At 38.2% G+C, this 288,358-nt stretch overlaps 11 protein-coding genes and 26 non-coding genes across 47 annotated transcripts; 4 read left to right on the forward strand and 33 right to left on the reverse strand.

Moving 5' to 3' along the window:
- Positions 1–212: 212 nt before the first annotated feature.
- vegfba (vascular endothelial growth factor Ba) lies at positions 213–22,270 on the reverse strand. Its single transcript, XM_044127029.1, has 9 exons — positions 21,040–22,270; positions 12,980–13,031; positions 12,689–12,885; positions 12,533–12,606; positions 12,410–12,445; positions 9,518–9,601; positions 7,506–7,640; positions 7,091–7,309; positions 213–5,691 (listed from the first exon to the last, which is right to left on the reverse strand). The coding sequence occupies exons 1-9, from the start codon at positions 21,115–21,117 to the stop codon at positions 5,670–5,672; spliced, it is 897 nt and encodes a 298-aa protein (XP_043982964.1). The 5' UTR covers positions 21,118–22,270; the 3' UTR covers positions 213–5,669.
- A 2,030-nt stretch (positions 22,271–24,300) lies between these two features.
- On the reverse strand, positions 24,301–30,817 carry dnajc4 (DnaJ (Hsp40) homolog, subfamily C, member 4). 2 transcript variants are annotated; one of them, XM_044127030.1, is made up of 8 exons: positions 30,712–30,817; positions 30,276–30,339; positions 29,363–29,483; positions 29,175–29,265; positions 28,675–28,853; positions 26,702–26,869; positions 26,305–26,391; positions 24,301–26,233 (listed from the first exon to the last, which is right to left on the reverse strand). In XM_044127030.1, exons 3-8 carry the CDS (start codon positions 29,458–29,460, stop codon positions 26,137–26,139), a joined length of 720 nt encoding a protein of 239 aa, XP_043982965.1. In that variant the 5' UTR covers positions 29,461–29,483; positions 30,276–30,339; positions 30,712–30,817; the 3' UTR covers positions 24,301–26,136. The 2 variants fall into 2 exon arrangements, with proteins under 2 accessions (XP_043982965.1, XP_043982966.1); XM_044127031.1 differs by having other exon boundaries at positions 29,369–29,483; positions 30,712–30,816.
- A 598-nt stretch (positions 30,818–31,415) lies between these two features.
- Positions 31,416–36,277, forward strand: nudt22 (nudix (nucleoside diphosphate linked moiety X)-type motif 22). Of its 2 annotated transcripts, XM_044127034.1 has the most exons (8): positions 31,425–31,506; positions 32,604–32,815; positions 33,810–33,855; positions 34,036–34,347; positions 34,427–34,552; positions 34,727–34,824; positions 35,819–35,912; positions 36,006–36,277. In XM_044127034.1, exons 2-8 carry the CDS (start codon positions 32,727–32,729, stop codon positions 36,132–36,134), a joined length of 894 nt encoding a protein of 297 aa, XP_043982969.1. In that variant the 5' UTR covers positions 31,425–31,506; positions 32,604–32,726; the 3' UTR covers positions 36,135–36,277. The 2 variants fall into 2 exon arrangements, with proteins under 2 accessions (XP_043982968.1, XP_043982969.1); XM_044127033.1 differs by having other exon boundaries at positions 31,416–31,506; positions 33,810–34,347.
- si:ch211-107m4.1 (heterogeneous nuclear ribonucleoprotein U-like protein 2) lies at positions 35,919–41,635 on the reverse strand. The gene is made up of 12 exons (XM_044127032.1): positions 41,044–41,635; positions 39,970–40,043; positions 39,659–39,892; positions 39,463–39,575; positions 39,085–39,351; positions 38,837–38,959; positions 38,636–38,737; positions 38,365–38,533; positions 37,999–38,223; positions 37,856–37,914; positions 37,205–37,633; positions 35,919–36,074 (listed from the first exon to the last, which is right to left on the reverse strand). Exons 1-11 carry the CDS (start codon positions 41,520–41,522, stop codon positions 37,556–37,558), a joined length of 1,923 nt encoding a protein of 640 aa, XP_043982967.1. The 5' UTR covers positions 41,523–41,635; the 3' UTR covers positions 35,919–36,074; positions 37,205–37,555.
- A 451-nt stretch (positions 41,636–42,086) lies between these two features.
- zgc:153018 (Transmembrane protein 179-like) lies at positions 42,087–49,033 on the reverse strand. The gene is made up of 4 exons (XM_044127038.1): positions 48,602–49,033; positions 47,120–47,257; positions 46,914–46,992; positions 42,087–45,495 (listed from the first exon to the last, which is right to left on the reverse strand). Exons 1-4 carry the CDS (start codon positions 48,922–48,924, stop codon positions 45,298–45,300), a joined length of 738 nt encoding a protein of 245 aa, XP_043982973.1. The 5' UTR covers positions 48,925–49,033; the 3' UTR covers positions 42,087–45,297.
- Positions 48,606–73,966, forward strand: LOC122836992 (NLR family CARD domain-containing protein 3-like). 2 transcript variants are annotated; one of them, XM_044127036.1, is made up of 12 exons: positions 48,606–48,729; positions 64,442–64,506; positions 64,782–64,895; positions 65,288–65,401; positions 66,197–66,360; positions 66,460–68,251; positions 68,348–68,518; positions 68,913–69,083; positions 69,186–69,359; positions 70,051–70,224; positions 70,347–70,393; positions 71,814–73,956. In XM_044127036.1, exons 2-12 carry the CDS (start codon positions 64,499–64,501, stop codon positions 72,377–72,379), a joined length of 3,495 nt encoding a protein of 1,164 aa, XP_043982971.1. In that variant the 5' UTR covers positions 48,606–48,729; positions 64,442–64,498; the 3' UTR covers positions 72,380–73,956. The 2 variants fall into 2 exon arrangements, with proteins under 2 accessions (XP_043982971.1, XP_043982972.1); XM_044127037.1 differs by lacking the exon at positions 48,606–48,729 and adding an exon at positions 60,508–60,655 and having other exon boundaries at positions 71,814–73,966.
- trnaf-gaa lies at positions 51,724–51,796 on the reverse strand. The gene has a single exon. It is a non-coding gene; the product is annotated as a tRNA-Phe (tRNA).
- On the reverse strand, positions 52,067–52,139 carry trnaf-gaa. The gene has a single exon. It is a non-coding gene; the product is annotated as a tRNA-Phe (tRNA).
- On the reverse strand, positions 52,377–52,449 carry trnaf-gaa. Its single transcript has one exon. It is a non-coding gene; the product is annotated as a tRNA-Phe (tRNA).
- trnaf-gaa lies at positions 52,972–53,044 on the reverse strand. Its single transcript has one exon. It is a non-coding gene; the product is annotated as a tRNA-Phe (tRNA).
- trnaf-gaa lies at positions 53,282–53,354 on the reverse strand. Its single transcript has one exon. It is a non-coding gene; the product is annotated as a tRNA-Phe (tRNA).
- trnaf-gaa lies at positions 53,625–53,697 on the reverse strand. Its single transcript has one exon. It is a non-coding gene; the product is annotated as a tRNA-Phe (tRNA).
- On the reverse strand, positions 53,935–54,007 carry trnaf-gaa. Its single transcript has one exon. It is a non-coding gene; the product is annotated as a tRNA-Phe (tRNA).
- On the reverse strand, positions 54,245–54,317 carry trnaf-gaa. The gene has a single exon. It is a non-coding gene; the product is annotated as a tRNA-Phe (tRNA).
- Positions 54,555–54,627, reverse strand: trnaf-gaa. Its single transcript has one exon. It is a non-coding gene; the product is annotated as a tRNA-Phe (tRNA).
- On the reverse strand, positions 54,865–54,937 carry trnaf-gaa. Its single transcript has one exon. It is a non-coding gene; the product is annotated as a tRNA-Phe (tRNA).
- On the reverse strand, positions 55,175–55,247 carry trnaf-gaa. Its single transcript has one exon. It is a non-coding gene; the product is annotated as a tRNA-Phe (tRNA).
- On the reverse strand, positions 55,485–55,557 carry trnaf-gaa. The gene has a single exon. It is a non-coding gene; the product is annotated as a tRNA-Phe (tRNA).
- Positions 55,795–55,867, reverse strand: trnaf-gaa. Its single transcript has one exon. It is a non-coding gene; the product is annotated as a tRNA-Phe (tRNA).
- trnaf-gaa lies at positions 56,105–56,177 on the reverse strand. Its single transcript has one exon. It is a non-coding gene; the product is annotated as a tRNA-Phe (tRNA).
- Positions 56,415–56,487, reverse strand: trnaf-gaa. Its single transcript has one exon. It is a non-coding gene; the product is annotated as a tRNA-Phe (tRNA).
- trnaf-gaa lies at positions 56,715–56,787 on the reverse strand. The gene has a single exon. It is a non-coding gene; the product is annotated as a tRNA-Phe (tRNA).
- Positions 57,025–57,097, reverse strand: trnaf-gaa. The gene has a single exon. It is a non-coding gene; the product is annotated as a tRNA-Phe (tRNA).
- trnaf-gaa lies at positions 57,328–57,400 on the reverse strand. The gene has a single exon. It is a non-coding gene; the product is annotated as a tRNA-Phe (tRNA).
- Positions 57,638–57,710, reverse strand: trnaf-gaa. Its single transcript has one exon. It is a non-coding gene; the product is annotated as a tRNA-Phe (tRNA).
- Positions 57,948–58,020, reverse strand: trnaf-gaa. Its single transcript has one exon. It is a non-coding gene; the product is annotated as a tRNA-Phe (tRNA).
- On the reverse strand, positions 58,258–58,330 carry trnaf-gaa. Its single transcript has one exon. It is a non-coding gene; the product is annotated as a tRNA-Phe (tRNA).
- On the reverse strand, positions 58,568–58,640 carry trnaf-gaa. The gene has a single exon. It is a non-coding gene; the product is annotated as a tRNA-Phe (tRNA).
- Positions 58,878–58,950, reverse strand: trnaf-gaa. Its single transcript has one exon. It is a non-coding gene; the product is annotated as a tRNA-Phe (tRNA).
- On the reverse strand, positions 59,188–59,260 carry trnaf-gaa. The gene has a single exon. It is a non-coding gene; the product is annotated as a tRNA-Phe (tRNA).
- On the reverse strand, positions 59,498–59,570 carry trnaf-gaa. Its single transcript has one exon. It is a non-coding gene; the product is annotated as a tRNA-Phe (tRNA).
- On the reverse strand, positions 59,808–59,880 carry trnaf-gaa. Its single transcript has one exon. It is a non-coding gene; the product is annotated as a tRNA-Phe (tRNA).
- Positions 73,967–76,936: 2,970 nt separating the features above from the next.
- Positions 76,937–106,514, reverse strand: LOC122836994 (complexin-2). Of its 2 annotated transcripts, none has more exons than XM_044127040.1 (4): positions 106,387–106,514; positions 90,301–90,467; positions 83,483–83,658; positions 76,937–82,112 (listed from the first exon to the last, which is right to left on the reverse strand). In XM_044127040.1, the coding sequence occupies exons 2-4, from the start codon at positions 90,329–90,331 to the stop codon at positions 81,918–81,920; spliced, it is 402 nt and encodes a 133-aa protein (XP_043982975.1). In that variant the 5' UTR covers positions 90,332–90,467; positions 106,387–106,514; the 3' UTR covers positions 76,937–81,917. The 2 variants fall into 2 exon arrangements, with proteins under 2 accessions (XP_043982975.1, XP_043982974.1); XM_044127039.1 differs by having other exon boundaries at positions 106,258–106,391.
- Positions 106,515–118,193: 11,679 nt separating this feature from the next.
- thoc3 (THO complex 3) lies at positions 118,194–122,425 on the reverse strand. Its single transcript, XM_044127041.1, has 6 exons — positions 122,195–122,425; positions 121,031–121,187; positions 120,737–120,941; positions 119,774–119,935; positions 119,579–119,679; positions 118,194–118,619 (listed from the first exon to the last, which is right to left on the reverse strand). The coding sequence occupies exons 1-6, from the start codon at positions 122,396–122,398 to the stop codon at positions 118,456–118,458; spliced, it is 993 nt and encodes a 330-aa protein (XP_043982976.1). The 5' UTR covers positions 122,399–122,425; the 3' UTR covers positions 118,194–118,455.
- Positions 122,426–135,632: 13,207 nt separating this feature from the next.
- Positions 135,633–161,869, reverse strand: shtn3 (shootin 3). 6 transcript variants are annotated; one of them, XM_044127045.1, is made up of 17 exons: positions 161,477–161,869; positions 156,355–156,415; positions 146,819–146,913; positions 146,389–146,560; positions 145,805–145,902; positions 145,617–145,698; positions 145,242–145,336; positions 144,684–144,830; positions 143,811–143,964; positions 143,075–143,243; positions 142,827–142,891; positions 142,466–142,572; positions 141,303–141,317; positions 140,988–141,047; positions 140,657–140,792; positions 139,889–140,165; positions 135,633–138,839 (listed from the first exon to the last, which is right to left on the reverse strand). In XM_044127045.1, the coding sequence occupies exons 1-17, from the start codon at positions 161,546–161,548 to the stop codon at positions 138,734–138,736; spliced, it is 1,911 nt and encodes a 636-aa protein (XP_043982980.1). In that variant the 5' UTR covers positions 161,549–161,869; the 3' UTR covers positions 135,633–138,733. The 6 variants fall into 6 exon arrangements, with proteins under 6 accessions (XP_043982980.1, XP_043982977.1, XP_043982979.1 ...); XM_044127042.1 differs by having other exon boundaries at positions 140,657–140,795; positions 161,477–161,868; XM_044127044.1 differs by having other exon boundaries at positions 140,657–140,795; positions 142,466–142,569; positions 161,477–161,867.
- Positions 161,870–162,458: 589 nt separating this feature from the next.
- On the forward strand, positions 162,459–167,384 carry gm2a (GM2 ganglioside activator). The gene is made up of 4 exons (XM_044127049.1): positions 162,459–162,697; positions 163,668–163,820; positions 165,253–165,435; positions 166,091–167,384. Exons 1-4 carry the CDS (start codon positions 162,578–162,580, stop codon positions 166,244–166,246), a joined length of 612 nt encoding a protein of 203 aa, XP_043982984.1. The 5' UTR covers positions 162,459–162,577; the 3' UTR covers positions 166,247–167,384.
- A 6,392-nt stretch (positions 167,385–173,776) lies between these two features.
- pcdh12 (protocadherin 12) lies at positions 173,777–195,965 on the forward strand. Of its 2 annotated transcripts, none has more exons than XM_044127050.1 (5): positions 173,777–177,045; positions 180,661–180,752; positions 188,153–188,304; positions 193,222–193,389; positions 194,282–195,965. In XM_044127050.1, the coding sequence occupies exons 1-5, from the start codon at positions 174,193–174,195 to the stop codon at positions 194,527–194,529; spliced, it is 3,513 nt and encodes a 1,170-aa protein (XP_043982985.1). In that variant the 5' UTR covers positions 173,777–174,192; the 3' UTR covers positions 194,530–195,965. The 2 variants fall into 2 exon arrangements, with proteins under 2 accessions (XP_043982985.1, XP_043982986.1); XM_044127051.1 differs by having other exon boundaries at positions 173,783–177,045; positions 180,664–180,752; positions 194,282–195,951.
- Positions 195,966–288,358: the final 92,393 nt, after the last annotated feature.

A 288,358-nucleotide genomic window follows, 5' to 3' on the forward strand; every position in this document is an offset into this window, starting at 1 on the left:
GCAGCACAGACGAGAGGAGGCACAGCATCAATATTATGTCTCACAACACTGCGTCACAGCGCATACGCACTTTCTCTCAGTGTCCAACTCCCAGGGTGGCAGCATAATGAAAAGCATCTGTTTACCTTTCATTACGGTCCAACGAGAGATTCAAAAACAAAAGAAACAAAGGAACAGAGGAGGTGGAAGCAGGAAGAGAACCAGAGCTCATATGAAAAATAAGACATTTCCTTTAATAACATCTGTAACATCATGGTTGTATTCTGGTATAATTCTGGATATATTCAAGGACGCAGAGTACACTTTTAATGAGGACAAGGACCCAATTAACTTACAAGTTGATACAACATAAACCTGCATTGTTTTCTACAAAGACATCATAAAAGGGCACAAATGGTGTAGCAGCAAAAAAAGAGTGTTGCTTTCTTGTCTCTACATAGGCTACAGCAGTACAAAGTATTTGCAGAGTAGAGATTTGTTGTAATGGACAGCTAAAATGAAGTTACAGATATGTCTAAAGTATCCACTATGTCATACAAAGCACGGATATGACAGGTTATAGGATGTTACAGAGTTCAGTAGGGGGTAACTAGAGTTTATTCAGACACTGGAAGCTGGAGAGAGTTACCTCAACAGTACATAGCACACTGATGTTCACACAGGAGAAGGACATCTAAGAGTTACAAACATGTCCACACTGTATATCTGCATGAAGAGGCAGGACAGATAAATCCAGATGATAGTAGAATAAAAATTTCCTGGCAAACTGATCAGATTTTATGCATTAAGACAGAACGCTTGATGAAAATGTGCATAATATGATGCAAAAGTATTAATACACACTGAACTCTTTGATATTTTGTGAAGCAACACATTGCAGCTCCAAGCTACAATGTGTTGTATTGAGATTTTATGAGACAGTCCAACACAAAGTCCTACATAATTGTAAAGTGAAAGGTAAATGATACACATCACCTACTAAGAGATGGCAGTCTATCTAAACACACAGGGGCAGCAAGGAGAGCATTACAACTCCTGGCAAAAAAAAAAAAAAAATCCCCAGAAAGCACAGCCAGAAATACAATGGGATGGGTTAGATAAAAATATATTTGTGTTAGGATGGCCCAGTCAAAGTCTAGACATATCCATTTGAGACTCTGTGGCAAAATCTGAAAATAAACAAATTCAGACCAAAGGAGACAAGCAGCTGAGACTGCTGTTGTATACTTTCCCTTCCACTTTGCAATTATGCGCTAGTTAGTGTTTTGCATCTGTCAATCTAAAAAAGAATATATATACAAATAAAATATATTGAAGCTTGTGTGGTTATTGTGGCCAAATATGAAAAAGTCTAAATGTTGTAAATACTTTTGTACATCACAAGTGAATGTGTGATTTCGTTTCTGTTGGTCCTCAAAATAGATTTTCTTTCTTGTTTTATCATGAATTGATCTTACAGTATGTGCTCTGCAATGTCCATCACAAGTGCAATTTGTACTGCGGTCCAAATACTCACAGGTTTCCCTCTAACATTTGTTTGCTTATTTAAATATTCCCTAATCTTAAAACACAAAGTGTTAAATGCTTATGCAAATTATTAATGTCCACACAGGAAAGACTGCAAGTGATATCACACACCCAAAAAAACTCCCGTCTCAAGAGTTAAACATGAGGATTGATACTATAATCCTTGTATATTCTGTGTATATGTGTTTTGGTTCATAAACTGGGTGGTTGGGTTTAGCATTAAGATAAAGAAACAGGGATAAACTAGTCTGGCTCTACCCAAAAGTAACCTAATCTGCCTAACTGAGACCTTTAACCTCTTCCACCTCGGAGGTCCGAGCATCAGGACCATCTGTTAAAATTGAGGAAAAAAAAGTCAGGTTGATGAGGCTGCAGCTAATAGGAGGAAAATGTATGCAGAGTTTCTTTTGCAGAAAGAGCTTAGAAGGAGATTTAAGCTTTTAAGCTTTCTCAGACTCATCATTATGAGGTCGTTATTTACGCTGAAGAAGCAGAAGTAGAAAAATCCCACTCTGGCCTGGTGATGGGAACAAGGAGGATTTTCTGAACTGTTTCAAGTGTCTCTTCGCCATAGACCCCAAGGTTAATCACTATGGCCTAAGGCTCAGTAGGTCATATCCACAATTATTTAGGGACTTTTCAGGTGAAAATTTAAAACTAACGAACTCGAGGGTTTAAAGCTCATTTTATGTGTATGTAATTATTTCTGTACCTAAAACGTGAAGAGTCTCTGATAGTAGTTATTCCCTCGTGTTTATCAGTTTTATTTTAAGAGAAAAAAAGACTTGTATCAACCATCCGATGTAACTTTCCCCAAAGTGATCCTAAATAAAGATGCATCTCAGTGAATAAGAAAATCAAGTACTTCATTTATTTCTGTAGTTCAATAAAAAAAAGAGCAAAACTCAGATATTACATGAATTCACAGGAGTGATTTCAAGTTTTTTGTTCTTGTTAATTTTGATGGTTACGGCTTACTGCTAATAAAAACCCATTTTTTTCCCCAGAGAATATTAAAATATCACATATGGCAAAAAAAAAGTCTTTATGGGATATTATGCTATGAATTGCTGACTTGAGAGGCATACACTGACCTACTCCACAAAAACGATACTTTTCAAAAGGCAATTGCAAAATATGTTGCTGATTAACAGAGCTACGTCCAAACACATCAATGGAAAGTTTAGTGAAAGGAAGAAACGTGATTGGAGTGAGTGTACAAATAGCATCATAAATAAATCATCATTACACAATTTGACCTTATAAGTGTTTCGTGTAACAAATGAAGGGTATGTTTGAAGTGAATGCAGTAGGTTTTCCTTCTATACATATATATAATCAAGCTTGTGTTTGTATATGAAACTTTTCAGACTCTGCTCTTTCTGTCAAGTGACACTCAAGCAATACCTGGAAAGTTACAAGGATGCCTCCGAAATGAAAGAACAGGCCCATTCCGACAGAGTCTGACCCGGAAAATATGTCAAAATAATGGAAAGTTGAGCGGAAGGTCAAAGTTTGGTAGATAAAAGTGCACAAGCGATAGGGATAGTGTATTTTATTCGAATATGAATAACACCGACACCCTCCAGAAGAAGGGTAAGTCGCAAAAGATAATTGTAAGATAAGCTGCCAATTAACAGAGCTGTATTCCATGATGGAAAGCTTAGTGAAAGGAAAAAGTGTGTTTGGATACTGTACTCTGCGCAGTTATCTTCTTCAGCAATGACATTTTGTGGGTTTATAAAGAACTAGTAATGGAGTTCTCTATTAAATATCCTTTTTCAATACATTAAGCCATAATCACCCACAATGATCAATATTAACAGGAAAAAATATTTGAATTATATCACTCTGTGTGTAATAAATCTATATAATACATATTTTTCCATTTTTGAGTTGAATTACTGAAATAAATCACCTTTTAAAATACATTCTAATTCACTGGGATGCACCTGTAAAGCCAAAATTGGACAGTGAAAATATTGAGGTTAAACGAAGCGCTGGGAAACCTTCCCCTCTGTACTCAGAGAACCAGTTCAGTCTCTTCTTTTAAAACAGTAATAATCCGTCTCTATACCAGAGACTCTCCTTATTGCCAAATGCATCATTAAGTCATTCAACGCAGAGGAAGCAACAATAATGCTCTACTACTCTGTCATTGCTATGGCATATATACATTATATATTTAATAAAGAGGTAGTGATTGAAGCATTGATTGACAGCAATAAACACTGAACAATGAGCATGGAAATAAAAAAACAAAACATAATCTCATCTGAGGAGAGTATAAATACAAAGCTTATCACAGCAGCCACCGAAACAAAGTTCTGCTGCTTCAGTGCCGACACATAAATAATTCCCACTGTGGATGGTAGCTTGTTTCTGGGGGACCATTCTTCAATCAGCGGGACTGTATGAACACTGAGCCGTGAATTGCGGCGTTTCCAAGCTATTGTTGAGCAGTTTTCTAACCCCAAGCCCTAATACGTCACGGCTAAAATCTTCTCAGTCAAATTTGGCACAGCAGACAAACTCTGAATGGGAGTTGAAGGGGAAAAAACGGACTTTAAACTCTCTGACCTGCCACTTCTTCAGCTCCACACACCGACTGACTGACAAGCTGCTTGGAAAGTAGATCTTTGTTTCCCGACTCTGCGGCCGAGCGGTCATAAAGTAACACTGAGTAAAACCGTGAGATTCAGCCTGAATATAAACAAGTTATGCTCTGGGTGTGAAACACTCCCTGCATCCGGGCTCTAACATGCAACAACAATAGCTATGTTTTCCTTTCACTGCACCGGGGACGGCTATTTGCTTGGTTTCTGTGTGCTGCACACAACACCACCCCACTGATTGTTTGAATTACACTTTGTAAATCTATAGAGTCTCCCATTTGTGACTCGTGTGAGCCCTCTCTGTTTAAATTCAATACATTTGGGCATCGAATCAGCAGGCCACCCAGCGTGAGTCGTTGTGCAGGCGGATTAAAGATGAACACAAGCAAAACAAAGACACTTCCCGCAATATATACTCTCCATTACCTCTGCAATCAACCTGGGACAATCATAATAAAATATAAAAGAGTGGCATGATATAAAATACTCTATATATGTTTACTGTGCAGTAAAATTGCAGAGAAACAACTGACATATATTTGCACAAATGGCTTATGGCTAATAGCATTCATTTCACACTGCATGTATGTGTGTGGATACGGATGCATATGTATCGCAGCAGCGTCAATGTCTGCATTTAGCTTGACGTCTGTGTTCCTGGTATTGTAAGTGTGAATGTTTGTGTGAGTGAAGCGGTGGAGAGCCGCCAGGCCTCATTATTGTCATTCTCCTCACTGCCGAAAAGAGAGGCAAAGAGAGGCAAAGCGGCTCCTTTCAATTGAGGAGCTGAAGAGAGACGAACACAAAGGGCTCAAAATTAAACAAATGCCGGAAAGAGGCTTGGAGAGCCAGCCCGTGGTCATACGCTTTGAGTGAGAGTGAACGGTTGCAGGGATAACCCATCTGTGTCTTTCAGTGAGCAGACCACACAGATACCACCCGTCCCAACATTCATCCTCTCTATTAGGCCCAGAGACACCGGGGTGCCAGCTCATGAACATGCCCCGTATCCTTCTGGTGCGTCTGAAAGTACATATGTCCACCGATAACACGCTGCTGCTGCTTCTCAAATCCTCTTGATTTAAACCTGTGTGCAGTTTTCCTTCCACCGAAACATCAACATGAAGGACACTTTGGCCCAACCAGTCTGGTCTCTTGTGTAGTTAAGTTGTAATCCAGTCTCCAACGAAAAAACAACTTAGCAAAGAGAGTCCCAGTGCCTTCATCCTTCACTCAAGTGACACAAAATGTGCACACACACGCACACACACACACACACACCCACGCATACACAAAGCTCTGCCACAGAAGAGATGAGGTGGAAAATATGCTTGCACACATACAGATCTACAGCACATTTAGGGTGTAATGATACACAAGTACAGGTTCTAGAGTGTGCTTCTACTAATACATCCTTCTGGTTGATACTGGACGCCCGACCATCTGCACTGTCCATTGCACAGATGCTCAGAGCAGGTGATGGAGCTAAAGATATTTGGTGGGATATGAAGCAAGTGGCTGGACGGATCAAGTCCTTGTCGCTTCACACCTGAAACAACAAACAACAGAGAGGAAGGTGTTAGAATTAAAGGTGTTTTGATTGATCGTGGACAATGGAAATCCACTTATCAAGTTTATTAATATCTCCATTTAGGATTAAAGGAAGGCTCTAGATGATTGCATTTACAGTGCCTTGCAAATCTATTCAAACTCTTTGAATCTTTTCAAGTTGCAACTTCACATTTTCTGTAACAGACTAAAACAAAGTAGTGAATATTTGTACAATGAAAGGAAACTGATGTAGGATTTTCATACATTTTTGCACATAAAAAAAAAATATTTTATTGTCCAAGCAATTCCAAAACTAGGACAACTGTGGAAGTTCAGAAAAACAACAAGCAGGAGAAAGAGAGCATTAGTCAGAAAAGCAGCTAAAGGCCCATGGAAATGCTGGAGGAGCTGCACAGACCCACAGTTATTAGTTATTAGTCATAAACGTCACACATCTGGCCTTTCTAGAAGTGTGGAAAGAAGAAAGCAGTTGTTTAAAAGGCAACATCAAGATGTCCTGTTTCCAGTTAAACACGAGTCAGGAGGGGAATTTAACAAACATGAAGAAGAACGGCTCTGGTTAGACGAGACCCAATTTAAAACTTATGTCCCACCTGTAAACTGGTATGTAAATCAAAAACTATAAGAATCAGTCTTTCACTTCTTTTAATGTTTGCATTCAATGTTTTCTGCTCTTTGGTGGATTTGTGAAGCACTTTGCTCACTTCAGTTGCTTTAAATGTACAGTATAAATAAGATAATGCCCACTTGAATACATACATACATATACATATATATATATATATATATATATATATATATATATATATATATATATATATATATATATATATATTTATATATAGATATATATATAGAGAGAGAGAGAGAGAGAGAGAGAGAGAGAAACTATAGAAGGACTTAGACCACATGTGCCAAACTCCAGCCCTTGAGGGCCTTTCAGATGTGTCTCTGAATCAAATAACTAGACCTTTAGCAGGAAACTAAAACTGTACTGAGGAGGTATTTCATCCATTTGGTTCAGGTGTGTTGGACCAGGGACACATTTAAAAGTTGCAGGACTCTCAGAGACTGGAGTTTCATATTCCTGGCTTAGTTTATAACATATTCATGTGTTACATGAACACAGTCAAAGTCCAGATCTAAGTTCAACTTGATAACTGCTGTCCAGTTTGACTAAACTTGAGTATTTTTGGTCAATATTTCAGTCTGTAGATGTCACACCTTTCTGACTTCATTTTAAAAACATTTGGAAACCATAGATCATTTTCCTTCAACTTTCCTATTAATCCCTCTATTAATGTATCTCTGATCCTGTACATCCATCTGTGTACTTTTGCCGTCCAGATTTGTTTGTGCCATTCATATGAACTGACTTGCAACGGCGAGAGTTGAGAGTCTGGCCTTTTCGACTGCAGTTCTTGGCTTTGAGGGTGCATCTACACTGACACAACGTTTCATCCAGGGCCCACTTCCTTCCTCTGCAGGGACGGCACCGAGGTGTCGGGGACGGAGGCAGAGAGGGGCTTAGGGTGGTGGGACGAAGAGATGGAGGAGGTGGGGGCATGAAAGGAAGAATCACAGGAGCATGGGTTCTGGAAAAAGAATAAATAACACACTAGACTCATAAACAGTTGTTTGTTGTCATGCAGCTTTCTAGATTTCAGCCTAATAAAAGTATTGTTTCCATTGCTGGATTGATTTATAATTAGAATTAATTTTAATTAATCACAAGTAGCACATTAGTGGTGTGAATAATTGTATTTTAAATCAAAAATAATGAATGCCTACCTCATGGAGAGCTCCTTCATCTGAGAACTGTACATGCGGCACCGAGGCTTCAGTGAAGAGGAAGGAGGAGGTAGAGTGGTGGGAGGAGGAGGTGGAGGAGGAGAGGTGGAGGGAGGAATCAGAGGAGGATGGGTTCTGGATGAAAAAGAGATGCAAAAACCACAATGGTTAGACTCATAATTAATACAAATGAAGAGGAATCCCAGAGTGCGACAGTAATCTTAAGCAATAACCAACATTTGAATAGAATACGTATATAACATGTACATAAGTATGTAGTTGATAAATACAATGCAGCACAAGGCAATATAATCCATGTAGTTTAATATATTGTGACAATTTTTTTTATGTTAAAATTTGGTACAGTGTGATAAAATATGATGGAGTATATGATGTGAATATGTATGATTATTATATTATTTTATACCCAACATAAAATGCTGCTACACATTAAAATACAGTTTGATATGATAAAACATAGGAATATGAGAAGATGTGATATGTCGTAAATTATGAATATATTATGAGCTGTGATTTAAAGCAAAATATTATGATACAAAACAGTATAAGATACAACATAACACAATATGACCAATGACGTGGGGGGAGGGATACGGTATAATAAAATGTAAACATTTGCCACATTATAATGAATTATATGATAAAATACAGTATGACATATTATTTCAAAACAGGAGAGGAGCACAACTATTTTCCCCTGTGGATCAGATGTTACAGTGGAAAAGAGAATAGCTAACTTTTTAAAAATAAACAAGGATTACACAGTTTTGTATGTTCACTCTTGTTATCTTTGCTGGCATTTGGACAAAAACTGTACTTTCAACTGATGTCAGATTTGCATGACAAGCTGACCGTTTTATTTTACCATCACAGGTCCATCTTTGACAAGAATAAATTGACTTCATTTAAGAATCCTAAATGAACACAGACTGGACTGCAGGAACAATGTGTGACAAATCTGTAAAGTAATTACTGGGATATTTTAGCCTAGATAATAGTGATGCACTTTCTAAAAATGAAATGCAGGGCTTGTTTGAACATGCACACTGTCTGTCCGAGACAAACCCCCACAATGTAGTGAGTGGGAGATGTGTGACTAATGTGAGATAATGTTTCTTTAGAGGCTGACAAACTAGCTCCTCTGTCTGTCCGTCTGTCTCTCTGTCTGTTACCATGGCTATGATCGCCTTGTTGCCTTTCTGTTCTTACGGTTCCACCTCTAGATGCCCTGATCTTTCGCTCTCCAAAGTCTAAGTCTGAGAAAGTTGCCTGCGTCAGTCGGTCCATTAACTGGAGCTGGTTCTGCCTCAGTCGTCCCCGGGAGGCCGGCGGCTTTAATGAACTTACTTAATGAGGCAGAGAGGACCCATCTTTGTTCGCATCCCGGTGACCACGCCTGCCGCTGGCATGGACAGAAGAAGAGGCATTTGGGAGCAGATTACACAGATTTCACCCCTGCCAAAGTGTGAATAAAGCCTTTTCTGAGTGATGGATGGGTGCTGGGGGACATCACACCCAAACGGAGCCACCTCTGGCCCCAAGGGTCCGGAAATGACTGACAATAAAGTGAAGGGGAAGCAGATGAAAAACACTACAGAGGAAGGGAGCGCTAAATCTTTTACCCTTCAGGAGTTAATAGTGATTATATCCCCAAACTGTATTGGGAATTATATAACAGTGTGTCTCACAGCTCCAGACAGGACATATTGGCCAACTACTGGCTAAATACTGAGTTGATAACCGTGACTAAGGAGTTTATCCGTGGATTATGGCGATGTGTGTGTGTGAGTGAGACCTTGACTGTTGCTGTGGCTGTAAAACAAATTGTCCTTCAGTAAAAGCATAGCCCAGATAACCCAGTTTTCTCTAATCGAAACGCTCTCACTAAGCCTGAGAGTATCCAGAAAACCCAGACTGCTTTAAGAAAAAAACAGGGTTAAGCTTCAAACTGAGCTAAAATGTGTAAAGAGTGCAAAGAATGCTGAACGTACACAGATCTGATGGATCCGGTTTTCCTCTGCCTGGACTTCCTCCCCTCTTTTTTCCTCTCTTTTCCTGCTGGCTTCAAATGGAGCCTGAGAACAGATAACATGCACTTTGTTAAGACTTTACATCTAATGATAAAAAACTGATCATTATTTATTTAAAAAACAGCTAAAACAAAAGCTTTGAGGTTTATACCAACTTCCTTGTTAGAATATGAATTCCCACCAAATGCATTACATGACAAAAATTACATGACAAACATTCTTATCCCCCTCATTCTATGCTCTCATCAAACACAAATGACTTGTTGACTATTTTTACAAGCTGTGCTACTGCTAGACGCTGTGCTAGTTAAAGTTAAGCCTCGGCAATGCTGGTTGTAAAGCTGCCCCTACGTAGAGCTCTTTACTGGTGACCTACCAAGATGGCGCTTTCCCATTTTGGCCATCTTCTTAAATTCTGGCTTGTCAGCACAACCTCCGGATCTTAACTCGTGTTTCTGTCTTTCCTTGTTAACCTTTATCCAGACATGAGGACAGTGTTAACCAGCTTTGATCTGACATTATAAACAGGCCCTCCTGCCACTGTTGTTGTTTTTGGAGCTCTAATTTACTATTATGGATGCGTGACTGTGTCTGGGACAGAGCACATGGCAGGGGAGATAAAATCATCACTATGGTGACAACAGGATGCGGGCCGTCCCAGAGGGAGACGGGACGTTTAAAGAGAGTCAGACAGATGCTAACTCCCTAACGAACACTCACAATCACTCAAAAACATATTTTAAATAAGCACTAAAGTGTTTGCATACAGCCAAAAACAAAGTATTTCGTAGTTCAGACACTACGTTATGCTCTTGATCTGTAATTAAAATATTAAATATGGCCAGGATGAATGCACACACATAGGTTGGAATCCCTTATCTATGTCCACGCCCAAACAGGAAGCAGGAGGACATAAACATTATGGATGCAATTATATGACTTTGAGGCTGGACCTGGCAGTGTGAGGCGCACAAACAAACAGACCCAGCAGAAAGTTTCCTTTTGCAGCGTTGACAGGAAGAGCATGATTTACCATCTTTGAGTTTATTTACAGCAAATAGAGTTTAATGAGTAATAAAATGATCTGAAATCAACTCCTGAATAACTCAAAACCTCAGATGAGTTAACAATAAACAGGAAGTTGCATGAAAAGAAAACATAATGGTGAAGTATTCCTATCAGAGCCCGTTTATGTAACAGTTGCATCCCTGCACTGAATCCACCTTGCAACAAGCATTGGGTATTAAAGCCACTTTACAGCTGGCTGCTGAAAGGCTCCCTGGGGAGGATTTCCACCTCTGGTAGTGTTGCAAATTTATTAGAGGCCAATGCACACAGAAATGATGTGATACACACTGTTGGCCCACAGGTCTGCGCCTGTGGACCAGCTTTACCAATCCACAGGTACAAGCAGAAAACTATAGCAAGAAACTGTTGGTATTTCCTTAATGACTTTGAAGCTTTTACCAAACTAGAAGTAAAAATGACCAGATTTTAAAAAAATTAATCCTGCATATTGAAACTCAGGTACAAACTTTTACAATGCATAAGAGCGACATCAACACCAACATGATCTAAGAGTTAAAATTACAGCTGAGTGCAGCTAAAAAACTGCAGGTGATTAATTCATCATCGGCAGGTGGGGCCAAATGTTTGGGTGGGTTTGCTGCTGTGGAGCACAAAACATCAGCAAGAACCTTCAAGAAGTTGCTTTTGAGGCTCATCAATGTGAGAAGGGTCTACAGTAGTAGCAGCCAATTGGTGCAGAAGAGAACATCCCAGAAAATCCAATCCAGGGTTAGACGTTGAAACATTCAAAGGAATTGCTAAAAAAAATCCCAAAAAACAACAATAGAAGATCACTTAGATCTTCACAGCTGGATGAACCACCACTTCTGGGTCTGTTTTCTTTATGTGGCTCAGATGTTGAGTCATGATGCACATGGCCATGTTTGGAAAAGCAAATCCAACACACCAACATGTGTAACATGATGGACATGATCTCTGGCTGCAGGACACGGGCACCTTGTAGTCACTGAGATAATCATAAACTCCTCTGCATGCCAAAGTCATTTCAAATGTGACCCTTTCCATCCAACAATCTTGGGTTAAATCGGGTGAATGATACAAGACACGGCAGCAAATCTTCAACAGAACGGCATAAATAGAAAGCAACCAAGCTGTTGCGATGGCCCAGTCAAAGTCCAGAGGAGGTGGAACCTTAAGGGAGCTCTGCATGAGAAAATATGCACAAACCTTAATGAACTGAAGCAATTTCATAAAGAAGACTGGGACAAAACTTCTTAAAACAATAAGGGAGCATTCATAACCCTTTAATTTTAACTAATTTTGACTGAATTGGATTCATTTACATTTGGATTGAATTTGGTTTCAATAACTGAAATAGGTCGACTTTAATCAAACTCTTTATAAAGGGGTTTGATTTTTTATAACACAATTTGCATTTGAGCTTGATTTGCTTAAAGTATGCATTTTTTAAAGTAACGACCCTTACTCTCACGCGTCTTTCACGAAACAGTTGAGTGGCACAGATCACAGGTAAATTTGTCCTTTTCTTTATGAATTTACCAGTTTTCTCAGACAGACATTAATATTATTTTGAAAAAACAAGCCATGTGTTGAAAAATTAAACTTAGTTAAAGTTAAATTTATTTTGAGCTCAAACTGTTGTACTTGATAAGTGAAATAGACAACACAAAGACACCCACCAGGTTTCCTCATCCTTTCACAGATTTTATGATTCAGCATTAAAATCAGTAAAATTAGTAAGGTTTTCTCTTTATAAGATGGTAACATATCATTAAATATAAAATGAGACCAGAGTGGTGTTACCTGGTAGTGGGTGTTGGCTGGAACTGTTCCTTTAACCTGTGGGCAGATATAAAGAGGAGAGCAGTGGGGTCAGTGAACAGCAGGTACTCCATGAGTCTCCAGACAGATGACTGTTTTTATTACCTGCACTCGCACTGGCTGTGCTCTACAAAGGGCAGCTCGATGAGCTCGTGTTTCATGAAGGACGTTCTCATCAGCTGCACACAGAGCCGAGAAGAAAAACTATTTCACACTTATCATCTAACCAAAACACACAGGTGTGTGTGTGTGTGTGTGTACCTCCATGGTGAGAGTGTGTGTTAGCGAAGGCACACACTCCAAGGCCTCATCGGCGCAGCAGCCACCACATCGCTTCACAGACACACAGGACGGGACGAAGAGGTGATGGATCTCCCCCGGCAACTCCCGCCAAACCTCCACCAGAGTGTCGCGAGGCTCGCAGCCGCTGCGGGAATACACCTCCAACCACCGTCGCACTGACAGACAGACACACGAAACATGTTCCCAGTTATGATTTCACACCTTCAACTCCCTGCCTGGAGGTTCTCTGGCGGATATTTTTGGGCGTACCTTCCCGACCTTCCCTGGATCTGGGGGAGTCTGCCGGCCGCCAGTGAGCGAGCTGGAGAGACAGTAAAGATGGTGAACGTGAAGCTCAAATATTTGCTTTGACTAAGTTGAGCTCAAACTTTGTGCTCTTCTATGAAACCAAAGTTTGGAATTAAATTCAAGTTTTTTGGAGGTAAATTAAATGAAATCCCTTTGCAAGATCTCTTATGATCTTCAAAACACAAAGAGTGAAAAAAAAATTATAAATGTGTGTTAAATATCTCACATTTTACTCCTAAAACATGTAAAAGATAAAATTACATTAAAGAAAGAAAAAAATAAAGCAATACGTTAAACACCAAGATAACAAAAATACAAAAACATTCAACTTAAAATTTTGTTCTGAAAGTGTATGTTGCATATTTAATATTAACATCGCAAACTGCATGAAAAAACGACCCCAGGCTAGGATTCAAACCCAGAATCTTCTAATTTCACGGTGACAATGCTACCAATTTTGCCACTGTGTAGTCTGAAATGCATAAAAGATCAAATGAAAAAATAATAAATGAGTAACTTTTTTATCTATTAAATTAAGGTTTCTAAAAATTCCCAAATAATACAGCAGTTAATAAAACCCTAATTTTGGAGCCTCTGTGTTTTTCTTTCTGCATCAGATTTAAAACCACGGCATGTCATTTGATGTTACTAATCCACTAATCCATATTTATTTCTGGAGTAAAGCATTAAATAGCTGCAGGCATCCTAGTTTTATTGTCTCCAACCTCCGCTTTGACATTGTTGCGAAACCTGGCTGGAGCAGATCAAAGAGTCTCTTGTTAATGAACACCACAATATTTCACACCTGGGATCAGAACATGGCAGGCTCAATAAAGCCTGCTTCATAGATAAGAGGAACAAATAATAATAAAAAAAAAACCCTGGAAACCTCTGAACTTTGATACTGAGGGTAGCAGCAGGTGCAACAGTTAATTTAAACATCAAGGTACATTTTTGGCAACACATTATACAACACACTTTCTGCACAGATGAGGTCTGCTGGTTTACTTGAAGTGAAAATGGCTGTGCACATGATCAAATTTCTGCTCCGTGATGTTGTAGAAGAGCAGGCTGCTCCATATTTGAACCTGTTGCACCTGCTACCTTTGCCCTCAAGCACACAGATGGATAAAAAAAAAATTCTACAAAGGTGCATAGAGGAAATGTCAATAGGTGAATTATGCAAGATAAATTCAATTTGTCTCACTGTGACTGATCTGCTGTGCATGCTATATATTATGTTGCTGTGTCAAATAGTGTTCTAATTTCCCACAGATGTCTAAACTTAAAGATGCACACATCCTTTCTGCATAATCTTCATCTTACTCAACACTTTTATTATCAAGGGTGAAAATAAAACACTATTGAACCAAAATGGACCCAATTCTTTCTGATGCAGATACATGTTGTAAGTTATGAAGGCCTGGGTTGGTAGATCTATTTCTTATTGAAATAAATGTAGTCTTAATTTAAAAATATGACTTCAGAATAAGAGAAAACAGAACCAAAATCAGTAAGTTGTTGAAGTTCACAACTTACTGATGGACCATCATGCTGGCAGAGATAGTTTTTGTTTAATCTGTGCTGATAACCTGCTGAGCAGTGCTTTTTTTGGTATTACCAAAGGAATAAAAATAACTTCAGATATGAAGACCAGCTAAAAAAAGTTGTTAGCCTACTTATTGAAGTTTCTACCAGAGTGAAATGAACCAGAAGTATTTAAGTGGCAGCCATAACCAAAGCCAATAAGATTTGTTTATACATTTAAAATTCACAATTCAGTTGTCCTGAAGTTCTTCTTACATCCTTTGTTTCACATTTGAAGCCAAACCAAATTACGGTAAAGGCACAAGAAAAGACAAAAGAGGAAAATCTTTTCCCAATTTGCATTATGAGTGCACTAAAAATGTTTTCAGATGATTTTTTCTAAGAGCAGAGTGATTTCTATTAATTTTCTCTAATTATGTTCTGGATTGTTAATTATATTTTGTTTGTCCGCAGCCATATGAATGATGAGCTTGATGAATGAACAGTTTGTCCACTCAGAGCTTCATAGATTGGTGACCTTTTACAACATGATGTGACAGACTTGTTACCAATTAAGCTAATTAGTTGTGAGATGTTCTCTTAGCTCCAGCCTTGTTGGCAGGACACATCCTGGCACAGTTCCTGTCGTTTGCGTTCAACAATCTCTTTCAAATAAGTTGTTGACTTCTAATTAAAGAGTATGCTTCTATTGTTTAAGTTTGAATTCAATGTGTCTTCTTACAGATCTTGTTTGAAGGCAACATTGAGTCCAAAACACATTTGTAAAGGTCACATGTTGTTTTTATACACAGTACACATATATTTGTTATTGCTCGACAGTGAGCAATTATTTGGACAGTGAAAAATCCTACAATTTCTCCAGGCTAGTAAACACATCATAAATAAACAGCCAAATTGCTCTTTGCAAGCAGTAGAAAAAAAAACATCTATATTATTATGTCGAGCTTTTAGCCTTTAAAATCTGCTAAAAAATTTTCAGCCAAACAGAGGGCAGCCTAGGAAATACACAGAGAGGAAATGCACTTATAATGCTAATTATTTCCAAAGTTTTAATTATACTATTTTATAAAATAGTAAAATCTGATCCTGCTGTAAAGCTGCATCAAAGCAACTATTCAAACACTCACAGATACAAATCTTTACCTACTTGTGTGAATTATTAATGCTGGTTCACAGCAGGGTAGCTTACTTTCTGCAGAAAATTAATGAATAATTTATGGAAAATCATAGGTCTAACAGTAAATCTTTTTTCCACAAATATTTCCAGTGACACAACTCATGTTTATTTTATGGAGAGCTATTGAGGATAGAATAAAGGTAAATAATTTTGTCTTAAATGAAGCAGGTTTGTGTATTTGTTTGGGGGGAAATTGTTAAAATATTAGGAAGCAGTAATGTGTCTTATAAAAGATATACACCGTATACAGCTGAGTTTTATTTCCACAGGTATCTTTATCTAATGACCTGGATGATATCACCTTTCTTAGGCTGGTGAAAAAAAGAAAGGACATCTTGGAGTAGATGTTTTATAACTCTCCTCTTTTATGATTTGGCTGTTTTCTTTTCATTTTTCATGATGTCACGAAAGGAAGCAGCATGTTTGAGGTGCTGACTTAAAATACATCCACAGATTTGTCTCTCTTCATCTCAGGTGTTGTGAATTAACCAATCAGAAGCTTGCAAAACTGTGACATCATCGTCAGGGCTTTATTTAAAAGGGTAGTATGATTTGTTTTTCTGGCACATAGTGCCATTTTATAGCACAATCAAGTAACTACGTTGATTTAAGTTGTCATACAATGCAATATATGTCAAGTATAAATTAAAATAATATTTACTTTGCAATTTAATGTTTTGAACTGGACCTATGTCGCTTTAAAAAGTCCTGCTCTTTCTGAAGCTCCACTTTCAGGAAGTCATTACAACATCACTCTTCTATTAAACTTTTAACAGAGTTTTTACCAGTGTTTCATATAAATGAGCACCACCCAGAAAACCACCCAGGTGATTTTCACAGCTGAATGGTCGACACTGGAGATTAAATGATTTCTCAAACATAAATGAAAGAATAAAGGCCGCACTCCATGTATGTTTTTGATTAGGAAAGAACATTATAACATGATGTAAAGCTCAAAAAGCCGATATTACATGATACTGGCCCTTGAAAGACAAAATAGCTCTAGTGTATTTCTCTTTGATTTTTCTGGTATTTGACAACAGAAAAGGTTTAGTCTAATCTAAAGTCCAGATACAAAAATATAGTGGCTGACCTGGAGAAAAATGTGAATGATCCATTTCCACCATCAGATTCTACTATCACAGCATGTTACAACACTTCACATGTTTTTTTTTTGTTTGTTTTTTGTTTTTTTTTTGTTTCACATGTTTTCAGATTGTTATGCCCAGCAGTGTTACCCAATATATTTACTTTCACTAGTGGAGCATTACAACTTTCACACACTAAACTTTATTAGAAATTTGGCTTTGGGTATATTTCAAATGTAATAAGTACTATGGAAAAAGGTTTAAAGAAAAAAAAAAAAAGCTTTCAACATTTCACATGTTGAAACCTGTGTAGTGATTTCTTGAAATTCTGAGTTTAAATGATCTGCAATATTCTGCATGACAATATAATTGATGCTCTAAATTTAGCACTGCAGTATTTTTGCAACTATAAACAACCTAAATACATGTTCTCTCTGTGGAAGCAGAAAGAGTGAAAATAGACTTTACAGCTCCGCGTTAGTCTCTGTGTGCATGAAGACCAAGGCCACTTGTAAGGGAATGTAGACTTTGTCCAGTTGCCCCCTCCCTCAAAGTGCTCCACCCCCTGTTAACGCTCTCTCACACACATGTTTGACTCTTATTGATTCAACAACAGTAAGTTAAGCTGCAACTGAGGCCATTTTGTGGCCGGTCTGAGCTAAACTATGTTTCTTCTCTATCTTTGAGACAAAGTCTCAGATTAACTCCTTTTGGCAGCCATATCTGCCTTTCTCTCTCTCTCTCTCTCTCTCTCTGTCTCACACACACACACACACACACACACCTATTAAATATGGGTGCCAGCCCAGAGCCATCTGCACTGGCAGCGCTATCTTTCAACAGTCTAACCAGTCTAACTCCCAGCCACTCCCTGGGCCCATGGTACAGATGGGGCTGTGTGTGTGCTGAAAGGAGGAGACGCGACACCAGCGAGGCTCATTGCCACGACAGAAGAAGGATGACCCCCTTTTACAGAAAAGCTGTCGGGGAGGCAGACGGCACAAAAGCAGAACGTCTCGGGGTGTGAAGGTGAAGAGGCTTTCTGGTGTTTCATGTAGCCTCTGGGATGATGAATGACTATAAGCTCCAGTATCATAGCGGCAGGGTGCTGCTGCACTGCCTGTCCCTGATTCAGCCTCCTGATATTAAAGCAGAACGTGCAAATTTGTCCTGCAGAATAAGCCCATAAATCACACCAAAAACCATGTTAGTGCAGTCAATATGTGTTTATTATGAGCTATAACTTTCTGTCCAAATCATAGAAGTAAAAAAAGACAACAATAGCACTTTTATGTGTAATGTGTGCTAAATTTAAAAAGAGATAAAATAACATAATCCTTTGTTGTTTCTGTAAGTGTTTTTTAATGAACTGTTTAAATTGTTATCTTAGGGTTGCCAGACTTCTTTTTTTAACTTTTATAAGACACACTATCGCTGCTACTTGCTATTTTTCAGACTATAAGAGGGTTTTGGTGGCATTCTGGCAAAGCTCATCCACAATTTTTAGAGCCAGACACAGACTTAGCTGTTCACTGTGTTCCTATGAAACACTAAACGGATAGTGCAATCTTTACATCTAGCGCCCAAATGAAGCCAAAACATACATTTAGATTTTACATGTAAATCTTTTTTTTTTTTTATTTATTGTAATGCTTAACAATTACTTATAGGTGTGAGAGAGATTTTCTCTGCGCCACAATGTTTAAAAAGGTAAAACATCAAATTTTTCACATTTTATGAAGATGGATTGAAGAACAACACCAACAAGTGCCAGAGAGGGGATTTTCCATAACCTGGCAACTTATTAACTGTCCTTATGAATGGTTCAAACCTGATCCCGCAAGAACTGGAAGGTTGAAGTTTTCACAGCAACATATAGTGTCACAGGTTATTAGACCAGTTGCAGTCAGATGTCACTAAATCATTAAACATAGTTGGTAAGCAAACAGCACTATGAAGATCAAGAAACACAGCACATGGGTGACGGATGAGGTTGTGGAGAAGTTTAAAGCAGGGTTAGGTTATGGAGGAATATCCCAAACTTTGAACAAATCAATCCATAATCTGAAAACAATATATCAGGAATATGTAGCATCAGTGGATGTAATATCACAACGGCTGATGTGAAGTTACAAAACTGTTAAAATAATATATCCAAGAGACTTCAAACATTGCATGGCATCAAAAAATCCAGCCTGTATCTCACTGTTGTTAATAAGCACATCTAACACACATCACACTGCCCAAGATCCTCAAGGTGACAGAGTGTTGGATGCGTTGATGCAAAAGAAAAGATTATTTTATTCTAAGAGATATAATGGTGGTATGTTTACTATTTCACAATCGCATGACTTTATATTGGTCTTCCCTGGAGAATGGCAGACTTAGTAAGATGTCAGCCTAGTTGATCTGAACAAGGAGTATAAATCAAAGAAGCATCCAAGAAGAGCAAGGTAACTCTGAAGGAGCTGCAGAGATCCATTGCTCAGGCAGATGAATCTTTCTACAGGATATCTGTTAGTCAGGCACTCCACAAATCTGCTCTCTATGGAAGACAGGCAAGAAGAGAACCATGTAATGTTTTGCTTACAGTTCACCACAAGCCATCTAGTGGGCATAGCAAACATGTTGAAGAAGATTCTCTCGCCAGATGAAACCATTTTACTTTATAGCCTAGAATGGATTATTTAAATTCTTTATATATCCCTAAATACTGCAGCTTTTAGGTAGTACAAAGGACCATGAGTCTTCAACTCCAATCTTAAAATCTGTTAGTTGGCTTTCTGTTAGTCTTTGTACTGATTTTAAAATTTTACTGCTTTCAAAGTTTTAAATGGGCGAGACCCATCTGATCTTCTTAACATCCACGCCTTTGAGAGAACTCTGGTCAACCAGCCAGTTTCACCTTGATGTTTCAGGGTCAAAGCTAAAATGTAAAGATGATTGAGCGTTCGTCGTTCACCTCTATCTGTTCGTACTGCTAAGACGCCACAATCATTAAATGTCTGCTAAAAACTCATCTCTTTTCTCCGGCCTATGACAGATAATGCATGACATGTTTAATAGTTAGTTGCTTAGTTTTAAAATATTAACTCTGTGTTTTATTGACTTTTCTTACTGTTTATATTCTATCGGATGTAACTGTGAATCTCTTTGGTCAGCTGATGTACTTGCTCCAGTCCTCGTCCCAGTCCGACGTCCTGCCAATTTTAGCGTCTCTGCTCCAACACAGCTGATTCGATTGGCTTAATGACACTTGTCAGAGTGTCATTAAGTTCTGCAGAGGTCTGTGAATTAACTATCATTTGAGTCAGGTGTGATTGAACCAGGGAAAGAACTAAAACATGCACATCACTGCCCTTGAGAACACCACTGTATTAAAAAAAATCCCAGGTACAAATGAGTGGTTTAATCAGTGCTTTTTTATGTGCTCAAATGGTCCAGTCAAAGTCCAGACCTAACTGAGAATCTGTGGCAGCACTTTGTCCTTTAGTCTGGATGAGTTGGGAATTATTTTAAAAAGTATAACAGGAAAAGTATTTCAGTCTCTCTAAAACACCTGTAGATGTAATTTTAAAAAATCATTTTGTTTTAGGCCACACGTTTAAGATTTTTATTTTTAAAATATTTTAACCCCTTTTATAGCAATATGCCTCAAACCAACACACCATCAGATGCCGGTTGATGCATATTGAACACATACTAATTATATTTAAAAGCATGTTGTCGCCATACAGTGGTCGGAGTAAATTCTGCCTATCGTGGCTCATTTGTATGGTAAATAACTAAATGCACACCCATAGCAATAACCCCACTTAATTTCAAAGCCGGATAGCAAAAGCTTAGTAAATTTTTACATATACCTATATGTATTTTTTAACCACCTCACAGTTCCTGTTGGTCTCATAAAATCCTAATAAAATGCATTGATGTCTGCGGCCAAGTTCAAGAGCCTTGAGCATCTTGTTAAGACTGACGTATAATGAGACTCACATAGCTAAATGACTGCTGATTAACTGCCCTACAACATCCTGAAGGTCTGAGTTTGTCAGTCACATGACCTGAGGTGACAGGTGTCATTGACCCAGGGGATAACTTCGGCAAAAGCAACAACGAAAACCTTAGCACCGCAAAATGAGGCTCCATGTATAATTATCACCCCGCACTTGCACTAACCCCAGGGGTCAGATGAAACATATAAAACATACCTTGGCATGGAAGGTCGGTATTCTGGTGAGCAGCAGGAACTGAAACATTCCTAAAATAACTTGAAGCATAATCCCCATCGTGCAGGAGTCAAAAGGCGCGCCTTAAAAAGTATTTTTGGTCCAATCCAAAATAAAGAAGAAGAAAGAAAAAGATAAGAGTAGGTGGCTTGTGTTGGCTTTCTTCGCCGGTTACAGACGCAGATGTCCCGCTTTCATTCTCCAGTCTCCCTTCCTTGAAAGCGCTCCCAGGGTGGCATCATCAATGCTGGAATATCAACTTTGCTTTCTTGCATTTGGGCTTGAATTAGAGCAGAAACATACCCAGGATCAGTTTCCAGACTAAAGTAAGTTCAGCACAGACGGAGTGTGCCTCTCTCTGTGTGTTTTTAATGTATAACCTTGGGAGCACAGCAGCAGATTCGGGCCTTTGTCTTGAAAAATGAATGAACTTTAAATTAAGCCCGTTTCTTTAATCAGTCCCGTTTGGCTCTGATCCCTTGAAGCCAGTGATGATGTGGGGGGTTCCAGCCGGCGTGGCGTGACGGAAGGATTATACAGATTCCCGCTGAAACGTGGAGCGATCAGAAAATCCTGGCGTGTCTATAAGGAACACACACACAAAAAACTGCATCATCCAGGAATAGGACGTTTTATCCGGTGAAGATCCGCCGTGCTGAGGAACAGCGCTGCATATTCCTCTCCTCTGACTCGGTCACGCTTTCACTACACTGTCGCTCCAAATTAAAATGTGACGTCTCCTCTCCAGGCGCATCTCTTTCTTTAAAATTACCTCCTTATAAATAACCCCTATAATCCCGAACCTCCTCTGACATGGAAGTGCATCTGCGGCTGAGGCAGCGCAGCAGCAGCAGCAGGGCAGTCCGCACACACAGAGACACAGACAGAGCCAGAAAGAGCCGCGGAAAGGTGCAGCACTCTACATTTGTTAATGTGATCGCTTTCCTCGCTTCCTTTGCCCTTGAGACGCACGCAGCGTAACCATTGCGCCGCCAACTTTCTTCCGAACGGGACAGGCGCACTGGATACAGGTGCAGCGTCTCTATTGGTCCCAGAGTGAGGGATCAAGGGGCCTCCAGGGGGCCCCCCCTAAGCAAGGAGGGGAGCCTGGCTGTGCTTGCCTCTGAGGACACGGGGGTCATGCCTCTGGAGGGTTCCTTTAAAATTCATTTAGCCCGAGGGGCTATAAACCAGCACATGTTGAGCCTCATATGGTCAGATTTAGGGGAATTCTACATTAAGACAGCTGAAAAACGAACTCAGAAATATATACTCTGATAGTTGTACTTTATCATCAACTTTTATGACTAAATAAAATATTATAAATTAAAATACTGACTTTTTAAATATGTTTCTTCCAATCAGCACAAGTTCAAGATCACGTAGGGAACCTAAGCTAAACCCACAAAAACATATCACTTCAAATTGACCATCACATCGCTTCACTTTAGTGAAGTAGGAAATAAGTTTGTTTCCCTGATTTCCACTTCCATTTGTTGTGCATATATATATTTTTTAAGTTTTGTATTCTTTTAAATGGAATATTCACACCTACGAATACACAAAATAACAGCATTAGCATGCATGGTATCGATTTAATAAGTAAAACTGGGCCGATATTAGTAACTGATGTAATTTCTATCTTGTTGCTGTTTGTGTGTGAGGGGGTCGGCCATGTCGGGTCTGTTTGGGGATTTGACACTGATGCAGCGCAGGACAGTGGGATGTTTATCTGAAGAAAGAAGCAATGTTAGTGTTGTGGTTATTTTGTCACGGTATGGAAAGGGAATGTAAATGTATATCAGTAAATGTCTGGTTTAGGGCATAGTAGTAATAATAATGTTCATACCACCCAAAAGTTCTGGATTGGTGTGTCCCTTTCTATAAAAATCTGAATTTAAAAGCACAGTGGGACAGTTACATCACAACAATAAAATTTTAAAAGGAGGGCCACAGCCCCCCTTCGCCCTGCACTGATGGCGCTACTGTTTAATAAACAGGCTCATTTAACAAATGTAATTACACACCCATTAGTAGCCCTGTTTACCACTTTGAATGGTGGGGGCTGTCCACAGGATAGAGACAAATATAGCAAAATCATGAAAGTTTATTTTTAAAATTTTTTGTTAGAACTATTTGTTTCTCACTTATGTATTTTTCTTATGGATTAATCTGACTTCTTAGCTAGAACTTGTTATAAAGTAGCTGTGTAATGACATTTAAGGCTTTACTACCAATTGGTCTCTTTTGTGTCCCATTAATGTAGTCACCATGAATACACTGCAAAGGTGTAATTATGGTTGTAGAATCACTCATTTTAATAATAAAAAATCTTTACTTTTGTAAGCATTAATGCTATTCTGGATTGCTGAAAAATATGACTTATTTTAAATTAGTTTTAAGAGACTTTTGTTAATTCTTGTTACTAGAAAACATTAAATGAGGCCACTTGTTAACTTTGATGGTTATTTTTTTTAATACAAAGAAAGACACTCTTTTTAATTCCCATTTTACTTTCTATTGTCTGTCAAACAAAAACGGCTGGACTATTATTCTGGCAGTTTTCTCTGTATCTCATTAAACTAAACATGAAAGTCAATTAAAACTTTATTCATTGCTGCAGCAGCTCCTTTCCCATGAGCCTTGTCTTTCAGTCCTATGTCAGAGTGTGTGTGTGTGTGTGTGTGTGTAGGCAAGCTGACACCACAATCTCAGTCATTATGGTGTGTTTGGGTTATGCCGGCGCACTCACACGCCACATGAGGGTGAGGGTGTCTGCGAGCGATGCGGGGACGCACTGTGTTATCTCCCGCTAATGTCGGAGGGCGGGGCCGCTGGTGAGAAGAGGACTGACAGGGAAAACGGTTGTTTGTTCCCTCAGAGCTCAAAACTGGCGCATCTGCCCTTTGAAAAGGGAAATCCTGTTTCTGCTTCATGGAGTCGCACATAAAGAGAAGTTTCAGCTGATTATTTTCACTCCAGAACTTTTTTTTTGCTTACTGCTGACGCGATGGTAAAATAGTTTGAATTTCTGAAGCAGAACACATTAATCATTGTCCAATAGCTACTGTGCTGTTGCTCAATAAAAGGCAAATGTTTAAAGCCTCTTGTTATCTTTGCCAAGCAGAGGAAATTAATTTCACAGTAGAGGATATCAGTAAAAAGATAATCTGGAAAAAAATATGACTTTTTTTTTTTTTTTAAACGAACCAGTGTCTTTTTTGACAAAGCAGACAAGAAGAAATAAATTGATCTTTTAATCACTCTTCTCTGGCATCCCTGTAGGGAAAATACATAAGGCCTTCATCCAAAGACAGACTAATACAAAACTATCTCTCTAAATCCAAAATAAAATCAGAGAGGCAAAATGGTAAATTTTGGCTTCGGATTTTGCATTACAATCACTTATTTGCTGTTTTTTTTGTTGTTTATTTCCATAAAATCCACACTTTTGCAGTGTTATTATTAAAATTGACTACAATTAAAAAGATATAACATTGGTCGTTCATCATGTTTGTTAAAAAAAAAAAAAAAAAAAAGCATGAGTTATGGGTATAAATGCAGAACATCCCAGCAGATGAGTCAAATATAAAACAGCTGAGAACTCAGGTTGCGGTTAACCTGAAACACGTTGCCCTCTCTGCGCTCTGTCCAAAACGAGACGAATCATTTTTAAGGATGTCGATTAACCAATCAACTCTTTTTAGAAACATCCTGGTGTTCATGAGATCTTCTATAAATCTGATTAGCCATCAGAATTCGGGCTGAAAACAATAATAAAAAAAAAACATTCCTATTTTATAATGCGAACACTAAAGAGGTTTGTGAGAAAAGTGCAGGCTCACATCTCCTCAAATAATTCAGAAACCATAAATAGTTCAGCAGAGTCGCCCAGTGATGTCAAGTGCCTTGAAAAACTACCACACATCACTGACCTGTTCACATTTTGTCACATTACAAGCAGACTTCAGTGCATTAACAGGCCAACAACTTTACAGTATGGGGGAAAAAATATCCTCAAATAAAAATCTGAAAAGTGTGGAGTGCATTTGTTTTCTTCCCTTTCATCCATCCACCTAAACTAACAGACCAGGAAAGAAGAACATTAATCAGATACGCAGCATAAATCTCTGGAGGGGCTGCAGAGTTCCACAACTCAGGTGGGAGAATCTGTTAACAGGACAACTATCACACACTCCACAAACTGGGCTTGATGGAAGACCAACAAGAAGAAAGTCATTGAGAGAAAGCCACAAGTAGTTCTATTTGAAGTAACAGCAAACTCACAGAAGAAGGTTATCTAATAAAATTAGACCAAAGTTAAACTTTCTGGCCTTTATATAAAACACAACGTGTGGAGGAAAGCCGAGACTGTCTCTCTCTCTCCTGGTACAAACCATCTTCACAGAGAAACATGGTTGTGGCAGCATCATGCTGTGGAGATGATTTTCTTCAGCAGAGACTGGAATAGGTTTTCCTTCAACACTGAAGGAAAACCTGCTGGAGGCTGCAAAACACTGCAGGCCGTGGTGGAGGTTCACCTACTGGCCAAAGTGCAGCCAAAGCTACACTGAAAAGGTTTAGATTAAATTCATGTGTATGAGTGTCAGAATGGCCTAGTCAAAGTTCAGACCTAATTCCAATGCAATACAGAAGAAGGATGAAAATTGATTTTATGTCTCTTTGTGTGCAAAGCTGCCACATACCCTAAATCAACAAATGTCTGCAGTGAAGTTAAAAGCTTCAGTAAAGTTCTGAGTTTTTCTTCCCCTTCACGTGTTAATCAATCATAACATGGAATCTCAGTAAAACACACTGAATTTTGTTTGTAACGTAACAAAATGTGTAAAAGTTGAAGGGGTTTGAGTAGATTTGCAAGGCACTGTATACCTGAGCGTGTTGTAGCAGCAACACATATGTGGCCAAAGGAAAGTATCCCACATCCCCATCCTGACCCGCTAAGTCAGGATCTCATCTGAGTTCAAGCAGAAAGCTGGAAAAATAACCTCTACCAGTTGCAAAACTAAAGCGAGTTCCTCCACATTTTCAATCTGTAGGAGAGCGCAGGAGGAGATGCTCCTACTTCTCCGGTCCGCCCTTATTCATTATCACTTTCTCCTGAAAGTCAGCGTGTTTCTGACGCAGGATTTCTGTCTGCTTCTTGAAACCGTTGACCCTGAAAGAGAGCAGACCGGAGAGTCAGCCTCCAGCGCCAGACACTCGATGCTCGGAAGGAGGTGCGCTCACCTGGCTCTCTCTTTGGCTTCGTTGTACAGTTCTGTGATAGCTCTATCTTTCTCGTCCATGAAGCTATTGTGAACTTCTTCCAGTTTCCTGAAAAAGTTGGAGAAACAACTGCTCACTGTTTGCTTGACCTGAGACCCCCCCTGAGTTTATGAGTTTGTTCAGCTGTTATAACAGCTGCTCAGATTCACAAAGAAGTGAATCTCAGCAAACACAAGAGGCACAGAGTCATTGTGTGGAAACAAATACGAGGAAATGAGCGGCGAGGTTGTGCCAGAGCACATGGCACAGAGGCATGCAGGAAAACACCCCACTTAACCGTGCAATAAAGAAAAGGTTTTCTGATGATTTTTTAATAGAGAGGCCTGAATATTTCAGCATGAGGTACGGAGATAGTTACCTAAAGAAGACCGCATGCGCTCCGACGCTGAGTACCATCGTGATGACACAGTAAATCACCAGCCTGAAGTTCCTCTTCTTCTTCTGCTTCCTCTCCTCTGCAGTCGCCTCTGGAGACTGGGCGTGACGAAACTGCTCCCAGTAATGAACGTTGTCGTTAGTAGTAGTGCTGGGAGAAGGAGGGAAGAGAAATATATTGGTGATGATCAGAAGTGACACTAACAGACCGAATAGAGATCAGAGGGGGGTAACTGAGCTCAAATGCACATAAATCTCAACAACTTTTCATTTTCTCTCCTGACAAAAAGAACATTTTTTTAATCACATGTGAAGGTGATTTTATTCGTTTCTCTTTTTTAAATGTTAAAGTGTGAAAAAAAAAAAAAAAAAGCTTTTTCTGTCGGCTTTAAAGCACTACACTTGTGCTAAAATCACTGCCATGGCTTATTAGGTCAGGCGTACTTTCTATATTTGCTTACAGACCTCGAGGGAGCCTACGAGAACTAACTACATCAAGTCTCAGTTCATCCAGTTTTGATTTAAATTTTCAGAGGAACTCTGTTTAGCCATGTAACGTCTCACCTACCAGTGGTTCAGGTCATAACAAGCTGCTAAATCTGAAGTCATGACTTCAATGGATGACAAACAGGCAGTAATAACTACATTTATTGGGTCCGCTGGTAAATATGCGTTAGTTGGCTTATGATAAAGTCAACTTATGATGCAGTAGATTAATCGTACACTGTTGTGGTGGCACAATCATCAGAAGTCCTGCTGTTAATTCTCTGTGCAGTCTCCTCATTCAAATAGGACAGGACTGAGTCTTCTACTCTAACATTTCACAAAGTACAGCACAACAGCTGGAGAAGACCAGCGATGCTGTTACTCTACTTAATATCACTAGCGTTCAACAGAGGCCTTTCTGATAATGATATATATCCGATCGAAAGAGACAACACTTTTTCAGTTTTCTGGGACACGCCACCAGATTTTTAAGTTTAAAAAATCCCCTTATATTTTAAAGTTCAGAGAGTTCACGGTGCTCTGCAATCTGACAAAACTCATAGAGTATTTGCCAGTAAAACAGCCCCTCAGCATCACAGATCCTTGACTGTAATTAACAGGGAATGTGAGCTGATTTCATCGAACATTAAACCCACCTGGAGAGTTTGCTGCCAACTCCTCACATCCCCAAATCTTAGTCACACCTAAACAAATCATACAATCCCAGTTAAAGACTCTGTAGCATTTAATGAACTCCGCCTTTATGTTTGTGACGGTAGGAAAGAGGAGACGTTTTATTGTTGGCACATACTGCAAATAGGATCTAAAAGTTACCATGCGCAGATAGAGACCAGAAGATGCCACTCTTTGCTGCATGTTTCTAAAAAGCAACACATTTTTAAATAGGAGCTTCAATGCTTCTGATACAGCTAAAGTCCAACAGTCTCCTCTTTGTCCTCATGACACAAAAAACGTTTTTTTCAAGACGCCAATTGACTGAATGTTAATGTTCTCTAGCGCGATGTTCTGATGTATGTTGGAGATGTTTATCAACACACATCTGCCTAACTCTAATGACATGTTCTCTTGCCTTTCCTGGTTTGAGTAGCAAATATAAAGAATGGGCCTCAGTGTTGTGTTTTATTTTTTCAATTAGGCAAATGGAGAATCACAAATTATTAATTAGAACGTCCTAAAAACTGTTCAAATTTTAAAAAATTAAAGTAGAAGCAAAATTAAAAAAAAATGCTTGTTAGATTCATTTTTAAAGGGACTTTGCCTTAAACCGTTTGAAACTTTATAAATGTACTCAGAATAAGAGGCTTGATTTTTCTAAAGATTTTCTTTGTGAGATATAGCTGTGAGATACAGCTACTGCAACAAAAGATTGGATATTGTTGTAGGCTTTTAAACATCTTCACTAGTCAAGTGCTGCAGCAGAGCACTGACCAATCCAGTGTGAGGCCTTACCTTCTGTACACTGTGTGACCAGATGTTGATCCGAAGGCCTGCCTCCCCTGGTATGAATGCTGGATCTTAAGGTCATACTCCTTCCTGCTGGGCTCTTTGCTCAGCACCCTGTAGGCTTCGTTCAGCTCCACAAACTGGCTGTGCAGCTCCGGGTTTGACGGGTTGCTGTCTGGGTGCAGCTGTGGGACGAGCGATCCAGAGTCAATGATGTGAGATACTCTGCTTGAGGGGTGTTTTGCTTCCACTGGTATTCTTTTATATTCAGATGCGCAGTTTTAAATTCCGACTGAGATTAATTTTACTTCTGGAGTGAGTTGCCTCAATCCTAAATTATAGCAGAATTATGCCATAAAACCAAATCTTTATCTTGATCACTCAGAAAACTTCTCCATGAAAACAGGCAGGAAGCTCCATGTGAAAACAGTTGGCAAGCTTAGCTTATCTTAAAAAACGTCGCCCCCTTGTGGCTAGTTAAGTGCAGAGTTTTATTAGTGAAGTACCTTCTTTGATTTGTCAAAAAAAGCATTCTTTATTTCATCCACGGAGGCATCCGATTTGACTCCCAACAGGTCATAATAGCTTGCAGCTTTTCTGTGTGGATAAAGATAATAACTCAAAAACAAGCTGGCAATTAAACCTGAACAAATTACACAGAACACACACACGCACAAACACACAGAGTGGATACCCTTGCCTTTGTGCAGAGCTGAGAGATAGCATCCGCTGTCCGCTCTTGTAGCACCAAATACAACTCTGACATAGTCGCAGCTGAGCTTCCAGTTGCATGACGAAAAATATTCAACTTTGACCTGTAACAAGGACAGACATAATACCCAGCTGCGATTGAAAATTAGCTTATTTCTTGTTTAATGAAGAGATAAATCATTAAATGCACAAGGCACCTGTTATGGCCTGGATCAAAGGCTACAACAAAAATGGAGAACAAGACACTAATTTAAGTTGTGTCTTGTTCTTAATATGTTGGTGCTTTAATAGATGAAAAAAACTCAAGAAAACTCAAGAAACCCCATGATTCCACAGCCTGCAGAAGCAGCACTAATTCTTAATAGTTGCTTTCAGTAACATTGTCAATTTCTCACATCATTTTAGAGGACTTTTAAGGTTTGTAGAAAATAGTTTCTACACATTTCTCTCAAGGTTCTACACCAGCTCTCGAATCAAGATGAGGTCTGGATTTTGAGTGGGCAGTTGCAACAACTTGATTCCCTTCTTGTTCAGCCATTCTGCTGAACATAACTTTGCAAACCTATGTTGTGCAGCCATATTGTTTTCAGTGAGAGGAGACATTTACATGTCAAATAAAACATTATAACTGAGGTTTTTTCACAGTTTGGCCTTAGAATCAATTTGGTTGGATGTCCATTCCAGGAAAGCTAGGAATAGGTCATAAGTACTTTCCACTTTTGAATAATTGCCATCACTGCAGAATTATGGATGTTAAATAGTTTTGAGACATTCTTATCATCCTTTCCAGATCGAATGGTGAAAACATTGCTGATGCCTTTACAACCGGATGTTGTGAAAGCACACACCTGTATGCTTCCAACCAGCAATTTAATTGACTAATTTCCAGTGTTTACCTTTCACTGTGCTTCCATTGAAGCTGTTGAGGTGGGCAGCTGTAACACAGCTGTCAGCAGATGACTGCATACAACAACACACACACACAAAGGGTTGAGAACAATCACAAGACAGCTATTGAAAACCACAACTTGTCAGCCTAGCCATTGTATCAGTAAGCAATTTCAGGAGTAACAAAGACAGTTACTGAACTGGTGTTTCCCCCTATAAATTATAAGAAATGATTCCAGCTGTCAATCAAAATACAAACTGAGTTGACAGAAAGAACACTTAGTTCTGCTGATAATGCTAGCCCCTGGTTTAGCATTAAGTATCTACCAACTCTGCTGTTAGATGGCAACAACATCCATCGTTGTTTCTACTACTCTGTTAGATGTGAAATATAACTATTAATCAATATATAAGCAGAAGTTAAAAGGAGAAAAGGTGACATACCAGATGGAATCAGTTTCGTAACGCTCTAGTTTTCCAATACATCAAGCTACTAGCAAAACGGGAACCGGAAATGAAGCTTAATTTCCAAATAAAGCAGACAGTTTACTAGCGACCAAAGTTTCCACTGTAAATAGAACAAAAACTAGAACAAAAAGATTTTGTCGTCGCTACCAGAATTTTTTGTCACTCAAAGCAATTTATTAACAATGTAGTAACCTATATTTTTTTCATTGTCAATGTTGTTTCTCTATGATTCTGAGATGTACGAGAATATAGTTCCTCTCTTTTTAAAGGAGAAAATAAAGGATTTTAGAAACATCTAAGAGGAACACAATGTACAATTTTAGATAACCTACCACAATGCTTGATCTTTGTACCATTTTTTTTTTTTTTTTTTTTTTTTTTTTTTTACAATTTTGTATGTTTACTTTGTAAATTGCAAAAAATGTATGTGGGCAACTTGACGGAAAGCAAAGCAAAAACACTCCCCTAACTTTTCTACGATGGGCAACCCTGTGGTTACCTTAAGTGGATACATAAATTTGATTTTGATCATAACATAATAGTGACATGCATTTCAGTTGTCATAAATAAGCGATCTGTTTGAGCAAAAACACATTTTTAATCATTCCATTCCACAATCAACTGTAATTTTACAGTTTGACCACGCGGTGGTGGTATTGAGTATATTTTTGACATCTGACGTAGATTTGGGGAAAAGAGGAAGAAACGACTAGTGTTTTGAAAGGTAGTTCAGTCTGGAGAAAGGAAGCAGGAACAAAACTGCCCACGGAGGTGAAATATGTTATTAAAATAACTTTTAGGGTAAACTAGTTAATGTTTTGCTTGCTAAATTTGTTAAATAACATTATTTGCCAATACTTCGTTTTATTTTTACTGTCTTGTTTGTGTTTTTCGTGCTGCTTAGGATGATTATTCAATTAACTATTTGCTTAAATCCAGTGAAAGTGATCTAAAACTCTAAAATACATTTTTAAACCTTCTATAGCAGGTCACCGTCAGTGTCAGATCGTTGTTTTGTTAAGTTTTATTGGTTTAAAATATTAAAGAAGACGAATCTAACACCTCTGCAGGTTAAAGAGTAACAGGAACTGTATCTGTGGAAGAGGTCACTGATAATACAGTCATCACCAAAAGCTGTTAGCAAACAACTACATTATCTTAACAGTTTCAGACTAACGTGTTATATACGCTAATCAAGACATCCAATTTTAAAAGCTTTTAATTCAAATCATAGATGTTTGCGATGTTAATACTTTTTGCTATATTCTCAGAAAGAATGTATTTGCATTCTTTCTGAGAATGCAAATTCTCAGAAATTGCATTCTGAGAATGCAATTGCTAAGATTATGGTCATAATCTTAGCAATTATGACCATCTACGGGTCATAATTGCTAAGAGTTCAGTAATTCAAAATACAGTGACACAAACTATTGATTTCACATGCATAGGACTGACAGTCAGGAAACACAGATACATGGACAAAAATTAAGATTCTTAAGTTATATGAACAGCAAATAAGTGGCACTCATCCAGAATTAATATATGGTGTAAGAATTATAATTAGTATGGAAAAATAATATGACTCTGATCCACACAACCTCCCATTCTCTTTGATGACCAAAACAAAACCAAATCATGCACATTTGGAAAAGTGAAAAATGCCACTAATAAGTTTCTCTTTCTAATTCTAACTCGTTTTATCTCTTGAAGATGCAAAATTGAACTAAACATAGATATTACGTTCATCCAGCTTTTGCCTCTGATTTGTTTGTCCTTAGTGTTTCTATTTCCGTACGACGAGTGGACCAACTCAGATGTTATTCTCCCTGATGTCTTTAAAATGATTTATACTTTTTTTTTTTCTTTAGGTTTAATCTCACCTGTTACCAGGATACAAAACGTCATTGTCTTCATATGATGATCACAACCGGTTAAAGGGCCAGGTTGGGCTCAGAGAGAGTAGTGGACTCCAGTGATCATCCACAGTAAACATGTTGGACCCTGAAGTGTCTCTTCTGCTGGACTGTGCACACTGGAGTGGGCTGCTGGAGCACCAAGTACAGGTGGAGCTTTCAGACAGGTACGCAGATCTTAACTGATTTGTAAACGTAATGTTTTATTTCCTTATATTTTCCTTCTGAGCAGCAAGCCATTCTTTTTTTTTTTTTTTTATGGGCCCTGGTCAAATGTTTTTAGACCATTGAGATTTTTTTATTATTTAAATTGTTATTTTTTATATATATAAAAGTAGTATTGTTTTTAAACTAAACGTACTTTAATTAAATTCAAAAACACTTTATTGCTCACAAAAGGAAATTAAATATTGTTGTAACACCTATTATGAGAAGTTTATACAGAAAAGTATTTTGTCTCTTAGATAAAAGTATTTCTTTGCATAAATAAAGTAGGTTTAATTTTTTTGTCCAATCTTAAGCTTATTTTTCTCCATAAAGGTTTTTTTTTAATGATTTATTTTACTTTGAAGATAGTCTTATACAAAACGTTTTTTTTCATTCCAAAGTATCTTCCAAGTATCTTTTTAGCTGTAAAAGTAGGATTTTTTTTATAAATCTTGCTTCAAGGTCTTATTTCATAAACTAATTGTGTTTTCATATAGGATTAGTTTTTCTTAATTCTTTAACAAAAGTTAAAAACATGTTTTATTTAATTTAAAACACATCCTGTATCAAGGTTTTATCTATAAAAGCTATCTTTTCGTTAAGGAATTTACTATGATTTTTTATGTATTTTTGTTCAACCTTTGTTTAAGCAAGAAATCACCATTGAAATTAAGACTCTCTTTTTCAAAGGAGACATGGCAAAAATTTTGTTAATTTTGCTTAAAAACAACAACAAAAACAAAAAAAACAGCACATGACCTAGTGTTGATACATTAAAAAAACTTTAACTTGGATCTTGAGACATTTTGTTCCCAGCAGCCTGTTACTACGACAAAGTATGTTTCATATTTTATAAATAAACGTATGAAAACCAAAAGCCTCTGACAGCTCTTAAAAAACTGTTGAATAACTCTTTGAGAGATGAAAGTAAACTCTGGATTATTCTTCCCTCAGATTCAACAGGCAGACAGATCCTCTTCTTGAGCAGCACATAAACCAGGTTTGGACCGAACGGCTTTCTAAGGAGCCGTGGCTTTTTAACGGAGCCAAATTCAGGCTACATTCCTTCTGGTTGGCCTCTCCAGAGAACCTTGGCTGCTTTCAGTCTGACTGTGGAGAGCAGCAGGGCGGTGAAACAGCTCAGCACTGTGGGGACGTTATTAACGGCTGTATACTTCAGACAGAAGACGGTGGAGGAACCAGTCAGAAGACATCACAGCCAAAACATCACCCTGGTTCCGTCCTCACGCTGAGGCTGGGACTCACATGCTACAAGGACTACCTGGGAACAAACTGGTCTGGTGAAGTGGCAGACCTCCGCTGCCGTGGGCAGGAGGAGTTTGGCGACCCTCTGGCCCTGCTCGCGCAGCCCCTGGGCGTCGGCGCCGTGTTGTGCACATGTGATGGCCAGGTGGTGTTCATCAGGAGGAGCCAGAAGGTGGCCGAGGCCAGGGGGCTGCTGGACATTCCTGGTGGCCACCCAGAGCCAAAGGTGACGTTTAAAGAATAACGATGTTTAATTTAAACTCTCCGTCTGTGGTCGGTCTTCATGTGTTTGCTGCTGTATTCAGGCGGTGTGCGAGCGTCTGGGCGAGGCGGCGGGCAAAGACCAGATCAGTCTGGTCATGATGGAGCAGCGGCCGGACGCCGTCGTCTCGGAGCTGTTCTCCTCTATCTGCGCTGAGATCAGGGACGAGGTCACTGTTGCTTCATGTTTAAAATAAGAACACTTCTATAAAAATCAGTTCTTAACGTGACAGTGGCTCTTCATTGTTCTTTTGTCAGTTCAGTTCTAATGTAGTTTATTAATCCTGAAGGGAGATAAGATTGAGACTGTGTTTCTTATTGAAGCCGACCTGGTCTGTCTGCAGGTAAATATTCCTTGGAGCAGCCTTGGCGCTCCTGTCCTGATGGGCATCGCTCTTAACCACACCAGCGCTGGACGCCCGAGCTTAGAGTTTTATATCAGGTATTATTATCCTTTCTTTATCCAGATTAAAAACATATTCAAATCTTAAAGTTACAGTCAAATCATAATCAAAACAGAACAGCAGAAAGAACATAAACTGAAAAAGGGAAACTTTTCTCTTGTTCCATTATTGAGCCTGTTGCATAATTGAACAAGCTGTACTGAGTGCAATACACATACCGACATATTCAATAAACTAGAATATGTGCTCTGTTGAGGTTCATTTGTCTGATTTAAAAGTACCCTTTGGAAAAAAAAATTATCATTTAATAAGGTATTAAACATACTTTTTATTACTTTTTTTGTTTTAAACATGCTTTTTAATTGATGTGACAATATTCTAATTTTAAATGTTATGCTTCTGTTAGCTGTAGGCAGAAAAAAAACATCAGAATTAAATTAAATAAAGGTTTGAAAACATCAATCTGTGTGTGACAGATCTATATAATTTTTCACTTAGCTATGGAGTTGCTGAAATATACTTTTCAATAATATTCTTATTTATTGAATTTGACTGTATAATCCCTGGTTTACCCAATTACCCTCCATGTAAAGAAGCTTCTTATTTAATAACCAAGAATCTAGTCTGCAGAAATAATCACTTTTTATTGCAAGAGTTTAGTTGGAAATTGTTTGAATCATTACAATATTTCTGACTCAAAATGAGCCTCATCATTTCTGTTTATCACACAATCTTACTTAATCTGGATTTTAAAGTGCCCTAAATTGTAGACAAATGTTTTTTGTCTACAATTTTGGTTTTGCTTTGTCTTTAACTGCTTTAAGCCTCAAAAAAACAAACACATCAAGAAGCCGCACGAAGCTGGAGAAGTTACTCATTTTTGACACTCTTACAGCTATAAAAATCTAAACATATTCAGGTAGGATTCTTTTTAGAGCAAGTTTAAGAGGAGATGTTTTCTGTGATGTGAGATATCACCTTATGTCTGAAACATTTAGTAACTTTAAGTCACTTTTGTCTCTGCGTCCTCAGCTGCTCCCTGTCTTCTGATGAAGTCAGAACATTGTACTGGAAAGGAGGAGCAGAGGCCAACGAGTCCACAGACGTCGTCTTCCTCAGCACAACGGTCAGTTCAGCTCTGAAATCGGAGGCGTGATTTCCTCCTTCAGCATCAGGTGCAGATTACAGAAGTTGTTTCTGTCGTGTTTTTGTGTTGCAGGAGGTGATGCAGCTGAACAGAAGCAGCCCTCTGTGGTCGGAGATGTGTCCCTCCGCTAAAGGAGCCATGCTGCTTTATCAGGTGGTGAAACCAGGAGAGCCAAGCAAACCAAACCGAGAGGAAAGATGAGCACAAAGTTTACCAGTTAAATTTTATTCACCTCAACACCCCAGAGACTAGCAGTGGTGTCAAAACTCTGTATTTTGTAAAATAACACGGTTAAAATATTTTCAATAAAAATCTTTTACAAAGTTTTTGTCTTTGAAAACCAACCCCGGCTATCATTGATTGTACAAAACAGCGTGCAACATTTATCACAGTGCACAATGCTTTAAACTATCCCTCATTTCTTTCGACTTTGCCTCCAATGAGACGCTTTTTTCTTGTAACCTTTTAAGGTGGTCTGGATCAAGTTTTTTTGGATTCTGTCTGCTTTTTGACACAGACCTTCAGGGATGGGCACTCCTGGTCCTCGAGGGCCGGTGTCCTGCAACTCTTAGACGTCTCTCTCTGGTCCAACCCACCTGAATCCAACAGCTGAATCACCTCCCACGTGCAGTCAGGTTCTCCAAAGTCCTGCTAATGACCTCATTATTTGACTCAGGTGTGTTGAAGTAGAGATGCATCTAAAGGTTGCAGGACATCGGCCCTCGAGGACCAGGAGTGCCCAACCCTGCACTAGCCGACTAGTTAGAAATTGAACTGGAAAAATGGAGGACAAAAGAAGTGTCAAGCTACAGAAAGCTACAAAAGAAAAACAGATGGTCTTACAAAGGATGGAAAGAAAGCTAGCAAAGACATGACAGGATCTGCAGGATGTATCATGCTTCAGGTGATCACCTCACACATAACTGAGAATAATGATCAATGTCTTCAGATTTTTCTTTTTCAACAAAGAAAAAGGGAACAAAACATACCACAAGATGGAGACAAAAATGAGTGTTTTGCTTAGCAATCTGTTAGGGGCAGACACTGGTTCATTTCTTAAATTTAAAATTTTCTTGTTTTACATAAAACAATAAAAGAAATAAATATATAAGAATAGCATTAGGTATTTTTGTGAATATGTCTGAATTCTTTCTGATATTAAAAATAAACAAAGAAGCAATGTTATGTCTTTTCTCTGCATCCGACTCATCGAGTCTAAAGGTGGAAGAATCATTAAGGTTTCATTGGTCTCCTCATAAGCACAAACTTACTTGCCACTGTCTGCCACATCTTTGCGTCGGATTTATTACTTGATTCCCTTTCCGCTTGAGGTCATTATGGCTCCGTAACTACCTCCCAAGGAGCATCAGAGGACCTACCTATCAGATGAGCCTGAAGTGTCAAAAACAACTGCAGATTGTGGATTGAAAGAGGAGGATGTGGAGAAAAAAAATGCTTAAGAGGTTACAAGAAAGTGTGTTTCTGTCTAATTTCAAACGAGGGATGCCTCATGACTTCTGCACAGCACTGTTGGCATTTGTTCTTCGCAGTGATCGTCATAAAAAACCTCCCAGGCCGTTCTTCCAACACGAAGAACAGCCTCGTTCTTGTTTCATGTTTCCTCAGGAGTAACTCGGATAGCCGCTGAAACCGAAACTTCTGCTGTAGTTGTAGTTCTGCTGCTGATAAGGCAGGTTCCACTAAAATGACCAGAATAAGAAAGAACAGTGTTCATTAATCGACCCGGAGCAACAACATACACGCATCTATTAAATACAACATTAAATCTATTCTTACATATTGTATTGATTTGGTTTGTAAACATTACATTTAAAAAATTACATTAAATTAGATTATGTGTTGCAACAGAAAGAGATACAGACTATATTAAGCTGAACAAATAATTGAAACAAATCCCTCACATGTCTGCTCTCTGGTTGATGACTCCAAGGCTGCATGTCACTTCTTGTGTCGTACCAACCTTCAAAGACAAAGGCATTATTAACCAGCAGTTAGCACCAGTACTAATAAATAAAATAAAATATTAATTGTGTCTCATGCCAACCATGAACTGCTCCCCACTGCTTCCTGTTTGACGGTGGAGGACTGAGAAAGTGACGTCTTCTCTTGGTCCATCTGGGTTTCTTGTCTGGTTTGATGACAGGAGGCAGCAGTCTGTGAGCCTCCTCTTTGTACTGCATCAGGAGGATTTGTGCCTGTTCCTGAGGCAGCTCTGCGTACTGTAGCTCCTCCATCAGGTCAGGCTGCGGTTCTGGAAGACTGCAGCTCACTGAAGGCAAGAAAACAAACACAACATCAATGCTGTATCTGAACAGGAACAAAAAGATCACATAAAGACAATAAATACTCATCCCTGTGTGTAACTGAAGTTGAAACCCTTTTTCCCCAAAATGAAGCAAATAAGTCAAACCTTGGAGTTTGAGCAGGGCGGTCTCAGGGATGTGCTCGCCGTCGCTCATTTCACGCTGCAACAGTCGTCTTTTCCACTCGTCGGCAGACGGGAAGATCACCACCACCACCCGCCTGAAGCCTGTAAACAACTGCAGCTTGTGTCGACGTGCAGAGAAGAGGACGTTGCACTGGGAAAGCACGAAAAAAAGTTGCGTTAAATTATCCATTCACACAAACAGCAAGCTTTTATTGTAATTGGTCATTTGTTTTCGGGTGAAGCTCTCGGTTACCTGGTCGAGGATATAGTTTCCAGGGGTCTTGGCAGCGATTTTAATCAGATCAGTTAGACACTGGGACGTCTGCTGCAGCCTGCTGTCTCTCTGACCCTCACTCTGCACAAACACACACAGGTTATGAGGACTAGCTGCTCAGAAGTGGATCGAGCTCTAAAAGAATTGCTAAAATGAATACAAATTGGAGTTTTCACTGACAAGCATACAAGCAAGCAGGTCTTCTGTCCCCAGCAGTCTGTACTTCTTCTCTGGATGCTGCTTCATCAGCGTCTGGGCCCAGAAACTCTTCCCAGAGCCGGGAAGACCCACCATCATCACCACCTGCAGGGACAGAGAGACGAAACCTGCAGCCTGAACAATTGAGTCCATATGGAATATATATTTATGCACATTGAAGCACAAATAAGAGGTTCTTTAAACCTGAATAGCAAAGTCCAAAATCTAACCTCAGACTGCATTTTGGAGGTAGGAGCCGATGCGATGTGCACTCTCTGAGCAGCAGGGAGTGCTGTCAGCGGCGTAAATCCCATCGGTCCAGGGTACCACTGAGGGGTTATGCGGTCCAGAAGGAATCGGACTGAACAGTTCTTACAGAGAACATGAGGAACCAAGACTCGACCCCGCAGTAGAGAGGCACTCAGGGAGAAAGCCGGGCCCAGGAAACGACCGTTTTTATGGAAAAACAACTCAACAGCGCCATCTGCAGAAAAGGCCTATTGTTGTGGAAGCACAAACAATAAAACATTTGAGAACAACAAATTTTGTTTGTTGTTCATCTCTATCTTTGCGAACTTCTCTTTGTGAACATCTCTAAGACAACTCACAGCATAACAGCCAATGATGTCCCCCTCAGAGAGAGGCTCACCGTACTCCTCTTGGGTTCCATCAGAAACCTTTTTACCGCATCCATCATAAGCAAAAGAAAGCTCATCTTCCCCTGACATGAAACACATCGAGTTTCAGTTAAAGCTGTCAACAAACAAAAAAAACATGTTCAAATAACAGCGACCTAATCCTCACCGAGCAGCAGAGAGGAGTCGCCCACAGACCAGCCCACTCTCAGTCCGTATGGATCCTTGACCTCTTGGTCAGCAGTCAGCAACTTCCTCTCCAGCCGAACCTCAAACCCCACCCGTCCCTGCCGCACCCCGTGGGTGAGCCTGCAGCCGGACCAGAGCAACGGGAACCGATCCCAGAACCGTGGCTGCCCACAGGATCCATCAGAGCTCACTTCAAAGTGGAGGTGGCAGCCGTCTGTGGAAACAATTAAAGTAGCAGTGACGTTTCTAAAAGCTTTCCAGAAAAAGAAACTGACTTCACTCTGTACTTACATGGATCTAATCTAACTTTATCTTCATCCCACTCTTCCTCACTTTTATCCTGTTGAAGCTGTGGTGATTTGGATCTGGAAAGACACATACTCAATTAAAAACACTTTCTGTGAAGAGAAACTGAGTAAAATCTGATGAGTAAACCTTCCTGTTACTTCCTGTCACTTGTCCCTCATACAGAGTCTCTCAGCTTAAGAAAATGACTCAGGTTTATTTTTCTAAACATTATAAATAGTAAAATTAGACAAATATGGACAGTGGGAAAAAAAAGAAATTAAGCAAACAATTGTAATTCTACTTTCAATCATCCTATAACCGCTACAACTCAAAACTGAAACATGTAAAACTATATAAAAAAAAAAGATTTTAAAAAGTGGTTCTGTGAGTGTATACACCCTTAAACTAAGACACTGAAAAATTTTTCTTGCCATCTTGACCAATTTTAAAATGTGAAAAAGGATTTCTCAAATCTGGACTGTACTTTATACAGCTTCCTTAAAGCACAGTTTTAATGGACAATTTTCAAATTAATGTTCATTTGTGTTTTCTTTTGCCAACTCAGAATTAAAAAAAATATGGAGTTTGACAAAACCTAAGTTGTGATTAAGCAAATTAAAGATAAAAAGTAACCTTTAAATATGAATCGATGAAAAACAACTTTCTAATTTATTAGAAATGTTGGTTTACATTTCTCAACAATTAAAAATAAGGAATGGAGTTTAGAAACTCGAGACTTTTTCCATACTCAAGCCTTTCTTTTCCAGAGTGTGAATGAATTCTTGTTAGTCAGAAACACTTTAAATGACACATTTACATCAGTTTGAATCTGGTGGTTTAAATTCAATACAGCCACATCCACCAGAAAGAAGGTACGGCAAAAAACGTTATGAAGAATTGCATAGTACTGTTTTCTAATTGAGCTGAACTGCTATAGATCGTTTTAAAAATAGAAAAAGTTCTGTATTTATTTATTTAAATCACAAAAACATTGGATCCTAAGTGACTTATTAAATTTGCCCCGTTTAACCTCCCATAGCTTTTTAGATTTTAATATTCCCTGAAATAAGGATTTACCTTTTGTATCGTATCTCCTCCTTGAACTCGTAGAAAGCTCTTCCTCTGCCCATTTCCTCAGAGAGAGGACCATCTGAATGTCCCAGCTGCCTCCTCTCCGCCTGGCAGACAATCTCGGTCCCTGAAAGGCACTCGGAACCCGATGGTACCGCTGTTGGACCAGGTTCTGGCTCAGTCTGAGTGGCAGTGTCTGCGTACTCTCTACCCCGGTCTACTTCGCACGGCGCAGAGGCACAGTCGACTACCGACGGTGATGAGGACTCGGTCCGAACCTGAACCTCATCTGGTTCTGTCGGTCCATACAGTATTGATGGGCTGCCCTCCAGCAGTTCTACATGTTCTGGACTCCGTACCGACTGCGAGGCTGACCATAGTCTGTCAACCAGGTCAGCCTTCAGACCTCTACTGTCCAAACCCAGTTCGGTTAGTTTGGACCGCAGTTCGGCCACTTTTAACTTCTTAATGTCCATCAACTTCATTCTTAAGATATCAGGATAAACCAGGATGTTTATCTGGGCTTTAACGGAAAAAAGAAAAAAAGACTCAACAGAAAAATAAATAATGGAGTCCGATTCAAAACATTGCCTTTTTCTTCTTCGTCTTTTTTGGAGTCAATTGACGGACGGTTGCCCTCCTTCAAGTTGCATTACCGCCCCCTGGGACTAAGGAGAAATAACATGTTCAGATAATTTTTGAACAAATGTACTTGTCTTAATTTTAAAAAAACCTCCTAGATTTCCATGCTGGTTATATAATTTTATTTTTGTTTATTTAGCAAATACCTCATTGTCTGTTATTAAAACTGGCCCATGGGGCAAAAAAACGATTGTGGGCAACATGTGGAGCACATAAAGAGACTCGAATGAGTTTAAATGTTTTAGTCATTTCTATCTTAAGTATGAAGGATCCTTCACTTTTCCATAGAATGATTTCATTATTTATGCAGATTAAAGTAGTGTAGACATCAATTCAGTAAACACAGACCACCATTTTGTTGCTGGATGTCCTTTAGTATCATCAACATACAAAAGGAAACTACAACATAAGAGCAAGTATTTTATTTAAATACAGGACAAATGCAAAAACACAAAGACGAATGAGAACAAACAACAGAACTACAGTCAATTCCGATACAAAAACCATTTTCTAAATAGCTTCATATGGCAACACCAGCTGATCTCTCTTTACTTCAGACTTCCAGCTCCACTGTTTGTGTTTCATTACAGCCGGTCTGATCGTCCACAAAAAAACAATTTGAACAGAAAACCTCAGAAAAGTCGGCAACTTCTTTCTTTTCATCGTCATTCTCTGTACCAAAGCTACCACAGATCAACAAAGTAGTTAAAAAAAAAAAAACAAGCAGATCATTGGAGGAGATCCAGAGAGCAGCTCCGTCCACACAAACAGCACCATCATAAAAGTCATCACGGGAGCAGAGAGGCTCAGCGGTGTGCACACAACAGAACATTCAAGTCAGGCTCACACAGTGAGCCCTTTTCCATGGACATGTAGCTCTTTCTCACAATAAAAGCATCACAGTGCTTCATCTGAATAAAACAGAACAAGCCTTTTTTCATCCCTGATGAAGACACAACTGTGCAAAATGTTGGACTCCAGGAAATATGTAAACAACCATGCTTTTTAAATAAACAAAAATCCCCATTATGATGCACTGTCAGTAACATAAATAAATAAAACATGAAGCTCAGTAAATGTTCTGAATAACACTGGACTATTATAGCATTTCTGATTAAAGAAGTTGAATCCTTTCAGTTTGAGACAAAAGAGGAGTCTTTGTTAGGACTGAAACCTCTGACAATTTTTATTTACTTTAGTTGTCATTTACCTCAAATTTATGTCAGCATTTTAATGTTGGACTGGAATTCCCTTCTGTTTCTCCTGTCTTTGAGCTCAACTCCTCTACACAGAGTGACTCTCAAAACTATATACACACCCCAGTTAAAATGCCAGGTGATTATTTGTCTCTTACTAAGCAGTTTTGCACAAATATAATAGAAGATCAAAAATATCATGCAAAGGCCTCATCAGTCAAGTGAAACGTGAAAAAGGATCCACAGCACTATATAAATATACATCTTTTCAGAGTAAAAACAGATAGAAACTGTTGAAGAAAATACGGGACACAGTAACGCTACAAGAACTGGTGCCAAGAGAATGACAGCAACGTTGAAGGAGCTGCGGGAATCTCTATCAAGCATTTGTTGTGCTCTATATGTGACAACAATGTTCTATGTTTTGCACTAAGGGTTAGGGATGCAAGACTGAAGCCTTGTATTTCAAAAAAAAAAAAAGCCATACAAGAAATGACAAAAATATCCCTAAATCATGTGAGGAAATGAGTTAATAGTCACATGAAAACATAATTGAACTTTAGGCCACAGTTAAAAAAAAAACAAACCAAAAAAACATTTGATCCAAAAGTGACATTACTAAAAGGAACACCACACCCATTGTGAAGCATTGTGATGGCAGCATCAAGATGGAACTAGACTTTTTGTCCACCAATCATGAACTGTCACAAACATCAATTAACATTTTACTAGAAAGCTGAATGTGAACAGGGTTTTTATTTTTAAATTTAAATAAATAAAAGAACAATTCATAAAAGGAAGATTAATGGTTTGGACTGGCCTAGCTAAAGTAAAGATCTGACATCAACATCAAAGGGGGTTGTGTGCAACAGATCTCCTCATACTCTAATATATTTGGAGAGGTTTTGCCAGGTTGAATAGGTAGATGATGTCAAGTGAGGTGCTTGGTTCAGTTAAATTTTTACGAATAATGATTGCTTTTCAAAGACAGTTTCTAAATTATTTATCATAGCCTTTTTATACCTCACAAAAACCTGGGTTTTTATCAGGGGTGCTGCTGATATTTGAGGACCACCGTATATATAAAACATGTTCTAATTAGGTCATTTACCTAATTTATTAGAAAGATTGCAAATCATTGGTTTTATAGCCATTTAGTTTACCAGGTTAGAAAACAAACATGTGGCTGAACATAGATTTTCTGAAATAAACTGCATGTCTTCCTCATCATCACACATTTTGATAACTCCATATTTGTAGGAATGTCACACAAATAAAAAATTTTTTAAAATGTAAATCTTAAGTAAAGCTGGCAGAAAATCACCTGGGGCCTCATGCAAAAAAAAAAAAAAAAGTACGGCGCCATATTTTACGCACAAGTCGACATGTATAAAAATTTACTTTGCATAAATATACGCACTTTTTCGCTGGCGTGAAAATGTGGGGCAGCCATGCAAACTTTTTCTGTGGACAATATCAAACTACAAAGCATCTAAACTCACCTAAATACATAGAAATCTGACTACATTTGGTGTAATTTAGACCAAGAAGCATCAAACCCGATGTTTTTCATGATTTTAATATTTTATTGTTTAAATGTAAACGATGAAACTGTTGATTAAAAATAATCAACAGGTTTTTTTAACCTGTTGATTAAAAAAAACTGTTATTAAAAATAATCAACCTGTTGATTATTAAAAATAATCAACAGGTTTGACTATTTTTAATGTGATCAAGGTGTGTATGCAATCACACGTATACAAGTAGCTGCGCAAAGGTGAGCCGCGCAATTGTGGAGCGCTTTGGCTCTGATGGAGAACATCGCTAATAGAAGGATTCAGAGGGAGCGTTTGTTCAGAGATCATATTGATTTACTGGGAAATGTTGATGATGGTTTATGAGGGTTTAGATTATTTCCCGCAGGTCTGCATGGCTTTATGCATCCAATTTTTTTGTGTGCCGGGCTTTTCTAAATTTTTCCGTACGCCAGGTTTTGGTGTGAAAACTGCGCACTCTTATGCATGAGGCCCCTGGAGTTTTAATGAGTAAAATGGTCCAAATATTTTTACCATCAAATTCTCAATTTTAAGCAGTTAGGTTTTCCTTTTATGTCACAGTTCCCTTTAAACTAGATAATTCCCGTGCTTTATTGTATATTTCATAATCTTGTTCAGATGCATCTCTCAGAATAATAAAGGTAATGATAACAACAAACTGTATCTTTGGCATTTTCCTACTGCAGTTTCTTGATGCTTCTTCGCAGATAATATAATTTAAAGGTCAGGCTCTGCTGAATAAGATGAGGCATGTAAACAGTAAGACGTGCAGGGTGGACATTATGAGTGGTCATAATGAACAAGATGAGGTTTAAAACTGTGGCGTTAAATGTGAGGAGCTGCGTCACTACCTCACTTCCTCCCTGTCAGACGCAGACAGTTGGAGTTGCAGGGGGAAGAGGAGGCGTCGGGGAGCCGCTGTCGAGGGGAGTGTGTCCCAGCAGCAGCTCCTTGTCTCGGTGCAGCCAAGGCCCTGTGATGTTCTGCCTGTGGGAGTGGTAGAGCCGCAGGAAGGCCAGGATGGACTGAACCAGCCACAGGGCCGTCACAAACCACAGAGACGCCTGAAGATGCAAACAAAGAATTACAGTCACGACTATAGGCCAAAAACATCTCTGAAAGTTTGGATTCAAGTACTCAGCTTAAAATATTATATTGTGTGTATTAAGTAGAGTTGTTTTGGTATTTCAAATATAGGATTCTACACCAAGGGTCTGCAACCTGAGGCTCTGAAGCCACAAGTGGCTCTTTAAAAATTTCACAATGGCTCTTAATAACTTTGGCTAAAAATTAAAAAGTACCACCTAATATTTTCAAATGTAGAGAAGATAACAACAAACACAGATCTTTAATAGTTTTTCAGTTTATTCCTGCAGTATTTGAATTGAATTTCCACAAAGAAAGACACTAAAACTATTAGCAACATGTTTTTAGATTTCATTTTCTTGTCATTAGGTTGAAATCTAGGCGCATTTTTATTTTTCACACAAGTTTCCATCCCACAGAAAAAAATATCCATCCACTTTTTGCAAATTTTTACCTTCATTTTTATTTTAAATTCTAAAGATAGAAATAAAATGGTAGTTTTTAAAAAAAATGCCAACAAATTACCAATAGTAGCTATTTATCTAAAATTTTAAGTTGTCGTTTTTCAAAAGGTTGCGGGACATTTGAAGCTCTAAATGAGTTTTATTTGCCTGACCTGAAAGTGAAAATGACTCTTTAAGGTTGCAGACCCTGGTGCTACACCAACCCAAAGCAGTGAATAATTGAGTTGGGAGGAAAATGATACACAGATTTCCCTTTTTTTAATTCTAAAAATAATGCTTCAAGGTGAACCTCTGCCCAATCTCAAGTCTTTTGCAGCCTCTTAAGGGTTTTTTTCCAGGATTGTCTATGCCTTTCTCCCAAACAGACAAAATGCCTTGAAGAAAAACACCCACAGAGCATGATACTGCCACCACTTATTTTCACAAAGGGGGTGTTGTCTAGTTTTTACCTAATGTAGAACTATGCATGTTGGACAGAAAGCTCAAATTTATAAACGATGTTAAACCGTGTATTACTTTTCTTCAAAATCACTACCTCTTGTTGGTTTATCACATAAAATAGTATAGTTTTGCAAGGGACTGTGTGAATATTTCAGTTTTGAATCCTTGAACTATCAGTTTGTTTCAGAGAGCTCCAGCTGTTTAATCTGGCAATACTTAGAAAAAGTAGGTCAAAACCTTGATTCTCCAGACCAAACAGATTTTAATCTATTTATACTTGAGATCATATGATTCTATGCCCAGGATCAATGTCTCTTTCTCCACTGAATAAATGAAACATCTAGATTTTTGTCTTCAGTGATGACATTACACATACTTGTCCCGTTTTCTCATAATTTTCGAACATGCGTCGCATTTATTGTCCGTCAATAGAGTAATGAAAGATTCTATCATGTTCGGGATCTTTGGTGTGCTTCAGTCTGAGCACCTACCTGAGCCAGACTGAGGTCTGTGTAGAAAGTCGACGTGTCAACATCCAGGTAAAGAGGGACAGACTGGGACTCTGCACAACTGAACACAAGCCAGCATGAAAGACAAGAGAAGTTATTACCAAAGCTCATAATTGTGAACACAGACCTTAAAAAGTTATTTTACCCATCTGTTGTAGCATTTATTACTGAGACAACTTTGCTGTTACCTGTATGGACGCGTGTTGTCGTCGGTGACTGTGTCGCACCAAGAGCTGAATCCCAGAGACAAAATGACGCTGGCCCCCGCAGACAGGAAGAGCACACAGACGCTCAGCAAGACCGTGAGGAAGGATGAGAACAGGGTGCTGGGAGGAGACATGGGAAAACATCAACTTAACAGTGTTTACTACATAAAAAGATACAATTTATTATTTATGAGACAGACCAGTATTGGGTTAGTTTGAGCCTGTATTTACCTTTGCAATACTCCATTTTCCATGTTTAGACTATTTATATTGGAAATTAAATATATAAACCCTGTAACAAATTTAAATGTTCAAAAGTAAAAATAAATCTACAATTATTTAAACTTGTAAATAGTTTATTAATGCATAATTTAAAGTATAAATCATTATTTGAAATGTAAATTTATATAGAAAAATCTCACATAATCATGTGTGTTTACTTTCATAGTTCCTGTTCTACAAACCATAATTAGATAAACGTATCTAAAATAATTAGATAAACAGAGAAATATGTACATGTTGGTAATGCATTTACAATTGACCACAGATTTATTCCAAATAAATTTATAGTTATTTTAATTGTTTCATGATACATTGAAATAACCTAGAGATCTGTTTGTGATTAATTTATTCACTACTTCATTGACCAACATACTTGCCTCTTTAAAAAGAAATGTCTGTGAGCAAAAGTGGCATTAAATTATTTAACACAGGACAGCACAACTTCATTCTAAATTTGCACAACTTTAGAATAATAGAATAAATATTAATTACCTCCTATAATTTCCATGTAAACTGAGTACCAATTGACACATTTGAATAATTATGGACACATTTATTTCCACTTTTTTCAGTCACACTTTTATCTTTATTTATGTAATGACATTTATTTAGTGAATTGTAGCACTGTTATTTTATAATCTCCATTTACGTAATAAGTAATATAAATAGCAGAAGACATTTTTGTACAACAGAAAAAACAACAGAACAAGCTTAAAGCTGCAGATGAACAATGCGAGTTTCTAGCACTAATCACGGGGTTAAAAATCAATACTACATGATTACTTTAGGTGAAGCCTTTTAATTCTTCATCTAAAATAAATCACTTCATCTTCCTGTCACCTTTTATTAACACTTGATTCTTTACTCACCTATGTAAATAACTAATGCTATTGATTATTATCAGAAAAAATAAGAAATATATAATATTAGTTTAGAAATTTTAAATTAGATTTAACTTATTTTTTTCAATTAATGAAAAATATCTGCATTAATTTTTATTAGTACAAACACAAATGTTTTGCTTTTTCATCACATAACTGCATATTGTTATTATATACCAATTAGAGGCATATTGCACGTATATTTATTTTTATATATATTTAGACGCACAATTTGTGCGTCTAACTTAAACCCTGCTATAATAATAACAAACCCCATGTTTGTGCGTGTCAGTGGACTCACTCGTCATGCCGTCCGTGCAGATAGAAGAGGCACCTCCAGCCCTGCGCAGCCCCGTAAAGCGTCGTAAAAATACCCACAAATGTGGCGAGCTGGCAGGCTTCCAGCGGGCCCCACCGCTGCACCACCAGGTGAGACATCTCCCCGGGCTGTTCCGTAAACTCGGCCCGGTCTTCTTTCCTCCAGTAGCCGGTGGAGAAGAGGGCGCAGCGGCCTTTGAAAGCCGAGCCGTTAAGAGCCATCGGGACGACCACCAGCAGTCCCGCCGCGACCGAGAGGGCGTGAGCGGCGCAGTGGATTAGCAGCAGCCGGCGGTCGAGCTCCATGCCAGAGGTCGAAAAAACAAGTCAAAAGAAAATGGGCGTTTTTAGTAGGATAAAGAGAAAAGTCTTCTGTCAGCACATCCCGCAAGTATCGTTCTTTCTAGAGAGGAGAGGGTGGGTATTTATAGAAGTGGGGCGGGGCAGACTCCCCACACGGCCTGTACGTATTGTCAAAGAGGAGGAGGAACTACAGAGGGATCACTCTGACGCATATTCGAGAGTCCTGAAAAACATAGTACCAGAACATTCGATGATGAAGCATATTACTGCAGGGAATAATAATAATAATAATAATAATTAAAAATATCGAGTGAGATTTTTACATGGGATCTGTCATATACATCTACATTGACAACAATGGTCACACAGGTATAATTTATCTCTTTTTTTAAACTTTGTATATTATTACTTTGTTGATGTCGCAATTCACTTATGAATTGTAAAATTCATATGTGGCTGGATAAAATAAAGGAATACAGGAATCAATGTATATCTGTACAAGAACCAAATCTGTGGCACATTTTTGAAGCAACATATACTGAAATGTAAAATCCAATTATTTTTGCTTCCAATTGTAAGTCAATAAACAAATATATGTACAAAAAAATTATATCTAAAAATTATTATTATTATTATTTTAAGTTTTTAAGGTATTCATTCATTGCAATTTTTTTAAAAGAAACATAAACTGGATGTCGCAATCCTGGTCCTCAAGTGCTGGTGTCCTGCAACTCTTAGAGGTCTCCCTGATCCAACACGCTTGAATCCAACAGCTGAATCACCTCCTAAGTGCAGTCAGGTTCTCCAGAGTCCTGCTCATGACCACTATTTGACTCAGGTGTGATGAAGTAGAGATACATCTAAAGGTTGCAGGAGACCGGCCCTCGAGGCCTGGAGTTGCCCACCCCTGCTCTTATCTCTAGTGGGGTCACAAAAAGTGCTGGTGCCTACCACCAGCAGTCAACGGGTGAGAAGTGGGGTACACCCTGGACAGGATGCAGGACAAACAATTATGCACGCACACACCCATACCTAAGGAGGATTTCGAGAGACCAATCAACCTGTCAATCATGTTTTTGGACTGTGGGAGGAAGCTAGAGTATCCATGTACACTCCATGCAGAATTTGCATGTTTAAGGATTCAAGCCCAGGACCTTCTTGCTGTAAGACAACAGTCCCACCAACTGCATCACTGTAATATTTATCAGTTATTACACATACTTCAATATGTGTAATAGCAGAAATATTTGATAAAATAGTTTTGTTTTCATTTATAACCAAATGTGTTGGCGAAGTGGTCCATCTTCATACACAAACAATCTTCAGAGGTAAAACGTCTTCTATGACTAAGCTTCCTACGTAATGTAGGATAACTGCAGATGACCTACTTCAGTGAAGAAATGTGTGTCAGATCTCTGCAGGCAGGTATTACATGTGTTGTGTCGAACAAAAGGCTAAAATTAATTAAGAAATTGGCTTTTCTTTCAATCCTCAAAAAGCCAATAAAAAACAGTGTTAAAGAGCGCAGCCCCAAAGTACTTCTGCAAGTACTTAGATGCATTTAAAGCTTGTTTTTGAAAAGTAGCTGGCAGGTCCAGGTTGACTTTCAGAGTGAAGAATAAATGTGGAATGCAGCTGTTTGAAATACCTCTCTGTAACTCATACAGTCAGCAAAAGGTATAATGAAACAATAGGAAGTACCAGGATGGTTCTTCTTATTGTTTATCTCTAGGAAGACCCATTACAAGGCCACACAGAACAACCAACTATGTGGACACATACTTACACTTAAGGCTTGCCTCCAGGCCCTGGCGTTTTGGGGGCCATCTGCCCTGCTCCCCCCTCCCACCTGTCCTATCGAGAGCAATTTCTGCTGAAGGGGGAGGGAAAAAAATAGAATATTCAGAACATTTAATAGTCATAATCTCAGAGTATGGGAAGAAGTCGGAGTACCAAAAGACTTCATGAATTGAACCCCTAGCTGGAATTCAATCCAGGGCCTTCTTGCTGCACAGACCAAATTCAACTAGACAGAAATCAATTTAGGAAACATGCATTATGTTGTCCAGATTTACATTTAAATCCAAATGATTTTCAGAAACTGTTTTAAATTATCTGAGAGAACAAGCAGAAACTGTTTACTCAAATAGCAAATTAAGACAACCTCACAATTCTTTATATTCCCAATTGTAGGTTTGCTATTTAATGCTCACTGTATTTGAACTTTTGGGCAGATCAGGCATTTTACAGGAAATTTTTGGGTAGAGTGTTTACTGTTCAGTAATTCTCTCAACATATGTAGTGCTTCTTAAATTTGATTGCACTTTTGTAATTGAAAGGAACTGTTTGTGCTATAAAAAGGCATCATGCACCTGGAATACGCAGAAGACCTCCTCTGCATGAGGGTAAATTTGACAGTTCAAAGTCATTTTAAACTAAAGCACTAAATTACACATTTCCCAATGGGATGCATATAACTTCAGCAGAAATCCAAATTTTAAACATACACATGATGTTTGTGAAGTTGTATACAGCTGCCCCGTTGTATACATGGGAATACAACGGGGAACAACCCACGGAACGATCACACAATGATCGTTCCGTGGGTTAGCCGACGGGGCATAAGGTGTAGCTATTGATAATGGAGTGATGAAAGCTAGTTGTCTGGTGACAGGAAAGATTTTGCTATACCATGAAAGCATTGTATTGATTTTAACCAGGACTTAATGTCGACTTGAGACCTCAGTGAAGTTCAGTATTGACCAAAACAACACTGGGTAACCTTTTCACATTCAGAATATTTACCGAAACCCGGGACTGAACCAGGGACCTTCAGATCTTCAGTCTGACGCTCTCCCAGCTGAGCTATTTCGGCCACATATGCAGTGCCAAAACCACACAATGATCGTTCCTTGGTTTAGCCGACGAGGCATAAGGTGTAGCTATTGATAATGGAGTGATGAAAGCTAGTTGTCTGGTGACAGGAAAGATTTTGCTAAACCTTGAAAGCATTGTATTGATTTTAACAAGGACTTAATGTTGACGCTAGACCTCAGTGAAGTTCAGTATTGACCAAAACAACATTGACCAAAACAACAGTATTGACCAAAACAACACTGGGTAACCTTTTCACATTCCTAATATATGCCAAAACCCAGGATTGAACCAGGGACCTTCAGATCTTCAGTCTGACGCTCTCCCAGCTGAGCTATTTCGGCTATGCGTGCAGTGCCAAAACCACACAATGATCGTTTCTTGGTTTAGCCGACGGGACATAAGTTGTAGCTATTGATAATGGAGTGATGAAAGCTAGTTGTCTGGTGACAGGAAAGATTTTGCTATACCATGAAAGCATTGTATTGATTTTAACGAGGACTTAATGTCGACGCTAGACCTCAGTGAAGTTCAGTATTGACCAAAACAACTTTGGGTGACCTTTTCACATTCCTAATATTTGCCAAAACCCGGGATTGAACCAGGGACCTTCAGATCTTCAGTCTGACGCTCTCCCAGCTGAGCAATTTCGGCCACGTATGCAGAGCCAAAACCACACAATGATCGTTCCTTGGGTTAGCCGACTGGGCATAAGATGTAGCTATTGATAATGGAGTGATGAAAGCTAGTTGTCTGGTGACAGGAAAGATTTTGCTATACCATGAAAGCATTGTATTGATTTTAACGAGGACTTAATGTCGACGCTAGACCTCAGTGAAGTTCAGTATTGACCAAAACAACTTTGGGTGACCTTTTCACATTCCTAATATTTGCCAAAACCCGGGACCTTCAGATCTTCAGTCTGACGCTCTCCCAGCTGAGCTATTTCGGCCACGTATGCAGTGCCAAAACCACACAAGGATCGTTTCTTGGTTTAGCCATGTAGCTATTGATAATGGAGTGATGAAAGCTAGTTGTCTGGTGACAGGAAAGATTTTGCTATACCATGAAAGCATTGTATTGATTTTAACGAGGACTTAATGTCGACGCTAGACCTCAGTGAAGTTCAGTACTGACCAAAACAACTTTGGGTGACCTTTTCACATTCCTAATATTTGCCGAAACCCGGGATTGAACCAGGGACCTTCAGATCTTCAGTCTGACGCTCTCCCAGCTGAGCTATTTCGGCCACGTATGCAGTGCCAAAACCACACAATGATCGTTTCTTGGTTTAGCCGACGAGGCATAAGATGTAGCTATTGATAATGGAGTGATGAAAGCTAGTTGTCTGGTGACAGGAAAGATTTTGCTATACCATGAAAGCATTGTATTGATTTTAACGAGGACTTAATGTCGACGCTAGACCTCAGTGAAGTTCAGTATTGACCAAAACAACTTTGGGTGACCTTTTCACATTCCTAATATTTGCCGAAACCCGGGATTGAACCAGGGACCTTCAGATCTTCAGTCTGACGCTCTCCCAGCTGAGCTATTTCGGCCATGTGTGCAGTGCCAAAACCACACAATGATCGTTCCTTGGGTTAGCCGACTGGGCATAAGATGTAGCTATTGATAATGGAGTGATGAAAGCTAGTTGTCTGGTGACAGGAAAGATTTTGCTAAACCATGAAAGCATTGTATTGATTTTAACAAGGACTTAATGTTGACGCTAGATCTCAGTGAAGTTCAGTATTGATCAAAATAACATTGACCAAAACAACAGTATTGACCAAAACAACACTGGGTAACCTTTTCACATTCCTAATATATGCCAAAACCCAGGATTGAACCAGGGACCTTCAGATCTTCAGTCTGACGCTCTCCCAGCTGAGCTATTTCGGCTATGTGTGCAGAGCCAAAACCACACAATGATCGTTCTTTGGGTTAGCCGACGGGATATAAGACGTAGCTATTGATAATGGAGTGATGAAAGCTAGTTGTCTGGTGACAGGAAAGATTTTGCTATACCATGAAAGCATTGTATTGATTTTAACGAGGACTTAATGTCGACGCTAGACCTCAGTGAAGTTCAGTACTGACCAAAACAACTTTGGGTGACCTTTTCACATTCCTAATATTTGCCGAAACCCGGGATTGAACCAGGGACCTTCAGATCTTCAGTCTGACGCTCTCCCAGCTGAGCTATTTCGGCCACTTATGCAGTGTCAAAACCACACAATGATCGTTTCTTGGTTTAGCCGACTGGGCATAAGGTGTAGCTATTGATAATGGAGTGATGAAAGCTAGTTGTCTGGTGACAGGAAAGATTTTGCTATACCATGAAAGCATTGTATTGATTTTAACCAGGACTTAATGTCGACGCTAGACCTCAGTGAAGTTCAGTACTGACCAAAACAACTTTGGGTGACCTTTTCACATTCCTAATATTTGCCGAAACCCGGGATTGAACCAGGGACCTTCAGATCTTCAGTCTGACGCTCTCCCAGCTGAGCTATTTCGGCCACATATGCAGTGCCAAAACCACACAATGATCGTTCCTTGGGTTAGCCGACGGGATATAAGACGTAGCTATTGATAATGGAGTGATGAAAGCTAGTTGTCTGGTGACAGGAAAGATTTTGCTATACCATGAAAGCATTGTATTGATTTTAACGAGGACTTAATGTCGACGCTAGACCTCAGTGAAGTTCAGTATTGACCAAAACAACTTTGGGTGACCTTTTCACATTCCTAATATTTGCCGAAACCCGGGATTGAACCAGGGACCTTCAGATCTTCAGTCTGACGCTCTCCCAGCTGAGCTATTTCGGCCACATATGCAGTGCCAAAACCACACAATGATCGTTCCTTGGGTTAGCCGACTGGGCATAAGACGGAGCTATTGATAATGGAGTGATGAAAGCTAGTTGTCTGGTGACAGGAAAGATTTTGCTAAACCATGAAAGCATTGTATTGATTTTAACCAGGACTTAATGTCAACGCTAGACCTCAGTGAAGTTCAGTATTGACCAAAACAAAACTGGGTAACCTTTTCACATTCCTAATATTTGCCGAAACCCGGGATTGAACCAGGGACCTTCAGATCTTCAGTCTGACGCTCTCCCAGCTGAGCTATTTCGGCCACATATGCAGTGCCAAAACCACACAATGATCGTTCCTTGGGTTAGCCGACTGGGCATAAGATGTAGCTATTGATAATGGAGTGATGAAAGCTAGTTGTCTGGTGACAGGAAAGATTTTGCTATACCATGAAAGCATTGTATTGATTTTAACCAGGACTTAATGTCGACGCTAGACCTCAGTGAAGTTCAGTACTGACCAAAACAACTTTGGGTGACCTTTTCACATTCCTAATATTTGCCGAAACCCGGGATTGAACCAGGGACCTTCAGATCTTCAGTCTGACGCTCTCCCAGCTGAGCTATTTCGGCCACTTATGCAGTGTCAAAACCACACAATGATCGTTTCTTGGTTTAGCCGACTGGGCATAAGGTGTAGCTATTGATAATGGAGTGATGAAAGCTAGTTGTCTGGTGACAGGAAAGATTTTGCTATACCATGAAAGCATTGTATTGATTTCAACCAGGACTTAATGTCGATGCTAGACCTCAGTGAAGTTCAGTACTGATCAAAACAACTTTGGGTGACCTTTTCACATTCCTAATATTTGCCGAAACCCGGGATTGAACCAGGGACCTTCAGATCTTCAGTCTGACGCTCTCCCAGCTGAGCTATTTCAGCCACATATGCAGTGCCAAAACCACACAATGATCGTTCCTTGGGTTAGCCGACGGGACATAAGACGTAGCTATTGATAATGGAGTGATGAAAGCTAGTTGTCTGGTGACAGGAAAGATTTTGCTATACCATGAAAGCATTGTATTGATTTTAACGAGGACTTAATGTCGACGCTAGACCTCAGTGAAGTTCAGTACTGACCAAAACAACTTTGGGTGACCTTTTCACATTCCTAATATTTGCCGAAACCCGGGATTGAACCAGGGACCTTCAGATCTTCAGTCTGACGCTCTCCCAGCTGAGCTATTTCGGCTATGTGTGCAGTGCCAAAACCACACAATGATCGTTTCTTGGTTTAGCCGACTGGGCATAAGGTGTAGCTATTGATAATGGAGTGATGAAAGCTAGTTGTCTGGTGACAGGAAAGATTTTGCTATACCATGAAAGCATTGTATTGATTTTAACGAGGACTTAATGTCGACGCTAGACCTCAGTGAAGTTCAGTATTGACCAAAACAACTTTGGGTGACCTTTTCACATTCCTAATATTTGCCGAAACCCGGGATTGAACCAGGGACCTTCAGATCTTCAGTCTGACGCTCTCCCAGCTGAGCTATTTCGGCCACGTATGCAGTGTCAAAACCACACAATGATCGTTTCTTGGTTTAGCCGACGGGACATAAGTTGTAGCTATTGATAATGGAGTGATGAAAGCTAGTTGTCTGGTGACAGGAAAGATTTTGCTATACCATGAAAGCATTGTATTGATTTTAACGAGGACTTAATGTCGACGCTAGACCTCAGTGAAGTTCAGTATTGACCAAAACAACTTTGGGTGACCTTTTCACATTCCTAATATTTGCCGAAACCCGGGATTGAACCAGGGACCTTCAGATCTTCAGTCTGACGCTCTCCCAGCTGAGCTATTTCGCCAATGCGAAACCACACAATGATCGTTCCTTGGGTTAGCCGACTGGGCATAAGACGGAGCTATTGATAATGGAGTGATGAAAGCTAGTTGTCTGGTGACAGGAAAGATTTTGCTAAACCATGAAAGCATTGTATTGATTTTAACGAGGACTTAATGTCAACGCTAGACCTCAGTGAAGTTCAGTATTGACCAAAACAACACTGGGTAACCTTTTCACATTCCTAATATTTGCCAAAACCCGGGATTGAACCAGGGACCTTCAGATCTTCAGTCTGACGCTCTCCCAGCTGAGCTATTTCGGCCACGTATGCAGTGCCAAAACGACACAATGATCGTTCCTTGGGTTAGCCAACTGGGCATAAGATGTAGCTATTGATAATGGAGTGATGAAAGCTAGTTGTCTGGTGACAGGAAAGATTTTGCTATACCATGAAAGCATTGTATTGATTTTAACGAGGACTTAATGTCAACGCTAGACCTCAGTGAAGTTCAGTATTGACCAAAACAACACTGGGTAACCTTTTCACAATCCTAATATTTGCCGAAACCCGGGATTGAACCAGGGACCTTCAGATCTTCAGTCTGACGCTCTCCCAGCTGAGCTATTTCGGCCATGTATGCAGTGCCAAAACGACACAATGATCGTTCCTTGGGTTAGCCGACGGGATATAGCTATTGATAATGGAGTGATGAAAGCTAGTTGTCTGGTGACAGGAAAGATTTTGCTATACCATGAAAGCATTGTATTGATTTTAACGAGGACTTAATTTCGACTTGAGACCTCAGTGAGGTTCAGTACTGACCAAAACAACTTTGGGTGACCTTTTCACATTCCTAATATTTGCCGAAACCCGGGATTGAACCAGGGACCTTCAGATCTTCAGTCTGACGCTCTCCCAGCTGAGCTATTTCGGCCACATACGCAGTGCCAAAACCACACAATGATCGTTCCTTGGGTTAGCCGACTGGGCATAAGATGTAGCTATTGATAATGGAGTGATGAAAGCTAGTTGTCTGGTGACAGGAAAGATTTTGCTATACCATGAAAGCATTGTATTGATTTTAACGAGGACTTAATGTCAACGCTAGACCTCAGTGAAGTTCAGTATTGACCAAAACAACACTGGGTAACCTTTTCACAATCCTAATATTTGCCGAAACCCGGGATTGAACCAGGGACCTTCAGATCTTCAGTCTGACGCTCTCCCAGCTGAGCTATTTTGGCCACGTATGCAGTGCCAAAACGACACAATGATCGTTCCTTGGGTTAGCCGACGGGATATAAGATATAGCTATTGATAATGGAGTGATGAAAGCTAGTTGTCTGGTGACAGGAAAGATTTTGCTATACCATGAAAGCATTGTATTGATTTTAACGAGGACTTAATTTCGACTTGAGACCTCAGTGAGGTTCAGTACTGACCAAAACAACTTTGGGTGACCTTTTCACATTCCTAATATTTGCCGAAACCCGGGATTGAACCAGGGACCTTCAGATCTTCAGTCTGACGCTCTCCCAGCTGAGCTATTTCGGCCACGTATGCAGTGCCAAAACCACACAATGATCGTTCCTTGGGTTAGCCGACTGGGCATAAGATGTAGCTATTGATAATGGAGTGATGAAAGCTAGTTGTCTGGTGACAGGAAAGATTTTGCTATACCATGAAAGCATTGTATTGATTTTAACGAGGACTTAATGTCAACGCTAGACCTCAGTGAAGTTCAGTATTGACCAAAACAACACTGGGTAACCTTTTCACATTCCTAATATTTGCCGAAACCCGGGATTGAACCAGGGACCTTCAGATCTTCAGTCTGACGCTCTCCCAGCTGAGCTATTTCGGCCACGTATGCAGTGCCAAAACGACACAATGATCGTTCCTTGGGTTAGCCGACGGGATATAAGATATAGCTGTTGATAATGGAGTGATGAAAGCTAGTTGTCTGGTGACAGGAAAGATTTTGCTATACCATGAAAGCATTGTATTGATTTTAACGAGGACTTAATTTCGACTTGAGACCTCAGTGAGGTTCAGTACTGACCAAAACAACTTTGGGTGACCTTTTCACATTCCTAATATTTGCCGAAACCCGGGATTGAACCAGGGACCTTCAGATCTTCAGTCTGACGCTCTCCCAGCTGAGCTATTTCGGCTATGTGTGCAGTGCCAAAACCACACAATGATCGTTCCTTGGGTTAGCCGACTGGGCATAAGATGTAGCTATTGATAATGGAGTGATGAAAGCTAGTTGTCTGGTGACAGGAAAGATTTTGCTATACCATGAAAGCATTGTATTGATTTTAACGAGGACTTAATGTCAACGCTAGACCTCAGTGAAGTTCAGTATTGACCAAAACAACACTGGGTAACCTTTTCACATTCCTAATATTTGCCGAAACCCGGGATTGAACCAGGGACCTTCAGATCTTCAGTCTGACGCTCTCCCAGCTGAGCTATTTCGGCCACGTATGCAGTGCCAAAACCACACAATGATCGTTTCTTGGTTTAGCCGACGAGGCATAAGGTGTAGCTATTGATAATGGAGTGATGAAAGCTAGTTGTCTGGTGACAGGAAAGATTTTACTATACCATGAAAGCATTGTATTGATTTTAACGAGGACTTAATGTCGACGCTAGACCTCAGTGAAGTTCAGTATTGACCAAAACAACTTTGGGTGACCTTTTCACATTCCTAATATTTGCCGAAACCCGGGATTGAACCAGGGACCTTCAGATCTTCAGTCTGACGCTCTCCCAGCTGAGCTATTTCGGCTATGTGTGCAGTGCCAAAACCACACAATGATCGTTCCTTGGGTTAGCCGACGGGATATAAGATGTAGCTATTGATAATGGAGTGATGAAAGCTAGTTGTCTGGTGACAGGAAAGATTTTGCTATACCATGAAAGCATTGTATTGATTTTAACGAGGACTTAATTTCGACTTGAGACCTCAGTGAAGTTCAGTATTGACCAAAACAACACTGGGTAACCTTTTCACATTCCTAATATTTGCCGAAACCCGGGATTGAACCAGGGACCTTCAGATCTTCAGTCTGACGCTCTCCCAGCTGAGCTATTTCGGCTATGTGTGCAGTTCCAAAACCACACAATGATCGTTCCTTGGGTTAGCCAACGGGGCATAAGGTGTAGCTATTGATAATGGAGTGATGAAAGCTAGTTGTCTGGTGACAGGAAAGATTTTGCTAAACCATGAAAGCATTGTATTGATTTTAACGAGGACTTAATGTCGACTTGAGACCTCAGTGAAGTTCAGTATTGACCAAAACAACTTTGGGTGACCTTTTAACATTCCTAATATATGCCGAAACCCGGGATTGAACCAGGGACCTTCTGATCTTCAGTCTGACGCTCTCCCAGCTGAGCTATTTCGGCCACATATGCAGTGCCAAAACCACACAATGATCGTTCCTTGGTTTATCTGACGGGGTAAAAAAGTGTATTGTTGATTTAAATATTAAAATAAGCTTAAATGAGCTTATTAGGTTATTACTAAAATGTATTTTAAGGAAAAATAACAGGAACAGTGGGATAGAGGAAGCAATGCCAGATTTTATTATAGCATCCAAAAAAAGTTGGAGAATTTAGGAAATGCAGCAGGAATAAATAAAGAAAAGGATGCTATATTTAGATTAAGGTTTGGACATATAGGTTTAAACAGCACTCTTAAAGTAATTAATAAACATAGTACAGGTTTTTGTAGTTATTGAGGGAAATCAGAAACAATACAACATATATTTTTAGAATGTAGTAAGTAGATTCAGGAAAGTGAGATTTTAATTAGAGATTTAAGTAAGAATAAAAACAAATTATTTATTAGAATTTTGCTTCAAAGATCGTGTGGGGATGCAGTTTTTAATAGTATTTTTAGTTTCGTAAGGAGAACACGTATTATGGGAAGATTATAGTGAATTAACATCTGATCCATACTCCAGTCTAGAAGGTGGCGGTAATGCACCTAAAAGTTGTTTTCCAACCGCCATAAAAAAACAAGAAGGAGTAGAAGAAGAAGAAAAGGAAGAAGAAGAAGAAGATGAAGAAGAAGACGACGACGACGACGACGACGACGAAGAAGATGAAGACATAAAAGAAGGAGAAGAAGAGAATTAGTTTCACTTTTTTCTTGATTGTTAAAGCATTCCTCGAGACAGTAAGTAGCTTCGTCCAATTTTATCCGTTCATAGAATTTTCTGCTGGATCTGATCACTTTAATCGGCTTATATGTTATTTAAGCTAAACTTATTAAATATTTATTTTTATCCTGGCATCTTCATACAAAAAAAGACAATGCACACCGAAAGAACTATTCGGCTACGTCGCACCAAACTGCATATATACAAAAAATACTGTTAGATTCAAATGTTTTATTATTATTTATTTAATTTTATTTTATTATTGTGCACAACATCAGCGATGTTGCGTTTAACCTAGTGACGTAAATGCGTTTTACGTAAATACATTATCTGTGTTCTGACGACGCAACACGGCTTTACATAACACAGATGAACACGGATGAAAGGAAGACTGTTTTAGGGTCGATCTCTCCAAAATGTGGAGACATAAAAACAGACATGTTGCCTTTGTAATTTTAGTTTGGTTGTTTTAGCATGTCTTTCATTCCCCCTGGTGAACCTCAGCTCGTTTACGTGAAATTCGAATCAGACAATAACATGGCCAAAACTCTGTATCATGGCTTCTAGACGACGGCTACATTCTGAAGTTTTAGCTAAACATTAGTAATGGAAAGAAACTGGAAAGCATTGGACAGAATCCATAAAAGGGAAGTATTCAACCCAAACAATGATGTAACAGGACTTCCTGAAATTTAGCTGCACTTGTGGGTCATCCTTGCACTTGCTGAATTCTGAATAGATTAATGCAGAGTAAATGTGACACTGTAACTGTAGATATTAACCGATAATCAATAACATAGTATTTAATCTGTTCATTATCAATAATTACAGTAAGGTTTATTTATTTGCTTATCTTGTCTACCGCTTTTCTCAAAAGTTGATTTGCAATCAGGTCAGTAGTCAACTGACTTTACATACACTTTACTGGGTACTTAGTAAATTCCTAAAAGGCAGACCTAACATGATTTTATAACTCAACTCTTTTAGGGAGAAAATAAGAGTGACTTTTAAATTGGGTTTGATTTTTTTTCAATTCAGGAACTGAAAGACTGAAACTACCAAACTGCACCTGCTAGATCAGAAGCTACAAATCTATTTAGCTCATGGGGGATGATTTTCTTTTGTGGTGAAAGTAAATGGGGCATAAAAAGACTTGGTTGATGTTCAAAAGCTTTAAATCAAACAAGAAATCCAATAACTCTCTGGCTGCTAAAGCTTTCTCTAATGTGGCTCATATTTCCACTTCAGGAAGTTTAAGCAGTCACGGAGTGACAGCTGCTTAAAGATAAAGGCTGAGAAGCAGGTTTTAAGAGAGTAGAAACCTAGCATGAGCCCATTCTGAAAATAAATCCTTTTATGGTTACAGATCTGTCTGGAATTTGAAACGACAGAGTTTTCAGTCACAAACGTCAGATCAGTTTTTGTCAGTTTTTCTCTAACTAATCACAGAAAATCCTTAATCAGGTTCATTAACTCTTGAATATTTTTTTCTTTATTTATCTTCATTCTTGTTTATTCCTTCATTTTCTTTTGGATTTTTGGGAAAACTAATTGTGAAAAAACCCATCTTATTTATTTGTTTCTTTATCATGGCCAAGGAGGGTTGAAGACTTTTCTGCCTGTCATCATGACTGGTTCAAAATTCACAAAGTTTATCTAATATGTCGAACTAGATAAACCACTACTAATGGTGAAAGTGTTTCTTACTATAGAAACACTGTAATGTTTTTATTGGTAAAATAGAAACATTACAGTGTAACATAAATGCCATGACTTTTACTCACCAGCCCAAAAAAATGGTGATACAATGCCACGTGAAGTTACATTTGTGACTTGTTTTTAGTGAATAAAAGGGAAGTAGTTTTCTTCGATTTCAGAAGAAGCAAAGACGGTCCTGCATTTCCCAACATGTTCCCTAAATCAATTTGTAAACTAAAGGTAGGAGAAAAAGTTTGGTTTGAGATTAGGGCTGTAATGATTCCTCGAATGATTTGAATACCTCTATTACTAAAATATTCTTTTACAACAGCCCTTTTTGATATTTAAAAGACCTTAAAAATGGTTCCACTCTTTCTGTGTCAGATATTCTAAAATCTGAATCTCAACAAACAGATTTTGGATTGCAAGAAATAATCAATAATCTTGGACATTTTCGCTCCTGGTGTGTTTTTTTTGGGGAGCGGGGGTCTGTGGTTAAGTGGATAGAGTTGACTTGCAATTGGAAAGTTGTTGGCTTTACTCCTGCTTCCTGAAACCATCTGTTGATGTGCCCCTGGTTTAGTCTACTTAAAACAAACTGACTCATTTTCCCTTTAGTTGTGGGATGTGGGAACAAAAACAAAATAATTAACAAAAGATGGATGCCTTTTTCGTAAAGGAAAAGGCGCTGTGCAGCTTTCAAGATGACTTTTGAAAATCCAATTGGTGTACATTTCGGATACGTTTTTCCCAGAAAAATGCAACTGAAAGGATCACATTTTTTATTATTTCAATTAGCTTGGAACACAGTGTCTTCTTCCTGACCCAAACACATCCAACCAAAAGATTTTCACATAATTTGTTTTGCAAGGTTTTGGTTTGCTTAGAATTTCAGTATTAGAAGAAACCCAACCTCCAGAAAAGGTTACAAGATCACAAAGTCAACAAGTAATTCAGACCAAAGTTAACAAACCGTAGATGAATAAATTCTTTTGATAATTGATACGCTCTGTCTTAGTTTTGATCTGAAACACTGACGGATTCTGCCTTTTTCTGGGAGAATTTTGCTAAATTTTGAAAGAACCTCTCTTCCATAAAACTCAATTAAAATTTAAAATAAAACATATCCCACCAACAAAATAATTTGAAAAGCTAAAGCTTCACACGTTAGTGAAGTCCCCAATAACAGAAAAAGCTGATTCAGACCTTTGATGCGAAACTACATCATTTGACCAGTTCTGGAGTAGGAGGAGAGGAAGTAGTCACAAACAGATTCCGTTTCCGACTTAAGGTTACTACATAGAATAAGACAATATAAAATGTTAGGTAATGAATTGTGGATGTCATCATAGTGGCTTTGTATAATCAAACATGGGAAACCACCAGCCAACCCCCATGTAGATGCAATAAGAGGCTAGGTCTACTATTTCTCAAATGAGAAAGAAAAGGGTGCATTAGACACGCTCCCTTCTCCTTGGACGACCACTTATGGTCCCTTCACCTTAAGACAGCATATAACGACCTTATATGCTGTCTTAAAGTGATGGTTATTCCACTTTCACATATGTTTTCTACTATGCTTGAATCACATTTTTCTCTGTCCCACACTACAACTCAGTCATATGACTTCACATCATAAGATTATGTGACTTCTTCGTTTGGGTGTTTAAGGTCAAAGATATTTCCTGTTTTTATCCATTACAAATCAAGTGTTTGTATACTTGAATGAACAGTGACATGTTCTGTAATTTATATAATTCAGTGTTAATAGATTAAATCCTGATGTCGAAACTAAACTTGTTTAAAAATGTTCATATAACAGAAGCTCAGGCTTCTGCTGGAAAGTATTCTGATACTGATTATCAGAATACTTTCTCCAATTACCAATCAGTAGATTGGTAATTGGAGATAATCAGTTTAGGGTTTTAATAACTTGGTATAAATGAACACTTAGAGCTATCTAGTTTTGAACAAACCACAACACCTTTTATTAAAGACCAGTTGCATCTTTCTGTCAGATCAAATGTTGCCGCTATAAAATGTTGCTTCATCATTCATACAATCATCATCATTATTCACTCTATACTATGTGTGATGTGTTACAGGTCAGAGAGTGCTGAACCTGGACAATGTTTCAATGAATCGTCTGGATTCCTAACAAGATGATAGCGTGAGACTTTTTAAAAAATTTTATGCTTGATGACCAAAATTGTGATTATCTTTACTGATATCTTGATTCTTTGTTAATTTAACCATACCTGTGTCATTGAACTAGCTGTAATCAGTGAACCAGCTTCTTGTTTTTAATAGTCTAGTTGTGTCTGAATGACTGTTTACATATTTAAGCATAAGACCGAATAATATTTTGCTAGAGGTGTGAATATAGGAAGATCTACAGAATAATTACGTTTTGTGCTAACATTGTGTAATTTGACTTTGATTCAGGAGACTGCTGCACAGAGGAGACTTCCCTAGCCCTATCTGTGTGTCCTGCAAGAGTGATGCATCAAAGGACCTTCACTTTGACTTTAAAGTAGAGCCCTTATCTGCTGAAGAGATGTAAGATGACAAAACCAGATCTTCAAGAAAGTTTGTTTAAAAATAGACTGAATTGATATTATTCAAGTGAAAATGTTTGTAGCTCAAATGTCAAGAAGATATGACATTTGAAGAGATTGGACGAATGGATGGATGGATGGATGGATGGGCCGATGGATGAATGGAACCAGACTTCTCATTTGGCCGTTTTGAAAACCAACGGCTTATCTGTGTGATGTTTCACAGTCTAAGCAAAAACAATAAACCCTCAGTTTCTTCAATAGCTGTGATTGTTGGAAAAGTGTTTTGAGACAATCTGCAGAATAACAACTAATAAAACTATCTTTTCACTCTACCATATTTATTAGATATATAAATATATATAATTAATTTTTTGCTTTACCTTATTTCAGAATCCAGCTACAGAGCCCAGACTCACCCGATCCTAGTTGTGCATCATGCAGGAGTGATACATCAAAGGATATTGTCATCTTCTTTAAAATACATTCATCATCTCCTAAACAAATGTAAGCTGTTATTGAAACAACACAGATTTGTTGAGGCATTTTGAGAATGTGCTTAATTGTTGTTAGCAGTGTTGTAGCATTTATTTTACTGCAATTATAAATGTTGAACCTCAAATGTATTAATATGCACAGATTAAAATACTTTAGTATTAGACACGTAAAAGCTCTATAGATTAAATGATGATAGGAAATCATTTGATATCCCATCATCATGGTTCTTTTAAGTGTATAAATATTTCAGGATGAGTATTTAAAAGCCCATAGTTGTTTAGCATTTTTACTTGTTTTATGTACTATTATCTCATGTGATGCCTTTTGGATGTAGTAATACCCATGTAGAATCAAGTTTGTGGTATAATGTTGTGACCCAAACATTTGTTTTCAATATCAGTTATCATGAATAAATAGATCAATTTGAAACAACCCAACATCTCAAAAAACATCTCAACTCTGATTCTGACCTATTACATTTTTTCTAAGGATGATAACCCAGGCCATTAAAAAATATGCTGCAGTTTCTTTGAGAGAGATGGTATATTTTTTATTTCAACATGAAATGAAGAAATTTCGGGATTTCTTCCCCTTTTATAGATCAAAGCATGTGTCACAAATTTGTATATAAGGGTATATAAATATAAAATAAGGGATGCATTTATACCAATAACTGCAACTTAAGTTTTGATATTATTAATTCCTTCAAGTTCGATTTTTAATTTAAAAAAATCTACAGATTCGGCACTACACATTTTATACATGATGTGTCTTATAAAACTTGCTCTTTCTTTTTCTCCATAGACATGAACAGAAAAGCTCTCAGAAGTGTTTCTGCCTACAATATAGTGAAGATTGTGTAAATCTGTGGGAGGATGGAAAAGTGTTGGTAGAGGGACCATTACCAGATATAAAGCAAGACCTTGACAAAGTTCACCTGAAGCAGCTAATTGATCAAATTGTCAAAAGTAAGAAAATCTTCCCTGAGATAGAATTTTTTTTACATGTAAATTAAGTGTGGAAAATGTACTTTTTATAATTACCTAACTGATTTTTTGTTTATTCAGATGCTGATGCTGCAGTTTGCCAACGTAAACTTAAATCTGCGTTGACAAATAAGTTTCAGTGTGTGTCTGAAGGGATTGATAAGGCAGGAAACTCAACTCCTCTGAATAAGATCTACACAGACCTCTACATCACAGAGAGTGGAACCAGAAAGGTGAATGAAGAACATGAGTTTAGATACATCGAAACAGTTTCCAGAAAGCAAAACCGAGAAGAAGTGACAATCGGACTGGAACAGCTCTTCAGAAGTTCACCTGGACAAAATAACCCAGTCAGAACAGTGATAACGAGGGGAGTGGCTGGCATTGGGAAAACTGTCCTAACACAGAAGTTCACGCTGGACTGGGCTGAAAACAAAACCAACAAGGACATCCAGTTCGTATTCCCCTTCACATTCAGGGAGCTGAATGCTCTGAAAGGGAAAGAGTTCAGCTTGGTGGAACTTGTTCATCATTTCTTTACTGAAACCAAGGAAATCTGCGGGTTTAATGAGTTCCAGGTCATATTTATATTTGATGGTCTGGATGAGTGTCGACTTCCTCTGGACTTCAAAAACAATGACATCCTGACTGACATTACCAAGCCTGTCTCAGTGGATGCACTTCTGACAAACCTCATCAGAGGGAAATTGCTTCCCACTGCTCGTCTGTGGATAACCACACGGCCTGCAGCAGCCAGTCGGATCCCTCCTGACTATGTTGACATGGTGACAGAAGTCAGTGGGTTTGATGACCCACAGAAGGAGGAGTACTTCAGAAAAAGATTCAGAGATGAGGAGCTGGCCAGCAAGATTATCTCCCATATCAAGACATCAAAAATCCTCCACAACATGTGCCACATCCCAGTCTTCTGCTGGATCGCTGCTACAGTTGTGGAGAACGTCTATAAGACAAGTCAGACCAAAGAGCTGCCAAAGACAATGACTGAGATGTACATCCATTACCTGCTGGTCCAAACCAAAGTTAAGATGGTAAAATATGATGGGGACAATGAGACAGATGAACACTGGAGTTCAAAGGGGAAGGAGATGATGAAGTCTCTGGGAAAACTAGCTTTTGAACAGTTGCAGAAAGGAAACTTGATCTTTTATGAATCGGATTTGAGAGAATGTGAAATCAGTGTCCAAGGTGCTTCAGAGTACTCTGGAATGTTCACACAGATTTTTAAAGTAGAGAGAATGCTGTCTGATGTCAAACTCTTCAGCTTTGTACATTTGAGTATTCAGGAGTTTCTTGCTGCTCTTTATGTCCATTTGACCTTTACAGAGTCTGGTGTCAATCGTCTGAAAGAAAACACCCTGCCAACATTGTCCACATTGTGGAAGAAACCACCGATCCTCAGCTTTTACCACAGTGCTGTGAACAAGACCTTACAGACACCAAATGGGCACCTAGATTTGTTCCTTCGCTTTCTGTTGGGACTTTCAGTGGAGACAAATCAGAAACTCCTGCATGGCCTGTTGAAACAAACGGAAGAAAGCTCTCAGATCAATCAGAAAACTGCCCAATACATTAAAGAGAAGATTAACGAGAATCTGTCTACAGAGAAAAGCATAAATCTGTTCCACTGTCTGAATGAGCTGAAAGATGGTTCTCTAATGCAAGAGATCCAGCAGTTCTTATCTGCAGGAACACTACGCACTGATAAGTTGTCTCCTGCTCAGTGGTCGGCCCTGGTCTGCTTCTTATTATCTTCAGAAGAAAATCTTGATGTATTCGACTTCAGCAGATTTTCTGTCTCTGAAAACATTCTTCACAGGCTGCTGCCATTGATCAAAGTCTCAAAGAAAACTGTGTAAGTACACATTTTATTTCAATGCCATTTGCTTTGTTGGTAAAAGCTTAGCAAAAAATTAACCCTGAGTTAATTTATTCACATGTTCTTTTTCAGACTGACTTTCTGTGTCCTTTCACAAAGAAGTTTTGAAGCTTTGTCCTCAGTTCTCAGCACCAAGTCTGCTTTGAGGGAGCTGGATCTTAGTAACAACAACATGCAAGATTCAGGAATGAAACAGATTGTTGAGGGACTGAAGAGCCCAAACTGCGTACTCAAAACTCTTAGGTGAGCTATTCAGAACCAAACAGAATACTCAAGATGCTAACAGTACTCTTTCACCTGTTTAATATACTGAGTGTTATAATTGCTACCTGTTTTGTTTAATTTGAAAGTATTCGATTATTTTTGTTGGAATTAGTTTAGACAGTACTTTGTTTTGTGCCTGTAGAGATTATATTGTTGTCTACAAATGAAAGAATTTCTAATGCAAAAAATAATCTATGCATATATTATGAAAATATATTGTGAATAATTATTAGAATTGTATTTTGAAATTAATCTTTGAATTATATAGCAACACCTCTATGTTTTTTTTTGTGACATCCGTGGTGTAAGCTGTTGCATTCAAGATTTTATTTGCTTAACCAAAGTTCAACTTTTGTTTTTAATTTTTCTTCAGAATGAGTGGTTGCTCCATCTCAGAGAGAAGTATTGACATCTTACATCCACAGCTGAGCAGCTTATCTCGACTGAGAGAGCTTGACCTGAGCAACAACATCCTGCAAGGTTCAGCAGTGAATAAGTTGTCTGAGGGACTGAGACATTCATTTTGTCAACTGGAAATTCTCAGGTCAGAATGGAGTAAAGCAATATTTGAAATGTAGCCATTTCATTTTTTTGACATGGCTACATAATATCTTGTCTGTTCTTTTGCACTTCTTTTTCCCCACAGACTGAATCTTTGTTGCCTCTCAGAAGCTAGTTGTGAAGCTTTGTCTGCAGTTCTCAGCTCCGGGTCTGCTAGCCTTAAAGAGCTGGACCTAAGTAACAACAACCTGCGGGATTCAGGAGTGAAGCTGCTATCAACTGGACTGGAGAGTTCATACTGTAGGCTAGAAACTCTAAGGTAATCCTTGACTAATGAGCTCATTTGATGATTGTTGAACTCAGTTCAGCAAAATTCTGACTCAAAGCAAAAGTTCTAGTTAAAAAAGGGACTCTGTTCTTAGTGAAATCAGTCAGGTATTTCATCAGAAAAATAAACCTTTAATAATACTACACTAGTAAATTACAAGTTCAGGTGAGAACCCAATTAGATTTTTGGAACTTCTGATGCGTTTATTTTGGGCATTCTGAAGCCTTTTTGCTTTGTGTTATTTTTACTGTATTAGTTTGATTTTAAAATGTTACTGTGCTTTGTGAAAGTGGTCAAACTACTTAATTTATTTCTTGAACTTGACACAGAAAAACATACTTCTATGTCTTTTATTGGGCTGCCAATTGATAGGGCAAAACAGTTGCCCATAATTGTGACGTGCAAAGAAAACGATTTGCTAAAGAATAATTATTTTTAGCATAATAGAATAGATTTAATAGATTTTTGCTAATTATTTGCTAATTTTTTTTAGCTAATAATTTTCTAGAAAGTGTGATGTACGTTTTTATTTAACATCCTGAAGTACAACCAACAGAAAGCATGTAGGTACTAAAATGGATAGATCTTGGCAAGATATCTAATATTAGTTATGTTTGCTGACCAAAGTTTTCAGTTTGTAAGAATGAAATAATTTCTAAACTACATTGTTCTGTGTGTGTAGACTGTCTGGCTGTATGGTCACAGGAGAAGGATTTGCTTCTGTGGCATCAGCTTTGAATTCCAACTCTTCCTGTCTGAAAGAACTCGATCTGACCTACAACCATTCAGATGACGCTGGAGTAAAGCTTCTGTCTGCTAATTTGAAGGATCCACAGTCCAAGCTTGAAGTTCTCAGGTATGGAAAGGCCTGATTCAATCACAGACAAATTCACTATTTTGAGACGAAGAAAATATGTTACTGTCGTTGTGTGACGTAGAGAAGTATTAACATTTTTCTTCCCTGCTAAATTTCTTCAGAATACATCCAGCTGGAGTCAAGTGGTTAACACCAGGACTGAGGAAATGTAAGTACAGTTTAGTTTTTGAACTTATCACTAGTTCAGAATTGTGTTTCTGTGTTTGATTTGATGTAAAGCACTTTGAAAAGCCTTGCTGCTGAAATGTGCTATACAAATAAAATTTGATTTGATTTTGATTCACAAAAAAAGCAAGCTCCAGGCTATTTTACCAATTGCTAATTTTCAGGTATGAGATCAGAAACTGGGACCTAAGTTAACAAATGGGAACAAAAGCCAGATTCTGCCTATAGCAAACTCCAACAACCACATATCCACAAAAAACATTTTGATGTTTAGGCTGTGGGTTCACACTAATCCAGTGTTTTGGGAGACCGAAAACAATTATTTTTGAAGCTAGGTTCCAGAGTGGAAGAATTTCAAAATGCCAGTTTCATGTTTCAGTGTTGTGATGGCTTGAGAGTCCTAAGTTTGGCATGTTTTTTCTTCTCTACAACTAATGGATTAGTTCATTATAGCTCCAGTTGCACCAGAAAGAGGATTGTGATGGGTATAAAGGTAGCTCAATCACAGTGTTTCAGCTTTGAGGCTGGCTAACGTTTTTGGTTTGCTCTTTTTTATTTCGGGGTCATTCAATCTTATCACCAATTCAGGCTGAATGGTTTTTTTTCTATTATTGACTTAATCATCTTTTCTTTTCACAGTGAACAGTTTTTTGACATAAGTACATTTGAGCAAGATAAGCTTTGTCTGTGGAGTGTCCAATTTGTTACTAACTATGGACCATGTTGGTAACATGTAGCCACATCTTTTTTGAAGTCATAAAGTAGCTCCATCTCTCTTTGACTGGTGTGTGCCACACACACAAACAACAGTGTTGCAGCGCCACCAATTGGCCTGGCATGCCTACTACAATGTCTTTGGTGGCGTGACATCCTCTAGATTGAACACATTATTTTTTGTTTTTAAACATTTACCATATTTGTCTCTGTGTGGACGATGTCATAGATTATGTTTGGTTTATTATGGAGGAAATGTGATGCAGAATAGCTTACGGGTGAACAGCTGAAAAAATGACAAAGATTAAACTTGACAAAACGAAGGGGAAAACTTCTCCATCAACATGCTGCGATGTATTAAACAGTCCATCTGTTGTGGTGCATATTTACACGTCTTTCTCAAGAATGTGTTTTATCAAGAATACGTCCTCTGTGACTTGGTTTGCTGTTGTCTGAAACTTTTCGCTAAAACTAGACGTTTATCCGGAGCTACTCTTTATTGGCTACATTACCTTAAAACTGCAACAATAGTTTTTTAATATGTAGTTAGAAGGATAGATGTGTTTATGGAAATGTCCAGGTGGGATAAAGCAGAGAGGGGATATAGGTTAATGTGTTGCATTATAATTATTATTACTGTGAATCACAGGATTTACTCACAAGGCATTATTTTCTGTTTTGCTCTTCAGATTACTGTAAACTCACAGTCGACACAAACTCGGTGAACCGGAATGTGAAACTTTCAGACAACAACACAAAGGCATCCTATGTGGAGGAGGCTCAGCCATATCCCGATCATCCAGACAGGTTTGAGAAGAACCATCAGGTGATGTGTTCAAATGGCCTGACAGGTCGCTGTTACTGGGAGGTCGAACTGATGGGAGGGGTTCACACTTCAGTGAGTTACAAAGGAATTATCAGGAGAGGAGAGGGAAATGATGGCTGGTTTGGTGGAAATGACCAATCCTGGACTTTGTTCTTTGATGGCAAGTCTTACTCTCTTTGGCACAATAAAAAAGGAATATCCATCCCTTATACCACAGTGGTCACTTCCACTTCATCTCACAGAGTAGCAGTGTATTTGGACTGGCCGGCAGGAACATTGTCCTTCTACAGAGTCTCCTCGGACACATTGATCCACATCCACACTTTCCACACCACGTTCACTGAAGCTCTTTATCCAGGATTTGGATTGTGGTCTTGGGTCAATCGTCCAAAAGGTTCATCAGTGCATTTGATCGCTTTATTTGAGTGATCAGGTCTTTTAGCACAATGAGACAGAGAGGTACCAAGCTTATCAGCTTAACCAGCTTCTTTGCTATGTTGACGTTACAATTTACTTGCAGTATGATTTAACTCTTATTTTGTTACAATATAAACTGTTTTGTCAAAGTTATTTATTCGTGTATTTATTCATTTATGTATTTTTTTAATGAAATGCTTTTTAATGGCATGTAATAGTAAAACTCAATGAGCCAGTAAATGATGGTTAAGAAGCTTATCCAGAAATATTCTTTGACATTGTTATAAATAGTCTTTGTATTTTATGTATAAATGCTAATTATATTTTCAGACAAGACTTGGCACTTACACACACTGCCAAAATTACAAGGTTCAGAGCATGTTGTCTTTTAATCTTGAGTACAAAAGGTCATTTATTAGGATAAAATAATATCCATTGGTGGTTTTGAATGATACTGAAAGAATTTGAATGTGACTCAAAGGAATTAATTCTGCTTAAATATTTCCAACCAGCACTTTTAGTACTCGATCGAATCTGTTTATATCAAAGAGATGAATCAAAGGAGAAATAACTAATTTTTTACATGGAGACAGATTGTTATTGAGGACAGGGAAAAATAATTGTACTTGTTTTATTATAACTGAGCTGTACTGTAGTGTGTTTGTGTACATTCAAATCTGCCTTTAGAAACTTTGATTTGACTGTCATTTAAGAATTACTGAATTTAAGGACTGTATTTTGTTGCATTATATTAAATGTTCAATATGTTGCACTTTCATGCTCAGGAGAAGAGGGGTATCCCCGCTTATTTTCTGATGTAGCAGAAGGGCAATGCAATTTTTAAACTGGGCATATTTTACATGAATAACAGTAAGCTGTTACAGAACTAAGAGAAACGTTACATGAGGGACTTTGCATGTGTGGAGAAATACCCAAGCAAAAACAAAAAACAGGTTTAAGAAAAAAATGTGTCATGATTTTATTAAACATGTACTTTTGTACAAAGATGACTATGGAAAACTAATGATACAAGTGGTTATCAATGTTTTTCTCAGGGTTTCAGGGATTTGGTGTTGTCTACCTTTCATTGAACTTATGTTACCTGTCTAATTACGTAATTAACATGAACAGCTACATATTTCTGAGTTTTTAATATAGATTATGTATATGATATGTATTGAGCTCAAATGCTCAAGCTGCAAATATTTCTATTTTACTGACATCAAATTTCTTTTGAAAAGGTTCATCTTTACCAGAATTGGCAATATCACTTTAAATGATTACCGTAAATTAAATTTTTCAAAAAATAACTTTACGTTTTTTTTACGCGATAACATTATTGTACAGCAGTATCTTTTCTCCTGGTAATAAACTCTTGTTTAATTTCCTTTTGTATATAGTAAATAGTTTTTCATCCTAAATATATATGCTCCTAAGTTTTATTCACTCGAGTCACACGCTCATTTTACTTGCTGATTGCTTTAAGTTTTTTCATGCCTCTCAGGCAATTTTTTATTTGGATTTTTGTTCTCTTTGAGTTACTACATATGTATTTCAGTTGTCTCTGAAAGTTATTAAAAGTAAATTTTTACCCATCTACATGTATCTGGATTATTTTTGACTCTGCCTTTTCTTTTCAAGACAAACTGACATTTCTAGTTTAAACCGGTATTCTTATACAACCTTCTCAAAATGAATTATTGGAATTTAACCCCATTCCTCTTGACCAAACCTACGTTAATTTCCTTAGGAGTGAGATCAGTTAAAAATGAAATGTTGTTTAACAGTTCAAAGTCTTCTTTTCAGAGGAAAGTACATTTTGCATTTCACTAATCATAAAGGTCCAAGAGGCTGGAGAAAGATTGGAAAGGCACAGAGGCTTCCTCAGTCAGATGATTTTGGGAGTTGTGTACTTCAGTTCTCTCTCTCTTTCTTTTTTTTATCAAGTTCAATCAGCTCAGCCATTTATCAGGAACATTTGAGTGATTCATGCTTTCCTCTCCTGATTTCTTTTTGTATATGCTGATTATATTTTCAGACAAGACTTGACACCTACACACACACTGCCAAAATTACAAGGTTCAAAGCATGTTGAATTATTTTTTTAGAATCCAATAAAGGCCAGATTATTTATGACTTGCATATCAAAACCTTGGAATTAATAGATATTTACTTGTAGTGACTTCAAGTGTTCACCAGATGGCAGTATTTCACCACTGACTATTTCTCCATCGTCTTTTAGTTGATGGCTTTTACGTAGTCAAGAATTTCTTCATTGAGTGAACAAACCCGCAATATTTGTTAAAGTTTCATAAGTTTTTTTTTTTATTATTATTGAAAGAAACCGATTTTGATATTTTTTTCTTTTGCTTGCTTTTGTTATACTTATTTTCACTTTGGTCCATAAAATACCCCAAATTTCCAGAGAACTTTATGTTTTGGTCAGTTTGATTAAGTAATTTTTAAATATTAAATGATTGACAATTTGATCAGTTACTCAGTACTTGAGTACACTTTCTACCAAATACTTTTTTACTCTTACTAGAATAATTTTTGGGGCAGCTACTTTTATTTTTATTTGAGTAAAAATATGTTGAAGTTGTGCTACTCTTACTTGAGCAAAATTTGTGGGTACTTTATCCTCTGCTTGCAAGGTTAAGCAAGCTAATATTCTGATTTACAAAGTTGTAACTCAGTTAGTGTTTCCCTTTGTTTTGTTAGTATTCCTGTTGTTTGTACATCTTACTGTTTGCCTTGTCTAAGTTTCCCATTTATTTTTTAAAATTGCATAATGTTTCCCCATGGGTCAAAGTTTTTTCTGCTATTTTTCTCCAAAATTTGGTGGTTGCATTATTTAAACTCAACCCATTTTTTACTTTTGCTGTTTGCTTTCAAGCTTTAAGCATGAACTGTGGCGATACAGACACATGCACACAGAAAATAGGTTGAGAAAGCCCACATGTGAGCAGCACACACATGATTATGCAACCTTTAATGTTGGCAGTTAAAGTTCTTCAGTTCAATATGAGCAACGGCAGTAATAAAGCAGCTAATCTCCCACACTCTTTCTTTTTCTCCCCACCACTTCTGGGTTTTCTGTCATTCACAGCTCTTAAAGAAGAAAAGTCTTTTGGACTGAAACAGCCCACACGCGCTAATCTGTCAGCAAGTCTTTCATATAGGATTAACAAGACTGTAAAAGAGCAAATCACTGCTGGTAACTCATCCGTTACAAAACACTTATGGAGGCGGCAGCAGCGCCAGGAGGGGGAAGGAAGGAATTACTGGACAGCAGCAGGTCACTGTTGGTGCCATACAGAAAAAGTATATGGGAACAAAGAAACTGTTAAAGAATAAAATTGGATTACTTCCTGAATATGTCCTTTTTGATGAAAATATTTACAATGTGTGTGATTAACAGTAAACATAATTTCACAGTGCAATTTACTTAAAATCAAAACAAAGGAAAGACTAAAATAATATCATACAATCTGTATATATTCCTAAAGGGCAATAATTTGCAGTACCTTACTTCTAATTGGCTGATCAATCTCTCTTTAGCAATACTGTCCATATTCAATATTGTACGACCAAAATACACAGACAAAAAATCAAAACTTTTATAATTTATAACTTTGTAATTGAACTTCTTTATGACTGTACAAATTAGGCAATGAAACATAAAAAAACAAATTATGTTTTAACTGCTAACTACATTTTAGAAGCAATCTGCTGACTATTTTTGGCAGCTAATACAGTCATTGTGCTTTACAACCTGGAGAAATGCAGAGAAGTAATTATAAAAGGAATACATTCCTGAAGTAAATCAGATGAGACACAGAGGTAAAAAGGTAACGGTACTATTTCATAAATGGGCCAGTTATCATTATAACTGTTCACTACTAGTAAAAAAACCCAGCTTCATTTCTAAATACTGGTGATTTTTTTTTACCTGGAAGCTCAGCTGTTTGCTCTAAGCATCATATGTATATTTATAAAAAATATTTAGCATTACTGTGATTTCAACTACATATTAAGGTCAAAGATGTTCACATGCAGCTCTTTCTTTCAGTATGTGATGATTAGGAACCAGTAAGAGTATCTCCAGAATCCCCAATTCCCAACTGCAGTGCAAAACAAAATGCATCATGGACATGATCATAAGCTTTCTTCAGAAACACAAAACATGCAGACCCAATCTCTGAAGTAAAGATGTTTGTGCCACTGAGGAAAGCTACAAAGTTCCTCCTGAATCTGAGGCTCAGCAGTGGTTGAAGCCTCCTGTCTGGTAGAACAAACTTTTTCAGGCAAACAGGAAAGTATCATCTCTTGACAGCTGGAAATCCATCTTGGGTTCCTATTTTTAATTAGGCCCACCATCACTAACAAAATCCTCCATGCAACATTAGAGAGGCAATCTGACACCATCTGGAGTGATTCTCCAGACATCTCTATATGGACCTTTAATATTTGCAAAAGGTATAAAACAGGTCCTTCACATTTCAGATTATTTTTGAATAAATAAAGAACAAATGCAAATAAGTACCCAGAGTCATAGGAAGATCATTAGATTTTTATAAACCTTCTTGTCTTTTATTTGTTTAATGCATTTAGTTTCCAAAAAGAATGATTCAGTTACATTGATGATGTAGTTTACAGTGATTGGGCTCCACACTGAGTACATGACATGCATTTAAGAAAAAAATTAAATAAAAAACACAGTATACTCTTATTTTACATTCTTCACCCTGGAATAATTTTCACCCTGAATAACAAATGAAGAACTGAAAAGAAAGTTCAAAGCAACAACATTCAGGGATTTATGTTTAGGTATTTTGAATTGGACACACGTCACCAGTTTAAAGTTTTAAAAAAGCTGCTCACTTCCTCTCTTTTCCGCCTTCTTCATTTGCAGATGCTAAAAGCAAGAGTGATTTGCAGATGCCAATAAATCAGTCAGTGTAACAATATTAACATATTGTAGTGCAAATGCCAACAAAGACTGGAATGTGTTCAAAGTTGCTCAAGTGTTTATCAGAATATCTCCTGTCCTTACAGGGAGAGTAAACATGACGATGACTGAGCACTTGCATCATTTACTGGCAGGATTCAGCAGGGCAGTAAGTTCATATCAAAATGTTAGAAATAAGACAGATTTTGTGACATCTTCCATACAAGCTAAACTTTATTCAAAGATTTTTCTTCACTCTACAAAAATGTTCATTAATTTAGTTGTTTTTGACTAGAAGAAGAACTGATGTTTATAAATATTTGTTTCTGGGGCTCCTGACAACAGAACATGCTTTGACAATCCAGTCTTTTTGTTTATGCTTTTCCCACTAATGATCACATAAACATTTAGGATGTTAAAGAGGAATATCAGGAGGGAGCTGATGTATCTGGGCATCATTTCTTGTCCTGTCAGAATCTTTTGTCTCTCACACTCCTAAATATGCTTCTGTCCTACTAAAACACGAATGTTTCCTAGATTGTCTTTTTTTCTAGCCATTAAAAAAATGCATTAAACTACTCATTGGTTTTTATGTATCTTATAAAGCAGGATGCAACAGAAATGCCACACTAACCTCACATTAACAATGTGGAAATAGCCCTTTTCAAAGACAGTTCACATGCCGTGACGCCTTGAGATGAGTCCCGCTGAGAGACTATGTTACATACAGACAATGTATGGCTGTTGTTTCCACAAAGGGCCAATGACAAATGGTAGTCAAATCTCTTTTTCCTAGCTCCCATGTGTAGGTGTATTTAAGGTTTCCCAAGTACAGCAGGTGAGAGGGGCCTGTCCTTTGAAGCACAAGATATTTAAGGAATCTTTGCTTGGAAGTAATTAATGCAGGGGATTATCCTCAGATTAGCCAGTGAAAGTGGAATGCATTAAATAAAACAAAAGCGTTAAACACATGTTTAATGTTTGTTTTCAGTGAATATATTTCCAACTGGCCTGTTGCCTTTCATTTGTTACAAGATGTTGGCAATAACCCAACAAACCAGGTATTTAAAGAAATGCATCATATAGTAGCTACTAGTTCAAACTTTTGGCCTGTAAAAATCTTTCTGATTACAAACGCGTTACACAAGAACCATGTCATGATAAGCAAAAAGCATAGATTTTTGACAGAGGAGTCAAAACAGCCCATTAACATTTGATTAAAGCTTTAGAAAAAAACATCAGGTGTAATTTTCCATCAAACCAATAACACAGCACACAGTTACAATGGTCTCTTGTACTTTGACTGCACAAGACTCCACTGCTGAAGAAAAAAGTATTAAGTTTAAAGCTCGCTAGAGAACATTTGGAAACTCCTGGGACACTATTCTGGCCAGTCCAGCCTGAGAATCTTTGAAGCGAGCTAAAGATTAGGGTGATGGTAATGAGGCGTTTCAATCTCAAAAACCTGGATCTCAAAGACTGGTGAAAATATACAAACTGCTGGTCAGCAATTATAATGTATTGTTAATAAATTATTTTGTCAACTTATACCTTTTTTACATTTTTTGCTATTTTTTAAAGAAGATGCCCATCTCATTTCTTATCAGAAATAGATTTCTTAGTTGGACAAAATATGATTGGAATTTTAAATCTGCCAGGTTTATGAATAATTTTGGATTTAAATTTAAAAGGCTGGAAGACGGGTGTGCTGTGGTGGCGTAGAGGGTAGCGCAACCCACATTTGGAGGCCTTGAGTCCTCGACGCGGCTGTCGCGGGTTCGATTCCCGGACCTGACTGACATTTGCCACATGTTTTTCCCTTCTCTCCTTCCCCCTTTCCTGTCAGCCTACTGTCATTTAAGGGACACTAGAGCCCACAAAAAGACCCCCTGGAGGGGAAAAAAAAAAAAAAAAAGGCTGGAAGATAAGACACAGTTAGTGATTCCAATCCTAACCCACATTAATTATAAATTTGTGCTTTGGTCCTGAATTTTTAGGACAAGTTTTGAAAATGTTGCTCATTAATTGTGCTTGTTTGTTGGTCTCACCTCTTCCAAATCCTCCAGTTATAAATTTAAGTCAAGAAAACAGCAGTTTATTAGGGCCACTGCCCAAATCGTGGGAGGGGAAGTGGCAAGAACCGGTGCTTAAGGAAGGACTTGCACCAGTTTCGTAGTGGAAATTGCCTCTTTGTTATGTTTTTTCTTTCTATTTTTTATTCAAATTAGGGAGCAAAAAGGGGCAGTGTTTTTGAAATCACATGAATTATTTCCCTGCTCTCAATGCCTTTATATTTGCTTAACATCCAAAAAATACAAACTAAAAACTCTCCACTTATTTAACTGAGAAAGCAAAAAACATGAAAGACTCCTCAAGCCCCAGATAGATCTGATTTTCTGGATTCAATGCACAGATTCTGTTGCCTAGAGACTCCTACAGAAACAGCAGCTCAAGATTAAACACATATTTCTTTGTGTGTGACATTCAGTTTACTCTTGTCTCTACCAAACACTTGCATGCTCAATATCTAGAAGGAATGTGTTGAGTATCTTTTTTTCTTCTTCAGGCATGGCACAACTAGGAGACAAGATCAGCTTCTTCCTCTGCACATTATAGCTCAAAGACACATTTACAGTTTTAAACAAGGACTATGTGACTCAACAACATGGTCTCACATCACAGACATGTAGAAAGACACATATAAACACGCACACACTTACAGTTCACATATAATACACAGAGACACTTCTTGCAATGGATTCTTTTTTCTATATATTTTTCTTGCGTATACATAAAGTATACAAGATAGTGGTGAAGATTTACAAACAGAAACATTTTGTCTAATTTTATAACAGAAAACAAACAGACAGCTTCAATGTTGAAGTATACTGTTTTTTTTAAATCATTTTAAGTAATTATTGCAGTCTAAACAATATGGCTTTGTCTAGTGAAAAATCCTATCTGAGCTAGAAAATGAGTAAAGTAAAGGAACAGGTTTTACAGTGTGCAGCTTCATTATCAGTCCTATTAATCTCTAAATTTATTTACATTGAAACAATGTATTAATCACACAAGCTGCTTAACTAACCACTGACTCGCCATCAGGTTGTTTAGGAATGACCGACATGCTTTGTTTTACCCATGAACGTCCATATATTCAAGTACTTTCACTAGAGATTGTTGCTGAATTACAGTACATCTACTCAAATACGACGTGACGAATCACTATAGTCTTTTTTTTCAGACTAAAAGATGCAGGAAAGTGAAGTACTATCAGCTCTTCAGGCAGTGAGATGCAACAGCTCACACACCCGTTCCTCTCCGGCTTGGCCTAAACTTTTGTTTTCTACGCAGTACGGCAGAGTTTTTCCACCAGCAAGCAAACTGGTGGCAACGAAAGAAACAGAGAGATCTCACCAGGATTTCTTTGGTCTTGATGTCGATGAGCTTCACTTGAGGTGAACATCGAAAAATAACAATCTTGGTTGCACTGAAATAAATTTTTGCAGCACTTTAACAAAATAAAAGAAACAGTACTTTCAATTGTTGCCTTATAAGTAATATACATTAAAATATAATAGTGAAAAAATATAATAAAGCATGAGTTTGTGATCTAAATGAGCAAATATTTGTCAACCATCAATGATAGGAGTAAGAGATACTCCCAAGCGTTTCAGGGTTGAGTTGTTTGATTGTCTAAGTGAATCAGACTGCTAACTTTGTTTATACTTTTTACATCTGTTACACAAACAAACATGAAATTAGTCAAAGGGTTATGGAAGATCTGTTTGAATATAAAATTTTCTAGTTTTCAGCCTGCTTAACATTTTGTTTTTACTTGATGGCAGTCTAATAAGCTGTTGGCAATTTCTTTGTGAAACAAAACGGCCTCTTGAAGGATTTCCTGAACACCTTTGTGCGAAAAATAGTGCTATTTTAACACAAAATAGATCATTCCAAAAACTGTCTTTGAACCACTACACTGACTCACAGATTAATCCCTCACTTACGACTTCCTCTGCAAGAGGAGATGGTATGAAGGCACATGTCCTAAAAACGTTTCTAATGTAGCAAATGTCATTGAAAGGCCTTCTTTAGGGTTGTAAAAGTAGAAAACGCCCACTATGGTGACTGAAGCTTGCTGGAAAACGTGGTGGCAGTGCTCTTTGAAAATGCGTGCACTGTGGAATGTTGTTCTCCATTAAAGGAATGTGACAAATGCTTCAATCTAAATCAATACACAATAAAAGTAAGAAAAGGGTAAAACATGCACTACCTGGCAATTGAAAGGATAATGCAGGAAAAACCAAAAATTCAAACAATAAAATCTTTGAAGAGTAGAAAAGAAATAAGTAAAATGTCTCTACAAAGGCAGTGTGCAGCCTCTAATAGTTTGAGAAACCCCGCCCCCTCCCAGATCCTTTATCCTCCTGACAAATTTTGAAACTCAAACATCTACAATCAAAGCCATTTGACATATAATCTCGACCCAAAGCCCCCGACACAAAGATCCCTGCTTCCCCATCGCCCTGCAGCCTGGCCCCAGGCCAGAACGGACCCTAAATTTAGGGTTCGTTTGATTCGCTTTGTTTTTCTGTTTTACTTCTTGAACATATCCTGTAGAGGTCCGGGAAGGTACTTAAGGACAGTGTCGAGAATGCTCTCCTCATCCTCTTCGTCGTCTCCGCAGCCTCTCGGGATTGCCTTCTTTGGGCGTGTCAGCGATCCCTCACATGCCTGCTCCATGGCTGCTTTCTCCTCCGCCTCCTTTTCCTCTTTCTTTTTCAAGCCGTACTGGCAGGCAGAAAAACAGGTGGTGGGAAGAGGAAGACAAAGGAAATTAATCCTAACTCTATTTAAGTCTTTTTGTTCACCTCGTAGCTTGTGCAAGAGAATTCAATTATATTTGATTTTCCCTTTTGGGATTACGATAAATTACAAGAGATTGGTTGGAAATTTTAAAAAAGAACTTAATTTAATAAAAGCATAAATGACTCTTTTAAGTTAAGGAGAATAAGCTGATGGTTTTGTTTTATTTAAACAAGCAAATATTTCATTGTTAATTAAACCTTAAGAAAGATCATGAACACATTGTTGCAGGGTGACAGCTGCTTGACATGAAGGTGACAAGAGAATTTAAGGATAATTTCTAATGGACAAAAACACAATGCATACACATTTTCTTATTTCAAGAAGAAACCATTTCAAACAAAAAATTTCAGCAAAAATGCTTATGATTGAGTTTTTACACTGTCTTGATTGGCAGACATGAAACATGACTGAATTTATCTTATTTTTGACATATTTAACTTTAAATAAGTTCTATGAGTCCAAATAATTTCCCAAAAATTTTATCTAAATTTAATTTCTGAAGCTGAAACCTTTGAAGACAGTCTCAAAGAAAAGAAATAATAAGTGGATTCTATAAACATGTCAGGAGAAAGTAAGGAGCTGGATTTTGTCAGATGCAACACAACTTCAGGTTGAAATGGTAATGTTTTGAACCCATTTGATCGACATCAGAAATAACAACCCATCTCAAGCATGCTCTAACAATCCCGTAATAAGGTCATTATCATAGGCTTTACAGACAGAAACACAAACATCCCACAATGCCTAAAATACATTGTTTGCATCAATAATCAGTTGAGCAGGGGAAAAGCATGACATGAAAAATGGCCCAATTTAGTTGCTGTAGTGTATAAAAAGATTTCACCTCTATAAAGTATCAAAAACAGCTTTGATTTGTAGCTCTTGTGGCACCTCTAATAATATAAATAAGAAGCTGGTCTTCTGTAGCTTGGACTGCTGGAAGTATTTTTGGCTCTAAGCAGCGTTGATCAGAGTGAGGTATTTTTGATCAAATGAGCTAAAGATTGAAGCTCTTCCACTTTGTCATAAAAGTGGGACGCTGCAACAAAGATGAAGAAAATGAGGCTAAAACAAAGCCTTTCAGAAAATAAGCTGTCCTAGATCAGAGGAGAATGTTCTCGTTTCTGTTTATCATCACTGCATATTTTGTTGACAGGACTAGAGTAGCTAAATATTGACCACAGTAAAATACTGTAAGAACGTCTGCTTAGATCACACCATTTAAATTCATCTTTCTTGATAGAGATGGTCAAATTTAATTTCTTTTCTCATAATAATTTATATTTATTTACCTTGTCCCTGATGGTCTGTCGTACTTTTTCCCTCTCTGCCTCCATTCGGGCATGTTTGGCCTTTCTCTCCTCCTCCTGTTGCCTCAGTGCCTCCTGTCGCTCCTCTTCTTTCTTAGCTGCATCCGGATCCTTCTCTTCCTCCCCACCGAGCATCTTACCCATGTCCTTGGTGGCCCCTGGACCGAGGTCAGGCAAACATATGTGGTTAACAAGGATCCCAACAATTAAACAAACAAGAACTCAAACTGTGTAAATGTCAGTTTTTCAGAGATTATTCTGCATTTAAAACAGAAAGTTGCCATATTTTACATTTCAAACTCAGCATTTCTTGAGGATTATGTTGTAATTGGATGAACTGCAGATCCTTAAGATGTCTCATAAACAAGGCAGAAGAAGAAGAGCCAGTTGGACAATTTTCAGAGAACAAATGAGGCCACGGACACATTCTTCCGTCCGGTGTCGGCCATCTGTCCCACCTACCTGTGTGTAAACATTCTGGCACCACACTGATCGTGAATTACAACTTTCAACTTCTTCTTCATGTTATGTAGCCAATGTATTAAAAGGTCAGAATGTTTCTACATGGCGTTGTTGATTATTCACACAAAGAGTGACAGTTTGTAATGGAGTGAAAGGTAAATAGCAAAGCAAAAATGGTTTGATTCTCAGATATTTTCTTTAAATTCACCACAATCTAAAGCTTGGAAATAATGACAAACCTTGAAATTATTAGAGATTGAAAAGATCTTCCAAAAGTTTATGATTTGTGCCATCTTATATCAGTGCAGGCTGACCACATGTCGGTTTAAATTTCCCTGAGAGAGATACCTCGGGGTTATTTCATATTAGGCTTTTTTCTGCATCTATTCTTAAAACCAGATAATTTCTTCGTTTTTTTAGAAACGTCGCTCCCCAGACATCAAAGCAACATATCAATAATGCTGTTGTTACCTCAGTCCGATCAATAGTAAATACAGGACCACCTGAGAGTGTATGAATTATGGATTGTCCAATAGAGAGAAAACTTCATCTTAGTATTGATCTGCCTCTCGGGCGCTGGCGTAAGGACGGCCTGGCTGGTGGCCTGCTTTTCCGAGAAACCCCTTTGTTAGACCAGAACCTGAAAACAGATTCTGTGTGTTTGACACCTGAGATTGTTCATTTGAAGAAAAGCAAGAACAGAGTCGAGAAACACCAGAGGGAAATCTGTTTTCTGCAATGAATCTTCTGCTAATGCTGTGTGCCAACTGGAAAATGAATGATTTAGGTCATGTTATGTACTCTAATGTATGTTTTCCATTTCTTATATTGTTTTTCTCTTGTTTATCATGATGTTGTGATGCTGGAGATTATACTTAAAGCATGAACTGAACCACCTTCACATCGTCTCACTCTCAAGGTAGATGTCTGAATTATTGCAGCGTACCTGGGTGTAGAATATCAGGACAAACACCACATATCAGTCATGAGGCACGGTGGTAGAGGGATCATGATTTGTGCTAATTTTGCAGCCGCAGGAACTCGTCACCTTGTTGTTTTTGAGTCGAGCTCAAACTCCGTACAGCAAAATATTTATGAGCGAAATGTGAGGCCATCCTTTTGACTGCTGAAGCTTGACCCAAACCAGGTCATCAACAGGACAATGACCTGAAACAATGACGCCTCCAGAATATTTTTTATAGGGGTTGGAAGATGAGGCCAGTGGAGATGTATTGGGTTTTACATGTATATCTTGTTTGAATTAAGATTGAGGTTTGTTTGAACTGAAAACATGAGTCAGTGGGGTAGCAAGTAATTGGGGGGGCATCCGGAGGGGCTCAACTGACCCAAAACAAATCAACAAATCATAAACATAACGACTAAAAAATAAAATATTCACAGAGTTACAGTGGTCCAGCCAAATCCCAAAATTTCTAAGATGTTGAATCATGGGGTATGAAATGACGAATGAACATGATCTTAAGTCCCAGCATTAGATCAGAACTGGAGGTTTTGGGACATTGTGTTGTTCCAAATACAGAGGTATTATCCTCGATGCATCAGTTCTGGGTTTAATCTCCAACCTTCAGATCTTTGCTGCATATCTACCTCCCTGCCCATTTCCTGTCTGGTAGATGTTAATAAAAACCACTAGTGTCAAAAAAAAAATCTTCTTTAAATAAAAAAGAATGAACTTGGGTTTATTTATGTCTATGAAAAAGTGATATACTAAAACGGGGCCCTAATAAGGCACAGAAGAAGCAGAACAATCTGGAGCAAACTGTTCCTTGAAGCCGTCATACATGACTTGAAGCACACCCTCTGGGGTGAGTGAGCTGAAGAGAGGCAGGTCCTGTCGCTCAGCAGCAGACCCATGCAGAGGCCCTAATGGCCCTGCAGCGCAGAGTGTTTGCAGCAAACTTGAGGTTGACAAATTAGCGCTCAGCTGGTGGGAGGAACGGGCAGTAAAATGTTCCAGTGGACTCACTGGGGAGTCGGGTTAAGGTCAGGCCGCCTGATGTGGGTGCTTCAATGTGTTAAAACACTCAAATAAGTGCAGGCATGTTTGCAAACACCTTTGTGTCAAGGATGTAATCTATTTCATTTCCTTAATTTTCCATAAAATTAAACCTCAGCATTTTTTTAAATAAATATAAAAACCATAATTAATTTAAATGAAGCTACCTTAGAATTCAAAAAGAGAGAAACATTAAAGCCAAAATCTTAGACTCTACAGAGCACAGAACAAATTAAGTGTCATTGTGTTAGTATTTAGAGGAGTGAGTAAACCCTGGGACAGCAATGTCCATGTGATTCACAAACAGCTATACTTAATATGACTAAAGTACTAAAGAGGAACAAATAGAGAGCAGAAATGTTAGAAACAACCCGTTAGGCTCAAAATGATCTTGACACACTTCTGAAGAAAAACACTGGATATGTTAGATTTATTGGGCTTCGTAATGTCAGTGTTATCTCTGTTATCTTCTTCTGTCCTATTTGTCATTTTATGCTCTACATCTCACTCTCTTCTGTTTTTTTCTTGAATCTCATTTTAATAAGATATTTCAGCCCTAGCTTCATCACATAGTCTTCATGTTCTTTTTCTTCCTTCAGTAGGAACCCAAAGTCTCTTTCTTTCTTGTCCTTGTGTCATTTTTTTTCTTTCCTTGCATTTTCTTGGCCCTATCCAATCTTTGACCAGTTTTAGTTTGGCTCTCTAAATAAACTCACACATTTCTATGTTGTAGATAAAGCTTATGTTTCGTTTTGATACATCTCATTGTTTTGTGTATTTAGCATTCTAATTCATTCGTGTTCTTCTACCAGAAGGAGTTTAGTGCATGAAAGCTTGAAAGCCCTAGGTTGGAAAAGTAAAGTCTGTTTGGCAGATAACGTATTTAGAGACATTGGCCTAACTACAAAAACTATGCGTATGGAAACCTAACTCTTCACATCACTCCAAATGTGTCTCCCCAGTGGGGAAACATTGAGGTGCCAGCCTCATCTGATGGAGGTGCATTTCTTCTGCAGACAGAGAAAAAAACAAACAGAATTGGTAGGAAGATGCATGAAGGTAATTGCGGGTGAGAATGCTGTATACCTACATTTTTGGAAATGTCAAAATAAAAGAGAATAATTTTCCTTCCACTTCACATTTTAACACCATGAAGCTACGATAAAGAGGTGCAAACAAAGTTGGAAAGAATGAGGGGTGAACGAAGAGAGTTAAAGTCGGATAGATGAGGCGTGCACTGCTGACTCCTTCTCCAGCCTGTCAGATGGATTGCAGGGCTGCAGGGGTGGAAGGGTTTGAAAAATTGAGCTAATTTAAATAATGGATCACCTCTACCTCCAAATTACACCCTCATAAGTCACAAGAGAGGCTAAAATCCTGCACCATACATCAGCTGGCATGATCCTGTTTGTTTTGTAGCACTAACACCTGCTTGATCCTCACATGGAAACCTAACACATCCATACCAAAGTGCTACTGAGCAGTACAAGCTGTCCGGGTCTTAGAGCCTTTGATTAAACTGCCTTTCAGCTGCAGGTTATCACAGAATCCTCGCTTGTTCATCTTTCTCACACCTGCACAGGAAATGAAACAGAAGTCTGGACGCTGCCTGGTCCGAACGGCCTAACACTGGTTCTACAGTTATTATCTCCTCCTTATCTTTCAGTTCAGCTTCTTTATGAGAAAAGACAAGGACGTCACAGGTTTGATTTTCTGATAAAGGAAGGAAAAGCAGGATGTTAGAGTTTGAAACAGAACTGACAGCAGAATGAACACTGGAGATGTTGCCTTCGACCCTTCATGTGAATTATTATCAGAATTCAATTCATCAATATCTCTTTATCTTGATCAAAGCAAAACCTTTCTTTAGATAAACGTAGCACAAATATGAAACACAATAAAATCAAACAAGGGCCAGGAGGTGATTTTTATACCTCAGCCTGATCAGTGAAGTCAGTCAGAGGTGTAGATATAAACCTCCTTTGACTAGACCTGAGGTTCTCCAACACAGTTTATAGTGAAATGCAGAAAAACAACGGAAGTGAGTTAAAGTTCTCCTTCAAAGAGTGCTGGCTTCTGATTTTACATACCAATATAAATCCAATTGAGTGTCAGGCAAATAAGAACTGTCTAGTTCAAAGAGAAAGGGTCAGCTGCACTCTACAGATTCTCCGTGGGAGGTAAATTATGACCTTTCAACTTGAGATTGATGGTTGGATGAAAGCGTGTGACAGAGCCAATTAAAATTCAAAGAATGAAGAAGGTGGTGTGCGGTTCTGCTCCATGAAGGGACTGTTCAGGGAGAAGTTCATATAAAATGTGAAAAGGAAGAAAAACGGTGACACGGCTAACAGGAGGATGTGAGAATTAAATGACGGAAAGTTTGACGAGTATTACATACTTGCTGTCTATGAGTAAAATGTTGAAGTTCAGGCTCCAGCTAACCAGGAGGAAGATTAGTTAATAAAAAACTTTGCTGCTTCATTGCACATTGGGAGACATCTTTCCTTTTTAAATATTTTGAATGCATGTGGGTTAGAAGAAAATGTTTTCTTGTTTTATTCTCCCCAACCTTGGTCAGAAAATGTAATGTCTAAAATTCATATCCATGTAGACCTTGGTAGTGGCAGCAACATAAGTGGAGATGTCTCTTTTCATATTAAAATAGTTTTGTTTTGTCAAGGTAGAAGAAATAATGATCAGTTTCTAACAGTACTTTTTATCTTGAACCCTTAAGTATCACCTAGAAAACAGAAGGTGAAGAGAAACTTATTTTTTCAGCCCATCCAAAAACACGTAGACATGACTTTATAGAATACAATTGAAAGTTTTGGAATTGGAGTCAGGAGACACCTGACAGATTTTCTTTTTCCAAGAGACATTAGGAAGTTTGGCAATAAAGTCTTTGGCATTTTTGACAAATGAATCTGTTGCATGTTGACATACTCACCAAAAAAAGCTAAATATTGAGTGAACAAGTTTATGCAACCAGTTACTGCAGCTTTGATTTCTGTATGTTTTCCATTAAATAGATTTGTTTTATTTGTATTCATAAATGTCACACTAAAGGTGGAGTGAGGTGGAGAATTAAAAGTGATAGCAGGTTGCTATTATGGCAGATTCATAATGTCTCCTCGGAGTCAGTGAGACTTCTTGAATCTTAACATCAGCTACATTAGCTCCATCAGTAGTTGCACAGCTGAAAAGTGGAAAACAGATGAGTAAAAGTCAAAAGAGGAAGAATTAAGAGAACAAATGTTGAGTAAGGAGAGAGACAAAATAGCATTCAGATTAATAGATTGGATTAAAGAAGGAGGAGAAAGGAAAAAACTGAGGGACGACAGGGCATGAGCAGGGAGGATAAATTAACGGGAGCCAGGCTGAAGGAGGGAGACGAAGGGCAAGTTGAGCTGAAAGGAATAAATCTAATTTTATTGTGGCTTGGTGGTCACTGAACTGATGAAAGTAGATGAGGGGAATGATTTAAAGAGGCATGACCTCTGGGCCTGGGGGCCCTTGACTTACAAGAAGATCCACAGAGACATCTTTATGTTGTTTTCAATGAATGAGAAGAGATGTGGAGGCCAACGGGTTTAAAGCAGAAAAAGATTACGATTGTGGGACTATAAAAGAAAAACCACAGCCAGGAAAGACTAAAAATGCTGTTGATCATGTTTCATAAAGGTTATTGAGTCAAACAGTGCATGTTTCAAGACTAGTTCTTGTCAGCAGATCCATTATGATTGTCTGTCCTCCTGAAAGGATCAAATCATAAAAACACTGGGAAGATCTCACCTTTGTTTCAAGGCTGGACAGATCTGAATTATTTTTCCAAAGTCCGTCACTAGTTGTTCTGTACTTCAGGCTTTTCATGTGTTGGTTTGGAGTCTGTTCCAATGTGTAACTTTTTGAAAAGTTTGTCAATCTGTTCATGTGAGAGTTTCTCTTTGATCATCCTCATCTTTTTCACTCCATTGTCACTCATTCCAGTTTTCCTTCCACTCACCTGGATTCCCCCAATGTCTCTGTTTTTTGTTCTCTCTAAACCTTTCATACTAGGATTCTGAATATCTTGCCATTTAAATTTTTCGGCAGCAACTTTCTATTTGAAGGTGGAATGTTTCTAATTTGCTCAGTACTGGTAAATACAGAATCAAAAACAATGATCACATGATTTTTTATTAAATAAGCACTGAACATCATTACTGTAAAGTATAGTTTTCAGTGGAGTCTGCAGGAGATTTTCTGGATGTTTGGCAATTATTTCCTAACTAAAAATGTTTAGAGCCGGGGAGCATTGAGATTGTAGTCACATACTCACCACCCAATGCTTGCTTCATTACAAAATCCATGGTTCCTGCTGCTTGGTAGAGTAGTTTTTCCTCAAAGTCAAAGAACACCAAGCATGTAACCACCAAACCTGAAGATATCTCGCTGGTCCAGTCGTCTTTACTTTTTTCTTCTTCTGTTATAATGTCAAACAATTCTCTGCAAGGCAAGAAAAAAATCAAAGAACATAATGAAGTCATATAGCTTCAATTTACACACATTACATAAGCTTTAAACATTGACATTTTTGCCTCTGTGAGGGAAATGTACAAGTATTGGACAGATAATGAGATCTTTATTACACTCATTCCCTCTGTGGGAGAAATCCCTTTCTGGGAAGAGTGTGGATCAATACTGAGGCCTCTTTCTGTGCTTGAATCCAAACACATCAGTCATCACATTCTGCCAAACCAAAATAAATATTTTATGGAAAATTAATGCTATGATTACTTCATTCATCTGAATTGGTAAGAGAAAACCGTGGCAAATCCAGTTGGGACGCAAATAAACACACATGTATAATAAAAATGAAACCTGGACAATAATGTTCTACACCTGCTAATCAATGGCCAGATTTTTGAGTTGATTAAAAATCATGACTTATTTAAACTTGCAGTCTCAAAAGAAAAACAAAACACAGGAACAAAATGTAGAGCTAGAAATATTATTACTTGACTAGAAAACTAGAAAACATAAATGATTTGTATCCACCTACACATATGTCTATGTAGTAGATAGCTTATTTTGTTAAATGAAAACATTGTTATTTTGAGCTGCAGAATACAGTGCTGTGAATGATTATGAATGCCTCTTAAAGCTTAGTTTGTTGGGATTTGTTAACACAAAGTACCACATAATTGTGAAGCGGAACAAATAAACATTTGTCAGCATTTTACACAATTAAACTCACAAAAAAGTGGCATGCATTGGTATTCACTCCCTTCAACTCTGATACTAAAAATATTTACTTTTTGTAATATCCCAAGATAAAACCATAATGTGAAATTGGCTTGCTTTTGAGCACAGTTAGTATAATTTTTCCACATGGTTTCTAATCCTTTTGACTATGGCATTTGAGCAATTACAGCCTAAATATGTTCCTGTATATGCACTTAATGTAGCACTGTTAAATATTGGCTCTCCTCCACCAATGTCAACCAGGATGAAATCCTCCAACTTTATAACACTTAATGAACCAGAACAGCATTCTATTTTAAATTGGAGTTCCCTTGATTTTCCCTTCGGCGACTGCCCATTGTCATTATGCTACACCAATATTTGCCAGAGTTGAATGGAATAGGGCTGAAATGATTTGGGACAGCAGATTGGGCCGCTTATTCTGGGAGGTACCAGGGGAGACGTGGCAGAGCGGGACAACAATCCGTTTTTAACTGTGTCTAATGCTCCAGGGCTAGAAGCGCCTGATTTCAATTGGCATGAACATGTATCTTCTGTCTGGAGAGAAAATGTCAGCATTGCTTATGTATCCTGATACCAGATCATGAGTCTTCCTTCGTATTGTTTTTTTCCAATATATTTTGTGTAGGACTAATATCAGGGCTTTGATATGGCCAACACAAAATATTGACTTTGTTGTACTTAAACCACCTTGTAACCAATTTGGCTGTGTGATTTAGGTCATTGATCAGTTGGATGACATATTTATGGCCAAGATCTCCTTAGATGCTGCTTCAATATTTCCACTTCATGTTAAGGTGCACCAGTCCCTCCTGCAGCAAAACATCATAACAACATGATGTTAACCTTGGAGTAATAGTTCTTTGCTTAGTGAGACCTTGGTCAGCTCATGTCAGTTCAGGACTCGTTTCACTCTGATTAATGTCATTCTCACTTTCTCAGAGTCTGTTGGTTTTGTTCTTGGGTTGACTTACACATTTCACACATCACTTTGATAGTTAGGCATCAAAAGGAATACTTTAGTTTGATTTAATAATGAAATAAGAGAGAAATGTGTCTTTTAATCTGGCTACAGCTGTATGTTACAGAATATCCCATGTATAATCTAAATACCAGATGTTCCTGTAGGAAATTACGGGAAAAATAATCAAATAAAATAATAAATAAATAATTTCCCCTTGTTAGATTTAGAGATGTCTGGATTTTTCATCTGTCCCTTCCCACCAGCTGCAAACTGGATTTTATCTTCTGCATTAATGGCATGGTCTGTGTGGTGATTGTGGTCTGGCAAAAGAGCAGTTCTCTTATCTTGTCAGAGATAGACTCCAGGACTCTGTAAGAGAGAGAGAAAAAAGGAAAGACGCAGCCCTTGGACAACAGCATCAGCAAGGAAAGGATTCACAGTTCTTATACTTGGCATACCATAATTTTTGACTACCTTGAATCTCAAAAAATCTAAGGGAAATATTCCTGGGTTTAGTAAATCTGCAACATTTCAGTTGTAGAAAACACAATAGCAGAAAAAACAACAATCTAAAAAAACAATATAATATTTGCTTCTCGTTACAATTTATCGTCAGGTTATCATAGGAAACGTTTCTACCTGCCTCCAGGAAGACTCCTCGGACTCAGGAGAACTGAGTTTGTTATGTAAGAGCCTTATCAGTAGGCGGATAGCTTTGGACCGGAAGCTGTAGAAGCTCAACAGCATATTGAAGTTTTGGGTTCTGGTGATAGTGGAAGAGCTTTGAAATCTTACATAACCCTGCGTATTCACAGAGAGCCAAATATATAGTGAACAATTAGTGATGACAGTGCCTGAGGGTGAGCCTCCCTCGCCTCATCTTCCAAAACCATTTCCCTCCATCACTCTTTGGTCTTCTTTTTAATTTTCTTTATCATTATTTTATAATCCAGGCGCTGGCAGCAGTGCATGACGTGGGATAATGTTATCAGGGCCAGGCAGGGTGGCTCACTGATCCGACCCACTTAATTGGAAGTTGTTTCCTAGTTTACCGGCTGAAGACTGTGATGAGAATGGCACCATAAATATGTTAGCAGCGCCTGTATATGACAGCTGAACAAGAGGAGATGAGAGAAGAAAAGAAGAGACAGAAAACAAAACAAAACAAAAACAAAAATCTATACAAATTTCTCATATTAGTGATGGTTTCTCTGCTGGTTTTAGAATCGAATATGTAGGGATGGATCACATGATTTTTCTACAGATTTTTATTTCATTCCACCAGATAAAATTATTTATCACTTTGTCTCAATTGGCTGTGCAGCCCATTCATGGTTGAAATGTAAATAAAGCCCTCTTTAATTTGTTTGTATACAAAGATTAGATGTCAAGATATAAGTAAAGGCTTTACAATAAATTTTCAAATTCTACTGAAGTGCTGATAGCATAAATTTCAGTAATGTATCATAATTAAAGTTAACTTTATTGTTGGTAAAACAAAGTCAGTCTTGGTTTTTGGTCTGTATGAAGGTCAAAGTGAGGCTTCAACCACCAGACATCAAAATAAAACTCATCTGCACAGATCAATTACCGGTAAATATCTGCTGTCTCTCAGTTTAAGGGACATGAAAAGAGTGAAACTCATTTGTAGAGTGCCTGGGATAGATGCCTGGCAGGTAGCCTGTCATGCTGTGTCGACACAAAACCGACAACCAGACCAAGAAGGTAAGAGTAGAATAGGAGTAGACAAAGTTAACTCTACTTTCCTCTCTAATCCGAAAAACTTTTTAAACAAAGTAAAGCGTCCAAATCTTTTGCCAACTTTGTGAATTGATTTGTGAATTGGCCGTTGCAAGAACGTGTTTTGTTTTTGTTTCATTTTATGCTGTACAGCCATTTAAAAGATTACATTTGTTGCTTTGACTGTTAGTAAATGCGGTATATAGAAGTACATCATTGATCCTTTTTCCTCATAACTTCTATAGTCCTCCACATCATGGTGGATTTGAATCTGGGGAGTTTCTGGGGGAGTTTGCCAACCAAATGTTCAACGTTTTTATAAACCGGTGCCTCATCATGCTGAAAAAAATTCTCCTGGATTATTGGAAGAAATGGTTCTTGGAGGATATTTTGACTGCATCTTTTTTTATGGCAGTGGTTTTGGGATAAATTTGAATGATTGTCCTATATGTAAAAAAGAGGATTCATCACACACACTAAATATTGGACTTCCTGCTAAACCTCAGTATGTCCCTGACATGTTTTGAAGAACAGTTTTTTGCTGCCCTTCTTCTTCAAAGGTCCTCACTCTGCATTTATATGGATTTGCATCCACCCGCTGTTGAGGAAGCTCTGCACTGGTAGCAATCTGATTCTTTTGTATATTCTTCAGAATACATTTTAACATTCCTTGTTAGTTTAATTTATACAAACTGTAGCCTGTGACTACACAATAAATATTTGTATCTGTGAAATGAAACACTTCTGTTCATGTTACAAAATAATCCATTTACAATGCAAAAGTCACCAAAGGCTGCAGACAAATGTTGCAGACACTGGTGGATAAATTAATGATGACCTGCTAACGACGTGCCCGCTCTCAGATCTGCCAACCAGCGATCTCAGCACTCAAAAACATTATTTATTCATACGACTTCCTGCCGACAAATTATTCCCTCAGCACAGACTGGCAGGAAAAAAAGAGGCTGCTCCACTGACTTTGACTTATTATTATTATTATTTTTTGCCTGGGTTAATGTTGACAGATTTTCAGAGTTAGAAAGCTAATTTTAGCTTACATATTTCAGACTTTAATAAAACCTAACAAGACGTTCGTGTGGCTCTGCATTTATACAACAGCATTACAGATGAAGTATGATCCTTCACAATCTATTTCCGTGCAAGATCTGATTGAATTTTTAATGCTGGCAGCCTATTTGACCTGCCTGGAATGTGATGTCGCCTGAATATTTCAGTAATGGATGGAAATCAACTTAAATTTAGAATCTTTTTATTCTTCCTAACTACCATTTTTATCCAATAATTTCACTACACTCAGTGTAACCACGTTTTGCAGCAGAGTTGGATGAAACTGATTCTACCTACTGGAAGAAAGATACCTTGACTGTGAACGCAAAGATAGTGACTAAAATCTACAATTCAATTGTATCATGCTCAAATCCCAAAAAGATCATAAGAATTTCCCCCAGCTCTTATTGCACTCTTGAAATGAAAAGCTTTCTTTATTCTGAGGAGATGCAGTCACGTGCTGAGAACCATTTTGACTTAATCATCATAAAACTCTCTTAAGTGACAGACAACAAATACCATGTCTGATAGTATGATGTTTTAGTGTGTCCCTCGCTGTATGTCCACTTTCTACACAATGCCATTGCAAAATCCTTGTCTTTAATTTTCACATAAATGATGCGGACTAAACCAAAATGGACATAATTTATATTCAACCTGTCCCAAATGTATGTCCATGTAAAAAATATTTTAAAGCAGAAATATGATGTGGATTTAACAGTTTTGTAGGATGACAGTAAAAGAGAACTTGAGAATTTCTTCAAACAATGAAGAGAAAATGAGTTTAGTCAAAGTAAAATATCTGCATGAAAAAGTATGTAAGCAGTAGATTAAAATGGCTTTTCAGCTAAATCAGCCCTGGGGTATCACATGGTTTTGTACCAGAGGAAAATTGGCACCCAACCGAGGTCAGTTTATTTAATTTATTTATTTATGTTTTACTGCATGAATCGTGAACACAATCTAAACCCAATAAAATACGGAGCAAAACACAGAAGAATAAAAAAATGGCCAAACAATTGGGCAGAGACATATAAACATGTCCAAGTGGATAATAAGCAAAATACTCATTTACTTATGAATAGAAATGAATAAAGTGATGTGGCACAAACAGAGGAACTGTAATTTGCATGAAACTCATAGAAGTTAAAAAGCTTAACAAAAAACCAAAACAACAACAGTCACCGAAAATCCAACTGGTGATGGAGTGGAACTAAACAGCTGGTGACATTTTCTGAGTGAATCCATTCAGCATGAAGACAAAAGAACCTGAAAAGACAAAAGATCATGTAACACTGCCGACACGTTCGCAGAAGTAGAAGCTGTTCGTTTGTTGACATTTAATCATCTGCTGATATTTTCCCACCAGCTCTCATCAAAAATGTCACTCATTTGCTGCTCTATCACCCCTTTTTAGATTTTTATCTGCTAATCTGCAAAACTCTCAATTTTAAAAGTAAAGGTGGAATATTTCTCTCGTAAGCGTTTCAGATATAATGGACACAAAGCCAATGATAAAAGTTCTTGATCCCTTAGCTTACTGCTTCCACTGTTTCTTATCTTAGCAATTAATTAAATTCATCACCCTACTCCATTTCATTAACGACTGGTAATCTAGCGGACCAGAAGACAGATAGGGTTTATTTTTAGTCTATAAAAAGCCACTGTGTAATTTAAATTTCATCTTCATCGCTCCAACTCAATAGCCTTCTGAATATCTTTGATGAGTGACTTGCGTAAATTTTTATTTTCAATATCTAAAGTACTTCAATTTTAAAAAGGAAAGTATTGGTTCTTTATTTTGTTTGTTAACTTATTTTAGGACAAATAAATTTTTCTTTCTAAATATCTTTTATAAATTCTAGCATCTCACTTTAAAAAAATTGGATTTCTTTTAGTTTTTTGCAAAACTAAAATGCTGCCTGATACAATATGGTATAAAATGGACCAATCTTCAAAAAGTCTTTAATAAAGTTCACATGATTAAAGATAATAATATGTCAGATTTCACAAAGCCCTAATAATAATCCTCATGACTCATGGGAAATAGGTTTAAAACAATAGCGAAAGGTTTGGGGCTTGAGGATGTTTGGGAATTGAAGCATTTCTTTGTCTACTTTTGATAAAGTCCATGTATCTGCAGACCTCTCTGTCTCCTCTCTTTAGGGGATGGACGAAGGACGGGAAGAAAGGAGGCTATCTATCACCAGTGAGGCATTCACTCATTTGTCTTGCAGTCATGTGACTGAAGAAGGAGAAAGACCAAAAGAGGGAGAGAAAGAGAGACAGAAGGGATAAATTAAAAGAAAAATTAGGGCAAAGGATGCAAGCGAAATAATGGGAAAGAAAAAAGTACGGAGTGGAAGAAAATGTCAGGAAGACTAAGGGATAAAACTCAGGGTAAGAGAGGAAAATTATAAGGCAAAGCAGTGAAGCCATTCCAGTGTTAAATGAATCAGATTAAAGGATAAAGCACCCTGTAGCCATCTCCCAATATGATCTGAATTAGAGCAAAAAGAAAATAGTCAAAAATATATTGTAAAGCCCCTATTTTTGCCAGCAAGTGTGAAAAACGCTCAGTCATAAAGGCTGCTAGCTTTTATTTGTTTCAAATATAATCATTAAAAACGTGCACCCCATTCTTGTTGAAAATGCTGCAAAGTTCAATACAAAAGTTTGATAATTGGATCTGCTTAGTTCTATCATAGATAGCATTTAAACATGCTTGTTTAAATGAAACTGCTGCATTGAGTAGAAGACAATAGAATATAAAGTTTGACTCATAAGAAGGAAGCTATGTTTACCACTGACAGGAAAAGGAAATAAATAAATAAATGTTAAAGAAAATAGATGTTTTCCTGTAGTGTCTTTGTGGACAGATGTCCTGAGAGAAACAATCCTTCATAATACTTGGACACTCAGCATTTTACAAGCAGTTGGACTGAGATTTAATTAAAGAAAAATATCGTGTGTAGTAAAATTAAAACATGAAACCAGTCCAATTACAGCATTTGCATTTCAAGAATAGTCAAAAGTCCCTTTGAGTTACTCCGAATTTGTAATTCAAGTCGACTACAAGAACAATATCAAACTCTTTTGTGATCTAACAGCACAAAAAAATAAGTAAAAAATGTTACATACACAATAATGACCTTGATTGTGGTTGGAAATAAAGAAAAATTATTCAAAAGCGTCCTGAATCAGACTATGAACATGAAACCAGTCCAATTACAGCATTTGCATTTCAAGAATAGTCAAAGTCCCTTTTGAGTTACTCCGAATTTGTAACCTGCCAACTGCTCAAGTATAGTGATGAATGCTGCTGGGAGATGGAGAGCTAAACAGACGAGCAAAGCGGGAAACACTGGATTCTGCATTTATGTCACCTGGGATTATTCCAATTACTTTGTGATTATTTAATTTGGTAACACAATCCAAATACTAATCTCTTAATCCCAGAGATATGATCCTTGGGGTTTAATTTAGACAATTTATTCCTTATAGTTTGGCTGACATATGATGTATTGCAGAAGAATATTAGCGCCGTTTGCTTCTCGCCTTAGTTGTTGTTTTGTCCTTTTCTGTCGATAAGTGCTGATTTTTTCAGATTTGTATCAATCCAGAATTCACTTTCCAATATGAAAACAAAGCTCTCGCTCTAACTAGAGGAGGCGGCAGTGTGGGACAGTTCACCTGCCAACTGCTCAAGTATAGTGATGAATAATCTGAGAGATGCATGCAACAGACGAGCATTTCAAACTGGTTTCAGGAATTTACACCAATGATTAGTGCAGTTTTGTGGCTAGCATTACAAAAAAGCAGTACATGTATTCTGTGATTTTAAAACGACTGGACTGATAAATTAAGCTATTTCAATGATAGACAGTCTGATGACGTGAGAAAGATAATTGTTGTTTTAATTCCTCTTGCTTGATTGGCTTACTGAAAACACTTTTGACCATTGCTGCACCCTGTCTTGATACGTTGTAAAAATACACATATGTATATATATTTTAAGCTCCTTACATCTTACGTTGTGGCCATTTATGCTAAGTTTTTGTAGTTTATAATTTCTACCAATTTAGCTTGTTCTTTGGGTTGTTAGAATATGTTTAAATTAATTTAGAACCAAAATTTGTAATTAATTTTTATATTTGGAATTGTTTAGATTACGTGGCTAATTGTTAGACCCTCCCATTAATTTGTGTAATTAAGAACACACCGGGTGCTTTGTGTAGGAGGTTTGTTTGGCAAATGTCTGGTGTGGACGGGAGGGTTTGTAGAATGATTTTTTGACCACTTTTTCCTACAAAAAAAAAACTTTTTCCATATATTCAAACCACTTTGTTGTATCGTCAAACATTAAAGTGAGATTATTTTTCGTTTTGACTAAGCTACAAGATGTTTTTAGTTATTATTTTGTCTATACTTTTGCATTAAATAAATCAATACAAAAGTGCGTTCAAATCCGAAAACTTTCCTGTTACCCACCACGGCCTTTATTGGAAATTTTGGTTTTTTGGAACAAAAGGCTGCGACACATGTGCCTTCTGTGACATTATTCCAGACCCTTCAAATGTAAAATGATTTACTTTGATTCTTTTTCCTGGACTTGCAGCATCCATATCTAAGAGTGCAACCGCAACCTGGTGGCGATTATGTGTGGTGTGTTGAGTGACTGAAGAAAAGAGAGACTGAAGTTTTGAGTTTTCAGCTGATTTGGATAAAGGTTCTTCCAAAGTAGGAAATCATATTATTCCAACCTCCAGCAGATACATACATACAATATGGGCCTGTATTTAGTTGAATACCTTTGCAAGACAAGATTATGGAACCATTAAAAACTCTGGGTAAGTGTGATGGATCAAATCAGGGTTTTTAAAGGATTATTTTAAAACCTGCCCAAATTTTGATATATGTTTCCTTATACATGCCTACAGAACATGACATAAGGAGTTTGTGTTAAAGAAGGCAAACATCTAAAAAAAGCAGGTCAGTGTGAATTAAGGACGAGGGTTGAGAAACACTAATTTAGAGGAGAAGAATGCCAACCCTCAGTATGGGTTTGGCCTGTTTCTTTGTCTTAGAGCGCCATTTTTGTTCCAGGCCAATGAGATGCTGTTCCCACACTGCTAAACAAGATGTCGAACACTGCAGATGGAGAAGTGAACTGTCTCATTTCCTGTCACTGGCCGTCAGTGTGAGGAGCTCTGTGATAAACGCAGTGACAGCGCCGTGTTGAACAGGCGACTCAAAGGAAATCCCTAACCTCACCACTTCACGCAAAACATAAAAAGGCTCTTCTTCATAGTGGCTTCCAGGTGAATCGAGTACCGACCTCAACTTCTTTAACTCGGCTTTGAAGACTGCTGTGCAGGTAATTAGCAGGGGATTCAGGATGAGGAGATTCATTAAACGCCTGACCGAACAATAAACTTGTGATTTCAGAGGGGTGACACAACATGTTGAGCCCTGTTTGAAATGTGGGGGTGGAGCTTTGTCAGAGGACACCTGTGGGCACGAGTCTCATGGAAAATTATTGTTGGGGAAAAAAAGAACTCAAAAGATAAAATGCTCTTTCATGTCCCTCACAAGTATATTATAACTGCAGAAATTATAATAAGAAGAAAGGGAGCGTAATTGTAGATAATAGACAAAAGTTCAAGAATAAAATAAACCTGTGTGAAATAAAACCAGAGAAGGAGATCAAAGAGACAAAATCTAATTTACAAGATGGCCAAGCTTTACCTTTGACCACTAGTTTTATCAAGATAGTAAATGCAGCAAGCGGCAAAAAAATATTTACCTGACAATGACTTATTCTTTTAAGAATACTGCCTGAAAATCACTTTTATCCATTAACAACTATTCTTTAATTGCTACCACATATCTTTCAGACTCTTTCTTCTTAGAGCAATCTTCTCAGCAGAACCTGGCTTTCCTTTTTGTTTGTGTTTGTGCAATCAAACAAAAAGGGGAAGATTTTTCTCCTTAAAGCAGTACTTACAGACAGGAAATACGATCAGCAGAGCAGTAAAAGCAGTGTCACGGCTCTTTTATATGTCTCAGCCTTACAGGCTGCTCTGTCTCCTCCTAAGTCAACTACACCGTTGCTGTCTGACTGACGCCAACACGGAGATTCACAGCAACAGGTGCCAAAGGGTCATTACCGAGGCAACAGAGGCTCTGCATCAGCAACAGAGAGACAGGTGGAAAAAAGAAGAACTTGCACACTGCTGAGTTGAGCAGGAGAAAATTAACTGATGCAATCACACAACGAAAAGTTACTGGGAGAACATGTGATGTTTACACCAGGGCTGCATCTAAGCCAGTAAATCCCCGCAAAATATAAACATCTTTCTTTATTATTACAGTTTGAACATACGTCTCAAAAAAGTGCAAATGTTTTGTTGAAATATGTCACTTGAAGTAACAGAGATGCCAGGCTTCCCAGTTCCTCACTGGACATGCAGACTAGTATACGAGCAAAATTATGAGGGAGTTCAGTCATTCCAGCGGAAAATTGAAGAGGTCAAAATCATGTCGCGTAATTCCGAGCCACAGCCCACCAAAAGCCCATTAACTGTCTGAGTGGTCATTAAGAAGCAATAAATGTCAAATATTTTAGAGTGAGTCATCTAATGGGGAAACAAAAATGAAATCTAACACAGGTGCGAGACTCATAATCAGCCAGAGGAGCGTCAGTGACTCAGTTTTCCAGAATGACTCATCGATTCGGAGTCGAGACGTTCTATGAGCTGCTGAGGGAACCTGAGCAGGTGGGAGGAGACTGACAGGTGGACACTGAGACAAACAGAGGAACAAAGATGTGCAGAGAGACAGATATACCTAACCGAAAGCCTGAGATATCTATGAGAATGAGATCACACACGCTGACAGAGTTACGGTTTTCACGCTCAGAGATGTTAATAAAAAAAGGGCGGGTGGGTAAAACGGACTGATTTGGAAAAACTTTGCATGTTTAGAGTCATCATCCCTTCATCACGAGGGAAGACAAATAAAATGGCCAAAAGGAAAAGCAATTGTTCAGTTCAGAGAAAAAGAAGAAAGTCGTCCCATGATTGAAGGGCGGTATCACCAAAAGCGACATGCGCTGACCCATGAGCAGCCTCACCAGAGCAGCTTGTATTCAGGCTTTCACATTGAAAACAGCACCCTCTGAAACATAGCAAAAGAATTTTGAAAATAGTATGTGCAAAGCTGTCATGCTGTGAGCTCTAACGTGTATTTGTCTTGTGGTAAAAGAGACTAGAAGTAAACCTGCTATTGACACCGATAAAAAGAGCAACAACAAAGGAGAGAAAATTGTGATGACATTCTGATCTTGCATTGTGGATCTTGAGAAGGAGACATTTTATCAGACACCAGATAATCTTCTCCACAGCTAGAGATATCCTCCATCTATTGGCTACACAACTTTGTGTCAGAGCGCTCAACTGTTAAAAATTCAGAAATGTCAACTTTGACAACTCAAAAGTGCGGGCTCCACTGTGCTCTACTTTTGTTTTAAAAGTCTATGCATAAAGTAAAACCTCTCTAAGCTACCTCTTCCAGTTCACAATTGCACGTAAGATGACAAGCAATATCTAATTTAGCATCTTCTGAGTGTAGCTTGTGTTTAAGGTAAGAGTAAGGTCTCAAGATTTTGAATATTTTAGAACATTACAATGTCAGAGCAAAGAATCTATGCATTTAAACCAGACTAGGATCGTAAAATCATTGTCCTCTGGCTGGACAATATAACAATACTAATATTATAATAGACTGAAACATTTTTTTTTGTTTCTTATAACTCAGCCTGTATGGAGTCTCGCAGACACATCCGACACCGCCCCATCTAATGAACATCACACAGAGTGCTGCATTGTATAACATCAACAAAAATTAAAAGTTATTTTCCTACACATTGGACGTCTCTTCAAAAAACTTGTAATATTTGACAAGCCTTACCTGATCATGTCGCAGAATTGCTGATTTTTCATTTTGGTTTTAATTTTTATTGTTCAGTTCCAATGACTGCTATTGCCAGAAATTAACTCAAAACATATTCATTCATAGTTCATTATGAAATATATTACTGGAAAGATTGAGTTCAGCTACTGATCTGGCCCTAAATAAAAAACACAGTTACTCCAGTGAGCTTTTGGGAAAACTAATCGCCCACTCCTTTCATAGAAATGTCTTTTTATCAAATGGTTCCTTGTGAAGAGTTTAGATTTTCTCCAACCCCACAGCTGGAGTTCGAAAATACTGTATATTGTATAAAGGGACTGACTCTTTTACTCAGGTGTTTTTCATATTGAATCTATTACTGCAGTAAATTGTAATGGGACTCCCTATGTCTGCAGGAGTTTTGATTTTTGATGACATTTTAAATCAGTAAAATGTTATTGTATGTCATCATGCAGTCTCAGTCTGTGAGTTGTGGAGTTTCCTCTCAGAAACAGTGAAAGAGCAGGATGTTAAATGTGGGCTGATGGCGGATCAGAACCGAGACGGCTCACATATGCGGAGGTCCGTGTTTGCATCTGATGGGAGCATGAAAGCCAACACACTGGGCAAACCTTTGTGCGCCGCTGTCACTCAAAACCCTCACTGCTAAGAAGAACAAAGCCATCAATGCCACAGCTTTATTCATTTGCTCAGCTCTGCCAGCAATTTTTTTGTTATGAGAACAGCACAGTGACGCCGATAATGAAAGCACATTCTCCTCAAAACACAGCAGACAGCTCAGAGATAGAAGCATATAATAGTTTGGTTGCCAATACATGTTATTTCAAGGATTAGATTAAAAAGATGCGTGCTTCACTGCTGAGTTGTCATTTAAACCAGAGTCTAACTAATTGTTAAAAAAGACAAAAAATTAGAAAAGTCAGAAAAATGTTGCAAATTCAAGCAATTCGGTAGTTTGTGTTTTGTTTAGAAGAGTACAGAGACTCGATGCACTGGTTGAATACAGAAGATCTCAGGCTTCAGGATTAGCTTGACTGAATTGCCAGATCAAATCCAACATTGAGATGACAAATCAATAAGAATGGATCAGTAAAATGTGCTTTGTTTAACTGAAATACAAACACAGTCCTTTGGAGAAACGCTCATCTTAGTTCTTGCCAAAGTTTGCAGACAGAACAACAAGGCAACAGCTGGCAGAGTATCATGTTATATTGCTGGTTTAGTTTATCTGAGCCAAAATGTTTTATGTTTCCTGATGCCGAATGTCCAAAGAGAAATACATTGGCCTATTGAAACTCTCTGCTTTAACCCAGCAAAGCTGCAGTGAGCAGTTTATCTGAAAAAACCCACTAGAGCACATCTATACAAACGATCACATGAAATATAAGCAATCATTTAGAACAAAAAATATAGACAATAGAAATGTATTATAAAAATATTGCAGTTAACAATATTTTTATTTTGTTAGAACAACTTTAGTACTGGCTTTTTACAGATAATAAAGAGTCTCCAGCACAGCTAGAACTAAATCCACATAAAGAAAATGTGTGACGCTCTATGTGGTGCTTTTATTTCCTCTAAATTGAAAAGTAATAAAAACTCTATTGATGTCCTGTATGTGCCGGAAAGAGATGCAGATTTCAGCTGACTGTAAACACAGGGCATGTTTTTCAGTCACATTCTTTCCTCCTCTGAGAAACCTCATGAGGGTTTTAACAGTTTATCGAAGGTGTTACCAAAACACAACAGCGAGCAAGGGAAGCATCTGCTTAACAACCCTTGAGCACAGTCAGTGCTACAAAGAGTGGAAATAAATCAAGAGCCAAGGTATTTAAGCCAGCTGTAGAGGATGTTTTATAGAAATGTAGATAGAAACAGACAGTTCTGATCAATATGCTATTTCTCAGTAAATATTGTTCTTTCTTACAACTATCAGAGTGGCTTGCTAATGGATTCATAAAAGTTATGATTCTGTGGTGATAATTAGTTTTCTAAATTACAACAAGGAGTTTTAATGACTCGACAAAATGTTCTTGATAACCAAGCCTGAAAAATGAAGAGCAAAAAAAAAGAAAAAAATGATTCTTTAATCCAAGTATGAGAGAAAAGCAATTCAACTTCAGGTATTTCTGTTCGTTTGAGCTCTTTTCAATTCATTTTAGTTGTTTCCCTGCGTACACAAATGGTGGGGTGAGTCTGGCTCCTTTACAGTGTCAGTGACTGCAGACAATCAGTCTGACCCCTGATTCATTTTAGGCTTTATTTAATAATCTCATCTGGTCACATCTGGTCCAAGCAGCAGATCGGAGAGCCAAAAACAATTGTTCAGAGACAAAGATGACAAGAATAGAGACAAGAAGACAAACTGGGTTGAAAGAAAAATATATTTTGATTAAATCAAAATCTTAAAATAAACAGTGCTCTATTCTTTGAATTTTATGACAACTGTTGTTTGTGTGGTGAAATTGAATATATTGCTGTCCAGACATAGGAATAAAAAGGAAATAAAAAAGTTGATTTAATTAGCTAAGTAAAAATAAAAAAAAGATGAGACAGATATAAGTAATTAAAGTAATTAAATGTCTGATTTTTGTGTTATTTATATCTTTCCAGTGCTGTAGAGTGAGTTACTATGGCTCAAGTCTCTCCATGTGATTGGCTGTTTCTCACCCATTTCCACACACCTCCCATTAAACAGGATTTGTTGTAGATGCGCGTGCACAGTGACACACACGCACCCATTGATTACAAATCGTATTTCCTTGAAGCCCAAACAACACCTACCAGTGTGTCAGCCCCTTCTCAGCTCCGGGGCGAATTACATAAAACTAATCAATGCTGTGGCTGCTATAAATAATTCAGACTGTCCATCATCCATCAGCAGCCGAGATGCTGCTGCTGGCTGCTAGTGAAGGCACTGCGGAGGACCCGAGCCGGCCTCCTGCCTCCTCCCCGTCAATGATTTTTAGTGGAAAAACCGCCACCTCCTCCTTGTCTCATCACGTACTCTCACCCAGGCGGTATGGCGGCAGGATCCGCCTTCACCTGGACGGAGGGAGAAGACGCAGGTGGGTGACGGAGGAGGGAGTATAATCATCCGCAGTTTGTGCAGAACTAACACAAATCCCGCGGTTTCGGAGAGCGCGCTGTTTCCTGGATTTTGCAGCAGCGGAAGGCGGATACCTGCAGTTCGCCAAGCCGCCTGAATATGCTTATCTGCACCGTTACACAGCGACAACAGTAACAATAATGATTTAGATTAAAAAAAAAACAAAAAAACCTCACCTCCCTAAAACCATACGAGCTGCAACATTGGAGCAGCTCATCAGAGAAAGAAGCAAAACACCAAGCGACCCTCCCCGCAGCCTCTCCCAGGATATTTTCTCTGCGCACGGTGCGTTTGGTTTTACTGACCTGATGCGTCTGGAGAGGGCGAGGCGGCGAAAGGGATCCCTGCGAGTCTGCAGCCAAACCTCCGTGTGATGCCCGTCCTATATCCCGTCTCTCTCTCCACCACCGCCACCACCAACACCCCCTCCTGCGCACTATTACCTCACAGCCTCCTCTCAGCTCCTCCAAGACCAGAGAGAAAGAGAGCATATGGCATCTCGGTCTAAATGAGAAAAACATTTTAGTTTTATACATGCTGGTGCATCTCAATCTGTATATATACATATATATAATCAAAAAGTTAATGTTTTTCAGTAATTCAATTAAAAAATTAGTTAAAAAATAGTGGTGGTTATAGTTAGTTATGTTATTCACCACCCAGAGCGACATGTATTAAAGGGGCGTCACAACAAGAATGCTTCAGTCATCTAATATCTCTTATTTGAAAGTCTCTTCAACAAGTATAAGTTGCCATTTTGTGAAAAAAATTATGCTGGAATATTTATTAAAATTGATTTAGACTATGAAATTAAAAGTAACAGTTTTTACAGAATCTTGACTAAATTTCCTATTTCCTCTTATTTCGTTCTAAACCTGAAATACTCAGAGTGGTGAAACTTAAACAAAACATACAATGCACTAAACATATAATATGTAAAATAAGTATTGAGTACATCAAAGTTTTTATATTCAGTAAATATATTCTGTAACCTCTCCAATCGCCCAATGACCGCTGGACATGGATATAGACAATCAACATATACGTGCCTATTTAATGATTCTCACTGTCTCGTTTTTTCTTTTTTCTTTTTTACATTTATGGAGTAAATTTAAATTACTTGGATTGTTGTTGACAACTGATGCTAATTTTATGTCAATAGAAGTATTAAGAATTTATTTACTAAGAAAACCACTGAAAAGTAGAATGCTTTTTTCATCTGTGGTCTATTTCTCAAAACACATTATTAACAAATAATCCTCACAATTATTAACAAATAATTGTGAGTGTTTAAGTTGCCATTGCAACTTAAACACTTGCAATGGCATTTTCTATTAATTATTCAATTAACTGTATGCTAATTTAAATTTGATTTTAATTTGATTTCCTTCATATATTAATTTCTTGTTTTTGCATTTACTTGTATTCTACACCACTTTTTAAGTATTTTATTTCTACTGTAATCAGTAAATTTTTATTTCCAATATTTTATTCCTTAATTTTAGTCATTCTTGATGACTGAAATTAAAGAATTTTAGTTTTTTAGTCAAGCATCAAGCAATGCTAGATGTTCAGCACTTTGTTCTGTGCCTATGTTTTTAACATAAGTATGTTTTGGTCTGACCTAGAGAAGCAGTTGCCATTTACCTTTTCAACTCCACCATTTTCCACTGAGAAAGAGTCATCAGTCAAAAACAATTAAGTCATATCAATAGTTTACATTTTAGCAAACGTTTCCAAAGGTCATACTAGACAAATCTGGGTAAAAAAAAAAAAAAAAAAAGCCAAACATGGGATCATTTAAAACATTATAGCACAAACACTTAATAAGAGCTGTAAGCATGAGGGTGGAGGATTGATGGTTTGGGTTTATTTTGCAGCCAGAGGACCTGGGCAGGATGTTGAGTTGACCATGATTTAGTCTGAATGTAAAAGAAATCCAGAGTAAGTGTGAGTCTATCTCTCTGACAGCTGAGGTCTGACCTGGACTGGACTTCATTACCAGAACAGACCTGATTAAAAAGTATTGTGTGGTGGCGCCTTAATAATGTCCACCACAATAATTTGAATAGTCTTTAATTTTTATGTGATATTGCTAATACAACTAATAAAATAACCATTGTGATCATTAGTTTATTGTGTTAATTCCAACTTTTACAAAAAGTATATTTTTTTCAGTTAAAGTCATGACTCTATAACAGAAGATGTGTGTTTGTTACGGGTTTGCTAAATGATGCTCCAAAGTGCCCATGAGAAGAAGCTGAAATGCTCACAGATGTTAGCTATAAAACACATTGAAGTTTACTACTGGTTTATTACGGGTTTTACAAGCCGTGCTGTTGTTTGGAGGAACCCGCTTCACTAACTTCCATGCTAGAAAGTCGTTTGATGGCCATAAAACATCTCCTGAGTCATTACTGGAGTGTCAAAACCTGATGGCCACTAGAGTTATTAGACGTGAAAGGAGCTATAGAAGAAGAAGATGTACATCTACAGCTCTACTGAGTTTATAATTCAATAAAAGCAGCAGAACATGAGCCAGAAGTTGAGGGAGAGCAGATGCTCGGGGAGCAGACGGCGCTTTAGTGCTTCATAAATAAAAAGTTGTGCCACCGCTGCATTCAGGTGTCAACAGCTTTCAGAGCGTGGCTGGAGGCTGCTGACGTAAAGCCTGCTGGAACACTAATGCACTCATTGTTATAGTGTCATTATCAGCCTCATTTATCATCGGACAAACACACACAGGGTGCGCACCAACGCTAAGCAAACAGACAGGACAGGTGCTGTGTGGTTCACATCACTCCACCAACAAGGCTGGATGAAAAACAACCCCAGAGCATGGTTTGCAGGTAAATCCATGATCTGAGAGCTAAGACTCAGAAAAAACATTGAGTTCATTGTTTGTCAGGTGTGAAGGTTGAGATATAAATTCACTGACAGTCTGCCTCTAGTTTCATTTTAAGATTTTAAAGATGATCACAGACTGCATGGAATCCATCAGATATGGCCATTAGAGGTGACATGATGCTGTGATAAATCCCATTCTCCACAGTCAAGGTGACAATGTTTCCTGAAAAAACAGGCTCTATATGTAAAAGTCAGCTGCTTGAACTTTCTGCACATTTTGTTGCATTATAAACACAAACATCAATGGTTTAACTTGGATTTACTGGAACACATTTTACTCTGTAGATGTGCAGTGCTGGTTGTGATGTATCCAGAAGGCTTGCAGCTGTGAAGATGGTTGTTATTCTTCAAAGACTTGACTCAGAGTGAAACACAAAAATTCACTAAATATTTCAAAATTTAATCAGTAAATTCAATAGATAATTTTCTTTCCACTTCTCAATGAGATATATTTAGTGTTGGTAAATTAAATTTCATGGCTGTAATGTTATCAAATGTACAATAGTTCAAGGAGTAATTTTGCAAGGCATCAGACTAGATCAGGCATCTTCAAATTCAGTCTTTGAATCTGGTGCAACTTTTAGATGTGACTCAAACAATTGGGTCATTAGCTAGACTTTAGATAATGCCACTGCATATTGACATTTGATTCTGGTGTGTTGAACCAGGGACATATCTAAAAGTTGCAGCACACCCATCCTCAGGGCCTGGATTTGAGGACTAGTTGGCAAAAGAAGACATCAGCAGTGAACCTATCAATGTAAGTTTGAATCATGAGCCACCAGTCAACACAAGAGTAAACAGATTTGAGGGTGTAATAGCATTAACCTGCTTTAAATAACAATGTCCTGCCAGAGAAAAGATGCAAATTAATGTGCTTTGGGTCTGTCGGTGACTGTCAAATATATTATTGGTCTTCATGAAGCTGTATGTTCACTGATGTTCTCTAAAAAAAAAAAAACTTCAAATGCCTTCACAGAAAAGTGTTAATTAAACTCCCCCAAGAAAATGGACAGAAGTTTATGGTAGTAACATAAAAAACTGTGGAAAAAGTTCAAGGGGTGTGAATATAACAAGTGACTACAATTTGTATTGCTGTAAACGCAGCTTTTCAGCTGCCTGCTGGATTGAAAACCTCAGAGAGGAAAAAAGCCCACAAATTTAATTGCTGCCACTGTTTTCTATGAATAAAATTACTCTCACAGAGCACAAGCTGTTTGCTCGTTGGGCAGATGTCACTTAAGAAACTTGTGAAGTTCAATCTTGGCAAATAATTCATTCATGGGGTGGGGGAGAGGGGAGGAATTAAATCCTGTGTGTATTCTCTGCTTTGTTTGTACTGCTGTTGACAGCAACAACAAAAATTACATTTCATGCTTTAAAATCGTCAGGGGTTTAAAATGAAAAGGCGGCTACTTCTAAGACGTCAACATGTGTGAGTTTTACAAAAAATAATTATGGAACAGAGTCACCTTTGAGCAAAAGCAGAGAAATGTATCCAATGAATATCCAGTATGAAGCTCCTTTTGTAGAACAGTTAAAGGGGCAGCATAATGTATTTTCCAGCCACACAGTGCCATTTTACAGCACAATCAAGTAACTATGTTAACTTCAGTTGCTGTATATATCAAACATGACTTAAAAGAAATTTGACTTTCCAATTTAACTCCTTGAAATTGGGTCTCCGTCTCTTTAAGAAGCTCTTGGTCTTTCCGACACACCGCCTTCAACAAGTCATCACAACAATGTTTCTCCATTAAGCCCTTTACAGCATTCTTACGAGCGTTGGACTAATAAGCAGTTTGTATAATAAGCTCAGCAGACACACAGTTCCACCAGGTGTTTACTAATTGCTGCTCATTGTTACAATATGCTGTTTATTTTTATAAGTCAGTTCAATCTATTTTATTAATTAGAAGCTGTGAAAACTCCTCTCCTTACCAAACCTTATGGCTTATTCTAGCTGAGCAGCCCAATAACGCTTGCTTTTCTTTTCCATCTTTACAAAGTTGCAGTTTTCTCTTCTATTTCTCCCTTATCTTCCTTAATAATTCCCTCTTGGCTCCCTTCTAACAGCATGCCTATGTGCTCACTTCTAATTTCTCGTTTTCCTTCTCCCTTCTCTGCTAAAGTTTCCTATAAGCCTTTTTTTAATCTCATTTCTCTCATCTTTTTCACACCCTCCTATCTGTAAAAGCATAAATTAGCTGTTTAAAAAACCTGAACCAGACTCAGATGAGATCTTAGTCCACTCAATTGATTGCAGTTTTGGTCAATTAGCATTTCTCAAGTCTAGATCTGTGAAAATCACTCACAGCTTTACCAGCTTATGTTCTGATAACAATGAAGGGAGGCAAAAATAAACACATAAGCAAATTATTAGAGAGTTTCAATTATTAGAAACTATTAAAGGTTGCATCTGAACTGAAAACCTGTTATTAACTTGACTATCCTTCACTGACACAGTTTCTATATTTGCTTCCATTCTTTTAGATCCGTTTCCTCCTCCCTTTTTTTAACCGTCGAGGCGTAGAGGCCTGATTAGTCCATTAGTCACAGAAAGGAGTATATTTTATCATCAGTGAATGAGCCATCGCTCCTGCCCCTGAAAACGATCCATCACTGTAGTTAGTCACCTCAGTAGTTAGAAGCAGATCGGAAGAGAAAACATGAGATTAATAGCAACAACACGACTCTCATTACAGCAGCCCAAAGGGAGAAAGTGGAAGGACAGCGGCTGCAGCAAACAACCTCGGTATCAGGTTATTAATAAGACAGTTTTTTCATGGATCCCAGAAATTCTGGAACATGACTTAATTCAACGTTCAGAATTTTGGAAGCAGCCTCCGTTTTTGATAACTGCTTTAAACCTGGACGCTTGGTTTCTTAGTTGCTGTTTAACAAATTTCATTTAGCATTTGTATATATGCTGTTTGAAGGAGCTACTATATCACCACCATCTTCAAATACACCTTTATCTAACATTTTCTGACAAAAAATTATTTTGGCCTGATATAGTAGGGAAAAACACTTTACCACTGTTTTCATCAGAAATTTTGATCTAGGTATTTCTTTTTCCTAAAAACTGGCAAAAATGACCAGGAATTAGGTAATTTTGTACTTCAGATTTTTCAAATTGACAACCTTACATACATTTTCTCAATATTTAGTAAAATATTATTTGTTGGAAACTGGTGTAGCCGAGCCATGTTTATTGAACGCCTTCTTGACACACAACACAGCATTACAACAAGGAGATTCAGAAAGAGAGAGTGAAAGTCGAAAATTTCAGTCTGTAATATGTTGATCTGTAACTTTGTGCCCACTCTACCGCCACTCGTCTCCTCCTGGGAGTTAACGCTTGTGCAGCTCAGAGCTTCTTGTCTTTATCCGGAGCATTTGGCGGAGCAAGCTGAGTGTAGCTGCTGTCAGCAGTTCGCTGCGTCTCCTCAGAGAAAAGCCTGACTTCTGCACTTCCAATTAAAGCAATAATCTGCATCTTGCTGCTTATTCCCTGAAGGTCAAGACCACAACTTGGAAACCAGAACAGACCTTGTTGTTGTCTGAGATAAATTCAGGGCCAACAGCTTTAATCATCAATGTAGGGTTTGTTGAAGAGACTCACTGATTTTTGTTGGGTTTTTTTCTCTCTTTTTATTTTTTTTTTTACCATTTTTCCACAGCCTAATGTCTACCAACATGCATTTCATTGACAGTCAGATATGTTCCCTGAAAGCAGGGAAAGACTGAGAAATGCTAAACTCACATTAGCGTAAAGCTAGAGTACAGTCAGCATCATGAGACTGAGAAGATTGTGACGTCCTTGATAAACATACAAATGGGATGAAGTCTAAGTTAACACAATACCAGTGTTCACTTAGAATGCTTGGAAAGTTTTTTGTTAGTAGGGTCCAGGTCCTTTCCCCATGAGTTCCGAGTCAAGCATAGTTTAAAAATTTCATTGGTTCAACACATCTTATTAAAGACAACTTCTTAAAAGAAAGGGATAACAGAAGAGCTCTGTAGGGAGGAGGGAATGCAAAAGTATTAACAACCACTATTTTAGACTGTATCTACACTAAAAAGGGAGTAGTTAAAAATGTAATTCAACTGGACGTCTGATAAACATGGATGAAGAGGGACTCAAGATTATTTAGGCAACACACACAGTGATGAGGATGAATATGGATGAAAAGAATCTCCAAATGTCAGTGTCAGAACTGCAACAATGAGGGATATTATTGGGTTGCTAAGTCTCCATAACAGCCATCAGACAGCATCACAAACGTAAACATGGGGAGTTTGTGAAACTCTGCTGGGACTTATAAATGTGTGCTTTAGACAGATAAGACCAAGACAAACTTTTCAGAAACAAGCACGTCATGGGAGTCTTTTCTGAAACAAAGATTGAATACTGTCACAAGCTTCTGACTCCTAATGTTAAGTAAGGTGGAGGGTGTGTGATGCTGTGGGCTTGTTCTTCAAGAGGCTTCAAGGAATCTTTTCGAAATGTATGGCATGATGAACTGATTCAAATACTGGAATGCTTTACAAGGAAATTTGGCGAGCAAATCGAAAATGACAAAGAAACTTAGTTTAGGGTCATCACAAGCCCCAGATGCAGATCGAATAGAAAACTTGTGAGGTGAACTAGGTGAAATAGTACAGAAGATGACCCTCATGCTCTTTACTTGTATGCTTCAGCATTATGAAATGCTATAAGAGAAGACCAGTGTTTGAAAAGCTGGCTGCACAGAACAAATACTTCTGTAAAAATAATATAAAACTTCTTAAAGTTAAAATCCCCCCCTTCTGAATAAATGTATTCAAAGACATTTCACACATTTTTGCCAATATGTGTGGAGGGGGGCTGGTGGTGGATAATTACACTTAAAAAAAAAAAAATCTGTATAAAAAAAATAAAAAAAACCCCTGCAAATATTTATCCAGCAGGATTTTTCAATGTTTTACAAGAACTTTTTGACTTACTGTAACAATAACTAAAAGGCAAAATGTTTCAAGTAAATAACCTAAGCCTTTAACTTCATACACCAGATGGGTCTTTTTTCCTCACTTCATCTTAACTCAAAAATCCAATTTTCAGGCACTGAGTACCTCTGAAGTTTTATGAACCAAGATTAGATTTCAGGTTCGTCTTTCACCATTAATGGATGAGACCAACAATGATAAAGGCAGCCGCTAGATTAGATTGGGAACACAATGAACCGTAACCACAAAAAAAAAAAATTGCGAAAGTAGTTCATTTATTTTAATGCTGCAACTCCTCCGATATGCAATTAGACTCTACTTCACCTGCACTGAGGCTGAAAAACTGCAGAAAGCGGCTCTTTTATCTTCATTGAGAGCAGCTTAAGTAAATGACCCAAAATTTAAAAGAGGCAGGAATTAAATCATAGTTTACTTGTCGATTGACTTGTAAAATACAAAGTACTTCCTTTAAATACTTGAAATTAAACACGTTTGGAAGAATAACTGATATCACAGGTTCATGTTACACCAAACTTTAAGATCAATCGGGAAGCCTCCGGTCAGCAATTATCCACAACAGCGGAAGTGCCCTTTAACCGATTGGAGTCTAATTAGTTTTGACTGAAACAAATGGACGGGTGGGTCTGATTATCTGTCCGCACGCAGCTGCCCTTCCTCAACCCACACACACACACACACACGCACACGCACACACACACACACACACGGGTGTAACCAATCACTAACACGCTTGCACACATGCAAATGTACAAACACACTTGAGCACGCCCTGTCTGCAACCATTAGGATGCGATGGGACTGAATGCTGGAGCACATCTGAGCCTCTGATTAAACAGAGCAGGCTCACCTTTGGGAGAGCTGCTGATCAATGCAAGGGAATATTGATCAGAGTGAAACCTGATTGATGCTCCTCTAACATTGTTACATCTGATTTATACATAACTGTGAACAAGAAATAAATCCTAATAGGCCTTCTTGGGGCTCGTTTTCAGGTGAAAACATAAATTAAGAAGCTCTCTTTAGTAAATACTTTTGAGTTTCTTCTGTTTAACCTCATCTATGCCCATCCAGGTCTTATCTTCCATGTATTAGTGACTGTGTAATGAATGTCAAAGGCTTATTTCATTGTGAAGAAGCAGCAGACATTTTTATTATCAAACAATTTAGTTTAATAATGAAATTAATAAGAGTGGATGATAATGTTGGATTTGTAAGTTTGTACTATTGGTTTTGCACCAGTATTCATAGATACATAGCAATGTGTGAGCAAATTCAAAAATAGTTCAGTTTGAAACCTGCCAAGTTTGTTTCTCATGCTCCTTTTTATTGCTTCATTTTATGAAAACATGGATAGAAAGTGTCTTACAGAACTGTTTTACATTTTAACTAATGTCAACATTTTGAGATCACTTCATAAAGCTTCAAAATCTGGTGTTAGAGCATTTCTAAAACAATGTCCAGAGCTCTGGTGTATCAGTTGTCAGACATGTTTAATAAGAGGACTTTGGGCCTTTTTTGTTGTTCTTGGACACCACAGTTCCCCTGGCCGAACAAAATGAAAATAAATGAAAGGAGAGTGGTGGGGGAGCTCAGCAACATCCGTGCGAAGATGACAGGAAGCTGCAAGGCGATAAACATCCTGCAGGCTTGCTGGTCTCCAACTCTGAGAAAAAGAAGCAACCAGCTGCCACTGGCCAGGACCGGAGGCCTTAAATCTGGGCCCACGCTGTGCGCGTATGTCAGGCTGGAGGAAGATAAAGTGGTCACGACAGAAGACTGTCAGATACTAGACGTCTGTTTTAGGCTCACTGATGGTATAGAGGCCTGTGAGGATGAAATATTAGAGTTGTTTATTGACTTCAAAGTAAAAGAAAGCTGGAAGGAGCTGATATGACACATACTGTGGTGCTAAATAGCTCAGACAGACTAATATAAATTTAAAGCAAGGATACCAATATATAAGCAGGGTGCTTTAACTTTCGACCAGTGGAATTAAGTTAGAAGGAATATTTCAACTTCAGAGCAAAAGTGCCTTGCTGAGTTTTGTTTTACTTGTTATTGGCCATCAGTAAAAATACATGGGGAACATAATGTGTACAGGCAGAAATAACATTAATCTTTAAGCACCGAAGAGTGAATAATCTCAGTTTGAAAAGCCATGGAAAATTAAACACTGCAGCGTATTTTAATTTCAAAGCCGTTGTGTAAATGAGACGCATCAAGCACCTGCCACTGAATTTAGCTTTGTGGCCCAGAGCTGGTGGATGGCCCTTGAGCGTGTCATCACATCAGTCTCCCTTGATCCCAGCTGCTATTCATTGTAGCTGAGACGGAGAAAGGAGGTCGGTCAATATTCATGGGTGTGATTGCCAGCGCCCATCATGCAACGATGAATCAAATGTAGCAGCCTGCCGGGTCTCTGGTTGTCTGTCTGATTTGACTGTTAATGGCCTGATTTACATTTACACCTCATGCTTCCCTTTGCTTTCAGTCTATAAAATCAATTTATTGATTGATAATCCACCTTATCAAAGTGAAAAAAAAACAAGTATTTTTACTGATTATAGAAAATAAACGTTAATTTAACTCATAAGAGGCAGCTTTAGACCAGGTCATTAAACATTGGTGTTGATATCCAAGTCATCACTAGTTTCTGTAAAACTAGTGATGACTTGCATTAGAGTTTCATATTTGATAAAAAGATGACTACAGGGTCCTTGTCTTTCTGTATCCATATGCTACAGAAAGACAAATGTAATCCAAAATTAGTACATCGATTTGAACCACATCAATGCACTCCGGCAACCTAAGAGCCAGCTTTTAACCAGAAACAGTAGAACAAAGATATTTACCCAGTTTCTTGCCCTATTCAGAACCAGTTTCAAAGTCCTGGCTTTAAAAGTTGCCCTGCAACAAGACTAACCCTTGATAATGATTGTGGTAAAAAGAAATTAGTCTTTTATACATTAGAATAGAAGAAAAATGGTTTGGTCTTTACTTGATCGTGAAATCTTTTAAATCTGACCTAAAAAAAAAAAAAAAAAAGAAAACACAACAAAGTTCAAACATCATATATTAGACAAACATAAAAACCGGCTGGAAAAACAGTGTGGTAAATGCATCTATTGATCCAACAGCTACAGCCACCTTTCACAGAAGGGAGTTTTTTGGTTCACTCTTCTCTTGAAGATGGCTTCAACTCTTTGAGGTTTGCAGAGATTTATTTCTGCACAGCTCTCCAAAGGTCCTGCAACAACATCTGACCAAGTCTGGAGTTTAAGTAGCCCATTCCCACAACTTCAGTTTTTTCTTTTTCAGTAATTCTGTAGAGATTTTTATCTGGGTTTGGGATTATTTTTCTGGAACAACTTCCAGCTTTTGATTGAATGGAGGGTAACTGTGGTCCTGTTGGTAAAAACAAGCCCCAATCATTAGCCCTCCAACTCTCATGGTTGAGAGTTGGCTTGAGGTCGCCAAACATTTCTCCCAGCATTGAACCCTCTAACTTTGGGGGTAAATTTGGTAGGATGCTCCCTCCTGGGAGTCTTAAATGTTTTAAATAATACATAAATCTCGTAATAATATGTATTACTAATAATTACTAATTAGTAAATAATCTCCGTAGAATGGAGGACTTCAGTTAGTTTAAAAATGAACTCCTGGCCACTAGATTGCTGTGCAGCCACAGTAGTTTCTCTAATGTCTTTAAATAAGCTACTCTAAAGACATCAGTCTATTACTGTAGACTACCACTCTCATGTCTAATGTCTTCTCTTGGCTAACAAAATACAATAAAAACAACACCTGTGTAAGTTTTGTTTATAGACTGGTTAATAGATGAAACCCAAGAAGCAGTGGGATGTACTACCTTTTGTATAATCTTAAATTTGGAGCAACCCCCCCAAAAAAAACTATATGACTTCTGCTGCTGGAAAATCAGTTTCTCAACCTATTTTCACACAACCATATCTCTGTGATCAGAACCTTCAAAAGATTGCATTTTTTCCCCTTCACGTTATAAAAAAGTTCCCAAGTCACAACTTGTGAAATCCCTGTGGATGCTTGTTAATATTTTTTGGAATCATTCGCTGGAGATAAGCACCAGCACCGCTCCAGACCCCACTAGGGACGAGGGAGTGCAGAAACGTTTAAAATGTTTAAAATCTAAGCAGCTAAAAGAAGACCTTGAATTCAATATTTGTTTTAATAAGAAACCATTTTTATTACTTAAAAAAAAAAAAAAAAAACACGCTTTATTTTACATGAAAATACTTTACAGCTATGAGTTTTTACTGTATAAAAACAACCAGGGAATGACGTCAGCCGATTCAGAGGAAAGCAAGGAAAGTTGCACCACCTGCTGGTGTCAGATGGTTACTGCAGTTCCTCTTTTTAACATTTCACTGCCTTCGTCACCAAGGTGTAAATACTCCTGTTAGCAGACGAGCTGATGCTCCTCAGGAGTCGTTGGGAAGACCAAACAGTTTAACTGTTCCTGCCTCTCGGTTGCTGTCATATTTGCCCTCCTTGTCGTCGCAGGCGTAGGCCAGCAGGGGTCTCTTTGGGTGCCAGGCGACTGTGAACGTTGGGGAATCGCACTGAACCTCCCACAGCTTCTCACCTACAACGTAAAAAAAAAAAGCCTACTGGTTTGCTTCCAAATATTCTCAGCTCAAAAAACTAATTTCACTCATTTTCTACAACATCCTGACATCATTTAACAAATCCCTATTTTTGTCCAGAAGGATGAGATCTGATAACTCTAGAGGTTCTGACATGTTATATGTTAACAACTTTATCTGCAATGTACAGCGGCACAGGAGCTCAAGCTTCAAAAACTTTCCTTTTTTTTTTTTTATGTGTCGAGAACATTTGAAACAATATTTAAAAAATTACAGGAGCTCAACATGTCTAAACAGAAGAGTTAAAGAAATCCACAAAATGTAATATTGTATCAGTGAAAACATTTGGGCATGCTTGAGTGTGTTAGAACATTTGAAGGAGTGTCTCAGGAACATGTAGGACAACGTACTCATGTGTTGCAGATTTCACAGAGGCTATTTGACAGACTTGAGTCATTTAAAACAAATATTAACACCCAAGCATTGGTACCTTCGAATATTTCAAATATGATGCACTAAATTAGAAATCACTTACAGGTTAAACTCAGCGGGTCTGAGGCACATTAAGAGATATTATCAATTCAAACTTGTTCATTCTGCTTTGCTTTCAACTCTGTGCCACAATCTGCTCTGCTTAATGTGGCACAAAGTGTGCCGAAATACAGAGACCCGCTAAAGAAACTGTACCATGGGAAGAGAAAACCTAAATGATTTATCTCCCTTCTGTTAACTAAAGGCTCTGCCCCAAGACCGACAAAACTATTGGAGACCTGTGTGATATCAGCAAAATAAATTAGCACACAGAATTTGCAAAAAGGAAGAATTCCGATACGACATTTTCCATGAAGTGAGTGGAAACCTGTGAGGGGAATTGTAGCATAAAGAACCAAGTATCTGACCGAATCTGCCTAAAGATATTTCCACATGCTGCTAAATGTCTGCTGTCATGGTTACTGACCTGTTTCCACCTCTGCAATGTCAATGAAATGATCCTCAGATGCGGAGGCCAACATCTTCCCATCATTGCTGAAGCTCAGCGTCCTCACTGGCCAGTCCAGTCTGCAGAGTGAGCAGCCAGAAAATAAAGATCCCACATTCATCCAGACGTTTCTCTGAGGGCAAATGGTTTGGAGAAAGAGAAACACGGACTGACCTGGAGAAGCAGCGGACACACACCAGCTCCTCCACGTCCCACAGACTAACAAGAGCATCAGCGCTTCCTGTGGCAAAGTATTTCCCCGTGGGGTCGAACTTGATGCATATACAGTTGGACGGGTGAGCGTTGATGGACTGGATGGGCTTCAGATCTGGATAACTGAACACAAAACACTCTGATCATTTCAGATCTGAAGCACAGAAAAAAACCTTCTCACACAAGATCTCAATAGCTCATCCATTAGGTGCAAAAAAAAGTTACTTTTTAAAAAGATCATACAGAAAAACACAAAGCCAAGGTGTATAACTAAAAAAAAAACATGTCAAAATACTTTTATTTTTTCAAATTTAAATGGAGATATCTTGACCAAAGCAAAGGCAATCCTGCTACACAACTATCAAATCATAAATTAGATGTAGAAGGAATGAGGACAGACAGATGTAAGAAGTTATTCAAGAGTAAAATACTGCTGATACATAAAAGTGCATTTACATTTAATAAATAAAAGTGGATTTACATTTAATAAATAAAAGTGGATTTACATTTAATAATATGGACATTGCAATACAGAGTACTAATTATTTATTTGTATACAACAGAAACACAGATATGCCCAGGAGACATTGAAGGATCTGACATAAATTAAACCACAAATGTTTTCTTGCTCTCCCCATTTGCAAAAATGAATATTCTGTCTTTAAATTCAGGACAGTTGAATTATTCAGGAATAATTTGAAATGATACAGTATGGATGTCATGCATGATTTTTGGAATTTGGCTCTAATAGACACAAATAAAATCATTGTCAAGAATCTTTGTGGTTGTTTTTTTTCTTAATCAAAACCATTAACAGTCCATTTTTAGAAAGCAAGACAATAATACTGACTGTTTTTAAAAGAGCCAACAGGACACAGAACACCCTGCAGGAACTTCAGGTTCACAGATCAATATGGTTTCTACCTGAGAATATTGATACAGCCGTTGCCGTTGGTGAGGAAGAACATGTCGTTGTCGTTGTTCCAGGAGATCTCGTTGACTTCGAACTTGAACTGCTCCTCAGCCCTGGAGCGGTGCGTCTTGGCATCGATAAAGGTCACCACATCGTCTTTGTTCCCGACTGCGATTGTCTGACCGTCTGGACTCCAGCAGATATTAATGTTCTCACCTTAAGTTTTTTAAAAAAAGCAAAAAAATTATTTGAGCACTTTAAAGTTTTACTAAGGCCAGATTCAAGCAGTCCAAGTATGATTGTACCCTTTGTGTTGACTGTGGCGACACATTTGGTGGTGCGCACATCCCATATGCGAATGGTTTTGTCTCCAGACGCAGTGACGAACAGGTCCGGGTTGGTTGGATGCCAGCACAACTGATCCACACTGTCACTATGTCCTCTGTAGTTGTTCTCCTTCACCTACAGAAAGGTACAAATTAAGAGCCGTGTTCAAATAAAACCTGACCTGCAATCACTAATCCTATAAAAGTTGAAAAGGATGTTTCATGGAAGCAAAGGAGTACCAACGAGCAGAGACAAAAGGAGGAAGTTGAAATCATCTCTCTAATCGATTAAAATGGGCAAGAATAATATTCCTAACTCCTAAGTCTCTCTGACTGCTAGTGGAGATCCTTTCAGCTCACAGCATTACCATCCACAGCAACTCTTTGAACAATTAAATTTGTTTCCCTCAGGGGAAAAAAATGTCTTGAACTGAATAGCAAAGTGTGTTTCTGTGTCTCTTTCCTGTCCTCGCAGACCCCCCATCACTCAAAGCAGATAGTTGTCAAAACTTAGACTGGTTCTGACTCTGCTGGAGGTCTCTTCCAATTAGAAAAGAGTGGTTTCTCTCAACTGTTAACAGATTCTTGTTAAGGATGGAAGATGAAAAATATTTTATTCATTGGAAGTTTATGACAATCTGAAACTACTAAGTTAGAATTAAAATCGACTGAATTTGCACTACAAGTTCACTTTTTATTTTTAATTTATGAAGTGCCTTGAGATGAGTTTTGATAATGGGTGATGTAGTCTGGATTAACTCCTATCTGGGCACGCACAGCGCGGTCGTGTTGCGCATCTGTGTGAACTATCACCTTCACTCTGTTACTTATGCCTTTATTCTTCAATCATCTGCTATGTATGTAAAGCCGAACGATAGCTCACATTCTAGCTCGTGTGAAAATAAAATCCACGTTTTTAAAAGTGCCAAACCCACCTTACAACCCTTTAAGTGTAAACCTAATCTTAACAGATCGCGCTTCAGTCAACATTTTCCTGACAGCAGAACAAGAAATATGTATATGAGGGGGCAGCTTTGTTGACAATTCGGCTATAACTAAAAATATCGTATTCATAGGAACATGAAATAATAAAGAAGAAAACAGACAGGTTAAGCATGCATTACAGCGCGCGGCTTCACTTACCAAGCGGTCCTTTTCCAGGATAAAAACGCTGGCTGTTTTATCAAACGAGCCGGAGGCGAGCCTCCTTCCATCGCAGCTCCACGCCACCGAGTGAACTTTGGCTGTATGAGCTGGGAATTCCCGACTTTTGTTGTTATTTTTGAAGCTCTCCTGCATTTCTTGGTAATACTGCGACGCCATCTTTCCACTCTTTATCTTCTTCATGGGATGCCTGGAAGGAAGGTGTCGTCCTCTTGCGGCTTGACTAGGTTTTGCAGTCATATTTAGGCCCGAGCAGCAAAGCGCTGCGAAGGCCTATTGTTTTTGTACTGTTTATTATTAGGCCCGAGCAGCAAAGCGCTGCGAAGGCCTATTGTTTTTGTACTGTTTATTAGGCCCGAGCAGCAAAGCGCTGCGAAGGCCTATTGTTTTTGTACTGTTTATTATTATTATTATTATTATTCTTCCTCCAAATGAATTGCCTTTTTGGAGGCTTTATCATATTCAAAAACTCACCAAATTTGGCGGACGCATAGAGACTGTTTAAAATTTACGTATTTTAAGGTCGACGCAAAAATCTAAAAAAAAATGGCTCAACAGCGCCAACTAGCAATTTTCAAAGGACCCTTTGCTATTCACTTACTTCGTCGTAGAGACTTGAAATTTGGTACAGTTGTAGAGCTCCCCAAGATGCTCAGAATTTACCATTATTGTTATAGTCCAACTATCACAGGAAGTCGGCCATTTTGGTTGGAAGGTCACATTTTGACCCCATTTTGGCCGTTTACAGCATTGGTATTTGATCGAACTCCTCCTAGGGATTTTGATTGATCGGCTTCAAACTTGGTGAGTCTGATCAGAAGGCATGGGCGATTCAAAGTTATCAAAATGGTGAGTTTTTGAGCATGTTGAAGGGGGGTTAGCAGGGGTCAAAGTTCACCGACTCGCCACGAAACTCAAAACAGTTATAACTCCTACACTAAAACTGTTAGAGGAACCAAACTTTCAGTGATTGATCATGATGGGTTGACCTAAAAGACCCTGTGGTCAAATGATGACATCACTAAGGCCACGCCCCCTGAGAACAGGAAGTGTCATGTTTTACTCTGAGCGGTCGCTATCTTACACCTTTGACCTAATCAACTTGAAACTTTTTCCAGAGAAAGAAGACATGTGGGTGTATTAGGGATTCCAGCCCCGACCGGCTTCAATGAAGCAGGTGGGCGTGGCGGCGTGGCGAAGTGACCTCTAACGCCGCTGTCATAATTTTGGCTCTGAATTCCACAGTTTTGGGCCAAGCTTCTCCAAACTCACTAGGATGGATCTTTATCCACCCCAAGACAGGAATCCATAATAAAATTTGGTGGGCGTGGCCTAATGTATTTATGGCGCCCCCTAGAACATTTTAAATGATCAGCCCCAAGTCATGCTTTAACCTAGAATAACGAAACTTCTTACACATCTCTATATTGTCCTGATGTACAAAAAAGTCTCTTGGAGCCATGGTCTCAACCCAACAGGAAGTCGGCCATTTTGGACTGAAGTTCCAAAATTGACCCCATTTTTGATGTTTACAGCCTTCTTATTTGATCGAACTCCTCCTAGGGATTTTGATTGATCGGCTTCAAACTTGGTGAGTCTGATCAGAAGGCATGGGTGATTCAAAGTTATCAAAATGGTGAGTTTTTGAGCATGTTGAAGGGGGGTTAGCAGGGGTCAAAGTTCACCGACTCGCCACGAAACTCAAAACAGTTATAACTCCTACACTAAAACTGTCAGAGGAACCAAACTTTCAGTGATTGATCATGATGGGTTGACCTAAAAGACCCTGTCGTCAAATGATGACATCACTAAGGCCACGCCCCCTGAGAACAGGAAGTGTCATGTTTTACTCTGAGCTGTCGCTATCTTACACCTTTGACCTAATCAACACGAAACTGTGTTAACAGACAGGAAACATGTGGCTGTATAAAGCATTCCTGCCCCGACCGGCTTCGATGGAGCAGGTGGTCGTGGCAGCATGGCAAAATGACCTCTAACGCCGCTGGCATACGTTTGGCTCTGAATTCCACAATTTTGATGCGAGCTGCTCCAAACTCACTAGGATGGATCTTTATCCACCCCAAGACAGGAATCCATAATAAAATTTGGTGGGTGTGCCCTCTTGTATTTATGGCGCCCCCTAGAAAATTTTAAATGATCAGCCCCACGCTATGCTTTAACATAGAATGAAGAAACTTGGTACATATGTGTATCTTTTCAGGAAGAACAAAAAAGTCTCTTGGATCCATATTCTAAATCCAACAGATTTTCTTTTATGGTTGATTTAAGTTCACTGTATATGTAAATATATATGTACTTCCCATCAAGGCCTCTTGGTGTCACTGTTACTCCACGCATGAATAAGGGGAAAATTACTCAGTATGAGAGAGGTTTTGTTATGGCCATATATACCACTTGGTGTCACTATCACGCCATAAATGAATAAAGGGACTATTTGTACTATGGCAAAGTCTGATCCTTTTTTTTTTTTTTTTACTTTATTTACAAATAACAATTTACAATTGCAGACAGTAGAATGCTCGAGGTGCTGGGATAACAAATCCACAGGATTCCGACAAAGCCTGATAAAGCTAAACCACTAGCCCTCCCCCCTCGCCCCCCCTCCTCCGCAAGCAGTCATGATATGTGTGCGGATCGATCTTTATAACGCACGCACACGCCTCCCGCCCCCCCCCAATGGGTTGAATATGACGGTTGACAGTCAAGCTAACGCAGCTAAGCTATCGGACCTAACGAATAGCTAGTGGAGCTAAGCTATCGGAGCTGACGAAAAGGAAACAAGTTTCCTGCGGTGAGAAGTCGTGTCCAAGTTTTCTACGAGTTTGGTCCAGAGATGTGCATTCTGGTGAGTGTATAAAATCAATTGGTGCTGTGTCATGATGTTTAGCTATAATTTTCTCCGGTTGTACTCATGTTACGTTACGAAGTGGGTAAACGTTGTTTCATGCGTCGGCTTGCATGGAAGGGGATATATTAGAAAACATATCGGTATTAATGCTCATAGCACATGAAGTAGGCTACTGATAAGGACACCTGCTTTGAAGCCTGCAGGATTTTATCGGAGTAGCGGTGTAGGCAGTGAGATGGCAAAATTGATGCAAAGATATCGGAGAGATCGGTGGGATCCCTAAGTAATTTATTTTTAGCTTAGTGGTTTCTGTTCTGTATATAAAGGATTATGTGAAGAATGAACGCGCAGCAGGCAGGTGTCGCTCTGTTTTGTGCCGGAAGACGAAGAGGGGAAACCCCAAGCAGTAATATGAGCGCAGTGAGGATTGACATGGTGACGATGGCAGATCGATCGTTCTTGTTAGCAACTGACAGTGTATCAGAGACTGAGTATGATGAGATCCTGGCAGTTTGAGAGGCTATATTAAATATTTGACATTTTCACAGTGAAATGTTTTTTACTTTTTCAAATCGGATTTTGTTTGAAATCAAAACAAAATGTGTTTTGATTTTGATCAAATCAAATCAAAATCAATGATTTGAATGAGCTTTAAACTCATTCTTAAAGTTTAAATTAGAGTTTTAATTAATTTTAATTTTAATGCCATGGCTCTGGAAATAATTTTTGCTTTGAGATCTGTTTACGTTCTTCCTAGTTAAAGGAAGCACATTTCAGCAGCAAGGCATTTCAAAGTGCTTTGCACCAAATCAAACAGAAAAACACAATGCAACATAGAATCAACAATCAAAACAAAACATCAAGTCAGGTTTCGTCAATAAATTTGCAATTTATTACGTTTCAAATACAACTCTAAACAAGTGGGTTTTTAGTTGAGATTTAAAGGAAGTCAGTGTTTCAGCTCTTTTACAATTTTCTGGAAGTTTGTTCCAGATTTGTGGTGCATAGATGCTAAATGCTGCTTCTCCTCATTTGGTTCTGGGGATGTAGAGCAGACCAGAACCAGAAGACCTGAGAGGTCTGGAAGGTTGATACAACAGCAGCAAATCTTTAATGTATTGTGGTGCTAAACCATTCAGTGATTTATAAACTAACAACAGTATTTTAAAGTCTATTCTTTGAGCTACAGGAAGCCAGTGGAGGGACTTTAAAACTGGTGTTATGTGCTCTATCTTCCTGGTTTTAGTTAGAACGCGAGCAGCAGCATTCTGGATCAGCTGCAGCTGTTTGATTGATTTGTTGGACAGACCTGTGAAGACGCTGTTGCAATAATCAATGCGGCTGAAGATAAAAGCATGGATGAGTTTCTCTAGATCTGGCTGAGACATTAGTCCTTTAATCCTGGAAATGTTCTTCAGGTGATAGAAGGCCGTCACTACTCCCAGGTTTTGGGCCTGATCGCTGCTTTTTAGTTGTAATAACTGAAGCTGTGCGCTGACTCTAGATCGTTCCTCTTTAGGTCCAAAAATAATAACTTCAGTTCTGTTTCTGTTCAGCTGGAGAAAGTTTTGGCACATCCACACATTTATCTTTTCTAAGCATCTGTTCAGTGATTGGATGGGTTCTGAGTCACCTGGTGACATCGTAATGTTGAGCTGTGTGTGATCTGCATAGTTATGGTCGCTAATATTAAGTAATTATTTGTTGTACTTAACATATTTCAGGTAAGAAGTGAACATGTGATGAAATAGATTCTGTCCTCCAATTTTATGTAATTGAACATTACAGCTAACAAATGTGATGATCATGTGAGGTAATACATTTTATGAAAATTTTTCTTATATACAGTATATTTTTTAAATATAAAATTACTTAAATAATAACAAAGGGGTCAGATGTAATAAAGATGACTGTGCTTCATCTATACTCTCTAGTAGAACAATTTCACCTTGATTGTGAGTTAATGGGGCACATGATTTGGAAGCTATTGAAGAAATCATCTTATTTAATATTAAAATTATTTATCCAACCATTTTCTTACACAAGGGGTGTCAAACTCCAGTCCTCAAGGGCCGCTGTCCTGCAACTTTTAGATGTGCCGCTGCTGCACCACCTGGATAGAATGATTAGTTCATTAGCCCCACCCACTTCCGACAGGAAGTCACCTTTTTTTCCAGCTGTATGTCTTTCTCTGTTTTTTATATGGATTTAATCCAGTGCAAACCCACTTAAATGATAAGGTGATGACATCTGTCAATGTTGGCTGAACAGTGTGGGCGTGGCCAGGTGGCGAATGTCAGACCCTCGCCATATTCATACGATTGTCTTTAAATCACACATGGATGATCCGATTGGAACCAAACTTGAAGTGTAAGACCTGTGGTAACCTTTAAAGAGCTCAAATGTTTTGAAATGTAATTTTACTCCACTGCGCCCCCTAGGTCAATCCATCCGCTATATCTCCGCCGTAAATGGACCGATCTGCGCCAGATTTTTCGTGAGTCATCGGGAAGCGCTGCCGAACACATTCGCGTGTGTTGTGAGGCGGGCGATCGGGCGGGGAAGGTTCGCGACAGCTCCTGCTGCGGCGAGCGGGCGCCGGCTCTGGAAACGGTGCGAGAGCGTCCGCGGCTGCTGTAACTCCGCGGTGGCCGGCGAGCCGGAGCAGCGCTTGCTGCGAGGGCCGCACGAGGCTGCTTGCAGCTTTAATTATTCTTTATTATTCTTCCACCCAAATGAATTGCCTTTTTGGAGGCTTTAACATATTCAAAAACTCACCAAATTTGGCGGACGCATAGAGACTGTTTAAAATTTACGTATTTTAAGGTTGTCGCAAAAATCGCAACAAAAATGGCTCAACAGCGCCACCTAGAAATTTTCAAAAGACCCTTTTCTATTCACTTACTTTGTCGTAGAGACTTGAAATTTGGTACAGTTGTAGAGCTCCCCAAGACGCTCAGAATTTACAATTATTGTCATAGTCCAAGTATCACAGGAAGTCGGCCATTTTGGATCGAAGGTCACATTTTGACCCGATTTTTGCCGTTTAAGCTTCGATTTGATCGAACTCCTCCTAGGGATTTCGATTGATCGGCTTCAAACTCGGTCAGTCTGATCATAAGGCATGGCCGATTAAAAGTTATCAAAACGGTGACTTTTTGAGTATGCTGAAGGGGGGCTAGCGGGGGTCAAAGTTCACCAACTCGCCACGAAACTCTAAACAGTTATAACTCCTACACTAAAACTCTCAGAGGAACCAAACTTTCAGTGATTGAGCATCATGGGTTGACCTAAAATACCCTGGGGTCAAATGATGACATCACTAAGGCCACGCCCCCTGAGAACAGGAAGTGTCATGTTTTACTGGGAACGGTCCCTATATTACACCTTTGAACTAATCAACATGAAACTGTGTTAACAGACAGGAAACATGTGGCTCTATAAGGGATTCCAGCCCCGACCGGCTTTGATGGAGCAGGTGGGCGTGGCGGCGTGGCGATGTGACCTCTAACGCCGCTGTCATACGTTTGGCTCTGAATTCCACAGTTTTGGGCCAAACTTCTCCAAACTCACTAGGATGGATCTTTATCCACCCCAAGACAGGAATCCATAATAAAATTTGGTGGGCGTGGCCTAATTTCTCTATAGCGCCCCCTAGAAAATTTTAAATGACCGGCCCGAAGCCATGCTTTAACCTATAATTACAAAACTTCTTACACATCTGTATATTGTCCTGATGTACAAAAAAGTCTCTTGGATCCATGGTCTCAACCCAACAGGAAGTCGGCCATTTTGGAATAAAGTTCCAAAATTGACCCCATTTTTGATGTTTACAGCCTTTGTATTTGATCGAACTCCTCCTACAGTTTTTCTGATACAGACTTCAAAATCGCTCAGCACACACTTGAGGCATCAAAGGTGAAAAGTTATCAAAGGAATTGTCGTACTTCAAAGTATGTGGGCGTGGCTATGTGTCAAACTTTGACTATTCGCCATGAAACATAAAACTCTTATAACTCCTACATTAAAACTGTCAGAGGAAGCAAACTTTCAGTGATTGATCATCATGGGTTGACCTAAAAGACCCTGTGGTCAAATGATGACATCACTCAGGCCACGCCCCCTGAGAACAGGAAGTGTCATGTTTTACTGGGAACGGTCGCTATCTTACACCTTTGACCTAATCAACTTGAAAGTTTTTCCAGACACAGAAGACATTCTGGTGTATTTTGGATTCCAGCCCCGACCGGCTTTGATGGAGCAGGTGGGCGTGGCGGCGTGGCGAAGTGACCTCTAACGCCGCTGTCATTCGTTTGGCTCTGAATTCCACAGTTTTGGGCCAAACTTCTCCAAACTCACTAGGATGGATCCTTATCCACCCCCTGAAAGAAATCCATAATAAAATTTGGTGGGCGTGGCCTAATGTATTTATGGCGCCACATAGAAAATTTTAAATGATCAGCCCTAAGCCATGCTTTAACCTAGAATTACCAAACTTGGTACATATGTGTATCTTTTCAGGACGAACAAAAATGTCTCTTGGAGCCATATTCTAAATTCAACGGATTTTCTGTAATTTTAGATTTTTTAGAAAAAAAATTTTTTTATTCCCATTAAGTCCTCTTGGTGTCACTGTTACTCCACACATGAATAAGGCGAGAATTACACAGTATGAGAGAGGTGCTGTAATGGCGATATTAACCACTTGGTGTCACTATCACGCCATACATGACTGTGTACATTTTTACCACTGCAATTCCCAAAGATGCATCTGTGTATTTTGTAGTTCCACAGTTACGTTGTTTTCGATACTTCTGCTGGCTCGTTGGGATAAAAATAGCCTCCACGGATAACATTAACGATCAATCCTTCCTTAATCCCGTCTGCATGTGCGTTTTTATTATGTAAGTATACATTTCCATCTCCTATATTTGCGTTTATATCACTTATTAGCACTAGAGAACTGAATATGACGGTTGACAGTCAAGCTAACGCAGCTAAGCTATCCGCAAGTGCAAGCATGCAGGATTTTATCGGAGAGAGCAGCGCCTGCAGCTGCACTCTGCTTATTAATTTTCCTGAAGTAAGAAAAGAAGAATTTCTGATATTTTTATTATTGAATCATCTTTATAATTAACAAAATTGTGGAGAAAAAAAGATTCTCTGTCAAAACATCTTGTATGCGTAGCCAAAGCTTAAATCTTATTTCTCAGTTCGCTTTTTATTTGAACCTCCGGTACTTCTAAGAGCGGTTTGCATCCCAGCGAAAACATCTTGTCGTGCGCATGCCAAAGCTTAAATCTTATTTCTCAGTTCGGTTTTGTTTATTTGGTGCTTTTTCTGTAAGCTAAAATGAATAAGCAGAATTTGAACCTCCGTAGTTCTAAGAGCGGTTTGGATCCCAGCAGAGATTTTTACTGTGTGCGGTTCTGGCTCGATCTTTAGCACACACGCACGCACCGCACGCCTCCATCCCCCACCCTCGAAGGGTTGAATATGACGGTTGACAGTCAAGCTAACGCAGCTCCCTTGTTTTGACTTATGATGTTTTTTTCAAAAATTGCATAGAAACGAATGAAGAATTGCCTTAATTTTCATGCTAATAATGTTGTAAAACTGTTGTTTGCAATATTTTTACATCAGTTTAAGAAATTTACAGTAGATATTGTAATTCTAAATTATAAAAAAATATTTTTGTAAATATTTGACATTTTCACAGTGAATTTTTTATTTATTTTTCAAATCGGATTTTGTTTGAAATCAAAACAAAATTTGTTTTGATTTTGATCAAATCAAATAAAAATCAATGATTTGAATGAACTTTAAACTCATTCTTAGAGTTTAAATTAGAGTTTAAATTAATTTTAATTTTAATGCCATGGCTCTTCAGCATTTATGTGAGCTTTAAGGGATTAATTTTTGCTTTGAGATCTGTTTACTTTCTTCCTAGTTAAAGAAAGCACATTTCAGCAGCAAGGCATTTAAAAGTGCTTTACACCAAATCAAAGACAAAAACACAATGCAACATAGAATCAACAATCAAAACAAAACATCAAGTCAGGTTTTGTCAATACATTTGCAATTTATTACATTTCAAATACAACTCTAAACAAGTGGGTTTTTAATTTAGATTTAAAGGAAGTCAGTGTTTCAGCTCTTTTACAATTTTCTTGAAGTTTGTTCCAGATTTGTGGTGCATAGATGCTAAATGCTGCTTCTCCTCATTTGGTTCTGGGGATGTAGAGCAGACCAGAACCAGAAGACCTGAGAGGTCTGGAAGGTTGATACAACAGCAGCAAATCTTTAATGTATTGTGGTGCTAAACCATTCAGTGATTTATAAACTAACAACAGTATTTTAAAGTCTATTGTTTGAGCTACAGGGAGCCAGTGGAGGGACTTTAAAACTGGTGTTATGTGCTCTATCTTCCTGGTTTTAGTGAGAACAGCAGCAGCATTATGGATCAGCTGCAGCTGTTTGATTGGTTGGACAGACCTGTGAAGACGCAGTTGTAATAATCAATGTGGCTGAAGATAAACGCATGGATGAGTTTCTCTAGATCTGGCTGAGACATTAGTCCTTTAATCCTGGAAATGTTCTTCAGGTTATAGTAGGCCATCTTTGTGACTGTCTTTATGTGGCTGTGAAGGTTCAGGTCAGTGTCCATTACTACTCCCAGGATTCGGGCCTGATTGCTGATTTTAGTTGTAATAACTGAAGCTTTGCACTGACTCTAGATTGTTCCTCTTTAGGTCCAAAGATAATAACTTCAGTTTTGTTTCTGTTCAGCTGGAGAAAGTTTGGCACATTATCTGTTCTAAGCATCTGTTCTGTGTTTGGATGGGTTCTGAGTAACCTGGTAACTTTAGATGTGCCGCTGCTGCACCACCTGGATAGAATGATTAGTTCATTAGCCCCACCCACTACCCACAGAAAGTCACCATTTTTTCCTGCAGTATGTCTAACTTTTCTCTGTTTTTTATATGGATTTAATCCAGTGCAAACCCACTTAAAATGATAAGGTGATGACATCTGTCAATGCTGGCTGAACAGTGTGGGCGTGGCCAGATGGCGAATGTCAGACCCTCGCCATATTCATACGATTGTCTTTAAATCACACATGGATGATCCGATTGGAACCAAACTTGAAATGTAAGACCTGTGGTAACCTTTAAAGAGCTCAAATGTTTTGAAATGTAATTTGACTCCACTGCGCCCCCTAGGTCAATCCATCCGCTATATCTCCGCCGTAAATGGACCGATCTGCGCCAGATTTTTTGTGAGTCGTCGGGAAGCGCTGCCGAACGCATTCGCGTGTGTCGTGTGGCGGGCGATCGGGCGGAAAGGTTAGAACGGCTCCGCTGCAGCGGGCGCCGGCTCTGGAAACGGTGCGAGAGCTTCGCGCTGCTGTAACTCGCGGTGGCGGTGGCGAGCAGCGCTTGCTGCGAGGGCCGCACGAGGCTGCTTGCAGCTTTAATTCTTCTTCTTATTATTCTGCCCCCCAAAAGAGGGGCCTTTTTGGGGGATTTATCATATTCAAAAACTCACCAAACTTGGCGGAAGCATAGAGACTGGTGAAAAATTTTGAATTTTAAGGTCGTCGCAAAAATCGCACAAAAAATGGCTCAACAGCGCCACCTAGCAATTTTCAAAAGACCCTTTGCTATTCACTTACTTTGTCGTAGAGACTTGAAATTTGGTACAGTTGTAGAGCTCCCCAAGACGCTCAGAATTTACAATTATTGTCATAGTCCAAGTATCACAGGAAGTCGGCCATTTTGGATCGAAGGTCACATTTTGACCCGATTTTTGCCGCCACATTTTCGTATTTGATCGAACTCCTCCTAGGGATTTCGATTTATCGGCTTCAAACTCGGTCAGTCTGATCATAAGGCATGATTAAAAGTTATCAAACGGTGACTTTTGAGTATGCTGAAGGGGGGCTAGCAGGGGTCAAAGTTCACCAACTCGCCACGAAACTCTAAACAGTTATAACTCCTACACTAAAACTCTCAGAGGAACCAAACTTTCAGTGATTGAGCATCATGGGTTGACCTAAAATACCCTGGGGTCAAATGATGACATCACTAAGGCCACGCCCCCTGAGAACAGGAAGTGTCATGTTTTACTGGGAACGGTCCCTATATTACACCTTTGAACTAATCAACATGAAACTGTGTTAACAGACAGGAAACATGTGGCTCTATAAGGGATTCCAGCCCGACCGGCTTTGATGGAGCAGGGCGTGGCGGGCGTGGCGTAAGTGACCTCTAACGCCGCTGTCATACGTTTGGCTCTGAATTCCACAGTTTTGGGCCAAACTTCTCCAAACTCACTAGGATGGATCTTTATCCACCCCAAGACAGGAATCCATAATAAAATTTGGTGGGCGTGGCCTAATTTCTCTATAGCGCCCCCTAGAAAATTTTAAATGACCGCCCCAAGCCATGCTTTAACCTATAATTACAAAACTTCTTACACATCTGTATATTGTCCTGATGTACAAAAAAGTCTCTTGGATCCATGGTCTCAACCCAACAGGAAGTCGGCCATTTTGGAATAAAGTTCCAAAATTGACCCCATTTTTGATGTTTACAGCCTTTGTATTTGATCGAACTCCTCCTACAGTTTTTCTGATACAGACTTCAAAATCGCTCAGCACACACTTGAGGCATGAAAGGTGAAAAGTTATCAAAGGAATTGTCGTACTTCAAAGTATGTGGGCGTGGCTATGTGTCAAACTTTGACTATTCGCCATGAAACATAAAACTCTTATAACTCCTACAGTAAAACTCTCAGAGGAACCAAACTTTCAGTGATTGATCATCATGGGTTGACCCAAAAGACCCTGTGGTCAAATGATGACATCACTCAGGCCACGCCCCCTGAGAACAGGAAGTGTCATGTTTTACTGGGAACGGTCGCTATCTTACACCTTTGACCTAATCAACTTGAAAGTTTTTCCAGACACAGAAGACTTTCTGGTGTATTTTGGATTCCAGCCCCGACCGGCGGTGATGGAGCAGGTGGGCGTGGCGTGATCTTGAAGTGACCTCGCCGCTCGGGTCTGATAAAATACAATATCAGACCGAGCATATGGATTTAATCCAGTGCAAACTCACTTAAAATGATAAGGTGATGACATCTGTCAATGCTGGTTGAACAGTGTTGGCGTGGCCAAATGGCGAATATCAGACCCTCGCCATATTCATACGATTGTCTTTAAATCACACATGGATGAGCCGATTGGAACCAAACTTGAAATGTAAGACCTGTGGTAACCTTTAAAGAGCTCAAAAGTTTTGAAATGTAATTTGACTCCACTGCGCCCCCTAGGTTAATCCATCAGCTATATCTCCGCCGTAAATGGACCGATCTGCGCCAGATTTTTTGTGAGTTGTCGGGGAGCGCTGCCGAACGCTTTCATGTGTGTCGTCTGGCGGGCGATCAGGCGGGGAAGGTTCGTGACAGCTCCTGCGGCGGGCGGCGCCGTGCGAGAGAGCTTTCGCGGCGGCTGGAACTCCGCGGTGGCCAGTGAGCCGGAGCGGCGCTTGCTGCGAGGGCCGCACGACGCTGCTCCGCAGCTTTAATTATTTATTACATTTCCACATTTTGTCATTTTATAACAACAGATTTCAACATCAGTTTTCAAGCTTAGCCACTGATTTTCAATGAAATTTAGGACTGGACTTGGCCGGTCCATTGGAACACTTAAACATTTTGGTCTGAACTGGTGTATGGTGTCATCGTCCTGCAGGAAAATAATAACATAAATGAGCCTGGGCCTTTAAACAAATTGTCCACTTGAGCTTTGGATCTCTGCAGCTCCTCCAGAGTTACCATGAGCACTCATGGTTGCTTCCTCTGTTTTCCTTCCTCAATCTATGAGTTTAGATCAGGTATTGGGGAGCTTTACAATCCCCTTATCAGCCTTTCATGTTAAAACTGCAATAAAATACAGCTCCAACAAAGGCCAGTTAAAATGATCAGTTTCTCTGATTTTACTTTTTATAGGTCTATGTTTGAGTAAAATGAACATTATTCTTTTATTCTATGAACTTCTGACAACATGTCTCCAAAACTCCAAGCAAAGATTTTGTATTTATTTGCAGAAAATGAGAAATAGTCAAAAACAAAACAAACAAACAAACAAACAAAAAACAAAGCTGTGTTTTCAGACCTCAAATAATGCCAAGACAACAAGTTTATGTTTATTTAGAAACAACAATATTAATGTTTTAACTCATGAAGAGTTCAGAAATCAGTATTTGGTGGAATAGCCATGAAGTTTGCAATGGGGTTTAGTGCAGTGGGCTCTTTATTTTTTCTAGAACTGTCCATGGAAAATTTAAGCTACAATGTGAAATTTTATTGCTTTAAATTTTGTATGTTGAAAAAAGAGTTCAATTAGATGACTTTTCATGTGATCGTTAATTAGCTGCAGTAAAACATTCTGTGAATCTACAGTGTCCTCTAGTGACCAAAAGATGAAAGCTCCAAAATTGTCTGGGACTGGTACCAGTGTCTTAAAAAAAGACAAACAGCTCATTCCTTTAAATTGCATTTTATTTCAAGTGATCCTAAAATGAAAATCCATGAAGTTAAAAAACCTTTAACACTCCGTTTATATTTTCAATAGCACACAACACCTACTCAACGGCATACAGGAAATCCCTTTAGGTAGCCACATTGTTATTAAATGCAGTCATTAGAGGATGCAAAATGTTACCCAGCTGCAGGTTGTATTTTTCTGCTATGTGGAGGTTTTGTGCAAGGCGTCACTGCGCAGAAAATCTAACTCTGTATATGCAACAGAACCATACAGTTCTGGTCCTCTGTCTGAGTAAAATACACCAAACGAACAGAACAAGATGCACTTTAATATGTGAGTTTGTGAGTTAAGAAAGAACAACAAGGTGTGTGAAAGCGTCATACAAAGGTGCCTCATGTAGTTTGCATAAAGGTGTTCAGAAAAGCTGTAAATGTACAGTAGAAAAGAAAAGTCAAGGAATGCACAATAAGCATAACAGTATGTGCATCACAGGGCTCAGTGCTGATTTAGTGCAGGAAGACGTCTGATCTCCAGTGGAGGAACTATGACAGCATCTCACGAGTTTTCATGCTACAAATTGATGTTTATAGGATGTTTCAGTGTAGAGGCAGGTGCCCATGGAGAGGTAGAGAAAAATACAAAAGCACCTCATTCCTCCAAAGCACTTCTACTCCACATTTAGCCAGAAAACATGGCGTTCCATTGGTTTTCTTCAACGTCGACTCCCTAGACCTGGTGAAGATCTGTCCTTTGGATCCTGAGAACGTTCCTGTTCAATGTGCTACATCTACTCCTACTGATGTATGTCAATCAAATTCAATTTTATGTCTCCACTTTACAAACGTCTCTAACCTGTCAGGCTGATAGTTGACATGCTGGAGCTGAAACAGAAGCAGCAAAAGTGGAAGAGAGGAACCCTGGTAGTGAAAACATATTCCTGGGTGTTTGCGCACAGGAACAGGTTCAGATTGACAAAAGGACTTCAGGATCGATACAACAGTCAGGGGTGCACACTTAAAGGGTCACACAGCTGAAGGCAGCCTGACTAAAAATGTACATTTACTCAATTATCTTGACTTATGTGTTACAAAGCTTCTGTCAGAAGCTGACGATTGCTTAAAATAAAACAGGACTCCACAAACCTTTAGCCAGTACAGGAAAAAAAAAAAACCCATTAAGAAATATATATATTTTAATCACCAGTAGCACAATTATTGGCACTCCTGTTAATATGTTGTACAATTCCTTTCTGATATTTGCAAAACAAAAAATCTTGTTAAGTTTGGAGCATAAAGAGAGAGGGATCTTTGACCATTCAATGGTCTAGAGACAAGTTCTCCAGATTGTCGTGGGTCCTCTCTAAGGTTTCCCTTTCTTTGATCTCTCCCAGATTCAAAAGATTTAGCTCTGGAGAAAAGTTTGGTCATGCGTCAGTCAAACCATTTATGTGCTGATTTGGCCAAAAACTTTATATTATATGGACAGACCCAACGATGCCTTGCAATGTTTGGAGGAACGTCAGAAGAGAAACAGGCTCGCGGAATCACAGACCTTGTGGTTCTCATGCTTACTTAACAGTGATTTTCCCCGTGTCCATCTTTGTTCCACACCAACTCCATCTGGTGTGTTTGTGCCCAACAAATTTCTGAAAAGTTTTTTTTTTTTTTTTTAACCAAGGCATCACTCACAAACAACTACTTGGCTTGCAGATAGCACTTAATGATTATTCTTACTGCAGTTCTCTAACCCTGACTATCCTTACTAATTATTGCTCTTAGAGATGATAAAGGCCAGCTTAGATAGGAGCTACAGTATTTTACTCTAAGAATTTTCCAACATATGAAGACTTAATGCCATGTTGTCTTTTGTCCTTTCCATCTAGAAGGGTAGCCAAGGGAATTTTTTAAATCTCAGGAAACGGAAGTGTATGGATTATTTATGAAAATTTTTAGGAAAACCAGATCATATAAAAAGTAAACTATAAAAACAAAATCTTGAGTTACACTCGTTTTACATAGTAAATGTGGAACTGCTGATTTCACCAAAAAAGTTTCTTTATATACCTGATATCTTTGCCGCTCCCTGAATAATTTTACTCAAATTATGAAGTATATTTTAATTTCTTTATTTTTCTGTATGAGATAATGCTCCTGAGATAAAAGCTGCATATATTTTAAAGCTTTTTACATATCTTTGTCAGGGGTGCCAATAGTTGTGAAGGGAAGTATATCTTTATCAACCTTTGTAGGAATTTATCTATCTGTATGTTGGACATGGGCATAAAGCTGATGTCAAACATCCTAAAAATTTAACTCCAGTAAGTTCCTAAACCATAGTAAGAATTAAACACTTTTATTGTATAAAAGCAGCTAATCCCTAAACAAAGATGAAGTGGCAGAAAAAACAAAAATTAAATTATTTATTGGATTAATTGACACTTTAATCCACTGAAATCCAGTACTACAGGTGTCACATCTACCACAGCTGCAGAACGTGGCTAAACTTCACCGCGCTGCGGACAAGGTGAGGAAAAATCTAACGAGACGGTGCATTCTTTATGATGACATAAAGTTTAACCGAGAAGCTACAATTGAGATTTTTGCAGATAATAGAAGGTGACTTTGGTTCATAAGGCTGCAGCTTTTTCTGGCTCAAATCAATCAAGTTCAGAAAACCTGATTGACAGATTATTAGCATCTGCTGAGAATCCTTCACTGACTGCACGAGCAGCTGAATAAGTATTCCTCTGCTATTTACTGACTCCAGGTAAATCAAGAATTCATCTTTGTTAGTTAGGTTTCTTTCTTAAGCTTTTTAACCTGGACTTTGTTATGAATGTCTATTTTAGAACAATGTATGACAACTTTGGAAGTATCTTGAACCTAAAACATTTGAATGAGCCAGTTGAGTCTTGTTTTTATTAGTTAGTTGCCTATTTTTTTGTATGTGGTTAGTGTAAACATGAAAAAAACCCCAACAATTAAACAACAACATTTTCAATGCGCATTTGATACTATAATTGTAAAAAGGCAAATGTGTTTCATCGCTCTGATTTCTCTCTGTTCACATCGCAGAATGAAACTCGCTAGAGTTCATCTCAGCAGTCGGCGTCAGCACTAACGTTTACGTGCTCGTTGTGGTCGCCGTCGCCGGGCTCCTCGTGGTCAACTCCATTCAACTTTATCTGATTTTCCTCATCGGTGCTGTGGAGCAGAGACGGAGGAGATGCCATTATTTGATTTAGTGTTCAAAACTACTTTCAAAACGTTTTCATATCCCTTGAGATAAAGGTGCAGTCCACCTTACTCTTGCACCCCTAAAACAAAAGCAGTATACCTTTAGAAGTCACTTAATTAGTAAATAGGTCAGAGAAGAAATAACAATGGGAGAACTCTCCTGAATGAGCTTTTGATAAGACAACACTCTAGCATCCTTGTCCTTATGGTGAGAAAAAAGCCATTCGTAAAAAAGAAAAGCACAGGAAGTCCAATTTGCAGTTTTAAGCATGGTAGAGGAACTATTATGGTTGTGGGTTCTGCTTATCTCTAGCAGGGACAAGAAATCTGCTCAGGAATGAAAGGAAGCTGGAGCAAGATAAATGCACATCTGTCAGGCAGTCAAAGACACAACTGGGAGTCAAAAACATACATCTAAGGCAGGGCTCTCAAACTCCAGTGCACTAGGGCTGCTGTCCTGCAGTTTTTAGATATGCCATGGGTACAAAACACTGGACTGAAATGGCTTAATTACCTTAAGCCATTTCTTAATTATCAGTTCTCCAGAGCCTTGCTAATGACCTCATTATACTATTCAGGTGTGGTGCAGCAGAGGGACATCTAAAAGTTGCAGGACACTGGCCCTCAAGGACTGGAGTTTGACACCCCTGATCTAAGGCTTAAGTGAGCTTTAATTTAAATATTAAGGCTTATTATTTCAAATGGTCTAGTCAAATCAAGACCTAAATCAGACTAAGAATTGGTGGAAAGAATTAGAAATTGATGTTCACAGATGCTAATCCTCCAGTCTGACTGATCTTAAATGACTGTCAAGAATAATAGAAATAATGAAAAAACATCACAGCATAGATGTGCATCGTTGCTAAAGAAGAACACCAACAACCGTTCACTGGTTGCAGTACTGACGCTGGTGGCTGATTAAAACTGATTGATTAGCATGTGACAACTCAAGGTTCTACATATTTAAAACGAACTGATCATCTGTTCCTCATATTACAGACGCTGAGATGATTCACCTGCTGCTGCAGCCATTGCTGATCTGAGACTCTGACATTTCCTTTTCAGACAGAGAGCTGCAGGATCTCCTCTCCAGGTCAGAGCGCTTCCTTGGGGGCACCGCGGGTCCCGGACCGGAGCCCCTTCTGTCTGGACTGACCCGGATGATTCCTGCTGCCTCAGAGGGGGCGCTCAGGCCGCTCGCTCCCTCTGAATCTTTGCCCGAATCGCTGCTAGTGCGTCTTCCATTCAAGCTGTCAGAAGAAGAGACGTGGCTCATCTGGCCCTCACGTTCATCTGGAGGTGGAAAGGAGAATAGTTTATGTAACAGGTGGCACCACCAGGTGTTGCTTCCATAAAAGGGAAGCTGCAAGTGTGGTGGCCAAGTGTCAATCACAATCCCACCACTCATGGCTCTGACTCCACATCCAAACAGACTTCTCCACAGAAGTTACAGTCAATACTCCATAAAAACTAGTAGTTGTGCTTTTTTTAAATTAGTTTTCTTCATCTTATTTTGTTATTGCGACAATATTGTCGGCTCCCACTAATGGAGAACTTTAAATGGATTCAAAGACGGCAGAAGTAAAAATCTACATAATTATTTCTGTAAACGATGCATTGCAGTGTGATGTCTATGCTCTTTTTCTGTACATGTGCGACTGATGTTGGATTTAAGTAGTAGTGTGAATGACCTCATTATGAATTGTGACACTAAAAAGTCCCAAAAAGTCCTGCTGTGTGAATGAAGCATAAGGCTGGGCTCCTGGCTGGATGGATGGGTTCACCTCCTGATCCGGCCTCTCCAGCCTTGTTGCGCCGGCGCCTCAAGATGACCTCCAGCTCGGTGTCCTTCTTCACCGGTGGTGATGGTCCCGACGGTCCAGACTCTTGGGAGCCTCGGCTGGGACTCCTCTTCACCGTCTCCTTGAGCAGAATGGAAATGTCCCAGCATTAACGGACAGCATATTTACTCAGATGAAGGTACATTTATCATTTATTTCTCCAACTCGTTGGTCAGACTAAAGTGAACATGAGCTCTACAGAAACTAAAAAAAAGAATCTGAAACCAAAACTTGAACAGTTGGTGAAAACCTCTTGGTATAAGATGTCTTTTACCAGGATGCATTTGAGTTCATCCATGGCGCTTTCCTGCTGCTTCTCCTCACAAGGTGGAGGCTGCAGGGAAAAAAAACCCAAGAATTTGTGATTTCCTACTTTTCACATTATTAGAGTATAATCTCAAGGTAACAATTTCTGAGAAAAATACTTTTCATGTGTTTTAATGATTAAAAAGCTTTGACATGCTGCAAAATGTTCCATTTTAATGTAATTTAAGCAGAGTTAGCAGAGCCTGTTAGGTTGCTGGGTTAGCGCGGCTGCTGGGAGGAATGATCTGACTGTCCTGATTGATCCAAACATCAATATACTCACTTTCACTGCTATTCTCTTTTGCAGCACAAAAATATGTAAGCAGAAAGGAAAGAGAAGAGACAGAGAACAATCAGAGTCCTAAGAGAATCATTAGACATCCTGGTCTTTATAACAAGATAAGAACCAGGACAGAAGAGGACAGAGACAGCAATCTGGGTTTCCCTGCTTGAGATTTGTGACTTTATTAGCATAATAAAAGCTTCGACAGCAGGAAAATACAAGCGACACTGGGAAGAAAAAATACACAATAGCAGACAACAGTGGCATATTGAGAGAAGACAAAGAGCCCATTGACACCTGGTGTTAACATTCATCACCAGCAATCTAATCGTGTCCTGGCAGCGTCAGACACACTTTTTATCCCAGACCTCCCTGGGAGGTGGTATCTGCATTGGTTTAGTGATGTAATCCATTTTGAAGGACCACCCACTGACCTGGTGTGACCCTCCACAACCAGCTGCGTTATCTAGGAGTCACAATGCTGTCTACAGAGAGCAGAGACAGGAGCTGGGCAAGTTCAAGCAGTAGCTTTCTTCTAAAGATTTTTTTGTCAAACATTTTTAGAAACTTGTTCAAATTATCTTCATTTAAAACAGAAATCACAGCATGAGTTGAATTATCACAATAGATTACAGGATGCAGTATGGTTGAATTTTCTCTGCAGTGTGATTATTTCTGAGCTGATTGAAGGCCTGCTGTGGTAAATGTGTTGTAAAATGTCCTCTGTCAGTTACATTACAACACAAGCTCTACAGCAGAGCTCCACATGTTTACTGATTTAGTAGCACAATGTGTGCAATGAAAGCTGCATCAAGTCATCAGATGATTTTATTTTTACTGGCTTAATGACAGTAAAGTCAGTGTCTGGAGGGGCCATCACAGAGTCCTGACCTCAGTGCCATAGAAAATAATAATTGAATTTCAGTGATTTAATGATTCTGTGTTTGTTTGCATCTAAAGCAGGTGACTGAGATCTGGCCACCTAAAACCGATGTGAACAACAGATCTGGTCATGCCATTTTTCTGAATTAACCAGGACACGTGTCAATACTAGGTCAGAATAGGACCCAAGAAATAGAATATTTATTTTCTTTTATCCAACTCTGTAGTTGTCTTAAATCAAATATAAGTCCACTTTTTTTTTAAATAGATGCTGTTCTCACCTTACTGTCCTGACTTTTGACAGGTCGCAGGACGACCCCGTGTTTGATTCGCTCCATCATCTCATTCACCGCCTTCACTTTGACATCGTCCACGCCTTCAGCAGCTGCTGACACAGAGAGAGAGAAGATTATGACTTATTTATGTGACAACCAGACAGGAGTAATTAGGAAACACAGAGGGAATACCCAAATGTACAAATTGAAAACCCAAAGGACCGATTACATGTCATTACAGAAACAGTAACAATTCCCAAAAAACAATTGATTAATTAAGTGGTCTATCACTAAACTGGATCATGAAACAAAGGAATAAAGTGCTGGCTGACTGGCTGGTGAATGGAAACTATAAATAGATTCTCACCTGGAGTTGGCTCCACTTTTGCTTTGGAGCCTTTGGATGACTTCCTCATGATGGCGATCAGGGAACTAAGAAACAGAAAATCGCATTAGAAGTAAGAACTTCTCACTTGTTGTCTGACCTGCTTATGAATATTTTCTATCAGCTTTTTATGTTTAAAGTTTAAACGCAGGATATAAAATGCGCTGTTGCATCACAAAACCCCCCACTGTGATACTTCTAAGTAACTGCTGTTTGTTGAAAAGTCTCACCTGAGGGGGTTGCATCTGGAGGGGGGTGGGGGTGGTGGCGGAGGTGGCGGGGGAGGAGGGGGTGGAGGTGGCTGAGGAGGAGGTGCGGGAGGCGGAGCTACCCCAGGTTCTGGGGGAGGGAGGCTGGTGCTGTCTGTAATCTTTTTCTGGGCCTCCTGGAGCTCATGGACTGTGAAGAGACGACAGATCAAACCACAACCTCAGTCACCATCACTATGAGACAGCTAATAAGTACCACAGATACATCAAGGAGACGGTTAGAGCTAATTTCTACAGACTGTTAATGAACATATTAACACTGGAAACCACGCAACCCATAAAAAGAAGGTTGTATTTTTGATTTATTATATAATTTCTAATATTAGCTAAAGTCAGCTGGTGGTTTAGGTCCTGTGTGACCTCAGGAACACTGAACTGCTTCTCATGCAGCTCAGGGGTCAAAAATGTGTGTCAGCATCAGTGAAATCAACAACTGTTACATAAATGCACAACCGCATCACTTTATTTTGTCTTCCATCACAGATTCATAACCTTACAGCAGATAATCTTAAAAATTTAAATTACAGCTTTTACTTTCATGTAAATTCTTATTTTCCTTTTTGGAAAAAGGATTTTTCACTTATTTTCCAGCTAATCAGGAAACAGTATTTTATGTTGCTATGCAGATTTTAATTACAGTACCATTCTGTCTGCTCTTTTTTTAGCCCACAAACGGCCTTATCTCCCTTCCACCCACCTCTTTTCTCCAGCTCCTCATTCTTCTTCTCTGTTTGCTCCAGACGTCCCTCCACCTCCTTCTTCTCCACCTCCAGCAACTCCAGCTGTCTCTGAAGATCTTGCAGCTGTTTCTTCACACAGCTTTCCCGAAGCTGGGCCTCCAGACTCTGCACCTACACCCCCACAAGTAGATAAGTCAGACAGATGTAGAGCAGAGTTAAAAGAGGTTTGCTATTAGCCTTTAGGCTTTCAGCATCATGCAACACTGATTATTTAGTTTGGTGTTAGTCCTAAAGGTAAGGCTGATTTTATTGCATAGATCAAACAAACTGTATGTAGCAATCTACTGAATTTTCTTTTCATCTTGTGTTTAGTGAGTCAATCAAATTCTCAAGAGAGCACACATAAAAGGTCAAATGGATTCAGGTGCATCTCCACAACTTAAAATGTCATTTAAATTTTTATTTATTTCAGTAACTTAACTCAGTGTGTTGAGAGTATTGAGGTCAAATATCTTTGACCTCAATACTCGGTCAGTGCTGCTTTGCATGAATTATTACACCTATATGCAGCGTGGCATGGGGTGATCAGCCTGTGGCTCTGCTGATGTTTTCAGTAGCAACCTTGAATTGTCTGACCTGTTGCACGTGGTGTTTCTGATTTACAAAAAAGACTTATTACTGCTCTTCTACAACTCCTTTGCTGCAGAAAAAGTTTTACACAGTTTTGTCATTTTCCTTTACTTTTTGAAATGTGAATATCTGCCTGATTCATTGAGAGCTTTAGGTTTGCACTCATTGCAGCGGCAAAAACGTCATGAAGATCAACAAATCCTCTCCTCTCCTGACATTAAGAGTGAGGATGCAGGAAATAAAGAGGCTTCTGGATTTGCCTTCTGCTGATGCTGCAGACGCTCCTCCTCCAGGGTCTTAGTGATAGCAGCAACGTCTTCCAGAGCTTTCAGCAGCTGAATGCTGGGCTCAGCACTCTGCAGCAGCAGCATGCTCTGCCTATTGGCCTCCTTCTGCTTAACAAGCATCTGAAAAAAAAACAAACAAAAAAAAAAACAAGAGGAAGCAGAGACAGAGAAAAAAGGCAATTACTAGAAAGAAAAGGGGAAACGTGCATTAGCCCTTTTGCTTTCAACACATCATCTGCATTCGTCAATTATGTTCAAAGTTTGTATGAAACACCTGATATAGGACCTTTCTCAGGTTATTATCATGCATCAAATTCCAACATGGTAACACGGATCACAGCTGCAACATTTGGCAACTCATCACTCAGATTATAAAAGAAAGTTATTAGGTTGGTCTCAAAAATCATGAGACTGAGACTGAGGGAATAGCTACAGCAGTTGTATTTCCACCACTTCTGTTAAATGTCTAAAAAAGTTTGAATATTATTTCCTACAGTTTTAATCCAGTGTTTCTACGACCTCCTTCGTTACCTCGTGTGCGTACGTCTCAGCTTTGACTCTGAGGTCCTGCTCCAAATCAAGCTGCTCCTTCATTCCTTCATACTCCTGAGCTGCCATCATAGAGACTGTAGTAACATACAGATTATATGGGATTAAGCCGCAAACATAGCAATAATGTCAAATTTAACATTTTACTAACTTATGAAAGACTACTATGAATGTTCTCAAAAATATGGTAAATTGTTTTTTGAGTTGAAGTTATAAATCTGTGATTTGTCTCAAGACATAAGAGCTGAAAAGTATGTAGCTGCCTTAAAACTTGTCTAGTTATGGTGTATTTAGGTTATCTATCATCTATTATCTAAGTTGCTTGTAAACTCATAAGTTCCTTCAGCTGTGACTTACCTCTGTTAAATCTCTTGATTGTTTTGCTTTGTTGCTCGACTGTTTCACGAAGCTGTTTCATCTCCTCTTGATTTTTCTCAAACTGGTGAGCGAAAAACAAAATGCCACAAACTCAGCATCACTTAAAGAAAAAGAGAGGAGTCAAAACATTTCATAAGAGGAGGCCGTGTGTGTAGATCTGTTCTCACCTGTGTGGTCAACTCTTCTATCTGTCTCTGCTGTTCGTGAATCTGACAGACAAAACCTTTCTTCTCCTCCAGTAAACCGTTTACCGTCTCTCTCAACTCTGGTGGAACAACGTTTTGCAGTTTGTAAAATGTGTTTTTTATTTTTTAAATGAAATAACTCCCCTAAACTGACAATCTGTGACAATGAGTTTTTATATCTGTGGAGATGTTTTGATCCAGTATCTTTGCATCTTTGCAATGGTTGATCAAAATAATTCAACCAATTTGGAAACTCTTTCTTTATTATTAAAGTCTAAAGTGCCTTCAATGTTTTTCTGGGTTACTTTGTGACATTCTGGATGAGTCAGTGATGTGGTCTTGGAGTGATTACTTTTTCAAATAGACCCAAGTTCATTTAGATTTCCTCATAACAAATAAAATCATCACTTCTGAAGACGAATTAAACTAAAGACAAACAGGAAGAAAGGGGAGTATAGAGAATGTGACATTATGAAAATGAATATATCAAGGATGAGAGGCTTTGGTGAGACACACAATGTCAGGCCATTTTGGATAAAAATATGCAGTTTGGTGTTTGGTGTTACCTTTAACTTGTTGCTGGCACTGAGAGAAGGTGTCAGGACTGTTTCCCACTGAATCTGCAGCGTCTCCGTCAGCTTCGAGCGCAATGCAGTCAGAGATGCTCGGCAGCAGTTCATCCAAACATGGCCGAGACGAAAGGCTCAGGTACTTCAATTTTCTGTTCTCACAATTTAGCTGCAAATCAAAGATAACAGGGATTAACAGTAAAAAGTCTGTTCTATGATTAAATTTAGGTGCATCATGGTTCAACCATTAGCTTTTTATTTCACTTTAATAAATCCAGTTGCTTTCACATTAACACAAAGATGATATAATGAGAACGTCTCTGCAGTGTCATCTTGACTCATCTGTTTGCCCCCTTCTCTGCCCCACGTCACCTGGCGGTGCTGATTATCTTGCACTGATTATTGAGTGTTAAGGTGTGAGACAAACCTTAGAGGCCAGGGCCTCTGCATTCTCTCGACAAGACTTCTCGATCTCGAGCTGAGTCTGCAGAACGCCCACCTCCTCAATCACCATCTGAGAAACTAGTGAACAACACACAGAGACAGACTCTGTAATGTAGGTGTCCACTGCCGCAGCACAAAGCATCCAACGATATCATTCAAAGAATTATTGGGAGGTTTGGTTCTTTTACATTGATTTCAGTCTAGATTTTCACAGGATGTTTATGATTTGTTAAGCCTTCTTGCTCTGACCTATGTTTGTTCCAGCATAAAGAAGTCTGATGTCTAAACATAACAGAAAACTTAATAAACTTGTTTTGAATTGGACATTAGAAACTTTCTTACCTGCAAACTGTCATAAAATATTTGTTCCCACCTCTTTAGTTTAGCTAAAGGTAGAGTTTCTGAATTCTCATTCAGATCTTTAGAAGACTTAAAAGTCTATTGATAAAAATCAACAGATTTAATTTGATGGTTTTGGTTTCACAGATCTGTGTTCATAAGCATTTCTTGGGCTTCAAATAGGTTTTGACATCAGCCCATCAAAGATCCATGAGAATAAATTTTCTAAATAGGTTCTGAAGATAACTTTCTATTGAAACCTCTTTAGACCGTCACAATATGACAGTCACACTTTACCATGTTGTCTGTTGCTACTTATGTTTTCAAACTCATGAACAAATCAACTTTTCAAATTTCCCAAAGCCATTGCTGGTTAAGAAAGTCAGCCAAGATAAAAAGGCACTTTATGATTTCAGGAAATGTATATATGCATATAAAAACAGCAAAGGCTATGAAGCATAAAAAATGCATCTAAAATGATTCATAAAAAGCCCATTGCAAATACAGTAGCAAAAGGTAAGTAGGTCCAATGAGTAGTGAGTGTTTAGGTTTAAAAAGAAGTAATTATTGCAGACAGTTCTGTAGGCTACATTTGAGAAGTAGAAAATTAGTCTAAAACAAAAAGTAAGAATCCTTATGGACAGAAGAATCTAATGTGAATAGAAGACTGGTTTTCAACATGGTACTGAAAACCAGTTCATCTTCAGAGATTTGCTACTCCTCAGTTATTTTAGAATGACCTAAATATGGAGGAAATCCAGGTTAAAACAACAGCAGTCCCCGAATAACTATTCCAGTTAGTAAATAGGCTGTTTTAATTGAAATCTTTCTAAACTCATGAGCTTTGCATCACTGTACCTTTGTCTTCCTTTATGACCATGGTGTTGGAATCCATCACTAACTTCAAACAGAAAGCATGTGGATTTAATCTTTTCATAGCACTCCAGTGTGTTTGAGAAAGTTCTTCACTCCTGACTGACTGATGGGGAGTTTCTGAGTTAGAAACCTTTGTTGGGGGCACAGCTTCAGAGTCGCTGAAGTCCTTTGACCCACCCACTGGAATCTGTGGATCATCTAGATCTTTGTCATCTATGACTTGTTATCTGCCTCCCCCAAAATGTTCCAGTCACATGATTCATGGTGACAATGGCTGTGAAAGCACCCAAAGAGAAAAAGTGTTTGATAAGATAAGAGGGAAGGCCATTACTTCTGATAAATTGTGGTTTTTCCAGTTGCAAAACCAATTAGTCTTTAGCTTTATGTTGACTCAAACAGGCAGAGCCTGATCATTAAATGTGTTTATAATGTGTTTATAATCCAATTGTAAATGTTAATGTATTCAAGATAAATTTTTGAATTAGACTTTTAGTCGTGAAAATCTTTTAGTCAAGAGGCCAATGCTGTATGAATCAATTAGAAGCAGGAAATGAGAGCAGCAAACGAAAAGGACAAGACTTTGAGGAAATGAAACCAGTTTCATTTAAGGGGATGAAAATCTTTTAAAAGGATCAGCTGGAAGGAAACACACTGACTGAATGAAAAACAAAGGATTCTTCAGTCATGAATAGCAAAAACACAAAGTGAGCACAATCACAATTTCTTACAGGTCTGCGCCTTTATGGTTTACAGTTAAATCCGTGTCCATGCACCTAACTATAATTTAGCTGTTTGTTTTTATTGCTAGTTTGGTATAGTCATGAACTGTAATCATTAATAATAATAAAATACTCAAATATCACAAATATGTTCACAGTTACCTATGATTTGATTGAAAGTGTTCTTTATTCCTGTTTGGTTTGTGTCTACTTCTGCAACATATTGTATTGTAAAGCCCAATCCGACCAAAATTACTGTGAGCAACCCTCTACTGGAAGGTATCATGTACAGATTTGCAAAACAACATTTTCTTTTTGTAAACTATGAGAAAATCACTTAAACATTATATAAATGAACATGACAAACGGATCCGGTTGTATTGGTTAAAGTTAGCTGCAAAAAGGCCATATGTGCTAAACTCTATGTTATTATTTTATATGTGTTTGTAATAAACTAAAATCTGGGAAGATAAAAAAACAAGCAGGGTGAAATAGGTTTTAAGTGTAATTTAAGAGATGTTAATGAGAATAAAAGAAGGGATCAGCTGTTAAAATGTACACAAATTGACTTTATGGAGATAAAATAGATAAAATTGGAAAACAAAATGAAGAACAAATAAATCTGATGCGATGACATACCATGTCGTATCAGGGTTGTAACATTTATTTGTTGTTTCCATGTAACACCAAGACAGGAATTGCATAGTTTATCTAAGTATAGTGTTCTAATAATTGACCCAAAATGTCACATAATAGTTCATCCCACTTTCATGCTCTGTAAGATCTGAAGGCTAGTCGCCATTAGTTAAGAAAAACAAACATATGTTTTTAACCCTTACACCAAATGTCAACATTCACCATGATTAAGCCATGAGTAACACTTGTGATCATCGGCTCTGACATCAGCTCAGCCAGTAATGACCGGCTGCTGGTCCTTCGTCTTCCTGACTGGTTGTTAGCAGGCTGTAAGTGAAGCCCTCCTGCCTACTGAACGCACCGTCAGGTTTCAAACAGACAACAAAATGATCTTCCGCCTGAAATATTATGGTCAGTCCACCCTCAAAGAGTCTGTTATTATACACTGTAATGTTATTGTAGAAACTGGGCTCTTATGCACAGATCAGTATCACAGTTCCTCTGGAGGTGTGCACAGATATGTAACTGGGAAAAACACGGTACCAAAACTAGTCCGTAAATTAAGGTATATTTTACACAGATGATTCAAATAAAATTTACTGAATTTTATTTTAGATTTAATTGACAAGTCTGTGTAATAACAACTTCAAGCCACCTACTGCATACAGAAACAAGCTCCATATTTTGCTCAAGTGTGTTTTGATTCATTCTTCGGGTCGGGGATAAATCTCTGCCTCAGACAAAGGAGATGAAGTATTTTGGTGTCTTGTTCCTGTGTGACGTCAGGATAGAGCTGGAGGTGGACATATTCACTGTAACACTTTTCAGTAATGAGGGTGTTGCTCTTGTCTGTTGTGGTAAAGCAGTAGATTTACTCATCCATCTAAACTTCAGGATTTATTTATGGCCATGAGATGTGAATACCGACTGCAAGAACACGATCTGAGTTCTTAGCTTTTGCTTCGCCACATCAAGTCATTTGTGATTATTCAGGTATCTGATCAGGAATTCAGTTGAATGTCTCAATTTGGAGGTTTTTAGGAATCTCAGTGGGTGAAAGACGAGACCAGTCTTTGTCTTTATTCACCCAAGACAAATGTGATGCTTTTGACCAAAGGTTCAAATGTAGCCTGAGCAAAGAAAATAGATGTTATTTTGTGGACCTTTTAATCTTCAACTTTTCAACCACAAATTAACTTTTTTTACATGAAAGGTGATGTTGCCTTTTCCGTGTCCAATCAACAAAAATATGCTTGAGGGTATAAAACGCAAAAAGTTTTGAAGAAATGTTTCTATTCTTAAATAAAGTCCTTCTGTAATGCGCTTGGAAATATTCAGAGCTAGAGTTCACAAAGAGTAACATCAGTCTGTCATATTTAAAAAACCCAAGATTTATTTTGTTTCAGAGAATAAAGAGGCAGCAGCAGCAGGACATGTCAGTTATGGGATTTCACTGCTTGGACCTCCTGGTTGGCTCTCATGCTGAGCCGTAATAAACAAAAAGCCAATGGGACTAAAGCCACAATAAACCTGGATCTGTGTCAGTGAAGGCCTGAGGCCTGAGCCCATTATGCTTCCCTCTGACTGGATCTCACATGCTACTCAGGTGAACATGAGTAATGCTTTTCCACCAGATGATGAAGCCTGGGAGCAAAATGAACATACAGGAGAGGGACTGCTGGTTTTAATGTGATTGCAAGCAGTGAGATGATTTTATGGAGCAGGTTCTCTGCAGGATACCACTCTGCAGCCTGCTTTATATTGAGCTGATATCCAAAGCACAGGCAGATGCTTTAATTTGCACAGAAATGAGGTATTAGGGATCAAATCTGCCCCTTTTATTTTCAAACAATGGTTGCTCAGATCTTAGGGATATAATGTTGTTTTAGAAGATGGATTAAAGTTTAACTTCTCTATTTGTACAATTCACTAGACAAGTAAAAGAATCAGAACAAGCAGAACCTAGTCTCCCCTTCCCCAACCAACAAAAAACAAAACAAAACAAAACAAATAAAAAAAAAAAAAAGGAAAGAGATTATAAACCACACATTAAGTTTTAATAATGTCTGAGCCAGAGTTCTTCTAAGGACAGCGTGGGAGGGAATGAGATCAGGCAAGGCTATTGGGTCATTCTTTAATGCTTCATTCAAAGTTTAATGCCTCAAGGTGGGACTAGCTGGGGCTGAACTTATATAAACCTTCAGCATATTTGTTCATATTCGTTCAGATGCACTGTAATTCCACTCTGCTTTAGGCGTGTGGGTTGAACACATCACAGAAAATCAGAGATGGAGAGAAGATCTTCCATTTAGGACGACAGTCAATTTCTGCAAAACATACAGTAGGCTGTAAGCAGAGGGGGTTAGTAAAGAGTTTAATTCACTTTACTTTACTGTACTTTACCCTGTTTTAACATGTAAACATTGCCTGCTGTAAATACGCACAAGAATTTTATACGTGTTTTTTTTTCTTTTATTGAAAAAATGTTTAAAAGCATGTTTCTCCTGCTTGAATCAGATTTTGGTCATTATGTTATTTATTTGTATTAGTTTAGCCTTTAAAGAACCTGAATTTTCCTCATTACTTCATGTTTCTGTCAGTCTGATTCAATCATTTTTAAATATTACATCAGCAATTATGACTCTACTACTACAGTGGTCTTTTAAACAAATATATATATTTTTACTATTAACTTATTTTTTGGATAGCTACTTTTTAGTTTTAATTGAGAAAATATTTTGAAGTAGTGCTACTCTAATTTGTGTACAATTTTTGTTTTCACCTCTGCTTAATAGGATACAATATGAAAGCTAAAGCAACAAAGCAACTCAATAAAATTAACTTTTTATATTTCTTTTTAGAATAAAAAAAAATAAATATTTTTTTGTAATGATAGATAAGTTCCTACAAGCGTGAAAAAACTTTTGTTGCCCTGTTCATTGTCCGTAGAAGTTGTTCAGTTTGGAGTATGTCAGTTTGTTTGATCCATATTGTGTGATAATAGTAGTTTAGTTTGTGTACAAATTTTTTTAGATTATTTCTGACTCCTGTTTTTACTTCTACACCAGTCTACATTATGTTACAATACAAATGCGAAAGAGCAACATCCAAATCTGACCTTTAAGAGAGAGTCACGAGAAAATAAAAATCATTGCTGAGCATTAAGGTTTATAGTTTACCATGAGCCTCAGTCAAAAATAAAATAAACAATTCAGAGGGGTATTTGATCAAGCTTAAAATATAACGCATTTAAAGCATAATGTAAAAGTTTAAGCATATATGGATTCAAAAGCTTTTCTGAAGAAGTCAGCCCAGAAAAACAAACAAAAAATCCTCTTCAACTTAAAACTACACTATTTCATTTTCACTTAACAACAGGAAAATATTATTATTAAGGCTGAACTTCCCTCCACCCAGGACTTGCACAGGTATAGGATCAAGAAAACGGCACCTAACATCTCTGTTGACCCCGCACATCCTGGATACTGAACTTTTGCCTCTACAGAGCACCATTTACAAGAACCAGCCACCACAGAGACATGTTTCTTCCCCCAGGAGGTCTCTCTAACGAACACAATGATTGCTACTCTGCTGTGAAACTAGATGAGCAAGCTGCACTACCACAAACTGTCTGTCTTTTTTCCTTTTCTGTATAAAAATGTCTGTACATACAATACATGTTATTCCTGTCATTCTTTTAGTTAATTTCCCATGAAGTTTATCTGTTTAGACTTTTTGTCTGCACACTGTAAGTACTTAAAACTGAAGTCAATTTCTTTGTTTATCCACACAAATTTGGCCAATAAAGGTGATTCTAATATTAAGCTTCATTAACAAGTATTTTAAAGTTTGATAAACAAAAGAGATTGTTTCCCTTTACAATACATCCAATTTACAAACTCGGATATTCTAAACAAGGTCAATATAAAAAAAAAGCTTAATTTTTTTTTTTTAAAGTGAGCTAGTGCAACTTTTGGAGTGCATGTATGTGGAAGGATCCAAGGTGAACCATGTTTGAGGCAGAATCATGCTGTGGGATGCTTTTCGCCAGCAGAGACAGGGAAGCTGGTCACAGCTGACAAGAAGCTCCCTGTCCAGCATGACATGCTTTTTTAAGTTTATTATCTACATAATCAGTGTTAAACTCAACCAATCTCACATTTAAGTTTCAAACAAGCCTGACCTGAAGAAGCTGATTGGTGGCCAATTCTCATTAAAACTATTTAAAAAGGACATCAGAGTTAAAGTATCAGGTAGAGAGGGTGGGGAGGAGTGACAACACCCTCCCAAACTAACACTAATCCTTCCACATCTCCTGCTGCTCAATAATTCATGTCAGAAGGTTTCAATAATTCATGAGAATAACATGACAAGAGCAAGCGCTGTTCCCTCGGGGGGCAGGGCAGTGAATGAATAAATGAGTGAATGAATGAGAGACTGAGCGCAGAGTGACGAGACTCACAATGAAGAGGGGGATCAGCATTTCTGCTGACTACACTGAGCATATTAGACCCAGTTCTGCAGCTGCTGACAAAGTTTTGACATTGAAGAATGAGAGTTTCAGTCACACCTTAAGACTTTTCCCAGTTCTCCAGATTCTCACAGTCACATGCATTCAGTCAAAAACAGTAATAAGTGATGCATCCTTGGTATGTTTGTAACTCTACACCATCCCCAGTGAACAAAGCTACTCTGGTCCGTTTCACATGTCCTATAGTGACTTTCATCCACATTGAAGAAGATGCTCAATAATCATTCTACTCACAACAAGAAGTTAAGGAACTAAATTTCACAGAGCTGTTTCATCAAATACTTTCCTGAAGAATAGTCATCTGGTCATATTTGCATGTGCTGCTTATATTTCTTTGGAATTCATACATTTAATTGTTACCCTACAAATTAAGGCTTCCAAAGGACAGGAAATAAGCAGAGTCTTCCTCCTACCAGCACTGTAAGACAGCACTAGACAATCAGCAAAATCAACCAGAAATGTTCACTAAATTCATGTAACCTGCACCTGAAAATGTTTCTGTTCAGCCAAAGTATCTTGCTTTTTGTTTAGCTGCAGCAATTACCTCAACCTTAAAGGACATTTTCCTTGTTAGTATACAAAAAACATTTATTATTCAGTTAATTTCTTATTTAAAATCATTTAACTGCGAAAATGTATGCATTACAGTTAAGTAATGGTATCTCTAAAGCACTTCTACAGAGGTGGAACATAAATTTCACAGTGTTTATTTTTGTTTTACATTTCCTTTAATTAAGAAATATACATTTACTAAAGTGAGATCTAATAGTTGATTTCAAGACAGACAGTACATTTCTATACACCATGTTTTTCTCAGTCTGATTATTGATCAGCTTCTCCAAATTGCATTAAAGTCATTATAGAACAAAAATGCTCTCATGATAGAAAGAAAATATGGCAGGTTTAGTGGGTAACCCAATCTTCTGATCAATTTAAGAGGTGTTTTTATAAAAGCAGATGAAACAGAACACTGAGCTGCACCTCCAGATGGAGACCGCTGGGTTCTCCGGTTACCTTTTCAAAGGTAACGTCTCACTCAGCCACATGGACTCCCCTGAACTACTGACCCCTATCATCTTAATATCATCAAAATGCAAATAAGCAGAAATTAAAAAATTTCCCTTTGCATTTCTTGTTTTTTTACTGCAAGCCATTTTTAAAAACCTGAATTTTGGTCTGCATAATTTAATATTCTGTTCACATCTTTATCACCAGCTATCAGATTGTTTTTTCTTCTGCAATGAATGCCGCCCAATTAAGATATTTTTTCTTAGTTTGCTAGAGGAGATAATATCAAAATCTCTCTTACCTCTGTAAATAGTCATAGCTGATGGAATGAAGCACCGTGCTTCAGCTCTTGACTGTCTGGATTTAAAGGTTAAACTCCTGCAAACTTAAATGCTCCGCTGATGTTGGTTAAGTTACCTCTCAGTTACCATAGAAACAGAGAAGCCCTGCCCTTTCCTCCCCCTTAAACACACCCATTAAGAGAACAAGGTGTCAGTGATGTCATGCCAACAGAGGTGAAAATGTGTGAAGGGTACGGTAGGGAGGAGAAAGATGAGCAGGATGGTGTATCTGCAGGGTTTTTTTTCTCTTAAATGGATGCATTAAAAGGTTAGCAGCCTTCAACATTTAAAAGAATTATAGGACTTTAGCTTCTCCTTATTATCTGAAAAGTGGAGTTCCAGCAGTTCCAAGTTATTTCCCCGTAGCTTGTGAGTGGCTTGCTATGTCTAGAAATTGAAAATTATTTTCCCTGAACCTGCAGGTTACTGTACTGGAACATCCAGGATGATTTCTGGACCTGGATAGCACATTCACATACATTTCAATGTACAATTTAGAAAAGCTTTCAGATTTTACAGCTTTCCTGAAACTTTCAACTATAAGATGCCAGAACTTAAAAGGGAATCTTCTGTGTTCTTTAAAGAACCTTGAGGTTTTTTTGAATCCTTAAAATAACTGCCAGTTTAATGTCCTAGAAATTACATTTTATACTCCTGAAATATAAAGGGTATTTTTTTGGTGGTTATCTCCAGTGGCAACATGCAAAAACATTCACATTCACAAAAAGTCAAAACATAATCCACAACAGTTCCCCATTTTAGCTCTAATTATAAGTCTGTATCAACACATCCGAAAAGCAATAAAATTCAGAACCCTTGTGATGAATCCAACTTGTTTCTTCTCCTAACAGGCAACCTTTGATTTCACAGAGAAATATTTAAGGGTAAAATAAATCCAATCTACCAGTATCTGATATACCTCATAAAAGAGAGAAAGAAAAAAATTATAATAAGTTGAGATGAGCCAAATCTTTTTTTCATGAACTAATTATGTCAAATCTCAGCTTGCTTTGGTTGCGTCTCTGTGACGATGGAGATGTCGGATGAGGTGGAAGGAAGTGGGACTCACCTCGTTTGATATGTTTGAGCTGCCTCTGCGCCTCGTCCCTCTCCTCCGTCAGTCTGTTGCACTGCGGGAGCGGACAGCAGGTCAGACCGTTAGATCGTGTTTCACAAAAGCACAGAGCACACAGGTCACCACTACTGCCAGGTAGAGTTACACAGACACACTAAGCAATTTAAGCTCGTCACACATAATGGTCATCATGGAAAAAACTCAATGTACAATACTGTAAATCTTTTTTAGCAATCGCCGGGTTGTCAAAATATAATGCAGGCCAACAATAGCACAATTTTTTTTTCTGAAAAAACTGAGAAGAAGAAGCAGTGGAAGAAAAACAGAGAGCAAATTTCAACAGATAGTTTGAAAGGGTGCTTCAGGTATTCATTTTTCATCTCTAAAAATAAATACTTGAAGCACAACTAAGGTTGCAGATCAATGAGGACTTCTTGTAATGCCTTTAAAAAGAAAAGAAAACAAAGGAGAGATGTTTGACCTTAATGTACAGCACTATGTTTGGAGGAAACATAGCATATCAGCACAAACACTGCTTATCAAATGTAAAGCCGGATGCCAGAAAGCCTGCGATTTGGGCTTTTTCCAGCTACAGAATAGAACTTGAGCCCCTTACAAGCATTGACTCAAACATAAACCAGTTTAATTGTGAAAAATGTGTCACAAAGATTCTAATCTTCCAAAGCGTGGAAGCAAATTCAACCCAACGTCAGATTTGAAACGCTCACAAAAAAGAGCTGCATTTCAACTTGTTCAGGATAACGAGCATGATTAATATTGAAGCTAATGACAAAACGATCAGCATGAGACTCAACAAGTATCAGTCGATTAGTAGGCTTGTAGGAGAAACTATGCTGATACCTTGAAAGTGATGAGTAGAAGCGAGTGTCAACAAACTTCAATGATCTGAAGCAGCATTGTAAACACTAGTTAAATTCCACAATAAAGTGAGACACGGTCCTATAAACTCATTCCATATCAACTGTAAAGCACGGCAGAGGCGGGCTAATGATAAGTGCTTGAAATGCAGCCTTTCAGTAACTGAATCTATCATGAACCCCTCTGTGATAGTAAAAAAAAAAATTATATTGCGTAAAAGTGTAACTGTGCTACATTTATGCTGTTTTGTGCAACTTCACTAAAGTGTGCACAGATGGTGTTAAAGTGATCTGTTTTGATACACAAGCTTAATTGTTCTGATGTTGTTCTCTATCTGCAGAGCCTGCAGTGCCACTTGGAGGTCAAGTAATTTTACAGTAAACAGAACATTGATTCAGTGCAAAGTATGTCTAGTGATACTGAACAAGCAGCAAGAAAGCGACAGATAATAATGTGGATCCATAAAGACACAACAAATAGAGGCATTGGCTGCTTGTTCTCACATCCTCGGGTATCTGAGGTTTGCATTGTTCCCTTTTCCATATTTAGAGTGGACGGCTGTGGATGTTTGGAGGTCGAAAATTTGAAACTTGAGTGAACAAAATGGAACATTTTCAGGAGAGTAGAATAAAACAACAGCTGAATTATACTTTAAACTGTCAACTGAAAATATGTTGCTTTTTTTCCTTTTTAAAGTTCAGCTTATATTTACATTTCCACACTGGGGTCAGATGGTGGAAGTGGTGTTGTTATTCATTCATGGATGGAGTTGAATAAATCCAGTCTGTAAAAAAATCTGTTTTAAATTCTTCTAAATAAATGAGTTTTCAATTACTACATGCTATAACTAAGGCAGCCATCAGTCCTAAAATTGTTGGCTGTCATTGCTCACTCCAATCCCATCTAAAGAACTGAGTGTCATCTTTTTGTGGTTCCCCAGAATTCACATAAATGTCTCTTTTTCTCTGCAGGAGAAACACAGCAGAACTTTTACTGACCACAGTCGAAGGAGGAGTTTCCGCAGTGCTGCTCTGACATCCACACGCCTCATTTGAAATGGTAATTGGAACTCGTAAGGAATTCAGTGACCTCTCGTGCAGCAAAAACAACAATAGTGCAGACAAAGAAAACTGTCCCTATAGGTTCAAAAGACCTCCAGAGAACACTGAATATCTACAAGCTATTAAAAGGAACCAAAGAGGAGAAGAGAAAAAAGCAACATGGTTTCCAGAAATCAGACTACACAGGGGTCAATCTCACCATCTAAAATCCTAACCACTGTTAAGGTGGTTAAAACCAGTTTGAACTAAACTAAACTAAAGAAAAAAATCTATAAGCTGTTAATTTGGGCATCCACTGTTGGAGACAAGTGATAAAAAGGAACATTATACAGGACAAAACAATAAAAAGGATTCAGGACCCAGAAAATGAAAGACTTTTGTTGTCTTCAAACTTTTTTAATGATTCAATGATTTTACAAAAAACTGTTATTTCTGGCCAACAAATGGTGTTTTGGAAATTACACTCCATTGTAGTTTCTTATCACCTTATTACCTCTAAAACATATAGCAACAAGTGATACTAAATATAGAATTGGAATAGAGTCTGAATCCATGGCACTTAAATAACTAGCTAACATTTATAGCACGTCATGCAATATGCATTTTGCCTACAGTAATATTGAAATATACAGTTCAGTCCTAACCACAACCATGATTAACATGTACCAAAGATTATGTAGCAAATAGCGTGTTAATCTGACTAAATATTATCCCTGTTTGCAAGTGAGGTTTATCAGAACCAACAGACAAAAGATACTGAAGCCCACACAACCCCACTGAGATTATTTGTCAAATATAATGCTTTTAAGATAATTTGGGCAAAAAACATAGCTTATAATTTGTTCAAATTTCAGTCTGTGGAAGCATAAAACTACAAAAAAAACCCAGGTTGATCTTCCTGGATAAAATCTTCATCGTGCTCCTTTTCACTGCTCCAGCTACAGGAAGCTCTTGGCCCAGATTAGTCCCAGTTCTACCTGCTTTCTCACAAATTGTCATCTTAGATTTCGCTAAGGAGCCTGACAAGGTTCACTAAAACACAGAAAGACACTGATGTTGTCAAGGTAACCAATAGACTATCAGCACCCGAAAAGAAACTATTCTTTACTCATTAATAAAATGGACCAAATGAGGGTGACTTGTGACTCAGCTGCTCACAGTAATCAAGCTTTCATCTTCTCTCAATCCAAAATGACATTTAACAACAGTTTAGATACGGTTGAAATCCTATAATTGGGTAAAAAGGAGTATTATCAGTCGTTGGTAGAAATTGTCACTTATTTAATCAAGATACAGTACTGGTATTAAATACATGGAAAAAACAATCAACAACATGCTGTCTGACACAGAGCTGCATAAATGACATTACAAACCACAAGAAAAAGATTTTAGACCCTTCAGACTCATTTTGTTGTGTCTCCTCAGCCTCCAGAGGGTAACTCAGGTGGGTGATGATATGAACTAAATAAACCACAGAGGGCAAAGTTGATCATGGAGTGACCAACCCTCATATGTGCACATGTGAGCTGATTTCTCAGACAGAAAAAAAATATGAAATGTTGCTTAAAGTAATAAAGGCCACACACAGGTGGTGCTTTAAATTAGCAAGAAATACCTATTACACATCCCCTATATTAGTAATATTAACCATAAACACTCTTGCTACATCTTTTTGTAGCAAGGATGTAACATAGTATCACACTTAAGATTTGTATGTGAGAGGAGGACATTTAACAATAAATGTAGTATCACTAGATCTGTTGACATTTTAACAACAAAATATTCACAACAGAAAAATTGATGTCGTTTAAAATTTAAAACTAATAAAAGATTTTTGTATTTAGAAGGAAGTAGAAAAGTTAACTAAATTGGCTTTTGTTTTGAATTTCTGATCATTTTCTTCATTCACTACACAAATAGTCTTTATGAAAAAGTTACAACCAGTCAACCATTGTTAAATGAAAACCATCACTGGACCTGTTTAAAGATCTGTGTCAAGTTGTGTAGAGGACAACAAACATGTGGAAGAAGGCACTCTGGTCAGGGGAAATTAAAATTGAAGTTCTTGTGTTGTGTGCTAACACCGCACATCACCCTGAACTCACCAAGGTGTCATATGGTGGTTAAAGAGTCATGCTGTGGGGATACCTTTCTTGTATAGGAACAATGATGTTGGTCAGAACTGATAAGAAGATAAACGGAACTAAACACAGGGCAGTCCTAACATAAAATCTTTGGAATCTTGGAATAAAACAAACCTAAACATCTAGGCAGCGATACCCTGGAATGGCCCAGTCAAAGCTCAAAAACACACTTCAGACAATCTGAGATTGAGTTTGTTTGATTATTGTAAAAATATACTTATCCCCAACGTCTTGGTGTATTGCATTCAAAGATGGTTCAGCAAAGTGTTAACTTAGGGAGACTGAAAACAAATGCAAGCAGTTTCCCATCCACTTCATAATTATTCACTGCATTGGATTGCTCTATCACATAAAATACAAATAAAACACATTTAGTTATTGTCACATAAAATGTGGAATAGCTCAGTGTAAGGAACCTTTAGCGCAGAATTGTATCTTTTTTGATGGATCAGTATGTAATTTTGGTTCTTAAATGTCTCAATATAATAATAATAATAATAATAATAATAATAATAATAATAATAATAATAATAATAATAATAATAATAATAATAATAATGAGAAAAAGGGGTTACATCCATACTTCCCTGCTTTTCCCACATATCCTGTATGAATATGTTTTTTAAAATATACAAATAACAATTCAAACCAGAGGCCATTTATTTTCTCACCTTAAAATTACAAATCAGACATTACAGCCCGGAAAAATGCCTGACAGTTTCTTAATACTCAACACCTGTTTTTTTTGAGAGAGTATCAAAAAATTTATGGTGAACTAAATTTAACTTGTAATTCCTCATTTGCGTGAAAATGGCGAGTGCGGGGCGACTGATCCAGGGAGGGGTCTGGCTCTTTCATGTCTCCTGCCTTCATGAGATGCCGGCCGGCGAATGCAACCAACCGGCAAAATGTCCCATTGGAGACGGAGAGTAAAATGAGAGTTGTTTTTCAACACTCTGGTACGCTTCCTCTGCTGTAAAAACGATTTATATGAGAAGAAGGTGGGGTTGTTAGTATGTTATATCGGTTTACCTCTGTTTCCATGTGTGCTTCGCTCTCCTCCTCGCATCCCTCCGCCTGCGCGGATGATGAGCAGGGAAGCATTATTTCCAGAAAAAAGGCTGAAAATAATCCAACTGGCGCACGTTTAACTTTAAGGTGACCTTAATAAAGGAATTACTCTAGAAGGAGCTCATAATCTCGTTGTGTATGGCTGATTTTCTTTCTTCCAGGCACATGGGATAGAGCGCAGCTCTTTGGTCCCGATGGTCCCTCTCCTCTCCCTCCTCTTTCATTGACAGCATCATCTGCCCCTCCCCTTCCATCCAGCGGTGGAGTCAAGTCAAATGTGCGCATGTGTATGGAGATCATTCCCAAAAATATCTAGTTATTTATGCTACGTGGTAGCCTCCACAGTTTGTTATTTAAAAAAAAAAATGTTGTCGGGCTGCGTTTAACTGCTGAAGAAGGAGTCGGAAAAGCCGAATTTAATCTGTGGGGTAAAGAAAAAACAACAACAAAAAAACAAGACAAAACAAAAAACAAACACACACACATACACCTAGGCACCCCCTACCCCCTTCCCTACAGACACACACATATAGGCCTATATATTCAAATACAGTTGCACAGCAGGGACATCTACAGTCTATGGCATAGAATTACAGCAGCTTTTTTAATTCTGAGATTCTCAACTCAATAACTTTGAATATAATCTGTATTCAAATAATTTCTTTAATCCATAATTTAATGTAAAAAATAAGTCAAACTCATGTATTGTATAGACTGAATATATACGTTTTTTGAAGAGGTCAATGATGTTTAATTTTGATTATTTGAATAGAAGCCAAAGAAATTCGTTTCCCATAAAATTTTTATATACAAACAAGTTGTATTTTAGTGCAGAAATGTTATGCTTTGGAATATTATGTTGTGCAAATGAATGCCCAACTCAATGCGTCACCATTTAAATGAAAGACTGTCGTCCGTCACGTGACTGATATGGATCACGTGATAGTCTGTTCAGGCGGCGGTTGTAAATACGGAAGTGCTGGTCTCAGGAAGCATTCTGACTTTCTCTGCCCGTGGAGAGGTTCTCTTTAACGTCGCAGAGTAGCGGGATTTACCACCGTAATGATGAACAGGATGGCCGGCTGTCTGAAGATGACTGTAGCCGTGATGGTGCTTTTAGCTGCGGTGGTATTTCAGGCAAACTGCGACTCCTTTGGAATGAAGAGAGTCAGAAGCGCAAAGGTAAGTTTTTTGCTTTGTCAAAAAAATCTCTATTCGGTTACACCCTAGTTCTTACAGTTTTCTCAGTCGCTTTTATGCATTTCTCGAATCATTTTTGACGTTTTCAAAAACAGTTAGTGCATTTCCCCAAAACAATTAGTAGAAACAGAGAAATAGCATGGATTACCTGCAAATTCCTGTTTCTTCCTCAAAATACTTAGTTCGTCTCTCAAAATGAAATATTTGTATCAATGAACACGTCAGTGCTCCAGAATCCTATGCTTTGTTTCACTGTGATTGAATAAAACAGTCAAATTTGAACCTTTACTGTAATCTGTTGACAGGCTGTTCTAATGTGAAACAGAAAGGAACAGACAGGGCTGCAGAGAGCAACAAAATAAAACAGAATAATCTCCCTAAAGAAAAATGTACATGCAGTGCTTTAGGGGTTCTTTTTTTTTCCAGGTACCGTAATCAAACCCTGGTATTTGTAGAAATATGTGCAATACATTCTGTTCAAGTTTTTATTTATTCATAAACTTGTTTAAATCTGGGGAAAAAAAACTGGCTGGAAACTCTGGAAATATTTTCTGTGGAAAAGAACAAGTTTTAAACCTTTAATAATGTATAGGATCCCTAAATACTATTCCAGTGTGGCCAGTTTTTTTTGTCTAGCATGGAAGTTAAGGTGAATAACCAATATTTTCTTTACAAATCTTTTATGCCCCGTACTAAGAAATCGGAGTTAAAGTTTAGTGTTGTGTTTGACATCTGAAATGAGACGGTCATATCTTTTTTACAGCTGCTTAAGAATCCTGGTGCAATTGTTGGAAAAGAAGATTAATGATGGCAAAATGAATAAACTGTTACAGGCAACTTCAGAAGACATTACATTTGATTAATCTCACATTTCAGTTTTGATATTTTAGTTTAAAGAATAAAGCTAGAGCTTTCTGGCAAACAGAGAAGTGAATGTTTGATCACTCTGCAGATTTTGGGTTTCGACTGGCAAAACTGCGGACAACCCGACGCTCCGGCTGTGCTAAAGAGCCTGACTGTGTCTCCAGATCCCATCACCATTCCAGGATCACTGACGGCCGCTGCATCTGGATCTACGTTGGTCGAGCTCGCCTCCCCTCTTTCTGTGAGTTGACATCCTGCAACACAAACCTGAAACAATCAGCTGAAAATCTTTCATATGTGTCAAGATGTTTGTTATTGGGACATTCAGCACAGTTTGGTTTGGTTACATCATACAAAAACCAGCTGAGACTCAGCAAAACACACTGACAATGAAAACAGTCACTGCTGACACTGAAGGTATTTGGTTTTCGATTTGTTCTGATTACACACTGATCAGATTAGATACTGACTATCAGACTGTTGATAGTAAAACAATAGAAAACGTTATCAGTTTTGTAACAGCAATAAACTAAAGGGAGCAGCAGTGAGTGCCTGCACCACAAGCATTTTTTCATTTCTCTGGTAAACCACAAGGCAGCGTTTATCAGTTTTATCATTAACTACATGTTGCATGTAGTCTGCAAGAAAGCTTCAGACATTGAATTACTCATCAGCAGCAGAGCTGTTTACCTGCAGCTTGCAGATTTTTGTTTGTCTCAGCAGATGCCTCTAGATTTCTTGCCCAATAATCATGTGAGCTTACTGATTAGAGGTTTGTCTTTTTTTTTTTTTTTTTTTTTTTTGAGCACACTGACCTGAAACAGCAACTCAAACACTTTTAAAAATGTAAATATATATACTAGTTTTTCTATTTTCAACTTCTTTTTTCTTCTATCAATTTGTGGATTAATTTTTCTATTAATCTCTTAATTTTGTAGGGTTGCACACAAAAACATGAAACAAGTCAAAGTATTAAAGAAACTGTTTGTATGAAGGGACAAGAAAAGATGATCCTATTATTTACAGTTTAAACAAATCTATTTCCCATGTTGTGAATGTAAAGCATGGTAAAATTGATATTGTATTTTGTTGTTCCTTGTTTTAAATGGCTTTCAGTCTACTTATTAAGATTTTACATTTATTGCTGCAGTCTCCAGCTGAGCTTCCGCCTCACCGAGTAACTTTCCTCCACGCCTTTCGCACTCAGCTCCTCCAGACTAGTGGCAGCAGCACTTAGCAAACACCTGATGTAACTGCATGTCTGCTGAGCTGATCATATGAACTACTTCTCAGTCCAGCACTCCTAAAAATGAGAAAATAGAGGAGTATTGTTGTGAAGATGTGCTGGTACTGTAGTGTCAGAAACAGTGGGAGCTTTTAGAAAGGACAGAGGCCCAATTACAAGGCATCATATTGTGAAGTCCAATTTCTTTTAATTTATGTTTGATATGTAAAGTATTTTTATAAAACCTGAAGGTTACATAGTTATTTGATTTTGCAATGTGCCCGGAAAATACACAATACTGCTCCTTTAACAGCTCAGCTCCACACCTTTATTACTCATGCTGGTCGGTTATCCTGTTATTTATGGTGCTATTCTTGTGTTTGTGCAGGTTTGAAACTAAAGTCAATCTTTTTGCGTCTCTCTCTGACCTCCTTTTTTGTTTTTGCAGCTGAATGTGACCCTGGAGAAGGAGGTGGCAGGTTTCTGGGTGAAGGTCCCCTGCCTGGAGCAGCTCGGCAGTTGTCACTATAAGGACGCCTGCGACATTCTGAACCAGCTGATCCCACCGGGACAGGACTGTCCCGAACCGCTGCACACCTACGGCCTACCCTGTCACTGCCCCTTCAAAGCGGTGAGTTTTCTTTTCACCGACAGAAACTGAACCCGGGTTAAGTTTTGGCATCATTGTTTAATGCCGTAAATTAAAAAAAAGGTGTCGGTGATCAAGAGGTTTAAAACAAATATTGCTCCTGATTGCAAACATTATTAGTGCATCTCACAAAGGGTTGAAAACGGTCCACTTGTTCTCAGCGGTAACAAGGAAGCATCCTGATACCAGCAATACAGGAACAATCTGTTGAAGGTCTGTTTGTTTTGCACCAATATGGAGAGCATTGTCACGTAGTGAAAATTATATCATCAGTCAAAAATGAGAACAGTAATAGTCTGCAACTGTGAAAAGAGGAAACTCCTCTGGTCATAACCGCATTGACAGCATGCGATCGGTTCTGAAAGAGCAGGTTGAGGAATGATAAACGCTGTGAGAAACTCCAAACGCTGGATGGATCACCATCAGTCAGAATGGATCACCATCAGTCAGGACTTTGTCTCAAAGTTGATATCCAGCATTTGGAGAAATTTACAGAAGTTAAAAAGAAAAGGAAAGAATCAGCACTGGAAATACTCACTTTATACTGAAATCTGATCCACCTGTTGTAGGTCAGGTAACACTGAACTTCAGTGTTACCAAGTTTCCTCTGATTTTTATATTTTCTGTGTCTCCTCAGGGCTCTTACTCGCTGCCTCAGTCTGAGTTCTACGTGCCCTACATGGACCTGCCTTCCTGGCTCACCAATGGGAACTACAGAGTTCAGGGAGTCCTGGGAGGTGGAGGCAAAGAGCTGGGCTGCCTCAAGCTGTCTCTGTCTATTCACTCCAACTGAGGAGATGATTCACAGCAGCTTCATGTTTCTGTTTATCTGCACAGAAAAAGGATGTAACTACAGGCTTTAGAAAGTTGCATCAACTTTTAATCTTATGTTTGATCCATGTTTCAGCAGCTGTCGTTTCCCCACATCAGTGGGACCCAAACGCATATAAGCAGATTAGGTACTACTGATGGTGTTTCATTTAAACGGGATCAAGGTTTTGCCAGATTTTTCTTTTTTTTTTGTTTCATTCTATGCTTTTATAATATAAGTTACAGTAACCAGAGAAGAAAAATTACATTCTGCATATGAGCCTTTTATTCTACTTTTAATGTTTACTTTTGTGACAAGCTACATTTTATTTGAAAATTGTCTTTTTTCTTTTCAGTGGCACAAGTTTTTCCGTTTTTCAGCTCAAAAAGACTGATTATATTTTTAGCAGTTAATAAAGACCAAGTTGTGCAGTTTAATTTATTCTGCATAACTTTTGGCCTGTTTGCTAAAATGTTAAGTTTTTTTCTTTTCTTCAACAAGTTTTTCTTTAGATTAGAGTGACAGAATGATGATGGAAACTTAAGTGGGAGTCTGTGGACTATTTGACTAAATCTGTAAACAGAGTAGTATAATAAACTTAAACCTTGGTCATATTGTTGCACACAAAAATCTCAATGTTTGAGGCAACATTACATCTCTTGTTTAGTTTACATCATCTCAGATAAAGGAATGAGGTAATTTGTTCTTCATTACAACTCAGTTTAAAAAATAAAACACTTTATTTTGTAGTTGTATGGACATTTTACAACGTTTTAAATATTCTTATAATGTTAAAGCAAAATCATTCCAACAGTAAACAAAAGCTTGAAAAAATTGCCATATTCATTAAAATACTATGATTTAATAAATAAGATCTGCCTTTTTATAATTTAGGAAAGTGTAATGTTTGTTTTTCATCATGTAAATGATCATACTGTCATATTTGCACATGCGCACAGTCTACTGTTTTTACAAAATTTTCTATATAAAGCAACCAGCACTCTAAAGCTCCTGTGGCGTTTGAGTCTTAAAAGATGCAGCTGCCTGTTTCACCACACGGTGGGAGTATTTCACAGCCTCCCAACAAAGAATTACACAAAATAAATATTTTTTCTCCAAATATTTGTGTCTGTTTTTATGTCCAGAAGATGACCAAACAACACCACTGCTTCAGTTTTATGGTAGTGTGTTATTTTGATAACATTTTAGCATAAAAATACAGCAGCAAATAAGACTACAGCAGGATTGGATATTATAGGGAAGCAACAAACAATACAGAAAACAAAAGGAGGAAAGTGACAAAGTGCACAATAGTAGCAGATAAGATCTGCTGGACTGACAGGATGTTATTTTCTTTTGGTCCGTAGCTGAATAGAATGACTGTTTAAATGATTTGATTTACCTGGCCTGAAGTCCACCTGTGACAGCTGAGTATTGCAGTCGCATGTTGTAAGAACAGCGAAACCAGAGAATATTTAGTAACGTTGTTGCACTTTTCAATCCTGAGATTTACGTTAATGCAGTTTTCAACTTCAATAAAACACTATGCAGTTACTGTTAATGTCGGCGGTATATCTGCTGTACACATGCTGTGGTTGGGCTCTAAGTGAGGCCAACCACATTATCACAATCTCCCTGGTTAAAATGCTGCGGCTGCATTCGATTCAGTGTGCTTCCTGCTTCCTGCTTCCTGTCTCAGAAACAAGTGGTCTGCAGATGCCTCCAACACATGTTGAGGCATTCAAAAAATACCTCCTTTAAACTATTTGAAAGCTGTTTTTCTTGATGTTTGATGGAAAATGTCACAAATTGAAAGGGATAATATTCACCAAGAATTTAACACAAAAGTATATCAGCGTTGATCAATTTCACTCCTGATATAACTTTGCTTCCTTGTTTAAACCATCATCTAGTAAAAAAACTCAAAACACATTTACCAAAGAACAAAAAGGTTCTGAACTGAGAAATTCCCTGTTTAATGAACATATTCAAGTAGCTTATATGTAAATTAAATTAGTCTAAGTTCTGTTCCCTCTTCTAGCTGGTTAGATGTGCAGAAATGAGAGGAATGTGTTGAAGAGAATGACCAAATTTGAAGCTCTATGTGCAATTTTTGCTTAATAATAAATAGCGGTGACAATAAATTAAACAAAGTAATATTTACAGCGTTTTTCCATCTCACTAAATTATAACATCATTAAAATGTTTTCATGTCAGAACTTTAATTCAAAGTGTGAAACGTAGCTTCACTGATATATTTCATTGATTTATTTCTGCTAATTATGATAATTGTGGGTTAAAGCTCATGAAAAACACAAATTTTGTTTGTCTGAAAACTGCAACATTAGAACAACTGAAAACAAATTCTCCCTGTCGTGTTCTGCTGAAAAATACATCCATACATTACTTGGTTGGGTCTCTTTTTGCATGATTTACTGCATCAACACAGCATTTTATGCTGTAGCTATACTAAGGTATAAAGAAAGTCCAGGTTGCTTTAATAGCAGCCTTCAGTTTGGCTGTATTGTTGGGACTACAGGTCTTATCTTCCACACTGAACTGGGATTTTGTTACTTTTTCACAATCATTTAAAATAAAAAATACATTTAAAACTAGCAAGACCGACTGGACACATATAAACAGATGTATATCATGGATGTGAAGGAATATATCACCAGACGGGTCCAACCCAGCAGTTTTGGCAAAACTCCAACTGGCAGGTATAAAAATGGACAAAACAACTAAAGAACTTCCTGTTTCTGGTGCTAAATATTGATGTTTGAGTTGCAGTAATGAAGTATACAACTTATCCAGCTGATGTCTAATCTCCTTTGCTGGACTTCCTGTCTCTGACCTTCATCATCAACCTTTTCCTGAGACAGGAAGCTTGCGCTGGGTGAATGTAAAGAAGAGGCGGAGGAAAGTCTCCATAAAAATTAAAAAGGACAAGTAGAGGAATAGAAAAAGAAGAGAGGAAGGAGTTTAAAGGTCAAGAACCCAACAAACGAATTAGCAGAACAATAGAAGTGGAGGTGAATGGGTTTAGCTTGGTCTCTGAGTGTTAACAGGCATGTTGCATTATCTGTTGACGTGTGAAATAACCAATCAAAAGATGATATATGAAAAGGTTGCAGACATCCTGATGTCAGGGTAATGATGATAAGGCATGCTGCATTTGTAACGATAGTTTTCCAGTGATAATTATCTAAACAAGATTATTTATTTTAAATACAAGTAAAACTAATTTAGTTAATTTTGTTTGCAGTGCGTTAAACTTACATTTTTACCGTTTGGAAAAGAAGGAAGCTTATAGACCCAAACAAGTGAAGAAGGCCTACTGAAGTTCAGCTAAAAGGTAGCATTGGTTATAAAAACTAAATGAAGGAGTGAGAAAAGTGGTCTATTTCAATGAAAAATGTTTGAAGGCCATCAACATTTTGGGCCTATAGGGATTGTTTCCTTTGTTGCTGCTGGGTTTTAAGAGTAGTTATCAATTGTCAGTATCCTAAGTGCACTAGACAACATTCTACACACCAGAGGAGCACTGATTTCTCGTAAGTGACTTTCTGATGTCCCACTGACTCCAGTCTGAAATATGTAAGAATCGTTTTATAAACAGTTTCACCACTGTCAAATTTACACTGGGCAGATTTCATTTAAAATTTAAAAGCTTTTGTTAGACTACAGTCTCCTTTATTGAAAAGTAAATGACATAAAATAGGGACTGGGCTGTTTGCCTTGTCTGTGCAAATGGGCCAAGACTCAGAATCAAACTCAGGGCAACCTTTTCAAGGACTAACCTCTGCAGACAGCACACACACTACCACCAGAGCCTCTTGGCGCCTGCACAAAGCCATTTTTTAAATAAAAATTACTCTGATGAGAAGTCCAGCAATGTGTAATCAGTAATGCAAATCATAGTGACAGACAAGATCTGAAGAAAGCAATAAACTCTTGTCAGACCACTTTTCATACAAATAAGTGAACAAAGTGCTTTTCAAAGGGTGAAAACAAAGAGATCTTTATAAAAAACGTAATGTAACTAAAACTACCATCTGTAAAACAAGCACAACAGCTGAATTAAAAGTTTTAAATGTAAGTGCAGGACACAGTAGAGCAGTGTTTCCCAACTCTGGTCCTCAAGTATTTTCCCTGCTTCAAGCACACATAATTTCAAAAAATCTGAATAAACTCGTGAAGTGCTATGGAACAGATGCAAAATTTTTCTGATTTTAAAGCAGATTGCAGTTTTTCAAGGTGACTTGTGAAATTCAGAAAAGTTGCAGAATAACTCCTAAAACTGAATGGCAATAAGGAAAACAGAAAACAGAAAGAACTACAGAGTTATTTTCCCCCTAAAACAAATTACATTTGACTCCCTTTGGATCTGTCTCAACAGAGAAGAAAATGCAGAAAATATTTAAAACCACTTTTTTATTTTTTTTGCTTAATTGATTTCAGAGGAGAGAAGCAGCCTCTGTCTTCATCTGAAAATTAGATTAGACTAAAATATTCATTCAGACATTCAGCTTGACCTCACCCTAGTCTATGGTATTTGCTTTGTGTGACTCTGATCATTATCTGGCGACATGTGGGTCATCAGATCAGCCATACACACACTCACACACACACGCATGCACACGCCCACACGCCTTCACACACACACAGAGTCATTGAAAGAGTTTTCAGCTGCTTTCAGCAAGGCTTTAGCCAAAACAAAAGGTAAATTAACCGCCAATTCCTCTGCTAATGGCTGCAATGACATACAGACATAAACACAGGGTCGATGAATCTTCAAATTCGTCCACTTTCCTATTAGTCCAAATTCAAATGGCAAAATATAAAAGCAGAAGCAGATTTGTTATTGCAATACTCAAATACTGAGCTTATCACAACATCTGATTTTATATTTAAAATTGAAGTCAGACTATCAAAAATATAGAGGTATGAGCAATTTCTGATATTTTAAGTACTTCCAGTGCCAATGTGTACTGTTAACAGATTATTTACTTGACTAACAAATGGTACAACAGACTCAGTAGATAGGAAATAACAAAAATAATGAAGCTGGAGTAGAAATAGAAAGTCTCATTTTAACATAAACTGCAGGTCTTTGTCGGTGTCTGGTGCATTTTCAGTCATCATTGCTCTTCATTTACTGAATGAAGAACCCTCCCATAATAAATTGAAGGGCCAGAAATCTTAGTCCACTGAGAGTAGAGTTACTTCATAATATTACTCAAGTGAAAGTAAACAGTCAGCACAGGAACATTTCTCCTATACGTACATGTAACTGAGTAGAAGTGTAAGTAGTTATTTCCCACCTCTGCAGAAATTGATTTGTTATCTGACTGCTGCTATAAGTGTGATTGTTATACATATTTGTTTAATATTATTATTGATACATTTACTTTCTATTTAGATTGTTGCTGGTTCCTTCACCAGGGAAGGAATACTACTACTACTACTACTACTACTACTAATAATAGTAGTAATAATAATAATAATAATAATAATAATAATAATAATAATAATAATAATAATAATAATAATAATAATAATAATAATAATAATAATAATTCTCTTTCTAAACTTTTGTCTTAGTTCCATCTATTGTAGTTTTCTCTTAATCTCATGGCCTGTTTGCCTGCTGTTACTTTTTAATTGACATTTTCAGCACTCTTAATCTTATTTTAAGTTTTTTGTTTTTTAACATGTACTTGAAGGGAAAGCAGAAGTTCAACCTACAAAAAGTATCTACGTTACATTTTAGGTAAATATCATCTGGAAAATGTGCGGCGAGTGCAACTAGTCCAAAAAAGCAACAGTTGGGACTCTTGAAAAGATACAGTAATGTTAACAACCTCAGTTGTAAGTGGACATTGGAAAACTGACAGTGTGTAACTTCCTACCACACACTTTTATGCAGGTAGTGGGTTAATTGGAAGCAGACGTGTGCATGTGTGTGTCTGGAGAAATGTTCTTCTCTCCTTAAAAGCTTTTCAGCAGACAAGAGGCACAAACTGAGCCACACACTAACAGTGTTAGCTGATTTGTTGCAGACAAGAGGCTGAGGCTGTTTGTTTTGGAGATAACCTAATGCGACTGGTTGACCTCTGTTCCTCTCAGATTTAGGTTTCTTCAACAGGTTCCAGAAACGGATAGACATAGGAGACATTTGGGTTTCTCAGATTCAAACAATGATTTAACGTGAATCGGTCATGGCTTTGATCTAAATTTAGAATTCAGATTAATGATTCTAGTGAACCATAGAGATGATGGTTTCAGGTCTGGGAGTATCAGGGTCTCACCTTTGCTTATTTTCAAACAGTTCACAGTTGAGTAATGTTATGTGTATTTCCCAGGTGTTGGGCAGAAGAAAGGTACATAGAAAAGTTGGAGTTTGATCTGCAATGATGAGGAAGATTGACTGTGTAATTACTGTCAGTCTTCAGTAATAAAAAAAAAAAAGACAGATTATTGATTGGAAGCTTAAGATGGTTGAAGTTACATTCTTAAGACACTCAAACGTTTTAGGCATAAATACAGATAAAAAACCATTGCGAAGTCCTTATCAGGTCTCAGAATTTGGTAAGTCGAACTTGAATGAAACAACAACTTATTTAGAAGCAGATAAGAGAACCAGTAGGGCTATAACGCTACTTCAAAACTATTCATCCATCATTTTGCAGTGAGAAAGATGATTTAATAGTGTAAAAACATTTAAGACAGCTACAGTCTTGAACAATTTTGTGAAACTTTTTATTAATGTTTTGAATTGTCCCTTACGAAATCATTTAAAAGTCAAAATTTTCTTGATTCCTTTCCATTTTATTCAATAGTTTAAGTTAATTTTGACTGAGCCACTGAGGAATGACAGAAATGAGACTCTATGGGAGATTTGTCAACCTCTAACTGTGCGGTGAAAGATGAATCTCTCTGTAATTATATTTAAACGACAGCTGGAATGCGAGGTTTTGTCACATTAAAAACAGACTTCTGGATTGTGTTCACTTCATAGCCAGTGTACTCACAGAAGCTGGATTTTATTTCACATTTGACATCTATGAATACTCTCGAGGACACAGAATGCATCCTAAAGGTTATTCAACGCAATCATAACGACATGCCTGTTGCTGTGATGGTTTATTGTCTTATCTGTGTTTCTATTTCTACTGTCAAAAAGCCAGACTATACGTCACCGTGATCGAGTTCAGGTAGATCCAAGTGCTCTGGGCTCTTGTCCCGCTGGGATTTAGCACATTTTCTGAGTGATTTAAGGTTCCAGCCTGCAGCATGTGATGAGTTTACACAGATCTTTGGAAGGGCAGAGGGGGTTTAAGTGATGGAGCGGCAGTGTCATGTTTCTGTGAAAGCACTGAGTTTCCTCAGGGCAGGAGGGCTTTTCTCTGTGTCAAGTTGCGGCTTATTTGCATGTGACCCTCCTCCTTATTTCTGATTGGTCGGCGCCCCTGCTGGCATGTGGAAACACAAATCCAAACTTTCTCACTTGGAGGAAAACTTCCCTGAGTTGAGGATGAACTGAGAGGCAGGGACGCCAGCAGCTGTGAGTAACAGCAGGCAGACAGAGGCTAGAGGTTATGGGGAATGAAATGATGATATCTTCATTCTGGGTTTCTGATTTGTTTTTTTTCTAATGCAACTGGAAGTTTTCTTTTTTAGCTTTGTGGTTTTCTTTTTTTTTTGTTACAAAACTACGTACAGTTTTGTGACTGTAGTCAGTTTGTGTAAGAGAATTGTTTTTTATGACAGAAACTAGTATTTGTTAAAAATATTAATACTTACTATTAAATTTGCTTAATTGATTTTTAATAGAAAAAGTTAATTTACTTTCTTATTTATTGTCAAAATAAAAAAAAAAATCAGCTTAGCCAGTGTATAAAAGGTAACTGTTGCTCTATGTCACTATGCTGCTGGCTCTGCTTCTGGTTCTGAGCCTTTCCTCTGGGACTCTCTGCTCTGAGTCATCTTCAATAATCATCCATTACCGGGTTTGGGAGGAGCAGCCGTCGGGAACTCGGGTCGGCCGTCTGTTGGACGACCTCCGTCAGAGGGATGAAGAAGGCCCTCTGGAGGATTTCCAGGTGGTGGAGCAGGTAAAGGCCCTTCCTTTCTCTGTCACGGCTCGAGATGGGGTCATCTCCACCCAAGGTCGACTGGACAGGGAGGCGCTGTGCCGGATATCAAACCTTTGCGAGGTGGCCTTCAGTGTCCTCTACAAAAAAAGCGGCTCTGTGAACTGCCTCAGGATCCGTGTTGAAGTGATGGACCTAAACGACCATAGCCCCAGCTTCCCCAACACCACACAGGAGGTGGAGATCTCAGAGACTGCCCCCCTTCGCATGCGAATCCCTTTAGATCGAGCTGTTGATCTCGATGCAGGGCCCAACGGCCTCCAGACCTATTCCCTCTCAGTCAATCAGCACTTTGCTTTGGATGTGACAGATGGTTCAGGTGGGTCAAAACAAGCAGAACTGGTGGTTATCAAAGAATTAGACAGGGAGGTTCAGGACTCTTTTAACCTGATCCTGGTAGCATACGATAAAGGGAACCCACCAAAGTCCGGGAGCATGTCTGTCCATGTTGTGATTCAGGACTCAAATGATAACAGCCCGGCTTTTGAGGTGAGCAGTCCAACTGTGACTCTAAGTGAGAATACACCCATTGGGACAACCATCTTCAAGCTTACAGCAACTGACCCAGACCTAGGTGCAAATGGTGAGGTGAAGTACTGGTTCAGTAAACACACACCAGCAGAGTTTCAAAAACTTTTCCATGTGGATTCACAGACTGGAGAGGTGATTGTTAAGGCTCCTCTGGACTATGAGAGGGAGCCATCCTTTGTGCTCAACATACAGGCCATTGATCATGGTCCCAATAGCATGCCAACTCACTGCAAGCTGCATATCAAGCTTGTAGATGTAAATGATCATGCACCAAGGATTAGCACAAAATGGCTTTCACCCACCTCAGCTGTCCCCACTGTTAGGGAAGGAGCTCCGATTGATACATTTCTTGCACTGGTGACAGTTTATGATGCAGATTCAGAAAAAAATGGAGAAGTGAGCCTGGCTATTCAAGAAGGATCAGGGCCTTTCCGTCTTAAATCCAGCGATCATTTTAATTATTTGATTGTAACAAATGGTTCCTTGGATCGAGAGAAGGTTAATAATTATAACATCAAACTCATTGCTCAGGACCATGGAAATCCATCTTTAGTTACTATTGAAAACTTGCCAGTTTCTGTTCTAGATGAGAATGACAATGCACCAGTATTTCTCAAATCTATTTATAAGACTTCAATTAAGGAAAACAATGTTGAAGAGGATGCAGTTCTTGAAGTCAAAGCCAGTGATGAAGACCAGGGACTCAATGGAAAGGTTTATTACAAAATAAAGAAACTTACTGACCAGAAAAGTTTCTCCATCCACCCAACAACTGGAATCATAAGGGTACTCCGAAGCTTAGACCACGAGGAATCTCAGAGTTACTCTGTAATAGTTGAAGCTGTGGACTATGGGCACCCACCACTAACTGGTTCGACCACAGTCGAGATTGATGTTCAGGATTTAAATGACAACACTCCAGTCATCAAGGAACCAAAACCAAGAAACGGGGTGGTTTCTGTGAGCATCCCTGTGAATGCACACAAAGGGGAGATTGTGACTGAGCTTGGAAATGACACAGAAGAAAAACCTACTTCTCCTCCTATCAGTCACTTAGTTTTGGATGGATTCAATGGTTTTCCTGCATCAACAATAAAAGCCGAAGATCCAGACTCGGGACTCAACGGACAGCTAAAGTACATAATTTCAAATGGAAACACCAATGGCTTGTTCTGGATGGATGAAGATACAGGGCAGCTTTTTGTAAATGCCACCAATGCCACTGAGCTGATTGGGAGAACTTTTAAGATGGAGCTGTCTGTAGCTGACATGGGCACTCCCAGCTACAAGACTGAGGCGACTCTGGAGGTAACTTTTATCAATCTCCAGGACCACTTGAAGAACTCTTCACCTGGAAACCGAGGGCAACTTAGCTTTACTATGATGATGGCCATCTGCCTGGGTGCCACATGCCTGCTTCTTCTATTGGCCATCGCATTGGTGACAACATTTTGCCGACCCGAGAAACGGGACAACCATGCTTACAATTGCAGACAGGCTGAATCCAGCTACACCCGGCATCCTCGAAGGCCACAAAAGAACATCAGAAAATCTGACATCCAGCTAATTCCAGTGATCCGAGGGCGCAAAGAAGAGCCGTCTGAGGAAGACAGTGAGGTCCAGCCTCTTACTCCTGCTCCACTGCCAGAAGATCAACAAACCGAGAGAGAGTATAACTTCATACCATCGGTTATAAACAACAGCTTCCATTCCCAAAGCTACCCCGAAGTGGATTCCCCTCAACATGTTGGCCATCACTGCAAAACACTGAGGAAACCTGGAAATATTGAACTTGATGGGAGTTTGACCCTGACACCAGCTACATCATACCAGACCCTCTGTAAAACCAGAAACCCTTCCTCGTCCTCTTCTTCGCTGTCACATTTTAGCACCTTGAAACGTAATAAGCTGCACCCAGAAAGCGAAGAGTCACGTCCTCAGCGTTCGACGTCCCAGGCGACTCTCAGGAGGCCGAAAATGTCAGATGGTCAGCAACATGCAGAACACCAGCAAATGCTTCGAAACCTGGTTCGTCTCTCCATGGCTGCATTTGGAGACACCATCGAGCTTTCCTCAGCTTCCCCAGAGGTGCAGGTGAGTTATAGCTTCATCACAACATTCACTATCTCAGAGATTCATGTTTCTATCTGTCTGTCTGTCTATCTAGTCACAAGTTTTTCATTTTTATGATAATGTGCAAAATTGGAGAAAAACTAACCTATAGTGTCTTATTTAAACTCTTTGAATCATACCTTTAAGCTTTAACGATCTATTATAGGTTCAGAAGTAACATTCATGGCAGAGCACATCAAGTTGAATTGATAAATATGCCCATCTGTTTGACATTAAAGACTTCGCTAATCCACCGGATGATTCTTTAATGTCTTCTTATTTACATTCTCTGCTGTAGCTCAAACATTAAGGCTAATGCACGGCTGCTGCTGCTGCTGCTGCTGCTCGCTCTCATTTAAATGCCATTTACTCAGATCTAAAATCTGGGTGATCACATTTATTTTAACATGTGCTTACAGTTAGTGTTCAAGTAATTAAGTGTCCCCCCTGCAGGCTTTGAGATTAATCTGAAGTGAAGTCCATTAGAAAGCAAAGATGTAGGCCCCAAACCCCCTGGCCCCCACTCTTCATCTCTTGTGCAGACAGAGCAGCTTCCCTTCCAGCAGCCTCCATCCTTTTTCTACCTCCTGTATGATGGCTTATTCAGACGCCCTAAAGGCTGGAGTAAAGGGAGGGAGGGGGCGGGGGAATGTAACTAGCTGATGGATCACCATGAAGCCTAAAGCAGCCAGCATATTCAGGTACTCATGTGTCACAGAAAAAAAATGCCCCCTGACTAACTGTGACATTCGTTTTCTTACTGAATATCATGTATCTGACTAATTCTGAAGCCTGGAGAAGGAGGAGGACCAAGGGGGTTGGAGTCAGCCAAAGTAAGCTGTGATGTGTTTGTAGTGTAAGCTAAAACCGCCCTGACACGCCACTCTGTTTCTGAAAAATGACCCCCAAATCACTTTTACTGAAGAGCGCTGCAGCAGGAGGGAAGAAAAACAGATCAGTCTGAAAACAGCTCAGATCCACAATCAGAGGAGACGCTCAGCTGCAGACACTTAGTCTGCAGGGAATTAGCAATAACGTAACACACTATAAATAATAGTGTGTTACGTGTTATATGAAAACCATTTATTCATTTTATTTCAGTTAGCAGCTGATTTAACTCTCCATACAAATGCCTGACTTGTAAACCGAGAAACGGGGTGGTTTCTAACTTGTAATTTTTTAAGTGGTTTTTATCAGTAGTTCTTACTTTCTGAAGGTCTTTCAGAGATTAGAATATTTTTTACACTGATCTGACTACTGCCTGAAAAACTTACATTGCAGTTTTTACCAATTTTTTGTCCACCAGCTCAGAAATCATAGAGGCATAAAGGGGTTTCAGATGTTTATAGGCAATGATTTTGTTTTATTTTTAATCAGAAACTTTATAACAATAATGTACAAAACCTATTGTGTTTAATGCTTCCAAACATAAATAGAAATGTAGAAGAAAAGTAGTGTTTTCTGTGGTTTGCACAAACCTTTAGTAATTTTTCTATAACTTCTGAAAAAGCAGTGATGGGTTTCTAAATTATTTTGTTCAATTAATGTGAGTGCCTGAGACTTCACAACTGCCTGACACTGATTCTGACTAAACTTTTGCTGTTTGTCACAGTTAGTTCTCTATTTCTTTTTTGCTGTATTATATGCTTCAAATAACATTTTTTTTGACTCCGTTCAAGTTCAGACACATTTTTTTCACTTTTATCAGACCAAAATGAAGCTCTTTGTCCATTTGCAAACTGAAATCAGACTTTTTATGTTGCTTTTGTGGAATGGCTTTTTGTCCCATTTTGTAAATCAGTTTTTTCACTGTGATTAATGACACAAATTCAACCACCAAGGCGCTTTGCTTTTGCTCTGGAGTTATTGCCCACATTTTCCTTAAAACACATCAGTCTTTGGGGCACAGAACTTGTCTTCATCCTAAAGGGTGTGATGGCTGCAAAAACTCATGTTTTGAATATTTGCAAAATAATTCTTGGGACAGATGAACATGGTTTCTCGAGGGAACTGGAAATTTTACCCGAGGATGCAACAGACTTATTGAGGTTCACGATTCTCTTGTTGATATCTTGGCTCATTTATTTCCCCTTTTCTGTTATGTCAACACAAGGAAACAGTTTGTTTGAAGTGCTGCCTTGATCAGTTGATAGTTCAGTGTGCAAACTGCTGAATATAAACTAGACATTTCAATCAAAAGTTTTCAAAAAATCATATTTTATTGGGTCCAATAAAAAAAAGTTTTGTTGACTATTTGACCAGAGTAGAAAGAGAGTTGGCATCTAAAGAAAGACTGTAGTTAGTTCCTTAATTAATAAACTTAATTACTGAAAGTTTAGCTGAATTTTATAGGAAGTATATTTATTAGCAAATTTAGACCTCATTGAGGTCTAAAGCTACCACCAACGCCCAGCAGACAGAGGACAAAGACTGCAACGAGCCCCAAAGCCCTCACATGATTTTCATCAGACAGGAAGAGGCTTTCTTAGTTTGTGCCAAGCTTTGCTTTCTTCCAGAACCCTCCCAGTCGTCCCAGTTGGCACTCATCACACCTCAGATGTTTCTCTCCTCCCTCGAGGTCACAAAGGAAGAGGCCTACTGGACGGCCGGAAAGTCTGAGACTCGCTGTTCACCTCCACACAACACACACATTAATATTTCTCTGTCCATCCTGGAAGGAAGCCGAGCAAGAGAAGAATGGGCTTTTACGTAGAGGCCATTTCCTGTCACCACAGTGGCATGCACGTGCAAAAACACACAACAATCATGGTTACAACAGTCAAATATGAGTATACACACTCACCTTTGCTAGTGTGTGTATTTTTCCTCTCTGGAGAGCAGTGTGTATCCGCTGCATAACAGAGCTGTCAGCAGAAAAACTGCAAGCAGTGAGATGGACAAATGAGCTTGGTTCTCACACTGAAACTCTAAAACAAAGCAAAAGAAAGTTCATCTAAAAAAAAGCTGCACTCATTGTTTAACTGGTCAAAACCTCAAACACACTTGTTCTGTCTGATTAAATGCAAAACAGCACAAAACTTATCAACAAGCCTGACTGACCCCATTATCACATACTTAGTCTGAGCTTCTAGAGTTTGACTTTTGTCTCTTGGAAAATTATATTTATTTATTTTTCAATGTGACCTTCGAGGCTGTCATGAAGATGCTCCAAACTGAAAAAAACCCCTATAAAATCAGATTTAGCAGAATCTCTCCATTCCTCTCCGTTTTAAACCTGCTCCTTCCAACTGTGACGCAACACTGCGAACAACTGTACCATGGTGCAGCTCTCTTATCTTTAAAAGTGCTTTAAATGTTTTGCACAATTTGACTTTAATCATGCTGCATCTGAATAGTTACAGGAGGTGTGACCGACCACTTCAAAAAGTACAAATATAAAAACTAAACTACATCTGAGTTCAACAATAAAAATATTGAAATACTAAAGTATACATATAAAAATACTTTTCATATGCATAGAATATGTTATTGTATTTTTTGGGAGTTAGGTAACCTGAGAACTCGAGAGAAAAAAAAATGCTGAAATGAGAGAAATTCATGTTTATTATTCCCTTCTGTTTCTCTTCTCTCCTGCAGCAGATCTCTCAGCTCCTCTCTCTGCTCCGTCAGGGTCAGTTGCAACCAAGGACAAACTTCCGCGGAAACAAGTATTCCCATCGGAACGGCAGGTATGTAAGAAATTTCCCCTTTCGCCCTCTGAAGTTGATTGTTATTATTATTATTTTTTTTAAAGACGAGGTCCAGATTTTTCTAAACCATAACCCTTGCCTGAGTAAGCTGCAGGAATTCTGACTTTGATTATCATCAAAGTTATTGTGTAGGCACATCATCTTCCTGGTTGTAATTCATCAAATATCTGTTAGGGGTTAGCAGCTATTGAAAACCAAAAAAACAGTTACTTAAAAAGTAAAAATATCACACAATGAAAACAAGAATGGAATTTGAAATTTGAAATTTTTGCATTTTGAAGAGAACATGTACTTAATATATGTTTACCAGGGCTGGTTTTCAATTAGCCCTGGTAAACATAATCAGCCTGCTTCTCTCCAGGAAGCCCAGGTCACTTTATTACCAGCCTTTAGTTCATCTGGACGACTGGTTCTGGTGTCTCTCATCTTCACAATACCCAAAGTTTCTCTTTGAAATTTTTGTTAGGCAAGTATTTTGGCCAATCAAGCATGGTGATACTGTCACACTTTTGATAGCTTGAGCAGGTGTTAAGTCCTCCTGGGAAATAAAATCAGCATCTACATAAAATGTGGTCTAGAAATTGCTAATAGACAGCTAAATGGACTGAATATATATCACACTTTTCTAGTCATACTGACCACCCAAAGCACTAAAGCCATATTCATCTGTTTGCACTCACAAAGATGCACACACTTATATGCCAATATGCAGATTAATAGGCAACATGGGATTAAGTGCCAGGAGCACATGAACATGTGACAGGAGGAAGCTGGAGTTTATGTTGAACAAACAACCTTCAGATTGCAAGACAACTACTTGCAATCTGAAGTAGTTGTCTTGTCTTGACATTGGACTTAATAAAACAGAGTGGACCAACTCCACACTCTTCTCTCCTCATCCAGACTCTTTAGAACTTGATTTCTAAATAAAATATAAACTTACTTTCATCTGAAAAGAGGACTTTGGACCACCAAACAAGGATCCAGTCCTTTTATTCCTTGGCACATGTAAGGAGCTCAAGATGTTCTCTCTGGCTCAGGAGTGGCTTAGCATTAGAAACGCCAGTGAAATATTCATTTATATACTTAGATACAACACTCTTCGAACAGTTACCTTCTTTAGAAATTGTCTTTTTTTTCCTGGTTCACATACTAAATATCTATTTTTCTTAGGTACAAGAAGTATTCATCGAAATGACCTGAAATAAATGCTTTGAATACATAACTCTGTGTGTAAATGATATGCACAAATTTCACTTTTTAGATTAAATTATTCAAATTAATTTACTTTCATTGATATATTGTAATCTATTGAAATGTAGCTATATAAGGAGATAAAATCCTCGCAGCACCTTGCAGGTCTGCTGTGTCCTCCTGCTGACCTCTGAGTTCACTCAACCTTGAAACCCTCAGAAATCCAGCAGGAAAGATTCAGGATTGTGTTTTTTTTTCTCTTTTCTTTTCATCAGCTGAGGTTTGTGCTAGAGCCAGCTGGCTGCAGGTCTCAGGTTGTGATCATCGGTGCGCTTTCAGATCAAACGAGGATTCCTCTGTTAGGAAACACTGACATTAAAGGAGAATGCCACCAATTCAAAGAACTTACAGATGTTTTTTCATCTGGTGTGATGGAGATTGACGTGTACTGCAGAGGAGAGCGGGTTTTATTGCCTGCAAGGTATCTTGTATGCTGCTGAGGTCAACTTTAAAATAAACTTTTCAAAGCCAAAGTATGGACTGCATGTACAGTTGCTTTGTTATCTGTCCTTCCCCTTTAACTTTTGTTTATAATATATGTGGTCAAAGACCAAAACTGAAACAGGTAAATCCCTTCCGCTGTATTTCTGACCAACTGACCTGCTGAGACTAAAATAACAGCAACAGACAAACAGGACAAAAAGGCAAACAGTCAAAGTCACAGGAAGAGTGTCTCCTAACCTCAGAGAGTTGAAGTGCTTCTGTGCATGAAGGCAGGTTAAAACGGCTTTGTTGGAGTGATTCAGATTTGCTGACAGTCAGCCCTACCTCAGTGTTGATTAGAGATGAGATGTGAGCTGACATCACCTTGATGCACACAGTGCTTCAGTTTGCACACACAAAGACCTTCCTATACTCATGAAGACCTTTGAACAAACTTGTTCTTTATAAGATTAAAATAATTCTTTTGTTTTTTTAGGCGTCATCAATACAAGAACAATAAGCTTGTTTTTGGCTGCAGTTTCTGGGTAAACAAATCTTTGAAGGATGATTGCATGCTAATAGGTTTCTAAAACAAGGTTTGATTGACTTTTACTAGAAAAGTTGATACAATTTGAACTGAAAATAAATAATGCTTATTGTAAAGAAACACATTATGTAAATATCACATTTAAGCTATGGGAGAATAAACAATTTTTTTGACAAATTTTGAATGAATATTTACAAAATGAAAGCGAATGTACCTTCTAACTAAAGTTAAACATTAGCTTTACTGCTAAGCTTTAACTTCTGTGATTTTGATACATTCAGTCGATTCCCACTTTTTGTTGTATAAATAAAAGTTCAATAAATAAACAAAGATACCTGCGAATGTGAACATTCATCTAAAACACACTGTTAGACTTTTTATTGTAATTTTACAGTACCTTACTGGCAACACTGTTGCCAGTAAGTTACTGTAGTTGCCATTCTACAGTAACTTACTGGCAACAGTGTTGCCAGTAAGTTACTGTAGTTGCCATTCTACAGTAACTTACTGGCAACTTACTGGCAACAGTGTTGCCAGTAAGTTACTGTAGAATGTCAATTACAGTAACTTACTGGCAACAGTGTTGCCAGTAAGTTACTGTAATTGACATTCTACAGTACCTTACTGGCAACAGTGTTGCCAGTAAGTTACTGTAATTGACATTCTATATTTCACAGTTAATTTTTACTGTGAGTGTGCTTTGCAGTTATAACTGCTTTACTGTAAATGTAGTTTATAGCATAAAACTGTAAATGTATTTTATAGTAAAGCTGGTCTACTGTAAACTTGTTTCACAACATAAAGTCAGTTTTACTGTAAATTAAAGTTTACATTTTTTAATACAAGAATATTTTGCCATAAACCGAAAAATTTCATAAAAGAAATTTTAGTCCAAGTACTGTGAATAAAAACGGGTATTTATTTTCAGCAGATTTGTTGAAATAAAATCCATTTATATATTCACAATATCATAAAGAACAATGTCACAATACAATATAATGTGCTATAAAACAACAAAACCATAGAACACACTACAGGTCATGTCAATATTTTTTATGGCACATGTATGTATCAACATGAACATGTGTGCATCAAGTACCAGCCATAAACTATTTAAAGACTGACTTTTAAAAAATATATAGAATATACTTAACTTCATTTGAATATGAACTGTATTTCATTCAATATGGACACTTGAATGCATCTGGATCCAATAACAGTAACAATCTTTACATAACCTTTTCTATTTGTTCCACACTGTACAACAAAAGAACAACTAAAAAAATTGGGCACTACAAATTTTATGTACCACATCAGGTATGCACCAACATGAACACGTATATCATTCAAATGGTGAACAGTCAAAAACCAGCAGAGGCTGCATTGTCAGAAAGCAGTTAACAGTAGCTTAAATGTGCACTGTTACACAATACATCACAAAAACAGTGCAAGTGTGATAATGTACTGTATGGTAGACATTCATATCAATAAATATTGTTATATCAGATGCATTTCCTACATCAGAAGAACTTTTATTCCATTCGTCAAACAAAATCAGTGAGATCCATCTTGTGGAAGCTGAACTGTAAAGAATAAGACAGACGATGTGGAAGGTCATGAGATGGTCAGGAAGTTATCTACATTTTCAAATCAACAGGAAGGCTGACAAATTAAGCTGAAGTGACAATGTCCAAATGCATAAAACCATTGGCATAAAGCAGCATTAAGTTGATAATTTGTTTAAAAAAAAATCAATTACACTGAAGTGATAATAGAAGCTGCATAAAGAATGAGCAGGACTGGCTTCACTTCAGGTTTTTGGATTGTTTATGGCAAAAGCAGTCAGTCAGTCTTCACTAATTCAAACGATTATGCACTGTATTGAGACCCTGCAAATGTCCCCAAGGAGACGATGAAATACAACATGTCATAACAATCTTTTTAGTCATTTTGTTGGTGGACAATAAAATAATAAACATTTGGTAAAATGCTTACCTAGTTGGAAGTCCTCTATTCAAATTCAGCGAGTCGTTTGAGGAAGGTGTTGATCCGGGAGTTGACACTGACTACTTTCCTCTTGACTTCCCGTCTTGCAGCTTGTACTGACTTTGGCTGTGCATTTGGTACCAACATCTGGATTGATCCTCACAAAGAATCTTTTAACAGAAATAAAATATATTAATTGTATTTTTTAAAATGAAGACATGCAATACAGCAATCAGCTATGGTTCTTCATCATCAGTCAAACTGTCATTAAATTTTATTCATAAATGGTTTGGTGTAAAGTACTTACCGTTGTATCATCTCCAGTGTGGTGGATGCTGACTCCTGATACTCCAGATTGAAGACATAATATGACCCAAAAAGACAGCAAGGACGCTGGCAAAGTCATGTAGTTGCTCAGGCTTGAAAAATACCTTCTCCTCCATACTGACCATCCACCAGGTTGCAGACATCAAGCTATTTCCTAAAATAGACAAACCCTTGTCAGGCTAACGCTAGTGAGTAAAAGTACAGACTACCATAACTATTACATACATTGCTACAAAAAAATTATAGTGATAGAAAATATTCCTCTTACCAAGCATGATTACCCTTGGTGTTGTAGGTAAGGTCATTTCCATCTCAACAGACATCTTGGTGGAAGATACCTTTGAAACATAAAAGGAAAACTCTTAAATATGAATTACTGGTAGTAATTTATATTTAAAGGGCCAGTTCACCCAGATTACAACGGGTTTTTGAGAACCTCACCCCGGAGACTAGACTAGACTTTACCCCTACATCCTGCTATCACTCTGAAACTGCGGATGTGAATGACAGTTTGTGAGGCTAAACGGATTTTTTAAAGCATTACATTCCACAAGTACAATATCTGAATGGCTAAGTACAATATGGGTTAACAAAATGTTTGTGATTTGGGTGAATTGATACCTTTAACAAATTAATTGAACAATTCTGATTTAAGATGTGTGTTTTAAGTTAAGAGTTGATATAAAATTACATCAACCAAGATGAAGATTGAGTCTTTTTCTTTGAAATGTTTTCTTTTTCTCTGACGGAAGTAGGACATTGCTGTATTCCACAACGAAACCAATAATTAGCTGTGTGTTGATGTTTCTTCACATGACTACAAAATTCTCTAAATTATGAAGTACAAATACTGCAGAATTTACACCTGTACATAGTTGCACCTGTTAGTACTGACTTAACTTTAAATTTGTAAGAGCATGGTTTAAACAGGTGAACAGTCCTTATATGTAACCAGGGTTGGAAATTAACTTTTTTGTCCACCTGCTGAACCAACTCAAAAAATAACAGAAACCACTTGAATGTTTTCCACCTTTGTCCTCATTTACAGACTCTTATATACTATGTTGGAGATGTAATGATACTTTAGCAGGCTAACTAGCTGTAGCAAGCTCAAAGTTATAGATTAGGTTAGCTGCTCCTCTACATTTCCAGACTATTTTGTGGCTTCAAATATGTTTGAAGAGCTGTCTTTTTACCTGTTGTCTTGTCTTTTCAAGAGTTGAAACTATGTTAGCACTCAGCAGGACAGAACTGCACAGCCACTTGGAGGAAAAAAGCTTGGGAGTAAAAAAAAAAGTCATCTGACAAAAAGAAAAAAAAGAACAAATTAGAATTCATCCTTGTTGACCTAGCTAATCTGCACTCTTAACATTTGCAAGGTCATGGTTTAAACAAATGAACAGTTATTAGATTATTTTATTATCTAATAAAATAATTAGATAATTAGTTATTAGTTATTTTAAAAAAAGGGGGATCAATTATCAGTTAACGTTATATTGTTCGACAAAGAATGTAACAACAATGCTAACAGACACTCAGCACTGAGCTTATCTCAACCCAAAGCTAGTCGTTCGAGGAAGATTTAGCGGCAAAAGTCAAGCTAAAACCTTCGGTAAAATTAGCACCTTAGCTAACGTTAATTCCGAACCAGCTCAAAAAATAACACCATCATATTTTTCTATCTTTCACCTCATGCTAAGTTATAGCATTACAGCATGATGCTATAAGTTACGTTAGCTCCATCTAAAATGTACATATCCAGATTAAGTTTTGGCTTCAAACAGTTTTCTAAGAAGTGTTTTTTTACCTGTATTGCGAAGAGCTGAAGCAGTGTGAGCCCACAGCACGGCGACAGAGCTGCACTTGCACTGGACGGAAAAAGCTTCGAGTTTAAAACAAACGTCATCAGAAAAACGTTGGGCGAAGCCACCCTTGATGACGTAGCCAGATAAACTGCATATTAATGTTAGCTAGGATGTGAAAAACGAAAGTACACACTCTCTTTCTGCCTTAAAAATATGTTAACCACTAAAGGAGTAAAAATACAGAAACAGGGAACCACGATGAAACATCTATGATGACCGTTGGAAATCAAATAGAATTCTTACATGGCCAGCGCAAAGACATTATAAGTGCAGTACCACTACTGCAATGTGTAAACAGTAAATTACAACTTCAAAACATACAGTAAGTTAATGTAATACTATGTACTATACCCATAATGCAATGCAAATTACAGTAACTAATTGTAAAGATGTTTTATGTTAGTTTACTGGGCATTTTATGTATTTAGCTGTAAAAAATACAGCAAAGGCTAACAGTACAAGACATTCTAAGTACAGTACCACTACTGCAATGTGTAAACAGTAACTTACTGCAACTTCAAAACATACAGTAAGTTACTGTAATACAATGTCCTTTACCCATAATGCAATGCAAATTACAGTAACTAATTGTAAAGATGTTTTATGTTAGTTTTACTGGGCATTTTGCGGTATTTAGCTGTAGAAAATACAGCAAAGGCTAACAGTGCAGATTTCAGTCAAATTTAGTGTAATTAAAGGGGTTCACAACTACTTCTGGTTTTAGCTTCAACTAGATTGAACTGTGCAATTTATGATATTCATCTGGTTCATTTAATTACCTAGTTTTGCTTCTTTTTTTTAACGCCATCCAACTGTTGTGATATTTCCAAGGATCTTTATCCATTTCTGTTCACTACAGACAAGACCTTTTCAAACTTTAGTTTTTCAATTTACACAATCTGGATTTTTGATATATTTGATATTAAAAATGGAAAATTGGATGAAATTAATCAACATTTTCTTATAATTGTCTGCAGATATGGAGGTCACGACTGCTCAGATTGGCAGAGCACCAAAGACAGTGGACATGGAGAGAGTGAGGCTGGTGATGTGGACTGGGAAGCAGGAAGAGACTCACCCATAGATCCACAGCTGGAAGAAGGCCTCAATAACCTGCTCAACAGCCCAGGTAACATGTTATAAGATACATTTAAAAAAGAAGTCACCCTTACAAAAGATGTTCGGGTAAAACTTAATGGTGTGTTCTAAATTTAAGTTTGCACACCCAAAACAATGAACATTGTCTGGTATAACAATAATTTCTTGGCTACTTCTGAGTATAAGCTAATATTAAGCAATATTATTAAGCATATTAAGCATATTAAAATATTAAGCATATTTTATTACCAAAAATAATCAAAACCTAAAGTGCGTCTTTTTCCAGAGACATGAATGACTGTTCTAGTTGTAGGTCTTCAATAAAATGTATTATTTCTGCTGAAGAGTCATTCAAGTAAAATAAAGCTGATGTCAAAGCTGATGTCTTTAAACACAGCAAAAGTGGATTTTGTTTGTAACATTAACAATGTGAATTCTACCAGTTGTGAATGTTATCAGTGCTTATGCCTATTTTTGGTAGGTGTGTTCTAAATCTTTCTAGGGTTTTAAAAATCCTGGGTCAATGTAAAATCCCCAGATTAAAAATGCGGTTGTCTGCACGAGCTGTGACATACTTTGGCTCGTGCAGACAACATACAGACTGCTCTCTTACAATCAACATGTCAAAAAGAAGAAAACAGGAAGGCAGCAGGAAATAACAGGAAAACGGTGTTCCTCTGGAATCTGCACCCATTCATAACATTTTTCAGATTCAAACTGATGATTTCTTTACTAACCACATCAACAACACCAGATACTGTGTGACACTGACAAAATGTACAAAGAATTAATAAACAAAATAAAAAAATAACTGTCAGTTGATATACAGAAAAGCTGAAGACTAATAAAATATGTAAGTTTTTGCTATTTCCGAACCACTTTGATCAAACTACAAATGTGGAAGTTCCTCCATGCTTCATAATTTGTTTCCCATTATCAAATCATCATTTTATGACAAATTGTTCTGAAATTTATTGCCACATGAATATGATGGTGAGTATTGTAGCTGGACAATGAATACAGTATATATATGGATGAATGTGAAAAAATTCCCAAAGAAACAATATTGCAGAACCAATTGGGAGAGAAGTGTTTTTCTTGTATATCCAAACTATAAAGTTTTTGTGTCTTCAACTTGGAAGGAGATCATTAGACATAGGTTTGGGTTTGGCTGTGTTGGCGAGTCTTCATCGAACTAATCAACATGCTTCAGCTGTTAAACTTCAAACATTGTTTAGCCGGGACTTTCTCAGTGGCATGAAGAACTCAGGCGTCTGAGTGCACACAGTTTGTGTGTTAAACAGTTTCTTCCTGGTATTGTGGTTTGGAGGCTGCAGGAGCCTCCAGGCGATCAGGGGGGTTTACTGCCCGATGATGGAGGGCCAAGCTTCACTTTATGACTCGTCGGAAGAGAGAGAAACAAAAGAGTGAGTGGGAGTGTGTTTTTCCTGTGTGTGTGATGGTTGACTCATCTTTTGGCCTGCAGGGGCTGAAATGAGTGTAATGCACACCTGAGACCTGAGACCTGAGACCTGAGACCTGGCAGGTTGTGTTGAAAGCTGCATTATTCTAGAGCATTATTTTTTTTTTCCTTACTTGAATGATTCACAGACAAAATTTGCCTCATTCTTTACATTTTAGGGTAAAAAAATGTGTGTAGCTTAGTCAGGTCAGAACTCCACACAGAAAAAAAGTTGATTACCAAAGTTAAAGGCTATGTTGATCTTATTTTACAACCAACAAACACTGAATGAATAATAAAAATTTCTGAAGAATAGCCTGAAACTTTGAATTTCTCGTCCTTTGTGTTAATGCTGCTACACAATGAGTGGAAAGGGGGAGTTTGAAGGGGAAAGGGTTAACTCAGGGGCGGTTTAAACCACTCTGCGTGGAAACATCAGTGTGTGTTTCTGTGTGTGATGGTACATTACAGTCCCCACATCTGGTTGTGGTTAGATGAAGGAGACCAACAGTTTTTGATCAGTCAAAGCTGAGAAAATTTTTAATCAATTACATTCATTTGGTGGCTGATGGGACAGCCTATTTCTGGATTTTCAGACAGATGCTATAGTGCAGTGAAATATGGAGCCTCTCCTTTTTGTGAGGAAAACATCTGTCTAGGTTTCAAACTATTTTTCACTTTTAAATGTCTCATTTATTAAAGACCAACCTCAAAGTCTGCCATTGTGCAGCGAGAACCAAAACCCTCCCCTATTATAAATGATTAATCTTCACATAAATAGTATCAATAATTCAAGTGAAATTAGTTTGGTCCACAGTGAAAGTAAAGCATATTTTATTTAGATAACACTTTTCACATAGAAAAATATCACCATGCTCCAGAGTGTAGCATAAAATATATAAAGTTGAAGTGAAAAGCTAATTTAAAAAAAAAGATTCTCAAAATTAAAAACAAATATTTGAAAAGGTAAGAGATGTAGGTGCATTGTGTTAAGGCAAAATAGAGAGATGGATGGATGGATGGATGGATAGTTTATTCAATTCAATTCAGTTTGAAATACCATAATCAATATGTCATGAAAACATAAGCAGCAAACTGATTCCAGCAGAAAATGTCCTTCTGGCTTGTTGTATCAACAGAGATTAATCTATATTTTGTAACTTAACATAAAATATGTATGTATAAAGTATATATGTAATCATATTTAATAAATTAAAATTAGTGTTACAATGTTTATTACCATTAACCAGGTACTAAACAGACCTTTCAGTCTTTCAGTGTTTTTATTGGTCTAATGCAGAATTCAAATCTTAAAAGTGTTTTCAATGGCTGTGGGCAGAATATCATCATAATTAGCAGAAACCAAACCTTTAAAATGTCAGTCTGAGTATAATTAATCCATATTGTGCTTAAGTTAATGAGCTGAGTTACTAATAAATGAACTTTTCAGTAATCTAATGTATTAAATGTGTTGATTTTTACACGGTTTATTAAAATAGAATATAATAAAATGGTTATTTTAGTCCAGTAATTTTTTCAAAATATGAAAGTCCTCTATTTCATAGATTCATTAGACACATACTGACATATTTCATATTTATTTCTACAAATTAAATTACAGCTAATGCAACATTATTTAGTCAGAAAATTTAAATATATCACTGAAAGTGATGTTTAAAGAAGATTATTTAAGTGTTGTCCAGTACACGGTCATTGTCACTCAACACAGGGAGGTTAAACCAGCAAGCTGATTTGAAGGAAAAAGTGCAATAGAAAAAGGGATAATGTGAAGGAAAGACCCATCTTTTTTTTTTAGAATAAAATTGTTGGCATTACATTTATTTAAAATATAATTTATGTTTTTAAGAATTCAAATTAATATTAAAAATATATTCTAATCTTCACAAAGGTCCCAGAGATTGGTAGAATTTAAGGATCTTAGATTTTTGTGCAATTAACTTTGTGTGTCCAGTAGCAGTATTTAAAATGAATATCTGAGAACATTTTCAGACAGTAAAACCTAGAAGATTATTTTTAGAAAAAGACAGGGTTGCATAGGGCTAAATCTGACTTAGTCCTTTTCATATTTGAACAGATTCCAGCAACATGTCGAGAAGATCTTTCATGTTTTTCAACTAAATTAGATCAGATGAAACCTAAATAGCCTAAAGAGGAACTCAAGCTGTCACAGCAGGAAGAGCAGCAAATAAACAGGATGGAATAATGGGGACCAAGGAAAAAGATTAGGAGATTTATACAAAAGGATAAACTCAGACATAGTGAATGCATGAAATGAGGCATGTAATCATCTGTGGCCCGCTTGTTTGTGAGTCAGAAGCTGGGCTTGCTGTGTTTTCCACGCAGACACACCCGGTGTTTACGCCTCTTACAGGGGCTGAACTCTCCGGCTGCAGGAGGTTTGTTGCTTGAGTGTGGACGTGATGTTTAATGCATGCTCAGAAGAGCAAAGGATGCCAGAGATGGCAGGAAGCTCCTGTTAACATCAGCCAGATAAAACCCCTGTGTTGTTTCCTGATTTTCCTCCCTTGTTCTCAGCGAGGAGGCACATAGAAACCAGCAGGACACATAAATGGGTACTTGGTTTCAATTTGACCAGTTCTTGTAGAGTTGAATGTGCAACAAACTCAGATTTTAGGTTTAATTACACAAATACAAAGGGGTGGAGATGATGATAGTAACTTAATTTTAGGCCTGAACGTCCATTTTTATTTCATAAACCTCATGCCAGCGCTGTCTTGTTTTCAGGCTCTAAGTTTTAAGTCCCACTGATCATTTCTGTTTTTTTTTAAAAAAAGCATTAAGTTGATGGAAGTGGTGTTTGTGGCTGCATGAAAAGAGATTCTCAAAAAACTCTGACTAGTTCTGGTTTTTTCATGAATAGGGCCCAGAATGAGGTACTATTGTGAGGTACTATGAGGTACCCATTGTGCCACAGTGTCAATAAATACTCTTCTAAAACAAAGCCATTTCTAAAAAAACAGTGACATAGAAGAAATCAATAAAATACTAATGCGATATCACTTTATCTGGGGAATAAGATTTAAAGCATGCTGTTTATTCTTGTGGTGATCTAATGTGTCCCTTGTGTCTATAAAAAAACTAAAGGCTGCTGTTTGCCTGCTTTGATTAATAGAATACAGGTTCCCTAAATCTGAAACTGTGTCTTAATGAATATTTGTTTTGCCTAAATTAACATGCTTTCACATGCAGTTCAGGGCTCACAAAAATGCCCTGGACTGCATAGTCATTCAATTTAATATTAAATCACACATTGCCTTCCAATAACTAAACATGCATGTTAGCTTTAGTATTCTAATCACAGTCAGATGCCTTTCACATATTTGCTTTTCTGATAAAAAGAAACCTTTGACTTGGTAAATAATCTTAACACTTCAAACTGTTTTCTGTCAACTAAGTGTTCAGAATCCCATTATTTGCACTAAATGTCTTTCTTTTTGTTTACAGATGATGTTTTCTCAGAGATCAGTGACCCCGCCTGGATGGCCAGGCTCTCCCTGCCACTGACAGCCGATTACCACGACAACGTCTTTGTCCCCAATGGCCCTCCGTCTCCTGAAAGCGAGCTTCCGCCGCGGGATGGCCTGAACTCCACCTCGTCATTCTCCACCTTTGGTAAATGTTTCAAGAGTCATTTCAAGATACAGTATCCGTCCCCTAGAACATTTCTACAACTGCAACAACCTTTAAAGTATTTTATTGGGATTGTATGTGTTAGACCCACACAAACCAGTGTAAAACATTTAAGTGGAGGGAAAGAGATTAAAACACAATCCTTAACAAATAAATATCCAAGAAGTGTGGTATGCATTTTGGATTTTACAGCCATGTTTTAATGCAATGCAGCTAAAAGTCTTTTCACCATCTTTGCACATAAAACAGGGATAGTTTTATTGCTTTTTTACATGTCTTAATACTAGTAAGATTGGACAATGTATGTAAGCAATAATTATCAAATAAACTGGAGATTCAGAGTTCAATTTAGATCCTGGCTTTATTCAGATTCATTCTGCTGGGTATCTGACTGATTGTTTCAGGTTGTAGTACTGCTGGACGTTACACCTCAGTCTCAGTATTAAGCCCTTAACAACAGTCTTGCCCTCCACGCCATCCATTATCTCATCCACTCTGATCAGCTTCTCTTTTCCTGCTAATGAAAAATATATCCCCACCGCCTGATGCTGCCACTACCATGCTTCACAGTGGGAATGTTCAGAATTAGTTTTTCTTACTTGGGGAAAAAAATGTAAGAAGAAAATATATAATTTCCACTTCATAATTGTGTGCTACATTTGTGTTGCCGTATCACATAAAATCCTAAACTGTCACTGATTTTATGAAGTGGAAAAACAGCAACAGCCACTGTAAATTGTGAGTTCACTCAGTGTCTTATATGATTCCAGACTGATTAAATATTAATTTTTCATGTCTACGTATCTTATTATAAACATGCTTTCCATTCAGTGCTGGCAGGGAGAAACTTTCCAACCTCTCACTCTTTTTTCAGGTAAAACTCCAGAGAAAGATGGCCAGCTGGGCGGAGCTTTGCTGTCAGAGGTCAGCACACTGTTTGAGATGCTGATGACTCAGAAGGCCGACGCCCACCCAGACCCTCGGCCTGACGTCCTGTACAGGCTGTCAGCAGCGTACCGACGCTCTCTGGGTTTGGACGCGACAACAACAGCTGGAGGCAGCGCCCCAAAGAACTGCTCTGAAAAGAGGCCGTCCGTGGCCTCAAAACATCAACACCAATGACTGTTACATGCATTCACACATCGCAGAAGACTAAATGGAGTGGGGACCAGAATGACCGAAGTGTTGGGGTTAAAAGAAATTAAAGTATAAAGCCATGAACTGAAAATTAAGTAACTTTAAAAGCTTATTTTCAGTAGATTTGTGCAAATACTACGGAAGACCCAAGAATGTCTTCAGAGTGGTCAATTTTCCAGGTTTTGACTGATTGCTTAGCAAAGAAAAAAATCCAACTTTCTTCACTATTATCACTAATTTGGAACTGAAATAAAGCCTTACATGTGAATTTCTTTACTTAAAAACCTTTTTTATCTTTAGACTCATGGAGAATGAGGTACGAGGTGTTCAGTTGGCTGCAGACTGTAATATATGTTGCTAGACGTCACTGTATCACACACTGGAACTCACAAATGCAAAACAAAAATAACTGAAGACGAGAGCAACAACAGTGTACACTACAGTTATTTTAAATTTTTTAACCACTCTAATGGCTTTACTGTTAAATAAGAAGGATAAAAATGTACTATATACATTTTTTTAGCATTGTTTATAAAAATGTAATAGCACAACCAAAAAAGTGGGGGAAAAAAATCAAGATAATTTTTACAAGTTATTGATTCCTGAGCGGTATTTTAAATACTAGAACAAATGGTTGGAAAATAATATGAAATTCATTGACAGTAAGTCAGTTATGCACAACAAATAATAATTAATCCACAAAAGTGTCTGGCTCTAGAAATCAAAACAATATTAGCTATTTTTATTTGAATTTTTAAATAACTGTTGCCAGATTGAACATTGGCTTTTTTGTCTTATATAGTTTTTAGCTTTCGAAACATTTTCATGGAAAAAGGAGGCAGTTAGTCAATCACAAGGCAGATGAGAAAAAAAGATCTTTTTTAATCTAAAGAGAATATAAAATGAAAGATCTACATTTTTTCATTTATATCAAATCATAGATACATTTTATAATTACAAACTGTGAAGTTTACTCAGTGCGACTGTTAATTTTTCAGTTACAGCAAACACTTTTTTCATCATGCTGGTTGTTTTAACAGAAGTAAATCTGCTTATATTTGCATCTAAAGGGTTGAAGCATTTTTGAAAGGAGTGAAATCCTGCAACATGTTGCTTACAAAGCAGGAAAGGAGGCAGGTGATCTCTGTCTGTCAAAACCCGATAAAGTCCAAAGGGGAACAGAGGGAAATGTTTTCATTTTCTTTTGTCCTCTTAACTAAAATCGAGCTGAAATCCAAAAAGAAGAACAGGCCAAAGATTGTGATTGTTGAAATTCCCTAAAAGTGTCTTACATGTAGTTGTTTCTGTTTATCAAGCAGCACTTTGTACATATTTTTTTGTTAAACTTTTCTTCAGTATGAAAATGTATTTTAAATTGAAACTAACTTTTGTAACATTTCTAATAAAATGTCCATCTGAAATATAGAAGAGTCAGTTTGCATAAACATGAACATCTATTTCTGTTACAGAGACAGCCGCTTTCCTTTTGGCTTCCTCACTGGATCATTTCAGGTCAAACAGGGTCACTAGGTCTCGTTTCAATTGGCACATGGTCAAAACCCAAGTGGACCTTGATGAAAAACTCTCCAGGGATTTAGTCAATTTGTTGGAGCAGTGCGCCCTCTGCAGTTCAGAAAATGCTGTTACACTCCATGAGGATCGCAAAAATGCCCATCCACACAAAAGGAAAACAACACTATTGATCACCTATTTAAGAGTAGCTAAAAAATTAAATACGAAAGCAAATAATCTAACAAATGAATAAAATTGAATATTTCTGATTTTCATAAATAAAAAACCAGGATTATATTTTCAAACGTGTTTAAATCTATCATAACTTTCCTAATGACAGGGACAACATTTTATTTAAATATTCAACAGCCACTGCACCCAAATTGTCACATTCAAGTTTGATTGAACTAGAAACTATGAAACTTATAAAAAGTTTTTTGTTCATTAATTAAATGGTATCAAGCATTACTTTACATCCTCTGAACACCATTAAGAGTATGGGCAGACATGTTGGACAGTGAATGAGGGCTTTCCAGAGTCACCTGGTTTCTAATAAACACCACTGAAACTCCACTTCTGTTAGTACCACAACACATTTAATAAATATAATGTCACCTGTTATTGCAAAGGTGATACAAATTAATACCAGGTGCTTATTAAGCCTCAGGCCATTAATTTACACTGGTAAGTAGCCGGATTAATGAAAAGGTTATCTAGCATTTATGTAGTACAACTATACATTTCATTTGCATCAAAACTCTCTAACAAGCCAACAAATGTTCAGTTTGTTACATAAAAAATGTGATTGAGCCCTAATTTTGGAGATTATTGAAGGATCTGCACTAACATGAATGTTTCAAGGGAAATAATAGAATTTCCTTTTCAGGAAAAAAAAAAAGAAAAGACAGTTTTTTTAGACAGGTTAATCAGATATGCAAATGAATGAGGCAGTTTAATTACATTAAATTACAATCAATACAAATCAAAATAAATATTTTAAAAATACAAGAACAAGAACATTTTAAACTGAGGCTGCTGTATTTAAATTCGAATTAAAATATAAACAGATTTAATATGAAAAATGTTCTCTTTGATAACCAGGAAACCCAGTTCAGAGCCACCAGAAGAGACTGGAACCACTAAAGATGGGAGAATCATGAAAGATCCCATAGTTTTCTATATCTCACTCGTTGACTGGAGACCCTGCAAAGTAAAAAATGTTAGATAATCGATGGCAAGATGGATATCTAATTTTTATAGCTGCTAATTAGGTTGACACAGTTATTTCACTTCCTAAGTATCACCTGACCAATGATTATACACATTGATCATTTCTGGCAAAATACAGCAAAAACATTTATCTCTGATTAAAAATCTTGTCTGTGTCTATTAAGTTAAGTGTCTTTGCAATCAAATGATCTGCAGATTATCTTTGTGCAGGGAAATTTGAACAGCTTCTCCCAGAACCTTTTGTTTTGGATACATAAACTGCAGAGAACAAATCCAAAATACTGTTTCCATGACCGAGTGTATAATTGGAAGGAGTTTACTTCTTTCTGTTTGGCTTTAGATATGTTTCTTGAAACATCTACTAAACTCTGTGCGTTTGAAGGAATCCCAGTCTTCAGAGATAATATTAATTTGAAAGATATACTGGCCTAGCCTGAGCAGCAATAACCTGCTTCTTTCATATTCCAATTGAAGAACAAGCAGGAAGGAAGAGACAGGATAAATCTGGAAACTGCTAATGCGCTCTCCACTGTTAAATGTGCCACATGTGAGCTACTGAGAGACAAAGAAACCAGAAAAGTCCAATAAAAGCTTGATTAAAAACAGCATCATTATTTTCTTTGTAAAGAACAATAATGCGGCCCAAAAAAATCATTTAAAAAATCAGACATAAATGTGGTATGTTTGCGCCTTGAGTGAACCCCGGGAGGTTAAAGAAGATTCACCTGCTGTGGAAAAAACCACAGCCAAGGCATCCCTAGATACATGCAAACATCTAATAAAAAAGCAACTATGGAACAACAGGTGTTTAATATTTTTCAACCTTCGCTAAGAAATAGAGAGATGCAAACAAGAATTCTTTGGGATAAAAGAAAACAAACAATTGTGCTTCATTTGCACACAAAGTATTTTTTGATTGTTTTCCTTCATTTTCTTACAGCTTTACATCAGTTATGCTGTGGTATATTGGATGTTCTTTAGTTGTTGTCACACTTCATGTCACCAACGTCTTTATTTGATTCCATCCACGATGCATCACACAATGCCGATTTCGGTCTGTGCTTGTTGAACCTGAAAGCAAAAAAAACAAGTGCAAGTAAACCATTCAGAGAAATGTTAACTAAACTGTGCACCCATTATAAAATATATTTCTAAATAAAATTATTAACTTAAGCTTAAAATAAACTCTATCTAATATTAATGTAAATTAAGAAAAAATATCAAAATAAATACTAACATCCACCACAAGAGCCACAAAGCAAAAAAAACTGCTTTTCAAATCTTCTCTGTGCTGTTAGATTTGGCATTTTTTTTACATTTAAGTTGAAAAAGCTGTAATATTCAGGAAATAAAGAAACATCTTTAAAGGGAGAGAAAGGTCAGATGAAACTGTCGTGTATTTAAACTGCAAAAAAGTCATGCTCTTATGTGCTGTATGTTGGTTAATTAAATGGTTTTTGCCACAGGTGCAAGAAACACTGGAGGGCAGCAGCATCACACGAATGAACAGCTGCAGCATCAAAAGTCTGATCCAGATGAGCCTAGTACAGCTGAACAACAGGAAATAATTGATAATCAATCATATAGAAAAAATATGGTTGAGAAACATCTCATTGGTAAGACAGGACAGGGAAGAATATCTGCTGTACTTCTCGATTTATTGAGCTGCTTTTCAAATAAACGACTGTAAGAAGACAATCCGCTCAGATATTCCTGTCAGCTCCCTGCTGAGCTCTGCAGACGCACAGAGCAGTTTACAGTTGTTGCTGCGGAGACAGTATGCACATGACACGGCGCATTGAAGCTGAGCTTTTTAGACTGACAGTTGTCTTGGATGTCTGTGCATCAGTGAGAGGAAACAAATCCGATTTGAACACATCAAGCTCAAAATGTTCGTGGACTTAAGTTGTTGAGTTTCTGAGCAGTTTTGCTCCTCTGGAGTCAATTACAGTACTTCAAATTTGGTTTTGTGAGAGAGACAATGCCAAATTTTGCCAAGATGTGGCATAAAAGAAGACTCATATGGGACTTTTAAATTTTATCCAATGAAAATCTAAAAAAAAACTGTTGCATTTACTTGTAATCAGCGCCCTGCAATACGGCAGCACTAAATGAAAGTGGAAGCACTTTCCTTTATAAGTACCATAATAATTAATACTTCAGTACATCTATTCTGTGAAGAATTCTGAAGTTTGTGAGAGAGCATTGATGAACAAAAGGCATCAAGACCAAGAAACAGGTCAGGGAGAAAGTTGTCATATTAGGACTGGGTTATGACACTTTGAATATCTTGCAGGTACTCAGGCCAGCATTGACAAATGGACAGAGTATGTGGCAACTACAAACCTAGGTATGGTCATCCACTTAAACTTACAATCTGGGCAAAACCAGCATTATTCAGAGAAACAGCCAAAAAAACATTTGAAGATTGGGTTTTGTAAGCTGTACGTTGCTTTTTGTGGAGGTAAACCATTACTTTACAACACCCTGATAACTTCAATAATAATAATACAATGGGGATGGTTCTCTTTTCTTCAGGCAAAGCAGCTTGTCAGAGTTCACTTAGCTTGTTAAAACCAGCTCCTTGTTCTACTCTGCTTGCTTCAATATTCAGAAGAGTCGCTATACTCTAATTCATTGCAAGAACAAGAACCGTACACACTCCCCACACCACAGAGTTTTCAAATTGGATGCATCAAGATCAACAGCTCTCAGCTGAGAAGCGATTGCTTTCTGGAGGGGTGGACTGTGTTGAGGTGCTTTACCAAATTTGTAATATTTACCCATGACATATGTAAAACATCAGTTCTACACTAAGTCACTTACTGTAGACTTACGTCCACGTTTAGTGCAGACGTTCACCAGTGTGGTGAGACTGGTGAACTCACCACACTGGTGAACGTCTACCAGTGACATTCACCTGACTGGTTAACCAGTCTCACCACACTGGTAAACAACAGTCCTCCACTGTGAAGAGAGAAGTGTCGATCTGAATGAGGCATCAGTTAAGGTAAGTTCAATATTTGGAAGGCTTGCCAATACGAACTGGCTTCGTTCACTTCCTTCGCTCCTATATGTAAAACTACAGACAGACTACAATTTTAAAATAGTGCAGAAAATTGCAGTCATCCTTTTGTTCTCCTCTTGTTCTCTGATTGGCCTGGTCAAAAATTGACAATAGACAATCCCACTCAATGGGAGAAAGCCCAGGCTGGGTGGAGGTGAGAATTATTTCAGAGTGGAATTGCATGTTAAGGCAATGGCCAGGCTGGAGTTGATTATAAGATGGATGAAACTAAATACAGCTCAACCCTGACAGAAAATCTGTAAAGGGCTCCAAAGGGTTTGAATCTGGGATGGAGGTTCACCTTCCAGCTGTACAACAAACCTAAGCATTCAGCCAGAACTACAATGGGATGATATCAATATTTATTTATTTGCTAGAATGCCTCAGTCAAAGTCCAGACCTTCAGCCACTTGACACTCTGTGAGTTAAAAATTTAAGTTCACAGAAGCATTTGCTGGCCTTCAGTTAAGAATGTGAAAATAAATGAACCACACACTTTTCAGATTTTTTGTAAAATATTCTGCAAAACATTGCTGAAATTCCACTTATAAATTATTTAAAACTTTGTGTTGGCCTCTCACATTATATTCCACTGGAATGCATTTAGAATTGTGATGGCAACAAAATTAAATGTGAAAAGGTCCAAGTGGACCTTTTGGATCCACCTGCCCCTGCTCACACATTCTGCTTGAAAGTGTGTTATTTTGATTTGTGTTATGGTCGCTGTAAAAACATATAACCAAAGGTCATCAAACCGTTAATCAAGCTAGATTTTCATTGGTAGTTTCTGATCTGTATCTGTTAAAATCATTAAAAAGTCACAAAAACAAAACACATGGCCATGCGATGGACTAACAAGAGGTAAGACTTAAACAAACAAATAAAAATTAAAAATTGGTTAATAAACTTATCATAAAATAATACAAAATATGCTAAGTACTTAAAACACACAGCCATTATCACAAATCAAAATTGTGTAGAATAAAAATAAATTATTGAAAACATTTACAGAATCATACAAAATTACTGAATTGAAGCAAGAAAAAAATAATTGCTCAAAGACAAGAATGCATTTAAAATATTCATGCAACTATTTAAGACTTCAACACAAGCACACAAACTCAACTACAACACATTATTAATAGAAAGAAAACCCTAAAAAGCAGAAACATGATACAGTATATTATATGAAAAATATTATGTTAAAATGTATAAAAAATGGCTTCCAATCTGCTTAATTTCAAACCAAACTTTTGGAAAACGAAGAAAAGCTTGCAAAATTTTATCTATTTTTGTCAGTTTGCTTGTGTCAAATGTTTTTGTTTTATTCTCAAAAGTCTGAAAAGATCTAATCTTTTTTTCAGCAAACAGCAGCGAGAGAAACAAAAAAAAATCGAACAGTCAAAGTTGTCTTATTGATTTTTAAAGCATATTCTAACAACAACATAGAGATTTTTTGTTTCTCACTTTAAACCAAAATTCTGCTCAGATTAATCTGTTACTTGATATCTTTATATATTTGTGAGAAGACTTTAATGTGTTTGTTCGAATGCACAAAACGAGAGACCTTCTGCATTGATAAAACTGACAAGGTGTAGATAAACACGACCAGGTAAACTCTGCTGGTGACAGGTGGCTGGGAGACAAAACAACAAACATCCAAACATACACCCCAACACACACTCTCCCACACACACGCGCGTCCAAGCACAGATGAGGACAAACCTCAACTGTAAAAGCTGATGTAAATGCCTGGCTGCCTGGAACAGTGTCGATGCAAAATGCTGCTATGCTCCATGGATCCTTCTGTTAGCTTAGTTTGTCTGAACAGCTGCAAGGAGATGATCTTCACATTCTCTTCCATCCATCTTCTCAAACACTTTTCCTGCTCTTGATTCAAAAACACCCAATTTATTCTGCCAATTTTTTTTCCCCACAGAGGCTGTCATAAACCCCGAGGCTCACTTATCCAGCTGTGCTATCCACGCTCATGACTCTGTTATTTCACAATCAAAGTCGTCGAGTTGGGCTTATTTACTTAGAATTAAACTTTGAAGGACCAAACGGTAAAAAAAAGCGTATGTTAAAAATAAGAAAAAGGGTGAAAAGCTAAAATGACAAAGAAATACGTTCATTAACTTATCATCATCAGTATGATCACTTCTTAAAAGCAGAAGGTTTTACAGTTTCCTGCTCTGGGAAACTGAGAATGACTCAGTCAAAGTCCAGACCTTGATCCACTTGACACTCTGACATAAGAGCATGTCAACTACTCCAATTCGCTAAAATGTTTTTATACTACATATTTAAAAACAACTAGTGTTGACCAAATGCTGACAGGAATGTAAGAAGAGAATCTATATGTAAACTACCTATAGTTCAATAAATAAATGGATGTAGATTATGCAATTAAACTCATAGCAACAAAGATAAGGGTCACGTAAAATCAAACAGTCTCAAATGCAATTGGGTAAAAGTTTATTTATTGCTGAAATTTAAAGAGTCAGTGGACAAAGCATGTCTAGTTGTGAGAGTAATGCTGCTCCACTGTTTGTGGCTGAAGACATAAAATGATCAATCTTGAATAATCTAGTTGAGATTCTATGTCCTCAAAGTTCTATAAAGACAACAAAACAAATAATAAGAGGTTTTCTTTTAGATTTTCTGTTAGGTTTGGTGAATTTCTCACAAAATGCAGAGACAACCATCACATTTGGGTGTTCAAAGTTCCCAATAAAAAACATTTTTGACCTCAAAAATAACTAAAGCACAATTTTCACTCTCAACACTGACCCAAAAGTGTAAATGTAGCTTTTACTTGGTGCTCCTGCTCTGTGCACCATTCACAACCTAAAATAAACAGTTTTTACAGGGGCCAAAATTCTCAGTCCTTCATTCTTTGTGAAGGATGCATTCTGAACATTTCTGATGGACACATTTGGTCCAGAAGGGACACTGCTTTTAGATCTGGGATGCAAATAGACACAGCTGCAGAAAACCCAGATGGAAGCACAGAAATAATAAGAAAAAAAAATCTTTCAATGAATAAAAAAACGAGGACCGGAGAAGCATGTCGCAGTTGCTGAATTAACACGCTTCATTTTTCTGCCTCCAAACTCCCACATCCGTGGAGCAGATTAGTGTTTATTTGTTCTCCAGGCCTCTGTGGTGAAGAGAGCACGAGAGCTCCAGATTGTTTTTTTTTAGATGTGAGTTCAAAGGCTGTAAAGCTCAGTGACAGAGCAGACTGTGGTCAAACAACAGCACCCAGCAGACAGTTTACTCCTCACTAAACATTTATCAGACTGCTGTTACTGTTGGTATGCCTTTATGTCACTTCTCATGCTTTCCTTCTGTTATTATGGAAGATAATATTTAGCTAAATTAAAATTGGTTTATTAATATGCCAGTTAGCAAATTCTCAGAGTGATGTATGAAATATACAAAAGTTATAATTCACATCTAAAGGAAAACTCCTGTTCCAGACCCAACTTATGCCACATTACAACCTTCACCATGCATTTTACAGACTGACAACAAGTCCCAAATGCAGATTATTACATTATACGTGACTTTCAAGAAATCTCACAATTGAAAATCAGAAAAGTCGTGCCATTTGCATTTATCCTACAGGAGATGGAACCAAGATTTGCTGTAATTGGCTACAAGTTATTTGTGGTATACGTCCATCAACTTTGCACAACTAGGGATTAAAATATTTGTCTGTTTCTTGCCAAATAATTTAAGGGGGGAAGATTGTCTGTGGAATTTGATTTTGTGGATAAACTTGGCTTTACTCTCAAAAGTGATTGGAGTACAGTCTTTATTTAGAGTCCAGGTATATCCATCCCTCAATATTTGACAGAATTTTGAAATTCACCAGGTAGCAGGCGGCTCAATCTGTTGTTTCACTGTTGTGTACACTTTTCAGACTCACTGTAACTTAAGGCTTTCATAACAGCTCAAAGCTGTCCCTTCAACTATTGAAGACAACAGAGATAGAGAGCAGTGGCATCACTTCCTCCACCCACTACCACCACAGGAATGCAATTCTGTGGGATTTTAACCATACCACATTTCACTGAATCAAGATATCAGGAATTAGTGACAACGATGAGAAATGGAACTTGTTTGTTGGTCCCACAAGGGAAGAAACATTTGGAGGAAATAGCCTGAAAGGCTTCTTTAGGAAAAATATTTGGATTCGACTCGTCATTTGGATGGAGTGAACAGTCGGTCTGAATTGGTCCAAAATGCTTAGCCAAAGGACTGTTAACACACAAACATCCCACTCATATGCGATAAAGCGACATTTATATCCAAAAACATGTTTCCAGCAGGGAATCTAGTCCAGCAGCTCCAACTCCTCTGAATTTAAATGGGTTCATTCAACAAAGCAAGAAAAGTAAAGAAAGTACTTTATTGAAAGGGAACTATCTTTTTCACTCTGTGACCGGTGCTTGTCTGAAATGGGTCTATGTAAAAGCTTGGCAATCAGTTAAGAAAAATCTTCACTACTTGAGACAAGACACCTGAAAGATTTTTCTGCATTTAGAGATCCACTTTAGAGTTTTCCTATCCTTGTATTGATAATCAAAAATGAGTGGAGGATGCTGATATGGTCGTCTCTCTGTTTATATTAACAGCTTGGATTGTCATCAGGCTGCACCATCACTTTAACCTCCTAATTAGGTGTCAGCTGACTCGCACCGCTGCTGCTTTTTCTTCGGCTAAAGCCGAGGGCAAGATAGGGAGGAAATAATGAAAGATGGTGGTAAAGATGGAGGGAAAATTAAAGTGTCTGACAGAGACAGATAGATGGAGAGATTCTCAATAATCTAAAACCAGGATGAAAGGTAGCAAAGTGAGGCCTGGGGATGTAATTGATCTTTATTTTTTCAATTATTCATTGGCTTTAGCTTGTTTTTTGTCTTTCTATTCTGATTAATTTCTTGATTTCCATACATATAACTATATGTTTGATTTATGTTTTGAGTGCAGGGATTTCTGCATCATGTGCAACTTATTTAGCTAATTCTGCACGTAGATTACCAACATTAAAATAACCAAGACCAGGGGAATATATTTTTTTAAAAATTCAAGTGCATTTTTGACAGCTTGATCACAGTTGGTGATGGTACCCTAAAGTCAACAGTATGAAAGGACTAAAATGACCCATTGTCAGATTCTTGGAGGCTCTATATTTTTCTGGTTTACCACAAACTGCATCAGAGAATGCTGGCAGCAGCAACCAGATTTTTAGCAATGCTGGTTGTATTGATTTGTCCAAATCTCCAGAATGAAAGTTGATTGACTGTTTCATCAATTCGTGGTATGACTATATATTCATACCACTCAAGTAACTAATTGGTAGATACACTTTTTATTGTGAAGAAGAACAAATTTTGTCGATCATGATTGATTTGTAAGACATCAAAGGGTGTGAGTATGTTTTACAGGCTCTGTAAGTGAGCAGCATCCACCCCAGATTAATGGCTGCAAGGATGACTTTCCTCTTCGAGGGGCCTGCAGCCTGTTCAAACTAATGAGTTTCCCAAGCTGCATTTTCATCCCAATATTTCAGAAATGCTCTGTGAAAAAAATAAATAAAATAAAATCCATGAATAGATTAATCTTACTCAGATAATTTGGAGCTACATCCACAGAAAACTCATGAATACCGAACTGTGAAATGGCAGAGGTTGGTTTTAGCCAAAGTTACTAAGAGATATTGTGGCAGGTTCAAACACCTACTTGCGACTCCACAGATTGCAAACCCAGGCTGTAGACAACAAATCCCTCTAATGCAGTTGTGGGCCACCTTATCTGTTGCTTTCGGCAGTCCATCCTAAAAAGCAGTCTTGATAATTTTTCCTGCTTTTCTGGGAGGTTTTTCCACTTATTTTAAGTCCAGTTCCCAACCATTTTCATAAGATTCATTTTGTTTTCTTTCTGAAGCTTCTAACTCTGAACTATTAACCATACAAACATAAAAACAGATCCTAAACTGAAGGGCTCAGCCAATGTTGTGTCAATACATGACAAATAATTTATAGAAGGGTAGATTTCAAATGAGATCTTTTAGATCTTTTTTTACAGTCTGTCACCGAGATAAGTTGTTCATATTTCTTCATTTGATTCACCTGGACTAAAAATTTGTAGAAAAGCAGTCAGATTTCAAAGTAGTTCTTTAACTGAAAGAAAACTTGAAGAGAAATAAATCAGTGAAAGAGTCACAGGAAGTTCTGGTTTCCTGAAAGCCAGCTAAAAGCTGTACTGGTTGCGCATTAATGCAAACTGTCATGAATCAGACCTGAGTTTGTCTATAATGCCTTGTTGTTTAGTATTTATCATCTAAATTAGTCCCATCTCACAGACCTAAAGACTGAAGTTCCAAGTGAATATTGCTGTAGCAGGATGATAAAACAGCATGAACTTGACAATTATTTTTTAGGTTTTAACAGAAAGAAAGACGAGGATTTGAAAGATGCCTCAAAAAAATAGCTAAGAAACACTCAGTGAGAGTTCAAAGACCCACCTGCTCATTTTCTCCCAAACTTTTCCCAGAAACAGTCAGGTTTACTTGACCCAAGACAATAGTTTCTTGAAGATGCCAAATTAAACAACTATCATTTGAATTAAATATATAAAATTTAAGACTTGTGATGATTAAGCCCTGGATTAAAAGGTATGCTTTAGTGATTCAAAGCGCCTTTCTGTTTCTGTGGATACATTAGTTGACTTCCTTTGAATGTTTCCAGCAGTTCTCTGGTAAACTGCAGCAGGGGCTCTGCAGATCACTGTGTTCTGTTTCTAATTACGCCTTTGTAATGGATCCACCTGAGCGAGTTTAGCGCTGGGTGCTTCTTTTTGCCGCAGGCAGGAGACTCCATCTTGGTTTAATAGGGACTTTGCCTTTCAGGCCTGCAGCTCGCTGATGCAAACATTAGGAGCTTAACTGGTTCACTTAACCCTCCACCATGCTTCTTTTCCTCCTCCCTTACTTTTACACTCTGCTCTGACTATACCTGGATATTCTACTGACATTAATTGATGCTGTTTCTGTTAGGTGATTTTGTGATTCCTCCTCATTTTCCAACGCTGCTATCATTCCAGATTTTGTATGTTTTTTATTTCCAGACTTCTACTGGCATTATCTGCTCAATGCTCCAAAACATTAACCATCCATCCTTCATTGATACCAGACTTTAACAGTCAGTGAAGGGCATATGAAGCAGTTTTTATAAATGCTCAGTGTCTACAAAAGCATTCACCTTCCCCTTGGATGTGAATATATAGATATTAATACCCTTCAAAGGTACATCATCTTACTCAATGCACCTTTGGCTGTAATCACAGTACTTTTATGTGGTGCTAGCCCTCTGTGGAATTAATATTAATTGTTAGAGAAGCAGAAAGATAAATATTGTTGAGAAAAGTCTGTCAACCTGCAGAAATACACGCACACACACACCTTGTGTTTACAGCAGTACTTTTGAATCATTAACATCAATCATGTTTACGTGTGAGACCTCCATTCTGAGTATCTCAAGATCCGATCATTCCTGGCTTCAGTGTGCTGCCGCCACTCTGGCCAAACAGTCATATAGATTTTACTCCAGCCAAAGAAAAATACACACTCTACAATAGTTAGCATTGCAATGCAGATTACCTTTTGGCTGTTGTCATCACGTTGCATCAACTTGGTTATTCGATGTATTTGCTGAGTAGCCAGGGGCTTCAAGTATCGGGTCTTATTACTGTGGTCTGAGGCCACTGGAATAATAGCAATCGCATCAATATATGTAAACTTGGGAAACAGCTGGGAGGATACACAGACTTTAAAATGCCATCTGTGGTTGCTGGGCAGCTTAAATGAACCTGTGTACATTTGGTTGAAACAGAATCGGTCTGATTGAAGAAGCAATTTGCTCCTGGCTGTTTGGCAGCGGTTAACAAAGCAGCCTCTGTCTGGGCTTCTAACAGTTCTAAAAATAAGGAAACATCTTTTTAGTCTTTACCAGCACAGAAACACATATATATATATATATATATATATATATATATATATATATATATATATATATATATATATATATATATATATATATATATATATAAGTACTTTCATATGGAAAGTACTTATCATACTTTCCATATGATAAGTATCTCTGTATGTTTAATGACCAAGCACCTTTGTCAATGTAAACAGTTTAAAAGGGGATATAAAAATAAATTTGAACTTTATCTTTAAAGGGGGAAAAAATTAGCTTTTTAAGCTGCATTATTTTTTGAAAGCATTAATTCTGTGGCTGGTTTTAATCCTTTTGCAATTCATGCATAGTTTTCACCATAGAGGACTACAATTAAACAACTTGCGGGTGTTGATGGCAATAATACTTAATCACACTTAGCTGTACTGGTCAGTACTGTTCCATCTAGAGGAAAGGTTCTGGGAACTTGAGGAAACGTTTTGGAAAGTTAAAAGAAGATAAATAATTATCTAGTTTTAGCTTCCTTTCACTGACTCAACATGAAAAAACATTCCCATGAAAATCATGTGATCACATGTGATCACGTCTGATCACATGTGAATCCCATGTTCCACATGTGATAAAATATTTTGTTTACTTGATTCATAGTTTATTCAACATGTGATCACATATTTCTCACATGTCCCTTAGTTTATGTGCCTCTGGCATAACTTAAATAAATATTAAGTTATGCCAGAGGCATAAACTTCAAATTTAAGACAAAGTGACACTTATATTTATGTGTTAATAGAAATATTTGATAATAATGTAAAGTACATAGTTTGTCGACAAACTAGAATTTAAAATTTTTCTCCATCTGATGTCAGAAAGCTGATTGTTTCTAACAGAGCACTTCATTCTCAGATTGTGGTTGAATTTCTTAGAGTTTTTAAATTGGAAAGCAGCATTAATACATAAAATGACTTAATTTAAACTGTATTAATGTTAAGGATCCTCAAGGTCCCAGATTCCTTTCCGGTCATGATAAGGAAGGCTGCATTAGGAAGTGCGTAAAAACATCTGCCAAGTCCATGTGCACACAGCTGTGGAGGGAGGAGTTGCCGCAAGGTTGCTGTGGCAACCGTGTAGAGAGAGGTGTCAAAAAGACCACAAAGCTTTGTTAATGTCAAAACAAACAAAACTGAGAAACAGACCCTGGAACTGAGCCCATTTCTGCTTTCGGGTCCTGTTAAAACCTGAGTAGGATTCCTCGGTCGATTTTCTTTCTTTGCATTCATGTTGATAAATCCACTTTCACAATTGTAAACATACAACAGAATTTCTACTTTTGTGGAATGACAATGACTTACTCTCTGTCAAGAGTAAGTCATAGAGATCATGGTGCCTCCACAGGCCTTTCTTCAGATATGAGATATCAATCTAAAGCCATATTTTCAGACTGATGATGTGGATGGCTCTGCAGGAAGAGCGGCTCGTCTTCATCTTCCTGCAGAGCCAATTGCCTCAGGCAACATGTCGGAGAGGTTTTTTGTTAGTTTGTTTTAATCCTTGTTGCAACTCTTCCCCCCTTTTTAGCAAAGGTTTAAGAGTCCTTTGCTGCTTCTCCCTCTGGAGAAATAGAGCCAACCTCCAACCAATGTTGTGAGATGGCAGGAAAACATGTGGAATGTTTTTTTTTTTTACTTAGTGAAATACAAAATGTGCATGTGTGTGCTCTGATAATAAGGTGGAAACCTCAAAATCTGACAGAGTAAAGTTATCTGCATAAATGGACGATAAAATCAACTCATCAAAGAAATTAGCTAAAGAGGTCCTAACTGATACAAGGCTCTACATAAAGCTAATTAACACACAATTAACATCTGACTTCATAATTTCACCAGTGCAAATGAGTCAGACAGTTTTAGTGCCCCATTAAAGCTACATTTATCAAAAGCAGCTGACGGCCCCTTGATCATCAGCCTATGAGAGCTGTTATTACTGCAGATTTCTGCTTTTGCTTCCACCAGAGATGCAGAAAATTTCTCTGTGAAGCCCAGCATTTTGCCTCTGTGTAAAATTAATTCAAGAAATCATGGAAAACAACTAAGTGAAACTTTTGAAATCACTTTCAGTCACTCATCTAAAAATGTTCCATAGCCAGTAAATAAAATAGAAACAGACTTCATTGTCCCACAAAGGTAAAATTCAGGTGTCAGAGTACTGGGTTAAAAGAGCACCAAACTACCTTTTTCTCTTTCAGCATTAAATCCAAGGGCCATGCTTTTTGAAAGAAAACGCTACGACTTAATGCACTTTTTTATCTTTCTTTAACTTTTTTTGGCATGTTCATTCGAGGTTAATAAAAAAGGTTTAAGAAAATTCAACTTCTGCAATGACCCTCCACTGAACTCAGGTCAGAGTCTACCACAACATTTTCGTTTATGGTGTTTTTGATATTTTTGGACAGGATCTCAAAGTTTAGTTCTGGAAACGAGAGCATGTGGTATGGAAACATCAGTGTCTTCTGTGAAATAAGCTTTTTGCAGATAATCTTCTATCTGCATTCTTAAGCCAGTAAATTCAGCACTGAGGGAGTTTTCAAAATAAGATTCAATCACTTTTGCCATGCTTTTACTGTGTCTCTACATTCCAAACCCCACAAATGGTAATCAGATATCAATGATGACCTATGGAACAAGATCCTTGATACCATCAGCTGCAATTAGCTCCTTCTGTAGTGTGGTTGGACTCTGCCTTGGAGATAAATTGAGGAGCTCAATCATCTTGCAGAAGCTTAAATTGAGGTTGTCAGGAGGGGTAGTTTGGATATTTGATCAGGATGCCTCCATAATCCCTAGCTTTAGAGATTCAGAGAGCAGTGGGAGTAGACTAAAATGATCATTTCCAGAACTTGTTTCAGGAACTATATCTCTCTTCTGCCCTAAAGATGACCTGGACACATGACAAACCTGAACTCACTGCATCCCTCCCTGCCATTATCATAGGGTCATCCATTTGTTTTCTTTGCTAAAATTTGACAATATTGTCTAAAAAAGAGAGTTTCATTTCACCTTGAAGGCAAAAGCTGCTGTGAGAGTTTAGTCCAAGCTGTTACTCACATGCACTTCTGTCTTTGTGGGGACCCTTTACTGACAATTCATCCTTCTCTCATCCTTTTAAATGTGACTAAAACACATTTGTCCTTATTTTAGAATTAAAAATATAAACTGAGTGCTGACGACCAAGCATTAAAACTGATTTATTAGGCCGGATTGTTTTTGCTCCCCAGAGCTGTTGCTTTGGTTTAAGTTCAGGTGAGTTTAGAGTAGAGCTAAGCATAGAAAATAAATACATTGCTTAGTGTACATTGTGACTTGTAACTTTTCTCAAAAAAAAAAATCAGAGGTACATTTTTCCTACACATTATGTTTTTAGATGGCTGAAATGAGCAGCAGATGTGGCAGTGAGCAATTCTTATTGATGAATGGATGCAATCTTGATGATATTCAAGATAACTCAGTTATTCAAGATAACTGGTACTGTTGGTCCTTAAAGGTTCGAGTGAAGTCAGTGGAGTTTGCAGGACAACTTCAGGAGTGAAGACACCAGGATGTTGGTGTAAACGGGGCTCAGTTAAACCACAAAACCTCTCTTGCACATCAAAAGTTATTAAGGTCACATTTCACTATCTTGTTACTTCTATCTGTGAACATGCAGTTACTCCTTGACTGTCACATAGCTTTGCTGTTTAGACAAGTTCCTGAGAAATCTCATAACACTCTTCGTAATTCTGTCAACTAGCTTTAGAGGCAATGGAAGGGGATCTATTACACTATGGGAGAAGCCTAAATAAAGAGTTAGACTGTCACTTTTCAATCATCTCTTACTTTTGGGTTCAGGTACACAGGCATGGTTTTGTGCTGCCAGTCATGTTTTTCTTCTGACTCTTGTTTTAGAGTTAATTCATTCAGATCAAGCTATGGCTGACCGTCCCTGCTTCTGATACTTATCCCACCAGCCATATGTTGGAGAAAGAAAATCGGCCAGCAGACCTTCCACCTTTTGGCATTCTTCTCTTCGCTCCACTGTTCAAAGACTATTAGAGCGTTTATGCTGCTGGCAGAGAAGGAGCCACTGAACTCATTTCACAGGTTAATTAGAACAAAAAGATCAGCCTTTCAGCGGGCGAGAGGCTTTCGATTATTGAAAGGTTGAGGCTCACTCTCGTCCCTGCAGGCCTCCGGTGAGAGGAATGGGTGTATTGGGCTCCATCACAGATAAATGCCACCTATCAATCACCTGATCACTCCTGGCTGCCATCATTAGTGTGTTGTGATTGAGAGGCAAGCTTTGTAATCATCCTCAGGCAAATGTAGAGTGGGGATATTAATATGCTACGTATCCTCGGGAAATGAAACGACAAGTTGGGTCAACTCTCAGAAATGAGAGCGACCAGACGGACTGAGGAGGCTGAAAAGTGGAGTTCCAACTTAAAGGTTAAACTAAAGAGTAAAACCACCGTTATAGTAGCAGAAATATCCCCAGAGATTCCTGTGGGATCATTAAGGAACATCTCTGTTCATTTTTAGAGCCGATCGTTTATCAAAGATGAACCAGTCTGAGAGGTTCTGACGCACTTTGCCTTTCCATAATTTTGTCATGTATCAGACAGAGATCAGTGCAAGTTAAATGCTTTGGAAATGTAGACCATTCCCCACATGAAGCACACCAAGTGGGATTTCTTTCTTAATTTAATTCAGCTGTAAAGCACACACATTCTATTTTACACCAAATTTTAATTCAGTCCTACGAAACAAACATGTTTAAAAAAGCTGCTTTCTGCTATTAAACGTATATGTATTGTAAATACAAACATGTTTTGAAAATTTTGTGGTTGCAATATTTAACCTGCCAATCAATCATCAGATCAAAAGAGATTACCATAAAAAAGGATAGATGTGCTTGAAATCCTTGTCTTCTTGTGCTCCAAAAATGCTCCTCATGCAAGAAACCTTTGCTAAGAATATCACAGCTGAAAGAACAGTTTTCTGGAACATTGAGAACATGAAGTCTTTTTGAAGAAAACAGAGTCCATTATTTAACTGGGGAAAATTTAACACTTCAACAAGAGTTCACTCTTCCAGAAAGTGATCGTTCCTCAATAGCAGAGGGTCCAGACCGTCTCTATGAAACAAAACATACAACCAGGGGCAGGTTTTGACTAGGCTATTATGGAACCGTAAAGAAATTCTAAAAACTTCCCCCTAAATGCTGCTACCAAGATACAGAAAATGGACTGAAGATCCACTGAGTTATGTGGAAAGTCTGAAGCAGAATTGGGACCTTACTGAAATAGTCCAAGTTTTTCAGAAAAGTAACATTCAAAAAACATTTGCATCATTGCAACACATAAAATCTGTAGCATGACTTTCATTTTGAAGTCCCTCTCAAGCAGTTTTGTACAGCAGAGCGTAGAAACTTTTAGAACGCATCCTTCATCCACCTTTAATTTTTAATGTGTTGCTCATTATCCTTTTGTTTTCCTGTGTGCTCTCATCCAAAAGGCAAAGATAAAAACACGACAGGCACGTGTCATGCATGTTTTCTCAGATCCCATATGGCTCAGCTTCAGTGACTGTTGACTCACTCTGTAGCTTTTCATCGATCAGATTCAGACCGACAAAGGTCATGAATTCACCTTCGCTTAGTTCCACCTATCCGTACTCTTTGTGGAAAAGAAAGGGGGGAAAAAAAGAGTCTCCTGTAAGCACTGCAGACTCTTTAAATTAAATTGAGTAAGAGGGAGAACTCTGGGATGTGACCTGGAATCACACCTACTGACTCCACACAGACTGTTTTCATTGAGCCACAATCTGCTTCCTCTTAGCGCTTTAAAAAGCATTTCTCAGGCGTGTCTTGGTGGCGTAGGGGATAGCGTGACCCACGTTTGGAGGCCTTGAGTCCTCGAAGCAGCTGTCGCGGGTTTGATTCCCGGACCCGGCAACATTTGCCGCATGTCTTCCCCCTTTCCTGTCAGCCTACTGTCATATAAGGGACACTAGAGCCCACAAAAATATGGGGGAAAAAAAAGCATTTCTCATTCCCACAGGTGGACAATACTACAAAGAAACATGAGTCATTTATCTGGGGAATGTTTCTGTAACAGAATATGATAAAATAAAGCTAAATAGAATTTTACCTCTACTTCCCCAAATATGAACAAAAATGTTGGTCAAGAATGTAGAAAAACAAAGAATATTTTTTCCTCTATCCCACAGTCAGGGTTTGTAACGTTTTTGTTAAGTTTTTCAGGTTGTATAGGAAAAGATCACCAGAGTGAATTAAAAACTCAGTTTTCAAATTATTACTTTTTGTTTGCTACAAATGATTACTTGTCATTATTAAAGCAAATACTTGAAGACATTTATTTCCATTGAGATTTGCCATTAAAACTAGGTTTTACTTCCTCAAATCCAAGGCCTGAGAAAAAGTAAAAGACACTTATAAACTATTTAATTAATAAACTAAATTATCATTTGAAAATTGCTGCTTACTCTGGTCAGTGTTTCTCTGAAATTTGTAAGATCATCCTAATCATGTAAATTTGACAAAAAAACTGAAAAACAAAATGAATCAGTGCTTTTTTTTTACAGCAATGTAAATCTTAAATAGAAAGCCATGTATTAAAATAAAAAAAAATTCAAGGAGTTATTATATTTTACAATGCAACTTCAGCAGTGTTTAAAAAATGTTCCTAAATAAGAGTGATTGATATATTCAAAGTTCCGACTTGTTGAACCCGTTTTCAGATTAGGATTATTGTAATTTCATCAAACAAGAAAAAGCTTAATTGCAAACTGTGCAGCTCTGATTTGTTAAAGTAATCAACTACAAAGATAATGACATACAATTCACAGTAATGACTAATTATGAGAGCAAAGCTGAAAAGAATGAAGCAGGAGTAGCACATCAACAATAGAAAGTGTAAGCAATTTAAATATGATTATGAGACTCATAAATACCAAACAGTTCTCTAATCTAGTGACGCTTCTTGGTTAGGTTGCTCATGACCTGGTAAGTAACATTCTTGTTTTAAAGTTAGTAGTAGCTGGGGACAGGAAGAATCTGATTTGAGATTATTTTATATTAGTTCAAATTTTAAAGTAAATTCAAATTAAAACCTTTTAAGTATTATAGCTACAATCTGTTGGAAAATTATAAATAGAAACATTACATTGATGCTGTGAGTAGGAACAATCTCCACTAGCAGTCAGCCTTGCTAGGAACCTAAAGAAGCCTCTGACTAAAGACGCTGTCGCTGTATGACTCAGAGCTGTCATCCATGATCATCATAATATGCTGACAGCTCCATATTTGGGCAGAAGGGACGACATTTCACAGTAGCTGTTGGCCAGCACTGCTAATCCACCTCTTTTGCTTTAGCTGATCCTCTTTAAGTCCATGTCTGAAAAACATTCACACTGCAGGGATGTTTAGTAATGACTGTGAAATACTGGCATCCCTATCGGTTATACCAAGAAGTTCTGTCCTTGTCATGTTCCAGTTACCTCAGCAGTAGAAGCTGGGATGTGATGGAAGCAGAACACATTTATTTAATATACGCCTCCAGATTGTGTTCTGTCAGGGGTTTTCTCTCTGTGGTCTTTCTAGCTAGCCACTAGTTATTCCTCTGTGCATTCTGGCTAATGCAGCTACAAAAACCAAACTTATCTTCGCTATCGTCATTCCATTTACCATCTAGTTGTTGTTTTTTTCCCAGCTAAATGATAAATCCCAGCTGGAGGCAGTCTAACACAGACATCATGACTGATATTCTCTTTATAAGGAGATCCAGCCTGAAAATTTACAGATTTTTTTTTTTCTGCCAAGCTCACTCTTTTTAACCTCTGTCTACTGGAGGTATGATACAGACTACTGATAAGAACTTCAAAAAACCCCACTTAAAAAAAAACTGGATCTTTTCCTTTGAATTAAAAGACAGGGAGGAAAGACATCTATTTTGTTTTGCCGTTTTTATCTAATGTGGAATGCACCAAACTGGAACAACAACACTAAAATAGATCGTGTGACTGAATGCATCCAGGCCAAACATCTTTCTGTACACTCCTTATAACCATACAAAAAACAATAGACAATAATACAACTGCTTTCAATTCATCAACGTACAAGAGGATTACAAGGCTTTGGCATTGATGTGGACTGCAACAGTTCAGCAAAGAAACGTTAACTTTTTTTGTGTTGCTGATGTCAGAGCAAATCAAGACAGAAAATGTTTCTGCTTCTATGGATGAAACAATCGCAACTTTCATTGCACATCAGGACATTTTCAACTCCGATATGGTTTACTATTTCAAAAACTATTTCAAATATACAGTACAAAAAATAAGTTTGTAAAGATACAGTTTTTTTTTGTTGTCAAAATAGATACAAAACTGGCCTCTTGGCACAAACCTTCGTACAGCTAAGCTCCAGACACACAGATGGATCCTCCCCTCTCCTGTGGCAGCTCACATGAACAGCTATAGCAACCCTCTTATTGAAAAGGAAAGGCAGAAATGTTGGTTGAGGGTATTTTGTGTTTAAGGCATACAAACATGAAAGGATAACATCAAACACCAAACTTTCTGTTTGCCAGTCAACAAATCTTTCTGTGGAACAACAAACCATTCATAATTGCCAATTTCTGCAAAAATAGAGAAGAACTGGATGAAAACAGTTTGGGAGCTGTAGGAGAGGACACTTTTTAGGTGGCAAAGAAAAAAAAAGAAGAGTCACACCATCACTGATTGGTTGCTGAGTGCATCTTGGTTAAAATATTTTTCTGCTTGCTGCTTGTTAAAACACTAAACCTGATCATAATGATGGATGCACTATGGTTGCTCCTCAGCAGAAACAAATTACTTGCTGCTTTCTTTATAAATACATGCAGCGTACTTTGCCAAAAGTTGTAATTTTGGTCATTTTTCTCATAGGTAGTATTATTTCTTTAAACCTGAATCTTCCAGGATTATAAGTAACTTTGGGCATATTAATGCTTCCAAACAAAACTATAACTGGACCAGTTGAAACACAACAATCATGGTACACATTTTTTCACATATTTCTATGACACCTTTGTCCATGTTTCTGGTTGGTTTCACTCTGACACATGAAGCAAGTTAAGATGAATATACTGACAAAGAGAGGGTGGATGTCCAGGAAAACAGAAATACTTGTTCCATGCTTCAGTTCAGCATGTTCTGCTTGACCAGTGAGACATTTTCCGCAGGATATTAACAGCCCTGTGAACTTTCCATCAGTCACAGCAGGATGAAGTTTTCAGCCTCACAGGCGACGTTTGAAAGTTAGTAATAGGTCGCGCTCGGTCGTCACGGACTGCAGACCTGAAGTCCTGGGAGCACTGAAGCCCTGCAGCCCCTCCCCACCAGGGTGCACATCTTCTGTGAGGCTATAAAATGGTTTTGAATGCAAAAGTCTCACTGCTTTTGCTGCCTTGTGAAAGAAAAGCTCAGGTATTTTAGACACAAGTGTGGAAGGCACAAACAATAGTGTGCTGCATGCTCTGCTGCAAAATGGAAATGTAATGTGATGCATTTCTTATTCTTTCTGTGGTGGAAGGTTTGTTTCAGACACTCAAGTGTTTTTCTGGCAGAGAGCAGAAAAAAGATCCAAATAAAAAGCAGCAGTTCCCCCCAAAAATGTCCTCAAATTTCTTTGGATATGAGCAATATATGACTAATGGATGCAGTACACATGGATTTTCCTTATGTATTGTGTTGGACCAAGCAGTCAAAAGAGAGCCAGGCACAAGTTTAAATTCAAAAATAATTGTTTTTTTTTTATTTAACCCAAAACATATACTTCAATAAATAATGAAAAATGACTAAGATGGGACCATAAAAGAAGTCAAAGTAACAGAATTCAACTCAGACTGACACAAACAAACAAACCTACCTAAATGAGACAAAAGGAAAACTTAAATACTGGCTGATCAGGCCACACAGAAGACACAAAGGGGAGAAAACTCAAAAACCTAACTGAAGCTAACATAGGAAAATCCCATTTCCCCCCCCTCTTGATGATGAGTAGTGGTATGAACCAATTTGCAGTCTCAGTAGGTCTACTCCACCCCTTCTCCACCTTTTTGTTCCCCTGAAGGAATGGAGCAGCCAGCACTGAGGTAACTCAAAACAAACAAAGGTTAAATCAAGCAAAACATAACAGTGAAAACTAAAATGTGCACACTTATTGTAGAATACAGTGTGATCTGTTGCATTCTAAAGAAAGACCAGTGACCTGTAAAGACCAGTGACCATCACATATGTGTCTATATATATATATATATATATATATATATATATATATATATATATATATATATATATATGTATATATGCCTTCTCATCTGCATGTAGATTATCCTGTAAATATCTGAAGCGTCCTCTGTGTTTCAGTGACATTTTGCAGTTGTGATCATTTCTGAGTGTTTGAGGCAGGTGGCTATGATTTAAATGCTGCCATTTGTTTTTCTTTAAAGCAGCCACAGCAGAGTCTTAGGGCGGTGAACTAGAAAATGACATTTTAAAATCATCTGTAGCCTCTGCAGAGTGTTGTGCCCTTTCCTCACTGTGGTAAACATAAATGGCATCATCATTGTCTTTTTTTTTTTGAGAAGATAACACATTGTGTACTTTAAATGCACCTCAGTAGGAAGGGTGGTACATTTTCCCTTTTTATGTTGCTCTGACCACTGACATTGCATTCTGAAATAGGCAACAGTTTTATTTTCAAAGAAGCGTATCAGTCAATCCACGTATTTATTGTCTTCAACATTTTTCGTTTGTATTTTACTGCTGATCGGGATTATTTAACGATTCATTTAAGGTTCAGTGGGCAGCTTATTTGGGTGCACATTGTTTGTTCTTCTCAATCAGAGCTTCCTTATGGGGTTTATTGAAGCACCTGGTGGACCATATGCTCACAATACTTTGGTCTCTTAACAGCTGATGACAAATTGCTTTGATGGATTCTTACTTTCAACGACACTCGTTAGACCAAGTAATGTTTTTCCAAATCGGTTTTTGTCCAGATTTGAGTTCTCAGCCAATAGGAGTCACGACCAATGTTACTTTATGCTATTGTAGTCCATTTACTGTGAGGTTCAATTCTCCTCAATGAGGAAGATCTATTTCCTCTTTACAATTGTTGAAGACCCTGAAAAGCCTGCAATGAATACTCTGTAAATTTACTCCACCCAAGACCTCCTAACCACAATCCTAGTTGAATCAGGATTGTGGTTAAATTATCTGTAACCACAACCCTGTTACAAAGGATTTGGCATCTACCACAACCTATCATGTTTTGACATACATTGGGGAAAATATTCCTATGTCCAATCTCCGTTCCAGTTGATTGTTCACACTGTCGACAGGCAGCTTGGAGAGAGATTCAGCCAGGGGAAACATCTGGCAGAAATGAACACTTGGACCCTGTTTTCCAGCTATACATGTTTCATTTTGCTTTTTCACTATACCAATTTTGGTGACTAAATTATTGTTATAACCATTTGTGGAACATCTTCTAGAAACAATTCAGTTCTGCAGGTTCAACAACATGGGAAAGCTGTGTCTCATGTTGGTGTTTAACAACTTCATCTGCAACTCTCTGATTTGTCATTTGTTAAGTCATCTAGAAAATTAAGCATATAGTTTGGCAAAAATAAATAAATAAATAAATAAATCCTGAGATGTGTGATTATTTGTGTTGCGGTGCATAAAAACTATTAGTTCTTGGCACAAAGACAAGAGAGTTTGGGAACCTGCCTGCTTGAACCAGTGACAAACCACAGTACAATCTGCTTGTGTTATGATGACACAAATATATGAAGTAGCATTCCAGAAACATACTTGAGTCTGATAGGCTTAGCTGATCTAAAGTTAGACACATTGAGCATGTCAACATAGCAATGCTTTATCAGCTATGAAAACGCTGAGCGGTTTTAAAAGGTCCAAATTCTCCTTTGATTTGATCTTGTTGTGAGTACCGTAGTCATTAGTTTGACTTTCAGACTTTCTTCAAGATATTTCAAACTAAGTTATTTCTGATTGATGTATGGTTGCATGATGATAGATAACAATCTATAGAATTGTGTTGCAAAAAAGAAAACAACAACAAACTTAAGGATGTTCTGTTTTTCTCTGTAATTTCCGAGTATGCAATATGTATTCCTCTTGTTTTGAAAGCTGCAGCTGCAACACAAAGGATGTTCAGAATTTCCACGGTTCTCAATCAAATCTTTTATTACTGCATCTGCTTTAAACCCACTGAACAATGACAGAGAAAATGCAGAATCCAATGCTTTGAAGTAGACTTAAATAAGAGACAAAAACCTGAATAGTTATGTTTGAAAGAAACACAGAAAGAAAGGCATCAAGGTTCAGTCTTGTCAGCATGTTTGTATACCAATCATCTCACATGGAGCCATGCATTTAAATTATTTGTCTCTTCTGTGTTCATATTATCATCCAGTGTTTGATCTGAGGCAGAATTTTGCTGCCGCTGTAATTTCTCAAACAAGACTCTAATCTCAAGAGACCATCCTGACACTGTAAAAGGCCAAATTAAAGTGAAAATAAATGATAACAGACAGGTGTTGATGCTGTTGTGTCCTCTGCATGTTTAACATTTGATACGTCTAATTTTGACCCGGCCTCTGGTCCTCTGAGAGACAAACAACTCCTGACTCGGGCCAGTTATACAAGCTTGAGGTCACCACACAGAAAAATCAACACATATAAAGGAAGGAAGGCTGCTTCTCTTAATCTGGGCGTTTAAAAACACAGATGAGCATGACGTTAAGTGACGGCGGCGAGTCGACTCCTTCTTGGACATTGTTTTCATCTCACCCTGGTGATCAAGGCCTGCAGTCTGTCCGTCACATGTGGTTGTTTTTGCCTCCCCGCTCAGCACTGATTGGCCCCATTAGTCGAGCATATGTGCGGATTGTGCTGTCGATCCCAATCAGTTGATTTGGAGCTGGGCCGCTTCTCCTCGGGGAGCCGCCTCCTTCTTATTGTCCTCCTCTTCTTTGTCTCAAAAACAGTAATAAAGTCACTATGTCCATTTTACACTATTTAGTACTTCAGTCTAATGCCTAGGTAAGAATTTTTTCCTTCTATTTCCTTATTTCATGTTTGTCATTTTCTACTAGGTCTCTACTGTCGCTTGCAAAAGTATTCCTATCTTCTAAATCTTTTCCCTTTTTGTTAGGTTACAATCCCAAATTTCAAGGTATTGTAGTTGGAAGTGGAACATTAGGTATACATGATTTATACCTGAATGGTGTGTTTTCCATTAATATTCAAAGTCTGTTACCCCTAAATACAACCCAGTGTAGCCAGATGTCTTCAGGAGTCACAGGTAATTTGGTGTATGGTGTATTCTGTGAAGGCCTGAGATTTGTTGGAGACAATTAGTGAACAAACAGCATAATGAAGACCAAGGAACACAATAGACAGGTCATTACTTGGTCACAAACACGAGTGGATTAAATATTTCTGTAAAAATTAAAATGGAAAATCCATAAAGAAATTTTATGAATCCAGTTCGTAAATAAGGTATAAACACACGAAAAGCCAAAAAAGTAGAATACAATGTATAGCTTTGTGAAATACCCATCATAGTAAAGGATTTTTCTTATACTTTAACTTCCTCTGGTAGCGTGAAGGAGCCGAGATGAGGATCAGTGCCCGAGATCATGGTCTTGAGTCAGAAAAGGGTGGAATACGTTCTGCGGGTCAGGGAAGAGGTTCTCCCTGAAGAGGGGGAAGTTAACTACTTCAAGGTCTTGTTTCACTGCAGGGATTAGTGGGATTAGTGTCTATAGTGCTGCAGGTACTGTACCGGTCTGTTATGGTAAAAAAGGCTCAGTTCTTAATTTTTTTGGGCTGTTCTATGTTTCTACCCTTACAAAAAAATCCCATGAAAATCACATGTGATTTTCATGTGATCACATAATCCACCAAAAAAATTACATGTGAAAACATGTGATTTTCATGTGATCACATGTGGAAATGTGTGAATCACATGTGGAAATGTGTGATTCACATGTGAATCACATGGGATTTTACCACAAAACGTTCCAAAATCACACGTATTCATGTGCTTTCACATGTGATTCACATCATTCACATGTAAAAATTTGTGTGAACCACATGTGATCACATGTGAAAGTCATATGTGATTTTCATGGGATTTTTTTGTAAGGGTACACTCATCATAAACTCTGCAGAGTAACTGAAAGAATGAGATTATGGATACAAGCAGCAGAAATTAGTTTTCTCCACAGGGTGTCTGGGCTCTCCCTTAGAAATAGACACATTGAGGAATCGAGGGATATCGATGGGATGGGAGGGATTCAGAGTAGAGCTGCTGCTCCTCCACTTCGAGAGAATCTGCCTGAGGTGGCTGGGGCATCTGGATGGGAGACGTTGGAGGGATTATGTTTCTCAACTGGCCTGGAAATGCCTTGGGATTCCCCAAGAGGAGTTGGCCCAAGTGTGTGCGGAGACAGAAATTTGTGCCTCTCTGCTTAGAGTGTTGCGCTTGTGACCCGATTCTGGATATGCAGGACATAGCGAATGGATGGATTTAATTTTCTGTTTATTTGCCCCCACAGTTTTTACAATTCTCTCCATTCCATTCTTCTTGTTTTTTTTTTTTGTTTTTTTTAATAATTCTCCCACCGTTTTAAACATTTTCTGTCTAAAAGATCAATCAAAAGCACAGGTTTCAGTTTTTGCTTCTCTATTCTCTTTCAACCTATCTTTATGTCCCTACTTCAGCTTTTCTTGCTGAGTCTCTTTGTTGTTACTTAATCTAAATACAGCACGTTTTGTAAGTCTAGACTTTTTATTAATTTTTATCTGGTTTCTGTTGAATTTCCTCATGTAAACAAGCTAAGATTACTGATTTATTATTTATTTCTGCTGTCAGATGGGGTGGTGGTTTCTTTTTTTAAGGTGGAATGTTTCTAGCTTAAGTCTGAGCCCTCAGTTTATTGAGTGAATGTTTGACTTCTTGAGTGTGTATGTTTCTATGTGTGCAATTAAGGAGCAAAAAGTGAGAAAGGAAAGCTTGTCAGTAGCCTCCTGACAAAGTTGCCTTTGGCAGCGCAGCTGCTCATCATCTTCACATCGGGATAAAATGAACCCATGAGACCAGTGCCCCCGAGTCCCTCTGTAGACTTAATTTAACAGAGTTAAAATCAATTTCTTTTCTCTCTCCTGGGTCAAATTAACTGTCTCCTTGTATGAAGAAGCCCCAACGACTTGACAGCTTGTCCAGATCCCAACTGTGTCCGTCTGTCTGTCGACTGGCAAACGACTTCTCGTTCATCGTCCAATCTCCGATTCGGTCTTGGATTGCAAAGCGCCCGCATGTTGAATTTGGATGTGCCAAGAAAGCGACTTAATGCTGACGCCACTCGTGCTTCTCTCCATATCTCAGTATGTGCAGTTCACAGTAATTGCTCTTATTTGTAGAGACACACAGTGAAGATGACAGCGGATGAAATTGAGCATTTCACATTGGAATGAATGCAACACTGATGTAAGATTCAAGTGTTGATTTCAGCCGGAGTTAACAGGCGGGTCATAGATTTCTCCCCGACCCAGCCGAGCTGTTTGCAGAACAGTAATGTGTTGATTTATGTGAAAATATTTTGAGCAGCTTGGTAAACAAGCTGCAAGTCCGCTGCCTCTTCCTCATCTGACAAATATGATGAAACCTTTCAAAGTCACGCCAACTGTTGGCTCTGGCCTCAACGGCTCCTTCAACAACAGCTTAAAAAAACTCTCTGCGTTCAGAACTAAATGTTTACTGGGTGCACATACTTTACTCAGAGTAGTTTCTGACACTCTGAGAACCATTCTCTTTCAATTAACTCTTGAAATAAATGTGAGGAAATAAGTTAAAAACCAGTTGAGTTTTTCTACTATAAAGAGTTTAGTTAGTTCATTTTCCAGCTTTTTGTTTTTTAGCTGCTTTAATGCCCTACTACAGTATTTTATTACAACCTTAATTAAAATTATATTAAGTTATTACTTTTCCTACAAAGCTGTTTTGCACATTGTCATAATGAAGGAGTGAAATTTATTGCAGATGTCCTGTGTTTGCAGGACATCTGCTACTACAGACCTGTATGGTGTACAGTATTAAAGTAAACTTGCAAAACTAAACTTGAAAACACTAAAGGTGATCAGTCAAAGGATTCATTTGCTTAGCAGCACCTAGTTGTGGCTCTTTCTCTGGAGTCCTAAGGAAGCTGCAAGGGTGCAGTTAGTTTTGGCTATGCTGCCTTTCTTGTTGTGTTTGTTTTGTGTTTGTGTTTGTTTCTTGTTTTATTTATTTGAGATTGAATTTGAATAACTTTAATAACTCGTAGAGATCAAATCATTTATATTAGGTTCTGATAAAGATCAAAATTTTTCTCTTATCCTCTGAATGTTAAAAAACAAGAATTACAATGGGGGCTTTTTCTTTTTTATCGTAGCTAGATGTTGATACAACAACCATATACATTTATCTGAATAAATCCTTTTTAGAATAAATGTGGTTATCTTCCAGAAACAGTCCAAGTAAAGGACACAGCTAAAGCGAAACATCTCAGAGCTCCCAGCAACCTCTGAGCTTCGTGTGTCGGTGCAGCGATGCAAGATAACTCGCCGTGTCACAGGATGCCGTTTAATAATGGTCCACATGATGAATTGCTTTAATCAGAGGAGCAGGCTTTTCCTGTAAGTTATGATTCAGGAAGCTTGTGAAGAGAATTGTTACGCCAAGCCTCATTGAGCTTCTTAATGTGGATCTTTAAATGTCCACAATTAGATTAGGGCTGTGACACGGCAGCTGGCCCAGCTTGTGGAAGATCAGCCTCGGTGATGGCTTCTTCAGAAGAAAGGAAAGAAGAAGAATTAATGGAGGCAATGGAGAGCAAAATGGAGGAGTGGTGTGTGTGTGCAGTGAAGGGACAGGAGTCATTGAACGGATCAATGGAAGTTATTATTTGGTGCTTACCGTTGGACCAGGTCACCTGGTGATGGATGTGAGGTGGCAAGTAATGGTCCTCTGCCGCTTCTGCTTGAGCAAACAGAGATGATGAACTCAGATGTTTTCGCTTGTCAACAACCAGTTGTGACTTCATCTGGTTCAGGAGCCAGCCATGGAGCATGTACACCTAATCCTCCAAAAATGAGAGTTTTTAATCAACTACCTCAGCGACCCTGAGACAGACTGAAATTCAAATGTGTTCTTTCTGCAGTTTAATTAAAAATTCTAAATGCATGCAATGTGATTGCTTTGAAAACATGATTTTCTTTTCACAGTTCTTGTGTTGTTATTTTAATATTACCCAGTGAGCATAATGGTGCTGAAAAGACATCTAATTTCTCAAAAGAAGTCATAAATGTTTGCAATTAGGTGAGCCTACTTCTGAAACGCTCAGCTATTTTCACACCAGCTCATGCAGAGGCTCTGCAACTCAGTGAAAAGAAAGCACAACCTTTTGAATAATTCATTATCATCAAGTTTAACCTCCTCCATACAGACATTTTTTTGCAGTCAGCTGCTGCTGATTTACTTTTTGCGTACAGGTGTATTTCAACACAAAACCAAGGTGGAAAGCCATCAGCTATAACCTTAGAATAGCTATTTTGCCTCCTTTCTAGGCCATCTACAAACTTTTTCAATCTGCCATTTTGCAGAGAAGCAGTTTGTTCACAACTGAAAAACATTTGAGAATAATTTCTAATAAAAGATGTGGACTTTGTGACACATTCACCTCTAACATGAAAAATTTGGAGTGATAAGAGAAATAACAAAATAAAAAAAAAATGTCTCAGATGTTTTTTTTTTAGGAGAAATTACTTCTAGCTTCCAGCTCTCATGCAGACGCTTATCACTAATAGAACCATGTTGTTACTTGTTGGCAGCTTTTTCATTGCTGGTCTAGGCCTCTTGACCAGTTTTTATCTTTATTGTTTTGCAAAAAGATCAAAGTCTTGGTATTTCTAGAGCCTCTCCTGTTCCTCCTTCTCAAAGTTTCTACCACTTGGGATCACTATGGCATTGTCTACATTGTCCATCATAAGGTGCAGTTTTTCCTTATCCTTGTAAATAGTCTCTTGTTCTATTAAAAAAAAAAACATATAAATAATATCTACAGCACAGCTGGACATTTTTGAATGATGTTACTTAGTTGCACATACTGTATGTGAGAATTTATTTTTCATGACAGTAGTTTTTATTTTTATCTTTTTGCCCATTTGACATAAGCCATATTCAAGTAAAATGCTTTAAAAACATTTATCATCTGAAAAAACAAGATATTTTTTTATAGGAAATAAAGCTGAAGGTAATCAGCTTGTTTCTAGCTAGAGATTAACCCAAAAGATCTTATCATGTCCAACTCCATGACTTGTGGAGGAAATCCTGTTCTCCTTCTTGGCCATTTGTTCCCATATGTTTATATTGGGACATTTACTGTGTCTCAAGCGTCATAAGTGGCATATAAAAGCATTTTTGGTCTGCTTTAAGTAACTGACCTGACATCAGCTCTAACCCAGCAGCTGGTTTTTATCCATTTGTGTTTTTTTGGGAGCAGCTGTTTGCGGCACAGATTTTCATCATACAGGAGCCTGAAGAGCTCATGTGCTTGTACTTTCTTCCTGATGGAATTAAATGAATGCACCTCTGCTTTCAGACACTTCATGGAAAGAAAGAGGTTAAAAAAAGAAGACCCCACTGACTGAATGCCCTTATCCTGTATGACGGTGGCTCATTGTGTTGAGATAAAAGCCAGGGAATCTTACGAAGCTGCTCGGCTCGGTCTGCAGTATCTCTGCGTCTGTGCTGCCTCCCTGCAGACTGAAGGAGTGAGACGCAGCAGGGATGGAGAGGCCATTTTGTCTTTTTGGAAAGGCACTTTAGCAGCTGCCGCTTTGAGTGCTTTTATCATTATATGCCACTACAGTCTGGCCATTTGTTCTGACCTTGGGAAATGGTTTTAAAGGTCTAGCAGAGTGTGCATTTGAGAAATCACCCGGATTGAGATGTTCCATGGAAATGTGCACTGAGCAGTCTCTGTGGGCCAGGTGGAGGCAGATCAGGTTTGGTGTGGGAGTGGTGGGGAGAGCTATTTGTGAGACGGGGGCACAATCCAATTTGTTTGTTCACACTCCAGTAGAGCCAGATCAGAACAATTGATACATTAGGACTGGTTTTAGAGAGCAAATATGGCAGCCTCAGAGAGAGAGAAGGGAGTGGAGGACTGTGGATTGCAGAGAAGTGCTACAGAGTAAATTTACCTCATGGGCCATTGCACAGGGTGCAGTCTGAAACTATGATAAAAAAGAAATTGCTTTTTTTCTCCAAGTTATCAATATAATTCAGACCCTGTCGCTTGCCGTCTCATTTTGGCAGCAGGGAGTCTTTTGTTACAGCAAATTTTGTGTGGAAATTATATTAAAAAAAGCTTTTGCAATTTGAACCACCCCAACATGCTGTAACATCAAGATCTTTCAAACCTGAACATGTCATCCACTCCCTCACTGACAAAGGAAATAAATAAGAAAAATACATTGTTTTTAGATGAAAATTCTGTTGTTTTGTAGCAGGGGAGAAAGAATCACAGCTGTTCTTATCAGACAAGTCTGGTTCATTCTGGCTCTGAACACAGAAAAAGGGACAGCTGTTATTTCCCATTCAGCACCAGGATCTTCGGCTTGATAATGTCTAATAACTTAAATCTGAGGCTTTGAAGAGTGATGGTTGGTTGAAGTTTGGAGCCTTGAAATAAGATTTTGGCTTCCCAAGACTGCTGGTCGCTCTAATGATTAGATTATTACAATTATTCATTTGACTACGATTGCATTCTGATCATTTTTTTTTCATCTTACGGTAAAAGCATTTCCACACTGATACTGCCAGCACTGGGATTCACCTTGAGGATTTAGAGTAATGAGCAAACTTCTGTATGATTTTAACTCCAAACATGGGGTTAAAATTATACAGAAGTTTAACCTATGAATGAATACCTATTGGTATTCATAATCTTGAAATCTTGAAGAAAATGTTCAAATGTTGTTTTTTTAGTCATAAAACAAATGTCCTTTCAAGACTACAGACTAGTTTTAACCATCCAAAAATTAAAACATCTAATGTTTTGATATACATTTTTGGCAGTTTTTTATTTTTATTTTTTATCTTTACAGTAGATACCTGCAAACTTTTCTTTTCAAAGTCTGCAGGTGTGTTGCTAACGCCAGCAGTTAGCAAAAATGGCACCTTCAGTTCCAATGGAAGCCTGGGAAAGAACCATTTATTTAATTTCCCGTCTATGCTTCTCTTTCTCTTGGGGTTATATTAATCTTATTCTGCTTCAGACCTGCCAAACAGCCAGAGTCAAAGCTGCTCGCTTTTTCTCTCTTTGTTGTTTTTTTTTTTTTTTTGTCTCTAAGCAACACTCAAAATAAAAGCCACTTAATCCATCTTCTCCTGCATAAGGCCCCCTTTTCCAGGCAGCAATGATGGTAAAGTACATAAGTCTGCAGCATTGAGTCAGTCTTGAACAGAAAAAGCATCTATCTTTATCATTCACTGGGTACAATTGATCCGCACCACTCTGGAAAACATTTATTATAAAAAGTCTCATTTTTTAAGCGGCCTGTTTAAAGTAGCAGTGGCAATAAATCAACCCGAATCAGAGTGAATCAGAGCACGCACTCTCACTGGAATCCATTATTCCGATTATATCAGCTCTAAGTGGACATAACAGCTTAATCCAGTATTGACCCATGCGTGTGCGTTGGTCATCCCATCCAATCCGGCCTTGATACCCAGGATGCTAGCTGACGAGGTTTGCATCTGCTCTCTCTTTAGAAAAAAAAAATCACAGGGCAGAGCTGGTGTGGCTGACTCCTGGCTCATTAGAAAGCAACACATGTGAGAGGGAGTGTGCATGTGCAGGCATGTATGTGTGTGTGAGAGGTCTAATCCCAGCCAATACTCCATTTAATACCGGAGAACTTCAGCGAGCTGGCAGCTCTGCTAATGAAGTGAGCAGGAGTCTGCTCTGATGGCTCTCTTTCTCTCTCACACACACACATAAATTATTCAAGTGCCGTTAAAATAAATAATGAAGCTGATTGCAGCATTTTGGATGTGGGCGGGAGGTTAAATTATGCATGTGCTCAATATTTGTAAGTGTAATAGGAAGTAAGAGCGGCGGTTCTTAAACTGTGAGGAAAAAATATCCACCACCCACAGCTTTTAGCCAGATTTAATTTAAAAGGAAAAAACAGCCCCAGTCAAATATCAAAGTTAATGTGGCAGAATTAGAGGGTTATAATAATATTCCTTTGCACAGAAGTTTCTGAAGCGCAGCTAGGATTTTATTAGATCGGATGGTGTGATCTCCATCTGTCCAAGTGGGGCTGAAATGAAAGCTGAATCCCATTTTAATACCTCCTGTACTCTTTGGCCTGTGTCTTACATTTTGGGAATTCACACCAAGGCGGCAGGAGTGTCTAAAGTTTATTATGCTGATAGAGTGAGGGTTATCTGACCATCACAAACAGACATAGTTTTGGGCACATTTTAAGTGAGTGTTATACAGACAGAAATATATCATGAAAAACTTTAAATTGTCAGTTTTTTTTTTTTTTTTTGCAGTTTCATAGGTTCCAGTTTCATTGAACATAGGTTCAATTTGAAGGTCTTTGCCATTTAAAAAAATAGTGCTATATTTCTATGTAAGAAGATAAATAATGTTACACAGCATGTAATCTGGCTTTGTATGTCCATCCATGCTTTTTCTGGTCACCCTTGTCCCTAATGGGGTCAGGAGGGTTACTGGTGTCTATCTCCAACTCCCTCTTCCGGGCGAGAGGCGGGTACACCCTGGACAGGTCGCCAGTCTGTCGCAGGGCAACACAGAGACATACAGGACACACAACCATTCACACCTAGGGAGAATTTAGAGAGACCAATTAACATAACAGTCATGTTTTTGGACTGTGTAAGGAAGCTGGAGAACCCGGAGAGAACCCACGCGTGCACAGGGAGAACATGCAAACGCCATGCAGAAAGACCCCGGGCCGGGAATCGAACCCAGGACCTTCTTGCTGCAAGGCAACAGCTCTACCAACTGCGCCACTGTGCAGCCCCATCCATTTTTTGTCCACCCTTCGTCCCTAATGGGGTCGGGAGGGTTCCTGGTGTTTATCTCCAGCTACGTTCTGGGCGAGAGGCGGGGTTCACCCTGGAAAGGTTGCCAGTCTGTCGCAGGGCAGGCTTTGTATGTAAATATTTTAATTATGTCCAAATTTTGAGTATGTAGGTAAGCCCAGAGGCTTAAAGAAATGACACTTTATACCTGCAGTTATACATTTTTTCAGAGAAAAATCCTAAGCATTCCTCCCTTCAGAAATTAGCGCATTCATTTCATAATAAAGTTAAACAAAGATAAATCCTTCTTGACTCCTTCTTGCATAAAGTACCAAAGGTTTGCAAATAAAGTCTTACGTTTTATGAAACGGAAGAAAACATCTAAGATTAAAGTTCTTCCCAAAGTTACAGCTACTTATTTATGACATTACCCAGAAGCAAAGAAACTACAGTATAACATTCAATCCAAACATATCATTTGAGATATGTATGTTGTTTCAGGTTTATTACCAATGATAACAAATGTAATACATTGGATCAGCACTATTAGGAAAATGCTAACGTTTATCGATACAATTTCAGTGTGTGCTGCTATTCCCTCCCTCCATGTTGTGCCTCCAGCCACGAAGGACTGAAACTGCTGGAGGCTGACAGTCATAAACAATTAATACTGTTATTTACAGTTTGCGTTGAATTTAAGAGATTTTCTTTAAACAAAAAATATTGGATTCTGCTTTCTTGGTATTCCAAATTGTTAAGTTATCATCAACCACTACAATACTTGTTAGATTACAAATCAGTTCTCCAAAGCAATTATTGATTTCTAATGCAGTGAAAAACCAGTAAAGCATTAGTTCCTCAAAATAAAGTTCTCTTCCTGACTGAAATTGAAATAGGAAATAGGGTTCCAGAAAAAAATCTCAGAATCCCAGTTCTTATGCCCACTTAAATTTCTGTTCATATGCTTTGGCAAAAGCACTCTGGGAACCTTGAATGACCTCCTACAGCCTTCCCTTCCTGAGCAGAGTCAGCTTCCAAGGCAGCTTGTATAGCAATCCTTCTCATTATTGTATGAACTGTAACATCACATTTCTTTATTTCATAGATAGTCTTATGTCACTTTGTTTTGTAGGAACAGAACAGCTCATTTTTATTGTGTATAAGCCACGATCAAGCCATGATTAAGCCATCTTGCTATCTACATTATGTGTATGGTCAATGGGTTTTGGCATTTTCCAGTGATATTCTGATTTATTGAGAAATTCTCGTGTCCAGTGCTGAAGACATGGCAATTTGGGAAATTTAGCTTGTCAAAACTCCTGGATATAGATAAAAGCCGGAGTTTTAGATCAGCAAATAAAACAGGCAGTAAATAAAGCAAACTGAATGTATTACAAAGCGTTAAAACCAATCCAAACAAAACACACAAAAAATCCCATATTCTTCAGAGCCTGCCTTTCACCTTTTATTGCCACACGCTTGGATTTCATTTTCTCAACATAAACTTTCTCCGAAATGATTCGAATCTTCCACAGGTTCGCTGTGCCATATTCATGTAACATAAAATTTTCATCGGAAAATGCAGACAGTCGTACAGAATGCCCCCTGAATGTATAACAGGACACACGCACACAAACACAGGTTAGTCGTCAGTAATGGCCTTCTGCCTCCCTCCTCCGTCTCGTCTATAAATAGGTTGAAGCAGAGCGTGAAATGAAAAGCAGGAGACCAGCATGAAATGGGACTAAAGTTGGGAAAATGAACATATTTATCCCTTTGTTTTTGAAGGCCCGGGAAATAATGATGCAATTTTTTTCCTTTTACATAAAGCCATGCAATCTTCACAAACACTACCGAAAAAGGATCATTGTGCAGTCTGTTGTTCCCGTATGCAGATGAGACAACAACTGGAATTATCTGTGTCCACAAACACGATGCTGAAGTATTTTACTCATCAGATGCGACACAGGGAGCTTAGTTTTAGTTAAATTTGCTCTCTTTGACATTTTATCATGGGCCTTCTGTAATGTTTGAGGTCAAAGTGGAACATGACACATTAGAAATGTAATTGTTTTGTTCCAGAGGGTAACATTAGCATCAATTTTGTAGGTCAAATCATTATTTTAATTTGCTGTAATAACACTCAGCAAATATATATTAGATATAGTCATGGTCTCAGACCTAAAGCTTAACAGCCAGTTAGTCTATTATCATATTTTGCTGTTCTCATGTAAAAAGGACAGAGAAAAAACAAACTTGCTTCTAAAACTCCATGCAGGAGGCCATATATGTACGTGGATAGACAAATAGATAGATAAAGTTGAAGAATTTGGAGGTAGTTCTCCTTCCTCATTCCAGTTGGGAGATACAAAAAGAAATATACAAAAATAGAACCATGATGCTGCCACCATAATGCTTAAAAGTTGGTGTTTTCCAACTTGAAAGCTTAAGCTCCAAAGATTCTTCTGGTTATTGTGGCCCAAAAGCTCAAACTTTGTCTTGCCTGAGCTTAAAGTAAAAAAAAAAAGTAACTCAGACGACAGTAAAACAGCTCACATGTTACCACCACCACCCAGTTGTTGAGTTTTCAGAGGCTAACAGTACAATCGTGGTATTGACTTTGTTGGCAGCGAAGGTAATAACTTTTTGTTTCCTTTTAAGAAGTCACAGTCTGAAGGATTAACAAATTTTCACCCTGGGACATTTTAATATACCCCATCAGTCAGCTCCACTGTCCCTCTGAATGTACCATGGGAATACTCAGCCGTCCAAGGTCACAGAAGCATTGATCTACACCAACACACTGTGTGTTTGAGCGCTCAACAGCTAGAAAAACAAACAGCATGCAAGAGTTTACTCTGAAAACTACTCATCTGCATCCTACACACATTGTTCACAGACATCATAAAAGGTGTGTGTGTTTGCATGACGGCGGTGTGTTTGGACACAATTAAAACGTCCTCTTGTCGGTGGCTGCCAATGCATCACCCTGATGACAGTGGACAGGCTGTTTGCTTTAGCCGCCGCTGATATCGGGCTTAATGATGTTGTCCTTCATTGCGGCTGCTGTGGCTGACCTGCCCATCAACGATGTGTGGCAGCGGGGTTTCAACTGAGTGGAGGAGGTTTGTGTGTGTGTGTATTTGTGCGTGTTCACAGGCAGTCAGATTGAACCTCCTGTTTGATAGCGAAATGTGAAGGTGCCTGCAGGGATTTGTGTAATGGAGCAACAACAAACAGATCATGGTATGTTGGATGAACAAATCTATTTTAACACTTGATTTGTCTTTTTTTTTCTGGGTTTGAACTTGGTTACCAGTCATCAAACTGGACTACAGTTTAGTAATGAAACCAACAATATCAGAAGATAAATACATTTAGAAATTAATTTAAGTTATATACCAAGGTATGACCCACAAATCTTTACAGGATTTTATTATGATTAAGTTATCAACACATCAAGATCTGTATCTGCATCATTTACTTTGCCTTGCCAAAGTATTCACACCCCTTTAACTTATTACAACACAGAAATGCAGCATGAGATAAAATAGAACAACAAAAAGTAACTGTGAACCGTTAGACAACTTAACAAAGCCTCTGCCACAAAAGAAATATACTTATACTTAAATATACTGATTCTATGTTGCATTGTGTTTCTGTGTTGGATTTTATGTGAAGCACTTTGAAATGCCTCAATGCTGAAATGTGCTACACAAATAAAATTTGATTGCTTGATTGATTGACTTATATGACCACACGGGTCATTTTGTTAGACCAGAATTAGCTGAGACTTTGCTTAGCATCAGTATTCTCCCATCATAACTTTTCTATGACCTTCATTTAAGGATTTTGAAAGAACTAACCGTGCTTTTCAACAATCTTGTTTTTTCATGCTAATCGTCTCTGTTATTATGAAGTTGATTTTTTAAGTACTCTTGTTTTTTTATACCTTGAATGACTTCTAGCCTTTTCTTTTGGCAGTTAATTTCTTAAATTGTATGAACACCTTGCCAAAAGAATTTTTATGAGAATCAAATTAGAATAAGTAGTGTTGAGAAGTGGTTCATAAACATTGTGCAGTCAGCCTTTAGCTGAAAGAAAAGCTTTATGGTCTGGGAAGTGGGAGTGTTATGCTTTGAAAGCCGTTTTTTGATTCCTATTACTGCGTACATGTGGGATTTAAATGTAACAACTGAACCAGAAAAAAAGGTCAGTGTTTCAGCAGTTTCCTGCTCTCCTGTGAACATCTGCTACACGATGCCCCACCAGGATGGCAAATTATTCGCACTTATAACCCAAATGTGGCAAGGTACGTAACTGCCACATTTTTCTGAGATTGGGGTTACAGACACAATAACAACATTTGATATAAAAGATGTTAAAACAAACACAGCTTTTAGTGAGCCTTTGGACAGCCTGTGATATGATAAAACCACTTATGTCAGGATGCCTCCATTTGACTTCCCACAGAACAAATTGTTAAATCTGAGTGAGCAGGAAACAGCAAAGTGCACACCACTTGCCTCCTACGTTAAGTCGCTTGATGCTGCCTGAAGTGTAAAACATACTTAAGTGACTCGTTTTTATGAATACGGAAATGACAAACTTTTTCTTTGACAGAAGTCTTTCCGTTTCCTCTGCCGTCCCACTTCCCAGTTGCTGTTGTTTGTTTTTCCTAAATGTATCCCAGCTGAGTTAACAGGTGAAGTGAGAAGCGACTGAGTGGAAACTGAATTTTAACCATGATCTCGGCTGAACAGTGAGGCAGAAGAAAAATGTGTGGTGTAAAATGGCTGCTGGGAAGGGTGATTTTCATTATGGGTCTTATAAAGGGTAATGAACTCAGTTATTTCTTTGCAGCTTTCTGACAGAGTGCAAACACGGAGGCAAAAGAGTCTTGAATTTGTAGAGAAACAACAGAGAGAATGAACCTGTTCTGACCAAGCCTCCGCCAAACTCTAGGGCATTTCCCGCTTCACCCACTCACTGAGATTGTTTCTCAGCCCTTCATATTAAACACAAACTAAACACAAACAGAATAAATTTATTTATTTTTGTTGGGAGCTCAGAATGACAGACATCAAAGTTGTTCTAAGGGTTTGCAGCCAGATATTACTAGCTGCTAGAGGTTCAGTCAAAAACCAGATATTAGCCGGTTGAAATGATGTTATGGGACCTATGAAAATGTCTTCAACACTCAACCAACTGTAAAACAAGAGTTTAAAAAAAATCCTTCACAGCATGGAAAGCAATTAACAAATGACATAAATTACAAAAACAAATATGCTTAATGGAAAGACCATCTTAAAAAAGAAAAATCAAGATTTTCAGTAAATGTTTTGGCACTAGGATGAAGTAGTTCTTCAGCCGTTTTAAAACACTTTTCCTTTTACATCACACAATTCACGTGATCACACACAAAAATGCCAAAAAAGACGACAGGAAGTAATAGGATGAGGATGGTTTGATTTTGTTTATTCAGACAATGTGCAGCTGACTCCTCCAGAACACTCACAGCATCGCAAGGTTCAGAAAAAGTTCTGTCGTTTGAATGTGAATCCATAGCTCTTTGCTGTAAATTTGCTGACAGCAATTTTCCCAAAACGCTGCATAAAGCTCCCAAAGGTGTTGTTGCTCCAACACTTGAATAAGATGCCAACATTTCCTCTGTTAGATCACAATCACTAGCACCAAGGCTGAATTATGAAAATATATCATGTAACGGTTTACATCCAGCGCTGGCATAATTTTTAATGATTTATTTGTAATGGAAGCATTGGTAAAGTCAGACCAAAAAACGAGTGAGTTCTTGCAACTAAATTCTGAATCAGACCTAGTGTAGAGTATGTTATTGTTCTTGAATTAGAAATAAGATGCTTGCTGTACTTGTACATCTTAGAACAACTACAGGAATATTATCCTCAAGTCTTGCAGTTCGAAGTAAAAATATGTATGCAGTTAAACAAGTTCTTGTGATTTTATAGACTACACATTTGAAGTCTGTAGAGATTCCTGAAGCAGATTCTTCCCACATTATGTAGTAAGTACAAACAGAGATTAGGTGGAACATGTTATAAGGGAACAAGTGATCTATTCCAAGGCATTTCTGAGGTGTTCTTGTGTATTGAGACTGATAAAGAACTCTGCTTCAGCTCCCTAATATGTTTTTCAGTTCAGATATTCATAAGTTCCCCGTGTTTCCCACAGTGGGGAAGATTTTTCATTTATAATATGAAATGATCCGCGTCATGATTCCCCTCTAAGAGCGTGCTCAGTTAGAGTCTGAGTTGCCGCTCCCGTCAATAATCTCTGCAGCATGACAAACAAATCACCTCCTGGGGAGAGACAGCGATGGACGTTCCTGGCCGGCCGCAGTAATCAGTTCTGCTCCGCCGCCTGACAAACAGCGACTGGAACAAAGTGCAGACGTAGACAGGAGCGGGAATAAAAGCAAAACATTTAATGCTCTGCTGCGTAGGACATGCCGGCTGCTTCCGGCCACATCACCTGCCAATCACAAGCACAGGAAGTGGAAAATTTGTTGTTGGCCTACCGACTCCTGTGGAGCTTTCAGAGTTTCATGGAGACATTCAGCGAGGGCAGGCTATACTGCTGAGGTGGCAAAAAAAAGGAGGCCAACTGAGGAGAACACGACTCGGCTGCCATCGTCTGAATCTGCTGACTGAGCAGCTGGAGGCTTTGAAATTAACGTTGATAAAGTAGGCTGAGCGTCCACCCCGGCCCCCTCTGGTCCCAACAAGACTTGTTTGCTAAATCACCACAGGGATCATCGGACTGAAGGGGTGCAGCCTACATGTTAAAAATACTAAGAGAGCAGCAATGGGGCCAAGGTTGCCTCTGAAACACCTGGTTGCTAAGGTCGCAATGAGACCAGGTCCATATCCTCAAGCAAAAACCTACAACTGCAGTCTCTCTGACAACGCCTGCAAAACAGCATCCATCCAACATGCTTATCCTTGTAGGGTCGCAAGGTGGTTCTGGAGACTAAATCCAGAAGTCATCAGGCAAAACAACATTCCACACTAAAAACTATAGATTTTATTTTTAACAAGTACTTGTGAAATAAAGACTTTTACAGGTGCAAATGACCAGGTGTGAGCATCAGGACTTGTCTTTGTTGCCACTTCCTTATGTTATCAGTGGACTGAGGAAGCAGAAATCATGTATCACATCACAAATATTCATAAAAAAAAGCACTCAAAAGATTATGAGATGAATTTTTACAAAAGCTCAAGTATAGCCCCAAAGACCATGCAGAGACAGCTCCTGTTTCTGCTGGCTTTTTATAGGATGCTGTAATGTTAGTTGTAGACATAAAAATGAATATATATATATTTTTTTTAAATTATTTTTTTCAAAGTTTTGTTGGCTCTAGTGGCCGTTGTTTGAAAATTGTCAGACGGGAAAGAGTGTTGTGAAAAACTGGGAAGACATGTGGCAAAGGCCAACAAGCCGAGACTCGGCAGCATCGAGGACTTAGGCCTCAGAATGTGGGTTACACATTTTACTCTTGTGCCACTGCCATGCCCAATAATATTTACTATTCTTTACACACGTTTTAAGTACTACTGCGGCTCGTTGAAATGTATTGGGATTCATTTTTAATATTCACATTTTGGTAGGCGTGTCACATTTTAACTTGTGAACATCTGCCACCTCCTTCACCAAATTTAGCAAATTGCACAGGCATATTGTGTTCAGAGCCCTCTTCAGGTCACTCCACAGGTTTTTGTTAGATTAAACCAGTTTGTTATTGATTTGGATTTATGTGAATTCTGAATAGAAATTCTCTCTTCAATGGCAAACTGTTAGGGAATTGAGGACCAACAGGTTTTGTTTGGTCCACCAGATCATGACAATGGTTTTCCTGATGTATGATTGGATTCACAGCGATGCTGAAAAATTTAATCTCTCTTCATTTCCAGCTTTATAGTTGACACTTGGAGATTTTGGAGAAAAGATAACTGGCTTTTGGACCTTTTAAAAGTTCCAACAGTAATTTTTCTTCAGTTCCATCTGATGAAGATGAAACTATGTGATGCCATGTTTATCTGTGGGCATGCTTTAAGTGGTGCACAATGTGGTATTTTTTCAGACCATAACATATTTTCCCACAATGTTTTATAAGATTTAGCCAGACCTGGATATTTTCCTTTAAAGAAACCTCCCTTGTCCTGCATGTGTGTTTTGATAAGTTTATTAAAGGTGTGATCTGGAAAACACTATTTATTGAAATTCACTCAAATGGCACTTCATGGAAGCCAATTTAAGGGTGTGAACACTTCTGATGATTTTCCTATTTTTTCTCCACCTTTGGGTTGAACAGGCTGGCGATGACACATCACAATGAAGTGTCAAACTGAAGCATGTACAAACAAAAGCTGTGACTTATATTCATTATTGCACAGACAAATTATTTATTTCTCAGTTCTGCACAAAGGGAAACATAGTTTGAACAAAAGAAAGAGCCAAATGAAAGAAAAAACAAATTCACCATCAGACCTGAAACAGCACAGACTCAACACCAGTAGAGTCTCAGAACGAGGACATTAAAGGAGTGCTGCGTGTTTACACGGTTTGCAGCCGCCTCTCCCATAGGGGTTAATAAAAGCTAAGGTGGGGGGTGTTTAGTTGTGCAGGAGAAGCTGAGGGGAGGGAAGAGCATCCAGCTGGGATAAACACGCCTACGGGTGTGGGTGCACGTCAAGAGACATGGTGTGACCTTTCCAGCGGCCGTTGATGAACGTCACCAGCTGAGAGTTTGCCCTTTTCCCACCTGTATCTGAGAGCGGGCTGAAAATAATCATTTTCTCTCCCTTTCAGTCTCTGCACCAACTCTGCCGCCTTCTGCTGAGCCATTAGTGAAATGAAAGAAAGAATAATTCAAATCCAGTTATGCTGACTACACATTAGGAGACATTTACGCATTCTTCCATTTATCAACAATCTGTTATAAATCATAGTGTTTTTTTTTTTGTTTTCTTTTCACACTGAGAAGCAAACACAGCTGCTCCTGCAGGAATAAATCCTTATTTATTATTGTGTTTTTCCATGGGACCACATTTTTGAAAAGTACTCTACCAGAACTTTTTCTCGTTAAGTGCCTCATTGGGCTCACCATGTCACATGTTTTTCTCCTAAAAGAAACTCACACACTGCCATGTTTGAAAAACAAGTGTTTTCCTCTCTCTAGCTCGTCCTGAAAACATTTTTAAGTGCACTTTTCCAAATCTCAGAGCAGTGACTGGTCTGGATTTTAAAAGTGTGGTCACTTAGTAAGTTGAGCTTTTTGCAAGCAGGTTTTCACAAAATTCAACAAAGTAACATCAGAGTTCTTAGTTACTACATTCAAAATTATAGTGAGCTGCTGTCACCCTAATCTTAAGCTCCCTCCACCCACATCTACTGCAGATTCAAGGGACTCCATGCCACTATAAAACATTAAAATTATTTTCTGAGGGAAGAAACATCTTGGTAAAATTAAGATGTTACTTTAATTATTATTATTATTAAAGTTTTGGAATTATAAAAGAGTCTGTGTAATTTCGATCTTGTGTGAATTAAAGACAAAAATGTTTTTGGAAATCTGCATGTCATGTTAATCTATCTTTTAAAAGTTATTTTAAATTACTAGTATAGTTCAACCTGATGGCAACACTTTTATGTTGGATTTTCAGGCAGTAGCCGTTTTGCCACAAGTCTTTCTGAAATGCCAACAGAACACTTTGGCTCTGTCCTAAACTAGTTTCAGGCATGGCAGCGTCTTGTTCAGTATTTTGATTTCACATCACAGGCCACTATTATGACACACAATGAAAAAAAACCAAACAAACAAAAAACAAGTTGAATGTCATTTCAAACCTCTTTACTTCCATCTCAACTTTTTACCTGTAGGGATGGAAGAAGATGCCAACAGGTGTCCAATTGATGCTTTTCTTTCTCGCTTCAATCAATGAAAAATCTTTTTCAGCTCTGCTGCTACATTTTCCTCGCAATTATATTTCTTGGTTACAAGAACTCTTGTTTTCTCTACTCTGCAAATTATTTACTTTGAAATGACCAACATGTCAGAACTATACGAAACTGTGAAGAAGTATAAACATCTGCAGGAATACTAATGTGCTATTTTTTCTTTCTCCTGTAATGACAGAAAATTCTTCCAATCCAACTCTTGACCCCGCACCCAGCTGTGGAAACGTTTTCCTTCCTGAGCCGATGTGTGCATCACCACACCCTGATTGCATTATCGCTTCTGGATGTGAGAGGGCCGACTCAATCACTTTTAATTACTTGAACAAGCAGACGGCAAGCGCCGACAAGCCTCACCATCATTGCCGCTGTCGCTCCGTAACTTGTCAATAAAATCCCAGCGGTAATACCAGCAGCTCTTCCTTTTTTAAAACCTCTGGCCGATAATACAGCAGTAGCTTCCCTGCTGTTAGCAAGCACATGCTGTACCCTGTGGATTTTCAGATGATCGGGAACTCCACATCCTAATAACACATACACAACAAGCTCCACGAGCACATCCCTCGTCGTCACCCCCGGAGACTCATCCTGTCGTTTTCATCTTTGCAGGGATCGAAGCTGTTTTGAGAGGCCCAGGTGACTACAGCTGTTTTCCCTCCCAGCCTGTCGCCTGATAATTAGACTGAAGAGTTATTAATTAAATTAGCAGCCGACAAGCTGATTGGCTGTCTCAGGATTTAACTCTCAGCGGACATCACACTTCATCTGGCACATCAATGAACGTGACAAAATGGAACATCAATAGGTGTGTGTGATTGTGTGTGCTGGGAGACTTTGTTACCAAGTCATGTGACATCACCTGCAGCAGCTCCTTTCAAGAGCAGAACAGAGTGAGAGAGAGGAAAACAGCCCATGAGCTTCAGAAAAGCATTGAAGTGCATGTTGTTGAGTCTGACCTTTGAATGAGTGGCTGCAGGCTGGAGAGTGAGATGGAACGTTAGCCTTGGTAGGAGAGTGGCTGCACGGATAAAAGTGAAGATGTGTCTGTCAGTTCACACAGGAAAATGTGACAACCTCAAAATAATACAACTTCACAGAATTTTGGTCCCGCCCCCCCCCCCCAAAAAAAAATAAACATGATCTGACTCATTCGACCAATACCACTCCTGTCACCGGTCGCGCTAAAAATGTAAACCTGAAAGATGCATATCGATTCTGGTTGATCAATGTTCAACATAACATCTATCCATCCATTTTCTAACATCCTTGTCCCTAGTGGGGTTGGGAGGGGAGCTGATGCCTGCCTGCAACAGCAGTTTCTCTATCTAGAATCCTTGCTTCTTGTTCTTTCCTTAAGCTGTGAAAGAAGACATCTCCAAGTACACAAAGGACTAAAATAGAAATTAACCAGTTAATTTCACCACAGCTCTAAATCTGCTTCTAAGTCCTAACCAAATGCTTGACAGATTATTTCTTCCTGAATTTAAAGTCAGTCACAGCATCTTTTCTTTTCTCTTTCTAGATAGACATTTTGAACCTGGTTTTGCTATGAGTTAACATTGAGCTCCACTAGATATGACTACACTTTTCCATCAGATCCAGATTCTGAAATCTGTCAGTCAGCAGTGTATGAAGGTCAAAAGACAGAAATCTCAGTTTTTAACATTCTTAGAAAATATATATAGAGAAGATTTTCCTGCAGTTCACACTACAGATAATCATTGTTGCAGGTCTAGAGTAGAACCACCCTTATCTTTTTTATACAATGACATTTTAGAAGACATGGTAGTATATTTAGCAAGTTGTTAAATAAAATATGTTGATCTGCGCTGCAAATTATTAGTTTGGCGCCTTATAGAACCTGAAAGTGGACCAAACCAGTAGCTCCGTCCTTCATGCATTTAAAACTCCCTGGAAATGTGCTCCATTAAGTTCTTCTTGCAGCACCAGCAATGAGTATATCCACCATAAAGTTGTTTTTGAAAGCAACTGCCTTTTTGCTGTGTGAGTCATGAACAGCTTGCATAGCAGGTAAAAAAACACACTATAACAAGCAGTCATGAGAACTGACACTTTGGAAATTTCCACATCAGTCTCACCCATTACGATCACAGCAAATGTGTGGCAACCTCCCATCTTGTTTGCAGTTCAGATGGTTTGGGATGAGCTGGATCACTGCATGAAAGAAAAGCATTCAACAAGTGTGGAAAAAAAGCAAAAACGTAATTTGTGAGCTTCTTCAAGAAGTTCTTTCCATGGCATTATCTCAAGAATCTAAGTGAAAAAGTATCAGAAGTGCAAAACCCTTAAATAAAACACTGAAAGTTTGGTGAAATGCAAGGTTTTCACTGTTTTTAAAAATTCCAGGACTGAAATTGGAAATGATGTGAAGCAAATTCCTCGCTGACATTACAGATTCACACTGTAACATTTCAACATTATGACATTACAGTGTTTAATATTAATCCACAAATTTATTATCTTATGTGAATTAAAAAACACGTAAAGTCTTTGAATTGTTAGATTAGAAGATACTGAGTGATGAAAGGCACTCCAAAACAGGAGACCTTTGGGGTTTATTTATTGTCTTTGTAAATTGATGTTTTATTTAACTGAAAATCAAATAATCAGAACTGAGGATAAACAGAGGTGAACTGTTGTCTCTCAGTCAGCAAAGAGGAACAAATAAAAGTCTGTGTGAGCTGCAGATGACTGACCAAAAGGTTGTAGCTGCTGATCAGAGACTGCAGTCACTGCAGACTCTGACAGGGTCAACATGTATAATTCAGCCTGAACACTGGGCTGACTCTCAAACTGGAGGAAAAGTGGTCAAGGAGCAATTCCAAGTTCTTGTTTTCTCTGCAGTAACTCGAGTAAGTTTTGTTTATGAACTATTGACAATCACAGCTCTTAATCTGTATTTTCCCTGTCTGGAGGTAAGATAGATAAAGACTTTCAAATGTGGAGAGTTTCTTTTCTCAAACACTAACCTTGCTTCTTGATCACCCGAGTCTTTATAGATCTGACTGTAACGCTATTAAGCAATGGTAAACTTTATGAAACCTTCAAGAGAAAAAGAAACAGGACTATGAAGAAAACAGGGAGAAAAAATGTAAAAAAAAGAATATAGAAACGAAGGAAAGAAAAAAGAATAAAAACTAAAATCAATCAGTCATATAATACCAGAAATCAGCTTAAAAGATGGTCTCTTTCGTGAGTGGCATAACCTTCTTGACATAATGGCACATTTTGTGTATATAACCTTTCTTCTCATCTGAGTTGTTTTAGTTTTAAGAGACCCATTTATTTAAACAGTGTAAAGTAGTGAACCGGAGTTTTTGTGTAAACACTTTGCACTCTGTGGGTTTAATGGTCAGATATCTGCAGGTCCTTGGCTTAAATCGTAGCCTGAGGTCTTTCTGCATGGAGTTGGCATGCCTGGGTTATCTCTGAGTACCTTCCTACTGTAAATTGTTCTTAGGTATGAATGTGTGCCTGCACGGTTCATTGTCCTGTTTATTATTCTGTGATGGACTGGTGGCCCAACCAGTCCATAGGCACCAACCTCCAGCTGATGCTGCAAGGTGAATGATCAAGTCCTGCTGAACTGGGTGAAAGCAGAGAAAAGTTTTAACAATTTGATGCATAAACTCTAGATGTTGGAATTTATTCTTTGGGAATGGTCACAAGTTTATGAATAATATCAAAACATTAAACTGTCTTCAGGGGTAAAATCTCGCAAATTAAAAAAAATGCAATAATTATTGTAAAAGTAATCAGAAATCCAATTCAGTCAAGCAGCATGAAGCTCATATGCACCACAAAAATGGAACAAACTTCCAGAAATCTGCAAAACAGCTGAAACACTGAGTTTCTTTCAATTTTGAAGACTGTTTAGAGTTGCCTTTGAACCATTATTAATGAAACATTGACCAACACATATGATCTGAATTGATGTTTTTGATGATGGCACTTAATAAAATGTTGGTTCTTAAATTGGTGAGTGTATGATGGTTTTATGATGGAGAGCACTTTGGTCTGCCTTGATGCTGAAATGTGTTATGCACATTTATCTTAATTGATTGACAATTGATTGACACTCCCACCTTAAATCAATGTTTTTTCTGTGAAGTTTTCTCCCTTTTGCCAAAATCCAGCTGACATCATGGAGGAGTTTTTTCAACATTTTTAGCAAATATTAGCTGATTTGCGGCTTCTCAAAATCATAGTACACCATCTTCTGTCAAGCCATATGGTTTGATTAATTTTTCCGTGGGCTTTTCCCACATTGTTGGAGGAAAAGTGAACCAAAGCTCATGCTTTTAGAAGAAGAAATATAATGTGCATATAATGTGTATGCATTGCCTTAATGGGAGAGCTCTTAAAACCAATTGGGGTGGAAAACAAATGATCATCAATGTGTGCAATGTGACTTCTATCAGACTAACCCATTAATGTCATTATAATATACTGGAATGATACTAGACTGCATTGGAATGTATTTTATATTGTGATACCAGCCTTTTAGGAAAAAAGGGGCTTCAGCTTCTGATGGATCACTCTCTCACACACACACCCACACCTATTAATCACAGAGCACAGCCATCATGCCAAGACATAAAGACATCAGATATTTTGCAGAGCCCTGGTGGTTGTGGTTTTAGGAAGTATAAGCCCTCTGGGTCTGGTCCCACCTGCATCCTCACCCCATCCTGTTTTTTATTTTTTGTTTCAAATCTCATTCAGGATGAATAAATTAAAATCCTTGCATGGATAAATTAGTCTAACTGAGTGTCTGAGCAAGTAAAGTTGAAAATACGAAGACAGAGTTTTCCTTTAATTTGATTGCACAACAGTTTTAGTTTTACTTCTGCTGTAAGGAAACAAGGACAACCAGCACAATGTTACCCTTTCCGTCCTCTATCGGGTGAGGGATTTTCTTTCTTCACTTTCTCCTTCCGTCTCTTTCATCAACTGGGCTGTAATTAGCCAGAGCTGAGATTTTTTCCTTTTGTTGGCTCACTCAAAGGTGGATAAGCGTCTTTTGTGCCTCTTCGCACCTTTTATATTTCTTTTTAACAAGCTTTCTTTTCCCCAGAGAAGACTCTGCAAACCAGCCATCTCAGAGGAAGGCTGATAAGCAAGAAGGAGTTTCTACTTCTCTCCTTAGCCGACGTCTTTATCTCCCAGGACACAATTAGCTGCTCTATCACTCATCTCCTTGCTGCTGTTTCTCTTCTCTCCTAGATGCCTTTTCTTTCTTTTTCTATTCAAAAGACGTCACACTTTGTTGCGGCTCACTCCAAAAACATGTGGAGTACTTTTCCAGAGCAAGCGGAAACAGAAGTAACTGGCGAGATAAAATTGTGGCTTGCTACTCTGTGTTGTTTACGACAGAAAAGCGTAATCCTGAAGGACATTCAAATTGTATTTTACAAAACACACAGGTGGAGGTACATTTCCTGGGGTTTAGTTATATATTCACTTGAGGTACTCTACTGAGCAAATAATGTAGGGTTTAAAACAGGTGTTACGTTCCCTCATGTGTAAGATTTTGTTTTTGTTAACTTAGCTTGATGATAAGCAGGTCTTTCATGAGAACACTGAAAAAAGAAAGATATACAAGAAAAGTTATGCCACAGGCTTACTTTTGTCCACTCCTATCTTAATGATCTGCTAGTGAAAGTAATGACTTCATGGGTAGTTACTCACCATTGTGCATCTGCATTGTGTTTCATCAGTGTACAAAGATTTGCAGCGTTAGCATTACATTGTTACCCATCTTACTTCAGAAGTTATTCAAAAGAGATATTTTGTCAAAAAGTGCTGTAAGAACATGTTTTTCCAAGTAAAATATGCACTGTAAAACATGACAGTCAATCTTATTAACACAAATAAGTTGAAATAGCTTAAATATATAAAAATGTTGTCACTCATGTCTATCAATTAACTAAACACAGATTAATTTTTGAAGTAATCACTTAGTTTTTTTAAGTGCAGCACAAGGTTTGGGACATTTTAAGTAATAAGTAATTCAACATAATTCCATTGACTCATTTTTTGTTTATGAAAGCCATATTAAGCATGGAATTGCTTACTGACAATTCCAGCAAATGTTCATACATGATTGACTTTACTATTAGTTTATAAATCAGAATGTGGTGAACAATTAAAAATAAAAACAGTACATCCAAAAATTTTTTATGATATCCTACAGAAAATGTTTTGTTACAAAGAGAAAAAACACCAATAGGCTACCCTAAATTGTTAGTTACCTTCTAAATACTTAACATGCTGCATATTAATCTGCAAAAACAGCAAGTAAACCTCATTGTAGTGGTTTTAGTGAATGTTCAGGGTTTTTTTTCCACTGCTCTGAGCATTATGCAGCCTTTTGTAGCGCCCAGGTTTTTTCCATGCCACGGCTTAAAGCTTATTAAGACTGCAATGTCAGACAATCCCAGTGAATGTGAATGCATTATTATTTGATGGACCTACTTTCAAGGAGAGAGGCGTCACATTGGGATAGATCTGCAGAAAACCAACTATTGAACCACTGGTTTAGTCAGGAAACAGATAAGTTGTGTAATACACCTGAGGTAAGTTTGTTTTTCTGCAACCAGATTTATGTGTTGTTTGATCTCAATGTACAGTATATATGTCATATAAATAATTTTGAAATTATTTACAGGATATCTACTACTGAGCACAGAGAAGAACTAGATCAAACTCACTCAATGACCCAAAAAGCCTGCAGATTTGAACCAAATATGTACCCCCCCGTCCAGCCCAGTTGAAAATCCACATTTATCCCAAAGAAAAAAAAAACTACAGAAGTAGAAAATCTATGAACCTCCTATAGGATCATCCACAAAAAGACTAATCAACTGAATGAGAAGAATCATAAAAAACGTCTGTGAGTAAAAGACAGGGATTTCTTTAAAAAATTACACATATTAGACCCTTACAGAAAAATATGTTTACTGATGAAAACAAATTAATGGATGAGTATAAAGTATTAAAACTGATGTGAAAACAGTTTTCTGTGACTTTTATTCACACACTGATTGGATTTTATGTAAAAAAAAACAAAACATATATTTTTTATGTATATATTGTTACTATTTTGTAGAATTTCTCTACCTTCCCAACTTGAACTGTGTTATTTGAAATGTCTTTGAATCTCTAGATTAAGAGATTTTTTTTCATCTTTTCTTTCCAGGGGATAGGTATGAACGATCTTTGGCCTCCTCTCCAGCTTATTCTGTTTTATCTTATCTTTAATGATGTAAACAAACATTCAGGCTGATGTTCTCCACTTCATCTGCAGCCCAAAGCAAACCAGCAATTAAAACAGAAGCAGTGAAGTTGAACCGCGTTCATGCAGATTAAAACAACATGACGAGGAGCCTCGTGCATTAGGAAACACTGATAATAAATTAAACTGTTAGCAGAGCGGTTAGCGAAAACTGTTTCCTTGTGTCGATTTGTTAATCTATGGCTCATTTGCAATAAAGATTAGATGTTCAGCATTTAGTGCAGATGCTGTAAATGGGAAGTTTATTTTAATCATTGCATATCTCATTTATTCACATTATGTCCCACATGTTGGCGTGTGAGGGCTGCTTTTGTTTCTTTTAACTCTTAAACTGAGTGAACTTTTCTACTTTCTCAGTCTGTATGTGTTAATGTTAAGGAATTAAATCTACAATTCAGTTAACTGAACATAAAGACACTTTAGGCACAATGTAGTGCAGTGGAGAATCCATGGCTACGTTCACACAACAGGCAAATATGATTTTAATCTGACTTTTTGGCTCATATGTGATCTATATCCAACTTTTAATGGCAATTTGAACAGTCAAAGTCAGATCATTTCAGGCATTCCCACCCTACAAAATAAATACATAAATAAATCTGATTTGTGCTACTTCCATGTATGCTGATACAAATCCAATCAATTTCAAAGCATCTGCATTCAGAACAGTTGTGTTGCATTTTATTCAACTTTTACATTGTCCACATGCTGCAAATGTGAGTGTAAAAAATGGCCAAAGGAAGCAGTGCTTTCTTTTTTTCTTTAACTTCCTTTGGCTAGTTAAGATGATACTTCCATCTCCCTTTGCTAAGAAACTTCAAAATCAATGCACATGTCGCAGGATTGTTACTGAGACATCTGTCCTTCGTATGTGAAATCACTTTGTGCTCGTAAACTGTTCACACAGAAGTCTGATTGCCTTTGCATTTCATTAGCAGCATGAAAATAAACACACACAAAGAATAATTTCAGAAAAGTGCCAAGCAGAGCCCACCCCAACATGTACATGCCAAATGTGCTGAGTGTGCTTCTTTAGTGTGATGTAAAGATAGTTTTTTGCTTCAACATGCCTGTCCCATTGCTTTTTCACTTGTGACTTAAAAGTCAGGTAAAACACGTGGGAAAGATGTGTTTTTTATCTGATGTAGTAATTATATTTCTGTATTATTTTTGGCAAAGCACTGCTTGTATGAGTTACTTCTTGCATCCAGACTGTTGTAGGTGTGTGTTTGTTTTCCTACCTTCCTCCTCCTCAGGGTGTGACAAGCAGGTGCAGCCTCCAGCTGGAGTTTGTCAGCAGCAATCAGGGGAGCAGTATTTAGAGGAGTGGTTTCTGTTTCACCAAGTACGTTTAGTGAAAATGGACATTAAGTTTAGAGTTAAATATGGGCATAACCTGGGTTTTTAATTTTACAAAACCAGGTACCCAGAGTTAGTACGGCATCTTTCTGTGAACAAACAGTCCATGTTACACCATGATGACACTACTTTACTATTTAAGTGTTAAAACTTTTCACTGTGACTACACCTTCCAAAGCTGCAGTGCTAAACTTTAATTTTCACCTCTGTGGGTTTGAATTGGCAACACTAGATGTGTTTTACTACCGGTGGTACTTATCGCATGGTTTGGGTCGTTCATTAAAAACACTCAGGTTAGAGTTTGAATAAATGTGCTTTAGGGACAGGACTTTTTTTCTTTTTTTTTGTTTTTTTTTTTTAGATGTGAGGTTATGTTACTTCCATAAAAGATTAACATTACAAATTTATTTTTGCTGGGTGTCAGCAGCTGTGTAGAGTTGTGTTTCAGCATTATGAAAAAATGCAAACCTCTTTTCTTTTTTTTTAAAACATATCTTTTAAGATAATTATTTGGCTATAGTGTGGTGATAAAACAATGGGAAATATAGTTCATAGTTTTCATATTCACAATTCCCACATTACAATAATGGTCTCTAATGTGTCAATTAAAAGGATGAGATTTAATTAAAAGATTAAAAGTAGTTCACATGTCTGAAAAATAAGTAATTATGTAGCACTTGTATAAAAGAGAAGTCGTTAATTTTCAAAGCACTTACAGACATCAGCTGTCAGTCTTTTAATCCTCAGGTTTTATGTTCTGACTCCCTTGATTTTGTCTCCTATTCATACTCTGCAGCTCCAGCATTACTTAAAAGTTTTATAGCCGTGTTTGAAAAGAAGCATTTACAATGCAGAGTGGTGAGGTGACACTGACATTGAAACAGCACTCAGGCATTTTCTGTCTCAGTTATGGAACTATTCAAAACAAGTTTTCAAAAGCAGGCGCTGCACAAGGACCCCCGACTAGAGAAATATTGTAGACTCAAAGAACCCTGAACAAGTCAGCGCCTGGCGAGAAAGAGAGATTTAAAGTCTGACAACCTCACTGTCATTAGTTATGGTCTTCCAAAACCAATCCATATTTTTCATGCTTCAGTAGAGGCTCCTCTGATTGTGGATTTTTGCTCATTAGAAGTTCAGTTGAGACAGATATTTTTTTTTATTCCTGCTCTCTTGTGGCTAGTAGAAAATCTTTAATGATGGCGGAGCTTGAACTACGTGCAGGACAGCGCTGTAAGGAACACCCAATTTACAATTGCAAAAATTCAAACTCACTCATGGATCATTGCTAAGCTGTCCTTCGTGTCAGAATTTTAACTCTTTCTCATTCAAAAAAAACCCCCAGCGGGTTTTCTGGTAAAAAGGGAATCGGCAGAGGTTCAGAGAGTGAGCTCTTGCTGTCAATACCTACCTAAAATAATATTTGAACAGTTGCAGAAATGTCTTCTGACCTTTTCTTACTGTTAATGACCCTTAAAATAGTGAGACAGTAGATTTCTCTTGCTCATTTATCAACAAAAGGTGGCTTCCGAAGTTGGCTTATATGAATTAATTTCAGGGTTTAACCTCTTAAATCCTGAAACAGAGTCACCAATAATTCTCAGTGGTGTGGTTATCACGTGGTCTGCAGTCCAAGTCCAGTGGTGGTTTAAAAGTTGGAAATATGGAGGGCTGGACATGGGGTTGGGGGCAGGAACAGCACGCACACGTCATTGATCAACTACACTAAAACCTGACTCTAATTCATTGCTTCCAGTTAGCACTGGGAGGAGGCAGAATTTATTTACTTTTTTTCTTGTTTAACATTTTTTAAAATTTTATTTTCAAAATGACCACAACACAGAGTTGGTGTAGGTATAATAACCCGGGATGAAGAGAGAGAGAAAAAAAGCACATATATATATTCCTATCTCATACCATGCTATTGTGACACAATGGCAGTTTTAACAAATATGTAAAACAAATAAATTAGATACCGCAGCTTCAAGTCTACAGTAACACATAATAAAAACACCAGATATAAATCACAATAAAATGTGAACTAATTTTTGTTATATCACTGAAACCATGATCTTTTTCTCAGTCTCTTGTACCACCTTGGATTTGCAAAAATTCAAAAGCTTTTTTTGTTAGTTCAAAGTTTGAATATAAACTTACGTAAGAGTTAATACACATAAGAGTTGACCCTTGTTACTTCTTTGCATAAAACAAAATGTTGCTTGGAGTCTTTTGCAGACATCTTTTTTAATCAATGCAATTTCAAGTTAGTTCTGTTATTTTTTGCAGCGTGCATAAAAATGTGGCACATATCCCTATTAAGACCACATCAACATCATGTTTGCATCCCGCTGAGAACTGTAATACACAAGCTTATCTGTCTCTGCGTGTTCTGTTATTATGTCTAATTTATGAGCCAGCAGGTCACTGTGATGTTTCATAATTAGAAGATTCTTAGTACAGTGATTCTCCTCGTCATCATCGTGTTTGATTTAATATGCTTTAATTTTTTTTTCTCGCTGAGTACAGGAACAAAATGTCGCCTCCCTCCAGGCTTGATGCTGTGAATGTGCTGACTTTCAGCAGGTGCACTGTGGGCTCGATTCAACAGAGAGGCAGGTTGTTATCGTTGTTGTGCAGTCTAAAAAACATCAAACCAGCAGAGTTACAACAGCCTAAGGGCGTCACACCCGATGGAAAAGTGTGGATAGAAAAGTTTTCTGTTTTGTTTTTAGCCTGGAAGGAGTGGCAATGCTGTGATTGATTTTTAGAAAAAATCTTGATTTATTTATTTTTTTTCCTGCAAACACTGAGGTTCAGGATTTGTCAGAATGTTGACCGCAGGCAGTTTTTTTTTCTTGCTGCATGCAGGTGGTAGTCATCAATTTCTAAAATCTGTAATTGATCATGTGACTGAAGGTTTACTTTTTTCACCCGAGGCTTGTGTGTTCAGAAATCACAGCTGAATCCATCACTACTTAAAACAAAAAGGAAAAAAAAAAACATTTTTACTCTAGATCAGAAATATTCTTGACATGCAAATCCTTGTCACAGTAATTTTGGTATTTTTGCCCTGTTTTGTTTTTTTTTTTAACTAGAATTTGCATTTTATCTTTCCTCCGTCTTATTTGTGGGTTTCTCTGGTTTAATTCTGATTTTTTAAATATGCTTTATGAATATATTTGATGTTCTGATAGTCCTTCCTCTCAAGACTAAATGGACATCTGTAAGAAAAGGCCCTCTGCATGTGAGACACCTGTTAAGGTTCTTGTTAATAGAAAAGTGAATGTGCCAATCACATTTGGTAACACAATGCAGTAAGGAGATTCAGAAGAATTGATCTGGTTCCAATCCAGTGTGAGAATGTGGGGAAGCAGGATGTTATCTTAACATGGACAAAGATCCTAGAGGAAATTTTTAGACACCTTGTTGTGTGTTGGACATGAAGAGTTCAGGCTGTTCTGAAGTCTAATCCAACCCAGTACTATCAGGGTGCATTAAAGTCCTTACAATTTATCAATTACATCACTAGCAAGTCTTCTCTCAGCTTTTAAGTCTTGAACTGATGGCAGCACCTTTCTGGCATCCCAAGATGACATTATGGGTAGTTGTAAGCGACACAGCTCTTCATCGTGTCATTGAGCATCTGAACAGTTCAAAAGCATTTGAAGACTGAGGCAATGGTCCAAATTTTTACACTAGAGAGTTGGAAAGTATGTTTCAACCACTGACTAGATATTTACAGTGTGTGCTTAGAAAGTATGTTTAAAAGGAGGATTTGAACTTACTGAATCAACAGCTTCCAGTCTTCACATTCAATGTAAGTATTTTTTTTACTTTGTTTCTCTTGCTATTTTTATATGCCTGCTCCTGTCAGAACATTAACAGAAATATCATTTATTTATGTCTTTAAAATCGAAAATAGCTTCAGTACAGTTTCATACATCAAGCTTAATTTTGCTTTAGTGCTGGTAACATTTCCTCCTGAACCAGCTCTACTTTTACACACAATGGTAAGCAGTGTGGAGCCATCACCTGAACAGACTTCAGCTGATCTCCAGTTGCTGTTTGAAATAGAGATTTTCTGCTAATGCCACACCTAAAAATTACCCGAGCCGCTATCACTATTACCGCAGATGGAAGTGCTGCTCCCAGCAGCGTGACTCCTGTGATTGTTAGTTCTGCTCCCGAAGCGGCCGACGCACTGGCTCAGTGAAACCTGAACACCGCTCAGCCTGAGATTTGGACTCTTACTTGTCATTTCATCATTGGATGGTAAATTATAGCAGATGAGGGAAGCCGAACGTCCTGAGAGAGCGGGCCAGTGTTTTGCCCATCTGTTGCTGTGGTGATGGCAGGGACAGCCTTTGATTCTCCTCCTTCCTCACCCTCTGCCTCCACACTACTCTCCGGGTGGGCGCTAATACTTGTGCTGGTTACGCACATTACAGCTGACAGTGTAAATGAGGTTTCTTTGTTCTGTTGCCTCTGTGTTTCTTCCTCTTTTCTTGCTGTTGTTGGTGAAGGCCAGTCCCTCCTCCTTTTTCTTCTGCTGCTCCTCCACATCTGATTCTCTGCATTCCCTCCTCTACCTCGCTGATGGTTAGAGCTTAGAGTCTATTCACTGGAGAGATGAAGCAACAGCTTTCCACTGCCTCCCTGCATCCCTCCCTTCTAAACCCCTCAGACACATTAATCCTTCGCTCAGGCTCGGTTTACAGACACAATAGGTCTCTAAGAATTGGACTTGAGATAATTGTGTTGCTATCCCATTTCATCTGGAATGGAATCAGGTGGCCCTCGCCGCAGAGCTCCGGGATCCCACATCCACACACACACACACACACGCACACGCCCGCCGTCTCACGCACACACACTCACACATACAGAGATGAAGTGGGTTTTGGCAAAAGCAGAACTGTAATTATTTTTCCCTTTAGTCATAATCATCTCCATAAAAATTCAACACCATCATCTCGAAAATACACGTCTAGCCCCACCGAGTCCATCTGATGTGTTGTCATGACGATATGGCAGCAATATGGAGCTTGCCGAGGGCCCCGCATTGTTGAGAGGGAGGTCAGGTAATTAACCACCGCGCCAACATGGTCGAACATCTGCTCTGGTAGGCCCCACCGGTCATCTGGGCTGGCGACCCCTTTGACCTTTCAACAAACACCAGGAGGGCGGCGGCTCTTTAAATCACAGAGGATGGTTGAGTTGGAAAAGCGAACAGGTAGAGAATGTTAGGTGAAGCAGGTGTACTGTTGAATCACTGGCTAAAACACAGGAGACTTTTAGTTTGCTAAAACCAGACAGAAAAATATTTGCTTTGAAAATTAGACGGGCAAAGGTTATTGAAGACTTCATCCAACCAGAAGTGCAGAAGGAACTCTTTTCCACAGAGAGCTTTAGTCAAATTAGGAGATAATGGTTTCTACACTGCATTACGTTGGATAGACACATTAACAAAACTCAGTGCAAAACTGTTTCATCACAGCAGTGTATAATAAAAAGTAGCTTGATTTAGTTGAAAACAGTGTCTATTATAGGAGTATAACAAGTTAAAAAAAATAGACCACCTCTTACCAGTTCGGTCCTGGTCCGCTTCGACCAGATTCACTTTCCATTAGTAAATCCAATGCGGCTCTGCTTGACTGTTCTCAGATTTTTGTACCCATTTCATGGACAGTTCTAGCCACACCAACCCAGGTATGGCACCAAACCAATTTGACTGAGAGCTGGCCGCATTTGTTGATTGGCTCAAGAATTTACATCACTGGAAACTCCAAACAATATTATCGTTTAGCTGTGGACTGCGGACATGCCGTCTGCTATCAGAAAGCTGCTCAGTATGGGGGAGCAACTATAAGTTTAGACTTGTGGCTACAAGTGCAACAATATGATTATATTTATATGTATTGCAAAAATAATCAGCTGAACTGAGTCTTTATTATTAATGTTTAGGCCAGCAATTAATTTCCGAGACAAAGTCAAATGTCTGGGTCCAAGTCTATCAAATCCACAACCTCCAGGTTCTCCATTGCTGAGTGACACTGCAAACATCAGCAAAGTGTTGACCACATGCTGCTGAATGCACCCACAAAAGTGAGGAACAGACCATATGATGGAAAAGCTCACTACCTGCGACTGGCCAGTGGAAAAGTGGCTTATCCTTCTTAGCTGGTCTGTCACCAGTTGGCAAAAAAGGTTTAGAAAAGCAGACAAGAAGATGTTGAACCGTTGGTTATTACTTAACATCCCACAACTTTATTTTCCAATTCCCACATCCTTACCTCCAATAAAACAGAAGTTTATTACGCCTACATCTATTATTATAGAAGGAAAAGGACAAGCTAAACATTTAAAACACAAAGCAGAACAGCTTTGAATTGGTGATTTAATTTAATGAGAACAGAAAAGGAGATTTAAATATAACACCACGGACAGGCTAGCTAAACCTTGATAGTGCTTAAGCTAACACTAAGCTAGTGATCCTGAAGAAAGCCATGAAAAGAACATGTGAAAAACAAAGAGCTTGTAAATGGGAAGTGCAGAAGCAGAAAATGAATATTTTTCTAATGTGACTTTATCATGAAATTATGGAAAATAAAGTTGAGAGAACCAGCAAGAGAAAATATTCTACCAACATTCAAAACAGGCGATGATATGGCACACCCACAATATCCCCCCTTGACCTAATATCATTGTCTATACCTGGGACTAATAGCTCCTAAATGTTTTATTTTAATCAAAAAGGGGTTTTATAATTAATTATCAACTTTGTAAAACAACAATCACCAAATGTACCCGTAATTTTTAAATTTTGACTCCAAAACATGAATGTTTTGTACAAAGGAAGAGTAGGTAAAAAAGTTGTATATCACCCAACCCTGATCTTCTCTTTACATTTCAAACATATTTTCTGTCAACTGACAAAACCTTTGGAAATGCATTGATTGCTAAATTGAAATATGAAGACTGAGATCACAGTAGAATTAAGATAATTCAAGACTTCATGTTTGTGTATCACTTCACCCTGATTAAAATTTAGCAACTAAACCTTTTGTGCACAGGTATGCCTCATCTCAAAGAAGCTAAGCATCACTGTAAAGAAACCTTGGAAAACTACTTTTCACTAAATGTATTGCAAGCATTTTAAAAATTATTTTCCATTTCACTATCAGACAAAGCATTTCTCTTCACAGCTCTTTATTTTGTATATATTGTATGCAATTATTTTGTTACTTGTTAATTCAAAATTAAATTTGAAAATTTTTTGCGGCGGTTGCTCTTGTGTGTCCAACATTTGACCTTCAAACAAAAAAAAATGTTATCACTCATAAAGCATCCTTTCTCCCATTCTTAGTTTTTACATTTCCTCTCTGTCCTTTTTGCCCACACTCTCTGCGAAGGCTTGGAATGGAGTAAGGTGAAGAACTTGGTGAGTAAGGGCAACAAGACATTTTTTTGTATCCTTTGTATCATTTGATATCTTGCTTTCAAACATCCTTCTATCTAGCTATCCATCCACCTTTAAACCATTATCTAAACCTGCTTATCAGGGCCATGTGGGGGGCTGGTGCTTATCTCCAGCAAACAAATTATATATGTAACTTATTTATTTCTGTTGAAAAGAAGAAAATCATTAGTGGAGGGTAAAATAAACACACAGCTGTAAATCTCTTTTCTACCCACGAGCTTCACCCTTTGTCACATATCCTTTGTTCTGGGTTTGAGCTGTTGATTACATAATTGTTGTTATATAATCATCTTTTTTTTGCAAGACAGAAATGGACTGCTTAACTACAGCCTTTTCTCTCAGACCTACCGAAGCAACAGAAGGATTAGCAATAGTTTTTTCCTGTACAACGTTTTTTATTATTTCAATAATTTTTTTCTGCATCTAACACCATTTTAAAAACAACAATAGATAGAAAATCATGCTCATTTAGACGCAGTTTAAATTTAAGTATGTTGTATGTCGGAAAGATTAAATAGTGTAACACCAATTTCAGCAAATGATTAAAGCTACAAACATAGGTTTCTTCACAGAGGTTTCTGTGAAGCCAGTATTATGAGTAAAGTAGGAATTATGTCAGTATATAGGGCTCTGGAAAATAGACATAATCCTAGAGTGGCAAAACATGAGCAATGACCTTAGAAAAGCAACTGTTGCAATTTGAAAAGGGTTAGAAGTCCAATTTTACAGAAGGAAATACTATTTTCAAGTGGAAAATATTTAGGAGAACTGACAATCTTCCCTGTAATGGTTGTCCCAGCAAGGTAACCCCATGGTCAGACTGTGTATTGCTCAGAGAAATTAGAAAAGACCCAAGAGCTCCATTTCAGACTCTACAGACCTCAGACGGCATGTAAAATTTTAAAAATTATGATGGGGCATTTGAAAATAATAGTGTAAAAGGAAGGCTTGTTTGGAAAGGTTGAACTGTAAAACCTGATTTTTCTAAAAGAACATGCTTGCAGAATTTGACTAACTTTCCTCTGAATGAACCACAAAACTTCTGGAACAATGTCATTTGAACAGATTTGTCCAAGGTAGAGATGTTTGTCCTTACAGCAACATGTTTGAAGAAACACAACATAAAAGCAAAAGAAAAAGGAAAATCATGTCATGTTGTTGTGGGCAGCTCATTATAGGCTTGTTTTATTACAGATTCTGCAGTTTCTGACCGGGTCATAAAGTTCTTAGTATAACCAAAATGTCCTCAACTCAAATGTCAGATCACCTTTTAGATGGACCCAAATCTTACCAAAGAGACTTTTGTGTGACTCTTGGCATGTGGTTAGTGGACAAATCTCAAAGCTGTGGAATTCTACAAACTTCATGTCCACTTCAGTAGAGAGGGATTTGGTTTTGTCTGAAGAGTGATTTTGAGATGTGTTGAAAACCAAACTATCCTCAAACAGATCTAGGTTGTTCCTAACTGGATGTTTTGTATGCTCACCATAACAGTTTTTTTAATGGTAGGTGATGGCCACTTTTATTTATCTTTGCCTTGAGATGACATTCAGGTTTGTAGCCAATATCTGAAAATATCTAGGACGGGTTCAAAAACATTCAATGTGTTACTTCTATTATTGTTGGTGAAAAACAGCAATCTTCCTAGACCACAATTTAATTTGTTTCATCCTTAATGGGAAAAATCAGCAAAATCAGAAACATTTTGAATCTGTAAGTGAAACCACTTGTTATTTTGGTGGCATTGTTGATCAGCTTCTTTACAAATATTTATTAAACTTCACTTTATCCTTTAAAAAAACATGAAAGTGTAATAATTTGAAACGTCGTCTGCGACCCGAAACCAATGTTACTGGAAATGTGTACGAGCCTGAACACACACACACAACAAATCATGTTTATGTTCAGTAAAGTGTATACATTATCTTTAAATCAGTCATAATTACACTTCATCTGATAAACACTCAGGATTACGTGCATGGGCTGCATTATTGTAATTTTCCACTGCTCAAACTGCCAATTAGACCTTGATGAACCAATTGAGCTTCAAGAGCCTTCCAATGAGCAACAGTAAACCTGTTCACACAAAGATAGTGCTATGACGCTGCAATAACAAGTCCAGTGTGGCTGAAGACAATAAAATCCCATGTAATAAGTAATATAATGATAAATTACCGTATAAACAAATCACTTAATGGATAGAATCAAATGTTGGTCTGAATGTCCACAAGGCCCAGCAATACAATATGGAGGTTTTGATAGAAATGTGACCAAGCAATTGAAAACTTTGCGTTTTTCTTGATGTGGATAAAACAAGTTGCAAATCCAAACAAACTAAAGGAACACAAAGAAAGGAGACAATACTCTACAAAGTCATAGAAAAACAAAACAGCCACTAAAAATGGTAAAATAAAATAAAACCATCATAATGTTTCTGATGTTTCCTTAGAAATTCTGGACAAAAGCACAGTAGCTGGCTTTGACTAATCAGGAGATTCTGAAGAGTTAAAGCATAGACTTTCAAGTTCAAGACACCTGAGGTGGTTTGGAAGAACAGATTTGTTTCATGAATGAATGACTCAAATTTCCTTTAGTCATTTTGTTCTGTATATTAGGCTTTTCATTTGTTAGTTTGTATTCTGTTGAAATATACATTCCATTTTATTCTAACAATTTTGTAATGTTTTATGTTTTATTTACTTCCTTTAACAGCAGCTACATTTGGGGATGTGAATATTGTCACTTTTGTCTAGTGATGTCAAGTTAGTTATTGTTTATCTGATTTATCTGCTCTCTATTGATTGTCCAAGACTGTGCATTCCCTCACGTGGCTCAGTCAGCTCAGGCTCTCCCACATCTGATTCACATTCAGTTAAATCATTCTCATTGTCACCACACTTGTATATATTCCATTTGCTTTTTTCCAATCCTTGTAAGATCTTTATACTTTTCTCCCTGACCATCCTCTTTGTGCTTGATGGGTTTCATGTCTTTTTATTTTGGATTCCCTTGTGGTTGTGTAAGTTTTAGGACTTTTTATTTTCATAAATTCTCTAATCTCAAGTTTTCATGCTTACCACCAATTACTTGCTTTTTGCTGCCTTAGTGCTCTCATAAACACACAACATGACAAGGTCAGGGTGCACTGGAAAAGATAACAAAAACAGTTTTAGGAGGCAGGTTTGTCCTGCAATTGGTGGTTTGCCGGTTTGATTCTCTCTCCGTCTGCCTCTGTTGTTGGACTCCTGTCTTGCCTGCTAGAGGTGGTCAGATGACCTGGTGGCTTTGGTGCATAGGAGCCTTTGTCAGACTGCCTCAGGCCAACTGAGGCTACTATCTAGTAGCTTGCTACCATTAGCTTGTGAAAGTGTGTGTGAATGACTGAATGTAGTGTGCTGCTCTGGACTTGATAAAGCGCTTTACAAGTACAGACCATTTATCATTTGTTCACAGTTCCCATTCCACAGATTGAACTGCTTTGACAGAGCTCTGTGTGATGTGTGCAGTATTAGTGTTTTGCGATATGGAAACTTTTCCAAAATTCTTCACTAATTAACAACAAAGACTATGAAATGGCTAAAAACATCTGGATGGAAATTGCAAAGTCGCTGTTTACAGAAGAGGCTATCTGCAGAAAAGTGTGGCACTCTCTTTGTAACTGTTTCATGAAAGCAAAACAGAGGATGCAGGTAGGTAGTGGGAATTCTGACAGAGAATCATGAACATCCCAAAACCACCTGACTGCTCATCGACTGTTCCAGTTTGGATGAAGTATGGGAAAGACTTTGAATAAACACAGGCTTACTCAATTTTGGATTTAGGTAGCTTTTAAATCCAGGTCATTTTTAACAAAACAATCTAAAAGTGCTTCCAGGCTGTTTTACAGTACATGTTTAATTTGTGTCCATGCTACAACATATCTCGTTATAAAAAGACAGTCTGAGTTGAGAAAATAGTTCTCTGTACATTCCTTTTGGTCTTTTTGATTCTGCACACCCAATCTGATTCATCAGTTGGAGCTATGGAGACTCAGTGCGAACAGACAGGGTGTGATAGTTAGTCTTATCAGTATTATCAATGTGGATTTCAGAAATGATTAACAAGTTGAGCTCCCACATTTTAGGAAGGTATTTCCATCTATCATTTGTACATGTGTCTGTTAGTTTCTGTGGAAACATTCTGACTTTCTGCTTCTTCGAACATCAGGAGAGAGCATAGATATGAAAAGCATCAAACCTTGAATAGGAAAACATTCATCACATTCAGTTATGAGTTCTTAAAAATAAAAACATGAAACCGGTGGCAATCATTAAATATTGAGAGCACCAGAACAATGTGACTCTCTTTGAATCAATGTTGTCTGAACACTCGTTGCTATTTGTTAACTGAATGTATACATTTATTTTACATCAACATTAAATGATCCTTTTTAAATGTTTTCTAACTCCTTGAGCAAAATGATAAAAAATAACAAAAAGAATCCTGTAATATGACTCCAGATCTCTCGTTTTCTGCCTGAATCTTCTCTCTCACCCCTACTTTCTCCCCCTCTCGCCAACAGTTCTCACCTGTAGGGGTCACTGTTGCTCTTTTTCAGCTCCCAGGGCCCCTCAGTGTTACAGCAGCCCCTGTAGTGAAACGCCTTCCAGGCATCATTTTCTTGGTTTGAGTATAAAATGTTTTTCTTTTCTTTTCTTTTTTTTTTTATTTTCTTGCATAATGGAGGCTGGAGAATATTAACGGAGCAAATATCTGATTTCAAGCAAAAGAAAATATCTGATGTACAGAGAGGAATATTAAACATGTCTCCTGGTATTGTAGTTTTTAGGGTAACTCAATGCTGAACAAAATGAACCTCTCGCTCTGCAGCGAGAGAGGAGTGAAACTATGTTGGTCTCTGGTCTTGGAGGATCACACATGCTGAATAATAACAATTAAAAAAACAGGTCATCCTTCTTTGCACAAACTAATTTTACACATTGGCATGCTTCTTCTCACTCTATTTTTTTACTTTTTTTGTCTTAATACTGGCAAAACAAAAAAACACCATACCCATTTTCAAAAGAACAAACATTACTTTATTCTTATTTATCCTTGGGAATTCTCAGACTTGCCTGTACAATTACTCAGTACAGACAACTAAACTAGTCGCAAAACATTTGCTCATGATTTCTCAAAATCTTCAACTGCGATGGTGAGGACTGTAGTCAGCTAAATCCAGTGGTTGTACCCTCATCTTCCTCAGACATACCTTTGGAGTCTGTGCTTGTTTTGGTGAAAAATTTATGGACGCCTGTGGTAACTTGTTCTTGAAGGCAGCATAGGTTGCTCTGAAATCTCTGCTGGACTTTTCTGTTTTAATTCTGCAATCACAGAAGTGGAGACAAACTTTGCCAAGAGCACTGAAAGAGCCTTGTACCATCATAAAATATAGGTTTAGGTCTTGCTGCCACTTCTCCTTTACCTCTATATCAGCAATCTGGCCACAAACTCTGAAACCACTTCCTGTTACTCTTCATAGTATAAGAGCTCTGAAGTATATCTCATGCCAAATTTACTTTGCTCATCTTCACATCTAAAGTTAATAAAAAAAAATCTTGGACTGAAACAAGAACTTTATATGACTTCTCAAGAAAGAAAATATATTAGTGCTATCATGAGATCTTCTGCTATGCGATTTTATTGCATCTCATAAAACATCATTCAAAATTGTAGAGGGAGAAAAATCTAAATCTCTTTTTGTCCAACAATAATATATTTTTTTTACGATAAAACAACCGGCAACCTCATTATGCTCCACGGTAATTTGTAGTGATCGAACCCAGATTGGAGCATTAGAAGAAAACTTCCCAAACTGCAATCATATAATTAAAAGGCATAGCTAGTAGTCACCAACTAAAGGCAGCAGAAAGGAATAAATTAATTGAGACAGCTATACCAGAACAGGAGCAGGAGAGATTTCTGTAATTCATGACTAAAAAGCTGGGAGTTTTTTTTTTTTTTTTCAAAGCAACTGCTTTGGTTTTAATCTTTCTTTGAGCTGCATAAGACTGGAATTCAATCAGAAAAAGCTGATGAATGATGAATGTGTGATACTACAAATCATGGCTGCAACCTTTATACCTAACCAGAAATAGAAGTTTTGAGTAAGTCTCATCTGAGCTTGAGTCAGTGTAAGAAACAGTATTATGGTGACAGGTTCAGGAGTCAGTGATACTGCTGCTCCACCTCATACATCACATATATCTACAGAGAACAATAACCAGAAAGGAAATAAAGCTCCTTTTACTTCAGTGAGCTGGTGCATCCCAGTGACCTCGATGCAGCCAGGGAAAATTCCCACATTCATGTGCCTACCAGCATACAGATCAGTGCTGCAGCTTTATGATTAAGGGAATTAAAAGAAGAAAGAAGAAAAGAAACATACCTCCATCAGCAGTTACTTCAAACACTCCGGATAGAGAAGATTTGTTTTCCTCTTTCAGATGGTGAACCAGACACAGGCGTTTCTAACAATTCTGTAATTGAAATACTGTAATGGAAGTTGTGATGATAATTCAAAGGTTCATGTTTCTGTCAATTTAGGATCTCAATATTGGCTCCTTGTTAAATCAAAATGGAATTTAAAATTCCTCTCTTAACATATAAAGGTGTAATGTATTAAGATCCGTCTTAGATTAGAGATCTAATTGTTTCATGTGTTTTTCACAGAACATGTTTTTCTGAGACTGCAGCTTTACTGGTGGGTCATGCAGTTTCTAAAAGTAGAATAGGATTATCTTTGAGTTATTGAGCTCTTCTTCCATGGAGCCAGTTCTTATGTTCCTTCCATGAAGGAGATATGCTAACGATTCTGAGGACTGGACATAGAAATTTACATTCTGTCATATTCATCCTTGTGTTTTTTTCTGTTCTCTAGAAAGTACTTTATCTAATGCTTCTGTGTTTAATTATGTCTTTGTTCTGGCTGAACTCATTGACAAATATAGTGCTGTCATTTCTTAAGCAATAGCGGCAGATGGTCACTTATATTGATGCTGTTTCTAGAAACCGCTCTCTCCAGGTACTCCAGCTTCCTCCCACAGTCAAAACAACGACTAGTTGATTGGCCTTATGTTAGTTAGCACTGATGTTTGGCCTGTGTGTCTCTGTGTTGTCCATTGATGAGCAACACATAGGAGAACATTTGTTCTCCTATGTGTTGCTCATCTAGTATTTGTTATTGATCTAGTATTTGCAAAAAAAAAACAAAAACAAAAAAAAACTACTTCCTTTTTTCTATCTTTTTAATGAGGATGCTTTTTCTCATATGTTGGAGGAAGATGAAAAATACCCCCAAACATCTGATTTGAAGTGCTCCATGTCTGCAGCAAACTGATTTTAAGGCTCAAGAATCTTTCCCGCATGGTCTACATGAGCAAAAAATAGGAATTTTAATTCATGTATCTTGCTGCTGATTTGTTCCTACATTTTACTTTTTAACTGCAGGGCTTGAAGCATAATTCTCTCAGAAATATGAATCACCTCCGGCTTGTCTGCGGCTTCGTAACATCATCACTTACAGATTGGCCTCCCTATGTTGAACAGTCAGAATCGGAGCCAGTCAGAGGCCACAGATTAATGTTCACCTCAGGGTGCGCACAGCTTCTGGCCTCGCTCCAGGAGATTACATTTGGAAATGTCCTGACTTCATCTGAATGTGCTTGGTTTTGCCTAAAAATATGTTTCAGAGATGCTCTACATGCTTTTGTGAAACAGAATAAGAAAAAAGCAAACAGAATCAAAGATAAAACCCAAAGAGACATCAGAAGGTTGTGTTCAGTTTGAATTAAACAGAAACAGAGGTTTGTTTATTAAACAGAAATGCATGATTACAGAGACTCTAATTTGCATTGTGGATTACCCAACACATCTAGAATGACCGCTCCCGTTCACGTTCAGAGATGTATAAATGAATAATAAGCATAAGCGCTTAATGACAAGAACAACACATTGCTCATTAAAATCTCCTGTCAGCATTCAGAAGATGAAAACAAATGGAGGCAATAGGACAGAAAAACAGCAAATATTCATGTATTTTCTCATGTAAGTTTTGTATAGCTCATATTTCCTCTTTTTGTAAATCGCTTTATTCGTTCATAAAGAACTTACGGATTCAGTCATCTCTGTGTCATACGCACCATGTCTGCAACTGTTGACTAACGTTGTATACAACGAGCGCGTGGGTTGTACGGTGCTGTATCAAACATTAATGAGCCTTTGCTCTGATCAGTCTAAATGCAAACAGTAATTTTTTATTCTATGCTTTCCCGGTTCTATGTGAGACCTCCTTCATTTGCAGACTTGCTTAGTGAAGTATAACCTCCTCAGACAACTGTTCACATCCCTTCAACATAATGCTCTGGATACAGGAAATCAATCTACGTACATGGATCATAACTCCCAGACTCACTATAATCTCTGTTCTCTCAGCATGAGCTTACAGGTAGATGAGGCAAATAAAATGAATGACTTAGTGCATAAAAATCACATCTTTCCCTCCTTCATTAGGTTTAGAAAGTTTTCTTCTTTACAGTAAAGTTATGTCTTTGTTGCTAATTAGAGGGAAGCTGGGGTGACAGTGGGAAGAGTAGTTGTCTTAGAATCTGAAAGTTGGGGGTTTGATTACAGCTTTTTCCTGCTACATGTCGTTGTGCCCTAAGGCAAGGCACTTAACCCCAGATCACCTATTTATCTGGAATTCAGTGTACGAATGTGTATAGTTTTGTGAGTGCAAGCATTTTGAGCACTTCATATACAAATTCAAACCCTGCAGAGCTACAAACACCGGTTGTTGTAAGGCAAAAACAAAACAAAAAACAGTGAGATTAATAAAAGAGAATAGTTAGATTGTAAGGGATGTCTTCAAGATAGAAAAATATTTAAATCTGCCTTATCTGTTGCATAAAAGTCCCATTAAACATTCAAATTTGCTTTGATTATAACTTCAAATTAGAGCTGAGATCCAATGTAATAAAACACAACATCCTATAAACCTTTTGGCACCTTATAAAAAAGCTCTAAAATAAATCAGAAGCATAATCTCTCACAATGAAATTTTGATGATAATATTATAATATCAAGACTTGTTTTGAATGCAGACATTCTGAATCTTATGTTCAAATTCAGGATCAAACTTAATGAACTACAGACCTATTGGAAACTGTAAGATTCAGACTCTGAGCTTCTGTCTCAGGACAAATATCTTGATATTATGATTAGATTTTCACATCATATTATAAGCTAGTGAAGAAACTTAGATTAAAACTGGCCTTTTATCTTTGAAATTGGTCATGATTCTTTTTTGAAACCTGGACCCTCCTTGGCTTCAAAAGAGAAGCTTGATTTATGACTCTTTTGGATGAGAGGGGATATTGTACAGAAGCTTCTTTTCAGGGTCTGTACATTTTGTAATTAGTATAATGACACTCTTTGATCAAATTTCACATCTCTTAGTTGCTGCTGATTCAACAGTGTTAACTAGAAGATTCAAAATGAGTACATAGTAACGCTGAAAATCATTTCTATAACTCTACCTACATCCTTGTTAAGCTACATTGACCAAAAACGTTGGGTTGTTACTCTCTTCTCTCCCAGAACCACAACCTGCTAATAGTCCTAAGGGTCACAATGAATGGTGAATGAGATCACCAATATTCTGATCTAACTCCCTGAGTCAGCTTAATGTTTTAGGTTTCTAGTAGATGGTCTGAACAGTTTTAAAGAGTTTCAAATAAATAGATCTTTTTAAAAGTTTTTATTGTGTTTACTGTTATTTTATACTTTTGTAATTACCATAGTAATTAATGGCCCCTTTTCTCAACTTTTCAAAAGAAGAAAGAGAAGGCAATAATGCGGGTAAAGTAGATGTGTGTTTATCTTCTTTGGTCTCCAAAGTTGACCCACATATCAGGCATAACTTAAAAGAAACTTGACTTTCTATACTGACAACTTGAAATCGGGGCTCTGTCTCTTTAAGAAGCAGCTAGTCTTTCCAAAACGCCACCTTGAGGGCTGCTCTGTAGAGCTGAAGCTTGTGACTGCAGCTCCAAGGAAGAGCTTTGGCAGGACTTGAAAATGGTTGTTTACAGCGGATCTCCAGACAACCTGATAGAACTTGAACAATTTTGGAAGGAAGAATGGAGGAAAATTATTGTGTAAACCAGATTGATACCTAACCAGACAAACTACATGTGAGATTGCAGCTAAAGCTCCATCTACCAAATACTGACCTGAAGTAGGTGAGAATGTATACAATCGTTCATGTTAAGTATTTTTATGTAATTCTTATTTTTGGAGGAATATATTTTCACTTTTACATTAAAGTGGTTTATTTTGTTGGGGGATTTTTTGTCAAAAGTCAAATTCTGTTGATTATGATTGATTTGTAAATGGAACAAATGGGTAAATTTAACTGGGGTTTTGCGATTAGACTAAGATTGAGCTATTCTGCACATGCACAGTAGGTCTGCCAGGTCGCAAAAGATAAATATGCTGAAAATCCTCGTACCTAGCATTTTTGCAATCCATCTCTCGGAGCTCCATCCTTGTAAAATGTAAGAGGAGAAGACTATAAAGGTTGTGCTGTCAATATTGCAGAAATATTGACAGCAGGGCTGCCAGTTTGTGTGACAGAGTTACTTAAGTAAAACTTACAACCACCTGTTTCTCTTTGGCTGATCACGCAGTGTGTCAACATTACTGCCACCCTTTCTTTTTGTATCTCTAATGTGTGTGTGTTAATACAGTACGAACTATCAAATGAAAGGGGGTTTATGGGATTTTCCAGGGTGTCTATACTTTCACCCTCTCCAAGCCACAAGAAGAGAGAGAGAGAGAAAAAAACTTCTTTAAAAATATGGCAGAGCTGAGCTACAGACAAGCACCGAGTGGGAGGACGAGTGAGCAAAGGTGGTACAAAGAAATCTGCTTCCACCAGAAGAAATTACCACTTCAGCATGAAAACATGCAGCTCTGAAACCCTGCACTGATAAAAATAAAGAGAAATAAACAAGAAGCAGTACGCCGCCACCTCCATTTCTGTTCATTTATTCTCACCAGGCACAGAGTTTATCATTATAAGTGCACAGCCACATCAGTCATGTTAAAGCCTGCGCGTATTTTACCACTATGGTGAAGAAAACACTTCATCTGATGTGCTTTCACCGCCTGGGGCTGCCCCACTTGATGAGAAAACTGAAGAGTTTCTTTTCCCCTTCAAAAAAAAAAAAAAAAAAAACGCTGTGCTTTCGTGTAATTGAACAAGTGCCAGCTTTTTTGCTCACACACACCGTTTTGTGTCGTCATCTTCCGACAACACAGTCAGAAAACATCCAATAAAGGTTTTTAGCTTTCCAAACACAGCCCAAACAATCCTCTCTTCATAAATCCATGGTCAGATCTCTGAGCCAATCAGCTGCTTTTATCAGCCTGTCGATCGAGTGCAGCCACACAGCGAGCTATCGACCGACAGTCCTTTTAACGTCCGAGCTCTTTGCTGAAAGACAGCCCACCGCGGGGATCAAACCCATGGCCTGCTGCGTTCAGAGCGCTCCTTCTTTCTGATCCTCGCCGTCAAAGAACATCACAGCAACCAAATATATAAAATAAATAAATAAAAAACGACCAGAAATGAATGGTAGAAAAAAGAGCTGTTTGAGCAGGAAACAAATCAGTCCGTAGACAAGCAGGCAGGAAACAGTCGTGTCGGGCTTTTAATCAGTCACCGAGGCAGAGGATCAATGCAGCGGTCACTCAGTTACTGACTGGTTACTGACTGGATGTTGTGATGCTCAGCAGGTCGATCTCTGCAATCGATGCTGAAAACAAGCAGAGATACGACCTGCTATGTGTGATTGCAGGTGTGTGTGCATGTGTGCTTTAACTCTTTTCTGTGCTCTGAATGGAAGCTCAGCTGAAACGCTTTTTCGTCTCTAAGCAGCAAACAAACCAAACTCTCATATCATATCTGAGGCATAAACAAACACCTCTTCAACCAAAATATATGGTCACTTTTGAAAACAAACCCCTTTCATCGTTTGAAAAGATGAATGTGTAGATATATCTTTACAATTAACTATTAATTTATTATTAATATATATATATATATATATATGCATGAGAGATATTTTGAATGTTATGCTGATGATTCTCAGATACATTTATCCTTAAATCTGGATGAATTCAAGAAGTAAAGACCATCACATCTTTGACCATGATGTTTTAAATACCCCAATAAACAGATTTGTAGAATTCCAAACTAATCCATGCATTTGGTACCTCAAGCTTGGACGATTATACAATCAGGAAGTCCAAAAATCTGCGAAGAGGCTACGGCTTAAGCAGTGAGATCACATTCCTTCTGTTTTTGCTTCTCTTCATTGGTTCCCTGTTAAATACAGAATCAAATTTAAAATTCTTCTTCCCACATATTTAGCTGTTAGTAGTCAACTTCAATTAGCTATACATCAGAGATCTGATTTGTTCCTCTTTGTCCTGACACTTCAGGTTTACTGGTGGTTACCAGAATTTCTAAATGTTGAAAGGGAAGCAGACTAAGCAAAATTGTTGGTGTTATTGTCCAATTCTGACATATGTGTGTAAATTAAGCCTCAGTTTTATGTCCATAGCTGACTGAGTGTTGTGCCAGTCCATCCTTACATAAACTAATGTTTAACTCAGTTCAGCCAGGTTACAGTTAATCTACTCATAAAAAAATTTATCCGAAATGAAGTGAAAAGCATATGTTACATGGATTATGCCATCACCCATCATCCATTTAATTCTCTCCAGATTTCTTTGCTCACATAAACTGTATTTGGTGATGACTGAATTCCCCAAAACAGCTGCTCTCATTCACATTATTTAAATAAAATAGGATTTGCTAAGATTTTTCCTCTCTTTAGACTTTTACAACACAGTCAAAAAAATCCCCACAGGAATAGTGAATAACTGCCAAATACAGAAAACTGCAGTTGTCTTGGACAAAACCACCCACATCTTATACATTTTTCACAATTCTCTAACAAGAATGTGAACATAAAATTAGAGCGCTTGCATTATAATTTTGGTTAACTGACCACTAAGTGTTGCAGTGACTACTCTTTAAAATATATCAAAAGTATGTTCTATGTGGAGAAAAAATATGTAAATGTTTAGTTCTCATTTCAAGCTGAAGTTTTTAATAAGGTGAGCTTAACTAATGCATGTACATTACTGCTGACAGGGGTGGTTTTCACTGCGGTTTTTACTGCTGTAGCACATCTGACTCAAGGCTTCTTTTGCTGTTTGTTCAGAGATAACATTCTGCATACCTTGGTTGCAGTGGTTATTTTTTTCATTTCAAGCTACTCATTCTTCTCTGACCTCTGGCATCGAAAAGACATTTTTGTCTGAGCGATGGCTTTGTGTGCAAAAAACCCAAATAGAGCAGAGGCTTCTGAAATACTCAGACCAGCCGTTCTGCACCAACAATCATGCCAAGTTCAAAGTTTATACATCTTCTTTCTTCCCTATCCTGATACTTTAACTTCAGCAAGCCATCTTCACCATATATAGCTGCCTAGACGCAGTGTATTGCTGTCATGTGACAAGCTAATTGACCTGATTGACTCTGTATCACCTAGCACTCATCATTTACCCATGATGCATTGCAATATAATGAACATGGAAACATCTGTGTGACAATATTTCAGTTGAATTTATAAAAGCAAAACAATCTACAGAGTTTTTTTTTTCTGTATTGTGTTTATATCTGAAATAAATGTTTCTTAGATAAAGCCTTTTGTTACAACTAATCATGGATCCATTCAATGTTCGCTGATTAGACAAAAATGCCTAACCATGTCTCAGTCAACTTCTGAGCACAGTGGTCTTACTGTGAGCTTTCTGTCAATTGAACATATGTATCTTAAAAAGTAACCAATGACTGTGTAGCGCTGATGTACCAGAAACTAATTGTCACAAGAAGTTGATAGTGAGAGACGATTGGGTTTTCTTGCAGGACCAACTCCAATCGTGGATGGCCAAAAATGGATGGCTGGATGTAACTCTAATAACGCAGCAGGAATGGTTTCTTATCTAACGCTAAATAAATTAAAGACTGATGAACAGAATAAACACATGAACTTGTCCTTTTCAGTTCTTTTAAACCACTTTTGTAACAGATATTCAATAAACATAGCAAGTGCAGGCATAATGAGTCCAAGACTTTCTGTGAAGAACTACAGAAATTATGTTAGAGACAAAAGGAACCCATAGATGAAGTGCATGTTTGTGTGAGGTAACACCAGTATGAAGCTGTGCTCTCAAGTCTGACAAACAGGCGCAGAAGGTTTCTGAAGCTTGTCAGCACTTCAGCTTGCCAAACAGCGAAGCGTCGTCTCTTTTCTGTCTCTCCAGCCGACATCATCCTCTCCCCACTCCGCGTCACACCTTGCTGTGAGGAGACTCATTGCTTTCGTCCCCTGCTGCCTGCGAAAATTGGCCCTGAGGACTTAAATAGGAGGTGGGCAAGAGAGGGGGAGGAAGCAGCTTCTGAGAAAAAAAAAAAAAATAAAATCTTCCAACTTGTTCAGAACCATCCTTCCCTGGAAGCAGCCGCTGTTTCACCGTCTGTTGGGATCATAATGAACTCAGTAAAAGACCTCCTGGAGGTTTCCCAACTGACTCCTCAAAACCAGCAAAAGTTCTGCAACAAGGTAATGGCCCTTCTTGAAAGCTAAAGTTGGCAAAGGATGTTAGAATAAGCGCAAAAATGATACATTGGGTTTTGAACTTGTTGCCCACAATGAGGAATCTAATAACAGCAGGGAGCCAAAAACAGCTTCACAAGTTCAAAGGTTGGGTACGCCACATTAAACTGAGCGATCGGTACTTTCTGCGTCTCTGTGGGAGCTGAGACAACAACAGAGCTCATCATATACAGAGTTCTGCATCTTGCTTGTTAACTTATATGAAAGTCTGTGGTTCATCCTGGGTCTATATAATAACACCTACAGATGCCTTTTAAGGTTTATTTATAAATGTTTCTCTCCTATGAAGCTAAAGCTGATGTTTCTGACTATTTAATTTCAGACGTATTTTGGAGATAGGGTGATTGTCTCTCATTTTGTCAAATAGTCTTTGACATACACTGACAATAAAATTTTGTTTTTGAAAGGAAGTGGTTTGCACTGAAGGACAAAAGCCACATTGAGCGGTGGAAGGCGAAAGAAATTCCACAAATCTAAAATGAAAGAGGTATGAGGAGCCTAAAAGTGCACAGTTTTGAATAAGAGACGAGTGCCTTCCAAAATCCTTACAAAAATTTAAGCAGCCATTCATTTCAGAGATGAATGATAAGCTGTGGATAAAACCTCTAGTTTACTGTGCTGACTGCACATTGATTGGATGTGCAAAATTCACTTTGTAAATTACTGAGCACCTCTTTCTTTTCTTGCCATGTTGTACTCTGTGGATGGCTAGATGGCCAGCTGGATGATAAAAGTATTTAAACCAAATAATGTTAATCACGTCAATATTGTCCACGTAAAAACATAATGTTGGGTGGCATTTTGATTTAAATGCATTTCAGACGTAAACATCAGTTTTTAACATGCTGTGAGTGGAGTTACAGGTTTGTTTTTTCCTTTTTGTTATTGTGTTTTTTCATTGATTTTCATTGATCTCAAATTAAATTTATTTTCTGGCCACATCATATCAAATTTTATTTGATTTGTTGCTGAAAAGCAAGAAAGTTTCGAAACGTTTGCAGAGGATGATTCTAGATTCACACGAAGAACCCTTCAACACAAGGCACAAAGCAACAGACGCACTACAGATGTGTGTGGGAGTGAAGCCGCTTGGCCTCTGACAGAGACTGAACAGCAGTCACTAGATTGTGGCCATTTGGTGCTTCTCCAATTTTCACCAGACTTCCTAAGCTTAACTATATACTTTTGGTCAATCTGAGGCATTTTTAGAGAACTGAGTGGTAGTAAAATTTACAGAAACTTACAAGGATGTACTAAAGCTTACTTTACATTACATTATAAATTAAGCTGAAGATTATGTTCCTTCTGCTCTCTGCGGGATGATGATTTTAACATTTTTTGATTGACAACTTGGATGCTAAGCGTGTAGATAGATCTATTAAATAAAAGTGTGAGGGTATTGTCTTAGGCAGTCTTTAGCGCCCCAAGACTTAAGCATGATAATTTCTACTCCTGACATTTGTCAACTCCTCAGTAAGAAGAGTAGCCATGAGCTGTCTCAAAAGTCACTAAGTGATCTATTTCATCCCCTAAATTGCATAATTGACATTGTGTACAACTGTAATACTGCAGCAGAAAAGTGACATAATACTTTAGTACTACTTTGTTGTTTCTGTTTTTGTGGACGGAAGCAAGTCAGTAAATAATTCCCCACACATTGTCAAAAAAACACAAAAAAACAAAAAGAATAAATTCTTGATGTTTCCAATCTAACTTTTTTATTCCTCCCATATTTTGGATTAAGAGTCACTACAGGTTTTTTTTTAGGGACAGTGGTGGTTACATTGTTAGGAGTTTCTCCCACAATCAATAGGTTGCCAGTTTGATTCTTGCTCTGTTTGCCCCTCTTGTGCTCTTGCGCCTTTTGTAAAGTGCTTTGGGGTCCTCTGGACTTGATAAAGCGGTACAAACCCTTTACCTTTTTTTCTTTCTCGATTATTGCTTTTTCTTCTTTGAGACTTAGCTATTTCTCAAAATGTGTTTCTTTTTTTTACCTTTCTTGTCCTTCAATAAAAGCCCTCAACATATCACACTTAGCACAATCAATTCATTAAAAAGTGACAATAGAAATGCAGCCATTCATTTTATTGCTGGGCTTTATTTTACACTCGGAAAATTTTGTATTTGTAATCAGCTCTGACCGCACATGCATAATTCATTTTCAGTCCTGGAAGTGGAGATGGTCTGACTACAGCTTTCAAGGACTGCTGCCTGTGGATTAATTGTAGCTTGAAGAATAACATTTCTTCTTTCCCCCTTTTATAAAATGTTTAATCATGAATTGTCTCAGTATGTTACCTGACTTGTTTCTGTGCTTGTTAAAATACTGATGCACATAAGTACCAGTATATCTCTAACTAAATATCTACACATTTCAGTTTCCGATTTTTATTTTTCAAACCAGTTGATTTGATGCAAAATGAATTAATGTTTTAAAAGCACGGGGTCTTTTTTTGTACAAGGATGCCTGGTGATGGAGAAAAAAAAAAAATTCTGGGGAGATTATTTAGACACCTTTCACTGTTTTATCTAGAAAGCATAACAAAATAATATTCTCATGGTACAGAGAGACATCAGCAACCAATACAAGTGATCCATAGATTTGAGGTGTTTGCCTCCTAAGAAACATTGACCGTCTCCAGAGTAACGCATCCAGAAAACACATCCTCCAAAAACAAATATTGAAAAGAAAACTGTGAGGTGTCCAGCAGGCAAGACGCCTGGCTGGTCGATTGATGAATGACTTGGAGGTAATTGGAATAAAGTCTCACTAATGGAGTGATCTCCACTGGATCAAAGTTCCCTTTTAGTTGGTGGTCAGGATCTTGCTGTGACTTCTCAGCATGAAGCCAAACTCTCACACATTCCCACCTAACACCATGGTATAAATAACATCCCCTGTGAGTGTGGAGGCTGTGAGGACAACAGGGTTCTTGATGAAAAAAAATTAAGGTGAAAGCACAAGAATATTTTAATCTTTGGCTTGTGGGTCCTTTCTGTATAGGATCAGACGGTGATGATGGTGTTTATATGTTCCTTTGGGGCATTTCTTCAATAATGATTCATGCTAATGCGAGTCTTAGTGGGTTTGAAGATGCTTTGTAATGATGGATGTTTTTTTCCTTTAGCTCTTTCTCTTGAGGGCGATCTTGTCGTGATAGTTTGTCAGTTGCTATAAATGAATATTTGTTTGACATACCCCGCTCTACATTCCATAATTAAATAAAGTAAATTGTTATATTGCTAACGTAATGGTTCAAAGATCATGGGTCACTTTTTTACCAAAGATTACCATTTATCTGAGCAAGAGGAATCGGTTTTCTTTCAACTATCAGGAGAACAATTTCAAAATGTCAAGAAGATAAGAAAGGTTGCCAAGTTATGGGACTGGTTTTTAATATTCACAGTTTCTCAGAATAAAAGACTCTGTTCTACGACCTTTGAATCACCTAGAGCAACGGTCTCACACTCCCCTCCTCAAGGGTTGATGTCCTGCAACTTTTAGATGCATCTCTGACTCTAATTTTAGCTGATTTGCAGATCTCTTTAGAGCCACTTAATTCCAGCATGTAGGGCTAGGTATTATCTAAATTACCCAGATGATTTTGCAGGACACTGGCACTCAAGAACAGGAGTTTGAAACCTTTGACTGACCGACCGTTCATCCAGCCATCCATCCTCTTATTCAAGGTGGCCATGTTGAAATGTTGGCATATGGAGAGAAGATGGGAAAGAGGGAAGCATCCTAATCAAGCAATTTCTTTCAATTTTTTTAAAGTCAATTTTTTTAAAGTTGTTTTTGATACATGCAGCATTTTTGAAGATGACGTAGTTAATTGATTGTATTATAAAATGGCAATATGAGCTTAGAAAATTCACAATACTGCCCTTCAAATATAAAGTCCAAAAGGTTTTGATTATTGATTATTGATTAAACATTACTCAGTAAAAACTAGCCAGAAAAGTGTTGCAAGGTTCTAAGAATATGCAAGTTGGATGGTTGAAACCTAGATTCCAGCCTTTGAGACTGAAATCTCAAGATAACAAATTATTTATTTATTGTAGTAAAGAGGAGACAGGAACATATTTGAAAATGAAGCAAAGTATTGTTTGTTACTACGCAATAGCCAGCCCCGCCCTCTCCTCACAACTCCTCGGGCTGACTACTGAACCAGTTCTCTGTCTAACAGGTCCGGAGAATCTCTAAGACCTGGGTCTTACCCTGAACAAGATCTATAAGAGATAATCTATTTAAACTGGTGGCGAAAGGGATTCGTCTAGCTCTGACCACCTTCTTCCAGAAGTTATGACCCTTCCCAGTTAAGGAACAATCAACCGAGTAGCCCTCACAGCCGCATAGTTCCAATAACCACTTCTGTTAACGGTAGTTCCCTTTCTAAAATTGTAACGTGCACTTGGTAACGGCTAGATAATTTTTAGTGACTAAGACTAAGATAATCACAGGGTCATTATTTTTCTCTCACCAAAGGAAAGTCTGAAGCCACCACATTACTAGAATCATGAATACTGATTTTACTATAAATAGAAGCACTTTAATTCAAATGACTCAATTAATTTCAATGTCCACAACCTAATCAGAATTTTTAAAATATATGAATTTATTAAGCAAGCTTTAGCAGGGAAAATGACAGGCATACAGAATTTACTTGAGACTACCATACAAAGAAAATCAATATAGTTTAGATCAATTCAACCTTTACCTAACAACCTCCCTACACTGTCATCTATCTATCAAATAAGGCTTTGGGGTGTGGCACAACTCATACCCATCGATGGTATCGGATCTTGGCAACAGGAGTCCTTGTAGTCCTTGGTCAGAGTCTTTGACTTTGAATCATAAATCCTCTTTGGAACCGAAACAAAATGAACTGTCTGCTTCATCCAGCCGAACAGCCCTTAGTCGATCCTGTGACTTTTGTTCAGTTCCCCAAGTCCGTTGTGATGTAATTTGAGATCGTTGGGTCGAGAGCAGAGTGTGGAAATCCAATGAGGAACCAAGGCAGTGGGTCGGTGGATCTCGCCCTTTGGTCCGGCGTGAGGAGCTCCGTTGTCCTCCTTGTGAGGCGCTTTTCTTGGTTCCAGGGTGTAGTCCTCTGCTGGTCTTCTTACCACACTTGTGTAGAGTCTCAGCGCCGGCGACGAAGAACAACGTATCACCTCGGTCTCATGTTTTTATACTTTTCTGCACTTGTGGGCATGTACCCCAGATAGAGAGAGAGAGAGCAGGGGTGCTGCTTGCGTTTGCCCGCCTCTACACTCAGGCCCCAACCGTTGTGGGAGATTGCACACCACTCTGGTGACATTCGTGACTTGGGTCATATTGACCCTGTTGCGAGATAACGTGCTTTTGACACCTGCGACTATTGGAAACTTTCTCAAGTGGCAGGCATACTTGTGACCTGGCAGTTGCACAACTAAACCCACTCTCATGTTCTGACATTTGCAGTTTGCACCCACCTCAGCCTTCCTTCTCTTTCTTTGATTCTATACTCTTATCCATATAATTAACTTTAATCAATAAAGTTTGTTTTATATAAAACATCAATTCATTACATTAGATTATTTGATTTTGGTTCATCGTTACAGAAAACATACTAAAATACAGAGATTACACATTAAGCAATCACTATTAATCAACACACAAAGCTGTAGCAGTCTCCTAGGCATTTTTATAGAAAAAGAACATCTGTAAGCACATCCTCATGACTGCGCAACCAGGCCCCAACTCTTAGCTCAGGCCTTCGCCCTGGTTACTGTTGAAGGTTGCGAAATAATGCACCTGTGACACTTGTGACCTGGGTCACTTTGACCCAGGCACGTAGGACACGACACCCTTTCCGACAAAAGGAGCACCTGCATCCTCCAAACTCACATCTTCGCACCGAGAGTTGCTAAAGTCGCACCCACACCCCACTATTGCTCAACAACCTGTTTCCAAATAAGGTGTTGACCATCTCTGCTCTCCTGTTAGTTCCTCTTTCTCCTTAACCTTTCACCTACAATCTACCTCCAACACATCAGTGATCTTTAATTGCAGTTACACCTTTGACACCATTTCAAGTTCAGAGTAAAAATCACATTTATAACATTTCAAGTTCAGAGTAAAAATCACATTTATAACTTCTTTTACTTCTCTGATTTATCATTCATTTATAATGTTATGATAACCATAATTTATCAGTTACTCTTATTATAATCTTAATGTGAGTTATTACAAATGTTTTTTGTAAAGAAACCAAGAATAATCCATGATTCTTATTATTTGATATCTTTCTTTAAAACTTTCATGCTTTGAGATAAGTAATAGTCTGAACTATTTTTATAAAACTGCAGGCTGGAACCTTACTTCCTCTTTTTCCAGGAAACTGCTTTTCCTGTTTCATGACTCTCTCTGTCTTGACTATGATTTCTTATGATTAAATAGAAAAAGTAGAATTAAAGCAAAGTTTGCAGGAGACAGAAACAACACACACAACCAAATTGATTTTATTGACATTTAAGTCTAATGTTGGGTCTAGATTTTACTTGAGTAATTAATTTTAAAGATAACTTTATTTATTTTTACTGTTAAACTAAAATCTCCAGCATGGGGAAGTGGGATGATCTCGGATTTTCTTGACACCCCCTCCACGAGGTCAGACCTTTCCCATGCTGGGAGTCCATCACCCTCCTGCAGTTCTGCGTCGTCATCGTCTGGAAAGAGCAGAGGTTCTTCTGGGATGTGAAGTTGCAGATTCTTCATCCTCAGTTGTCACAAAGGGCTCAGTGTAGTCATCAAAACTCCACCTCTCTTGACACCCCCTCCTTGGAGTTTTAATTTCCCCCATTAGGTGATGAATGTTGAAGAGAACTTGGATCGCTCTGATTCTTCCACAGGAACCTTCGCTGGATGAACTGTCGTTTCTTCAGGATGTGGGAAGGAAGAAGGCCTCAAAAAAAAAAAATCTCGAACATTCAGCAGAGCAAAGCAAAAAAATAAGCAGCATGACGCTTTCCTCGTAATCGTGATCCTTTTCCGTAGCTGTGGTCTTTAAGGGGTACTGGAGTTGTCGGAGGCATCAGGAATCGTCCAATTTAAAAAAAAAAAAAAACAAAAAACAAAAAAAAAACTGCAAAACTTACAGTGCTGAATATCCAGGACAGGTGCTCTAGATATCAGGACGAAACAGTTGCCAGATCCTTCTAGGTGTTGGGTCTGACTTCAATGCTTTGTTACAGGGTTGATCTTAGTGATTTTCTATGACGCCACTTCTTCCTCACGACTTCAGCCCCTTTTCCAGTTTAATCCATCAGTTTGTGACAGGAGTTCTTCTTTAGCATAGTCCAATTTCTTCACGGCCCTCCCAGTCCAAAGCCTTGAAGTTGTTCTTCTAATTACAACCACCCCCCCCACGGTGGCCAGTCCGAGATAGGGTGGAGTATTACATGATTCACTGGCCATTTCACCGGCTTCTGTTTCTCTTTAGTTAGGAACTGGAGTGAGCTGCTCGACTCCTTGGATCCCTTTCTTCATCTGTAGTACTGTGTTGCAGTTCAGTACTTACTTTACAAAATCTTGGGCGTTGAACCTCAGCTTCATCACCGTGGCTGCAGGCCGATCTTGACTCTCTGCCCTGTTTCCAATGACACTTTGAGCTGCAACTTCCCTTTTTCCTTCTCTGGGCAAAAGGAGAAGTGTCTTCGCCTCCTGCTTTCTGTGACGTGAACGGAGTTCCTCTGCAGGGGAAGACCTGCTCTTCTAGCAGCTGTCACTGTTACTGAGTCCATCAGAACCAAGAGGTATTTCTCACCTCTTTTTCCTGTTTTCCCCATGGGGCCCGCAACATCCATGCAGACTGAGCCCCAGGGGACTGTGCTCTTGATGGTCAATCCCTCCAACCGCTGCCCTCGGCGACCTGCGTTGTATTGACCACACACTTCGCAGTCCCTCAGCACGCGTTGGACCTTTTTCACTGGGATCCAAAGCTCTTGCTCCTCCAGCTCCCTACGGGTAGATCGCACGCCTGCATGTCCTAGGGCCTCATGCACACTGCGCACAACCTCGTCCACGTACTCTTCTGGGACCTCCCAACCTTTGGGAGTACTGTCCCACTTCTCGGTATCGACAAAGACAATCTTCCGCTGGTGGACATAACAGTCCACTCTTCTGGGACCTCCCGACCTTTGGGAGTTCTGTCCCACTTCTTCATTCCCACGCCAATGAGCTCCCTCATGCGTGTGCGCTCTTTGATGCTCCTCGTCCGTGTTGTCCCCTGCGTCGTCTGAGCTGCTCTCATCCTGATGTCGTGTCGGCGCTGATGGTTTCCTCTCCGTGCTGTGAAGCGTCGGGCGAAACTCGGACAGCTGGGCTCTCCGCGACAACCAGTCGATCGCAGCCGTCTCCATCCCCTCCTCCTCAACCTTCCGCTGGGGTGCTCCTTCCGCTTCCTCCAGACGTGTCGGTCGAGGACTTTCCTGGGCTGGTGACGGAGCCGGTCGAGACGGTCCTTCTTCCTCGACGGCGGTCAGGTCGATGAGGTCCATGTCCGACGTCCCCAGCTCTCCGACGGGGGTTCCCATCCTACTCGGGAAACGGGATGGAGCCTCAGCTACATCAGATTCCTCCTCCTTCGCAGCTGGAGCTGATGCTGGTTCCCGCTCTTTCTTCTCCTTCTTGTAGAAGTAGTGATGATTGAAGAACATGCGCTGATTTGGCTCTGTCCAGGTGCCGAATCCATCACTGAGCAGCAGTAACTTCATTGGAGTTCTCTGTAGTTGGGACCTGGAGAGCTCAGACTGCTCCCCTCCTCCACTTTGTTCCTCTTCTTCGTGGCCGTATCAATCTTCTTTTTTAGTATCCATTCTTGTTCTTTGTCTTCGAGTTGTCTATCCCCCAAAGCCTCTCTTAACGTTATCGAGCAGGGATGGGTCTAGACCGGGTTGGCTACTGGCTTCACTGTCTGGATCTGGTCAGGTATCCTCAGTAGAAGCTTTCCCTCACCTGTATGCTATACAGTTACTGCAAGGGTTGTGACTGACGGCCCTGCCAGTCACCACTAGCTCCTCTCCCTAAGAGCTAGCCACTAAGTGAGCTATTCAGAATCACACATCTGTTTTTACTGACTTAGTACCTGGGGCCCTCCTACTCCGTTGGACTTGGGCCCACCCAGGGACGCCATGTTTGTTACTGCGCAATAGCCAGCCCCGCCCTCTCCTCACAACTCCTCGGGCTGACTACTGAACCAGTTCTCTGTCTAACAGGTCCGGAGAATCTCTAAGACCTGGGTCTTACCCTGAACAAGATCTATAAGAGATAATCTATTTAAACTGGTGGCGAAAGGGATTCGTCTAGCTCTGACCACCTTCTTCCAGAAGTTATGACCCTTCCCAGTTAAGGAACAATCAACCGAGTAGCCCTCACAGCCGCATAGTTCCAATAACCACTTCTGTTAACGGTAGTTCCCTTTCTAAAATTGTAACGTGCACTTGGTAACGGCTAGATAATTTTTAGTGACTAAGACTAAGATAATCACAGGGTCATTATTTTTCTCTCACCAAAGGAAAGTCTGAAGCCACCACATTACTAGAATCATGAATACTGATTTTACTATAAATAGAAGCACTTTAATTCAAATGACTCAATTAATTTCAATGTCCACAACCTAATCAGAATTTTTAAAATATATGAATTTATTAAGCAAGCTTTAGCAGGGAAAATGACAGGCATACAGAATTTACTTGAGACTACCATACAAAGAAAATCAATATAGTTTAGATCAATTCAACCTTTACCTAACAACCTCCCTACACTGTCATCTATCTATCAAATAAGGCTTTGGGGTGTGGCACAACTCATACCCATCGATGGTATCGGATCTTGGCAACAGGAGTCCTTGTAGTCCTTGGTCAGAGTCTTTGACTTTGAATCATAAATCCTCTTTGGAACCGAAACAAAATGAACTGTCTGCTTCATCCAGCCGAACAGCCCTTAGTCGATCCTGTGACTTTTGTTCAGTTCCCCAAGTCCGTTGTGATGTAATTTTTGAAATCGCTGGGTAGAGTGCAGAGTTTGAAAATCTAATTAGGAACCAAGGCAGTGGGTCGGTGGATCTCGTCCTTTGGTCCGGCGTGAGGAGCTCCGTTGTCCTCCTTGTGAGGCGCTTTTCTTGGTTCCAGGGCGTAGTCCTCTGCTGGTCTTCTTACCACACTTGTGTAGAGTCTCAGCGCCGGCGACGAAGAACATCGTATCACCCCGGTCTCATGTTTTTATACTTTTCTGCACTTGTGGGCATGTACCCTAGATAGAGAGAGAGAGAGCAGGGGTGCTGCTTGCGTTTGCCCGCCTCTACACTCAGGCCCCAACCGTTGTGGGAGATTGCACACCACTCTGGTGACATTCGTGACTTGGGTCATATTGACCCTGTTGCGAGATAACGTGCTTTTGACACCTGCGACTATTGGAAACTTTCTCAAGTGGCAGGCATACTTGTGACCTGGCAGTTGCACAACTAAACCCACTCTCATGTTCTGACATTTGCAGTTTGCACCCACCTCAGCCTTCCTTCTCTTTCTTTGATTCTATACTCTTATCCATATAATTAACTTTAATCAATAAAGTTTGTTTTATATAAAACATCAATTCATTACATTAGATTATTTGATTTTGGTTCATCGTTACAGAAAACATACTAAAATACAGAGATTACACATTAAGCAATCACTATTAATCAACACACAAAGCTGTAGCAGTCTCCTAGGCATTTTTATAGAAAAAGAACATCTGTAAGCACATCCTCATGACTGCGCAACCAGGCCCCAACTCTTAGCTCAGGCCTTCGCCCTGGTTACTGTTGAAGGTTGCGAAATAATGCACCTGTGACACTTGTGACCTGGGTCACTTTGACCCAGGCACGTAGGACACGACTCCTTTTCCGAGAAAAGGAGCAACTGCATCCTCCAAACTCACATCTTCGCACCGAGAGTTGCTAAAGTCGCACCCACACCCCACTTTTGCTCAACAACCTGTTTCCAAATAAGGTGTTGACCATCTCTGCTCTCCTGTTAGTTCCTCTTTCTCCCTTAACCTTTCACCTACAATCTACCTCCAACACATCAGTGATCTTTAATTGCAGTTACACCTTTGACACCATTTCAAGTTCAGAGTAAAAATCACATTTATAACATTTCAAGTTCAGAGTAAAAATCACATTTATAACTTCTTTTACTTCTCTGATTTATCATTCATTTATAATGTTATGATAACCATAATTTATCAGTTACTCTTATTATAATCTTAATGTGAGTTATTACAAATGTTTTTTGTAAAGAAACCAAGAATAATCCATGATTCTTATTATTTGATATCTTTCTTTAAAACTTTCATGCTTTGAGATAAGTAATAGTCTGAACTATTTTTATAAAACTGCAGGCTGGAAACTTACTTCCTCTTTTTCCAGGAAACTGCTTTTCCTGTTTCATGACTCTCTTTGTCTTGACTATGATTTCTTATGATTAGATAGAAAAAAGTAGAATTAAAGCAAAGTTTGCAGGAGACAGAAACAACACACACAACCAAATTGATTTTATTGACATTTAAGTCTAATGTTGGGTCTAGATTTTACTTGAGTAATTAATTTTAAAGATAACTTTATTTATTTTTACTGTTAAACTAAAATCTCCAGCATGGGGAAGTGGGATGATCTCGGATTTTTTTGTTACTACGCAATAGCCAGCCCCGCCCTCTCCTCACAACTCCTCGGGCTGACTACTGAACCAGTTCTCTGTCTAACAGGTCCGGAGAATCTCTAAGACCTGGGTCTTACCCTGAACAAGATCTATAAGAGATAATCTATTTAAACTGGTGGCGAAAGGGATTCGTCTAGCTCTGACCACCTTCTTCCAGAAGTTATGACCCTTCCCAGTTAAGGAACAATCAACCGAGTAGCCCTCACAGCCGCATAGTTCCAATAACCACTTCTGTTAACGGTAGTTCCCTTTCTAAAATTGTAACGTGCACTTGGTAACGGCTAGATAATTTTTAGTGACTAAGACTAAGATAATCACAGGGTCATTATTTTTCTCTCACCAAAGGAAAGTCTGAAGCCACCACATTACTAGAATCATGAATACTGATTTTACTATAAATAGAAGCACTTTAATTCAAATGACTCAATTAATTTCAATGTCCACAACCTAATCAGAATTTTTAAAATATATGAATTTATTAAGCAAGCTTTAGCAGGGAAAATGACAGGCATACAGAATTTACTTGAGACTACCATACAAAGAAAATCAATATAGTTTAGATCAATTCAACCTTTACCTAACAACCTCCCTACACTGTCATCTATCTATCAAATAAGGCTTTGGGGTGTGGCACAACTCATACCCATCGATGGTATCGGATCTTGGCAACAGGAGTCCTTGTAGTCCTTGGTCAGAGTCTTTGACTTTGAATCATAAATCCTCTTTGGAACCGAAACAAAATGAACTGTCTGCTTCATCCAGCCGAACAGCCCTTAGTCGATCCTGTGACTTTTGTTCAGTTCCCCAAGTCCGTTGTGATGTAATTTGAGATCGTTGGGTCGAGAGCAGAGTGTGGAAATCCAATGAGGAACCAAGGCAGTGGGTCGGTGGATCTCGCCCTTTGGTCCGGCGTGAGGAGCTCCGTTGTCCTCCTTGTGAGGCGCTTTTCTTGGTTCCAGGGTGTAGTCCTCTGCTGGTCTTCTTACCACACTTGTGTAGAGTCTCAGCGCCGGCGACGAAGAACATCGTATCACCCCGGTCTCATGTTTTTATACTTTTCTGCACTTGTGGGCATGTACCCAGATAGAGAGAGAGCAGGGGTGCTGCTTGCGTTTGCCCGCCTCTACACTCAGGCCCCAACCGTTGTGGGAGATTGCACACCACTCTGGTGACATTCGTGACTTGGGTCATATTGACCCTGTTGCGAGATAACGTGCTTTTGACACCTGCGACTATTGGAAACTTTCTCAAGTGGCAGGCATACTTGTGACCTGGCAGTTGCACAACTAAACCCACTCTCATGTTCTGACATTTGCAGTTTGCACCTCAGCCTTCCTTCTCTTTCTTTGATTCTATACTCTTATCCATATAATTAACTTTAATCAATAAAGTTTGTTTTATATAAAACATCAATTCATTACATTAGATTATTTGATTTTGGTTCATCGTTACAGAAAACATACTAAAATACAGAGATTACACATTAAGCAATCACTATTAATCAACACACAAAGCTGTAGCAGTCTCCTAGGCATTTTTATAGAAAAGAACATCTGTAAGCACATCCTCATGACTGCGCAACCAGGCCCCAACTCTTAGCTCAGGCCTTCGCCCTGGTTACTGTTGAAGGTTGCGAAATAATGCACCTGTGACACTTGTGACCTGGGTCACTTTGACCCAGGCACGTAGGGACACGACTCCTTTTCCGAGAAAAGGAGCAACTGCATCCTCCAAACTCACATCTTCGCACCGAGAGTTGCTAAAGTCGCACCCACACCCCACTTTTGCTCAACAACCTGTTTCCAAATAAGGTGTTGACCATCTCTGCTCTCCTGTTAGTTCCTCTTTCTCCCTTAACCATTCACCTACAATCTACCTCCAACACATCAGTGATCTTTAATTGCAGTTACACCTTTGACACCATTTCAAGTTCAGAGTAAAAATCACATTTATAACATTTCAAGTTCAGAGTAAAAATCACATTTATAACTTCTTTTACTTCTCTGATTTATCATTCATTTATAATGTTATGATAACCATAATTTATCAGTTACTCTTATTATAATCTTAATGTGAGTTATTACAAATGTTTTTTGTAAAGAAACCAAGAATAATCCATGATTCTTATTATTTGATATCTTTCTTTAAAACTTTCATGCTTTGAGATAAGTAATAGTCTGAACTATTTTTATAAAACTGCAGGCTGGAAACTTACTTCCTCTTTTTCCAGGAAACTGCTTTTCCTGTTTCATGACTCTCTTTGTCTTGACTATGATTTCTTATGATTAGATAGAAAAAAGTAGAATTAAAGCAAAGTTTGCAGGAGACAGAAACAACACACACAACCAAATTGATTTTATTGACATTTAAGTCTAATGTTGGGTCTAGATTTTACTTGAGTAATTAATTTTAAAGATAACTTTATTTATTTTTACTGTTAAACTAAAATCTCCAGCATGGGGAAGTGGGATGATCTCGGATTTTCTTGACAGTATACATGCTGTACTGTACATGCAGATCACAACAAAATGCACAACATTTTCCAAGTGAGTAAGAAGTGAAATGATGCTTGTAATATTAGTGGAATATGCTTTGGTTCACAGATCTTCAGTTTTCATCCATCTGGTCTATCTGATCTCACACACATACTCATACACACACACACACACTCTAGACATAAGGTTCACTGAGATATTTTGTCATGCAAGTGTTCACTGCATATTAAGACCAGGATCCTGCCACACCTCCTGACACCCTGTTATTTTGTAAAAACTAACAAGTCGAAGAGATGTCACTCACACAGCAAATGATAACGCATCATCTGTTTTCAGAGGAACAAACTGCATTAGAACTATTGTCAGCATTAAATAGAATCAAGATCTCAAAAAATTATATTCTATCTGGTTCTCTTAAATCTCCAAAGCACTAAAAAAATGACATTGTATATCTCTGCTGCAATTGAATTGATTAAAAAGTTGATCAAGGAATTATATATTAGCCTAGATATATCATAATCTATTATGTCACATGCTGAGGGCTGTAATAGAAAAAGAGTGCAGGAGGCTGGGATTGTGACTGCACAATGCACTGAATTATTCTGCTTTCAGCCTTTATAAGGAGGCCTCCTCTGAAGAGGAGGACTTCCAGACAGAACATCTGTGATCATGTGGGGCTAATACGCAGGCCTAAGACAACACTTACTCTTTATTGACCTGCCATCCGGGAGAGTGACATCTGGGAGACAAACGCTCTTCCCGAAACCCCCCTTCCTCCTGTCAGCAGAGGGAAGGCCACTCCTCATCAAAGAGCCCTGGATCCAAAATACAGGTGACTATATTGTAGTTTTGGGTGAAGGAATGAACTTTGCTCTTAGAATTCTGTAGAAGAACCTTGTAATTACAGGTTCCCCAAGATTGCTATTGACAACGCGCCACAGCCTGTTTGTCCTGCCAGTTAGGAGAGCAAGTGGCCAATTCAGTTGCACTCCAGAGCTGAGAAGCTTCACTGAATCGTGATGTCTGTTTGAGAGCTGACAATCACAACTTTACTATTGCTGGACACCCATGCCAGTCTTGGTTTTACATAATCGTGGATACAATGAGAGAATTTTGCAGTGGACAATCAATTCTACCAAAGCTGTTGACAGATAAACCTGCATTCCTCTTGGGATCATGACATAGTTTGACCACAGCTTTTGGACCTTGATTTTGAAACCAAGTACCAAATTTATTTACAGCTGTTAGAGAACTTTGGACCACTAAGCAGCAGTCCATTAATTGTTCTTCTTTGCTGAAGTAAAATGCTGATTTTGTTTTTGGCTTTGAAGTGGATTGACTTGAAGTCCATAATTTGCTCATCTCTGTGACACTCTCTTTGTCAGAGGCAATATATGTAACTTTATGATAGTATGCTTTCCTCCAGCCTTCTAAGAATAACAATCTTTAGGAATGAATTTTTGTGGCTTATCCTGTGACTGTAGACTACAGGGCTGTCAAGTCAGAGGTCTTCCCTATAATGCTGAAATTCATTACGTCACATTTCTACATAAAAATTACTTTCTCTAAGAAAATGACTTTTTTTTCACTTTTTAAAGCATGACTTAATTGTTTTTACTGAAATGTGTATTGAGGTAACAATTGTTTGACCTCTCTACATCTTCTCTAATAACAAGGATCCAGATTCGCTTCCTCAAACCCTGGTAGCTGCTGTTGTGTTAAATAGAACGTTCCTTCTTATTTGGAATAATCTGAACCTGTAAGAGACGTGGTCCTGTAATCCTTTCCAACTTCCACTGCACACACACGCATTACCAGGGCAGCATTGCTAAGCCTGGGCGTGAAATGGGATTCTCAGGGATGAGAGCTGCTCTTTGTGATCACAGAGGGGGATCCACCACAGATTCACAAAAACACACCGACTATCACTACGTGTGTGTCTGTGCATTCTTTATGTTGAGACACTTCTGAAATATGAGACAAACACTTCTTCCCTCCGAAGGCTCACTGGATGTTGTGGGACTCAACTGTTTCCATAGAAACTGCAGCCCATTTGTGTGTGAGTAAATATGCTGTGTTTTTGTCAGCACACACATACGGCATTGTGTGAATAGTTGTATGTACACTGTTTGTTTGTGTGTTATGTGACATGACAACCCACTCCGAATGATTGAAGTTGTCGCGTTGCCGATGGAAGAGCAGAAACAACCAAAGCCAACATGGCGACATCTGTCGTCCCTCTCCTGACTCTCCCTCTGGAGCGAACAGATGCAAACAAATGCTACTCTGGAAGTAATAACAGACACCCAACGTTAATGAGTCACGAGACAGAATTAGATATGTTTGGCCAGCTATTTAGATGGGAGCCTTGCCATGCTGTTGCAGGAAAAAGTAATAATGAAAGGAGAGAAAAAGGAAGAGACTGAAAATCTGCATGGCACAGATAGTTTCAATTGGCTCATTTGAGGTCAACACCACAAACAAAAGGCAGTGCGATTTTGACAGAAAAGTGAAAAATACATATTTTTCTTTTGCACAATCACTGGCTTTCAGTAGGTTTTTGGCTTTCAGCTCCCAAAGCTGTGATTCTTTGAATGAGAGA

The sequence above is a fragment of the Gambusia affinis genome, linkage group LG09, assembly GCF_019740435.1.
Source record: "Gambusia affinis linkage group LG09, SWU_Gaff_1.0, whole genome shotgun sequence".
In the NCBI taxonomy this organism is placed as follows: Eukaryota; Metazoa; Chordata; class Actinopteri; order Cyprinodontiformes; family Poeciliidae; genus Gambusia; species Gambusia affinis.

Coding starts and splice junctions, on each gene's coding strand:
- vegfba (XM_044127029.1), bottom strand. CDS start 21,117: ATGGGGATTATGCTTCAAGTTATTTTAGGAATGTTTCAGTTCCTGCTG. Junction 12,446..12,532: donor CACAGCCAGTGCGAGTGCAG/GTAATAAAAACA, acceptor ATCTGCCCACAG/GTTAAAGGAACAGTTCCAGC. Junction 5,692..7,090: donor CTCAACTCTCGCCGTTGCAA/GTCAGTTCATAT, acceptor TTGTTGTTTCAG/GTGTGAAGCGACAAGGACTT.
- dnajc4 (XM_044127030.1), bottom strand. CDS start 29,460: ATGCAACTGGAAGCTCAGCTGCGACTATGTCAGAGTTGTATTTGGTGC. Junction 26,870..28,674: donor GGTCACACAGTGTACAGAAG/GTAAGGCCTCAC, acceptor TCCTTCTCCCAG/CACTACTACTAACGACAACG. Junction 26,234..26,304: donor GAAGCCAAAGAGAGAGCCAG/GTGAGCGCACCT, acceptor GCTCTCTTTCAG/GGTCAACGGTTTCAAGAAGC.
- nudt22 (XM_044127033.1), top strand. CDS start 32,727: ATGTTGGACCCTGAAGTGTCTCTTCTGCTGGACTGTGCACACTGGAGT. Junction 34,348..34,426: donor GTGGCCACCCAGAGCCAAAG/GTGACGTTTAAA, acceptor TGCTGTATTCAG/GCGGTGTGCGAGCGTCTGGG. Junction 35,913..36,005: donor TCGTCTTCCTCAGCACAACG/GTCAGTTCAGCT, acceptor TTTGTGTTGCAG/GAGGTGATGCAGCTGAACAG.
- si:ch211-107m4.1 (XM_044127032.1), bottom strand. CDS start 41,522: ATGAAGTTGATGGACATTAAGAAGTTAAAAGTGGCCGAACTGCGGTCC. Junction 40,044..41,043: donor GAGGAGATACGATACAAAAG/GTAAATCCTTAT, acceptor GTGTCTTTCCAG/ATCCAAATCACCACAGCTTC. Junction 38,960..39,084: donor CCTCCAAAATGCAGTCTGAG/GTTAGATTTTGG, acceptor CTGTCCCTGCAG/GTGGTGATGATGGTGGGTCT.
- zgc:153018 (XM_044127038.1), bottom strand. CDS start 48,924: ATGGAGCTCGACCGCCGGCTGCTGCTAATCCACTGCGCCGCTCACGCC. Junction 47,258..48,601: donor CTGCACGGACGGCATGACGA/GTGAGTCCACTG, acceptor GTCTCCTCCCAG/CACCCTGTTCTCATCCTTCC. Junction 45,496..46,913: donor CAGACCTCAGTCTGGCTCAG/GTAGGTGCTCAG, acceptor TTGCATCTTCAG/GCGTCTCTGTGGTTTGTGAC.
- LOC122836992 (XM_044127036.1), top strand. Junction 66,361..66,459: donor AATTGATCAAATTGTCAAAA/GTAAGAAAATCT, acceptor TTGTTTATTCAG/ATGCTGATGCTGCAGTTTGC. Junction 70,225..70,346: donor TCCAAGCTTGAAGTTCTCAG/GTATGGAAAGGC, acceptor AAATTTCTTCAG/AATACATCCAGCTGGAGTCA.
- LOC122836994 (XM_044127039.1), bottom strand. CDS start 106,298: ATGAGCTGCTCCAATGTTGCAGCTCGTATGGTTTTAGGGAG. Junction 90,468..106,257: donor GCTCGTATGGTTTTAGGGAG/GTGAGGTTTTTT, acceptor CTTGCCTTGCAG/AGAATTGTTTGACATTATAA. Junction 83,659..90,300: donor AATGAAGCAAGCATTGGGTG/GTGAGTATGTGA, acceptor ACCTCGGTCCAG/GGGCCACCAAGGACATGGGT.
- thoc3 (XM_044127041.1), bottom strand. CDS start 122,398: ATGAAGAAGATAAAGAGTGGAAAGATGGCGTCGCAGTATTACCAAGAA. Junction 119,936..120,736: donor GGCTGTATCAATATTCTCAG/GTAGAAACCATA, acceptor TTTTGTGTTCAG/TTATCCAGATCTGAAGCCCA. Junction 118,620..119,578: donor CATTGCAGAGGTGGAAACAG/GTCAGTAACCAT, acceptor TTTACGTTGTAG/GTGAGAAGCTGTGGGAGGTT.
- shtn3 (XM_044127042.1), bottom strand. CDS start 161,548: ATGCTTCCCTGCTCATCATCCGCGCAGGCGGAGGGATGCGAGGAGGAG. Junction 145,699..145,804: donor TAGAAGAGTTGACCACACAG/GTGAGAACAGAT, acceptor TTCGCTCACCAG/TTTGAGAAAAATCAAGAGGA. Junction 138,840..139,888: donor AGCAATGGCTGCAGCAGCAG/GTGAATCATCTC, acceptor TCTGCTCCACAG/CACCGATGAGGAAAATCAGA.
- gm2a (XM_044127049.1), top strand. CDS start 162,578: ATGATGAACAGGATGGCCGGCTGTCTGAAGATGACTGTAGCCGTGATG. Junction 162,698..163,667: donor AGAGAGTCAGAAGCGCAAAG/GTAAGTTTTTTG, acceptor ATCACTCTGCAG/ATTTTGGGTTTCGACTGGCA. Junction 165,436..166,090: donor GTCACTGCCCCTTCAAAGCG/GTGAGTTTTCTT, acceptor GTGTCTCCTCAG/GGCTCTTACTCGCTGCCTCA.
- pcdh12 (XM_044127050.1), top strand. CDS start 174,193: ATGCTGCTGGCTCTGCTTCTGGTTCTGAGCCTTTCCTCTGGGACTCTC. Junction 177,046..180,660: donor CAGCTTCCCCAGAGGTGCAG/GTGAGTTATAGC, acceptor TCTCTCCTGCAG/CAGATCTCTCAGCTCCTCTC. Junction 193,390..194,281: donor CTCGTCATTCTCCACCTTTG/GTAAATGTTTCA, acceptor CTCTTTTTTCAG/GTAAAACTCCAGAGAAAGAT.